General features: G+C 36.0%; 38 protein-coding genes and 3 non-coding genes across 51 annotated transcripts in view; 19 read left to right on the top strand and 22 right to left on the bottom strand.

The window, feature by feature from the left end:
- LOC109725761 (cyclic dof factor 1-like) overlaps nucleotides 1-5271 on the bottom strand; it is a 27859-nt gene extending 22588 nt beyond the window's left edge. Inside the window, exon 1 of the mRNA XM_020255104.1 lies at nucleotides 5253-5271. The gene's annotated coding sequence lies outside the window, so the exon portion shown is untranslated. The remainder of the gene's footprint in view (nucleotides 1-5252) is intronic.
- Nucleotides 7474-10807, bottom strand: LOC109725852 (malate dehydrogenase, chloroplastic-like). The gene is made up of 2 exons (XM_020255249.1): nucleotides 10693-10807; nucleotides 7474-8994 (listed from the first exon to the last, which is right to left on the bottom strand). Exon 2 carries the CDS (start codon nucleotides 8986-8988, stop codon nucleotides 7747-7749), a length of 1242 nt encoding a protein of 413 aa, XP_020110838.1. The 5' UTR covers nucleotides 8989-8994; nucleotides 10693-10807; the 3' UTR covers nucleotides 7474-7746.
- Nucleotides 13567-18713, bottom strand: LOC109726002 (ATPase GET3-like). Its single transcript, XM_020255424.1, has 11 exons — nucleotides 18488-18713; nucleotides 17429-17640; nucleotides 16941-17003; nucleotides 16709-16819; nucleotides 15977-16051; nucleotides 15819-15887; nucleotides 15670-15735; nucleotides 15454-15528; nucleotides 15279-15377; nucleotides 14545-14679; nucleotides 13567-14046 (listed from the first exon to the last, which is right to left on the bottom strand). Exons 1-11 carry the CDS (start codon nucleotides 18624-18626, stop codon nucleotides 13909-13911), a joined length of 1182 nt encoding a protein of 393 aa, XP_020111013.1. The 5' UTR covers nucleotides 18627-18713; the 3' UTR covers nucleotides 13567-13908.
- LOC109725909 (probable apyrase 6) lies at nucleotides 19787-24169 on the top strand. Its single transcript, XM_020255310.1, has 8 exons — nucleotides 19787-20549; nucleotides 20957-21069; nucleotides 21448-21555; nucleotides 21887-21941; nucleotides 22299-22463; nucleotides 22850-22947; nucleotides 23250-23446; nucleotides 23577-24169. Exons 1-8 carry the CDS (start codon nucleotides 19940-19942, stop codon nucleotides 23851-23853), a joined length of 1623 nt encoding a protein of 540 aa, XP_020110899.1. The 5' UTR covers nucleotides 19787-19939; the 3' UTR covers nucleotides 23854-24169.
- Nucleotides 38528-44393, top strand: LOC109726085 (aquaporin NIP2-2-like). The gene is made up of 5 exons (XM_020255515.1): nucleotides 38528-38850; nucleotides 39064-39294; nucleotides 43187-43381; nucleotides 43485-43546; nucleotides 43901-44393. Exons 1-5 carry the CDS (start codon nucleotides 38713-38715, stop codon nucleotides 44154-44156), a joined length of 882 nt encoding a protein of 293 aa, XP_020111104.1. The 5' UTR covers nucleotides 38528-38712; the 3' UTR covers nucleotides 44157-44393.
- Nucleotides 47681-51812, top strand: LOC109725759. Its single transcript, XM_020255100.1, has 8 exons — nucleotides 47681-47784; nucleotides 48468-48891; nucleotides 50006-50077; nucleotides 50434-50498; nucleotides 50652-50808; nucleotides 50988-51068; nucleotides 51176-51265; nucleotides 51479-51812. Exons 2-8 carry the CDS (start codon nucleotides 48619-48621, stop codon nucleotides 51596-51598), a joined length of 858 nt encoding a protein of 285 aa, XP_020110689.1. The 5' UTR covers nucleotides 47681-47784; nucleotides 48468-48618; the 3' UTR covers nucleotides 51599-51812.
- LOC109725758 (pentatricopeptide repeat-containing protein At1g74600, chloroplastic) lies at nucleotides 51918-55082 on the bottom strand. Its single transcript, XM_020255099.1, has one exon. It carries the CDS (start codon nucleotides 55062-55064, stop codon nucleotides 52455-52457), a length of 2610 nt encoding a protein of 869 aa, XP_020110688.1. The 5' UTR covers nucleotides 55065-55082; the 3' UTR covers nucleotides 51918-52454.
- Nucleotides 55832-55912, top strand: TRNAL-UAG. Its single transcript has one exon. It is a non-coding gene; the product is annotated as a tRNA-Leu (tRNA).
- Nucleotides 56433-58733, top strand: LOC109725363 (60S ribosomal protein L34-like). The gene is made up of 4 exons (XM_020254521.1): nucleotides 56433-56608; nucleotides 57230-57309; nucleotides 57974-58083; nucleotides 58369-58733. The coding sequence occupies exons 1-4, from the start codon at nucleotides 56530-56532 to the stop codon at nucleotides 58460-58462; spliced, it is 363 nt and encodes a 120-aa protein (XP_020110110.1). The 5' UTR covers nucleotides 56433-56529; the 3' UTR covers nucleotides 58463-58733.
- On the bottom strand, nucleotides 60120-63204 carry LOC109725737. Its single transcript, XM_020255062.1, has 5 exons — nucleotides 63038-63204; nucleotides 61543-62945; nucleotides 61038-61445; nucleotides 60728-60957; nucleotides 60120-60638 (listed from the first exon to the last, which is right to left on the bottom strand). Exons 1-5 carry the CDS (start codon nucleotides 63196-63198, stop codon nucleotides 60387-60389), a joined length of 2454 nt encoding a protein of 817 aa, XP_020110651.1. The 5' UTR covers nucleotides 63199-63204; the 3' UTR covers nucleotides 60120-60386.
- LOC109725469 (pentatricopeptide repeat-containing protein At1g74630) lies at nucleotides 69291-71625 on the top strand. The gene has a single exon (XM_020254665.1). The coding sequence runs from the start codon at nucleotides 69423-69425 to the stop codon at nucleotides 71232-71234; it is 1812 nt and encodes a 603-aa protein (XP_020110254.1). The 5' UTR covers nucleotides 69291-69422; the 3' UTR covers nucleotides 71235-71625.
- On the top strand, nucleotides 81202-83736 carry LOC109725420 (myb-related protein 306-like). Its single transcript, XM_020254609.1, has 3 exons — nucleotides 81202-81558; nucleotides 82004-82133; nucleotides 82890-83736. Exons 1-3 carry the CDS (start codon nucleotides 81426-81428, stop codon nucleotides 83572-83574), a joined length of 948 nt encoding a protein of 315 aa, XP_020110198.1. The 5' UTR covers nucleotides 81202-81425; the 3' UTR covers nucleotides 83575-83736.
- LOC109725912 (ATP-dependent 6-phosphofructokinase 5, chloroplastic-like) lies at nucleotides 99458-106177 on the bottom strand. Its single transcript, XM_020255314.1, has 14 exons — nucleotides 106007-106177; nucleotides 104907-105272; nucleotides 104637-104718; nucleotides 103618-103691; nucleotides 103215-103326; nucleotides 102687-102782; nucleotides 102507-102608; nucleotides 102318-102392; nucleotides 101689-101829; nucleotides 101051-101167; nucleotides 100861-100965; nucleotides 100695-100775; nucleotides 100483-100611; nucleotides 99458-99933 (listed from the first exon to the last, which is right to left on the bottom strand). The coding sequence occupies exons 2-14, from the start codon at nucleotides 105215-105217 to the stop codon at nucleotides 99766-99768; spliced, it is 1593 nt and encodes a 530-aa protein (XP_020110903.1). The 5' UTR covers nucleotides 105218-105272; nucleotides 106007-106177; the 3' UTR covers nucleotides 99458-99765.
- Nucleotides 106584-106656, bottom strand: TRNAK-CUU. Its single transcript has one exon. It is a non-coding gene; the product is annotated as a tRNA-Lys (tRNA).
- LOC109725747 (NAP1-related protein 2-like) lies at nucleotides 107462-112407 on the top strand. Its single transcript, XM_020255081.1, has 10 exons — nucleotides 107462-107726; nucleotides 109469-109591; nucleotides 109726-109776; nucleotides 109974-110045; nucleotides 110172-110285; nucleotides 110379-110440; nucleotides 111038-111098; nucleotides 111358-111414; nucleotides 111512-111553; nucleotides 111928-112407. The coding sequence occupies exons 1-10, from the start codon at nucleotides 107607-107609 to the stop codon at nucleotides 111994-111996; spliced, it is 771 nt and encodes a 256-aa protein (XP_020110670.1). The 5' UTR covers nucleotides 107462-107606; the 3' UTR covers nucleotides 111997-112407.
- On the bottom strand, nucleotides 116163-117345 carry LOC109725749 (V-type proton ATPase subunit D). The gene is made up of 2 exons (XM_020255084.1): nucleotides 117139-117345; nucleotides 116163-117049 (listed from the first exon to the last, which is right to left on the bottom strand). The coding sequence occupies exon 2, from the start codon at nucleotides 116928-116930 to the stop codon at nucleotides 116244-116246; it is 687 nt and encodes a 228-aa protein (XP_020110673.1). The 5' UTR covers nucleotides 116931-117049; nucleotides 117139-117345; the 3' UTR covers nucleotides 116163-116243.
- LOC109725746 lies at nucleotides 117912-120966 on the top strand. 2 transcript variants are annotated; one of them, XM_020255080.1, is made up of 10 exons: nucleotides 117912-118147; nucleotides 118639-118808; nucleotides 118922-118986; nucleotides 119305-119345; nucleotides 119508-119596; nucleotides 119684-119797; nucleotides 119925-120002; nucleotides 120250-120315; nucleotides 120559-120594; nucleotides 120685-120966. In XM_020255080.1, exons 1-10 carry the CDS (start codon nucleotides 118012-118014, stop codon nucleotides 120805-120807), a joined length of 918 nt encoding a protein of 305 aa, XP_020110669.1. In that variant the 5' UTR covers nucleotides 117912-118011; the 3' UTR covers nucleotides 120808-120966. The 2 variants fall into 2 exon arrangements, with proteins under 2 accessions (XP_020110669.1, XP_020110668.1); XM_020255079.1 differs by having other exon boundaries at nucleotides 117916-118147; nucleotides 120514-120594.
- Nucleotides 121211-124325, bottom strand: LOC109725748 (AP2-like ethylene-responsive transcription factor AIL1). Its single transcript, XM_020255083.1, has 8 exons — nucleotides 124028-124325; nucleotides 123817-123899; nucleotides 122454-122462; nucleotides 122284-122378; nucleotides 122126-122199; nucleotides 121987-122037; nucleotides 121790-121869; nucleotides 121211-121703 (listed from the first exon to the last, which is right to left on the bottom strand). The coding sequence occupies exons 1-8, from the start codon at nucleotides 124222-124224 to the stop codon at nucleotides 121561-121563; spliced, it is 732 nt and encodes a 243-aa protein (XP_020110672.1). The 5' UTR covers nucleotides 124225-124325; the 3' UTR covers nucleotides 121211-121560.
- Nucleotides 127351-131606, bottom strand: LOC109725745 (aldose 1-epimerase-like). Its single transcript, XM_020255078.1, has 6 exons — nucleotides 131269-131606; nucleotides 131118-131167; nucleotides 129237-129360; nucleotides 128985-129089; nucleotides 128198-128510; nucleotides 127351-127811 (listed from the first exon to the last, which is right to left on the bottom strand). The coding sequence occupies exons 1-6, from the start codon at nucleotides 131447-131449 to the stop codon at nucleotides 127502-127504; spliced, it is 1083 nt and encodes a 360-aa protein (XP_020110667.1). The 5' UTR covers nucleotides 131450-131606; the 3' UTR covers nucleotides 127351-127501.
- On the bottom strand, nucleotides 140876-143285 carry LOC109725365. Of its 2 annotated transcripts, none has more exons than XM_020254523.1 (5): nucleotides 142907-143285; nucleotides 142529-142579; nucleotides 142308-142441; nucleotides 141596-141687; nucleotides 140876-141520 (listed from the first exon to the last, which is right to left on the bottom strand). In XM_020254523.1, exons 1-5 carry the CDS (start codon nucleotides 143225-143227, stop codon nucleotides 141321-141323), a joined length of 798 nt encoding a protein of 265 aa, XP_020110112.1. In that variant the 5' UTR covers nucleotides 143228-143285; the 3' UTR covers nucleotides 140876-141320. The 2 variants fall into 2 exon arrangements, with proteins under 2 accessions (XP_020110112.1, XP_020110113.1); XM_020254524.1 differs by having other exon boundaries at nucleotides 141318-141509.
- Nucleotides 145080-149859, top strand: LOC109725601 (putative MYST-like histone acetyltransferase 1). The gene is made up of 8 exons (XM_020254840.1): nucleotides 145080-145284; nucleotides 146094-146182; nucleotides 146711-146917; nucleotides 147563-147631; nucleotides 147900-148061; nucleotides 148360-148453; nucleotides 148620-148759; nucleotides 149097-149859. The coding sequence occupies exons 1-8, from the start codon at nucleotides 145080-145082 to the stop codon at nucleotides 149142-149144; spliced, it is 1014 nt and encodes a 337-aa protein (XP_020110429.1). The 3' UTR covers nucleotides 149145-149859.
- On the bottom strand, nucleotides 151084-159634 carry LOC109725478 (uncharacterized protein sll1770). Of its 3 annotated transcripts, XM_020254678.1 has the most exons (21): nucleotides 159034-159634; nucleotides 158169-158304; nucleotides 156662-156828; nucleotides 156427-156547; nucleotides 156209-156309; nucleotides 155375-155473; nucleotides 155037-155147; nucleotides 154852-154931; nucleotides 154655-154724; nucleotides 154065-154138; nucleotides 153871-153940; nucleotides 153475-153563; nucleotides 153255-153379; nucleotides 152980-153060; nucleotides 152835-152895; nucleotides 152700-152754; nucleotides 152506-152604; nucleotides 152102-152191; nucleotides 151839-151898; nucleotides 151566-151728; nucleotides 151084-151275 (listed from the first exon to the last, which is right to left on the bottom strand). In XM_020254678.1, exons 1-20 carry the CDS (start codon nucleotides 159520-159522, stop codon nucleotides 151612-151614), a joined length of 2295 nt encoding a protein of 764 aa, XP_020110267.1. In that variant the 5' UTR covers nucleotides 159523-159634; the 3' UTR covers nucleotides 151084-151275; nucleotides 151566-151611. The 3 variants fall into 3 exon arrangements, with proteins under 3 accessions (XP_020110267.1, XP_020110266.1, XP_020110269.1); XM_020254677.1 differs by lacking the exon at nucleotides 151084-151275 and having other exon boundaries at nucleotides 151363-151728; XM_020254680.1 differs by lacking the exon at nucleotides 151084-151275 and having other exon boundaries at nucleotides 151363-151728; nucleotides 158228-158304; nucleotides 159034-159151.
- Nucleotides 162684-163667, bottom strand: LOC109725480 (protein EPIDERMAL PATTERNING FACTOR 2-like). The gene is made up of 3 exons (XM_020254683.1): nucleotides 163530-163667; nucleotides 163372-163424; nucleotides 162684-162966 (listed from the first exon to the last, which is right to left on the bottom strand). Exons 1-3 carry the CDS (start codon nucleotides 163618-163620, stop codon nucleotides 162772-162774), a joined length of 339 nt encoding a protein of 112 aa, XP_020110272.1. The 5' UTR covers nucleotides 163621-163667; the 3' UTR covers nucleotides 162684-162771.
- On the top strand, nucleotides 166809-166880 carry TRNAW-CCA. The gene has a single exon. It is a non-coding gene; the product is annotated as a tRNA-Trp (tRNA).
- Nucleotides 174050-179370, top strand: LOC109725479 (gamma-glutamyltranspeptidase 1-like). Of its 2 annotated transcripts, none has more exons than XM_020254682.1 (6): nucleotides 174050-174704; nucleotides 176157-176675; nucleotides 176875-177110; nucleotides 177383-177647; nucleotides 177993-178130; nucleotides 178432-178821. In XM_020254682.1, the coding sequence occupies exons 1-6, from the start codon at nucleotides 174288-174290 to the stop codon at nucleotides 178456-178458; spliced, it is 1602 nt and encodes a 533-aa protein (XP_020110271.1). In that variant the 5' UTR covers nucleotides 174050-174287; the 3' UTR covers nucleotides 178459-178821. The 2 variants fall into 2 exon arrangements, with proteins under 2 accessions (XP_020110271.1, XP_020110270.1); XM_020254681.1 differs by lacking the exon at nucleotides 178432-178821 and adding an exon at nucleotides 178850-179370 and having other exon boundaries at nucleotides 174059-174704.
- Nucleotides 179921-182267, top strand: LOC109725426 (pentatricopeptide repeat-containing protein At4g18520-like). Its single transcript, XM_020254618.1, has 2 exons — nucleotides 179921-180387; nucleotides 180529-182267. The coding sequence occupies exons 1-2, from the start codon at nucleotides 180134-180136 to the stop codon at nucleotides 182006-182008; spliced, it is 1734 nt and encodes a 577-aa protein (XP_020110207.1). The 5' UTR covers nucleotides 179921-180133; the 3' UTR covers nucleotides 182009-182267.
- On the bottom strand, nucleotides 182436-185120 carry LOC109725783 (pentatricopeptide repeat-containing protein At2g22070). The gene has a single exon (XM_020255136.1). The coding sequence runs from the start codon at nucleotides 184919-184921 to the stop codon at nucleotides 182516-182518; it is 2406 nt and encodes an 801-aa protein (XP_020110725.1). The 5' UTR covers nucleotides 184922-185120; the 3' UTR covers nucleotides 182436-182515.
- On the bottom strand, nucleotides 191790-194431 carry LOC109725784 (pentatricopeptide repeat-containing protein At4g13650-like). The gene is made up of 2 exons (XM_020255137.1): nucleotides 192548-194431; nucleotides 191790-192236 (listed from the first exon to the last, which is right to left on the bottom strand). The coding sequence occupies exons 1-2, from the start codon at nucleotides 194279-194281 to the stop codon at nucleotides 192075-192077; spliced, it is 1896 nt and encodes a 631-aa protein (XP_020110726.1). The 5' UTR covers nucleotides 194282-194431; the 3' UTR covers nucleotides 191790-192074.
- Nucleotides 195179-198646, bottom strand: LOC109725785 (L-ascorbate oxidase). The gene is made up of 5 exons (XM_020255138.1): nucleotides 198292-198646; nucleotides 198047-198150; nucleotides 197776-197974; nucleotides 197474-197647; nucleotides 195179-196283 (listed from the first exon to the last, which is right to left on the bottom strand). The coding sequence occupies exons 1-5, from the start codon at nucleotides 198577-198579 to the stop codon at nucleotides 195327-195329; spliced, it is 1722 nt and encodes a 573-aa protein (XP_020110727.1). The 5' UTR covers nucleotides 198580-198646; the 3' UTR covers nucleotides 195179-195326.
- On the bottom strand, nucleotides 206034-207529 carry LOC109725599 (putative ETHYLENE INSENSITIVE 3-like 4 protein). The gene is made up of 2 exons (XM_020254839.1): nucleotides 206421-207529; nucleotides 206034-206379 (listed from the first exon to the last, which is right to left on the bottom strand). The coding sequence occupies exons 1-2, from the start codon at nucleotides 207527-207529 to the stop codon at nucleotides 206034-206036; spliced, it is 1455 nt and encodes a 484-aa protein (XP_020110428.1).
- LOC109725890 (probable inactive receptor kinase At2g26730) lies at nucleotides 210010-212261 on the top strand. Its single transcript, XM_020255288.1, has 2 exons — nucleotides 210010-211368; nucleotides 211491-212261. The coding sequence occupies exons 1-2, from the start codon at nucleotides 210090-210092 to the stop codon at nucleotides 212135-212137; spliced, it is 1926 nt and encodes a 641-aa protein (XP_020110877.1). The 5' UTR covers nucleotides 210010-210089; the 3' UTR covers nucleotides 212138-212261.
- LOC109725697 (elongation factor 1-alpha-like) lies at nucleotides 213077-216751 on the bottom strand. Of its 2 annotated transcripts, none has more exons than XM_020254989.1 (3): nucleotides 216617-216751; nucleotides 214680-215157; nucleotides 213077-214334 (listed from the first exon to the last, which is right to left on the bottom strand). In XM_020254989.1, exons 2-3 carry the CDS (start codon nucleotides 215139-215141, stop codon nucleotides 213453-213455), a joined length of 1344 nt encoding a protein of 447 aa, XP_020110578.1. In that variant the 5' UTR covers nucleotides 215142-215157; nucleotides 216617-216751; the 3' UTR covers nucleotides 213077-213452. The 2 variants fall into 2 exon arrangements, with proteins under 2 accessions (XP_020110578.1, XP_020110579.1); XM_020254990.1 differs by having other exon boundaries at nucleotides 214680-215147; nucleotides 216617-216724.
- Nucleotides 228584-233794, top strand: LOC109725472 (probable trehalose-phosphate phosphatase 6). Its single transcript, XM_020254669.1, has 11 exons — nucleotides 228584-229001; nucleotides 230060-230200; nucleotides 230594-230665; nucleotides 231060-231155; nucleotides 231593-231646; nucleotides 231829-231930; nucleotides 232059-232136; nucleotides 232694-232763; nucleotides 232908-232978; nucleotides 233206-233298; nucleotides 233533-233794. The coding sequence occupies exons 1-11, from the start codon at nucleotides 228729-228731 to the stop codon at nucleotides 233599-233601; spliced, it is 1119 nt and encodes a 372-aa protein (XP_020110258.1). The 5' UTR covers nucleotides 228584-228728; the 3' UTR covers nucleotides 233602-233794.
- On the bottom strand, nucleotides 237967-239407 carry LOC109725598. The gene is made up of 3 exons (XM_020254838.1): nucleotides 238951-239407; nucleotides 238268-238662; nucleotides 237967-237975 (listed from the first exon to the last, which is right to left on the bottom strand). The coding sequence occupies exons 1-3, from the start codon at nucleotides 239405-239407 to the stop codon at nucleotides 237967-237969; spliced, it is 861 nt and encodes a 286-aa protein (XP_020110427.1).
- LOC109725829 lies at nucleotides 246164-249637 on the top strand. Its single transcript, XM_020255204.1, has 5 exons — nucleotides 246164-246322; nucleotides 246408-246481; nucleotides 247748-247892; nucleotides 248536-248847; nucleotides 249088-249637. Exons 1-5 carry the CDS (start codon nucleotides 246212-246214, stop codon nucleotides 249358-249360), a joined length of 915 nt encoding a protein of 304 aa, XP_020110793.1. The 5' UTR covers nucleotides 246164-246211; the 3' UTR covers nucleotides 249361-249637.
- Nucleotides 250883-254440, bottom strand: LOC109725828 (annexin D1-like). The gene is made up of 5 exons (XM_020255203.1): nucleotides 254286-254440; nucleotides 254006-254151; nucleotides 253688-253906; nucleotides 252255-252467; nucleotides 250883-251435 (listed from the first exon to the last, which is right to left on the bottom strand). Exons 1-5 carry the CDS (start codon nucleotides 254359-254361, stop codon nucleotides 251139-251141), a joined length of 951 nt encoding a protein of 316 aa, XP_020110792.1. The 5' UTR covers nucleotides 254362-254440; the 3' UTR covers nucleotides 250883-251138.
- Nucleotides 256808-261418, top strand: LOC109725395 (serine/arginine-rich splicing factor SC35). Its single transcript, XM_020254558.1, has 11 exons — nucleotides 256808-256964; nucleotides 257045-257123; nucleotides 257272-257351; nucleotides 257453-257519; nucleotides 258660-258731; nucleotides 259034-259240; nucleotides 259314-259367; nucleotides 259670-259844; nucleotides 259937-260080; nucleotides 260234-260550; nucleotides 260652-261418. Exons 1-9 carry the CDS (start codon nucleotides 256889-256891, stop codon nucleotides 259940-259942), a joined length of 816 nt encoding a protein of 271 aa, XP_020110147.1. The 5' UTR covers nucleotides 256808-256888; the 3' UTR covers nucleotides 259943-260080; nucleotides 260234-260550; nucleotides 260652-261418.
- On the bottom strand, nucleotides 262414-265691 carry LOC109725394 (sugar transport protein 5-like). Of its 3 annotated transcripts, XM_020254555.1 has the most exons (4): nucleotides 264511-265688; nucleotides 264054-264376; nucleotides 263004-263642; nucleotides 262414-262930 (listed from the first exon to the last, which is right to left on the bottom strand). In XM_020254555.1, exons 1-4 carry the CDS (start codon nucleotides 264641-264643, stop codon nucleotides 262472-262474), a joined length of 1554 nt encoding a protein of 517 aa, XP_020110144.1. In that variant the 5' UTR covers nucleotides 264644-265688; the 3' UTR covers nucleotides 262414-262471. The 3 variants fall into 3 exon arrangements, with proteins under 3 accessions (XP_020110144.1, XP_020110143.1, XP_020110145.1); XM_020254554.1 differs by having other exon boundaries at nucleotides 262414-263642; nucleotides 264511-265691; XM_020254556.1 differs by having other exon boundaries at nucleotides 262414-263642; nucleotides 264054-264330; nucleotides 264511-264627.
- Nucleotides 264913-273492, bottom strand: LOC109725392 (synaptonemal complex protein ZEP1-like). Of its 3 annotated transcripts, XM_020254552.1 has the most exons (19): nucleotides 273014-273492; nucleotides 272867-272916; nucleotides 271438-271645; nucleotides 271236-271364; nucleotides 270878-270976; nucleotides 269917-270593; nucleotides 269587-269835; nucleotides 269385-269513; nucleotides 269239-269307; nucleotides 269037-269147; nucleotides 268314-268421; nucleotides 268120-268230; nucleotides 267948-268040; nucleotides 267226-267312; nucleotides 267001-267099; nucleotides 266666-266752; nucleotides 266508-266579; nucleotides 265753-265854; nucleotides 264913-265670 (listed from the first exon to the last, which is right to left on the bottom strand). In XM_020254552.1, exons 1-18 carry the CDS (start codon nucleotides 273174-273176, stop codon nucleotides 265756-265758), a joined length of 2640 nt encoding a protein of 879 aa, XP_020110141.1. In that variant the 5' UTR covers nucleotides 273177-273492; the 3' UTR covers nucleotides 264913-265670; nucleotides 265753-265755. The 3 variants fall into 3 exon arrangements, with proteins under 3 accessions (XP_020110141.1, XP_020110140.1, XP_020110142.1); XM_020254551.1 differs by having other exon boundaries at nucleotides 264913-265854; XM_020254553.1 differs by having other exon boundaries at nucleotides 264913-265854; nucleotides 271236-271361.
- Nucleotides 273783-278373, top strand: LOC109725979 (CMP-sialic acid transporter 5). Its single transcript, XM_020255393.1, has 7 exons — nucleotides 273783-273983; nucleotides 275758-275806; nucleotides 275901-276127; nucleotides 276491-276689; nucleotides 276775-276918; nucleotides 277695-277769; nucleotides 277864-278373. The coding sequence occupies exons 1-7, from the start codon at nucleotides 273847-273849 to the stop codon at nucleotides 278023-278025; spliced, it is 993 nt and encodes a 330-aa protein (XP_020110982.1). The 5' UTR covers nucleotides 273783-273846; the 3' UTR covers nucleotides 278026-278373.
- Nucleotides 279190-280611, top strand: LOC109725597 (zinc finger protein ZIC 5-like). Its single transcript, XM_020254837.1, has 2 exons — nucleotides 279190-279801; nucleotides 279845-280611. The coding sequence occupies exons 1-2, from the start codon at nucleotides 279264-279266 to the stop codon at nucleotides 280288-280290; spliced, it is 984 nt and encodes a 327-aa protein (XP_020110426.1). The 5' UTR covers nucleotides 279190-279263; the 3' UTR covers nucleotides 280291-280611.

The raw sequence follows: 281026 nt of genomic DNA, 5'->3' as shown, positions 1-281026 counted from the left end.
TAATTATTTTTAAAAAAGAAAAGCTTTCATTGTAAAAACCAGTGTTAACTTAAGGGGGTCAGCATCCTGTCTTGTGGCGGAAGAATAGATTAGATCGAATCACATTCAAAATAACGGAAAGTCAAGTTAGGCCGAGCTATTTTGAATTGGCAAGAGGCTGATTAGGTCGAGTCACAATCGAGATTCCTCAACGATGTATCTGTACGATTTAAATAAATTATTGTATATTTTTAACCATTCGAGTTTTTAAAATTAATAATCAATACCATTGATCCGACAAACAGCATAAGTGCAATCATAGCACCTTTCTCCTAGAATGAGGGAATTTGAGGGCACTACTAATAAACACTCTATCCAAGGATCAAATCTCCAACCTCTCAGTGAGTAGTTGGAGTAGTCTAGTGGTTCTTAACTTCTTATCTCAAAAAACATATATAATAAGAGATCTTTGGGATACACTACAGTACTACATGTGGCACTTGTTTGGTTGAATATTTAAGCCACACAAGTATAAAATAATTTTAAAAAAAACTTCGAAGTGAATACCATTTGGTTGAATATTTAAGCCACACAAGTTGAATACCACTCCTATAGTTTCACACTTTTTTTTAGTACTCTGTGGTTTAAAGTGTATCAATTTAGTAGATCCGTAGTTTTATTTTTCTTTTTTTTATTATCCCCTCCACTAATTTTTTTTTATTAAATTAGTGACAAAGTTAAAACTAAAAGATACTAAAGTGAAAATTCGATAAATCTAGATAGGATATCTAAAGTGTTTTGCATATAATTTAACGAAATGTTAACGGATGAGCTGACGAAAAGAGAAAAATGAAACCACAAGATACTAAATTCATACACTTTAAACCATAATGTACTCAAGTGAGAAAGCGCGAAATTACATGAATGATATTTAAAGTTTACCCAAAAATTAATTGATACACTTAATGCCCACTTGTCATTTACCTTGTACTATAAGCTTTCTAAGATGATTAAGCTTTCTAAGATGATTAATGACACATGTTTAAAAGGTCTCACATGGCTACTGAGTTGGCATCTAATTAGGTACTTTTACAGGGCCAGTAATATTGAATGGACTTAACTAGTACACTCATTAAACTATTTTTGAAAAGATATAAAATAGCATTATAATATTAAGAAGGCAAAAATGCGCACAACTCATCTGAACTTTGGATCGTTTGGAGATTATTCTCATATGAACATAGTAAAAAAATTCCTGGGATAAATAATGTGGCATATCTGGTACAAAGTAGGTGATCTCTACGTTGGTTAATTATTTTTTGTCCAGTAACAACTTAGTTTTCTGTTTTATTTATTGAAACCTAAAAGGTTTTGTGTTTGCTCCTTGGAAGTAATCCATTGTTTGGTATTTATTTAATCTATAAGTTTTAAATACTTTATCTTATTTCCAAAATAAATAATTTGAATTCTGAATATTATATTTCCTTTCTAGTATAGTACAAGCTTTGTAAAAAGGTAATTAAATAGATATGTTGAGAATGTGGCCATGGATCTAAACATGTCCTTCATCTCACATGGCTGCTGAGTTGGCATTCAATTTTGTACTTGTAAATGCCAACAATGAGACACACCTAGTACAGTTATCAAACTATTTTCGAAAAAATTATAACTATAATTAAGAAGGCAAAAATGCATGAAATTTATCTGAACCGTCGATCGTTAATTTAGAAACGACTCTTGAATCTTCGTAAATTTTGACTTTACTAACTATTTTTTCAGAACGTTCAATTTAGACTTTGAAATACAATTTCTGTGTCTGTACAATTTCTGTGTTCGCAATTCAGTTCTAGAACAAAAAATGCTGTAAATCATTGGATTCTACTCTCTCTTTTTTCAAATAGATTAATACACATTGGTTGACGACGTTCGGCATGAATGTATGGAAAATTTATGAAATGAAAATGGTTGAAAAATTAGACAGTAAAAATTTATGATTAGATAGTCTAATCTAAGTGACCCAAAGTCCATATTAGATTGGCATATTATTTTACCTTATAAAATATCAAAAGTAGAAGAAACAAATTGGCATTATGTCCAAATTTTGAGTGAAAACAAAATTAATGTATCCTAATTAATAAGGAAGAGAACCTGCATGTTTAAATGTACTTGTCATTTTATGTGATGTGGCTCATGGGGTGATGTGATGGATCACAATATAGGTTCAATTATTTTTTTGAGAAAAAAAGTAGCACGCCACCTGCTTCATTCATTCAGATAATAAATTTAACTATATAGAATGAGGTATTCAAATATTCACCCATTTAACTATACATATAAAAGAAAAAATGTCTAAAAAAAGGTACAAGGACAGTAATAAATAGGTTAAAAAATAATTACAGCGTCAAATCGAGTACCCAAAATATAGAGATATCACCGAGCTTGACAAAACTCAGTCCACTCCGTTGCCAGTTTTCCAATATGTTGGGCAGTAGCAATAGCGTTAGTAGATAAATTTCTAAAAATAACATTATTTCTTTCGCGCCAGATCATCCACCAACGTTAGTAGATGTTGGTTCAATTATTGATTCTAATTTGATTGGGGGAGCTTTCAATGTCCCACGATTGATTAGATCCCATTGTATTTACGATTGATTAGATCCCATTTTAATACAAAGACACAAAAGTTCAAAAAAAACTATTTCTTAAAGGAGACCAAATATATTTGGAATTGCTGGTTATTTTGCTTGCCCATTATTGACTTCATCCTACGTGGTCATTTGCATATTTAGGGTTTATATTTTTGGTTCTATGAGGAGAAAAAAAAATTATTTATATTATGTGCTAGTTAATTGTGTAAGTATCTTTTACCATTAACATAATCACAAATTTGGCATTCAGATTTGACGTAGCAATATTAATTAGATGCGTCGTAAGTTTAATTTGAGCTCGTATGGTCACAATATATGATCGATGATTTTCCTTTATAATTATAAGCCAAAACTTCAATTCTGAGTTACTAAAATATTATTAGTTTCGACTTTTCGGAATAACGCATTTCGATCACGAGATATTTTTACTATACTTTAAAATAATAATTAATGCAACTACTAATACGTGGTATTGTTAATTTCTACCACATTTATGCATTTTGATTTATTTTAAATTTTACATGAGGTAAAAATTTTTAATTTTTATTTCACAAGGAATAAATTATGCATGACATATATTATTCAAATTACTCCACACAACAAACCAATTATTATTGAGTAATATTTGGGTATAGATGTATTCTGCCTGTATGGCAAAAACTGTGTTAGGTCAAATTACAATCGAGACTCATAAATACTGTGTCTGTATACTTTATGATAATAGTTATTATCTTTTTAACAACTTAAACTTTTAAAATTTTAATAAGCACCAACAATCAAACAAGTGATATTAGAGGAGATCATGAATTAGATTCCTGCATGAAAAAGAAAAAAATGTTTAGGGGCCCTACCATCGTATCATGTTTTGCCGCCTCTTTTGTTTTATTTGTAGACTTGCGATGACTTAAGATAAAATCCTAAACTCTCTAAGGGGGCTGTTTGGTTGCATGTATATTCCACTGCATTTTAATTGAGAATGTATGCATCTATTAATTTTTTGTTTTGTTTGGTGCAGTTATTAAGCCCGACTACTGTAGTTCCATCTGCACAAGAAGGCCCAACTGTAGCAGTTGGTGCTGCAGCCAAATTGGCTGCAGTACCAACTGCAGCAGTTGAGCCGGAGTCGGCCCACCCATTAAAAAAATAAACAAAGTGTGATTTTTTTTCATACGCTTNAATTATATATGATTTAATAAATTTTTTCATACGTTTCTTATTTTTCAGTTTGCTATTTTAATAATATCTAAATTTTTTTTTGACCAAATTTATAATATATTTACATTTAAAATTTATTAAATCATATATAATTTTATAATATATAAATTATATATAAATATAAAAATTTTAATTAATAATTAAAATATAATTACGTTATGCTCATAAGAGGTAATTTCACATTTCTATCTAAAAATTGACAGAATTTACAAATACAAATCTCAACTGCAGACTACCAAACAGAAAAAATATAGCTACAGCAGTTGCAACAATATAAAACCAAACAGACTTGGTGTAGTTATAACTGCAGCATTTACAACTGCATGTACTTTCAACTACACTATTTTTACAACTACATCCAATTAAACAGTCCCTAAAAATAAAAGCTTTAATTTAATTCTTGTATTTTTTATTATTATTTTTTTTTTTTGTATTAGACTCCAAAACAACACGTGAATATCGACTTTGATAGCTCCTCCATTGCTTTTCATTTCTCTACTTTAAATATTTTTTCCTCCACATGTTTCTCCCCACAAATTTGTCCCAATTAAATAATTAATACCTATCAAAACCCAACTTAAAAAAAATAAAAATAAAAAGGAAAGAGAATGTCTTACCAAATCCAAACACATTGTTTTCCAGCTGTGCGATTGATTCCACGTCCAAATCTCCAAACACTATTCTTTTTGTTTTCAATGATTTGGTCTCCCAATGCAGCAGCCACATTTTTTTTTTCTTTCTTTTTTATTTTGCTTTCATTTGAAGTTGCATGCATGTAAGGCTCCTTACAACAAGTTAACCTTTCATAGCGCCCATTTGGCCTAAATTCTAAAAAAAATAATTTTTACAGAATTAATTTTGATTTGAAAAAATAATTTCTGTTAAAAGTTATAGAATATTTGGCTAAATCTTATAAAAAAAAGTAATTTTGCTGTAGTGATTTTAGAAAGCTGGTGGCAAATTTTTTGCTGAAGTAATTTTGTAATGCTGTTTAACATTAGTCATTTTTAAAACAAATTAATGTTACATGTCAATATCTTAAGTTGTCGATAACTATTTAATATAACAAAAATGCATAATAAGAAATACTTGAGCTCCTATACTTTTAAAAATACAAAGTCATTGGTGCTTATAGGTTTGTAATTCTTGGATTAAGAGATGTGCGGTTAGAATGATAGTGATCCCCTAGTATTGAATGGCAGTTGGTTGAATGGATGGAAATGATCAAAGCGATAAATCTAACGGTAGAAAAGTTACAAACACCAAATACTTAGTGCTTTTACAAGCCACAATCCAGGCCCGACTGTAATGATAAATATCCAATAGGATAACAATTTATCCATTATGGCAAGACTCTAAAAACTTGAGAGCAAAAGAGAATAAACACTATTAATAGTATTCTAGCCCAACTCTCTCTCTCTCTCTCTCTCTCTCTCTCTCTCTCTCTCTCTCTATATATATATATGGTAGAGTAGAATTGTATTGTTTGTTAAGTGGTAATTTCGGTATTTTATAAAAAAAATTTAAGTGAGAAATTTTTTTTGTGGGAATCAGTTTTGAAGAAGCAGCTTTTTTCTACTTTGAAATTGAAAAATTAATTTTCTAATTCTGAAAAACAAAATCAGAATTTTCAACTCTTATGCCAAACGCTCTATTAAGCCAAAAAGTACTTCTGAACCCAAAATCACTTCTAGAAAGTTAGGCCAAATAGTGTCGGATCGTTGGCGCTAACCATTAATCCCAAAAGCTCGAGCTGTTAGAAATACGCAACCAATTCACTTAAAGCGTACAGAAACAACGCCGGCCAATCTGACCTCACGCCACTTCGAACATGACTCGGCCCAACCCAGCCTCACGCCATTTCGAACATGACTCGGCCCACATAACCTCCCGCCACAGGACATGATGCTGTCCCATTTAAGCCAACAAATAGGACCATAATCACTACTTTATGTTTAGTGGAGAGTTACATTAATTATCAGCTAATAATAGCTTCTTTTTTTTGCATACGAAATCTATTGATTTTATTTTTTTTACAAAAATAAATCATTATTTTGAATTTTGAGTTTGAATTTTTAATAAAATTATCCAAATATTTTTATTATTCTCACTCTCTTCTTTTTTTTTGTTGTACGTTTTTTTCCTCCTCATTGTTTCTTTCTCTTTCTCCTCCCGCTTCCTCTTCCTTCTACTCCACCTCTCTCGTTCCCACGTCGACTTCACGCTCCGCTCTTTTATCTCGCCCACACCTTCAGCAATACTGACTCAGATATGACACAAATTGCGGAGGTGAGGCTCCGGCGGAGCGTGATTGTGGACCACGACAACGATGACGAGAGTGCTTTAAAACTTGAGGACGACGGAAAGAGAGAGCACATTGGAGCCGGAGCCACAACTCCGGCAAAGAGATAGGGAGGGAGCGTGATAATGAAAAAAGAGGTAGAAAATGAACAAAAATGAAATAAAAAGAATAAAAAAACTACACATTTTTTTTTGGAATAATATATTTATTTGCCCTTACTCCTCCAAATAATCAAAGTGCACCCTCATCACTTGTCCAAGCTTTTAACAGCCATGATCTACTAGTGCATTCTCCAGAACTATTCAATCAATTATCTTTGTCCATTTCTAATCATTTGGGGTACTATGATATTGAAATTCTCTTAACTTATTTAGGTTAACTGCGCCATTGGTCCCCAACCTTTTTATCTTATGATATTGAAATGGAAAAGTCTAGATAGACTCCCGGTTGAAGGTGTACATCCTACACCTTTGGGATCCGATGGCTGATATTTAGGCACTACACATTTTTTTTTATTTTTTTTCAAAAGCATAATTTTTTCAGCCTTTAGATAAGTGGGTTGTAAGATGTACAACCCCAAGTGGGTTCATGTCCTCATTTGTCCACATCGCATTTTCATGAAAATCTAACAAATTATTTGTCCGCATCGCAATTTCATAGCAAGAGCCTGAGTCGGGCCCAAGCCTTTATTCTTCAAACACGGGCCTGAGCCCGCAAACCCGAATCTATTGGGCCCTCCTCCGGCCCGTTACGACACACAAAATAATAACATCCAACAAAACATTTTCATCACCGACTGTCCCTAGAGCAAGTGGTGGTAAAGGGCTTGGTGGTTGGTACCCGAGGTCCCAAGTTCGAATCCTAGTTGATTCACATTTCCAGCTAAGTTAAGTTTATTTCTAAATGTAATAAACGACGCGGATAGCGTGCTACCTATCTCTCTCAAAAAAAAAAAAAACCAAAACAAAACATTTTCATTTTTAACATAATAAAAAGGTGAAGTTGCACTTGGTATTTACAATTTTTTTACCTTTTTTACCATTTTCACCCATTAAATCATACTATTTAACCAACCACCCACCTACTCAACCCTAAAGAATCACTATCATCTTAACTGAGCATCCTTTAATTCAAGGGCCGAAAATCTATAAGTACTAATGACTTGATACTTCTAATAGCATAGGAGCTCAATTATATATATATATAACCGCTGCAATGAGAATTGCAGATGCAGGTCCATTAGCAGCATCTGCAACTCTTACAGTTACAACTGCAACAGTTAAATACTAATGCGGCGATCCAAACAATTTGAATCAGACTCATATGCCATGGAAAAAGTTTTCTCTCATGCTGCATAAACACAGCTTTAATAGCACTCGGATTAATTTGTTTGGACTAAAGCAACTTCAAATTGGAACAACAAGAGTACAACAATTTATGCATTCAAAGCCTGCATAAAACAATGTTTGTATTACTCCATACTCTTCCGCGAAAGCAAGAAAGAAAAGTTCTTTTCTACGCTGCAAAACTGGAAACGATCGTTTATTCTATATCAGATGATCTTTCAGAAGATAGGAGGAAGCCCCTTTCCTTTTATCTCTCTCAGACGGAAGCAGCTGCCGCGTTCTGCTTCTGCGCGAAAGCCACGCCCTTCTCTATGCTCGCCTTCAGCTCGGGCTTCAACGCCTCGAGCGCTTTCGATTCGTACTCCGTCAGCCCCTGGAGATCTGCCGAAATCACGGCCTCTACCCCTTTCCTCCCGAGCTTGACTCTCGATGCAAAGAAGGGCAAGTCGGGAATAAGCTCGGACTGAATGAATGAGCATTCATAAACATCCTCATCTCCGTCGAGTGCTCTAAGAGACGACTCGACAAATCTCGCAGAAGCGTAGGCCATCGACAGTGTCGCTGATCCCCCGCCGTCTTTCGCTTCCACAACCTCCGTTCCCGCGTTTTGTATCCTCACCGTCAGCTGCTCAATTTCGTGATCCGCAAAAGTCACTGACGGTCTCGTCCTAGATAACAAGGGCAGGATAGTAATTCCAGCATGGCCACCGACGACCGGTACATCCACATCAATCAGCTTCAGATTCTTCCTCTGCGCGACGAATGTATTAGCCCTAACGACATCTAGGGTTGTAACACCAAAGAGCTTCTTGGGATCATACACGCCCTTCTGCTTCAGCACCTCTGCAGCGATCGGCATGGTCGAATTGACTGGGTTGCTAATGATGTGGATTAGGGCATCGGGGCAATTGTCCGCAACAGCCTCCGCTAGGGTTTTCACGATGCCCGCGTTGATGTTGAACAGGTCGTCGCGGGTCATGCCGGGCTTTCGCGGTACGCCAGCAGGGATCACAACCAAATCCACTCCTCTCAAGCAATCAGCTATTTCAGATTGGCCACTGAAGTCGCGCACCAGAGAGGGGGTATTGCAGTGGCTCAGATCGGCCGCGACTCCCTTCACATTGGCGACATCGTAGAGATGCAAGTGAGAAACTAAAGGCGACATTTTGATCAGAAGACCCAGAGGCTGACCGATTCCGCCAGCAGCGCCGAGGACGGCAACCTTAAATGCCGATGCTTGAGGGTTGAGTCGATTTGAAGGCCTAATTTTTGGCCCAATTTTTGGGGTGAATGACGCGTGGAGAGCGGCACTGGTTTCTACACCTAGAAAGGATGGCTCTGATTCGACGGTAATTGATGATGAGGATCTCAGGCCGCTGAAACTCTTGAAGGATTTTCGGGTACTAAAAGTTAAGCCCGGCGGTTTGGATTTTGTAGCCAAACCAGCTTGAGCACCAAATGAGCTGATGGCGACGGTTGAAACTGCTGCGGATGACATCGCACCCTGTGGAATGCAATTCAATAAAGGATAATATAAGATCACAAATTATACAAAGGAGTTAAGAGTTAACATAAAAAAAAACACTAATTGTAAGCAGTTGTGGAACCAAAGGCATGTTACGAATGTAAGCTCCATAGTAAAGCCACTCGCGGGAAAAGTTCCGACCCTCAAAACAAGCAGATATATTAAAATACTCTACCAAACAGATCAAAAGATCAACTTGACAAGCGCATTAATATCAGCCTCTCTCTTGACAAAAAAACAAGAATGAAATACAGCACAAGAATTATATGGGTGCTCAAAATATTTTTATATGCGCGTTTAGTGTTAAAGATAGAATAATAAAGAATGATTACATTGAGTAGATTGAGTAGCTTGACAGGTGGCATAAACTATTGCAAAGAGAACTATGGATATACATATGCTCGCATAAACCTAAAACCGAGAAGAATAAAGGAATAGATTTGATTAACCAACTCCACCAGAAAAAAAAAAAAAAAAAAAAAAAAACCAGTTCTCTAGCTGGAAAAGGAAAAGTAGTCTCCCCCAAACATATATATATATTCAGATTTCATGAAAAAGTCTTCTGTTTGTTTTCCGGATTTTTTTCGGGAAAACGAAAACTGTAGAAAGAGTGTTTTTCATAGAACACTTGTTTTTTCGGGGAAACCGTTTTCCACAATTAACCAAGGAACAACCAAACACCCCAGTAAAGTCGGAGGAATAGGATTCATTAGCCAACCGCAAATCATGGGGAATAAAGTGTTTGTTTACACAATAAGATACTAACTGCGAGATGATGGACACTCGTAAATACGTCTTTATTAGCCAGAAATTACTGGTATTCGACAGCCATAATCTTCGGTTTAACAAATAAAGTGGAAACTTGCATTGCCGAGCACCACTTCCAGAAGTAAATTATGAATTATAGTTTGCGAGCAAAGCATATATCGAATTCAGCGCAGATCTAAGAGCTTCTGAAAAACAATTTATGGCAGGGAAACACATGCATCCTTTGTTTATGCGAATTTCTATAAAAGTGAAGAGAAGCAGCAATTGCAAAGATGTAAAAAGCAATTTGCTTCTGCGGAAAGCAGTAACAGCTTTATCTCAACAGCTTCCAAATTAGAGCTCGGAAAAAGATCCCTCTTCTTTTTTTTTTTCATTTTGTTCTTCAGAGTAGAGAAGCTACTGTTGAAGCCGCGCCGAGGATCTTAAAACAAGATTGCTTGGATAACAAATCTACACTTAAATCAACCAACATACTCAAATCTAGATCTAATGATTTCATGATTGTGTAAAAAAAAAAAAAAAAAAAATCAGATTTTGAGCTTCTTATCACACTGATAATTAATTCATCAGCAACAAAAACACAAAAGCATTAGATATTACGCAAATCCGACAAAGCTAGATCTGAACATGAACAACTCAAACAAAATTGACATAAATCCACACGAAAGATCAAATTTTGACCCACTAAAGCAACATCTTCAGACCAAGTGCGCCAAAAATGGGGGCAAAACTGATCAAAACCTAGTAATATCCATCCAAAACTACGCGAGCAAAATTTGGAGCTCACCACGAGCTAAAAATCACCACCCACAACGAAATCGAAATAGGAAGAAACCGAAAAAGGTCGAATTTTTTGCCAAAACAGAAGATGTTGGGTAGAAATTTTTACAAAAAAGTGTCGGGGAATACCTAAAAATGCCGCAGCAATAGATCTCTCGCAAACGCCTCTCTCTCTCTCTCTCTCTCAACTTGTCTTGTAATGCGAAGGAAATGTCGAGAAGGGAGAAATAAAGCGCCGACCCTCTCCCCTGTGCTTCATATTGGGAAAATTTTACAATGACCCCCTCACCTTTACCAACTGTGACGGATAGATCCCTAAACTTTTAAGTTTTGACAATAAAATAGTTTAACAGACCTATTAGGTAAAAATGTCTAGCAAAAAAAAATAGTTTAATATATTTATCTTATTTTTCAATCCTAAAATTAAATTATCATGTCTATCTCGCACGTTCGTGTATATAGAGTTTTGCTAGAATACTATCGGTAATAAACGGCTTGGTTTACTACCGATTTGTCTTCGATGATAGAGCTTTCAAATTGATGATCGGCACCGTTAAACATGATCTAAACTATTTAAACTATCTGAAAATCAAATTTCACACATTTTCGATAGTGTTCTCTTGTCCATCAAGTGAACAGAAAAATGAATGACTAGAAATAAATATCCTTCAAAAAGTTATACAATTTTTATATTTGAGATCTAGAGTCTAGATCTTATTTTAAATAGTTTAAAAAAAATTTTAACAAAAATTTAGTTGATTTGAACTCTTCTGTACCGTTAAACGAGTAAATGCACCATATCGGCCATTAAAATTATAGATTTTGTGACCCTTTGATCGTTCAATTAGTGATGCCAAAAAATCATGAAATTTGATTTCTAGATAATTTAAATGGTCTAGATTATATCTAATGATACCGATCGTCGATTTGGAAGCTCTATCATCAAAAATAAATCGGTAGTAAATCGAGAAATTTACTACCGATAGTNCTCTCAAAAACACCAATGAGGTGGTGCTTTTGAGTTTTTTAACCATTGGATAGAGAAATGTAAGGTTGTGATGATGGTGGTAGGTGGTGTAGGTGGTGGTAGGTGGAATAGTGTTTGATCCAATGGTTATTAGTAATCAAGGAGTAGATCCAAGGACTAGAAACCTAAAAGCACCAATGGGGTGATACTTTTAAAAATATTCTAGCTCAATTATATATATATATATATATATATATATATCGGCTACTAGTAATCAAGGAGTAGATCCAAGCGCTAGAAACCTAAAAGCACCAATGGGGTGATATTTTTAAAAGTATTCTAGCTCAATTATATATATATATATATATATATATATATAGTTGAGTTGAAATGCTATCGGTAGCAAACAGGTTCTGTTGCCACCCATTTATTTTCAATGATGAAGCCTCCAAATCGACGATCAGCACCGTTGAATATGATCTATACCATTTGAAATATGTAGAAACCAAATTTCATACTTTTCTGGTATTGTTCTCTTGTCCATCAAGTGAACATAAAATGAACAGCTGAAAATGAATATTTTTTAAAAAGTGATAATAAGAATCTTGTAATCAAAATCGAATATATAGATCTTGTTCTAAATAGTTTAAAGAATTTTCTAACTAATATTCAATCAATTTGGATATCTTTACACCGTTAGACGAGAAAATACCTCATATCGACCATTAAAATTGTAAATTTTGAAACCCTCTGATCATTGGGTCAATAATGTCAAAAAAAATTTAAAATTTAATTTCTAAATATTTCAAGTAATATAAATCATATTCAACGATACTGATCGTCGATTTGAAGGCTCCATCGTCGAAAATAAATAGGTGACGGCGGAACCGTTTTGCTATCGATAATATTTTATCTCAACTATATATATAATTATTTTAACATTTAAAATTATATTAAATTATGTTCAAAACATCCGATCGAAATAGACCAACTTTGCTGGAAGAGAGAGACGTGTTAAATTATTTGCCACAATTTGAAAGATGTAGCAGTCAAAATTTAGTATTTAGATCCGTCACGTGGACGATACGAATCTAAAAATTAATTGTCGCCAATTGATCTCACGGGGGAGATTGTTCCACCAAATGGTTTTTAACTTTTATTTTTTATTTTTTGTATTTTATTTTTCTTTTTTCTTTTTTTTTTTTTGCCTTTTTCTTTTAATTTTTTTGGTGATGGATTCGCTGTGGGCCGATGGAGTCCTTTTCGGGAGAAGCCTTTTTACGGAAAAATTCTAGAATGCAACGGGTATATTAGTGACGTGGCGTAACAAACCAATCAAATTAATCATTTTAAGAATATATGTCCCATTATGATTGTAAAAAAATATTTTTATTGTACTTTTATTTGAAAAGAAGGATTGTGATTGGCTTGTTATTGATGACGTGGTGCAAGTGTGACAGTGTAGAATTCCTCCTTTTTACGACCCTTTAGTTCAGCGGGGCCCACCTCGAGAAGAGCATTCTTGGCCGTTGGATTGGCGATGGAGATGGACGGCCGCGATTTCTCTAGATTACGTGTTATACCACATCTTCGGAGGAGTACGACTCCGTCGTTTACGCCCACGTGCGTCGCGTGAGTGTGTGATTGGTCGTTTTGGAATATTCTTATTTAGATTCCAAATTCCTTTATTGGTAACAAGTTGAATGTAAAAATATTTAAAATATATATAATTTTTAAAAAATACCAATTTGTTTTTTTTTTTAAAATTCGCAATCGCCTTTGAAACCATAGAGGACGCTATGAATCGATTGTCTAATTTAAACCAATTTTATTAAAAACATATGAATCACATGTATTCAATTTTTATATTGCAACATACGTGGTACTATTCACCTAATATTTACTATAAATACCATACAAGGCTCAAAAATGGCCTTGCCATCTATTTGGAAAAAAAAAAAAAAAAAGGCCCAGAAACTCCAATTTAATTTGTACTATTAACTGCTTTACATTATATGAATATATGATTATGCAGATAAGTACAATAAGAAGTAATTGATTTTCAAATAGGAAAATAAAAATCAACTCAAAGATACAAATATAAAAAACCTCAGTACCAAAATTATCTTGTCTTTTATATAAGAAAGACATCAAGAGAAAATTTGCTCTAATTTTCGTGTGCCTGTCAACAGTTTTACCGTTCGCAACATGTACTAGTCTCAGCATGGCAGCCCTGCTCTTGTGCTTTCGAAATAAACAGCAAATTACTCGCGGCGTGTATTATGAAGTTGACGGCGTATGAGGTATCATTCGAGAGAGCGAGATCGTCGGATGAGCCGTCGTATGAATCTTGTGGCGCTTCGACCGTTACTAGATGGCTACTTCCATATAATCTCGCCCAAAAATCTGAGCGCCGGAACACCTCTGATCTCGACATCGACAAGCGGTGCTTGGATTCGCTTTAAGCCCATAAGCTCGGGATCGTTCTGGATCATGTCGAGGGCGCGCGTTTGATCCTGCAAGAAGGAATGTTTACAAGTTTCAGGAAGTTAGCATACATTTCTCCACTTCAGAGGGCTAAATTGCACCGCAGGTCCTCAACCTTGTTGTGTAGTTTCCTTTCGGAACCAACCCTCTAGATTGTTACAATTGTGTCCTTGACATTGTTTTTTGTTGCAATAATAGAGTTTCCATGAGATTTCTCCGGCAAATTTGACAGAAAGATTCATGGAATCATCATAATCTAATTGCTACGTAGTCGATTTTCAGACTTTACATGTGGCTTTTATGTGGGTTTTTCCATACAATTTGACAAGAAATACAGTGAAAATATAAAATTGTAATGGAATGCAAAGGTTAGAGACTTGGGACCTGACGCAATTTACCCATCATAGAGAGAATTAATCAGGAGCAAAATGTGAGAGTTGAATAAAAAAGCCGCTCGATGATTATAGTTATAACAAAAATTATAAACCATCCACATTGAATACCTAAAAATGATTATTGGGTTATACCTTCCTTTTCATTGCGCAAAATTTGCAGTCTGATGCAGATGGTGGTAAAACTTGGTTAACAATCAGCCTCTTCACAGGCACATTCTCTTTCTTTAAGGAAGCATGGAGTCTCGACGACTCGCTGATCGCCATAACCTGACGAGATTGACAGCATAAAACTTAGTCAAAACATAGTTTGTCTTGCTCTAAATAGCAAACAGATACACGCATTTGCTTTCATACAGAGGTGCTTGAAAGTCGTGGTGATAATTCATAATTAGGTGCTTCTCTGGACTATTTCTTGACCAAAAATAATAGGAGTCTGCAGTAATCTTAGTTATCCTTGATGGTACGTGACAAACGAGAATGGTGCACAAAATTAACGTATAAGCCAAATTGTGCAGTTACAAATGTAGGCGGTGTTTGAGTGTGTGTTCGTGCATGCCAAATGCTCACTTGGCCTGGAATAATATCCCGTCAAAGGCGATTAAGCGCATATCTACTTCTTGTTTCTATAGACTCCTATTGTGAATAGGACTCGTTTTGACTATTACAAGGAACTGGCGACAGTATTTGGAGACCTTTTCTGTTTGGCATGGTAAAAAAATCAAGCATGAAACTAATTCATTCTCATCATGGTAACTATTTGCTGAAATTGTAAACAAAGGATTACCGACGCTTTTGTTAGAGAGAGAGAGAGAGAGAGAGAGAGAGAGAGAGAGAGAGAGAGAGATTAGTACAAGTATGGCTCTCACCGTTGGGATTGTCACTATAATAAATTCTGTCAATTCTGTGTCGCGGAAAAGCTCTCGCACTTTGACCATCCTCTCCCTTAGTTGCTCTAGTTTGTCAGACTTCACAGACGAAGAGATGGAATCTTTAGCTACTATATGATGCACGGCACAACAAAGTTCAAAAGTCAGTATTTACCGCATCCGGTTGTGTTTCTTCTTGTCCAAAAACTGATTTAATAGCCGAGGTTGCTGAAGCCAACTTCCTCTTCAGCTGATTAGACAAGTAACAGTAACAAATATTATTAAACTGGTAGATTGTATTTAAAGTCAAGAAGCAAAAAACTTGACTTGGAATAGAGGTTCAAACAATAATACGGTCGCTTTAATTAGATTATCGTTCTTAAGAATCTACCGTCATAATCTTGCCTATAGATGCATCCAAGAAGTCAGGCAAGGACAAAAGCCGAAGTGTATGCCCCTATCAGAAGAAAAAAATGAGTTGTTCAAGTAAAACATAATTACATGCACAAGAAAAGAAGCCTTTGGTGAAACTATGCTTACAGTAGGAGCAGTGTCAAAAATTATACGGGTGAACATGCTATATTCTTGTGCTTCAACAAATTGCATAACCTGGAAATTATACGGAACTAGTTACAGTCGATTCTTAATATATACAACAAAGAAAATGAACAGCTGTACCTGTTAACATTATTTTATACCTTCGAAATTGCAATAGCTTCATCTAGTCCAGGGGGAGGAGTGTCAAGCAATTCTCCTAGTTTTAGTTCTCCTAGCTTCATCATAATAAGAGAATTCAGTTAGTACCGATGAAAACGAACTTGAAAACTTATCGTTCAAACAAAGCATTTTGCACAGAGAAGTGATCTCACATGAATATTAGATATTACAACTCAACTTTGATTTGAAATAGCATAAGTTTTTAAGGACTCGCCACTTGCCTGCTAAATTTAAAGAGTCATCATCATTAAGCATGATAAGGATGGAGTTAGCACTTGAACATTGGGATATAATCAAAAAAGAAACTTCAATTTATATTAAAATTACAAAATCAATTGTCATATTAAGCATAGTGTAGTCATACAAGAATCTTTACAAAGAGGAAAAGGATTAGTATAGATAGGAACTTGGGAGCTTTGATTTTACTTCTCTTTCATTAAATATTTAAGGTTAAAAAATCGTGATGAATGCATTTCGGTTCCTGGAGAAAACTTGAAATTAGGAGATTGCATGCTGATTCGATGTGAGACCTCAAACATTCATCGAAAAGCGACACCTTGAAAGCATCATAATTTTGCCCAATGCACTATGGAAGAAGAAGTAATAAATAAAATATAGTGTTCGGATTGATTTTCACAATTTCATAATCATCTACCATTAGCCCTGCGACAATACCAAGGATAGATAAAATCCACAAGATAAATATGATCTACCTGCTCAACTAGCATTCCAAGTCCCATACTATCCATGATATCTTTGACCCCAGTTCCACCACTTTTTTGGCTTGCGGTTCGAAACTCTTCCCTAGCCTTCTCGGGATTTATCTGTAAAGGATAAATTATTGAGCAACAGAGGAAATAACTCATTAAATTGCTCAAGAAAGAAGAGAAACAAAACAGATGCATGGTATCTCCACAGGGCATCTCTAATTATAGCCAATTGTACCTCAAGTGCAAATAGGGGAGAATCTGGTCCATCAACAGGTACCAATGTTCCTCCACTCAAATCCTACAAACCATGATTAGAAAGGCTTAGGTCAACTATGACATAATTTCCAATGTGCAGTTCTGAATCAATATAAGCATTAACAAAAAACAGTGCTCATCTAGCTTGGTGTCAGGAAAAGCTTTTCTAGTCCAAGAAGCAGAACCTTCCAAACCTAGTAGTTGTAAGAAAGTAAAAGTATGGAAATTTTGATGTGGCGGGATGCTGAAATGGGCTTTTGGGCTCCAAAAGCCAAAGCAGTGAAAGCTCTAATTCTGATATAGAGGGAATCGACCAAAAGAATTTAAACAAAATGTTGTTTGTGCTTCATCAGAAGCATTGCGCAAATAGCACTCGAACAGAAGCTCCAAAAGAGCCAAAAAGGCCCAAATTTTGCATTCACCTAACTTTTTTTTTTTGCTATTGTAATATAGACAGTAAAAACATACCTGTGCAAAGGAATCACTTAAAGAATGAGCAGGATCAGTTGAGACTACAAGGGTCGGATGGCCGTTGTTTGCAAACTTCACGGCGAGGGAAGCTGCGCAGCTTGTCTTGCCGACACCACCTTTGCCGCCAAGCATGTAATACTTCCGCTTTGTGTCAGCAGCCATCTCGTCGAACCCAACAGTAGTTTCTGCTGGAGTAGCAATTGCTTGCACTGCAAAAACAAGTGGTATCCCAATTTTAAATCCCCTAGTTAACATCATAAAGAGTCCACAGGCATTAAACTCCAAAAATTAACATGGTTGTTTTAAAGCATTAAGCTTCAAAAATTGATAAACTACTTCTAAAATTGTCAGAAATACAGCACTACACATTAATCACCACTTAGGTGAGGAAATATCTCTTAAATTAACCGACCAATACATTGAAAAAAAAAAAAACAATTTTGAATAATGATTCTTATATGATCTGAGCTGAAGTGGCCAAATTCATTTACAGACAATTATTGCTACTATCTAAAATGTCGCAAAGCTCAAGCAACAGGGAGTTAAAACATACTTGTGCTTGGCTACAACCCTAAACACAGCCATTTATTACGGGCAATGGAAAACTCTCCAAACCTGACATTTTTCCCAATAATTATACATATAATAAGCAATAATTGGCATCTCTATAATCTTTTTATTCTAACTCCAATTATTTCGCACGAACATCGGATAAATGAATACACCTACACTCTCAATTACTCATAAATTACGACGAAAGGAACTCGCCGGGCGCTAAACTGTAACAAAATTGATCGATGTACAATCAAAATCCGATTTTTAACGAGGATTACTCGAGGTTTTAAGCCGAAACGTCCAAATTCAACTCTACTCAGCTAACCCCCAACACTATGTCAAAACCATCATCTCAAAGCTCAACCAAGCATCAATGAATCGCAACACAATCGTGCAAACTTAGAAGCCCAAAACCCTACACCATTCACCACGGATTAGAGGGAAATAACGAACAAAGAAGAGCTGAGGCTATCCGACGAAGAGGAAGAGGAGGAGACGAACCGTGGAGGACGCGGCGACGGACGAGGAGGAGGGGCCGCGAGCGAGGAAGGGGGAGCGAGGTCGACCATGGTGAGAGGTGTCGAGAGGCCGCGAGGGAGAGGTGGCGCGCGAGGTGGGGCGATGGGGAGAGGAGCACCATTTGCGCGTGTGTTTGTGTGTGTGTGTGTGAGAGAGAGAGAGAGCAATGTAGTAGTAGTTGCTTCGAGAGCTTCGAGAGAGAGAGAGAGAGAGAGGAGAGGGATCGAGGAAAGAGGCGAGCCCGTTGGACCGTTCGGATCAGGTTATGCAAAAACGGGTGCGATATAAACCCAACAGGCCGTACTCCGGCCCAGCTCGGCCCGGCCTGTGCACGATTTTTAAATTTATTTAAATATTTTATTTTTTAATTTTTTTCTCCTCAAATTAAAATTTATTATTATACTGAATGAATAACAATATATATATATATTCTAAAATCAATTTAAAAAATTACAAAGAATAAAAAAGCCAGATGGCTATTTGGTATGCCATGATTTCAGGCCATCTAAAGCTCAGTTTAAGATTACAGAAAATTATATTATTTACAGTAATAAAATATGATAAAAAAATATTCAGTGTTTTTTCGTTATGTAATATCATATTTTGTATATCATAATAATTTGATTATGATGTACTTTTAATAGTCTCACCTTTAAATACAAAAGCAAATTTTTATTTATTTTCCTTTAATCTCCACTTTATATAGTAACGTAAGATGAGTTGGAATACCAAATTAGTCTACGGCTTTCTTAAAAACATTTTGGCTTGGAAAGAAAAATGGATTAAGCAAAACCAATACGACACGCGGAGTTATATTTTTTCGGAATTTGATTCAAAATAGTAGTTTGGGAGATTTTGAATAAAGCGTAAAACTGAATGAAACGAGAAGGTGATTATTTTTAGCTTCTTCAAACCTGCCCAAACTCATTCATCTTCCTAAATCAAAACCGTATTAACAGAAGCCGTCTCCATTTTCTCATGCAGTAATTAACACTTTTCGAGCAAAACTACAAACTAATTTTATCGAGCAAAAGTACACGTGGCACGCTACAGCGAAAGATGTAGCAAATCCAAAACTCTAACTAACACATTCGCCTCGTAAACTCTTTCTTAAACCTGGTCCGCCACGTCATCACTGAACCGGCAAAAAAATTTATCCTTCTCTTTTTTTATTTATTCTTTCTTCTATGATGATTGGTGGTTTAGGGGTTACGTGGCGGGACCAGGTCTAGGGAGATTGTGTGTCCATTCACCGGAGTCCAAAAGGAGTCTCCGACACTCCTTAATCTCCGCCCCGTAGGGGCGGGGGTGGCGCGTGGCGAGAAGAGGCGGAGAGGGGCGTGGCAAAACCCTAGAAAACCCTAACCCTCTCCCTCTCCCCCTTTCTCCCTCCTCGATCGAAACCCTAGATCCCGGGATCGTCTCCTTCCTTTGATGCGTCGCTCTAATGCTCCACCTCGCGCGATCGATCCCGGGGCAGCCGCCGCCACCACCACCACCAAGATGGACTCATCGGCGCTGCCTCAGCTCCAATCGCTCCTCCTCTCCCAGATCCCTTCCTCCATTCCTAAGCTCAGCCGCAGCAGCGGCGGTGGCGTCTGTGTCCTCGCCGCCGCTTCCCCAGCCTTGGCCGTGTTCCTTTACCTCCTCGTCGCATCACGCGGCTGGACGCCTCCGGAATTCGCTATTATCATCGATGGTGGGAGCACGGGATCCCGGATCCATGTCTTCGGGTACCGGATCGGGTGGGGAGGAGTTCCGCAGCTCGATCTCGAGCGTACAGCTTCGATGAAGGTGAATCCGGGTCTTTCGGCGTATGCGGAGGAACCCAGCCGTGCCGGCGAGTCTCTGCTAGGGCTTTTGGAGTTCGCGAGAGGGATGGTGCCGAGGGATCGGTGGGGGGAGACGGAGGTGAGGTTAATGGCGACCGCGGGCTTGCGGCTTGTTGAAGCTGGGGTTGTGGAGAGGATATTGGAGTCTTGCAGGAAAGTTCTTAAGGCTTCGAGGTTCCGGTTCCAGGATCAATGGGCCGGTGTGATCTCAGGTAGGTTATTTAGATCTCTATTGTTTGCAATTTCGTACTGCTATTCTCTTCGTCGCATTAATGTTTGAGTAATTTTGGTTGAATTTTTGTAAAGGAGGGACATTGATAGTTGCAATTATATATTTGCATAGTTATTTATACTCATTTTCTGAAGCATATATCGTTGTTCATTATGCATCTAGTTCTGATCGTTATCGTAGATACTGTGCTTCTGCTACTTGGGTTCTCGAGAGAACAGCAATAAAAGTTTGTGTGTTCCATTGGGTTCATATAGAAAGATTGAACTAAATTGCATGTAATAGATATTTAGAGAAAGTGCTTTCAATACGCTGCTATCTGTTTCTCATAATACGACATTCGAAGAACTTGTTGAAGAAAATGCTATAATGTTTGAACATATTTTGCAGGCACTGATGAAGGCATATATGCATGGGTTGCGGCAAACTATGCCCTGGGCGCTCTTGGAGGTGACCCTCAGAAAACAACTGGAATACTTGAACTTGGTGGAGCATCTGCTCAGGTCTTATTTCGTCCCTTTGTTTTTTGACCCCTCTATTTCTCGTATTGTACTCAAGGGCTCTGTCATGTGAAGCCTCTTTTGCACCTCCAAACATTTGAGTTGACATTACTACTACAAAGTTGATACATGTGCATACCTCTAAAAACCTTATTTATTTGCATTTGTCCCAGCCAGGGTTCACACTTCTGGAAATGGGATCTTTCAAATAATTTAGCACTTTGGCCTTTCGTAGTTGGGCAGTAGTAAATTTCTAACTGTTTTTTGTCGCCATTTTTTATCTTAACATGGAAAATTAATGTAATGACATGGAAATAATTGCAAACCCTTTGAATAGTCTCTGTTCTTCCTGCTAGACTCGCTTCATTGTTTATGTTTCAGGTGACATTTGTTACAAGTGAACATTTGCCCTCAGAGTTCTCACAGGTGCTTAAGCTTGGGGATGCCACATATAATCTATACAGCAACAGCTTTCTACATCTTGGTCAGGTGGCTCATTCAGATGATTCCGTGTTAACAAAAGCTTTCTATTGTAGTGCATTTCATATTTAACTAAAAATTTTTAGTCTATCATTCTTCACTAGCCTGCCATTTACGCTGAATAATGTATCTTCCATACATCATGAATCTTGATCCTAATATGTCTGTAGCAGCATTTTTTGGGTGGACATGTCTATTGAAGTTTGCATGACTACAACTTGATGCTAATATGCTTTCGCTCTTGTATATACATGTTTAACTTTCTCCTTTTTATTGTTCTTTTTGTCTGACTCTCTTATCATCGGTATTGTGCTCTCACCAACCTCATGTTATCATGCAGAATGTGGCATATGAATCACTTCATGAACTTCTTAGCTCAAGACACCTGAAATCAAGTAAGCTGCTTCTTGTGATGCACTGTTGATATATGCTGAATAATATTGGTTAACAGATTCAGAAGAAGTGTTCTGCTACTAGCGATGAAATTCCCTAATAAGCGGAGAACATAATTTTGTCTTGTGGTCTAGTAACTCTAGTATGATCCATTTGCTGCAGTTTATTCTCTATACATTTAAAAACTCATCATTTTAGGAAAGCGATGGCCATCTATTTTCTAGGGAGTGCTTTAAAATTCATCATTTCCTCTAGTACTTTCATTTTTACCCTTTCAATATAACATGATACGATGCTTTTATTATTGTGTGGTACTTAAAAAAAAATTTGTTAAGCTATTTCCTTTAATGCATCTGCAGAATCACTTCAGGAGGTGATATATAGAGATCCGTGCTCTCCTAGAGGGTTCTTGCATAGTATGAGATCACTGAAGCTATCTGCTGGCGTCCGGTTCACTGCTTATGCAGTTGGTAATTTTTCTGAGTGTAGATCTGCTGCATTGGCACTGCTCCAGAAAGGAAAAGGTAGAAGCTTTTTGCTTTTTAAATTCCCTAAAGCTCCATTTTTCAGGTTATATATGTGTAGGCATACTGCATGTTGGTCGTTTACACCATCCTGTAAGACCTAGCTAGCATATTCATCAGTAATGAATCCCTATATAACTAACCTATCTTTGAAGATAAATCATTAGAAACTTTTGCTCTTAGCCGTTGTACATCTAGGTTGTATCGCAATGTAATTCATGGCTGAGTATCTAAAATATAAGCAATATTGCTTATACTACCTATGTCATTATGTAATTCCCTTTCTGTGAGCCGTAGATGTTGTGTATACTAATTGTTTTAAAATGATATCGTGATGAAACTATTTCTGCTTCCTAGTAGTTAAATAAGAACTTTGTTGCATGCAGAGAAATGTGTATATCATCACTGCCCCTTGGGTTCATCCTTTGTGCCGAAGCTGCAGGGGAGATTCTTAGCTACAGAGAATTTCTTTTACACTTCAAAGGTTAGTGAATTACCTCCAGTTTGTTTAGATGTTTTAGTTTGTGTCTACATGCAAAATGATAAAAGTTAGGCCTTGTTTTGCTGTGCTTTTTCAAATTCACATTCTATGAGATGGGATGTGTCGATGGATGGGCTACTATGTTCTTGTTGTTGTCACTAAGTTTTTGCTAGAAAATCGATAGCGGTTCGGAACATAATGAGTCCATAATATTTACTTTACTGTTTGTGGTTTTATGTTGGTTGTGGCTACTACTATACTTGCTTTATGTTTTACTTAACCGGCCTTGTTTTCTTGTTCGATAGTTCTTTGGGCTTGGTCCAACATCATTTCTCTCTGATTTATTGTTGGCTGGGGAACGATTTTGTAACGAAGATTGGTTAAAGCATAAGAAGCGCCATCATTCTTTGGATGAGGAGGAACTCCTCTTATATTGCTTCTCCTCAGCATATATCGTGGCCTTACTGCACGACAGTCTTGGCATCGCTTTGGATGATAAAAGGTGCGTGCGCTGCTCCATGCATTGCTCCATATCTGCGCATGCATCCTATGTTTTAATCGAATGTGTATTGCTTTACGGAGTGTGCTATCATTTTCTCTTCATGTTTCGAGCTTTTCTCTTTGCCGAGCAGGATTGATTTTGCGAACGAGGTGGGCAGCGTCCCACTCGACTGGGCACTCGGTGCTTTCGTCATGCAGAAAGCATTAAACCCGAGCTTCAGCTACTCGGATTGGATAACCGATGCAATCGGTGTTACTGTTAACCCGTCGACGGTCCTTTCTAACTTCATAATCCCCGCTTTTTTAGCCCTTACAGCATGGTCCATTTTGAAATGGAAGAAGCCCCTCTCAGAAACTATGTTTTACTGGGAGAAATGGCGATACGTTATTACGCGAGTCGACCGGTGATTTTTAAAGGTATAGCCTCTTCTTTTGTAAAGTAGCTCAACAAGTTATTTCAATTTAGTTTTGCTTTAATTGAATGATTCTATCATTATCTCTATAGTTAGTTTATTGGGAGCTTTCTTAAGACCATCCCCAAAGAGAGAGAATCCCTTGTGTATCTATACAAAAAGAAAAATGCACTTCTTGGCTTATGAATGTATATCTTTGACACAATATGGTAGGGGAAAAATTTACACTAATAATTTAGAATTTCTATTAGTGAATTTATGCTTGAACACATTGTTATGTAAGTCTACATTTTTAGTTCTTTTTTTTTTTTTATTTTAGCATCACTGATGTAAACATCATAACTTTTGTTTATAATTAATCTCGCCGACACGTAATAAAAGATTAGAAATAATTTGAACTAATTGCCAGTGGATTTAAGCCCAAAAAATATCTCTACCTTACGTGAGAATCAGAGTTACATTGGTTGAACTTGTAACGTGATTTAATCATCTACTTTAATTTTACCTTTTTGGGGAGCACTTATCATGCAACCACTCCATTGGAAACCACCCTTAATAATATATTCATGACTAGGAATTTCTCTCTCTCTCTCTCTCTCTCTCTCNCAGTGGATTTAAGCCCAAAAAATATCTCTACCTTACGTGAGAATCAGAGTTACATTGGTTGAACTTGTAACGTGATTTAATCATCTACTTTAATTTTAGCTTCGCCAACTTGCCCATCAGAAACCATTTTGCACACGCTCCATTGGAAACCACCCTCAATAATATATTGATGCAAATATATTTCTCTCTCTCTCTCTCTCTCTCTCTCTCTCTCTCAAGTAACTAGGGTGAAAACATAAACATTTAGACTCTAGATAATTGCTCAAGCTTTTACCCTCACAAAGTTTTTGTTTACATTAACGTACCCTCTAAACTTTTAAGATTAGCTTTATGAAAGAAATATATTTGAAAAGCATCTAAAAAATTCAGATATTGTAAGGGTCCATATGTAAAATTCCCTATTAAAATTCAACTATTATATTTGGTATATACCACTGAGGAGCTAGGCTCCTATGCTTTTAAAGGTAGGGAAGCTTTCATATTTGTAAGTTGTTTTAGATGATTGGATATTCAATTTGGTAATCGATTTCGTTAGATATGATCTATCTTATTGAAACTATCTAGAAATTAAATTTTATAATTTTTTTGATTTTATTTACCTGGTAAATGAAGAGCCTTAAAATAAATGTTGGAAAATAAAAATTTTATAAAAAATAATGATAAAAGACTCAAAATTTAAATCAGAAGTATTAATTTTGCTATTGATGTTAAATAGAAATTTCTATTAAAATTTTATGTAATTTAGATTGTTCTATATCGTTGAACTTAAAAATGTACCATATTAAGCCTTAAAATAGTCATTTTTAAGGCCTTATTTAGTAAATAATGTTACAAGATTATAAAATTTGATTTCTAAATAATTCCAATAGGTAAATTATGTCTAATATAGTCGATTGTCGAATCAGATTTTTTATTATTAAAAATATTTTATAAGTACGAGGATGGGAGGGTTACTCACCACCGAGACAGAACAAAGAACAAAACAAAACAACTATTCTTACCGAAAACAAACTTCTTTGCCATTAAACAAGCATCATCAAAAGCACTTTTCCTTTTTTTTTTTCTAATAAAAAATAGAATCAATAGTACAAGGGCGGCTAATATATCAAATATTTTTTGAAAAAAAACAATTTAAATTTGTAAAAGATAAGGGAGTTTCATCATCTATTAAGAAATAGTTGAAAAATTATACCAATGGGGAGCAAGAATATGTGATGTAACTAAGCACGAGTTGGTTTAGTATCAAGTTGATCGATTCATTATTTCTACACAAAATTTTTTTAATATTTAAAATGGTTACTTGTTTGATTCAACTTGATTCGTGGTACCAATAGGGATTCAATTCTTAATTTATGCAGTACAATCCAAAGTACTTTCAAAAGTTATTAAAAAGAAATATGGTTTTTTTTTTTAAAAAAAACTATATGTCCTCATCCTAGGATGAGGACATAAAAAATATCTTACATTTTCCTTTGTTCAATTTAAGAGTGATGCTAGGGGTAACTAAAATTGTATCCTAAAACATATTCGAGGAATCTACTTTGTATATGTGACAGCCAGTGAAAAAATATTATAAATATACATAATACAAGAAATTCGTCGTCTACTCTACTACGCGATTGCATATAAGTTTGCTGCAAAAAATTGAAAAAAGGAAAATGGCCACAACATCGAACGTGACCCAAATTATACATTAAAAATTAGTAACATATAAAACTCATTCATCAACTATATTCAGAATATCAAGGTGTCTTCTGAGGAACCTATAGCTATTCTTTTGTTTATTTATAACTTGTAGGTTTAGTCCACAACAAAAGAGTAGCATCAAAGGTTATGTTATTTTTTCTAGATCAATACATACACAAATGTTATGGTCCCAAAACTAAGTAGATATTATTAGAAAGGCCAAAAAACCAACTAATCCTGTATATAAATATTCTAGTACTTGTCATCATCTTCTTATAAAAGTTCTTCTATTATTTATTTAGCTTCCACAAAATATGGAGTTGTGGTCCAACTCAATAGATCTTGGAATTAGGGACTAAACTTACACATCATATTATGTTTTTTTTTCCTTTTTTTTTAAAGCAAATGTTCAACCTAACCAGTGTGAGTTTGCACATAGTTTGATGATGAAATGAAGAGATAATTATTTATGAATTATCATCTATTGGACTGTGAAGGGTGATGTGTTGAAACAACTGGTTTCGACGTCGCGATCTAAGCTCATTATTTTTGTAGTTGTTTAGATTAATGTTTCGCCGTATATATATAGAGTGTTAGTATAGGGATTAATAAACCTTCACTAGAAAACTAATGCAAAGAATCTTACTTTGGTGTTTAGAGGAAAAGATCAGTTACTTACTGAAAAAAAAAAACAAAAGAAAAGAAAATGATTATGAGATATTTATTAGTCCAAGAACATGTAAGTTTCATACCTCATGGAGAATTTCATAGTAATTTAAACATATTTTGAACTAAAAGGAACTTTGTAATGTTTCATGAAAAATAACTTTCCAAAAGTTATGTAGCATTCGAAGCTCTCCGATTTTGCGAACTCTCGCATTAATCTTCTTTTCAAATCACTCACTTGATTTAATGCTTTTTTTTTGTTTTTGTTTTTGTCTTTTTTTTTGTGTGTTTTGAGTAGAAACTTGGTCACACTATATCGAAGTCAAAGGCTTTTATTTTAATATGATTACAACTTTTATTATTTGCATGCGTACAACGCGAATCGACTACATATTTTTTTTCCTTTTAATTACATGATAATGGATTCAAACCTCATCTATATAGATATATATTCTAATATCATGTGTCATCATCACAAAGAGATATTTTTGTACAAACATATATTCTCAAAATACATTAACATGATTAACCCCTGGATTAGTTTTAACTGTTTTTTTTTCTATTTTCAGTCTGAGCAGTTATTTTTTTTAAAAAAAAAAGACTTACGCAATTTATTTAAATTAAGCTGAATAAAATTGCTGTGGGTATTTTAAAAATGTTAAAAGAGTCATAAGTAACTATACTTAAATGCATGTGATTATGGTTTATATAACTTAATTATAACTCCAAAGGAATTTTGAGGTTTAAAAAATGAAAACACGCGTGATTAATTACTTCTCCTACCCTGTGTTGTGTACGCACTAGGGTGACTTAATTCGAACTAATTAAGTAATTAGCAATAGAACCTTTAGATAGATATATATATATATTTAAAAAACCATATTTTAAATTACCTGCTACGTAAGATTATTCACAATTATAAAGCTAAAAATAGTTTTAAAATAAAATTAAATTGAATACCATCTAATTTATTAATATGGCTTCACTAATGTTAAATAATGTATAAACCTTATTTCCCAAAAGCTCAAGTTACCAACCTCAGAACACAACGTCTCTAACTCTAATATTATATAAAATAATATGTAAATGACTGTTATTCTCTAGAAATTTAAGTTATTACATAAAAATATTTAAATAATTTTATTCAGCAAATAATTTAATATGCCACAATTTGATTAATTAACTTGTTAGGAAAGTGATTTTTCACTCACTGTACAAAGCACATAGAGAGATAGTGCAATTAATTATATATATTTTCATTACTGTTGAGTCCACATGTGACACCTCACTCACCACACATATGCATTTTGGTCAATTAGGACCAAAGTGCTTTTTCCCACAGCACCACATGCTTATAGTTGCCCTTTTTCCCTTTATTAATTGCCTAGGTTTATTAATTAGGCCAGGGATAAATCTTTCAAGGTTGAGAAAAAAGAAAAATAATGTATATTAACTCCTTATTTTGGATGAATTATTTTGATTCTAGGTCGATCTGTATATCGACCCAGAAAAACAATTGCTATGTATATGTATTTGAAAGTTGTTTTGTAGTTGAGAAAAAAATACATAGAAATCAAGCAGATCGCTTCAAGAACAAAATATTTCAAGTTTTTTTTTTTGTTCTTTCTTTGGGAAAGTAAGATATGTCCTAAAATAAGTATGAACATATTAGAAATTAAATTCGAATAGTACATTCTATTTTTGATTGAGTTAGGATGTGTTGGTTAAAGAGAGGCATAAATACTATGCAAAATAAAGTGAAAAATGCCAACTTTAGTTCATTCTTTTATACAAGATGGAACGGTAAATAATATGCAATACTACTAATTAAATGGGGATAATTGCCTATATATTTCTCATACATTTGAAAATATCCGATTTACTCCTATTTTTTTTTCTTTCTAAAATACCCTTCATATGTTCTACCGTTATTACAAAATATCCCCGCAGTTATCTCCTATTAAGTTAATTTGGGTTAAATATGAGTTAAATATCTATCACAGTTAAAAAAAAATTAAAATACTAATTTTTTCCTTAACTTAAGGGGAAATAAGAAATGTTGGTAACGGTAGAGGGGTATATTTGAAAAGACCAAAAGTCAAAATACCTTTTGTACCAATGACTTTAAGGGCAAATAAGAAAATCAGTGATGGTGGAAGGGTATATTTGAAAGGGCAAAATAGTAATTTTACAGAATTAACAGAGTTTGGAACGTAAAGAGATATTTTCAATATTAGTCATCTAAGAGGGGTAAATCGGAAAGTCGGGAACTTTTTAGGGGTATATAAGTAATTGCCCCAATTAAATGTGACGAAACTTGTAGATCAGATTATTGTTGAGAAACAAAATGATTGATTGAATCCAATTATTTTTTGATCGATCGAATGTGACCAAATTTAATAATTTTAATCTAACTGTTGTTATTGTTTCTAAAATTAGTTTCCCCTTTCACCCCCCATTTAAAACCCAAAATAGTTGGAGCTGTTACATGACCAGCTTTAAGTAGGACTCAGGTGAACCCTTTCTCCCTGGACTATCTCCCTCCACGTGGCACATTCTAGGCCTTTCTTTAACCATCAGAAGGTCCACCTTAACTACAGTACTTTATGATCTGCCAATGTTTTTTTCCTCAGGTAGTGGACTATTATGATCTCCCATTGTAACATATATTCTTATCTCTCTCTCACAGTTGACCATTTTGGCCCCACACAACAGTGGATGTACATATCTTTCTTTCAGAATAATGGTACTGTTTGGACCACATTCAAATGCGCAGTACTAGTGATCCATTTCTCACCGAAACGACCGATTTGGTAGAAAACCGTTCAGTAATAATGCAAATATTTTTACTTCTGGAAGTCATGCATGTCGCATACAAACAGAGGGTCAGGACTGGTGCTAATACGTACTGTGTCAATCAAAGGATTGATCTCGTAGGATGTTAGAGAGAGTCACGCAACCGTTGAACTCTGGACCTCCTGCAATATGGGAGGTTAGCCGTACGTAGGGCTGTCTAAAATGCATGCCATGCTGTACAAAAGATCGATCTCATCGAAAATGGCACGACGCTGGCCTCCAAACATAAATATTGTGGACCCAACTTGAAAATGAAGTATATGGAGGACCAATGTAGTGTAATAACCAAGCAACTACTATCCAGTGACTTCCCTTTCAATATTATTCTTTCCTGGTGCTCTCAACATCAACAATTTATATGCCACAAATGAACCACATCCATCAAATTTTTTGCAATCTGTGGAGCACACCAAATATTTAGCCAAGTTGCTTCTTAATTTGGGCATGATCAATCAAAAGAAGTTGAAATGTTAAATGGATAAATACTATCAAATTTGTAATGATTCAATGTGTTATGTGACTGGATTCCAAAATTGACTTGAGAGGGAAAAACCACACATGTTGCACTATAACATGTGTCAGGGTGGTCCATGAATGTAACACTGTGGTCTAGATCAGGAATGTGAATCTCTTCTCATGTGAGGACTATGCGTTGAATAGGGATTTATTTTAAAGTGGATGAATACAACGACAGAGACCCTCAATAATAATTTTGTCAAATATTGCTGATGTGCTGACAATCACATGTAATCCACGCTGATTGGTTTAAAGCAAATACTCCTGCGGCATTATTGGTGGCAGTTTGAGGGAGTCGCATAAGAGGTATCTAAAGCATTACTTTTAAAAGAACGGAGCCAAGAGAAGGTCCAATGTTCTTATAGTCGGTGAGTGGAACTATAGGCATTTACTCTTAAAGGTCCCATCAAAGATTATTGATGTACAATCAATCACATGCGACATGCACTGATTTAATTAAAATTATATTTATATATATATATATGTATAACTATCAGTTTTTTAGCCTTTGGATCAACTCTTTTCATTATTTTTAACTATTGGATTAAATACTATAACCCAATGGGGACCACTCAACCCTAGGGGGACCACTCAACTCTAACCGACTAATATCATCCTGACCCTACAATTTTTCNAAAATAAAAGAATATTCCCTATATTTTTTATGAACGGGTATGATCACTTAATTAAAAAAATCTCAAATAAGAACGAACGGTTATAATTAATTTGTTAAAAAATAACATTCTTATCTATCTACAAAGAAATCCAAAAAGGAATAAAAGAATATTCCATATTTTTGTTCTACGAACGGATATGATCACTAAATTAACAAAATCTCAAATAAGAACGAACGGTTATGATTAATTTGTTAAAAAATAGCATTCTTATCCATCTATAAAGAAATCCAAAAAAAATAAAAGAATATTCCATATATTTTCTACCAACGGGTATGATCACTTAATTAAAAAAAATCTCAAATAAGAACGAACGGGTATGATCGATTAATCTGTTAAAAAATAGCATTCTTATCCATCTATAAATCCAATTCTACGAACGGCTGTATCAATTAAAAATGATCAGTTCACTTCATTAAAAAAATTTCAAATAAGAACGAAAGGTTATGATTAATCTGTTAAAAAATAGCATTCTTATCCAAAAATTTTAATTATAGTGGATCAAAATTAAATTTTAAAATTTAAAATAATATGAATTAAATTTTGATGTTTTTTGTTTAAAACACATATTTAAATTTTAGGTAATCAGAAATCAAAAAATATATAAAAATATTTAATGTATATAAAAAATATATAGAATATTGCAAATATTTTCTAATAAAATATAACATATGAATTTATAAATTATAAATTTTTAAATAAATATAATGTGCAAATTTATATTGATTTAAAATAAATTAAAATAATTGTTACGTGCATTTGCACGTACACTCAACTAGTATATATATAAGCACGTATTTTAAATTTCGGTCTGTCGACAGATCCATTAAAAATTATAAAGATAAGAATATAAATATAAGAATAAGAATAAAACGGATGGAAATAGAGACATAATGTAAAAAACTTTTAATAACTCTTTTTCTCTAATGAATAATATTTTTTGTGTTAAATATTTTTATATCATTCAATATCTTTTCTTTTTATATTGAATATTTAAGATTATCTCAATTCTATCTACTAATATTTAGTTATTATATTAATTTTTTATTGATTGCAACAATAATCAAATTTTAATTTAATTTCAAGTATATATATTTAATTTTAAATATTTATCTAATTTCAAGTGTATATATATATATATATATATATATATATATATATATATATATATATATATATATATATATATATATCTAATTTAATTTAAAATTTAATTATATAATTAAAATTAAATTTATGATTTTTAAATTTAAAATTAAAATTTGAGTTCAAATCGTGAATTAAATATAATTTTAGGTATTAAATTTGAATTCCCAATTAAAAAAAATTAATTAAAGTGGATCAAGATCAAAATTTGTAATTTGAGCTAAACGTGAGTTAAAATTTCTATACTTTTAGTTTAAAATAAATACTTAAATTTTGCATCTGTTAAAATTCAAAAATAGAAAAAATATTCAATGTATATAATAGAAATATAACTATATAATTATAGCGGGTAGTAACTATTTGAATTTGAATTAAGATATGACAGATAAATTTATTTTTAAAATAATTAAATTTTATTGTAAATTATTGGATAAATATGATGCATAAATTTATTATTGATTTGAAATAACTATTAAAATAATTATTGGCAGATATTATTTAGCGAAAAAAATACTACAATCCATATGAATAAACAGAAAAAAGAAATTATACTTTTCCAAATTTCTATCAATCGATCGGATGATTTATTTTCTTCACACGCGTTCTGAATAAATATAATCTAAAAATTTATGTTAATTTAAGATAAGTATTAAAATATTTATTATGCGTATTTGCACGTATATTCAAGTAGTATATATAAAACTAAGTTACTATATTAATAGCACGAAGTTATTAGTACTATTAGATTTTCGGCCTTTGGATAAAGAGATGTGTGGCTAGGATGATAGTGGTTCCCTAGAGTTGAGTAGGTAATTAGTTAAATAGTATGATTTAACAGATAGAAATGATCAAAGGGATAGATCTAACGGCAGAGAACTTAGTAGTGCAAAGCGCTTGGTGCTATTGATAACATAGTAGCCGGACTATATGATCATTGGGGTTTGTTTGTAGCACCATACCAAAAATATTACTCTGAAGGGGCTGGAATAGAGGAAAAGACTCAATTATCTTAAAATGGGTGAGTGCAGCTGCAAAGACCCTTATAAGTAATCTCCTCGAAGGCTGCTAATGCGCTGATAATCACGAATAGCATTTGCTGATTGATTTGAAACATATACTCCGAAATATTATAAGTAAACAATTTGATAGCCATAAAAGAGGTCTCTAAAGAGTTACTCCAAAGAGGGTGGAGCCAAGGAGAAGGTTTCATAATTTAGCTTTTAGAAAGTGGATGAAAGCATATGAAACCTGCAGGGTCAGTTCCATGGAAAGTTGACTTTCCTGTAACTCAGTCATTCTATTGGAGGAATTGCTGTACTACACCTGCAATTGCTAAGGAAAAAAGCCAAAACTAGGCGAAATAAATTTGAAATTAAAAAAAGGATACAAATTTAGAACTTTTGGGGAGAATACACTAGCTAACACAAAGCACCACACAATATTGAGAATCAATAGAACATGTGTACAAGGATAATAGAAACAATGAACAAATGAAAAGGATGCTAAGTAGAATAGAGAGTTAAATATTAGGGCCTTATTTGGTTTATGTGATTAACTAATTAGATCTTTTCTATTAATCTTTGTAATAAATAAAGAATTTTACATAATCATTGGCTAAATTTGTAATGCAATCCTATCGGATGCAAATGACAATTTAAAATATATTAACAGTTGTTACTGAATAGTTCGTTAAATAAAAATTTATATTTAAAAAGCGAAAAAAGCAGCTATATATATGATACCAAATAGGAGTCAAAGATTTATATTCCATTACTTTATTGTGTTGCCCACCGAATCAATTTCATAGGAATGGCTCAAAAATAGCCTTAACACTTATCGTGACTTGTGAAAAAAATTGATAGGAATGAGCCCCAATTGAGGTTTAAAGTAGAAGTATTAAACATCATTGCAACCATGACTTGTATATCCCAATAGTGCAATTGTGCACAAGTCTAAAAATGCCATGTTTGAAATGACAAAGCGCCTAACAAGAGATGATGAAGAATATTGTGGTGGATAAGAAAAGATGAATCCTCATTAACTGATGGAAACATTTCATGCATGCCACACAACTTTGATATATATATATATATATATATAGAGTCCGGCTACTATGCTATTAATAGCACGGAGCACTTGGTGCTACCAAGTTTTCCGCCGTTAGATCTACTCTTTTGATCATTTTCACCCGTTAGATCATACTATTCAACCAACCACCCACTCAACCTTAGGGGGCCCACATCATCCTAACCACACATTTCTTAATCCAATGGCTAAAAACTTGATAGCACCAATGACTTGGTGTTATTAATAGCATAGTAGCCTAGTTCTATATATATATATATATATATATATATATATATATATATATATAGCAGGGCTGCTGTGCTCTAAGGAGCACGGAGGCCTCCGTGCTCCTGAGCCGTTTTCGATGATGGAGTTTCCGAATCAACAATCAGCTCCGTTAAACTTGATCTAGCATATTTGAAGTTTCTAGAAAATAATTTTTGCGATTTTTTCAATATCATTTACCTAGCAATCGAAAGGATTCAAAATCAATAACTTTTAACGGCTGAAAATAAAAATCCTATAAAAAGTGGTGATATAGCATTAAAATTTTCGATCAGAAATACTGATCTTGTTGTAGATAGTATAAAGAATTTTGTATCAAAATTTCATCTGATTTGAATACTTCTACACCGTTAAACTTGAACACGGCAGATATCAACCATTAAAAATTATGGATTTTGAATCCTTTCGATTACTAGATAAATGATATCAAAAAATCGCAAAAATTACTTTCTAGAAACTTCAAATGCGCTAGATCAAGTCTAACGGAGCCGATCGTCGATTCGAAAATTCTATCATCGAAAACAGCTCAGGAGCACGCAGGCCTCCGTGCTCCTGAGAACACAGCAGCCCTGCTCATCAACTTTAATGATTTTCTTTTTTTCTTCTTTTTTCTCTTGGTTGGTTGTTTTGTTTAATTAATTATTAGAAACTATATATGTTTATATATATATATATATATGCAACTTGATCATTCTTAAATTTATTGTGAATGTAACAACTATGACACAATGATTCTCGGAGTTTACATGCTAATTGAATTTTGATGAGGGATTCCATGGCAACACATCAAAAATTGATACACTAATTGCAACAAATTGAAGTTCAGAGAACTAATAAATTTTAAGATTAACTTAAAGACAAAATAGCGTAATTTAATCCTTTTTTTTCATGTGAGGGCTAAAAGACTTAATAAAAAAGCTCCAATTTGCTCCTAGTAAGAGTAGAGATAATTTATTCAAATTTCTACTTTCACAATTTGACAAGATAGTTTGTAGAAGCATACAAAAGACATAGATAACATGATTTGCCGACCAAGTATATATTTATGTTAGTTTTACACCAACTAACATATCCGCAGATCCGCTCTGTGTGCTATGTGGGGTCCTCCCGGAAAGCTGTAACCATCTTTTCGCTAACTGCATTTTTGTTCGCTTCCTCTTACTCTCTATGGTGGACCTCGATGATCTTCCTGATTCCACGGGAGCGGCGTGCGAGCTTTGGGCCAAAGTATCGGAAACCCCTGACGCTGTGAAGAAATTCCAAGGGTTAACTCACCTGGCGGCAACCTGGTGGGCAGTCTGGTCAGATAGAAATTCTGTCATCTTTAGAGACGCACCCCCAAACGCTGTCCAATCGGTTGTACGCATCAACAGTATGATTCGTGACTGGAGTATACTGACCCGACCTCACTCTTCACCTAGCTAAACCCCCCACCCTCTCTTCCTGTTCTCACCTTCTTTCTTTTCTTCCTTTCCTTTATCTATGTTTTCTTCTTTTGCCATTTTCGGAGGCCATTGTTGCTTCCAACTTGTACGCTTAATTCATCCCACTTTATGAATGAAGCAGGTAGCTTGCTACCTTTTTCTCCAAAAAAAAAAAAACATATTGTATAGTAGCAGTCCTTACACAAATCAATTATCTTAATTTATAACACCCTAATAATCCTTGGTTAGGTATATATGTTTAATAATGGCTTATAAGTATAAATGAGTTGAAAACAAGCTAGTACTCGGGACCATATTGTGTATTGAAAGGTCAATTTATATATATTTAGTTGCTTGTAATAGTAGTAGCCTCGATTGATATTGATCATTACATATGATATCGTAGCCACACCAACATGTTGAGATATTCTAATTAATTTTAAAAATAAGATAATTAATATTACTGTGCATGACGAGAAAGTTGTTTCAATATGACTTTTCCTACTAAGATAATCGATCGAGGTAGCATATTAGATGACATTTTTAATCTCTAAAGTTTAGGTCAACTACGTACTAATTTATTTCTTATGTTTACTCTATTAAGGGACTGAAAATGTGTAATAAACTCTAAAAATGATCTACAAGAATTAAGAACTTAATTGAGTTGAAATTTTACAGGTAACAACGAGAGATCGAGTAGAATGATAAACATGTTAAAAAAATTTGCATGCTTTTATAATTAATACAATTAGCATAACACAATGTGTACAAGCAGTTCTACAAACTTTCTATAAACAAATTTATGCGCACGACTATATTTTATTGCTGGTTTCACAAATCATGTGATTATTAGATTTATTTCTCAGCTTTGTGATTTATGAGCACCCATTAATAAAATATAACTTTTTTAGTAATTGTGGTAATATTAATAATCTTTTTATTTTCTAATGGGCCACTAAATGCCCTTATTAAACTAAGCACTTCTCAATGCCATTGTCAAGGAACTAATTAAGCAACAAATTTTCCATACAAAACAATTTGCGTTGATAATTAATTAACTACTTGAAAATGTGCTTAATCACGCGTTGGATCTAATCAACAATGTATTATCTTAGGATTATAAAGGGGACACGTACGTGTCAATGTTTGGTGGAGTCTCAGTGCTACATTATTTCACTGTGGAGTGATCACATCACTATTTTTATCTTTTAATCCACATGAAATGTCACTGTATAAAAGTCCACCCTACGTTGCCAAAAATGGTAAAAAAAAAAGGACTTGGGTAAAAATTTGTGAAAGATATATCCGTGTGCAAAAAATTTTTATACATACAATTATCTTTTCTAACTATCTGATCTTTTGTCTACATATTTAGAATCAAATTTTGTTACAAATATTGGTTTTAATTAGAATTTGATAAGAAATAAGAATTTGTCAATAATAAGGTAATTTGGAGCTCCAAATCCTCCAAAAATAGGATTTTCTATGAGTTCAAACCATTTTGGGGCAAAGGGATAAAAAAAAAAGAAATAAATTAAGGAGAATGATCATGTCATGCAGAAAGGATGTCTCTACGATCGATCAGCTTAAGTTTTCAGGAAAAAAAAAAAAATTATTTCACAATCTCCTTCAAAGGATTAGTTAATAAACAAAACTCATTGGTTAATTAATCCACCAACACTGAAGCTTATGTTGACAACATTAGAGATCAGGTGTGTGCTAATACAAGAATCAGATGAAACCGAATTGCGCGAACTAGACAATACCAAGCGAGCTTAGGACGAAGTAAAACGTAAAAAAGTTGAATGTCAATCAATCTCCGATATACGTACCATGTTAGAACACTCGAACCAGCCGAAAGTTTAAGTTAATGCATTAAAAAAATCTTTTAGATTACATGTAGAAAGTTAGATTTCGAAGTGCTGTTTAATATAGAACCAATATTCTTAACAACGTACCGTAAGGAACTTGTTTGTGTGCCTGTAACCGCGTTTTGCCTACCCACAACATCGATCACAAAACGTTAGTGGTGCGTGATCGTTCGCCACTAAATGTGTGGGCCTAACACGTACTAACCATTTTTTCACACATTAGGCCTAGTAATTAAAGCCATCACCAACCCAATGTTGCCATCTTATGCAGTGGTAAAGAGAATATATTTCAAGTGGGTCGGTTGTGGAGGACAAGCGCCTGTTCGGGTCGGTTCGAGTGTTCGCAGAAGTGCTTTTTCTATAGAACTTTTCAAAAGGTTCAAATTAGACCCTCTTTTTGGGCGCTCTGGGTTAATTTTGTTACGTCATCACAATGCTAAGATTATTCCTAAGTTGTTTTCTATTAAACTGATTGATGTGATAAGTAACATGCATTGTGTTAGAACTGCTCTGAATCAATTGACTTAATTCCTTATGTCCTTCAGTTAATGGGCTAAATTTTCGTCTAGTACGTCTTTTCTCTTCAAATCTCGATATATAACGTATGTAACTGAGAGTGATATATAATACTATTTTTAGGATGTACTTTGTCCAATGAACCGAGTATATGATATGGTTCATTCAAACTCTATTCGTATACATAGTTAAGCGGAAGTGTTAAGATTATTTGTATTCCTTTTTCATATACCACAAAGTTGTTTAATTAGATGGTTGTATATGTGGTCCTCTAGTGTGCATGCATCTGTGCCTGTGCTTGTGCTTCTGTCTCTCACACAGAGAGAGAGAGAGAGAGAGAGAGAGAGAGAGAGAGCGAGTGGTAGATTCCTTTGTCCATGAAACACCACTTAGTGCACTCTCCCTCCCTTCTATAAATACTCCCCTAAAGGGACTCTCTAAGACCACAAAACATAACTCACACATCTCTAGAGAGTGCTCAATACATTTGGTTCTTAGAGAGAGAGAGAGAGAGAGAGAGAGAGAGAGAGAGAGAGATAATATGGCTTCAAACCCAAGAACCAACTACTCCAATGAGATCCATGACATAGACATAATCCAAAGCTCCTCCATCCCCCCAAGAGTGCTCTACCAGGAAAAATCCTTTAGAGAGTATCTCCCTCCATTTCTCCTCAGAAAGGTCTAGCACTCAATTCACTTCTTTCTCTCTTTATCATTTGATATGATATAACATCATAGCACTAAGTACTTGAATTGGTCTTATATGTATGGTATTTATGTACACTGGATAATCCATATGTAGCTACTTTTTTGGCTCTTGTTTTGGATCATACATGTATGATGAAGTGATTGAAACATATATTGATCGGAGTACTTTTACGTTTCTCTCCAGGTGGTGGCTGAGATTATTGCTACTTTCTTGCTGGTGTTTGTGACCTGCGGCGCGGCCGCGCTTAGCAAAAATGATTCGACCCGCATTTCGCAGCTCGGTGCATCGGTCGCGGGAGGGCTTATCGTGACGGTGATGATATATTCCGTCGGACACATCTCCGGCGCGCATATGAATCCCGCTGTCACTCTAGCCTTCGCTGTCTCAAAGCATGGGCAATTCCCTTGGATTCAGGTTGGTTTTCTGTGACCCTCGCTCTGATCTCGATCTCTATTTCAGTGTAAAAATTGTTATTGACAGAACAGATTCATTAAACCTCGTCAAATTTGTCAGGATCAATTTTATCTTCCCCCCTTTCAATGTCTCTCTCTGTCCTCTCTCTACGTCCCTGTGGACGATAGGACATGACGATATAAATGCTCATAAAAATAACAAGTTGTCATTGAAAACAATTGATGACCTTTTCTTGTTAAATTTCACCCAACATTTCCATTTCTCTGACAATTTTTTTTCCTTTTGAAAAGTTATCTTAAATCATATTCCTTTCCAGCATACATCACTGGTTTTTTTTTTCCTTGTTAATTTCTCGACTAAGATAAAACTTACACTCAACAACTATCTAACTTTTAATTAAACACTATGAATCGAGATCCTTATTTCTTATCATAATTTTTTTGAGAAATTATTGACACTATGATAAAGTGGTAGAGAACTTATATGTAGTGGGTATATCATTAATTTGGCCATGTACTACACAGGACTCAGTTAACTAAATAACTACCTAATATATTAATCATACCCATAAATCCATATGGAATTAATTGTACCCGCTAATTTAACTTATCTACCCACGTGATAAGTAAACTAATCATAGAGTTTATATATATACTCTAATTATATTTCTTTTTCTTTGAACTACTTTGATGTTGCAATTAAGTTTAAGCATAGAAAGAGCTCATAATATTTTATTCAAACATGCAAGTCACTTTTATGGAGATCGACTTCACAACCTACTCAATTGTGTCTTTTTAAAAATGATTAATTAAGAAATTGATAGCCCTTTATCTCTATACAATTTCTTAGTGACAATGCATGAGATTATTATTCATATATGAACTAGACACAAGATGGAATATTCCAACAACTTGCACAAAATATATATTGAAATTAGTACAATTGACACCGACCGTCCCTAGAGCAAGTGGCAAAGGATTTGGTGGCTGGTATCCGAGACCCAAGTTCGAATCCTAGTTGATTTACATTTCTAGCTAAGTTTATTTCCAAATGAAATAAACGAAGCGGGTAGCGTGCTACCTATCTCTCAAAAAAAAGAAAAAAAAAAGAAATTAGTACAATTGACTAACAACTTGATTTGGTGCCCATCTTAAATTTCTTAATCTACTTTTCATTTCTCTTGTTATATATGTTGAAATATCGTTGTCGAGTTAGTATTAAATTAAGCAGAACATCCTGAGTTCAAGTCTATGTTCTAAGCCAACAAATTAAACTCTTGAGCACAGTCTAAATGCGAAATTTGACCGCACCACAACGATCTAGATTTATTTATTTTAGATGTTATTTATGTTATTTCTGTATCTAGAGGCATTATTAATTAGTGAAAAAAGTACTTTTCCTCGAGAAAAAAGATTTCGATAAATAGACTAAAGAGAAAAAGCACTTTAAAAAGTAGTCAAAATAGGCCTTGATTATTGTGTCTTTTTCAAAGAAAAAAGTTGGGCCAATATCAAACATGGGACAAGGAATAATTTTTGGAGAATAACTCAACATGCATGCCCAAGATCTCACTTTGTATGTTGCATGGAAATTCTTGGTTTACCTATACATACATATAGGAGAAATTATTGCATATATATATATATATATATATATATATAGTAGGACTAGAATACTTGTAAAAGAATCATAGGGGTGATACTTGTGTGTTTTTAACCCTTGGATGGAGAGATGTGAGGTTGAAATGATGGTGGTAGGTGGTGGTAGGTGGTGGTAGGTGAAATATTGTTTAATCCAAGAGCTATTAATAATCAAAAAATAGATCCAATGGCTTAAAACCTAATAGCACCATGATGGTGATACTTGTAAAAGTATCATAGCTCAACTCTATATATATATATATATATATATAATATATCTATATAGAGATGGAGGAGAGAAGATGAGAGAGAGAGAGGAGAGAGAGAATAGATGAGAAGAGAGAGAGAGAGAGGTTGAGAATTAGGCTGGAATACTATTAATAGTAAAACGCTCTTTTTGCTATCAATTTTTAACTCTTCGATGAAAAATTATAGGGTCGGATGATATTAGTCGGTTAGAGTTGAGTGGTCCCCCTAGGGTTGAGTGGCCTCCACTGGGTTATGTTATTTAATCCGATGGTTAGAAATAATGAAAAGAGTTGATCCAAACGCTAAAAAAACTGATAGCAAAAATAAAATTTTGCTACTAATAGTAGTCCAGTCCAACTATATATATATATATATATATATATATTATATATATCCGGTGCATATGCATATATAACTCGCGCATCACCGTTGCTTCCTACAATCATCTTATCTAGTACTTTAATTTTCACAAATATTTTGATTGTTGATCAAGGGGAAAAAAAAAAAGAAAAACCTTGTGCTCTATTTGGATGAGGTGAAAATATAATTAGAAGAGAGAACCATTTTTTTCAAAGTAGGAAAAGAAAAAGAGGGGAAGAAAAATAAAGTAAAAATAAGCCTCGATGAGGTAACATGTTTCTATCTAAGAGTGAAGGGTGAAGAGAAGAAAAAGAAAAAAGAAACTAATGCCCATCAAATGTCATTTTATCTTAATCGATCATCTATACATATTCAAAATCAGAAAAAGTTTTCTTTTCTTTTCTTTTTTCTTCTTTATTTCGCTATACATGTCACTATTCTTTCTGTCTAATAAAGTACTTATAATGATATCAAAGCATAAGATATGACGGTGACAATTGATGGATAAAATTGGTGCTGGCATGATATTTACAGATGCATCAGTTACAGTTGATAATATATTTTTTTGAGAAAAAAATAATATGCTACCGTTTTATTTATTTAGATAGTAAACTTAGCTATACAACGAGACAGTCGGCCTCAGAAATAAAAGAAGGAAAGAAAATACAGTCATAATTTTTAAACACCATCTTACCCCCCCCCCCCCCCCCCCCGCCGAAAAAAAGAAAAAAAAAAAGAAAAAAGCCATGAGAGCTAAGGTCTAGTCTAGGCCACTAGGATTTGCAATGCTGCCTCAATCATAAAACCAGGACAAACAAGTCACTTCTTGTCTTGTACGTCCATTATTCCAAGTCCAAAAGAGTTTTTTGGCTTCTTTATTTACTTTTTGGAAAATGTTTATAACATGCATGAATAATGCATTGCTACCATATTAATTAATAATATATAAAAATAATGTCATAAAAAATTTGTAGTCCCATTTATTTACTCAGGTTGATTAGATATGGTATCGCTATGGGTCGGGCTAAACCGAGTCAGGATAGGATCAAGCCTAACCAAGTTATAATTACGTCCAAAACCCGACTTAGTCTAAATTTCAAAACTACTACGTACTTTATAGGTCAAATTGGGTTGGTCTACTAAAGCATGTGTAGCATATCTCTACTAAGTATTCGACAAATATTTTGTACTTGGTTGATAAGGAGTATGAATAGATATTTACAGAATTACAGCTGGATATATCTAAAGTCGATCCAACGGACACAACCTTGTTTGATGCCTGAGTTTTAGCAAGTCGAGTTAGGTTTTTGATTTGGGGTCGATCTTCGCATTCGCTTTTATTTGGGATCCAAAATCTCTCTTTTGATCACCTGATGTGACCTGACCCAATCTAGCCATTTTGGACCAAACTTTCGACCTACGAAAATATCCTTAAATGTTTGTGCTAGAATATACAAATTAAGTCCAAGATCGATCAAATCATACCTGATGTGTCCTTCATTCGCTATCTGTTTAGATGAAAAGGTTATAATGGACCTAATATTCTTTTCGAATGGTTGATATCGAGCTTCCAAAAGAATAAGAGTTGTTACGAGTCGACAACATCGGAACAGGTTCTAAAACTCTTAGCACGCTGCTTGCAGGTGCCCTTTTACTGGTCGGCACAGCTCACCGGGGCCATGATTGCGGCCTTTATTCTGCGTGAGGTGCTCCACCCGATTACGAATCTTGGAACGACGACGCCGTCGGGGACGGAGTGGCAGGCACTCGTGATAGAGATCGTTGTCACCTTCGTCATGATGTTTGTCACTTCAGCGGTCGCGACTGACACCAGAGCGGTATATTATAAACTCCTCAAATCAAATTTCAAAAGCTTTATATCTTCTCTTTTTTTTCTTTCTTTTCCATCAATCTAATCTTTTTTTGGGCATTATCTTGTAGGTGGGAGAGTTGGCAGGTTTAGCAGTTGGCTCCTCAGTTTGCATAACTTCTATCTTTGCGGGGTAAAATAATAATAATAATAATACACATGAAAGAAAACTAAGTTTTAGTAACCACCATTTATTTTATTTTTTATGGTGGCTGCTAATTAATATTGAAAAATTATCAGGTCTAGCGTGCAAAAATGCATCATCCCATGCTTGGAAATATTTTGGACCCAAAATGCGCCTTTTAGGCAGCCCAAAGAAAAATAAACAAAAACATAGTGTTACATTCTTATGTTTCAAAAATATAGAGGAGAGAAAAATGTGATGCTCCTTAATAAAAATATTATTATGGGCAATATTTTTTTAAAACATGAATAAGCTTAAGATCACCTAGGGTTCACATTTTTTGAGCTACAATGAGTTGTGCAGACCGGTTTCTGGCGGATCGATGAACCCGGCAAGGACGCTGGCACCCGCGGTCGCGAGCAAGATATACAGCGGGCTCTGGGTATACTTTCTGGGGCCCCCTATTGGCACGTTGTCAGGCGCGTGGGCCTACAACTATATACGCTTAAATGATATGTCACCGCAGCAAGCAGAGAAGCTCTCGTCTTTCAAGCTACGACGCTTGCAGAGCCAGGCATCGCCGCAAGTTGGCGGCGGTGACGAGCTCGACAACCTTTAATGGGCTTTGGGCTTTAATGGGCTTGGCCCATGTGGTTTCTAGTGCCTAGCCTACTTACTATGGGCTTTTTATGGGCTCTATTTTGTAGTGCTAAATGTGCTTGTTGTTAAGTTGCAAGGGTGGTTTGCTATCTTAGAAATGAGCATGTAATTAATCAATCCCTTGGGGTTAAAAAGTATGGATAGTTTCTATGCTTTTGGCTTATTATTAATTGCCTTTGGTCCTTTTTAATTTTAACCCCTAAATGCTCTCGAATAACATAAGTTTTTGGAGAAATCAGTTATTTAATATGTTTTGCTCCTAATTAGTTTCAAATTTCGCGAGCTTCACATGACATTTAGTCCAAAAAAAAAAAATTATACACATTTTACGCAAAGTTGGTTAAGAAAAAAGATCATAGGGTTCCTAAAATTTGGATAAAATCGTTATATATATATATATGCGACCTTTAAATCATTTTCCATAATAAGATAAATAATTAATATCATATATAGGAGGACATTACAATAAGGTGAAAGTATATTGTTAAGTTCAAATCATAGGAATTATTTTTGTTATATCCCGCGACCGCTAATTTAGTCGGTTCGGACGCGTACACAGACGCCAAACGGACATAACCTTCTCTGTCCGCCTAAGGCTCCACAACAATAAAGCATGTATATAGCATATGCCCAGAAAAATATTATAGTGTAGAAATTATTGCTGGATAGACCGAATATATTTGGATGCAGGAACATCTTGTCCGTCACATATTTTTGGTTTACTTCAGTGGATGATGAGTACGACTAGATTCCTACAACTAAATATAATATTTGGCCTACAGATTATTTTTTGGAATAAAAGAAATTATATCTCATGACCTTATAATATTTGCAGTGCCAATTTTAAATTTAAGAAATATTAGTTAGAAATAAGTTTCCAAATTTATATATTGTTGCATTAGTTTTTTTTTTTTTTTTTGGGCTATGTCATTGTCACACAACCACTGTTAGTTTAAGAGAATTGCATTGAAGTGACCTCTTAATTTATTTTTTATCCTATTTTCAATTGAATACCTTCATTGAGTTACCCTAACTAAGCTAGTGCTTAATAAAAGAAAAAAAAATAATACATTAAATAATTGAATTAATTTGCAACTACCATTTGTTCTTATGGGAGATAGAAGAAATACATGTAAGGTGGTGAATTGGTCAAATAAAATTAGTGTTAATAATTAAACACCTAAATTCATATTAAAATTTGTTTTAGAAATTAAAAAAAGTCACAAAGTTTCAATAATTTAATGTATTATTTTCAAACAGTGGACTCAATATTGTAGATTGGGACAAGTACAGTGGAGAAAGAAGGTGACAAGATATCTAATCCTTTTTGCCAAAATTAATAAATTTGNTAAATTCATATTAAAATTTGTTTTAGAAATTAAAAAAAGTCACAAAGTTTCAATAATTTTTGAAGTACTAAACAAACAGTGGACTCAATATTGTAGATTGGGACAAGTACAGTGGAGAAAGAAGGTGACAAGATATCTAATCCTTTTTGCCAAAATTAATAAATTTGTAGTTAACTAACATAAGTTTATCAATTTAATTAATTTACTAATTATAATGTTGTTATTTATTATTTAATTAGTCACTACTAATATAAGCCGTATATATATTAATGTTATTAACAAATTGTTGTATTTGCGTGCATTAAGGCCTTTATGCAATTTTCTACTTATTACCCCAAAAATCAATCTAATAAAAAATAATCCAGAAACACTTTTAATACATGCACATCGGCATAGGGGTGTCAACAAGCCGAACACGAGCGAGCTGGGGCTGGCTTATGTTCGGTTCGTTTATAAACGAGCCGAACAGGAACCGGCCCGTTAAAGTATCGAGTCGAAAAATTCAGCTCGTGGTCGGCTCGTTAATAAACGAGTCGAACACGAACTGACTTACGAGCTGGCCAACAAATAGTAAGTAAAATGGATTAGAATGAATATATATAAAAAAACTAAATTTATAAAATCTTACCAATTAAATTTTGATCTAATGATTGAAACTTTACTTATAAATGAATCTTTTTATAATTAAACTCAACTTTATATTTTTTTTTACTAAAAATCAAATAATAAAAAAATATTATATATATATATATATAATTATTTATTTATATATATAAATATAAAATATATGTATTTGAATTGTTATCGAGCCAAACACGAGCAGGCTGACCTCAACTCATGTTCGGCTCATTTATCAAACGAGCTGAAAATTTCAGCTCTTGTTCGGTTCGTTTACTAAACGAGCGATTCGATCTCGAGCTCATTTCGAGCCGAACACGAGCTAACTCGCGAACAGCGAGCTGGATTGCCACCCCTACATACGCATATACTAAATATGAAATTAGAACTCATGATTTGGCAAAATGGTGATAGTTTAGGATTAACTCTAGTACTATATAATTTAAAAGATTGAAATGATAAAAAATTAACACTAGAATATTATTATCTTTCCAAATACTCTATTATAAGTATAATTATAAATAATTAAAGATGAAAATGAATAATAGTTTTTGTTTGGGTAAATAGGGTCCGGCTACTATCCTATTAATAGGATTGGGACCCTTGTTCTATCAAGTCGATTTGAATGATCGGAATTTCAAATTGATAATCGGCACCGTTGAAGTTGATCTACACAATTAGAAATATTTAGAAACCAAATTTTGTATTATTTAAAAATCATTATCAAGTTCATCTTAAGAGTTGAAAAATGAATGGTCATAAATGAATAACCTTCTTAAAATAGAGGTTAGACTTTCTCAGTTCGTAATCAAAGTTATCAAACATTATCTAAATAGTATAAAGAATTTTCTATCAAAAATTCAAGCAATTTGGATTGCTCTACACCGTTAAACAAGCAAACGGCTCATATAGGCCGTCAAAAATTGTCGATTTTACGACACTTTGATCACCATGTAAACCATTATCAAAATTTATGAAATTTAGTTTCAAGATATTTCAAATACTCTAGATCAACTTCAACAGCTCCGATCATCGATTCGAAATCTCGATCATCAAGAACAACTTGATAGGACAAGTGCTCTTATCCTATTAATAGGATAGTAGCATTAGCCTGGGTAAATATACTCTGAATATCTTAGAAAGAGAAACATACTTTTTCAACGGATAAAAAAAATTAAAAAAAATAAAAGAGAAAAGGTGGTCGTGTGCGTCTCCATGACACCGAGAGCCGAACCACCGACGCCGCTAAGTAACGGAGCGCCGTCACGTCGACTAAACGGTAGGGTTAACGGCTTCGCGCCGTTAGAGAGCCGTTACCGAGCCTACGGGTTCGGATCCTCCTACGTGGCACGTAAACGTTACCCACTCTACGTAAAAAATTAGGCTGCGTCGTGTTTACCACGTCATCTGTGGACCGTCCTGTGTATATTTGAATCATACCGTCGATATACCCTCTTTGTTCCTAATGTACGGTAATGATCAAGTTATTTGAGAATGACGTGGTGAACGGGGTTCACGTAGAAGTTTCTGGTGGAATCGGAGCCCTTTATTTCGCGTGTTCATAGACGAGAGAGGGGGGCGAGAAAACGAAGAGAGGCGACGTTGAAGAGCGCTCTCGAGGTACGGCGATTCCATTTTACCCCCTCATTTTTTGTATATTATTATAGCTCTTTGAGTGTGATCTATGTTGGTGTGGATTTTGGAGGAGAAACGCTTCGATTTGGTGTAGTTTTGTGCGATTTCGCCCAATTGTTACCCATTTTCTGAGGGATTTGATGTTTCGGTTTGTTTTGGGTATATTTCTTCGATTTCGAACGTTTTTGTGGTTTGATTATGTTATTTTACTCTTTAAAAATGGTTAATTTATCTTCAAGTCGAAGATTTGGGTGTAATTTGGGGCATTTCGTTGCTTACGGTAAGGCGGACTTAGGGTTTTCGACAATTGAGTCGTTAATTTGAGCTTACCCAAGGAAAATAGGTTGCGTTGCCGCAAAAGTTTGTTGAATTGTCCTCATTTTGTTATATTTTTCCTATAAAATGGTGGAGTCCTCTTGAAATCGAAGTTTTTGGTGTAAGTTGGGGCATTGCGTTGCTTACACTGTTATGAACTGGGGCTATTGCTGATTTAGTCGGTAATCTCGAGATTCCCCAGGGAATTGAAGTAGTAAATATCTTCAAAAGAGGTCCTTTGTTAAAGCTTTTGTTGAATTTGTTGTTATTTTGTTGTTTTTCACCTCGAAATGGCAAATTTGGCTTCAGGACAAAGCCTTTTAGTGTAATTTGACGTGTTTCGTTACTTACAGGGGAGGTGGATCTAGGTTTACCGATAATTGGATCGTTAATCACAAGCTTCCCCAAGGAGTTATAGTAGTTTACATCTTCCAAGAGGGATCTTTGTTGCAACTCTTGTTGAATTTGTCGTGTAAGAGAGAAAAGTTTTACCTGTTTCGGCAAATGGGGGATTATCTAGTGTTGCACGTGGACCACCCGACAACGTCCCCAAGCATGGAGACAATAAATGCTTCATCATCGTCATCATCATCTTCCTCTAAGGAAGTTACATGTGCCCCCTCTCCTGTTTCTCTGTCCCCATCGATAGGGCAGGTAGCAGTTGTGACTGCAGAGGAAGAAGAGCCACTTATTCAGGTGGTTGAGTGTCGTATTTGCCAGGAGGAGGATCACATCAAGAACCTGGAGACTCCTTGTGCTTGCAGTGGTAGTCTCAAGGTATAATATACATAACTACATAAGCCTTTCTCCTTTTGGCAATTTCAATTTTTGGACGCATTGTTATGTAAGGTTATATCATTCTCTGATCAGGTAGTTTCTCTGGTAACTTGGCTTGTATATTTCTGTGACGTATGATTTGCATTAGATTGGGTTTTGATTCTTTAGAAGTGCTATTCAAGTAGAGCTCCTTGAAGAAGCACTAGTTAGTTTTTCCTTAGTCATTTCAACATCTTCTTGTTGCAGCAGAAGCAGAAGCTTCAAATGGGATCTCCTTTTCCAAGGAGCTTAAAAGTTCACTTTGGCTTCTTACCACAGTAGAAGCACCAGAGTTTATGTTTGCAGGAGGTTGTCAGAGTTCGAGAAGTTCTTCTCAGAGCCAGGCCAAATAGGCACATAGGTCTTCCCTTGCTGTCTCACTAGTGGATGTAATAATGGAGAGCCCAAGAAAAGCATAGCGGTTGTCTATGTCTTGGCTATTCATCACTTCCCAATCCAAAGCAAACCACTCCAAAAGCATGTGATTTCCCAATGTTAGGTACCCTATTGGCGTCTTGCCTTTGTGACATTTCAGTTATATAGATTTACCTCCAGTTTATATTCATGATGTCTTATTTTAGGCTTCAAAGCCTTTCTGTTAATGGAATTGTGATATAGGGGCTGATACTTAGCTTATCCCTGTTAGGTACCCTATTGGCATGTAACTTGTCTTGGTGGCGTTTCAATTGTATAGATTTATCTTTAGTTTATATCCATGACTTTCTTTAGGCTTCAAGCCTTCTTTTGATGGAATTGCGATATGGGGTTTGATACTTAACTTGAAACAGCATGTTGTTTTTGCTTCTTTTTTTCTTTTTCTTTTTTTACCTTTCGTGGTGAGACAGCATTTGTGAGATTTTTTGATATGGGTGCGCAATAGATCCGGTGCTTGCTGCCATTTGACTGCTTTTGGTCTTAGATGTTCACTAAATATAGATCTCAGATCCAGTTGGTTATCTTGCAAAAACTTATTTCTTTATTTGTATTGATGGCATTTTTCCGAATATTATTATTTCTTCTTTCAGTGTATTCCATATCGATGTTGAATCTTATTTTACAATTCTTGTCACGGTAGTATGCTCATAGGGCATGCGTGCAACGATGGTGCAATGAGAAAGGAGACATCACCTGTGAAATCTGTCATGAGGTTGGTATTGTTTTTTTTTTTTTTTTACTTCCTCCATAGCCAACAGCATGCTACATTATTGTTACTTTACCTATTAACGTTAGATCCTCTCCCCGTTTTGCCTTCTTCAATGCAATTAAAACTCTTCATATTACTTGATGAAATTGTCTTTTACAAAGTTCCCATTCTGCTGCATCACCTTTTCTTTTTCATTATTCATTTTGGTATTCAAGTTCCTCTTGTTTCTCGAAAATTGTCTTTTAAAAAGTTCCCAGCTTCTTTGCAGACTCTGCTGGTGTTTTGCATTCAATTTCGAACATTGGTATCTTATTTAACATTAAAACCATAATATTAGTTTGTTAACTTGTTACTTGCAGCAATACAAGCCTGGTTATACTGCACCTCCCCGACCCCCTCCTGATGCGATAGCAATTGATATAAGGCAGGTTACTCTTGTGATGTTTTAAAGTTGTTGTCATTTCTGTGTACTTGGAGTGAATTTAATGCTTTGAGAAGAGAATCTTGTATCATCGCTATTAGCTTTTAAAATTACCAAGTCCAGAGTTCTTCATTTCTTTATTCTGTTTTGTTTTAGTGGAGGTTGGACCGTCACTGGCACCCGATTGGATATTAATGATCCTAGGATTCTTGCGGTAACATCAGCACAGCGCCATTTTCTTCAAGCCGAGTATGATGACTATGCTGCCACAAACGCTAGTAGTGCTGCTTTTTGCCGCTCTTCTGCTCTAATTGTAAGTCTTTATCACACTTTTATCCATTAACATTCACCTATACCTTATCTGTTTTGACTTTGCTTACCAGATCCTGTAATAAAATTTGCCGTTCAATGCACTTCAACCTCGTAACTTTTCTTTTTCACATTTCATGAAACAATGCATAATCTTAACTGTTTCTCTTTTGTTTTGTCCAGTTAATGGCTATTTTGCTGTTGAGGCACGCCGTGTACATAACTAATGGCGATGAAGAAGACGATGCTGCCACAATTTTTTCAGTAAGCGGGGATTCGTAGGATCAAACCCTATTATTCTCTGTTTTTTATATTGTTAATTTGGCTGATCTTATAATTGTGCCCATTAACATTTCTTCTGAATTTGACAGCTCTTCTTGTTGCGTGCTGCTGGTTTTCTGCTACCTTGTTACATCATGGCTTGGGCCATAAGCATCTTGCAGCGCCGAAGAGAAAGGCAGGTCGGTATTCAGTTAGTAATCTATGAATTACATCCTCAAATCCTTACTTTTTGGAATATTCGCCCTTATGCTCTTCTAAACTTGCATATATATCCTTCAACTTGTTTCATTTGAACTTGTTAACATCTTTTCTTTCTTTGATCTTCTTCGTCTAGCGAAATATTTGCTATATTAATTGGCATCTGATATTTTTAACTAACTCCTGGTGTTCAGGAAGCAGAAGACTTAGCCGCAGCTGAAGTAGCATTCATTCTTCAATCAGGGCAACAAAGGGGACTCCAGTTCGCCACCGAACCCGAATCTCCCACCTCGCCTCGTCAAGAGCCACATTAATACAAACTTCAAATGCCCGTGACCTCCATCAACACTCGGCTTCAATGTGTGTAGCTTTCGACTCGCTCTCTCTAGCTTTGCTTTCTTTGTCCAGATCTTAAGGATATGATGTATATAGTCTTCTAATACCAAATGGAATGAGATGTGTCTACAATAATGTAAATGTCTTATACTGAAACATGAAGCATTTATCGAAAAAAGAAAATTACAATAAGTGTTTGTGCTTAGGTTACACTTCTCTTTAACATAGAATCACACTTCTCTTCCACCTGTCACACAGAAATGTATTTTAAGCAGATGTGGGTTTCAGACTTAAGACTATTGCAAACAAACTTCTTTTCTGCTTTTGTTTTATTCATTCGCTGATAAACCTTTATTAGTAGAACATGTCACATTAATGAATTAGCAGAATCATGATGGAATGTAGAGATTACAAAGAAAATCAAGTAAAAATAGTTAAAACAGAGGGTTAATTGATATCACATAACAAGCTCTATCACTCTCTCCATTCATGTGCACTGCTGCACATGTTTCCTTCTGAAGCAGTACCTTGTTATTTCAGTTCCCCACCCTGAATTTTCCTACTCCAGTTGAATAACCAAAACATCACATTTCACATTCTCTTTTTCTGTAACATTATGTGTTATTTTTGTTCAACATTAATCAGAGGGAATTTCTTCTTCAATCCCTCGGATCTTCGAACTCCGAAAATCATCAATACCTTCTACAACATCTCTCTTTATACAAATTAAGCATTGGTTTAGGCATAGTGGTGGAGGCAAAACAAAATCCCTCCTCTTAATTTAATGATCAAGTTGTAACAGCAAAAGATTATATACCATGTCAAACCCAGTGTTTATGTAATACTCCACCCAGGTTCTTTCTTCATAGAACTACCCTTCATAGATCTTCTAATCCTCAATACCTCTTCCCAATCTCCAATATCTGCAGAGATATGCGATAGAGAAATATACGAACCCGAATCACAATTCTCCATCTCAAGAACCTTCCTTGCCGCTAATTTTCCCAGCTCAACATCACCATGAACCCTAGAAGCAGCAAGCAATGTACTCCAAATCAGAAAATTCGGTTTTATCGGCATGCTGTTAATAAAGTTTGCAGCTTCTATAAGCCTCCCTGATCGGCTAAGTAAATCGACCATACATGCATAGTGGTGAGACTCGGGTTCGATCCCAAAAACAGTTCTCATGGAATTAAAATAGAAAAAGCCTTCTTCGACCAAACCGTTGCGGCTACAAGCGGATAAAACACTCACTAGAGTTACAGAATCTGGGCTCATTCCATGTTTAATCATCGTTTTGAAGATACTGAGAGCTTCAAGACCACTTCCATGCTGAGCATATCCGTCTATCATAGCCGTCCATGTGACCAAATCAGGGTTTTCTATCGCTTCGAATACTATACGAGAATCCTCAATGCTACCACATTTTGAGTACATTGCGAGTAGTGCGCAACTCACAGAAAGATGGAGTATCGTTCCGGCTTTATTTGCATGGCCGTGTAATTGCCTACCGAAACAAGGCTTTGATAGGTTAGCACATAAACCAAGAATAGACGAACACGAAAAATGGTCGAGCTCAAAACCAGCACTCAGCATGGACTTGACTTGCGACAGTGCCTCCTCACTATAGCCATTTGTCGCGTACCCTGACACCATAGAGGACCACATGACTTGATCTTTGTATAAACTTCGATCAAAAACCCTCCTCGCTAATACTAGATTCTTACATTTGGAATACATGGAAACAAGAGCATTATTGACAGGCATCTCACTCCCGAATCCAAAACGAAGAGCATATCCATGAATCTCCATTCCTTTTATTAAACACTTATGACCTTCACATGCTGCGAGAATGGCAGATAAAGCTACGGGATCAGGTTTAATATCTTCAAAAATCATTTCCCTGCATAACTGAAATGCTTCAACTGAACGACCGTGTCCTGAAAATCCAGAAATCATCGAAGTCCACGAAACTCGATCCTTTTCCTTCATTCGCATAAAAATTTTGTACCCATCTTCGATACCACCACACCGAGAATACATGGTAGAAAGTGCGCTACCCACAAGAACATCATGAACAGATCCATCTTTAACAACAACAGAGTGGAATTGTTTCCCGAGCTCTACCGAGTCAATGGTGCTAAGAACAACTGAGCTACATCTTGAATCGGGTTTAGAACCTTCACGAAACATCTTCTTTAAGAGTTCGATCGATCTTATCGAGCTGTGAGTACTCAAACCGGTTATCAAAGCCGACCAAGTAGCGGGGCTTTTCACCGCGCCACTTTCTTCGAAAACCCTCTCAGACAATTCAAAATTCGCAATTTTGGCATACGTGCTAATCAAAGACTCTTTTACAACAGAATCCATATACAGCCCATTCTTCAAAGTAAGGCAATGTATTTGATTAGTCTCTTTCGCCCTTGACGACTTCGAGCAGCCGAGTAGGACGCTAGTTACAGTGCATTTATTAATCTCTACACCGCTTTTGATCATTTCTTTAAAAAGTCTTAGAGCATCAAATGCGGCCTCCTCCCGAACAAAACCGGAGATAATCGCGGTCCAAGAGACCACATTACGAATCGGCATATGCACGAACTCGTTCATCGCCGCATCCATATCCCCGCATTTCGCATACAAATCTACAATGGCAGTTCTGACAAAGACATCGGCTTCCGAATCACATTTGACCACCAAAGCATGTACACCCCTACCAACCCAGAGCTCCCCGACCGCTGCACAAGCACACAGAACACTCGAGAAGGTAAAGCCATTCGGCGCACAAAACCCGGCAAGCATATCACAAAAAAGCCGCAAAGCAACCGAATTCTCGCCGTTCCGCACCGCTCCAGCGATAACGGCATTCCAACAAACAACATTCTCGCGATTAGCACTTTCCTCAAACACCTTCACTGCATCACCGAACCTCCCATTTTTCGCAAATAGATCAATCATTCCGGTACAAACATACCCATTAGAGCAAAACCCATATTTCAAAACAATTGAATAGACCTGCTCGCCGAATGCAACGTCCTCCGAAGCGGCGCAAGCCGAGAGCACGCTACCGTAGGCGAATTGGTCGGGGACGAAGCCCGCGAGACGGAGCCGGCGAAAGGCGGAGATGGTTTTGTCGAATCGAGAGAGGCGATTGTAGGATGATAGGGTGAGGTTGTAGGAGGCGAGGTTTGGTTGGGGCATTTCGTCGAGCAGGTGGAGGGCGCGGGCGGGGGAGCCGGAGACGGGGAGGGAGCGGGCGTGGCGGTGGGAGAGGGAGGTGGCGGGGGGGAGAGGAGGGGATTCGGGGACATGGGTGGTGCGGGGATTGGGAGAGGAGGTGGAGAGAGCTCGGAGGTGGTGGAGAGGGTTTAGGGTTTCGTTGAGAAGGGAACGGAGGAGGAGGTGGTGGTGATGGTGATGGTGATGGTGATGGAGAGGGGGTTTCATTTCATCGTTAGACGTGGTTTCATTTGCGTTCGTTTGATCAAATTATGTTTTTTTTATTTTTTATGATCTAGTTTTTAAAATAACTTTTTTTAAAAAAAATTCAAATTCAAAACAAATTTTTAATTCTGCAAAAGCAGTTACAAATTTTAGAGTTAATTTCAATTTACCTCTCATCTTGGTTTAGCGTAATATCACTTTACTATCCTGTATCAAAAAAATTATTAATTAATTATTTTTTATGCATTTGTCAATCTTTGATTTAAGAATTTTTTTTGCATTTAATCTTGTTAGGAATTTTTTTTTACATAAAATTTATATTTATAAAATTAACCCTATCCTTACCACGCGAGCATCGATGGCAATGAAGATTATGCTGAACATGATGAATTATTCATCATGTTTAAATACCATGAATAATTCATCGTAACCCTTCTAAATTTTAAATCTTGTAGAAAAAATAATAAAATACGGTGAATCAAATATCGTGTTTAACTTAAGCTAAATTAGCGCTCGCATAGCACTTGCGTGGCGGAAATAGCGTCAATTTTGTGAATATAAATTGTGGAATTATTTATAAAAAAAAAAATTTCTGAGGGGTTAAATGCAAAAAAAAAATCCTTTATTAAAAAAATTGTATCAAACTACGTTATAATTTTATTTTTATTTATTATAAATTTCTATCAAATTAATAATCATATATTAGTGATAGTTTTACTCCATTTTATTGATTTGTTTAATATAAGATTTACAAGCCTAAAAATACACAAGTCAAGATGGCCGAGTTGGTCTAAGGCGCCAGTTTTAGGTACTGGTCCGAAAGGGCATGGGTTCGAATCCCATTCTTGACAAAATAAATTTTCTTTCTAACAAGCGATGATTTTTTTTTTTTTTTTTTTTGAGAGAAAGATAGCATGCTACCCGCTTCGTTTATTTCATTTAGAAATAACTTCGCTGGAAATGTGAATCAACTAGGATTCGAACTTGGGTCTCGGGTACCAACCACCAAACCCTTTGCCACTTACTTTAGGGACGGTTTTCAATTAACATACTACCCGCTTCGTTTATTTCATTTAAAAGCAGGAGCAGGGCTAAACAGTCTTCGATTAACTGCAGTTGAAATTGAAAGCAAAAGCCGGATCAAACAATGCCTAACTGACGAACCGAATTGCCAAATCGAGTCGAAACGAACCCACTAGGTCTAGGTTGAAGAGTAATCCAACTAATTTGCCGAACCGGGTCCGAACGAACCCGCGAGGTCGAGTGAATTGGACCGGTCCAGTGCACCCGATCTTTTCGGCCGTTGGATGGCTAGATCTGCACCGTCCATTTTAGGTCATATTTTTATGACCCTTCTCCTCTTCCGTATACCCAAAACGGCGGCGCCCATAAAAGGCGCCTCTTTTTTGCTTCTTCGAGCTTTACATTACACAGAGAAAGAGAGCTTCGCGAAGAAGCAGAAGCGAAAATGGTGCAGCGACTAACGTATCGAAAGAGGCATAGCTACGCCACCAAATCCAACCAAACTAGGGTTGTTAAAACCCCTGGTAACGTTCCCCCCAATCTCTTTCCCCTTCAATTCCCATCATTCCAAGTTTTTTTTTTTTTCCATTAATTTTCGATGAGTTGAATCAAATATTGTTTCGTTTCTTTTTCAGTTAGTTGAATCATACCTTCCTTTTTGATATCACAAAATCTGAATTTGAAAATTTTTGATTTTGTTGTCTAATTTTGTAGTATTTCTGAAATAGGTATATGAATTTCAAAAAAAGATTTGATTTTTATCCCGCGTTATGTTCCTTAATTTAACGGAATAAAGAATGTTCTGTTACTGGATGCAATATTCTATCAAAAATGTTACTAATAGCATCAAATTTACTTATTTATAACTATTTCAAAATTTGACGCCATAAAATCAAAATGTTCAAATTTAAGATGCTTATTTCAAAATATTTGATTTTCATTTTTTGGTATGCAAGGTCTATTATGTTTTGCTAGAAAGCTATTTTTTTTTTCTTAGTAATTCATCTTTTTGGCTTAGATATTGTATGTGATCACGATGAGGATTCATGTGTTTGTTTAAAAATATATATATTTATTCGTTTGAAGTGTTTGTTGTTGTATTGTGCTTATGGATTAGTGTTCAATGTGCTTGATTTGGATTGTAGGTGGTAGGCTTGTGTACCAATACACGAATAAGAGGGCGAGCGGACCTAAATGCCCGGTGACGGGCAAGAGAATTCAAGGAGTAAGCAATTCCACGCATTTAAAATTTGCATTTTTAGTTAGTTTTTAGAATACCAATCATATAATTATGAAGTTTGTGAACTAAACGTTACTGTTGAATGAGTTTATAGGCTTCTCTATGAAGCATAAGATGCAATTTTAGTGTTGTTTAGTATCGTAGAGTGGACTTGGTACCTGTAAAACTCTTTGGTTAAATTTTTTTTTTCCCTGTGTTTCGTATACAATGACTCGTATCTTGTTCAACATGCTTATTAGATACATTTAGCTTCTTATACACATTTCACATTATCTCTGGCGACTTTTTTAGTATTTATTGTGCAACTGTTGTTTTTGTTTTCCCTTCCTGTGCCTATGTACGAATATACAGTTGAGAGGTCCATCACTTTTTCAGATCGATGAAACGTTTTGAGAATAGATATGTGTAGTTAGATTGCTACAAGAATATATCAGCGCAGATTTTTTATACCAAAAATTGCATAGGTTAAACTAGATATTTTACCTTTCAGAGTTTCAATTTGGCGCAGTCGTTAGGGCTTGAATTGGAATTGGGAGAATGCTGTTCAATCTGTTGGTTTTCCTGAATCTGTATTATATGTATCATCATTCCCTCCCCCCCACCCCCTTTTTTATTCAGAGTGCTTATTGTTTTTTTTGGATGCTTTTAGATTCCTCACTTAAGGCCAGCTGAGTACAAGAGGTCGAGATTATCCAGGAACCGGAGGACCGTGAACCGCGCCTACGGTGGAGTTCTATCTGGAGGTGCAGTTAGAGAAAGGTCTTAACAACTATCCACTACATCGTTACCTATATAAATTTTGGTGCTTTATGTTTCTAAGGGCCTTTTCTCTGTCCCTTTTACTTTCTGGCAAAGTGCTGTTTGAGTATAGTTATTTGAAGAAGTACAATGTGATACGAAATGCTTAAATTGGAGCTTTTGCTTCGAGCAAAAACTTCAGCAGGCCTTTTGTTTGCCAAATGAATATTTGCTTCTCTTCAAAGTACGGAAGTTTCAGGAACAGAGTAAAACAAGGACCAATTATTATTCAAACAAATTTTGCAGAATTATTCGAGCATTTTTGATTGAAGAGCAAAAGATCGTGAAGAAGGTTTTGAAGATCCAAAAAGCCAAAGACAAACAAGCTTCTAAGAGCTAGAAGACCCAAGCCACAAAAGTAAACGGCGATGCTCGAGTTTTATACACTCGGTGTAATGTTTAACTTGATGCTTAAGTGTAGTTCAACTGTTAAAGTGTGGAGAGTTAACCGTCGCGTTGAGTGAGTTATTCGGTATAATTAGTTTTCAGTAACTATTGTTTGAGATTTGTGAAAGTTTGACATTCACAATCAGTATTTGGTTGTATTTTGAATTTTGAGTTGGTTAAACAGTTTCAAATTCCGCTTAATTTGGTAGAATAATTTGTTCTCTCCTTTTTCTAGTTTATTTTCTCTTCTCTGAGAAGTCAACAATACGAAAGAAATGAATGTGTGTTCTGAGAATCTCATCATCTCATTAAGAAAGGAAAAAGAAACTAATCTGATCCCTGGTCAGAGCACATGTTTTTGTCGTAACTATTTCAACCTATTTCAACAGGAACTGGCATAATTACCGTCGCAAAATTTTCTTTCTTTGAGGCGGATTGTGATGAATTTTCGGAGTGATGTTGTATTTTCTGTACCAAATTATGCCTTCAGAAACATTTTCTGCTCTTAATAAAAGCATTGTGAGCAGATCAGAGAGTAAGCAATCTTCATTAGTTTTGAGCCAATTGGCCAGATCGTTTTTTTTCGATGGTTTGTGTTACTCTCTTCCTGCTTTTGCTTTCAACAACATTGATCTTGGCAGATCACTTAACAGATAAAAAGAAAAATTAGAACTTCTTATATACGGTGAAGCAGAAATGAGATTCTGATTAACAAAATCGAAACTTCTATTGATACTCACTATATTTGCTGCAGAGAGAAGCTTATAAGGATGTATTGTCATACTACTTCTTCTGATAACACTACTCAAATAATATCTTATCAAACAGTACTACATCCAACATTAGCGTTGCTGTTATAGTTTAGCTTCATTCAATAACCCTTTTTCCTTCACTTGTTGAGCTTTTATGATGACCAACAAGTTAGCTCAGTTCAATTTTGTGGTCCTTGCATATACTAAAATTAAAATGCCAGTGCAGCAACTACTAACTGCTATTTTTCTCTACACAAAAAAAAACAGTAAGATACCAAATACTGATACCCACCAGAAAACTCCAAACCACATTAATGTCATGTATCCATACCTGTTTGTCTACATGATTCATGGCATCACAACAATAATGTGTCTCTCCTCAAATATCTTTTTGGCATTACACAGGTGATGTATGCACATAACTACCTTTGTGCATGATTGCTGAGAGGTTCCTTTCATATGTTCTGACCCTCTTAAGGGCACACTTGCAGAATTAAATGCTCATAATTCAATTCGCTTTAAATCGACCGTCGAAACTGTGCTCATTGATCTATACCTACTTCGGCTTCATTAGCTCATCCTTCATGCTTTGGTGATTAATGGTTTGGTGCTTAATGTTCTTGGTCTAATAATACAAACAATGGAAATTAATGCTTATTTTCTGATGATGTTACATCTATTAATGAAAGAGAGGCGAAAACCAAGCTGTATAAACATATAATTACCGCGATAAAAGTGCTTCTGGTACCTGCCAAAGTTTCACAAATCATATTTTCAATGCGGTTGTTAGTGTGTCGCGATTGGTTCTCATCGAATAATTCAGAAATTACCGACATCTCGAAACCGAGTTTAGGGTAGTTAACATGTAAAGCCTCACACCAATAGTTTCCATTCACTTGTATACATGTTATCATTGTAATTTTAAAGGCTATAAATTTGAAAACAAAAATGTTTTCTCTGTCAAGTACAAGTATATGAGGGAGCCATACAAGCCCATTTACTTTTAGAAGGTGAAAAAACACTATAGAGGACCATCAATATTCTCTAAATAACTACTTAAATAATCCTAAATTTTCCTCAAATTTACATATTAAAACTATACTTGACAAGGCGAGGATATCTACCTCAACAAGGGAATAACAAGAATGAAGGCTCTCTTCGGATCTTCCGATCGACAAATGCGATCTTGTCCAGTTTCTTGTGACACCACGACAGCTGTTCGTTGGTAATTCTCGGCATTCGGAGTACTCTCGCCACCAATTTCAGGTCCACTTGCGCGAAAAAGAGGTCTTGGTTTGATCTATCTTCTTTCGGCTTTTTGAACTTCTTCACTAAGCAGTTTCCGGTCCGCAAGAGGTCTTTTAGCTTCTTCTCTTTCTGCGCCATAAATTTCAAAAGAAGTTAGAAACTATGCCCCAATAGATCAGTGCAAAATTTTTAAAAAGTACAAGCATTATATGCCTCACCTTTTGCAAGATAGAATGAATGTGCATCATGAGCTCGTAGTCGGACGGTTCTTGGAGCTCGACTTGAGGAGCCATCAAACCCTTGAGCAAACCCGGTGTTTCATCTTTGTCGGCCTTAACGAACTCCCAGAAAAGTCTTATCGACTCCTCCATTATGTCCTCCAATTCGTCGCTCGTGATCGAGTAGTTTCCTTTGCGCTGCTCCTCCATTTTCTCCTTTAAACTATCCTCTGCCACAATAAACAGTTTCAGTATAACTCAGTAAAACTCGCAGCGGAAATGAACTAGTTCATTTGTAACCTTTTGTTACCTTTTACGACGGGCACTTGAATAAGGTTTCGGAGGACGCAACGGTTCTTGACATAGTTCGGTAACCGCGGTCCTTGAAAGGATTCATCTTCGACGAACCGCTGTATTAGAACCTGGAACTGCTGGAACTCGCCTGCGACTTGGTTGTACTGATGGCTTCTGTATGGGTCGGATTCGGGCAATTCGCGGGCTTTTTCGTACTGCCACCGAAGGAACTCCCACGAAAGGCACATCTGCCCGACATAAACCGTTTCCAGATCGCATCTGAGCTCTCTGACGAATCTTTCTGATTGATCGTCGCCGGATTTACGCTTGTGGCCAAAATTTTGGGATAGAATAGTGGTTAGTGTGGGAAGTAGAGGTTTTTGAGCCCCCATTGATTGGAGGGGATCCTTTAGTTGGAGAAATCCTGTGTTTCAAACAAGCAATCTTAAGAAATTGTTTCCAAATCCAGTTTTGCAGCAAAACCAATGTAAAGAAACTGCGAAAAAGATAATCAGACATACCAATTGCATACATCTTTTGGTAATTCAAGATGTCGAACTTCCGCATCCTCTCTCTATAGCTCTTGTAGAACTTGTGCAGCTCGTCGATCGGGTCCTCGAGCAGGAACTTCTTGTCGATCCGCCACGGCTTCAAATCCTCGATCGTCTTCGGGCTCGGGCTTTCCGATTCTTCGAAGATGGTCGGAAGCCCGATTGCCCGCACTTTCTTTATCTCCATTTTCAGCTGCTCGATAAGATCCTGGTGCTCCCAAAGTGACTCCAATTCATCATTCTCCTCATCATTTAGATCATCCCATTGGTTCTCTTTCGGCTTCTTCGCATCGTTCTCTTGCGTTTCCTTCTGAAAAACCGATTCTTCTACGCGCTCGTTGTTTTCTTTAGTAATCTTTTCACCTACATCCTCGCGTTTCGACTCTGAAACATCCTCGTCAGAGCTCTTTGAACTCGTACTCGGCAGATCCAATTTTCTCGATTCTTCGTTCAATTCTTTCGATTCATCCAAGTAATGATTGTTTGTGTACGCTGAGTCGCTTTTTGAAAAAGCTGATTCTGCGTCCGAATCATCAAAAGGTTGTGACTGGACTTCTTCCGACTGTTGGATATCATCCATTAAATCTACACTGAAGTTAGCAAAATTCATCGACGATTCAGTAGTAGCATCGGTTTCGTGCTCGTACCGATCACCGAAATCCTTCTCTGATAAAAAGCAATCGCTGTCGGAGTCTACAACAATGTCCTTCACCGAATACCCGTCGCTCATACTCGATTCTGAATCCGAGCCGGAGCCCACGAATTCCTCGGATAGAAACCTCCTTTTACCGATCACTTCATCCTCACTAAATAAATTGGTCTCATAATTGATGCCTTTTCCTTTCTCCCAGAACTTATCTTTTACTTTATCTTCAGTGTAAGCTTCTTTACTGAGTTGCTGCAGAGTATTTTCTGACGAAAAAAATCCGGTATCGAACTTGTTTTCTTTCTTTCTTTTTCTATGAACTAAACTTGCTTCTTCTTCTTCGTCTTCTTCTTCGTCTTCTTCTTCTGCAGCTGCAGATGCTACTGCTACTGCTTCTGCTGCTGCTGCTGCTGCTGCTGTTTCTGTTTCAATGTAAGATTCTTGGACAGAAACTGTCACGGATTCCGGCTGTTCCACGAAGCCGCTGAAATCCTTCTCCGACAAGAACCGATAATTACTGATGCTCGTAGCCGTCGACAACTCATTCTCCTTTGCAATTGGAATTGAAGGTTCCTCTGTGCTAACTTTATTATTATCATACTCAGGAATCTGATACTGAAACTTAAAGCTGAAACTTGGTTCCTCCATCCTATTAGCTTCTTCAATTTCAATTTTCGCCGGCAAACACCTTTCAATCTCTCTCTGAATCTTCTCTCTACTCTTCACTCTGCAACCAAAAAAAACAAAAACAAAGGGAGGAGACAAGTGATCAGATTAAATGAACAAATTCACCAGAAAGAGAAAGGGCCTTAAAACCACCTGAGAATGGATCTGCTGATGAAGCTGATGAGGAACACCAGTGAAATTGTGATCCAAAACAAGGGAGAGAACATCTTTCTACAAGCAACACCACTCATTGGCTCATCCTCACCAGAAGAGCTCACATGGGTTCCACAAAGAGAAGCTGTTACAATCTCCATAGGGGGGGTGCAATTTTTAACTTTAACCACCTCCACCACCACCCTTAATTCAATCTGAAGCAATCATAAGATCAGAGATTATGTGTGGGTATGCTGCTGCTGCTGCTGCTGCAGCAGAGAAGTGGACTCTGCACCTACAAAACAGAAGAATAAAGAATTTACAAGAAGGAAGCTTGGTCTTTAGGCATGGTGCTTGGGAGGGTGAAGTTCCACCTAAATTGATGAGATAGAGCTGTGATCTAAGAAAAACAAGAGATAGAGAGAGAGAGAGAGAGAGAGAGAGAGAGACGGGTAACTTGGTACATAGTAAATGCACTTGGTGTGTGCCTTAAAAATCTCAAAGTTGTTAGTAAATTTTCTCTCTCTCTTTTTTTTTTTTTTCTTTTTTTTTTTTTAACATCTTAACTAATTAGGGAGATCTTTCAGTTGGGTGGTCAATTGTTTGTAGGCCAAGTGTTTTACAGAACAGACTGGGGTTTCATGGAAGGCTGACTAAGCCAACTTACTCACCCTGACTCAGCCAATGAGGACCAGTTTTTGTGGGTACTACTCCTTGGACTTGGTCCACGACATCGCACTGCGTGGGTATCTGCCATCCAGTCCATCTTTTCTTTTACTCTATATTATAATCATTAAGTTTAAATCCGTAAAACGACACAGTTTATTAGATTTTTGGAGTTTGAAAAAAAAAAGAAGATTTTATAAAATAAATTTATAACCATCGATATCAGATTTATACTGGTTCACTGTTAATATGGTGGACCTAGTTGAGGCAATAATTTTTGCTATTTGGTGCACTATTGTGTGATCACCACCTATTTGGCTTATCCAAAAAAAACTCCCCATTAATGTCCTCCAAAATAAAATAAAAATAAAAAAAGGTTTTAGGTGCTTTATCCTTAAACAAGTGGTTGGTTTGAAAGATGTAATAAATTGAATCACAATAACAACTGTTTTTGTGTTGCACCCATAGCTTTTCTTTTGTGTAATTATTCGGGAGTTATTTTGGTAACTCTAATCTTTTTTTCTTTAATTAGTTTATTTTTTTTTCCTTTATAACCTTGATTAAAGATTAACTAATATAGAATCCATGTACTAAAAGGTGGAGTATAATTTTAGCTTTTTTTTAAAAAAAAATTTATCATGTGCATGGAAAGGGTTGTATGTGATTCAAGCTACAAAGAGGGAATATAAGTTACTAGTTTTTATGTTAATAATAATAGTACCCCTTTTACAATATATAATATATGTGATAATTGATAAAGGTTGTTTAATTTGTACTTTTGATTCTAATAAAGCATGAGAATCTCATTAACCCTAATTATTTTTCCTATCCTTGTTTATCGTAATCCAAGTACGATTTTAATAACCAAGAGCGAAGTTAGAGGCGGAGAAAGCTAATCCGATTCAGTCCCAAATAAGATTCTATCTAATATGAGTTGACTTGGAAAGTTAATGATTCGAACCTGAGTGGATCGAAACTCACAAGCAATTTGAACAAATTTAAACCCAAACTCGAGAGACAAAATTAGAATTAATTCGAGCCTAAACAATCCGAATGCGACACATAATCAGAAATGATCTAAAATGACACGACATTCGTACAATCAAAACTCAAGCAATTTCATTAAAAACTAGAAACCACTCAATCCTAAGTCGCTAATCCAACCCACCCCACCAAATACTCGAGACAAAATTAGAAATAATTCGAGCCTAAACAATCTGAATGTGACTTATAATCAGAAATGATCCAAAATGACACGACATTCGTACAATCAAAACTCAAGCAATTTCATTAGAAGCCAGAAACCACTCAATCCTAAGTCGCTAATCCAACCCACCCCACCAAACTACTATTTCTATGTACACAACACAGCGATCGATAACTTCAACCCTAAACTCTAGACCCTAAACATGGCCTTCCTAATTAATTATTGAGAAACTTCTAATTAGGCTAATTGCTTTGTCCTAACACGCGTGTGATACACGTCATCATCGTCCATTCACAAATGGACGGCTCTCGTTATTCACGAAGAGTCAAATCGTAAATTGTGCACCATGAAAATGATACATATGCACAATAATTTAAGGCAATCACTAAAAAGAAATAAAGGTGAGAAAAATGACAAAAAACTCAGCAAGAATATATAAATGCGCCAATTTGGTGCAATGGCAAATGTCACGTTGTGCAAAGTTAGCCTCAAGGGTCTCTTTCTATCATTTTTTTTTAAATTGCAAAAAAAAAAATAAAAAAAGGGAAATAATAAATTTAAGTTCGTATAATTCTATAAGTTTTAGTCAAGGTGGAGGAAATTAAATATATGTGTCATTATAATGTTTAATTTTAATTGTAATGCAAGCAATTGAGAGGATCAACAATGAAAGCGAAAGATGGTTTGTTTTTGATAGTAACAAGGTACTATTTTAATTCGTGTTTTAAATTTATTTATAATAATTTTTGTTGCACATGAACGGATGTATTATTGTTGGGGGATAATTGCCTATATACTTATCAAAATTTCATAAATATCTAATTTATTCTTACTTTTTTTTTTATTTCAATATACTCCTCGTATGTACCTGCGCTATTCAAAAATATCTCTACGGTTATCACATGTTAAGCTATCTTGGATTAAACGTGAGTTAAATATCTAAAAAAGTTTAAAAAATTAAAATACCTCCTTTTTGCTCTTAACTCAAGGACAAATAAGAAAAATTAGTGATAATAAAATGATATATTTGAAAAAATCAAAAATAAAAAATCAAAATATTTTTTTTGCCCCTAGCTGAAAGGCAAATAAAAAAAGTTTGCGGTAATAGAAGGGTACATCAGAAAGGGCAAAATAGTAATTTTGCATAGATAATGATTATTGCTGCTAACAAAATTTAACTTTAGGAATATATTTGAAATAACTGGAAACGTAAAAAAGAAAATTTTAATATTATCCTTCTAAGATGAGTAAATTAGAAAGTCGAGAATTTTTCAGAGGTATATAAAGAATTGCCCCTATTATAATTATTTTCTGGTAAGAACAAATATGTTTTACGACGATGCTTTGTAAAAATAGTATCATGCTGTTCAAAAAAATAGTAATAATTTACTGAAATAAAAGGTCATTTTCACATCCTTGGAATTTTTTTTTTCCATTACATAGAAATGGAAAAAGGGTAATTAGAAATTTCCTAATTCTAGAAGGAATAGTGCTTTGAAGAATCAAATAACTACTATGTCAAGTCTCATATTCAAAAATCCCCCAAAAAAAAGAAAAAGAAAAAAATGACAAAAAATAAAAAGAAAATAAAAATAAAAAGAGACAAAACTTCAATGTCAAGTCATTGTGGAGGGCAATTAATTTTGACAATTCCGTGTGAAGCCCATTTTGCAGGGTTAATGGCTTTTTGTCCCCAAGAAAAAGCACTTTTCCTTTAAGTGCTTTTTTTATTTTTTATTTTTTTTTGGGTTTATTCACAAGCATTTTTATTTTTTTATTCAAAACCAAATAACACGTCAACGACTAACGACTAATTTACATATGTATATATCGTGTCATAAGCTTCTTAGTGGAACTATAACCGCGTCTAAGAGTGACAAAAGGGTAGAATTTTTCACCTCCTTTTTGTCAACATGTCGCGTCAAATAAGAGATTTGTCAATTCCGTGATTTATTGCATAAATAAATTTTTCTAATATAATTATAAACATGAGTTATATATATTCGCGTAAATGTTTGTACTCAAATCGAGAAAATATTAGTTTGCAGGATATTTCTATTCTTTTTACCTCGTCTGCACTTAGATTTATAATTTCCTAATATATCTTTTGATTGAAGGAAAAATAGATGCAACTTTTTATTTGGTAATTTTAGTGAAATCTCCGACTCCGAATCCAAAAAAAGTCACAAAACAAAGAGCAAATAATAAAAATAATAAGTAAAAAAAAAATTGGATACAAAAAGATTAGTTAACAGTAGAATTTACCTGATTCGCAGAATAGTTTAAACCCACACTCTCAACTTCATTTAACTTTTTTTTGAAAAATTTTAATCTTAAAAAAATTACACCCACCAAGATCTTTTATATAGTCGCCATATAAATGGCTCATTTCCTAAATTAATTAGGTTTAGATATAAGTAAATTTCTAATAATTGTATGGTGTGGATTAAATGCTAGAGTTAAAATGGACAATGATTTGTTGCACTAATTAATTTCCTTTTATAGTACCACTTCCTATTATTTATTATAATTATATGATTAAACGCTTTTTCTTTTTTGGAGTACAAAAAATTGAAATATTTGAACTTGTTGGGAATTTATATTTTCTTGTGTTTACATTACTTTTTGTGGCTGTTACCGACAATAATTTGAGTCAACATTTATTGCAATAATGAACAACCATGAACCATTTTCAAACAAGAGACAAAAAAAAATAATATGTATATTATTATTATTATTATATAAGAAGGGATTATTTTGTTCACATCCATATATTGTATTATATTATAAAAAGTGTGAATAGAGAAATTGGTTGGGCCAAATTTTGGGTCCATTGGAGGCCCACCATAAAAAAATCGTATCTGATACGTATGATTCTACTCACTATAAAGATACATCGGCGATACATAAGACGCGCTTGTTGGTGCAGTTGCATCTGCATATAAATTCAAATTCATTATTTGATTTGATACGTGTGAATCTAATTGCGACAATTGGAACTGTATGAGGAGGTCGTACTGTAGCAGTTGGAGCTATGCTCAAATTGGCTACAGCAACAACAGTCAGAGAGAGTAACTTATCTCCCTAGTTATTTTTCAAAAAGAAAATATCATTCTTTTCTACATTAGAGATAATTTCACCACCGTAAGTATGAATTGATAAAAATTTTCAAACGTACTATTTAACTACATGCAATGAAATAAATAATTTATAGCTGCATAGTTATAACTGCTAGATTTTTAATTGCATATATTTTTACCTGTACTATATTTCTAGTTACGTCCCACCAAACTATGACGCATGCTTCACTAGTTTTTTTTCTTTGTTTTATTCACATGCTGTAATTTTAGTAAAAATTCAGAAAATATGAGATCATAGCTTGTAAGAAAATACCACCCAAACAAAGGCTTTTTTATTTTTATTGTTTACTTTTTCTTTTTTCTTTTTTCACTGATCTTTATCCAATGGTAAAATATGAAAAATTGTATCAAACCAAGAGTGTATGATAGTATTCAAAATTTACCTAACTAATTAACCCAAATTTGGGATTTGGGACATTTTCCAGAACATTCTTTGGAGTGCAACATGGGATTCAAAATTTGGCCAACTACCCCACAAAAGTAGGGCTTTTCCCCACATGAGATGAAGTAGCATTACCTCAACTAAAAAGAAAAGGAAAATATTGGACATTTTGATGATTCCTAGGAAGAAGCACCAAAAATAAGGACATATGTTTCATGGATTTTAGAAAAGAACTTTGGTGGAGTGGAGTGATAAAAGTGACCCAATGGGGTTAGAAACATTGTAAAGGAGTCAAATTAGAATAATAATCTTGTGCCCACTTTTAAAGGTAAATGCGAATAGAATCTGCGCCAAAGTAATTGGTTTTATTAGGCGATGTATAAAGCCCACCATGTTGTAAACTTTATTATAAGAATAATGTTACGGAATTTCTAAAGCAGTACATGCAAATAGAATGTATGCTAAAGTGATTGAATCTTTTAGATGATGTGTGTAATTTACTGGTTAGTAATTTTTTAATCTTTTGATGACAAGCATAATTTTGATCATTTGGACTATACTTCTTCTATCTACTCCTTTGTGTAACTATAGTGCTACTCTTTGTATAAATACTTCAATAAAATATTTTTTATAATTTAAGATTTTGCCCTTACTCACTTCTGTAAGTGAGCATAGCATTACTCATCAAATTAACATACACAAAAAATTTATATATTTCAAATTATTTAGGACTACTAACATAGTAGATAAGGAGATTTGTATCTTTAATTGCTAAATTAGCATATTAACTACACCAAATAAAATAAATAAATAAATAAATAAATACCAAATGCCCCGCTATCATCAATGCACACCCTTAAACTCGGCAAAAGCTTAATGTCGTCAGAATCGGCACTACTACTAAACTCGGCGACGATGCTAATCTCACCACCGACTTTAGTTGTTATTCAATGATTCATATACGCAATTCCCACTCCCTAAGCGCGCGAAATGAACCCCAACCACCACCTCGTCCTCCAAACCCTCTCCTTGCTACAGCAATGCAAAACCCTAGACCACCTCAAGCGAGCCCACGCCCACGCCCTCAAATCCGGCGCCGCCGCCGACCCCATCGTCGCCGGCGAGCTCCTCCTCCGCTCGCTCCCCGCCTTCCGCCGCATGCGCCGCCGCTCCCTCCCCCCCGACAGCTTCACCTTCGCCTTCCTCTCGAAGGCCGCGGCCAACGCCCGCTCCCTCTCCGTCGGCTCCCAGGTGCACTCCCTCGCCCTCCGCCACGGCCTCGACCGCCACCTCTTCGTCGCCACCACCATCGTCAGCATGTACGCCGAGTGCGGCCGCCTTGGCCGCGCGCTCAAGGTGTTCGAGGAAATGCCTCACCGGAACGTCGTCGCGTGGAACGCGGCCGTCACGGCTTGTTTCCGCGCGGGCGACGTGCGGCTCGCGCGGAAGCTGTTCGGCGAAATGCCGTGGAGGAACTCCACTTCGTGGAACGTGATGCTCGCGGGGCATATGAAGGCGGGGGAGGTGGATTTCGCGAGGAGATTGTTTTCTTCCGCTCCGCACAAGGATGCGGTCTCCTGGAGCACCATGATTGCCGGGTTCGCCGCGCACGGTGCTTTTGACGATGCGATAGGCTTCTTCAAAGAGTTGCTGAGGGAGGGGTGTAGGCCGAACGAAGTTAGCTTGACGGGGATTCTCTCCGCATGCGCGCAAGCTGGGGCCTTCGAAACGGGCAAAACGCTGCACGGGCACGCGGAGAAAACAGGTTTCAACAGTATTATCGCAGTTTCGAATGTGCTTCTAGATATGTACGCAAGGTGCGGGAGCGTCGACTTGGCCCGCCAGGTGTTCGATTGGGAGATGGGCAAGAAGAGCGTCATCTCGTGGACGTCCATGATTGCCGCGCTCGCGATGCATGGCCATGGAAAAAAAGCCATCGAGCTTTTCGATGAAATGGAACAAAATGGAACGACCCCGGACGGAGTGACGTTCATCTCGGTCCTTTACGCATGTAGCCACGCAGGTCTAGTACAACAGGGGCACGAAATTTTTCATAGTATGGCAGATAATTATGGACTCGAGCATTCGATTGAACACTACGGGTGCATGGTCGACCTATATGGCCGTGCCGGGCTTTTGGACAAGGCGTATGAGTTCGTAATGCGAATGCCGATGAAACCCAATGCGGTGATTTGGCGAACATTGCTCGGGGCTTGTAGTATCCACGGAAATGTTTGTTTAGCGGAGCATGCTACGAAGCAGCTCTCTGCGCTCGACCCAAATGAGTCGAGCGACTATGTATTGCTTTCGAACATATACGCGGTTGCCGGGAAGTGGAAGGATGTTGCGACCGTAAGGAGATCGATGAGTGCTCAAAGGATCAACAAAGATCCCGGATGGAGCTCGATCGAAGTAGATAAGGTTTTGTACACCTTTGTGGCGAATGAGGAGCTGGATGGCGAGAAAAGGGAGGCTGAGAAGAAGCTCGCGGAGGTGATGGCGAGGATAAGGATGGAAGGTTATGTTCCGGAGGTCGCGGGGGTTTTGCATGATATAGAAGAGGAGGAGAAGAAGGAGGCAGTGTGGCGGCACAGCGAGAAGCTCGCGGTGGCGTTCGGCATGGCGAGGACGAAAGGGGCGGAAGGGGTGATAAAGATTGTGAAGAACTTGAGGGTTTGTCGCGATTGTCATACGGTGATGAAGATGATTTCGAAGGTGTACAAGAGAGAGATTGTGGTGAGGGATCGCAGTCGATTCCATACGTTCCGAGAGGGTTCGTGTTCTTGCAGAGATTACTGGTGAGAAGAAATGCTTCTGCTAAAATCTCGACATGAGCTTCTCGCAGAGCATGAAAGTCAGTGCTTTTGGCAACGCAATCTCAAACTAAGCCTTAAAAATTATTATCTGGACATCGCAATCCCAAACTACGTCGCGAAGCTGCACAGAAAGATGATGGGCTGATTTTGTTAGTGGGCTTTTACGACAGATAACGGGCCCGTACTTTTCGGGTGGCTGCCATTTGATGGGCCATTGAGATTGTGGCCCCTTCTTCACCGCCGTCCCATACGGAAAGCGACACGCGTCCATCTAATCCAAATTTTCTGCATAGAATTTGTACTTGATTAATCTCATCAAATCGTATAAGATGCAAAAGATATTATACGGGTAATATGATAATTTTATGTTAAAATAACATCAGAGAAAATTATTGTACTTACATATTTATTCCAAAAAAAGATAATTTGATTCTATGTTCTTATTTCCACATAGCATATTTGTTACTAAAAAGACTTTCTCTATTTTGATGAATGCGGCCTTTTAGATATTAGCTGATTTTGTTTTGTATTTTTTTTTTTTCCTATACACATTCATTTGAAATCTTAGTTATTAGCTGTACATGTCGAATCAAACATGAAGATTCAGTTTAAGACCGATTTGGTATTATCTCGAGATGCATGATTAGCTACGTGTGTAGTAGATATCTCAGTCGCAAACTGCTCTAGTTTGAGACACGCAAATGCAAATACCAACTCTGCAGCATAATTTGCGTTGTTTCGCATATTTGCAGGAATATGTGGGTTAAAAAAAGAAAAATTTATTACACTAGGTTAAAATCAGGTACAGGTAGAGAGACATAGTAAAGAATTAAAAAAGAAAAATAAAACGAAAAGGTATTATTTTGGCCCAGGTCCACTTATAAAGGGACTCAACACATGAAAGGACACCAAATCCATAAATATGAGCCCCAAAAATTAAACACACATTTTGTAGTGTTACTATTGATGATATCATTTATCCAACCCAATGGCCTCTCCTTTTTTCTTTTTCTTTTTTTCCCTTTAATAGCCACTTCCAAAAAAAAAAAAAAAAAAAAAATCCACTTTTTTTGGGTTGAGGTTTTTGTTTTTGAACTTAATTAGTGTTTACTCAAAATTGAATTAGTAATTCGAGATTGAAAATTGAAAATAGACTCGCAATATTATTACAAAAGAGTAGTTTGAATATTACTTCGCTCGAGTTATAGTATTTTCTCCTCATTCCAAGCTTAAAAATAATGTATACATACATATATGTATTGTTAATTTAAAATTTATTTCAAGTATCGACACAAATCATCCAAGTGCCTAAAATTTAAATCATAAATTCAAAGTTTTTTTTTAAAAAAAATCTTATTACTAAATTTTTTTTTGGCCACTTAGTAATGGAAATTAAAGAGGTGACCACATAACATTAGCATATTAATTACATTATTATTTCCTTTTCTTTCATTAATTGGGTGTACTAATAGTTGATGGGACCAATTTGGTTGAGATCAAATTACATAGAGTACGGATTTAATTAGGACCCCACAATATATGCACTCCATTAATTTCCAGTGTGTTCATGAAACGTGCCACGTGTCACGCTGATCACGAGAAAATTTTTTCTATAACAAATAGTTTGTATAGAGTTTTTAAATCATTCATATAAGACCGTAAATTTTATGTTACGAATCTGCAATGATAACACAAATAAATTTTGACTTTACATTTATATCCAAAATATAATGTTATAAAGAAAACTTTTTCTGTAAATATACTACGTATGCTGATAGGATATAAGGCCGTGAACTTGTATTGTCCAAATGTGAACTACTCGGCCGACAATGCTTAAGGGCGAAAATGATGGACAGTGTATAATGTGGACAAAACATGAAAGAGACATTAATTAGAGATAATGATAAGTTAATTTTCAATTTGCACAATCTAATCGTTGTATCACTATCATTATAAATCAAATTGGTTCGAGGATAAAGGGTTAATAGTTAATATAATTAATTACTTAGGTTGAAGTTTCTAGTTATTTGAGGGTTCTTATCAAAGAATGTTGCATGTGTATATTGCACCATCATTCTCAAATAAATTATCAAAGAAACTCTGTAAATCACCAAAAAAATTAAAATTTTATCAACTTTTATTTTAATAGCTAGGACAACTATCGATATTGTAAATATATATTTGTGAGTCTGTTTTCTACTACGTACATTAATTTTTTGAGTGATACGGTGTAAGAGATAACTCTAGTAAATTCATTTGTTTTGTGTATGTCACCTATCATTTTTATATATCGTTCATATCCAAGAGTAGGACTACTATACTTTTATGAGTATAAAACCCATCGTACTCATAAATTGAGTTTGATGATGGAACTTCCGAATCGACGATCTACTCTATTAAATATGATCTAGAGTATTTGAAACTTCTAAAAAATAAATTTCATAATTTTTCGAAATCATAATAAAGTCCATCAAGTGAGAATAAAATGAATGGTCAAAATCGAACGACGTCCAAAAATGGATGATCGGATCCTTCAATTTACGATCGGAGTTATTGATCTTTATAGCGAATAGAATTTTCTATAAAAAATTCAATCGATTCTGATTCTTTTACACTGCTAAACTAGAAAGTATCCCATACCGGCCGTTAAAAATTATCAATTTTGTAACCTTTTGATCGTAAGATAAATGATGTCGAAAAATTATAAAATTTAATTTCTAGAAGTTTTAAATGCTCTAGATAACGTTTAACGATATGAATCGTCGATTCGGAAGCTCTATCATAAAAAACGACTTATGAGTACGAGGGCGATCGTACTCATAAGAGTATAGTAGTCAGACTCCATATCCAATATGCACGTGAGGGAGTGCTAGCTCCATTAATTTTAAAGAAATTAAACCTATGTGCTCTTACATTTCACATATTGAAGGTTATAACTAAAACTCACTTTTTCCCCCTTGAAAACACTTTTAATTATTTTACTCATTCATAAAACTTTGTCCACACTCCACAAACTTCAGGATGATTGGAGACAATAGAGTGCAAGAGTTTAATTGATACCTGCAAAAAAGAAGAAAGGCCAACTCATTGATATGTATCTCCTTTGTTGTCTATCTCAATTTGGTAAAAATTAACCTAGCTACATATCTAGTATTGTTGTACTTTTTCAACATAATTTGCATATGTTTACTTATGTACTGATGTAGACAATTTTAAATATTGGACACTTGGTGCAATTTGTAGAAAAGGTAGTTTATTTTAAGGGCGCATTTAGTTTGCGTTATGGAATTACCGGTTAGTTGAACCAGATTACTACTGATATTGTATTACCGCGTTTGATTTAATACAGTAGTATAATACTAGATTACAGAATATATAAAATTACTATATTTGATTCAGTTTATAAAATTCAATAATTCTGATTTGCAATAAAGTGTTGTAATTCTGACAGTAAAGATGGAGAGAAAGAGAGAGAGCGAAAATAAAAATGATGTATTGAAAGGATTTGGGGAGGAGAGGCTGGAGAGGTAAACTTATAATTTTGTATAACATGCAAAATTGTATGCTATCAATATATAATATGAAATACCCACCCTTCTGCTCGGTAATATTTTCGAAAAAAAAATTTGCACCATTTTTGGTGATTTTGTGGTGATTTTAATCCCGCTAAGATAACCTAAACTAAATGCACCCAAGGGTAAATTGGTAATTATAATAAGATAAATATTGCTGGTACATATCCAAGGGCTCATAGGGCTCGCGTCTTATTACAATTATTTTTTTTAAATACTAGAAATTTAAAGAGTTTCAAATTCTAACTTTTTGGATGTACTAGTAATATTTTATTTTATAATAATTAGAGAGAACTAAGAAGAAGTACCTGTCAACATCAGTGTAAGTAAACAGTTGTAAAATTTTTTAAGTAGGCAAAAAATTCTTCAACTTTTAGTAATCCAACGAACCTCTGAGTGCCTTTATTTACAGTAGAAATTCTAATCAGAATCATTTGTTTTTTCTACTATAAGAATTACTAATATATTTTTTAACAACTTTATTATTGTAAATAATATTTTTTTAGTGGGATCAAATAGGCGCTTAGCTATGTTTCTTTCGCCAATAAACAAGAGTTATATTTAAAAAGAAGAAAATGAAGGAAAAACACCTAATATATGTGCCATTAATGATAGGCCATGCATGATTGAAGAATCATAAGAGTGGTGGGGTCAGGGTGTCTACTGTTTGATTACTCCAATGTTTTTAAAACTATTTATTTTCCTGAATTGAAAAGGATGGCCCAACACAATTACTCAATTGGAGTGGTCACCTTTTCCTTCTAGAAAGGAAAAGGTTTTTTTTTTTCGCATATTACTCCCTAAAGTTTAGTAAATTACATGTTAGCCCATTGGTAGATATGCTAGAATCACAAAGCTAGAACTTTTTTTTTTATTATTGCATAGTTACCCTTAGAAACTCTGAGTTTTATAAAGGCAAAGCATTATGTTAACTTTGTGGTTAACTTAGCATAACTTTATTAATTGTTCAAAGACTAATATGCATAAAAAAATAAAATATTTTTATTTTTTAGGGAAAAAAATAGTAAGTTAATTACATGGTAATGAACTTATCTACATACAGGTGGTTGGTATATATCCGATGTCCCAAGTTCGAATCCTATTTGATTCACATTTTCAGCTAAGTTTATTTCTAAATGAAATAAATGAAGCGGGTAGCGTGCTACCTATCTCTCAAAAAAAAAAAGATTGATATCCCCCAGTTTGAAGGTTAACATGCATTTGAAGATAGGCCGTGCATTTTATGACGGTTTCGGAAGATTTATATGTAAATAACTATATTTTTAAGGACTAATATGCGAAAATAAAATGCAAAAAAGGGGTCAAATCCCTGGGGGTCATACTAAGAACAAAAATTAAACCATTGTGGCAAAAAGTTGTCTAATTAATCCACAGCTGAGTCTGAACATCTCCTGCCTCTCTTTCTGAAAGCAATAAAATGACAAGGATCTTTCAAAATCTTTTGAAGGGCATTTTCACACTTTAAAACCCCATAAGGAAAAACAAGACAATTGTTAGGTAAGTTGCTTTGACACTTGTCTCATCTCTTTAATAAGATGATGACTCTACCTTTCCTCATAACCTCTTTGAGGAAAATGACTTGCCTCAACTTCAATATAGAAACCTATTTAGTCAACTGTATATTTTGTTGAATCAATCTCATGATGAATTCCCACACATGCTAAAAAAACCAAACAAGAGAACAAAATTTTAACAGGGATGTGTGAAACAACCGTTGTATGCATGTACTCTAAAAACCTAAGCTATTAGAGAACTGTATCTATATATTTTTACACTACAACAGAATTAGATTATAGGGACACATGTTTGGGACACTTTTGAGTAAGTGTCTCATTTATGCTAAAACTTAAAAAAATATCTGCTAATGCCTAAATATAAAGCCCAATCCAACCAAAAATAAAAGATTACTCTACTCAACCCACCACACCCAGTCCATTTGGCCCGATTACAAACAGAAAAGAAAAAAAAAAGAAAAATCAATTGCCATCTTTTCTTCTCTCTTCACTCAATCCACTGAAATTCTAGACGAAGAGCCTTTCCTGTCGTCCTCCTCCGCTACCGCAGCTAACGAGATAAAGTTTCGGCGGTTGCTAAATGCTTAAATAAGTGTTCGTAAATTAGCAGCACTCTTTTAGGTTATAGCGACACTCTTTAACTGTCACTATATACCTAGCGACCCCACATATAGCAACACTTTTTAAAAGTGTCGTTAATTTTAGCTAGCAGCACTTTTTTGACATGTACCTATATTTAAAAGTGTCGCTATAGACCGTTTTTGTTGTAGTGTTATATTTAATACTCCCCCTCACGTCTGGACTCGAGACTGGACTTGATTTAAATAAAAGAAAATTAATAATGCTAAAAGTCTGGCGTAACTCAAACTCAGGGTTTTCCGCTTTGAAACCATGTAAAATAATCGTTGTACTAGATCTAAAAACTTAATTAAGCTATTAGAGAACGATGTCTATATATTTTTATATTTAATAGGATGTGGTCCCTAGCTAGTACTGTGTAAACTGTTTGTTCCGCTGTTCACATTTGTTAGAAGTGTCTCGATTTTAGGAGTCGGAGGATTTTCTAGATCTATTCTTTTTTTATCAACCATTTTAGATAAGCTGGTATTAATACTAATCACAGTAGTTTTTGATATATATTATAGAAATTATTCCTAATCTTATTATGAATATTTCTTATCCTATTAGGATTTTAGTCAAATCAGAACTATTTCCAATCTTAGACTGAAATTAATTTTAGTTTAATTATGGTAAATATTGGCTCTTCTCTGATGGATTTGTACGTGTGTGCAATAGGGTGTAGCATATTGTAGGAGAGAGAGGACTGTGTGTATTTCGGGGCTAGGATTTTTTGATACATCGCATACTTTTGTACTTCACTTTGGTTATAATTATAGTCTCCGCTTCATTTTCATTCACGGAGATTGAGTCAAAAAATGTGACAATTAAGTAGTTATTTTGGTCGATTGTACGTGTAGGGTTTTCTTTTGTATCAAAACCCGTGCATGGTATATATGCATTTACATTTTTTTGTAAGAGATCAAGCTCTTGACTCCTTAAAAAAATATGTAAATTTGCTTTCGCAAACAACTACAATATAGTGTTTACACTTCGCTGGAGACGAACATTACACTTTTTAGTGTTTCTCTTCAAAGCACACCTTTTACTTTTGCGAAAATTTTGTGGCCTTTGAATCAGTACGAAACCACTAACCAAACAAAAAACTTTTTGGCCCCGATTCATGCAAAAGCAGCGCGAGTAGGGGGACCAAACAAGCCCTAGTAAATGAGTGGACCATCTTGCATTCTCATCTACAAATAGAAGAGGGCCTCTAGTGTAATATATATATATATATATATATATATATATATATACATAAAATATCAGTGTATATATCAACTTGTAGCTTCACCACTATGTGATTATATATGCTCAGTATATGAATGCATGGCTATTGAATTGTTGTGAGCTGGATATACACCTATATATAATTAATACTGAATATGCATGTTTGGGTTAATGATTTATACATTTCTAATACTAGTTTATTCTAGAGCTAACTAATTGATCATATCACACGACTCTAAATGTCCACTCACAGGTGCTAATCACACAATTTAATTACAAAAGTTATAAAATTTTAGCGAAGTGTGAAATGGTTCCTAAATTTGAAGACAAGTGGCGACGGTAACAGCTATCGCATTACTAATGACAAACGCATGTTGAAGTTGACCATAATTAATTAATACACTGATCGAAATTGACCAGATTCATTATATACGATATGTGACTAAAATTCGTACCCATCGCGATAGTTAATAGATATGCATGTTACCCTATTTTCAACTGTAGGTCTCGAATTCAAATCGCGCTTCGAATGAAAATTTAGATAGATGCGTGTGCGAGTGTACAAAGATTTAAAAACAAAAAAAAAAAAAAAAAGAAGCACAGGTCACAACCACAAAACAGTGCAACAAATGCTGAGAGGGGGGCCAGGAGTGCACAACAAAATAAATACCATTCCATGTTGGTTTGACAAAAAGCAATCCGATCAACATCATACAGCAATGGAGTGATCGGCACACACACTGTCATAGGATGTGCCGCAGCTACTGCATAGTGCATGCACCCACAGAGGATCCCCGTATGGTGGACTCACACGTTGTCTCCTTTTCATGCAGTGATTTTGAGTGAGTAATAATTAATTGCATGCAGTAATAAACCGAAGAGTAGTACAAGGTAAAAATGTATGGGGACCTTCCCCCTTCCCGAAACCATTAGATCGATCGATCATTTTGATATAGATAAAGATTTCTTTTTCTTTTTCTTTTTCTTTTTTTTTTTTTCTGTTGTATATGTCTGAAATTCTTATTAAGAACTGTTTGGTTGGATATAGTTAGACTTCGTTTGATATTGCCGGGAGATTGCGTTACGTGCGGTGAGAAAATACGTTCGAAAAATACCATATTTGTTTCCGTACGTAATATTGCGTTCCGCATATCGCGATGAGTCGGTTACGATATATTTTTTGCGGTCCCACTGGAGAACGCAGAACCATATCCCTATATGCTTTTTCCACAACTCCGTTTTATCTAATAGCGTTAGATAGGCCTCAATACCAAACTAGTTAAGCCTTAGAAAAATAGTATAGTTGGAAGTACATATAGTTGTAAATATTACAGTCATAATTATATCTAGTCTGTTTGATTTTATGCAGTTGCAACTGCTCCAGTTATATTTATTTTGTTTGGTAGTCTGCAGTTGAGATTTGTATTTGTAAGTTCTGTCAATTTTTAGATAGAAATATGAGATTATTTTTTCTGAGCATAACGTAATCATGTTTTAATTATTAATTAAGACTTTTATATCTATATATAATTTATATATTATAAAATTATGTATGAATTTAATAAATTCTAAATGCATATATATTATAGATTTGGTCAAAATAAAAATTAAGATATTATTAAACCAACAGACTGAAAAAAAAAAAAACGCGTATGAAAAAAATTTATTGATCCTAACAGACATTATTAATTAAACTCTATCAGATTTCATGAATAGATATTTTTGAAAAAAAATAAAAAAAAGAAGCTTATAAAAAAAATCACACTCTGTTTATTTTTTTAATGGGTTAGCTGACTTCGGCCCAACAGCAACAGTTGGTACTGCAGCCAAATTTGACTGTAGTACCAACTGCTGAAGTTTGGCCTTCTCGTACAGATGCAATTGCAATAGTTGGGCTTAACTATACGAAACCAAACAAAAATTTTATAGATGCATGCATTTTCAATTACAGTGCAGCTAGAAATGCATGCAACCAAATAGCCCCTTAGAGATTTTACTTAATTTAACGATAATTTTGTTACATATTTTATATGAGGTTACAACAAGTTTGGCATGGTAATTTAACAATCATCTAAAATGTTTGCACCAAAGGCCCATTCGATATTGAGACTCGATCATCTTATGCGAGTAAAATAAACTGGAGTTATAGCCAAAGCATGTTAAGACATGTTTCTTCCTATTTCCATGAATTTATATAAAATATACCATAACTAATTAATTGCAATACGTGAAAACTTTATACTACATAAGGGAATAAATTAACAAGATATTTTTTTGGTCGAAGTGTCACCGCATGTACCATAATCTTTTCGCAATCTCAACCTAATATAATTTACGATCGTAGCAATTAAAGTGGAAAACGAAAAATAATAATAATATTTTTTTCTATGAAAAGCACAAAATTTTTTTTTGGAAAAATTTGGGCCCGTAAATATTGCGTAGGGTTTTCCAGTACATTTACCCAGAGGTAACAAACAAGCTTCTTTGGTAACTGTCGAAGCTAGAGTTTCAGTGTCTAGAGAGAATATTAAAGACCCAAAGGTCAAAAGACTCAAAACTCTCTCTCTCTCTCTCTCTCTCTCTCCTTGGAACACTAACTACTACACTGCTAATACCAGTGGTTTTTTTGGTGAGCTCAAGAGGCCCTCATGGAGGATTGATCTCTCTCTCTCCAACATTCAATGCACACAGTTGAGAGAGAGAGGGAGAGAGAGAGAGAGAGAGAGAAAAGCTACACTTGCACAGTAACACATCCTCCACACAAGCTGACTTTTTGGAGAGCACCCCCTGAGAGGAGTAGTAAATGCACCTTGCTGTCTCTTTGGACTCACTCTCCTCACTCAAAAACCAATTAATCCACACCCCACCCCACCCCCTCATGTGTTAATGTTATAATCAATAATTAGTCTTTGCCTCTCTCTGAGTCAATGGTCACTCTCTCTCTCTCTCTCTCTCTCTCTCTCTCTATAAATATATATACCCCTCTTTAGTACTCCTCCATGTGTATCTCCTTATTTTGTGTATGTATATGTGTATATAAATAGAAGGGGCAAACTGAGGATTACACCCTTGTCTTGTGCCTCTTTCTAAGGAGAAGGAAAGAATAAGAACAAGGGTCATCTAACTACTACACTACTATATCTGCTCTCTACTATTTTCTACAGAGAGAGAGAGAGAGAGAGAGGAGAGGGTGAGGTAGTAGTAATAAGAAGTAAATAAAAGATGGGGAGGCCTCCATGTTGTGATAAGATAGGGGTGAAGAAAGGGCCTTGGACTCCAGAAGAGGATCTCATGTTGGTCTCTTACATCCAAGAGCATGGCCCTGGGAATTGGAGAGCTGTTCCTACCAACACTGGTAACTCAAATCTCTCTCTCTCCCTCTCTCTCTCTCTCTCTCTAACTTTCTCACTAGAACCAAAAAGATCTATTTGAAGTACTGCTTTCAACGAAACTATGAAGGTGTTGTAGTTTTCTAACAATTTTTTTGGCTGGAAAATTATTTTCCGCTCCTTTAGTTTCCAGAAAACTTAGTTTTCTTCAGAAAGTTTTTTTTTTCCCTAAATTATAATAAAAAGTAATATTTTTTGTTCTTCGAGTTTTCTTATCCTGGAGAACCAAAGGGTTAAATTAAGCAAGAGCACCAAATTGATTTTCTACTTCTGTAGAGTTTAGAATTTCATTATGAAGTTTCATTTTTTTCTATTTGTCGAATATTTAACTAATTACTTGCTTGTACCTCTTGATATAATTAATTTGGTTACTAAATTGGTAACTTTTTGGGGTGGGGGGGGTGTTCTTAGGGCTAATGAGATGTAGCAAGAGTTGTAGGCTAAGATGGACAAATTATCTAAGGCCAGGGATCAGGCGTGGCAACTTCACAGATCAAGAGGAGAAGCTTATAATCCATCTCCAAGCTCTCCTAGGCAATAGGTAATTATTAATTATAACTTATTTTTCCCTTATATATAGATCCTAAAAGGTATTTAATTGGTTCCTCAGAAAATTATAGAAAACTGAAAAAAGAAAAAAGAAAAAGTTTTCATGAAAAACACCTTTTCCACAGTTTTTGTTTTCCGGATGAAAAATCTGAAATCTGGATAAAAGTTTTCCATGATCAAAAATTACTTTTTGTGGTAATTAAATAGACAGATTTTTTTTTTTTTTTTTTGAGTCAGAAGCTATTTTCTATAGGAATTTTTCTAAAAAATCAAACATGCACCCTTCTAAGATAGATCTCAAAAGCACAATTATCTTATTAGTTAATTATTCTATGATTACCAGATAAATTACACATAACAATTGTTTGATCTAGCTAATTGAGAGTTAATCAACCAATTTAGTCTATATATATCAGTTTTGATCTGATCTCAAGTTTGTTCCTGAATTTTCGAATTCAATAATTTAGTCCAAAGTTTTGACCCTAATTATAGTTTACACAAGAAATTTTGGTTTAATAATTTAATCCTTAAAATTTAATTCTTGCTTCAATTTCTCTCTCAAATTAAGCTTTTAACTTTTAACAAAACTAAGTATAATAACAGTACATATTGCACATTTGACATGCATTTTTTGACTTATTGTAATAAGAATCAATTTTAGGAATTATTTGACTAACTAAGTTTGTGACTAATCAAATAATCATAAAAGTTGCATCTTATATTGAAAAATTTGAATGTACATATGTAGGTGGGCGGCCATAGCTTCTTATCTCCCCGAGAGAACAGACAACGACATCAAGAACTACTGGAACACGCATCTAAAGAAGAAGCTCATGAAAAAGCCGCACAACAGGGGCGATGACGACGGCGACAGTGCTCGGAAAAGCCTCGGCTTTTCGCGCGAGCAAAATTCGAAAGGACAGTGGGAAAAACGGCTCCAAACCGATATTCATATGGCTAGACGTGCCCTCCGCGAGGCTTTGTCACTCGAAAAGCCAAATAGCTCTCTCAATGAGCTCAAGCCACAAAACTGCTTTCCCAAGAAGCCAATTTGCGCAACAAGCTATGCGTCTAGCACGGAGAACATAGCTCGATTGCTCGAAGGTTGGGTCAGGAACCCACCAAAGAAGGACGCAGTTCGGTTCGAGTCGGGTTTGAGCCAAAATTCGGTGATTGGTAGTAAGGCGGTTCGGTCCGGGTCCGAATCGAGCGAATGTTCGGATAGCGTGGCTAATCGATTCGACTCGCTGCTTGATTTGGGCTCACCGATGCGGGAGGGGTCGGATTCGAGCCCGGTCGGAGGCGAGTACAAACCACCTCATGCGCCATTTTCACTATTCGATGAGACTTGGCTATTTGATGAGAGTGTGGGGCAAGGTGTGGGGGAAATTATTATGGACATGAATTTAGGGGATCCTTCTAACTTGTTCTAAACTAATGGAGTGTAGTTAAATTTTTTTTCCCCCTTTTTAACTCTTTTGATTTAGGGCATGAATGAATATAGATATAATTTAGCAAATAGATGGATGATCTAGGAGAGCCTTGAGTGACTTAATTGTAAATTTTCATGATCTAAGTACTATGATATTGTTGTATATGTTATTTACCTTACAGTTATGAGAATATATATTTATATATATATAATACAATCCAATTGCAAGGTTTATTTGCTCTTCTTATACGTATTTGTTTATATATATATATATATATATATATATATATATATATAGTTGATCTAGGATACTTTTACATGTATTGTCCCCATGTTGCTATCACGTTTTTAGCCATTGGATCTACTTTTTGAATACAAATAGCCCTTGGATCAAACACTATTCCACCTAACACCACCTACCACCACCTACCACCATCATCTCAACCTCACATCTCTCCATCCAAGGGCTAAAAACACACAAGTATCACTTGGGTGATACTTGTAAAAGTATTCTAGCCCTACTCTATATATATATATATATATAATCCGGCTACTATGCTATTAATAGCACGAAGCACTTGGTGCTACCAAGTTATCCGCCGTTAGATCTACCATTTTGATCATTTTTACCCGTTAGATCATACTATTCAACCAACCACCCACTCAACCTCAGGAGGCCCACATCATCCTAACCGCACATCTCTTATTCCAATGGCCAAAAACTTGGTAGCACCAATGACTTTGTGCTATTAATAGCATAGTAGCCTAGTTCTATATATGAGTCCGGCTACTATGCTATTAATAGCACGAAGCACTTGGTGCTACCAAGTTTTCCGCCGTTAGATCTACCCTTTTGATCATTTTCACCCGTTAGATCATACTATTCAACCAACCACCCACTCAACCTCAGGAGGCCCACATCATCCTAACTGCACATCTCTTATTCCAATGGCCAAAAACTTGGTAGCACCAATGACTTTGTGCTATTAATAGCATAGTAGCCTCCGGCTACTATACTATTAATAGCACGAAGCATTTGGTGCTACCAAATTTTCCGCCGTTAGATCTACCCTTTTGATCATTTTCACCCGTTAGATCATACTATTCAACCAACCACCCACTCAACTTCAGAAGGCCCACATCATCCTAACCGCACATCTCTTATTCCAATGGCCAAAAAACTTGGTAGCACCAATGACTTTGTGCTATTAATAGCATAGTAGCCTAGTTCTATATATGAGTCCAGCTACTATGCTATTAATAGCACGAAGCACTTGGTGCTACCAAGTTTTCCGCCGTTTGGATAAAAAATTGTATAGTTGGAATAATTGCGGTTCCTCTTAGGGTTGAGTAGTAACCCTAGGATTGAGTGGTTCTCACAGAGTAATAGCATTAAACTAAAGATTAGAAATGATTAAATAGGTTGATCTAAGCACTAAAAAATCGGAAGTACCAGATCCTCTATACTTTCGATAGTCTAATAGCTAGCTCCAATCTATAACCCCCCAAAAAAAAGAGTGAGAAAAAAATTTAAAAAAAATGAGACAATGTACTTATCAAAAATGTGGTCCTACAGGTATGGCTCCAGGATTAGCTAAAAACAAAGAAGGAACTGGAAACCTCCAAAAGAAAATCTATACAAGTAGAAATGGATTTGATTGGATGTGCATAGATGATCAAGTGTGAATGACAAGGCCCAAAAGTCAAAATTGAATATAAAATATTAAATTATTATTTTCCTAATCTCATATATATCACAGCACAGGGTCCTAAGTTTGAATTTTATTGAGCTCTTAGTCTTATAAACTTTCCCCATTTAATTTCAATCTGCGTCCTAAATCCATGAAAAAGTTTTGAACTCAAACATGTGGTGAATTGCGGATACCAAAAGGATTGGTCTTAAAATCTCTGCTAGTGTATATATATACTTCGTAATAATCACTGTTTAAAAAAAAAAAACTGGGAATAATTATATATATACACACTAGCGGAGCTTCAGTATTATAGTCTCGTTTTCGATTTTAGGATGTTCAAATCAACAATCCATACCATTAAAAATAATCTAAATATAAAATTCTTAGAAATAAAATTTTAATTTTTTTTAATATCGTTTACTTAATAAGTAAATCATATCAAAATAGGTTTGATTTTTTCAAAATTTGAATAAATTTAGATTCTTCTACATTGTTAAACTGCAAACTCGCTATACAACTGATTGAAAATTGACAATTTGAAATGATTTGATCATAAAGTAAACTATGTTGAAAAAATATATTTTTTTTCTTTAAATTTAAATATCTTAGATCAGTTTTAATCATATGGATTGTTGATTTGAATATTTTAATGTTGAAAATGAGGCCCAATACTCATAAGAGTATAGTAGCCTTACTCTCTCTCTCTCTCTCTCTCTCTCTATATATATATATATAAATACTCTGGTGTTATTCTCATAAGATAATTGTAATTTGTGTCTATATATATATCTTAAACTCAGCTAAATAAAAAAAAAATCTCTAGCTCTACAAATTTCTCTTTATTTTGTGCATACATATATCTAAATATAACTATTTATTTCTACATCTTAAAATAATCACATATTAAATTGTATATAAACATGATATTATGTAAACATATAAACTTATAGATTTATACTTTTGTAATTAAGTATATATATATATATATATATTATAAATTTATTTATATATATATATATATATATATAGTATATATATATATATATTTTCAGGATGTGACTGAAATCACTATCGTTTCAGGTTGCGGTTTCGACTCGCCGACAGCTTCGCGGTGCCGATCATTTGGAAAAGAAAATTATGGAGGAAAAATGAATGTCTGTGGGTATAGGGAGGGCTCGGGCGACAGGCCCGAACCCGTAGCCCACCACTGACATTCGCAAGGGGTGCGGAGGGCGAAGCCCCCCGCGGTACGGATCGGATCCAAAACGCGTTATGAGTTTTCCTTTTTCGTTTTTTGCCTAGAGACGTGTGATTGTGTGGTCGGTTGTATCAGAAGAACATTGTATTTCCTTTTTCGTCCATAGTGAAGCTCTCTCCTCACTCGCCGTGGCTTTTTCCCTGCAAGGTTTTCCACGTAAATCTGTGTCTTTTATTTCTGCTTGTGGTTTGATTGTTTTTTTTGTGTTCGTCATTTCGTTTTCGTTGTGCGTTTGGCATAACATATATATATTCCAATTGAGGACAATCATTTGAAAGGTTTTTTTTTTTTTTTTTTTTTTTTTTAAATCAAGGATGGCCTAAGGACAAATCATTAAATTGCATTAATTAGAGAATTAGTGTGATCGATATAATCGTGTGGTCCTCGCTTCACACACTAATATTTAGAATGTTATTAACAAAGTAACAGTTCGCATATATAGTTCGCGCCAATAATATGAGTTTGCCAACAAATCAACCTGACTCATCACCACATGCTTTGAACCCTCTTAATTCCATGCAAATGACGTGATTCAATGTACATTAATTCCACACACGATCACATTGCGGTTGACGTGTACATGTAATTTAGTCTATTGTTTTTATTTTTTCTTAAATAGTCCGTAGACTTTTCTAGATTAATCAATTAAAGGCACTCTTAATTAATTCCATTTGAAGGCGACTCAACTTTGAATTCGATATAATAGTTGTAAGAATTTTATATATGAATAGTTATATATTAAATAATCGATAAAAAGTGAAAAATTATACATAATAATGTGCTAAGGTCTGAATAATTATATATATATATATATATATTATATATGTTGCATTCTTAGATTTACATGGTTTGGATACTTGTGGCTCTTACAAATATAACAGATTATTAAAGAAGATTATGATAACGTGGTACGATGATATTGGGGCAGTCAAAAGAAACGGACCCAAGCGGCGATGCTTAGCACATGAGTTCAGATGGTTAGTGCATTTAAGTAGTCGGACTCGTGAAGTGCAAGTCAGGTTGCGTGGGATTGGATGAATTTTCGAGCGGTGCGGGTTAAAACACATGGCTTGGATTAGTGGGTTCGTGTAATCATATAAGAATTTAAAGAAAAAACAACTCAATGCAATGCTTAGAGAGTAAAAAGATTTAAGTTAAAAGAGAAGTTGATTCGTTCGCATGTGAAAGGAGGAGATTATTAAGGCTTTGCAAATGAAGCCAAATCTAATACGCTTAGGTTTTTAGATTGAATGAGTTTTATGAAATATATCACATTCTTAGGCTCATGTGGGCATAGGCTGTGCCCACATATAACACCCTAATAAAAGCAGCTTAATTATAGAAGAATGATCTTATCACTAAAATTGCCTGTAATTTGGTTATTAATGCTCTTAGGCACCTTAGTTGCATCCTAATAATTTGTACACACTAGTAGGTGGTCTTGTAATTAATTAACTAATTAACTATCATGAGTTTGATGATTTTAAGGGTTTTTGTGAGGCATGGATAAGTTTTGAATGTATATATGAATCATTTTAAGGAAGTGAGAAGAAAAGAAAACTATATATGCATGCATGGTAGTGTCACATTATCTTGTATATATGAATATGAATATTTATATAGCTGTTGTGGATTTCTGTTTTAATGTATTATCTCTTTGTCTAGTGATATCTGGTAAACATGCATGCATGGATGGGTAGGCTATAAATGCCTCTCATGTGAAGTGTTTTGAAGTTTCCTTTTTCTATGTTTCTGCTAGCTAGCTATTTGGTCTTGCTACTCTTGAGTAAAAGAACAAAAATATCATAGATCAGAATTGAATCCTCATTCTAGAGATTTACACCACAAATTTTGAGATGGTAGCTCCACATTTTAATATGCCCTGTGACACTTATAAGAAGTGGATGTATATAAGGAGTAGATGGTATGTCAATGTAATTGGTTTTTTGGATAGTGTCTAAGACTCATTTATATTTTGATTTCTATAAATCTATTTGTTAGGGTTTTCATAAATATGGCCCAATTAATCATATTCAAATCTGAATTTACTATAAATAAAGGTCAATCTTTACAGATATAGAACTACTTAACATAGTATATTTTATTTTTTTTCCATCTATTTAAGAATTCTAATCAAATTTGGATAGAAAGCTGATCTAAATTATATAAAGGGGTACTAGTCCTGAAGAATTACCATCTGTTCGATACCAAACGGGATAGTGCCTAAGACGGAAGGAGAAACCAATAAATTATCTAAGTTCGATTGACTACGTTTATATCGCAATTGGACTTCTTGCTACAGCATATTGATAAAAAAAAATATCTTCTCTTTAGCATTATGTGAGTTATATTGTATTCTGTTTATAATTTTGAATATTGATGTATATTAGTTTCATTATTTTTACATGCCAACATCAATCTATCACTATAGACTATCGAAGACGTACTATGGAAGTTGCCATATATAGCATTACCTTTTTCCTACTATACCATGCATAATCTCCGTAGTTTTTTTTTTTTTTTTTGAGAGATAAATAGCACGCTAGCCGCTTCGTTTATTTCATTCAGAAATAAATTTTTGCCGGAAATGTGAATCAACTAGGATTCGAACTTAGATCTCGAGTACCAACCATTAAATCTTTTGCCACTTACTCTAGGGACGGTCGGTAATCTCCGCAGTTGTTAAAGCTAAGAAAACACAAAGGACTCCTCATAGTCTCAATAGTCTCATGCACATGAACATATAATAGTCTCAATAGTCTCATGCACATGAACATATAATAGGCTCAATAGTCTCATGCACATGAACATGTAAGATCTAGAGAGAGAGAGAGAGAGAGAGAGAGAGAGAGCGGGGGGAGGAAATGCATAAATAAAGGAAATATATAAATGCAATGCTCCCTACTTCACATGTGGATAGACCCATTCATTCGTGGAACCAGGAATAAAAAAAAGAGAAACTAAATGCATGATGGAACCCTTCCTTAGCTGTTCGAGCTAAAAAAAAAAACAAAAAAACAAAAAAGACAAAAGAAGTTATACAGCTGGAATGGATAGTGCATTTTTCGTTTTTGCCCTAGAGACGTGTGATTGTGGTCGGTTGTAATCAGAAGAACATTGTATTTCCTTTTTCGTTCCATAGTGAAGCTCTCTCCTCACTCGCCCGTGGCTTTTTCCCTGCAAAGGGTTTTCCACGTAAATCTGTGTCTCTTTATTTTCTGCTTGTGGTTTGATTGTTTTTTTGTGTTCGTCATTTCGTTTTCGTTTGTGCGTTTGGCGTAACATATATATATATCCAAATTGAGGACAATCATTTGAAAGGTTTTGTTTTAAAAAAAAAAAAAAAAAATTCAAGGATGGCCTAAGGACAAATCATTAAATTTGCATTAATTAGAGAATTAGTGTGATCGATATAATCGTGTGGTCCTCGCTTCACCACACGAATAATATTTAGAATGTTATTAACGAAGTAACAGTTCGCATATATAGTTCGCGCAATAAATATGAGTTTGCCAACAAATCAACCTGACTCATCACTACATGCTTTGAACCCCTCTTAATTCCATGCAAATGACGTGATTCAATGTACATTAATTCCACACGAATCACATTGGGTTGACGTGTACATGTAATTTAGTCTATTGTTTTTATTTTTTCTTAAATAGTCCGTAGACTTTTCTAGATTAATCCAATTAAAGGCACTCTAATTAATTCCATTTGAAGGCGACTCAACTTTGAATTCGATATAATAGTTGGTAAGAATTTTATATATGAATAGTTATATATTAAATAATCGATAAAAAAGTGAAAAATTTATACATAATAATGTGCTAAGGATTCTGAATAATTATATATATGTTACATTCTTAGATTTACATGGGTTTGGATACTTGTGGCTCTTACAAATATAACAGATTATTAAAGAAGAGTTATGATAACGTGGTACGATGATTGGGGCAGTCAAAAGAAACGGACCCAAGCGGTGATGCTTAGACACATGAGTTCAGATGGTTAGTGCATTTAAGTAGTCGGACTCGTGAAGTGCAAGTCAGGTGCATGGGATTGGATGAATTTTCGAGCGGTGCGGGTTAAAACATGTGGCCTTGGATTAGTGGGTTCGTGGTAACTCATATAAAGAATTTAAAGAAAAAAGCAACTCAATGCAATGCTTAGAGAGTAAACAAGATTTAAGTTAAAAGAGAAGTTGATTCGTTCGCATGTGAAAGGAGGAGATTATTAAGGCTTTGCAAATGAAGCCAAATCTAATACGCTTAGGTTTTTAGATTGAATGAGTTTTATGAAATATATCACATTCTTAGGCTCATGTGGGCATAGGCTGTGCCCACATATAACACCCTAATAAAAGCAGCTTAATTATAGAAGAATGATCTTATTACTAAAATTGCCTGTAATTTGGTTATTAATGCTCTTAGGCACCTTAGCTGCATCCTAATAATTTGTACACACTAGTAGGTGGTCTTGTAATTAATTAACTAATTAACTATCATGAGTTTGATGATTTTAAGGGTTTTTGTGAGGCATGGATAAGTTTTGAATGTATATATGAATCATTTTAAGGAAGTGAGAAGAAAAGAAAACTATATATGCATGCATGGTAGTGTCACATTATCTTGTATATATGAATATGAATATTTATATAGCTGTTGTGGATTTCTGTTTTAATGTATTATCTCTTTGTCTAGTGATATCTGGTAAACATGCATGCATGGATGGGTAGGCTATAAATGCCTCTCATGTGAAGTGTTTTGAAGTTTCCTTTTTCTATGTTTCTGCTAGCTAGCTATTTGGTCTTGCTACTCTTGAGTAAAAGAACAAAAATATCATAGATCAGAATTGAATCCTCATTCTAGAGATTTACACCACAAATTTTGAGATGGTAGCTCCACATTTTAATATGCCCTGTGACACTTATAAGAAGTGGATGTATATAAGGAGTAGATGGTATGTCAATGTAATTGGTTTTTTGGATAGTGTCTAAGACTCATTTATATTTTGATTTCTATAAATCTATTTGTTAGGGTTTTCATAAATATGGCCCAATTAATCATATTCAAATCTGAATTTACTATAAATAAAGGTCAATCTTTACAGATATAGAACTACTTAACATAGTATATTTTATTTTTTTTCCATCTATTTAAGAATTCTAATCAAATTTGGATAGAAAGCTGATCTAAATTATATAAAGGGGTACTAGTCCTGAAGAATTACCATCTGTTCGATACCAAACGGGATAGTGCCTAAGACGGAAGGAGAAACCAATAAATTATCTAAGTTCGATTGACGACGTTTATATCGCAATTGGACTTCTTGCTACAGCATATTGATAAAAAAAAATATCTTCTCTTTAGCATTATGTGAGTTATATTGTATTCTGTTTATAATTTTGAATATTGATGTATATTAGTTTCATTATTTTTACATGCCAACATCAATCTATCACTATAGACTATCGAAGACGTACTATGGAAGTTGCCATATATAGCATTACCTTTTTCCTACTATACCATGCATAATCTCCGTAGTTTTTTTTTTTTTTTTTTTTTTNATTTCTTTAACCAGTGAATAGGAGCATACTCTAGATCGGAATCGTAGGGAAGTACTACTTGATCATTTCTACCAATTTCAAGTCCTTATTATGATTCGTTTTATGAGGAAATACCTCTTTTTTGATACCTTACATTATCTCCATTACTAATCCTTTGTGTACCTTGGTGTTCCTAACCGTCCACTGACTTTTGATTGATCCCCGGTATAGTAATACATACGAGACAGTAGTAGAAACTCCATACAGTTGATCTTTTGTTTGCGCCCGCTTCAAGATATGATGACTAATCAAAAAATCTTAATCTTGGGGTAAGCAGTTTACACTGCTTGTGTTTACTTCAACTTTATTCTTGTACATAGGGAATGAGATTTTTTCTTCTTACTACAAATTTATAAGCTGTTTAGTTTCACTCATATAACTATCTGGTTTAACTCATCAACCCGAATGCTGAATAAAAAAAAAAAAAAAAAAAAAAAATCTCTTCCTCACTTGTGTAGATTAATATTAACTTACTTATAAATATATTAAATATTAATTATATAATGATTCAGTCCACTAATAATTTATTAGGACACAAATGATCATACTTAATATATTTAAACTCAATTATTATTTTATACTTTTGGGTGGTAAATCAACTCTGCTACTAAATATAATGATTCAGCCGACTAATATTAATAATTTTTTGAGCCCAAATAACAGACCCAAAATGTATAGACTCAGTTATTATATAGTACTCGAGCCTTGTGATCTTCTATACGCACTTATAATTCTTTTTCCGTCTATTATGCTACTATTCAAATAAAAATGAACGAAATTACTCTGAAGTTTTGGTCATTTGTAGCCCACTACCTAAATTTTCGAAAATTTCAATTTCATTTTTATTATTAAACCTTTTAATTACTTTGCGGTCTAATAACCTAATTATTACCGTGAGATGTACACATGCACTCACAAAGTACAAGCAATAATTTCTCCGAGCCATATTCAAATGAATTAAAAAAGTAGATTAAAAAATCGAAATTTAAAAAAAAAATGGTGGTTATTTTCAAATGATTCAAACGTTGGGTTTGTAATTTCTCACGTATTTTTTACGTAGAATATTTTATATACGTTGGTAATTAAGAATTTTGCCTAAACCAATTACTCGCGAACTACGATTAAGTCACGTTGGAGACACAAGCATGTGCACCTTATCATCTCATTGTGATATATATATATATATATGGACCATGCTACTATATGCATGTTGTTATCCAATATCTAATCGGATAAATTATCGAATGAACCATGACCACCATGTCAGCCGTAGACCGCCCACTATGATCAATCACATCCATTAGCTTCAATCTTTTCTTTTGGGGTGGGTCAAGATCAATACTAATGGATCCTATTCTCCAAAAGAAAGTGTTAGGACAAAAGCGAAAAAAATTTAGTTTGTCGGGCATAAAAATATAAAAAAAAAATTGAGAAAAAAAAAAAAAAAAACACATGATGTTTACGTGGTTCGGCTACTAACCTACATCCACGGTCGAAGATGGAACAAAACTTTATCACTGTCGAAACATAATGCAAAATTGATATGCCTCTCAAAAAACCCAAATCCAAAATGTACCCGATGTGTATAATAATGTACGGCCGAATTACCAATACCACGTCCATTTAGGAGTAGAGTGTCAACGGGTTGGATTCGGGTTTATTAACAAAGCCCAAGTTTAAAAGCCTAAGCCCAAGCCCAAGCCTAAGTCCAAAGTCTAAAAACCAGCCCAAGCCCAAACCTATACTTAAAAATTTTAGGCAGCCCAAGCCCAAGCCCAAGCCTAAGCCCAAGCCCAAAAATTTTTAAGTANTACAAATTCAAATATAACATCAATATATATATATATATATATATATATAATACAAAATAAATTCGGGATCGGGTTGGGTTCGGGTTCGGGTTCGGGTTCCGGTCAGGTACAATCAAAATTCATATCCGAATCCATATCCGGCGGATTTCTACTTTTTATATCCATATCCGAATCCATATCCATATTCATCGGATATATCCGTTTCATTCAGGTTCGGGTTCGGATTCAGATAAAATTTCGGGTATCCATACCCATTGACATCCCTATTTAGGAGTCTTCACGGCTCGACTTTGTGACCAACGCTTGCTCGATCGGCTCTCTCTATTTGAAGCACCGCAAGAGCCTACGCATCTAGCCGTAGCTTAATTAATTTGATGTGGCCTCTAACGCATCGGCACCGCTCAAGCTCTCTCTCTCTTCAATGATGAAGCCTCCAAATCGATGATCTGTATCGTTGACAATGATTTATACCACTTGAAATATGTAGAAACTAAATTCCATGCTTTTATGATATTGTTCTCTTGTCCATCAAATAGACACAAAAATGAAAGGCTGAAAATGAATATTCTCTCTAAAAAGTGGTGATAGAAATTTTGTAATCAAGATCAATAGTATAGATCTTATTCTAAATAGTTTAAAGAATTTTCTAACTAAAATTTAATTGATTTGGATATCTTTACACCGTTAAACGAGAAAACACCTCATATCGACCATTAAAATTGTAAATTTTGAAACTCTTTGATCAGTAGGTTAATAACGTTGAAAAATTTTGAAATTTGATTTCAAGATACTTAAAGTTGTGTAGATCATATTCAATGATACCGATTATCGATTTGAAGGCTTTATCATAAAAACCAAATGGATGACAATAGAGTTCGTTCGCTACTGATAACATTTCAGCTCAACTCTATATATAGTATATGTCATCCTCCCTAATTAAATTAGAATTTTGAGAAACAATTAGGGCTAGAAATTTAACCCAATCCTATGAAGCCAACGAGTTCTATCAATAGCATTAAAGACCTGGACAACTAATCGCGCGGTCTAGACCCACCAAAGTATCCTAATCTGTGTCTGATAGAATTTAACATATTCCAAACTAGTTTCGGGTCCGAATCGATTTGGGTCTAAGAATTTGAGACATATTTAACAGAAAGTAAGGCGGCTGTTGATTCGGAAGCAAGTTCTCATGACCGTAATCTTATTTTTGCTGCAGGTGCAAGAAGAATTAATGCTCACACAATGCGCCAGAGACAGAGGTTGAAGCGGCGGCATTGGAAGCTTCGAACAAAGCAACGCGGAGGAAAATAGTGGAAAAGGTTACTTTTGAAAAAGAAAAAAAAAGACGACTTCGAACCTCTTCGAGGTTTTTGAAAATCTTTTTTTAAAAAAAAAAAAATAGCACGCTACCGTTTCATTCATTTAAAGAATGAACTCAGCTGCATGAGGCAACCAGATCTCAAGAGAAAAAAAAAGAAAAATAGTTAAAGCGAAAACGATCCCACAACTTCCTAAGAGAATGAATCTTGGACAACAGGTATCCCAAAGAATGTTTTGATTTCTAAAAAGTTGGATGGTGAGTTTAGCTTGTTAGAAGGATGGAAAAAAAGTGCAAAAGTGATACTATTAGTGTGGTTTTTTTTTTTTTTTTTTTTTTTTTTTTTTTTTGAGAAATAGATAGCATGCTACACGCTTTGTTTATTTCTTTTCAGAAATAAACTTAACTTGAAATGTGAATCAACTAAGATTCGAACTTGAGATCTCGGATACCAACCACTAAACCCTTTACCACTTGCGCTAGTGCTAGGGACGGTCGGTAAAGTGATACTATTAGTTAGTATGGAATCTTTGTAGTAGTGCGTGAACTCTATTCTATGAGGTTAACTCTAAAATGCAGGTTACGGACCGTCCCTAGTATAAATAGTAAAGAGTGTAATAGTTGGTACCTAAGGTTCTGAGCTCGAAAGCTAGTTGCTTTATATTTAATTTTTTGAAAAAGAAATAAAGCAGATATGATGTTACCTTTCTCTCAAAGAAAAAAAAAAAAAACTTTTGGAAGTGTAGGTTTCTTCTACTTGTAACTTCCGTTTGGGCTTTGTTGTGAAGTTGTAGGCCCGAAAGATAATTGAGAATTTGATGGGCCGTTAATGGGCCCAAATTGGGATGTAATCGAAGCCCAGCTAAAGAGCAAGCGCGGAAACCGGAGCAAAGTCGGCAAACAAGTTAATCCTATTTTAGTAATATGACAGCTAAAAAGTATTTATTTTATACTTTGGAAGGTTCAAAATTTTAATGTGCTTCCGATCTTTTTCTCTTCAATACTATAAAATTACGGTGATAGCCGCAACAAGAGATGTAAGCAGATGCTTCTTTGACGGCGGTTGTCATCTCAATATTGTAACATTAAAGAAAAGAAATTGAAAAACACTTCAAACTTTTAGAGCCTTCTGATATATAAAAAGAAGCGTTTTTAAACACCACATTATCAAGTTAGGTCTTGGATGCATTCAACACGGTCCTTCCTTCTTCTACATGATATGCCAGCGAGAGTTTTTGCGCTACCAGCTTTGGGCCCGTTTGGTATCAAGCATTAGATAACGCTATTGGTTAAAAATGAGTTAGGGCAAAAATATGTATGAATATATTTTTTCCTCATAAATAATACCTTAAAACTAGATTGGTGAGATCTCCACAATGTATTGTTCCTAGGAAACCAATCGAAATATATTTCATCATTACAAAAACTTTATGCAACTTCTGTTCTATTTATAGTCAAAACTGCTGTGAACATGTGTTAGCAGATATGAAGGAAAATATTTTTATCAACTGTGTTTCAATATTATTATCCTCTTAGATATAAACTAATGATCGATAATAATAGATAAAAAAGTAATTTGTGTGATACTTAAGCTAGTATTTATCTAAGTGATGTAAAAAATTATGAGTTATCAAAAAAAAAAGAAAAAGAAAAAAAAGATTGAGACCAGTGTAGAGACTCATAAAGGATACGCTATCATGGATTTAGATCAAATATTACAATCTATGTTGTGACACAATATATGTAAAATAAACCTTGAGATAGTATGGATGCAGGAAAAAAAAATATATATCATAATAAGCTACTTGAAATATATATGTTTCATTTATTTATATTTCCTCAGATTTCATCAAAAGAAAAGGAAAAAAAAAACCATTATTTCTTCTCAGAGAAATATTCAGCAAGTATAAGATGTGATATCCTCCTCATATCTGCAATTTATCAACAAAAACAGTTCTGTACAAAGAACAAAACCTTAAGAGTTATTATACAAGAAAAAGGATCAAACCACTCAATAAAATCCCAAAAAAAAGGAAAAAAAAAAAAGGAATCCTAAAAACCTTTTTATGTTTCTTCACATCATGGAATTTTTGGGCCATACTAGTTTTGCTGATGGTACTCCCTTCCCCTTTCTCTGTATTATTGCAAATAGGAGGAGCTAAAAAGTATACATCAGCACTTATTGTGTATCGGATCCGACCCTCGCCGAACTCTTCTCTTGCTCATTCTATTAGGATCAAAAGATGTAGGCCCATGATCAGCTGATATCCTCTTCTTATCCAGGCGAACAACGCGATTATCGGTAACGACGCGTCGTTTCTTCAGCGGCAATACACTTGCTTCACCCCTTCCATCAATAGAAATTTCGATGTTTCTCGAGCCGTAAACCTCCAGCTGAGAAGCTAATATACCAACAAAAACAAGAAAGAAGAGGAGAATAAGAGGTTGGAGACCCATGGCATGTAAACTCAGGTTTGAATCAGAATCAATGTAGCTTAAATACTTTGTATATGTAAGGTAAAGCTAAAAGCATAAAGCACAGGGACTCAAATCCAATCATTTATCACTGCCAACTCTTAAGAAGATCTAAGGCTGTTTAAGAAGGTTTGTGACAGGCATGAGTAAAGGGATTAAGAATACTACTACCCTTGGGACTCTCAAAATCTTTTCATAGGTTTAATCCTTTATGTGGAATTTGACACCTAACATACCAAGCACTTGCTTTATGTTGTTGTGTTATATATCTTCTTATGCTTTAGAAGAGATCTTCTTTGAATCAGGGAGCACTCTTATTGATGCAGCTAAAAATAAAATGGAATGTAGTTTCTTGTGCTATGTGAGGTGCTTTATGCTTTTCCTTTATCATTCCTGCACCCCACATCACTATTCCTTTGGATTTGGGAGGTCCCATGCTCTAAATTGGAATTAGTTTCAAAGAGAACCCACAAAGAAAAGCACCCTTGTATAATCATATAAATGTTTGGAGCAATAATATAGTGGTTTTTTGGTTCAATATTGAAAGATAAAGTGAAAGAAAAATATGATCACAGGTATTGTTCTTTTTATACTAGATCTACTGAACATTCGCTCAATTACAGACCACCACCTAAACTTTAAAAAGCTATAGTAAACTACATAAACTTTGTAATTGTTTCCATCAACTACCTCACCCTATTCAATCACATGAAAGGCAAATGAATTAATTTCCACCTGTTTAAAGAATGTTTAAAAAATTATACAAAAAAGGAAAGACCAAAATTTGGGGTTTGGTGATTGGTTTGAGCATTACAAAATTTGCGTAGTCGATTTCAACTTTTGAAAGTACAGATAATAATCTATAATTGATCGAATGTTCGTTCGGAGAGATGCGACATATTTTCCTTTTGTATTAAAAAAATACACCTATCCATCATTTCCCTGGTCTTTATGTCCTCTTCAAATCTATGTAGATAATTTTTCTCTTTAACTGTTCCTCCATATCTGTAATGCTATGCATAATTACATTGCAGCTAGGAGGATTCCTAAAGGGGTCATTTTCTTTAACTTTATCAAAAAAAAAAATGAGGAGTTTCCACATAGATAACATGATGGTCCAGTCATTGTCCAAGCCAAAGAAGCCCAACTCATATCTTGCCACCAATAGGTGGCTTTGTCTTTTCTTTTTAAGCTTTGTTTTAAAGCAAAAAAAAAACAAAAAAGAAAGAAAAGGAAAAGAAATCAATAGTAGCTGGCAAGGCTTGTTACTTATATGCAGGAATTATAGTTTTGTACCACAGAAAAAACTTTAGGAATGAAGTATATTTATTAACTCAACAGAAACATGTTATTTTCCTAGTTGTCATGGTTTAATATGGTCCCAAATTAAGTACCATGCTTCCTATATGTCCTCAGCAATTTATTACAACAATTATAAGTTTGTTTGTGTTTTTTCAAGTACTTTTTTTTATTTTTTACTTTAACCACCCATCAAATAGATGTTATGTAAAAATCTCATACACAATAAATAGTAAATGACATGTCCAAACCTGCATCCCAAGATTCAGAGGGATTATACTGTAAAAATCTCTCCCTCGTTTAGTTGTTTAATTTCGTCAACTAAAAACTAACATTGTGCATTTAGTAACCTAATGCAAGATCACAAGAGTAATAATAATAATCATTATATCAGAGAGAAAAGTGAGAGAAGCAATATAACTATATAGAGAAGTATAAAAGAATTATTAGTATTGCTTTGCCTTGTAGAAGCCAGAGATCTTCTATAGTGGGAAGCACTTTCAACAAAAAAGTTGTAATCCACAGTCGCTTTCGATCCAAAAAAAATACAGCTTTGATTACAAGATATTGTACACCTTGGTTACTCAGGCCTTGCTGGATCTTGTTTGTAGAATACAGATGACTTATTTAAATATGTCGATTATCTGCCAATGGCGACATTCTTGCACGTCTATCTGAGGAAATGAAGTATATGAACTATAGGAATGGTTGGCGGAAAGACCTGAGAGGTCAGTGGAAGTCGGGCTGGCCCGTAGAAGTGAGGCACCGGTGCCACATCCTGCTGTTAGGGTCAACGCGCCTCGTGGAAGCAATAACCTCCGGAATGGGGAGATACACGTAGTGGGTGTTGCAGATGCCAGTCGTGATGCCGCTGAACCCGGCAAATGCACCGTGAACCTGAACATGTTGGATTATTTAGGTACTACTCATAACAACATGAATAGAAAGTGTAATGCTCGGGCATCTGAAATCTACTCCAAAGTGCAGTTAAACTGTAACAAAACTTTAACATGTGCAAAATGGGTCGAGTGACTCGTTAAAAGCATTTTGGGTTAAGTTTTGGGGTGCCGATAGCATTGATCCTTTAGCAATACAAATTCAACACTTCAATAGATTGTATAAGTGACATCAAGAAGTGCAGTTGCAGGCCTTAATATGAACACTGGTGAATTCAAGTCAGTATCTATCAAGAAGTTAGATCTTAGAGAGGGAAGAAAAAACGAAATTGCAATTACTTTTGTGTTCTAACAGTGCGGCAATTAAATCATATAGATGAAATATCAGCAGCTAAAATCAAAATATTTGAAATTAAGGCACCTATTTTGAAGTGTTTTATAGTTCAGGAGAGGCCTCTATGCTATTACCTCAGGCATACTGCAGCATTTTGGTTTGTGAGCTAGGTTTAAGTCACAAAAAATGCAGGAAATATCATGTTAGAGTACTTACAGCATTCTGTCCAAGTACGGTGCAGAGGATTGCATCAGATGCATTGGCACGAACAGCTCGGACCATATAAGTTGGATCAATATACTTCACATCAGCTGGAATACCAATTTCCTTGAAATGCTTTTTGATCTGCGAAGGGGTATATGACCAGCGTCACCAACACATATTTTATTTATAAATGCAAAAGGTACTAGTCATAACAAAACACGAACCTTTTGTTGAATGTGCACACCAATATCACTAAGCACCACATTTCCTGATGCATCTGTTGCATTTGACTTCTGCAGCAAATCCTGACAAGACAAGTTTAAATAATAATTAAGAATGAGGAAAAATGTCAACATCCTATATCCTCTTTCTAAAATATAGTTTACTTACTTGCCCTGCACCTTCAGCAACACAAACCATAGCAAATCCCTTCTTTTCTATCAAACGCTCAAGGTGACGTAAGACACCATTTGGTCCATCTAATGTAAAAGGTACCTTCATTTGAATATTATGCTTTTGTAAGTCCAAAGAAAAAAGGGAAAAAGTACGAAAATTTTTCAGGAATTACAGATTTGCACACCTCAGGTATCAAACAGATATCAATCTGCCCGCTAGAGAGTGAGGCGTGCATGGCAATGAACCCACTGTGTCTTCCCATATGTTTCACCAATCCAATGCCATGATATGCACTATGCGCCTAAAGCAGTAGTAAAAAGTAAGAATAACTAGATATAGAGATTGCTGATAGGAGATGCCGGAATAGTTCCTGCACTTAGCAGTATTGCAAGTAGTCCCCCAGATTTTCTTCCCTAAACTTCGCCATACATTGAAATCACATCCCTCACCGTCCAACATAAATGATGTTCCACGAAGTTGCGTGCTCACTATGCAAACTTTTTCTACAAAGCAACCATTTTAATTCATCTGATAGAAGGTTAAAATATTTACTATACAGGTAAAGGGCCACGTGCTGCGCACATCAACTGATGCTGTTCTTTTGGAAGGCCAGGAATGCAAATGCACTATTTGGGAAAGTTAAAAGGGCTAAAATGTCAGTCCAGAGACAAAGTTGCAGTATCAGAAAAATATGAGGACTACTCCGCACATTTTTGCCATTAGTAATCTCAGAAGATATAACTCAAACAACCTTCTCGATCACTCTTTATATTAATTAGCCATCTGAATGACAACCTAAAAGAGCAAAGGACAGTAGCTTACCTCTATATATGCAGAATTGATAGCCCTTTGAGCTTCTTCTACTGCCGTATCAAAACCAAATGTCTTATCCATTAGAAGTATGTCATTGTCAATTGTTTTTGGCACACCCACAATTGACACTTTCAATTTCCTCTTACGACACTGCATGTGGAATCAGATGTAGATGATCATTCAATCCATAACAAGAGGTTTATATTACCCTGCAAATACGCAACATTACACTAATACCCTTGGAAAGTTGGTATTTGTCTGCATGCCCTCGAAAACCTTGCATACTTGCACTGAGCATACCACTGCAGCAGTATCTATAACAAAAGGCTTTTTGCATATATATGCTCAACAAGGCATGAATGCAAACACATTGGTTTTAAGGGGCACTCACTCAAACACCACTTTTGGACAGGGAATTCACATATTTTTGCTTATCTGCAGTGTAAATAATTCGAAGAAGATTCAAACTGTTACAGTAAGTTAACCGATTATAGACTAGAAATGCTAGACGATTAGACTCATGACTATGACCTTGTAACATAACAGCTAATAAAAGAGCCAGAAAAGATTGAGGCTAAGAGATATAGAAATGCGACTTTAATCAGCAATAAATGATATGAGATAGTAGAGGACATTACCTCATTATGTATCGCATTGGCCCCTGCATGTGTTCCGTCTCCACCAAGTATAAAAAGCATATCAATTCTTCTGGCCTATGAAAAATAAAAAAATAAACAATAAAAAAGTTAAAATTAATGTTGGGAAGTAAATGCCAGTGAAAGATGAAGCTCTTTTTTCTTTTTCACATGGCCGATAATTCAATCTACCTGAATGCTATCAACAATTTCACTGGTGCCGGCCCCACCACGAGAAACTCCAAGAAAACTTCCTCCAGCAAGATTTATGTTATCAACAATTCGACGTGAAAGCTAAGAAAGCAAAAAAGTAGTATGAGAGTATAGAAACAATCATGTAAACACCATAGAAGTTATGAGAAGGTTTCTCACCGGCATTTCTTTTAGACTTTTATCAAAAAATCCATGATAACCAAATGGGATTCCAACAATATTCTTTACTCCGTAAATTTCAAGCGTGAACACTATCTGCAAGGGCAAGAAACGAAATTCACTCAATGACTAAACCAGGTAATGGTAGCTATCAAAGAGATTTGATGCTGCAACACCAATCGCAAAAGGAATCTTCAAGACCAACAACCTACTGATATCTTTAGAAATAGCAATCTAAACACCAGACGGCCATAAATAATATTAAGCACAACAAAGTAGTACTGTCTTCATTCAGTCACTTGATTAAACTTCTACAGTTACAACTCAAAGGTACCTTCAGGAGTTACAACAAAGGGCAACTTAAATGTAACAATGCAGCTGACAAGCTCATAAGACAATCCTCTGAATACTTAACAAGCACAGTATATATTATGATATTTAGAACAATAGCATCAAAAGCATATTTCACATATCAAAGTTGGAAAAGTACAGTAGCAACAACAGAATAATGTTAAATCAGCCACTGACCTGCCTTATGACATCATTCAAACCAGGACAGAGCCCTCCACATGTAACTATTGCAGCTTTTACTTCCCCAGGTTCATAATAGATTTTCTTCCGGGGCCCCGCACGATGCACCCTTCAGTAATGTGATCATAAATTAACGATATGGGTGATACATTGTGAAAACTGGCAGCTATTGCTAGAAACTATGTCAGTACTCATAGTTGAAGAATTATCTTGTGGAGATCAACTGTTCAATACCATTTATCGAAAACTAAATTCCTATATTTCAATATCATGCCAAAGAAACTCCTGAGTGACAACAGGAGACGGTGAAAACACAAAATAGAAACAAATAAACAATTATGACATATTTAACCCATAAAATGATACTTAATATATGTTATCAATTCCTTAGTAATCATACCATTGCTCCACCCACGAACAATCAGGATCAATGCACTCCGCACCAGCAGAATCAGGTGAAGAGAACTTTATTACCTGAAAAAAAAAATGATTAGATTAGAATATAAACGGAAAATATAGACAGCCATAAATTGCTATTATACATGGTTTCTTAATACAAGAGTAGTATATGACACCCTGATACTTAAATCTGCAGACCATTAGTACTAATAGGCTAATCAGTAATTATATATTAAATCATCCTAGGAAGAAAAAGAATTGGTTATTTGAGTAAAGTTAGTACCAGTTGTCAAAGTACAACATGAGGTGGAAGATAACAATAACGCAGGATAAAATTAACAAAAATATTTTTATATGCAGTTATCCTAATATAAAGCAAAAAAAAAAAAAGAGTTCTGGCAGCTCTAAACGTCTGGTGCATGGCCTACCAAATTGCATAACAGAAGTCGGTCATTCTAGTTCCCATTGCAGGCCAGCATGCCGAGAATATTAACTCAAAAAGTTCAAGTTATACATCATAGCCACAATAGCACAGCACAATCAACAAATTGATGTTTAATTAAAGCAAAGCAATAAACCTGATATAAAAAGACCGCAAGGGATCTTTTTTAGCTCATTTCGGCTGCATGAATTGTTTTTTCACCATTTAGGTCTATTACGGCCGAGATTTCATTGCTATCTTTTCTAGTAAGGCTTCCATATTGATACTCAAAGAACCAAGCGCCCACAAGATTGCAGTCTACAAAGGTTAACATAGTGCTGACTGAAAAAGGACTGACGCAATTATTGTCATCATTTTTAGGTGCTTTCATGAGACAAATAAAGGAAAAGAACAGTTCGCTTGAACTCTGTTATGCACGCAGAATGAAAAATATGCCAAATAAGAAATCTTCATATAGATTAATACGGTTGACAGCTTTCACAATTCTCACTCAGAAACGCAAAAACAGTACAATAGATGCGCAACCAATTCCAGTTGTGCCTAAGAAATAATGTTAGACTGGGCAAACAAGAGCAGACCTTCAGAAGTGCCCTATCATCATCATTTACATAACCATTCCACATCTCCGCAGGCACACCATTACCATCCTCTTGAGAAAATCTGCCAAAGCCGATAAAACATATATATCAGATTCAAAAGGGGAGGAAAAAAACAATACTTCAATAGCATCTACACCAATATTTTATATGGCATTGAATTAATTGATGTGTAATAACTAGCATTTATTAGCAACATCACAAGGGCTGGAAGAACATGAACCAATAAATGCAAGGGAGAGAATAAAGCACCTGCTTTTCTTAAGAGAGAATGTAGTTGGCCTTGGTGTCACATCAAGAATATCGCGAAGATGTGGCAGACTAAACCGTCTATCCCAATCTTCCTGGAACTTCTGCTTCCAGTTTGGATCCTTAAAATCTATTTCTGTCTTTACAGCAACATCGTTACTGCTCAGGACCATCGATATCTTTTTATTTTTCCTCTCATATCCAGTAAACCTTGATTTAGTAAATCTGTATTTTGTTTGTTCGTTAAAAATATTCAAGCCATGTTCTTTCGCAGTGATAAGTCTAGCAGCATTGGTTGATGAAGCAACAGCCATCACTCAAATTTTGTATCAGTGAGGGTGTGTGGCAAAGCAATGCAATATCATAAACCTGTTGAAGAAGGGAAAAATGAATTGTAATCATAGATGAAGGAAAGAAGTATTTAACAGTTAAAACAAGAACACAAAAATATTAAAAAAAGCCTTCATAACATTCGTGAATTGTAAAGTCCCACATTGTTAATCTGAATGAATTTATAGATTTGCTAATCAAATCCTAGTGTCTATTTGGCCTGGCTTCTATAACCATTTCTCTGCTCTAAAAGGCAAAAGCCATGAATTCAGCAACAAACACTCTGAAACTTCTCCTCCAACAAAAAGCCAAAACGAAGCTTTGCGGCTATAATGAAGCAACTATTTTCTATTGCTGTATCTTCACGCAGCTCTACGCGACCATCACTTTTGCGAAAGCTAGAGCCTCGCCAAACAACCCATAACCATTCTTCACAAATTTTTCTGCTAAGCAATTCAATACTACTAGAACTACACAATCTAGAAGAAGAAAAAAAAAAAAAAAGGTGCTCACGATTGAATGGATCTAAACAACAAAAACGCCCATTCCTAAGGTATCTAACACTAGCTCGAGAACAATTGCGCGAACTCTACCACAAACAGATCAAAGTAATAATCCAAAATACCACATATTTCAACCAAATCAAACCGAAAAAAAGGGAAAAAAATCCAACTCAATCCGTCAATTCTCCATGATCGCACTAGTGTTATAGCATATAGTGAAACGAGATCCGAGTAAGATCGAAAGGAGGAGGAGAAGGAGAGAGGAATCACCTTGATCGGATTGATGCGAATGATCCAGCAGTTGATCGAGATCGAGATCGAGATCGAAAGAGACTGGGCTCGATGATGACGAGGAGTTTATACTACTATTTTTTGGTTCGCGCGAGCTCGCGATCGATCGATCGAGAGAGAGAGAGAGAGAGAGAGAGAGAGAGAGAGACAGGGAGAGCGCGACGTGGGTCGGCTCTTGGGCGTGAAGAACGAGGAGACGAGTCCGTACACGAAAGAGTGGGTCGGGTCGGGTCGGGTCGGGTCGGGGTTGGGTCGGTAGGTGAAAATGTATGCGAACTCCCTCACCTATAGAACAGTTGGAATTGACCCCTCAGCTTTTTTTCTTAAAATTGAGTAATATTCTAAAAATAGATTGAAAATGGCCTCTAGTTAAATGGCTCCAAAAAAGAAAAACAATATATTGTTTTATTTCTAAAATAATTTTTGGAGTTCTACATAAATTTTAACCTTGTTAAATGATCATTGAAAAAAAATCAGAGGAGCTAAATCCAAAAGCAAGAAAGATGAGGGGCCTCTCCGAAAAAAAAATGCAAAATAAATTTAAAAAATTAAAAAGCGCCCACCGTGGGGCTCGAACCCACGACCACAAGGTTAAGAGCCTTGCGCTCTACCAACTGAGCTAGACGGGCTTTGTGACCATTAAAAAACAATTACTTATTTAATTATATTATGTTTAGTGCACAAAAGTGTAATTGTTCGGGCTACATACATGGTCTACACCCAATTCGAATCAAAATCTGCCGTTGAAGCTCGAAACACCGTAAATCGGACGGCCAATATGCACCGGATTTCTGAGTAACCCTTCCGACACAATCTAGGGTAAAATGTATGGCTAGTCCCTGTACTATCACGACGTTGCATCTTAGTGCCTGTACATTTTACTGTTAAACACTTCTATTTTTCTAATTCTTTGTACGTATGTAATAACATTGTAGTCCCTATTTACTGCAAAATTTAACATTCATTAGATTTTTTTTAGACAAATCATTTTAGCCCTGTATAAGCTAGGAGTTTGATACGGAGGAATACAATAGTTATTTTTTTTTAAAAAAAAAGACTATTTTTGCTAATGAGGAGTTAAATTGTACAAAAAATTATTATTTAAATTTTTGATCCACTTTTTTTAAGCTTTATAATAGATCATTCAATAGTTTAAAAAAAAATAGAGAAACTTTATATTAGAATAAAAAGTAGAAATATGATTTTTTTTTTTTAAGCACAAAATTAAAAGATTAATTTTGCTGTGAGGGAAGTCCTAGAATGATCAAAAAGTACAAAAGAGTCGGACACAAACGCGAATTATACAGGGACTATCCGTAAATTTTACCCCAGAAAGTGAAAAAGAGGATGCATGATATGGGAATTGTGTAGGGACCATTCGTAAATTTTACCCCTACTATAAATATAAAGCTTCCTCTTTCCTTACCAAAACCCTCGCCCGTTTCCCTCTCGCTCTCTCTCTCTCTCGCTCTCTCTAAAACCCTTTTTAGTAGCCTCTCTCTCTCTCTCTCTCTCTCGCTCTCTCTTCTCGACCCAATTAGGGTTGTAGGGTTCGCGTTAGGGTTTAGGAAGAGACGAGATGGTCGCGGACAAGGGGAAGAAGACGAAGGCCGACGCGGAGCAGGAGAGTGACCCCGTCGACGGGGCGCTTGTGATGTCCATCGAGAAGCTCCAGGAGATCCAGGATGAGCTCGAGAAGGTGATGAATTTGTCTCAGTTTCTTGCTTTTTTTAATCGATTTCGATGCTTTGGTTTTAGCAGAAGTTGCTAGTTTTATGGTTGGAGCTATTTGATTGGTGATGCTGTGTAGCTTACTTTGGCATTCGTGTCAAAAATCGATGTTTGGAGTGATTAAGAAGGAATTGTTTAGGGTTTTGTTGCTGTTGTTGTTGTTGCTGCTGCTGCTGCTGCTGCTGTTACTTCCTGTTTAGTGTGAGCGGTTTGTTTACATATCATATGAGTTACGTTTAATGGTTGTTGTTTGGTTTTAGGAAAGTGTTCTTATTATGTAGCTCGGCAGGGATTGATATTATGTGAAAAATCGCCTCGAAATGGTCATAAATGTAGTCGCAAGTATTCACAATTTGTGTAAAATGGTGTCATTTCTGCTTGCTAGTTCACCTGTTAACCAGTTGCATGATGTAAGGTGGGTGAATTTTAAACCTGCGTGAGTAAGGAAGTTTGACAGTGACGGAAACTGCGTTTGCTATCCTAAACATTGTGCAAATATATTTACCTGGCACTAAGAGAAAATTATACTTGAGAAGTTTAGGCACTGCAGGAGAATCTGCTTGATTTTTTTTTTTTTTTAATGTTTTGTGCGTGTGCATGTGGACGTGTGTGTGTGAGTGCGTAGTTGTGTGTTTGCATGTGCATGGGCGTGGGCGTGGGCGTGGGCGTGCATCCAGAGAATTTATGTTAAGGAATGCAAAAAAGTACTAATTTTTAGCATGCAACCATTCCACCTTTATTATAATAAAAGTTTTTCCTATGAGCCATTATGGTACAGTAATAAAAATTTTCAGCTTGTCGTCACGTGTTTGCAAGGTCGAATATTTGGAGCATCCACTTTGTATTAGAATTTTGACGTTATCTCTGTCTCCCACTGCTGCATTCTGTGAATCTCATCTGGCAGAACCATTAACTTCATAATTTGTTATGCCCTTCTTCATTCATGCTTCCTTTAAGTCAATAAATCCATCATTAAATTGTGAGGTTCGTGTAACCTAGATTCGTGATGTGGGACAATGTTTCTTAATTTAGGCCTTGCCTTTGCTTTTATCTAGACTTCTAATTGGAGTTCTATCAGTAGATAAATTTGTGGAGTATCATTTCCTCTGACTTATAGACACGTTATTCCTCTTATAGAATCTCTCCGTTTTCCAGTGTTGACTTGGTTTCTAGTTTCTACCATAGTTCTGCTGCTTTACGCTGAGTAGCCAAACTTCGTTTCCCTTGCCTCTCTCATGGTCTCCCCATTACTTTATATTGAAGCCTACTTTCCTTGAATGGTTTTGGTCTTTCACCATAGTTTGTTTGTTTGATCTTTTCACAATGACGGTAATAACTACAACTGAGCATTTAGTCCTCACTCTTTCGTAAGACCTATATGTATTCATTCCATTTCTCCGTTCAGCTCTATGTTTCATAAGATTAGTTATCAAAGAAAATGCTACGAATTCAGTTGTACCTACTTCCCTCCACCTCTTACTCAGTTTTATTGCGAGCATAAAGTCTAATATATTTTTTTGATTTATTACATGCTTACACTAAAATGATCGCTATTGTATATCTGTTTTCTGTTGAAGAGATATAACATGTATATAATAGTATCTTAGTTTGATTACATATTGGTAGCTTATGACTATATGTCTATATCCTTTAGCTACTTTTTTTTTTTTCTGTCTTCCATATTTTACTGATTTTATTTATCATTCATAGGTTAATGAGGAGGCAAGCGATAAGGTTTTGGAGGTGGAACAGAAATATAATGAGATACGTAGACCTGTCTACCTTAAGCGGAATGAAATAATCAAATCCATTCCAGACTTCTGGTTAACTGCGGTTTGTATTCTATTAATACTTTCTTTGAGTTATTTTAGTAAAATAAAAGTTGTTAGTTTCATTCTTAAACATGTTCATCATTCTATCAATCATCTATATTTATTTAATGTATTGTATGTTTCTATATGGTGCAGTTTCTCAGTCATCCTCTCCTTGCTGATCTACTAAATGAGGAAGATCAAAAGGTATATGTGAAGCTTAATCATAATGAAACTCTTAACCCAATCAAGAACGATTGCTTGCACAAGTCATTAGCAATAAACTACTTGCAGTTTTCTATTTTAAACTAAATATGGTTCTATTTGATAATTCAAACAGGGTATATACTGTACAAATTATTGACATTTCACGATTCTCATTTCCGCAATTTCTTTCAATGTAGGTTTTCAAGTACTTAGCTTCATTAGATGTCGAAGACTGTAAAGATGTCAAGTCTGGCTACTCCATTATATTTGTGAGTAATTGCATTAATGCTCTGAAACCTTCTTTTTTTTTTTTTTTTTTTTTTAATCTCAAGTGAGTAAGCATATTTTTTGTAATTTGACTTCTCTTCTAATTAGATGGAGTTTATTATTTGTAGAACTTCTCCCCTAACCCATACTTTGAAGACACCAAGCTTGTAAAGACATACTCATTCACTGAGGAAGGAACGACTAATATAAATGGTACAAAAATTAAGTGGAAGGCGGGCATGGTAAGGGCTATATTACAAGTTATATTTTTTATTTTAATTTGAGTTTTTGCATCTGTTATCAAGTTTAACGTTTGTTTTTCATCATAAATGAAGAATATTGCCAATGGAAATGCCCATGAGAAGAAAGGGAGCAAGCGCCCCTTCACTGAGGAGAGGTTAATTTTTGTGCCTTCTGATGCTTCCTTGATGTAATAGCTTTTGTGTTTGTTGTTTGGTTTTCGTATATTCCAACTATAATTTCAAATGCAATCCTTAATGGGAATTCTACATTATTCGATGTCCAACCAGAAACCTCCAACGATAAACCCCATGAGACCTCAACTTGTGTTCCGTATAGAGACTTTTGAATATATATTGTCACATGATATCTGAGTTATCTTGGATGCCATGACAATATAAACATGGCAATGTAGGGTAAGAGTTATGTAAGTGAAGAAATCACTTGATTGGTGAACCCTATAACAATAGTGCTTTTAGTATCCGCTGTAAGCATTTCCTGAGCATAGATATTTGTCATTTCTATTCATATGCTACATGTAGGAATTGTGTTTTGACTGTATCTTTTGTGATTTTCTCTTGTCAATTGAACCTCTCAAATGTTTCTTAAGTATTGCAGTGCTTACTTTAACCCGGGGTCCGGTAATGTCGGTTATAAGAAAAATACTATGTTAATTGTCAAGTTATTACTATCAATTGAATGTGAATCAATTGAGTGATTGGTTGTGTCAACTGTTTCCGTTTCTTTGATACAGTTTCTTTAGCTGGTTTAGCGAAAATCACCAGAAGAATCTCGCTGACGGAGTCTCAGATGAGGTAAGCAATTCAAGTTTTCTAGCATAAAGAGATGGCTGCTTGGTTTTTATTACACCACTCAATTCACTATCGGCTGAAACAAATGGAAACCATATTGCAAACTGGATTCTGCCTATTGTTTGACGCTACTTGCTTTTCAAAATTTTTGTCCTTTCCCCTATATATGTTTGTTGGCAAATTTTGGATTTTAGCAACTCGTAAACCTCTTCATCATTGTTTTCCTTTTGATTTTGACCTGTTCTGAGACATACATATGCAGGTGGCTGAGATTATCAGGGAAGATTTGTGGCCTAATCCTCTGAAGTATTTCAACAATGTGAGTTTGTTAATTTTCTATGTTTGCTCATTTTCATTATCTCCAGGAGGGCTTATCTTTTCCAAACACTTTTGTACACATTTGTCCGATATTTCAGGAGGCCGATGAGGATTTTGATGGAGATGAGGATAATGAAGAGGTAACTAACTCCTTTGTTTGGATAGTAAACACAGTTAGTTAATGTTTGTATCGCTTTAGTCTCAGAAAAGTTGTCCCTCGAAAGAATCGTAGCTTCCTTAGGAGTTGTCTTTGTTTCTTGTTGTCGAGTATTCCATTATTCTATTCTTTTGACATTACTGGAATTCCTTCTGTGGCACCAAGAAAGCTCCATTTGATTACAGAGTGAATATTTGAGCCTTTTCATTCTTGTTTCCCTTTTTCTTTTCCCTAAATCAGATTAGGTGCTTTATAAGATATTGCCTCTCATATTAGCTACAGTTCTCGACGCACATCACTAATGTCGTTGCGACCATCATTCCTCTCTCTTCCTTGTTCTTCTTTTTCACTTTCTAGGGATCTGAAGGCGAGGACGGAGAGCAAGACGACGACGAAGAAGAAGACAACGATGAGGAAGAGAACTAAGCTCTCCTCCGAAACTCAAACCTCTTTGGAATCGGCTCTTGCATCTTCGTCCGCGGAACATTCTACCCAAATTTGTTAATATGAAGTTTCGGAATCATGGGATCCCCTCCGCCCACCCTTTGCTTCAAGCTTCATGGATGTTTCACCTCCCCAGCCTTCTCTTTGAAGCTCTTTTCCCCTCTTTCCTGAAGCTTATTAATTATAAAGATCTTTCCTGAAGCTTATTAATTATTTTTCTTTATTATTCATAAAGAAAAGCTATTATATGTCTCTCTTATATGAAAAACGTAAAAAGAGTCATAAATTTATTACCAGAGTATCGGTTCTTATAATTCAGTTATGTTTGACTCATGATCATTTATTTGGAGAACTCGCTCAAACTATAGAAAACATAATAGCAGTTTCGTTGAACTTGGTTCTTTTTTTGGGTGTTTGTCTTCTTCCATCTTTGCTTTTTGATCTGATTGTTTAATTTCTATCTATCTATCAAACCACATGGAAATCAATGGCTACTTCGGGCATTGCTTTGGTGCTGCTGTCCTCGGCTCTTTTTTGATCTTTCAATTTTCTAAAGCTTAGATTGATATTGAGGTCTATATGATGTTATTCGATAAAATAAAGTTAGGATAAAAATATGTAGAAATATATTTCTGTGTTTTTCGGTAGGATCGCAGAAAATATATAGTAACCGGCTCATCGTAATATGCAAAATTTAATATTACATACGAAAATAAATAAAATATTTTTTTACCGTACTTTTCACTGCATGCAAACAAGCCTCAGATGGACTGGGTTGTTGCCGGAGTTAACTCGCATTTACACATTTGTGTACAAACTTTTTTGGTTTTCGCCGCTCTCTTCCTTTTTACACGTTCGAACGGGCTAATATTGTAAACTATACTAATCTACAATGGTAAGTATTGGAACGAGAAGAGTTGAGAAGATCATACGCAGCAATCAATCCACTTACATAAAAAGATATTAAAAAAAATAAATCATCTTTGTGTAAAATAACACATACCCGTGCCCGAGAGTGGAAGTTAACTCTCTTTGCAGTTCTCAGAGTAAGGTCAACATCGTTCTTATATTTTAGTTCACTAAAACCTGCCCATTTACGTATTTAATTTTTACGCAAACTTATGCGTTGTTTAGGGTTGTGGGTAGAGTGAGTTGGGCGCAACCAGAAATCAAGATGAACAAACATTTTGTTTGTTTTTGTTTGCAATAACACATCGTATTTAGACAACACAGATTCGATGATAACACAATGTAAGTTTTTGTTCATGATAACACATGGTAAAGATGACACAGATTCGATAAAGCGATGGTTTCAGGGATCTCCAAATAAGTTGGGCGATCCTCAATGCCAGAGTGCTCCAGAAACAATTTAGAAACAACATAAAAGAAAAAAATGCAGGCGTAAATTAAATTAGAGCAAGTCCCAACAGAATTCGAGGAATCGAAATTATCCTCCATGGATTTCGAGAGAAATTTTATTCATCTTTCAAATTTCCATAAAAATAAAAGACATTCCTGCATGGATTTAGAGCCAACAGTTTTTAAACCAAACATCATTATCCTACAAATTAACCCTCTCATTAAAGGCTTCATTTCACACTTTCTATTTTTCTAATTGTAATTTGGTTTTCCAACTGTTTGTTTCTCCTTCACCCATTCTCAGAAACAAGGGAAGGGTTAGAATCAGTTGCTATTCATTTCAAATCATTTATGAAGGGGAAAACTCAATAAACAAGTGTATGCAAGTGATTTTACATGGGAATGAAAAGGAGCAGCAAAAAATTTTAGGAGGCTTCTCTTTCTCCCTTCCTAAAATATATGATATCATCTGATGGCATGGCAGTGAGAATCATTGGGCAAGGTTGTCTATTATTTTCTCCTAATTTTCCAAAGAAAAATTTGAAAACAAAAAAAGAGGAGAAAGTGAGGCTATAAAGGTAAGGTAGGGATGTTGCCAAACCACCCAACATTCAGAGGGAAGACAAATGAGTGTAATGCTACAGTAACTGTCATCCACAAGCACAACTTATGTTCACAATTCAGATGAATCAAATGTAAGTGAACAAATGCAGAGAAGAAAAATTGAGAGCTTGGATGGACACGTGCGCTACCATATTGAAACACTGCTAGTGAGAATGAGACCTTGAAACTCCAACAAAATTAGGTCCTTTCTTCCAAGGTTTTAGGAATCAAGATCCATCAAAATGTAGGCATGAATTGACAATTGTGAATATATTATCCAACATGAGCTTAAGCAATTATCCCACGACAATTAGATAAGCGTGTGCCAAAGTACAAGATCGAAAGATGGCAATGTATGATTTATGGGAAACAGGAAAATGGCATCAAAGCGGCAACTATTGGCATGGCAATAGTTTGAAAAAGTTTGAGACCTAGTTCACTGTCATTGAACATTTGGAACAAAAGAAAGAAAAGTAGCAAACTTGGCAGAGTATAAAATAATAATGTACTAATAAGGGATAGAAGAACATCATCCATTTATAAAAGTAAAAGATGCAGTAGTCACCCAAAAAAAGAAAAAAAGAAAAAAAAAAAAAAGGAGAAGTTAAAAAATATGCTTGAAGGGGACACCAATCTACCATGGAACTACAAATTCAGATACTATTCAGCAGCAACATAGAAGAACAGCCAGGAAGATATTAAACAGGCAAACAGATGGATGAGAATGTGATTTTGAGAAAGAATAAAGGCCGAGTTCATATTAGAAAGCACAGAAAGTCGGGGCTAAGTTATAGAAGTGAAATGATATGATTAAGAAGGTTCTTTGCTTTCCTAGGAGGATTCTCAAGTCATAGGATTGTTTGGCCTCACTGTGATGGGATTTTTTATGACAAAAAACGCATATACAGAATACAACAGATTAAAGGAAAAACAAACAGACAAAACAGAAGATACTTGGGAAAGAAGGTACAACAAGTCGAACAAGAAGAGAAGCAACAACAACTACGAACAAGAGAACCTAGAAACCAAAAGAAGAGTATAAATCAAGGAGCATGCATGTTAATGAAAGAGAAGATACTGAATATAAATACGAGTCACTTGCGATATAGGCAAGCGGCTTCTAGGTTCAATAATAACTTCCAACAAAGGAACTTGATGACAGATGAGGACAGAAAAATCCTTATTACGTTAGGAAAAGATATGTATCCTCTGGTCAAAAATAAAAAACTTTTGAATTTTACTACCTCAGCTTTCATTACTTAATGATTTCAACAAAATCCAGGAACAGAAGGCCCAGATCATAACTAGTTTTGGTCAAAAAACTAACAGAGTATCCTACAAAGTTTAGTTTATTTCGTCAAGAAAGTTGAAAACACCATTAGGTTTTGAATGTAAGACACTAAAATTATTATGTAGCAAAATCAAAATTTGAGAAGTTCAGATACTGACTTCCAAACGCTCTATAGTTCAGGTAGGTTCCTTACACACTTTTCATAAAATAATCCAGTTTGCTTTGAGAATTGTTGCAAGTGCGGAGAAGAGAAAGATGATAGGGTACTTTTGAATGTGAATAGATATCCAATGCGTCTAGCTACCTAAAGAGATGTTCCACAAATGAAACAAACTCTACAGGAATGACACAAAGACAAAAGAGATGTTCCACAAATGAAACAAACTCTACAGGAATGACACAAAGACAAAAACGCCGCAAATAAACCGCATTCCATAATTGCAGACGAGTGAACAATTAGTGTGGTTTTAGATGCTAGTTCATAATCGCCAAAAGAGAATGCATTGCAGTTCACGCCTATAAGGATACAGTTGTTAATTGAGAGTTGGTTTAAATTATAAACAAACAACTCACTGCGGAAGCAGAGAGAAAAGATTCATATCAAAATCACAGGGAGGAACAATAAGATCGTACTTTCCTCCACCAGCCATACAATGCATCTGCAGTTTTGGATACATATCACACAAACAAGCGAGCAAATGAATCTCGCAAACCGAAACAACAAGCACTAGACACCACCACAATCAAAAATTAAAAATAAAAAAACATCTCTAATCTTAGGCTTATTATCCTCATTGTACACCACCTAAGGTAAGCAAGCAACTATTAGATTAAAAAAGCAATAATAGGCAGGTTTTCTTTCTCAAGAGCAACAGTATTATTTATTGATTGATGATTTGAGACTGAAAAAGAGAGAGAGAGAGAGAGAGAGAGAGGGAGGAGTTCACCGCGACGACGAAGATGACGAATGAGAGCATCAGAAGATGATGTCGTCGTCCCTGTCGGAGGCGGCGGCGAGGAGGCCGTGGGCGGAGCCGACGGAGATGCCCTTCTTGAGGGCGATGCGCTCGGCGAACTGCTCCTCGGCGAAGAGGAGGGCGGCCTGCCGCTGGCGCTCGAGCTCGCGCTTCTTGTAGCCCTGGATCTTCTTGAGGCGGAAGAAGTCCTCGCGCTCGAGCTCGTCGAGCTCGCCCTTGATGTAGGCGATGGTGTTCTCGATGCGCGGCTTGACGACGTTCTCGAGGGCGTTGACGCGGCGGTTGGTGGTCTTGATGGCCTCGTCGAGGGTGAGGAACGAGGTCTGGAGGGAGGCGAGCTCGACGAGCACCTCGATGGCGCGGACGTGGGCGGCGCGGCAGGCCTGGATCTGCTGCCCGAAGCGGGGGAGCTTGACGCCGGCGACGTTGTCCTGGCGGGAGCGGACGCGGAGGGAGGCGGAGCGGACGGACTCGAGGACGACGTGCCGGACGCCGTCGCCGGCGACGTACTTGGCCTCGGCGAGGGAGAAGGCGGAGGCGCGCATGGCCTCGCCCATGGACTCCTTCGCCGTGACGATCTTGCGCAGGATCTGCCGGAACTGCACGGTGAGCGCGTCGCTCTTCTTCTTCAGCAGCGCGTGGCCCCGCGTCGCCCCCACCAGCCGCGCCTTCATCACCCCCAGCATCGTCACCGTCGGAACCTCTGGTTCTGCCCCGACATCTCCCTCTCCCCGCCCCGCTCCTCCTTCCTCTCTTCCTCTCTACTTGTTGAGGATGAAGCAGATCACCACGCGATCGTTCGTTCCTGCGATCCGGAGATGAGACCAAACGGTTAGGGTTCTTCGATTGGAGATCGATCGCCGCGGAATCGACGGAAATGGTAGATGATTTTACCTGCTTGATCGATCACGATGGATCGGGGATCGACGAAGAAGAAGAAGAAGAAGAAGAAGCGGAGCGAGATTAGGGTTTCGTCGATGTGGGGTTAGGGTTTCGACGACGCTGTTTCCTCTATAATTCGCTTCGTCTTCGTCGCTTCAGGGGGAGAGAGAGAAGAGGCTGAGAAGCGGAGGAGACCGACCGTGTAATGGCGTGATGAGTTAGATGCGCTACACTATGAGGAATACTCCATGAACCTGGTGTACTCCTGCGCCTCGTGCACCGAAGTAAAATGTATGGATGGAGATACCTCATCTATAGATTCTATACCTTTTTTTTTGTTTTTTTTGAAATAGGCCCTTTAACTTTTTCAATTCACACTCTTTCATCCTGTGATCTTTTTAATTAAAATTTCGTAATTTTGGCAAAAGGGATCGGAGGTTTTTACTAAATTTATCAATAATTTCATCAAATTTAATAATTTTAAACATGTTCTAGTAAATAACACTGAAATAATTATGAAATTTTACAAAAATTTTAACAACTTATGTTCGATTTAGTGTTGCTTTTGAAAACAATAGGTAAAATGTATAAATGGATCTTAACAACTTATTTTCGGATTTTGAGGCCTAAATTGTAAATTTTAGAACTGGGGTGTATAAGGTACACTTATACACATGGTGCAGGGAGTAATTTCCTTAAGCAGGGTCGGGTTTCTAACACCTTCTAATTCGATCCGCAACCCAACCTCATGCAATGTCGCCATTGTATTACACTGTACCCGGTCCGGGGGCGTCTACCACGTGGTAGACCCGGTCCACAGAATAGCCCCATCTCCGTGGCTCCGGGTGGAGACAGAGATAGAGAGAGCGAGAGAGGTGTCCAACAATGGCGAGGCCTAAAACCTACTTCGCCCGAGCGCGAGCCCCCGCTCTCATCTGGATCTCCTCCGCGATCCTCTTCTTCCTCGCCCTCCGATCCGCCATGGACAACGCCTCCGATCCCTTCCCCTCCCCCCATTCCGGTAATTTGCCCGGTTTTCCCTCTATTTTCTGCTTTTTTTCCGCCATTTTTAGCTCAATTTGATGCATTTTCAGCTTTTTCTGACCCGTCGTGTGCTGAAAATTACGATCCCTCAAATTTTCAGCCCTTTTTTAATTATTTTTCCCTCAATTCTGTGTATTCTCAGCTTTTTTTTTTTGGCGATCTGTCGAGCTAACAATTGCGATTACCCAAATTTTATGCTTTTATTTTGCAATTTTTAGCCCAATTTGATGTATTCTCAGCTTTTTTGGATCTGCCATGAGTTAAATTTTCCAGTTGCCCCAATTTTCATTTTTTTCCCTTTTTTTGGGCAATTTTTAGTTCAAATTTATGCATTTTCAGCTTATTTCGATCCACCGTGAGCCAAAAATTGCGATTTCCCCACTTTTCAGCTTATTTTCTTCGCAATTTTTATCCCAATCTTATGCGTTTCTGGATCTCAATGCGTTGGTTTGGTCGAAATCCCTGCAGAACCCTCGATTACTGCCTTTTCGGATCAGCGATCGAGGTTGTATGATAAAATGGCCCGTGATCTGGAGGAGCACGGCCCGGCGTTCCTGAAGGGCGGGGAGACGTCGCAGTCGCTGTCGCTCTCCGATCTCTTTGAGTTGAGAAATGGCGTGGTCACGCCTATTCTTAAGGTCTGTTGATCCGATCTATTGATTCTTGTAGTTGTTTTAGCTGAATTTTCAATCCCCTCAGTTGTTTATTCTGATGAATTGTTCTCATTTGTCCTTCCCATTTTCGAAATTAGGCTGCGAATCCTCCGGTTCGAGCGAACGTGCTTTACCTGAGCCCCGAATTCGCGAAGCCTATTTCGTATGTATTACTTTTCAACACTACAATATACTAACTGCTATACTCAAGTATTGGATCAACTATCTGTGCAATGCCAAATTTGAGTTTACTGTTAGGAAACTCAGTTGAAGGCTAACAATTTGACCTAGCTTGTTATGCTTTTATTAGACTTTCTCTTTTGTTGAGTTGCACTTTTGAATTCACGGAGTTAAGAATTTATTGAGTGTATGTTAGTTCTTGCATATGTATGTTAATGCTGTGCCGATCGCTCGTTTCCCAGTTTGATTTATCCATGATGCTCGGCTTGCTCTTTTATATCTGTTTACTTCTTTCCTGCAGCGAGGTTGTGAAGGAAATTTTTCTTCCCTATTTTGATGGAGGTAATAAACTTAGTAAGATGTGTTATTTCTCGGCTTGCTCCTTTATATCTGTTTATCCAATTACTCTCGCCTTTACTATCGTTAAAGTAAATTCTATAGCATTTTTGCGGCAATTTATTTCTCATGGTTGATGGTTGATTTACACTCTCTTGTTATTTCTAGTCATTTGGTTTCAGAATACCAGCATATATCACTTCAGCATGTTCCATGCCTCCCATCATTTAACTCCTGTAATGGCTACTGATAGTGAGGTAGATTGCACCCTTGTAGTTATGTTATTTTGTTGGATAAAAACCGCGGTAAACTCTGTACTAATGTGTTCCGTAATGTTTCTTGAGATCGAAGCCGAGGTGAATGCGGTTAAACAAGTCGCGGAAGCTATTTGCCCTCTAACGATAGTGTTGGATCAAGTGGTTTTGACATCGACTGGTGTGCTTCTCGGTTGTTGGCAGGTTAGATCGTTAAAACTTCTCTCTCTTTTCTACTCAAATATCATTTTCTTTTTTCTGCGCTAACTATTTTGTTTTACGATTTTATCTCACTGATTTCGTTTATCCATGTGTAAATTTCTGTGATTAGGTTATCTCTGGTACTGATCCTGCGGAGATCCGTGCAAAGTTAAGAAATGCCCTTCCCCGTGCACCTGAGAAGCAACTGGTAAGAAGAAGCTGGTTAATATTTAATTTGACATGCTTACTCAGTTTTGCATCCTTTGTTTCTCAGTGGTTCAAATCACGCATCTTAAGTTGGTGGATTTCCGTATCTGTGGTAAAAAAGTCATAAGATTTTCTTGCTGCACGTTGTCAAAAATACGAGAGCGAACAAAACAAAAAAACGAAAAGCATAGCACTTATGTATTCTTTATGATCTTTCATTCTTATCATATAACTTTCCGCTGTTACAGTATGATCCTGTTTTGCTTCACACTTCCTTCGCAAGGCTTCTGGGACGCCCTAAGCTCTCATCGGAGGTAATGTCTCATCGCCATAGGTTTTAGTTACCCTTTCTGCGGCGGTGATTGTTCAATTTTAAACCATCATTTAGTAACACTGTCATTTGAAGTGTCCAAATCGGTGCCGCGAAGAGATACTGAAATATTTTATAATTCTTTTTAGCGAAAGTAGGATTAGTTTGCACTGAAAACGACGCATTTGCGTGCTTAATGTAGGAGACCAAAAAACCGTTCGATCAACTCGGTTTCTTTCATGAGCAGGTCGCACGAGTCAACGATAAGATTCGAGGTTTCGAGGTAGCGTATTCTCTGCAACTCAGATTACTAATCGCTTTGCTAAATTCGGTTGTCAATTTTGCTGAATTTACTTTATTTTGTTTCTTTCAGGCTGCCGTTTCAGAACTGTGGTTTGTAGAAGAATACGATGTTCTCGCACTTGCATTGAATGGGAGGATGAAAACAAGGAGGTTTCATCTCGGCTGCAGCGGTGATCGAAACCAATCAACATAAAATGATTACTTTTAACACAAAATAGTTTGTTGTATATTTGTTGTAACTTATATAAATGTTGTCATATTAATCAACAACTAATAATCATGTTGTACAAAATATGGGGGAAATTACTAGTTGGCCTTTTTGAATGGAAGAGAGTTACATTTTTCAACTCCATTTACAGTTTTATTTTGCACCTCCAATATAAGCTCCAAATTGTTTCCACACAATTCTTGCACTGTATATTTGCCTAATCCATAGCAACTACGAAAGAGAGGAGAGCATTCCCACAAAAAGAGTATGAATAGGAAAACATATTTTATATATATAATATGTAGTATAAGCCACAACAATTATACCAAAACAAAGAGTAGCAACAAACTAATTAAGCAGAGTAATTAATGGCTTTGTTACAAAGCAATAAAACTGATATGCAACAGGTATTGCAGAGCTTTGGAATTTAAATGCCTCATTGAGTTAACATTCCTTATAGGAGCATGAGAAGGTTTAAGGTGGAAAAGGTTAGAGAAAGTAATTAATTCCTGTAGGAAACAAAGGTTAGCAAAGTCCCTTCTGATCTGATCTAAGAAAACCTATCCCTGATCCCAACTACCGCCTCTCAAAACCTTTTCCGCGAGCAGTAATATAGCTGCTACATTTTACAACTAAAAAAGAAAAATAAGAGAACAAAGATATGATCTAAAGGTATTAGGAATTGGTAAATGAATATACATTCATTTCTTTGGTAAGTGTTTAAGTTCTATCGGGCCCTTATGTTTCCAGGTTGCACGGGGCGTCCAATTGCTTCAGACCTCCGTCACAGTAGTTGCTGATATCAAAGTTCGTTACAGCATTGACACCTCGCAGTTCGATGGCCGCAATGTCATAAGCTTCGGCTGCTTCTTCTTCAGTATCTATATTTATCGAATAAAGGTTCTCTTTAATTCATTCAACCGAATCAAATGATAAAATTTGAGTTTCATCATGACAGAAAGTTCACCGAAAGTTCCAAGGTAGATATCTTTGGCATCCCGACTGCCAACCCGACCAATTCGGGCTTGCCATTTTCCGTCCTTCCTTCTGCTACCCCAAAAAGCCAACCAAATTTCAAAAAAGAATGAGTCCATAAGTACTTGGATGCAATAGTAACGGAAACCCTTAATTGTTAAAGAACTCCAGTTAAAATGTAACGATGACCTTGTTACTCCTCTGTACACTGAAGCTCCTCTAGAGAAGCAACTGCTTGTCCTGCAACAAGCAAAATCCGAGGAGTGCAATGAGTAATTAATATTTTTGAAAAGCTGAATTTTTGAAATTGTTGAATTTCATGGTATACCTCCTTACGTAGGCCACAAATTCTTCCTGAGACATGGTCTTCATTACCTCGAGCTCTTTCTCGTAGTCTGATACCTGCAACATGATACAAGAGAACCATTAAAGTATTAGAACTTATAAAAACTTATAGATGACAAAGAAAGTATCGAGAATTCTTACTGAGAAGTTAAGTTTGGCATTTGGGCCAGGACCCCAGTATTTAAGCGCTGCAAGGTCATGTGCCCTAGCCGCCTTCTCCTCTGACTCGTAGCTTCCTACATAGACCAGACATATATAAAGGACCACCTTCTATTTATGCAACTAAAGTTATATAATAATAAGCGTCTTACCCAGATACACTGAAGTACCGCCACGGCAACCAGAGGCAATCACCCCAACCATCAGCATGATTCAGGGAAGGAAAACCAAAATCAGAAAAAAGAAAAGAAGTGTTGAAGAAAGAAACATTCAGCAATGGACTTCATTTTGCAAAATTCATTTTTCGGCTATCAAGAATAGTTATTTATCGTCATTAAAAGCGCAAAAGCAATAGTGATAAATGAAGTCCTTTAAATCTTTCTGATTTCTGAAGCTTTGGAGGTAGTTATAAGCAAAATGAAACTACCCCCTCATAGTTGGCCCAGGAAGCATTCATAGTCTGGATCTTATTACTCATAACACCATTAAACCTAGTATTTATGTAAACGAGTTGGAGCATGAGCTTAGGACCAAGTAACATTATTCTGTGCTAGTTTCACGAGCACAAGAGCAGCAAAAAAAGGCCTACATTACCCATCAGATAGTCCACAAATAGAATAATTTTTACAACAATCATGGCGTCCCATCTAAGCATGCTGACCCTATTGCAGTAAGTACTGGGAAGTGAGCAATACCATAATTTTCTACAACTTAAGCCAATCAGTGCTTTGTTACATTCAGAGCAAAAATGCATGCCTCTAGTTTGCCATAAACTATTTAACCTCATACCCTACAAAAAACTTCGTTGCACATCGATTCCACATTCGAGGTCTCAAAGGCCATACAAATGCAGAACAAATTATTAGAAACACCAAGTCCATGCAGCACGCCAAACCAGCCTAGACCAATTTCAGCAATTCTTTGCTCTTTCACATACCTCGCATCAAAATGAGCTAACTTGGTGAACAGCACCATGCCTATTCCCATATCTCTAGTGTTGCCATTATACCTTGATTGGTTGTATTGTATTCCCTAATGCCTTTAAACTTTTAACTTGTAAAATCCCATGCATATTACGTGCCAAAGAATCCTGGTGACAATACCTAGACTGGAAGAACACTTCAGCTAGACCAAACGATGTTTCTCACGAACTTCCAAGTGTTAAAACTTATAACATCCACAACGTATCTCATGTCATCGAATAGTAGGAAATCATTTAAGAAAAACTCCATATTTTCCTTAACACAACCTGGAAAGACCCTGAGAAATACAAATCTTCCATAACAGTGTCTCTCGCACGCAGATAATGTCGCATATAGAGAATGAAACTAAGAATTACTTCTCCTTCGTGTTAATCTCCTTAACAGCATTCACTTCATCGCCGGAAATCTTCGAAACACAAAAGGTGATTTACATTACTTTTCAGCGTCTAATTTGATGATTCAATTGTGAAAACAACTTGTAGCAATAATTTCTCTAAGAAAGCATGAATTAAACGATAACATGCATGCACACCGTGTTTCCCCTTGCGTTTCCGGCCTTCGACTTGGCTCGTATTGTCCCACAGATGCGCCTCATACTTGCCACTCCACTTCAACCTACACACTCACAGAGCATCCAACAACGCAGAACAAAATCACGCACAAACACACCAATCCATCACACCACAAACCCACAACCACGCACAAAGCGTGGGGCAGGGTAGGGTTTCGTCGCTCCCACTCACCTCGTGACCCCGTGGTAGCTCGAGGAGCGGGGCACCGCGTACTTCTTCATCGCCGCCGCGAGGAGGCTCCCCACCTTCTTCTCCTCCCCCTTCCCCGCCTCCGCCTCCGACGCTGCCGCGTCGCCGGAGCTCGTCGGCGGCGCCGCCGCCTCCGCTCCGATCCCGCGGCGGAGGCGGCGGCGGCGGAGGAGAGCCATCCGGGGATCTCCTACTCGGCTCGATCATCGCCCTTTTCCCCGAATCTCGACACAAAAACCCTAATTCGGCTTCGTCCAACCCCGTTTCTCCTTATCCGAATTATCCATGGTTATTAAAATTTCACCATTTCTCCCACATTATTACGATGAAGTGTAATTTACACTTACGACGTGTGATTATTGCCCGCACCGGGTGCATGGGTATATCTTATGCACCACTCCCTCTAAGGGCATGTTTGGTTCGCCGAAAGTGTAGTATCGAAAGTGGTACTTTTAGAAAGTGATGTCTTATCAGTTGTTTGATTTACGAAAGTAAATATAAAAGTCGCTTTACGAAAGTAGCCTGATAAAGTGAGTTATAACTAAATCTCACTTTTTTGACTTCGACTCAAAAAATTCACAAGTCACCGAAAATGAAGAGCTTAACTGAGAGGTTATATATTCTGTCTTAACTTTAATATTTAAATTTATTTTTAAAGTTTAATTTCACTTTATATTTGAATTAAAATTATGATCACATTTTAAATTTTATTTATAAATTAAAATTCAATATAAAATTTTAAATTCAAATTTATGACTTTATATTTAAATCTAAATATTTAAATTTTATTTTTATTTAAATTTGAATTCTAGAATTTAAATTTAAATTCTAATTTTTATTTAAATTTAAATTTGAATTCTAGAATTTAAATTTAAATTTGAATTCTATAATTTATTTGAATTTAAATTTGAATTCTAGAATTTAAAATTAAATTTAAATTCTAATTTTTGTATTGAACTTTTATTTTAAAATTTAATTTCTATTATAAGTTATAACTTAAATTTTAAATTCAAATTGTATATTAAAGTTATGTCTTAAATTTTAATTATAAATTCAACTCAGATTTAAGTTTAAATTTAAATTTTAAAAAATAACTTTGAATTCTAAATATTAATTTAAATTTAAATTTTTTATTTAAATTGTAAGTATAAGTAGTTTGTTTATATTTTCACGTCTTTATATATAATTTAATAATTAACAAATTAAAAAATTATAGTTTTAATTTTTTACTTTATAGCAGCCAAACAATCGAACTGAAAAGTCACTTTTATAAAAGTCACTTTCGTAAAAGTGACTTTTTTCACTTCGCCGACTTTTCAGCAACCAAACGTGCCCTAACTATAATAGACTTTGTGATAGAGATTTGTTAATATCATATATAATTTATTTAACAAAAATTATGTTTTTTCTAATGATGTGAGCCTAATAGGCTCTTTGAATCAACCTCTAACACGGCTTCTTATTTATAATGTGTTCGGTAATATTTACAATTCTTTTGTTATAAATTTATAAGGACCTAAAATCTTAGTTTTATTAAATCAGTATCATAATAACTAATTTCGAAAGATTTGGTAAGTTTTTTTATAATTTAAAATTGAATTTGATGAGAATTTATTTTCTATTAGTTTTATTTTATCGGCACCACTAAAATGCCTCACTATAAATTATTTATAATACCTTTATTGAGAATAGAGTACAAATAAGAAAATAGAATAAAATTGAGTTGGACTCTCATTAATTTAAACAAAAAAATTTTATTTTTAAACAAATTTTATTTAGATTCTTTGTTAATCAGAGTGTTAAAATATCTTCTATAAAAAATTATAAATTTTGAATATATATTTCTTATAAAGCAAATAGATATTCTTTTTTCTTTTCTAAATCATGTGATTTTTTTATTATACATATTAGCATAGATTGCATTCATAATATTGGAACTTTGAGTTGCATTAAGGATACACCAGGTACAGGAAAAGATTATCCGAAGCAGCACGCATAAATCTTTATGGACATAGCCGCACAAATCCTCTAAGCGAGCAAAAACGAACCGTCGGATTATCGCCCCGGCGCATCACTCCGTTAAAACGTGACGAAACGAACGGTAGATGATCGATCTCGTAAGAGATGTTCGTACGATCGCGCCTACCGTAGGTCGACGCTTTGAGATCCGTGCACGCTACAACGGAGTGGATACGTTACTTGGTCACGTGGAATGCGCGCGCATCTCAACGGTCGATCTCGGAGTCAATCTCGATCGCGACGAGATGCGTGCGAGAGGAACTGGACGGCCGTGATTGCACGAACGGTCACAAAGCTATTTTCGAATATATTTATTATTTTTTAAAAAAAAGAATTTTATTTATAAATTTTGATATAATTTGATCATGCCATGTAAAATTAATAAATTTTGTTTAATAGTAGATCTACTTAATTGATATTGCCAAAGTTATTCTTGATATTATAAGAATAATAAAGTTTAAGTCGTGATTAAATGCAATATATCTATTCTGAAAATATCAAAACTACTTTTCGCAATATCAATTTTCTAATAATCATATTGAATATTTGTGTGGTGTCACTCTTGTATCTGCACGCTCTCCGTATGCTTCTTTTTTTCTCTCTCTCTTCGTTCCATCTCTACTTTTTATAGCATGCTTTTGAACATCTAAGTGCTTAAAACCGAAAAAATGGGGTGTTCCGGTGTACTTGAGCCAAAAGTTCCCCCACTAATGAAGTTAGCCGCTATTCCCGCTCTAGTACTGGTTCCGAACCCTGGACTGCGATTGTTGTGCTCCACGTAATACAACTATCTTTAGTGCAAAATCTCCGTTCCACGGCATCCATCACTTTGGTTAGATCATATCGCCGATAACAGACTCCATGATTACCGAACACTCCATAGAAGTAAATGCTCTACACATTTCAATTCACCAAATGCCGAGAAGTAGAAGTGAGACCAAACGACCACTAAATAAGAGATTCATGATTTGGGCTTAATTTGGGCCAAATCAGGCCCGACAATTAGCCTTTATCGCCAATCATGGGCCGAGGATGAGCATACTCCGCGTAAACCAAAGCCCAAGCCGAATCTAAGCGAAAAGTTAGTCAAACGATTTGATTGCATCATAAAACAAGGTTGAGCTTGGTCCTAGCCTGAGATATAACTCAGGACGGATCAAGCTCGTCTATAACAATAGATAGCTAAAGGCCGAGACCGCATTGTCGGCGAATTTAACCTATTCAATTGGCAGAAAAAGTATTGAACCATCTATCTTGTGCTTAACCATCTCACCAAACACTTCCTATATCCAAAGCACGCTATCGCAAAGCAACATTCATATCTTTCATAACCCCCTTCATCAAATCATTAATTAATTCCATCACAACTTCTCAACCAACAATCTTATAAACTCTTGTTCCCTTTACTCGACAAAAATAAAGGATTTGTTCCTTCAACTAAAATGAGAACTTAAACAACATGTCATGCTTGTAAACCTCCCCAGGGTTCACAATTTGGGAAGGGAAATTTGGGTGGTTCACTGCATCAGGAAACCCCTGAGTCTCAAGGCACAAAGCATCATGCTTTCCGTAGACATGGCCGCCTTTCCCTTTCACATTGTCTAAGAAGTTCGCGGTGTAGAACTGCACTCCCGGCTGGTTCGCCCACAGCTCGACCGCCCGCCCCGACCGGCCGTCCCTCACCGCTGCCACCTTCCTCATCCCGTTCGGCGACGGCGATCCGTCGAGCACGTAGTTGATGTCGTACCTGTCGAACATAAAAAAACATATATTTACACCACCGTTTTGTAGCAGATTAAAGCTTAGTTTGGCATTTAGGTCCATCTGATTGCTATTAGATAAAATGGAGTTGAAGTAAAAGCATATAGGGATATGTTTCTGTATTTTCCGTTGGGATCGCAGAAAATATATTATAACCGACTTATCGCGATATATGAAACGTAATATTACATACGGAAACAAACAGAGTATTTTTTTATCGTACTTTCTTACCGCACGTAATGCAATTTTCCTGCAATCCCAAATAAAACCTAAATTTATTGAAATAAATAGTATATATCGCTCGTATAACATTAGAACAGAAGGTTGTGAGTTTGAATGTTATTATGTAGGAACTCAGATGATTAACATTACCCGCCACCGCTGACTTCTTTGATGTGGCTACCGACCGTAGTAGGTTGCAGAAAATCGTAAGGGGTGCCGGCGACAGGCGCGATTTGGCCTGTTGGGATGAGGGATGCGTCGACGGGGGTGATGTGAGACGCGAAGATTTGGACCGTGTTGGAGAGGATGGTGCCACTGTTGTGACCGCCGAGGTTCCAGTAGGTGTGCTGCGCGAGGTTGGCCGGCGTCGCCTTGTCGATGGCGGTGGCATTCATGTGGACGCTTAGCTCATACGGGCCAGAGATCTTGTAGGTGACATAAACGTCAAGATCGCCGGGAAAACCTATTTTTTAAATTACGTAGCAAACAATAAGACAAAGCAAAAGTCAAATGTTTGACAAGCGGAGCAAAAATCCATTAAAAGCTATAGTCCTACAGCAAAGTGTTATCTAGTTTCTGTAAAATTTTCGTGAAGTAGTAGATAAGTATTTGACAAATATGAAAGAAATATGAAGCGTATTCCAACAATATAAAGCTACAAATGAGCTTTGAAACTCTAATAAAAGTAAAAAACTCTAATTTTAAGCTTCTGCTTTTACCGCCTGCTTTTACCGCCTACAGAGGAGGATACCATCGAAGAATCTATTAGTATTGTTCGAACTGCTTCGCTTTAAAGCATTTCTATGGAAACTCCATAAATTTCACATCTATTTACAACAGAAAAATTAATTATGAAAATAACTATAGTAAAAAATGTATGATTAAATATTTAAACAAATGTTACAAAATTATGTTATATACTGGCTTAAAAATTTACCTTGTTCCCCATCAAAACTATGGTAATACAATGTGATGTAAGGGTAATCACCATCCATTTTCTCCTTCACGGTCCAAATTACCTTACTAAACCCTCTGTGACCACCTAATTAATCAATAATTAAACAAGAAAACCATAATTAAAACAATCTTCATTTATGTAATTAATCCACCAAATAAATAAGATAATAATAGTAAAACGACATTAACGTAACGCAATTAATTAATATAGAGAAAAAAAAAAGAAACGTACCATGGAGTGAGTTGTTTCCATTGTTAATAAATAATCGATAGGGTTTTCCATTTAACACGAAACGCCCACGAGCAATTCTATTTGCAACACGCCCCACCAATGCCCCAAAATAAGTAGTATCATTCTACAAAACCATAAAAATAATTAAGAGTAGTTTAATAAGTTACTCACATTATTTGAAACAAATTCTTCTTTCATGAACTCTGATTTAAATTTATATTAATTATGATGCATGTTCTGTTCTTAGATGGAAAGTTGGTAAAGTTTAGGTCTTAAAGAACTAGTTATATATAAAAAATTTAGTTAAAAATAATCTAGAGCTCTTCTTGAGGAAAAAAAAAGTTTCAGATATAGTTTTTTTTACAATTTCTGTGTATAAATAGTTAATCTCGTCGTCTAATATCAAAAGATACGGGATTGAACTCAACTCGTGAATTTTGTTTTTTGACTACTCGTTTAATCACTGTTATTAGTTTAATGTTAAATCATAAATGTACAGAAATTTTTTGTGCACAAAATTATTAAAAATTTCTCTCTCCAAGATCACATTCACAAGGTTATTTAATCCACATGCATTACAATAATGTAAGGCATATTCCATTGGGAACATAAACTATTCATAGATACTACACAATGGAGCACATCACATTGGAGTGTGAATGTGGGGATAAGAGGAAAAAACAAAGCTACCTCATTTTTCTTGTATAAAACTTTTAAGAAAACATTGAAAAGTGTGCCAACAAAGAACTTATTACTAGTAAATTTGGTAATGTTTGTCATCAATAAGAGTGTGTCTGGTTCTACGTAAAATTGTGAAAAAAAAATTTCGGTAGAAAAAAAAATTTGGAGAAAGAAAAATTTTAAGCTCTCCACGGTTTGGTTTGTAGGAAAAAAAAAAATAGTTTTCTTTACAATTGTTTGGTTGAAAGGAAGAAAAACAAAAAACAAATAGAAAATTATATATTTGTTCTTATTATATATATTACATATTACATACTATATATATTATTATTATAATTTTTTTATAAATATATTTAACATTTATAATACAATAAGTATGTAATATAATACATAATAGTATATTATATTTAGTACTATAAAATAAATTATTATATATTTATAAATAATATTTATAAATATAATATGTATAGAGCTACTATGCTATCGAAAGTATAGAGAATTTGATACTTCCGATTTTTTAACCCTTGGATCAAGAATTGTACAATTGGAATTTCTAAGGTTAAATAGTATTTATAGGGTTGAGTAGTCCCCATAGGGTAATAGTATCAATCCAAATATTAGAAATGATCAAAAGGGTTGATTTAAAAATTAAAAAATCGAGAGCACCAGATCGATCCTTTATACTTCCGATAGCATAATAGTTATACTCTATATAATATTATATAATAATATATTTATATAAAAATAAATTATTTTATATATATATATATATATAATGAACGAGGGAGAAAGAGTCCACGGGTCCAAGTCCCTCGCGGACTCTCCCTCATGTTGTCCACGAGGCGAAGTTCATCTCATGGACCGCGTGTTAACACTGCCTGCGCCGCTGATTTTTCAGTGCGAGGTTTTCAGTGAGCGGAAAACGAAAACGCTTCGTTTTCTGAGAATTTGTAAAAAAAAAAATTCGTGAACATTTTTTTACGGACGATCAAACAACAAAAAAAAATTTTCCAAAAGAAAAAAAATTTCAGAGTGATTTTACAATGATCCAAACACACCCTAAATTCAAAATTTGAGTGAAACTACAATTATGGCAATCACTATATCAAAAGGAGAACAAAACACATATATAATCCTCATCAAAAACTTCAAATTTAGTAAAAAAAAAAAGAAAAAAAAGAGGAGATTTGATTGTCTTACTATGTAAGGGCCAATGCCATCATAACCCAGAACAACATCAGCCAAATTTCCTGCAAAATATGGTACAAAAATTATCTCCAAAAAAGCAAAAAAAGCAGAAAAAAAAAAAAAAAAAAAAACCATTTGAGATCTTGAGATTTTAATTACTAACCTTTTGAATCAGGGAGGATAAGAGAGGTGATTGTGGCACCCCAATTTGTGATTCTAAGAGAGTAATCTCCCTTTTTGAGCTCATACAACCCCACAATTTTTTTTGTGTTTGCAATGGAGCAATTTACACAAGCAAAAGCCAAAATAAATAGCAAAATGAGCATTAATGGAGCTCTAGCCATGGGAGGAGTTTGTGTTGTAGTAAGAGTTTATGTTTCTTCAAAGAGGAGAGAGAGAGAGAGAGAGAGAGAGAGAGAGAGAGAGAGGGGTTTGAACCTTAATAAAAAGCTCTTTTGGGGTAGTAGTGGAAATGTACTTAAATATTGTAGTAGTGGAATTAAAGAGAAAGTTGATAAGTTGATGATACTAAGGATGTCACAGAATCATTAATTGGAGAATTAATTATGCATGTGATTGGGATAAGAATAAAGAGATGCAAAAGAAAAGAAATATTAATTTCTATGGCTAATGTGCAGTTTATCGTGCTGGACACATTGTATCTTATACGTAAATTATACTTTTTTTTATAATACTTTATTTATAAGGTAATGTAAAATATTTTAATTGGGTGGCAATTGCAATTCACACAATAGAAAAAAGTTAACATCTACAGTAGAATTTGATATTTTTTATTTGTAAAAAAAAGATACATTAATTGTAACTTAATTAATAGTTACTTTCTTTTTAAAGTTGAGATGTTCAATTAGCTTAGAAAAACTACGTAAAATATTAATCTGAAAGATTTTGAATCATACGTATAGATTAAGTTGCAGCACAAAAAAGTATGTTATAATTTTTGAAAAACTTTAAATATCACTCCTGTGGTTTCGCATTTTTTTATTTCAGTATTCCGTGATTTAAAGCGTATCAATTTAGTACTCCGTGGTTTCATTTTTCTCTTTTTATTATCCCCTTCACTGATTCTTTTCATTAAATCAGCGACAGAGTTAAAACTAAAAAGTATTAAAGTGAATATTCGATAAACTTAGGTGGAGTATCTGAAGTTTTTTTTTATATAATTTAATAAAATGTTAACGGAAGACTGACGAAAAAAGAAAAATGCAATCACAAGATATTAAATTGATACGCTCTAAACTACAGGATACCAAAGTGAGAAAATGAGAAACTATAGAGATAGTATTTGAAGTTTACCTTACAATTTTGGGAAAACTTCAAATACTATCATTGTGGTTTCACACTTTTTCACTTTAATACCCTGTGGTTTAAAGTATATCAATTTAGTATCCTGTGGTTTCGCACTTTCTCACTTTAGTATCCTGTAGTTTAAAGTACATCAATTTAGTACCCTGTGGTTTTATTTTTTTTTTTTCGTCCGCTCCTCTATTAATATTTCGTTAAATTATATACAAAAAACTTCAGTACCCTACCTAGATTTATCGAATATTTACTTTAGCATCCTTTAGTTTTAACTTTGTCACTAATTTTTTTTTCCTTCATTAATATTTCATTAAATTATATATAAAAAACTTCAAATACCCTATCTACGTTTATCGAATATTTACTTTAGTACCTTTTAATATTAACTTTGTTCCTGATTTAATGAAAAAAATTAGTAAAATAGATAATAAAAAGAGAAAAATGAAATTACATGGTACTAATTTGATACACTTTAAATCACAGGATATTAAATAAGATGTGCGAAACTATAAGGACTAACTTGATACACTTTAAACCACAGACTATTAAAATGAAAATGTGTGAAAATACATGGGGTATTTGAAGGTTACGCTATAATTTTTGAAATATATTTTTATAAAGCGCGTTACAGCATCTGTTACGATCTATATTAGGACGCATTCCATAAAATTTTGTGCAAGCGACAAATTTACTAATTTGGAATACTAAATAGTGGCAGGGATAGGATAAGTGGTGTTCGTGGTTTTCAAGATGGTTTTGCATGTTAGTGGTCTGATATATGTTGTCACAATCAGAATCATTTCCCTTCCATTAGACAAATCTATTCTTATATTTATTATTTTTATTTTATNTGCGTTTTTTTTTTTTTTTTTTTTTTTTTTTTTTTTTTTTTTTTTTTTTTAGGTGTTGATGAGGTGAGTTGGTCAAACCTTAATTATTGTATTCTGTTAATTCAAAATATTGTGTTTTTCGTGCACATGGGTTTGCATGTTAGTGGTCTGATATATGTTGTCACAATCAGAATCATTTCCCTTCCAGTAGACAAATCTATTTTTTTTATTACATTAAAAGAGGGTTTGGGAGGTCCAGAGAGTGACACGTGTCACCCTCCCAAACCCTCATTTACTCTTTTTTCCAATAATAACTATAAACCTATATGAAACCACAATATTTTTTGCCACGTGGCATGTTATTCTTACTTCTCATAGCCAACTTTAAATCAAACCACTTTCTTCTCTTTTCAACTCTCAATTCTTCACCTCTCGACTCCTCTAATTATATGTAAGTTACAACATGTTACAACATTTAATTATATGTAACTTTAAATCCAACTTTAAATCAAACCACCTTCTTCTTTTCTTAACGCCTAACTCACCTCACCACTACTCTAATTACATGCAATATTTAATTACATGCACCATATTAAAATTCTATTTAATAACTTTAACCACTTTCCTCCTCCATTAATCTCCCACTCCTTCAATTTTGTAATTCTTTTACATGCACCACTCCCCTCCTCCATTAATTAATCTTTTACCCCCTCTCTTTTGTAACTCTTTTACATACACCATAAAAAAATATCATCGTCTAATCTCCTACTCCGCACTCATCTCCCTCTTTCTCTCATTGTGTTAACAAAGAAGAAGAAGAAGAAGAAAAAGAAGAGCCTCTGAAGAACATTGTCTCCTTCAAGAAGTATCGTCCCGCGAAGCCGAGCCGCGACCTATATAAGTGCTCGCTGAGTCGGTTCGCACGGGGGCCTCTGCTTACTATGTAAATTTATTCATACAAATTAACTGTACTTAATATGTTATAGCTTTCTATATATCAATAAATCGTAAATATAAAATTTATTAAAATTTTTAAATTTTACTTCTATAATCTACCTGCTGCATCGCGCGGGTCTCTGCACTAGTATTACATTAAAGGAGGATTTAGAAGGCCCAGAGAGTGACACGTGTCACCCTCCCAAACCCTCCTTTACTCTCTTTTCCAACAATATATATATATATATATATATATATATATATATATATATATATATATAATATAATATCAAAATTTAAAATTTGATATTTTCAATCTTAAATTTAAATTTTAAATTTTAAATTCTAAATTTAAATAAATTTAACTTATAATATTTATTCTAATTTGTAACTTCAAAATTTAAATATTTTAAATCTCTAAACTCTATAAAATTAATTATAATTATTAATAAAAATTTAACATATTAGATTTAATTTAAATCACGTAAAATATCGTTGTATAAAAAATACATAATTTAAATTCTTCAAATTTTAAAATTAAATCTCTAAACTCTATGAAATTAATAATTAATTTATTAATAATATGCGTAATAAATAGTATAATAAAATTTAACATGATAGATTTAATTAAATCACTAAAATATCTGTAGTAAAAAAATACATAATTTAAATTTCAAGTGAAAAATTTTAAAAATATAGTGTATATGTATATATATATAATTAATTAATTTTATTAAGCAATTTATTCTACAAATTTACTTCCCTTCTATCTATTGATTTTTTAAACATTATTTTGATAGATTTATCTCAAATCCTTCTCATATAAATCTTTATAAAATAAAGTAATGTATAAATTTATTTGGGCATATACCAATTTTAATGACTTTTATTTAAATAGATTTAACTATTAAATTATTTTTATATAATTTTTATTTAATTAATAATTAGACTTATAAAACTATATAAAAATATTTAAAAAATAAAATTTTATTGTATCAAGTTAGTACCCTGTGGTTTTATTTTTATATCAAGTTAGTACCCTGTGGTTTTTAAACCACATGGTACTAAAGTGATAAAGTGCGAAACCATAGGGTACTAAAGTGATAAAGTGTGAAACTATAGAGTACTAACTTGATACACTTTAAACCACAGAGTATTAAAGTGAAAAAGTGCAAAACCACAGTGTACTAACTTGATACACTTTAAACCATAGGGTACTAAAGTAAGAAAAAATGAAACGACAAGGAGGGTATTTGAAGTTTTCCCAAAATAAAATTATATAAAAAAATACTAACTATTTTATACTAGTAATTTGCCCCACCAATCAAATATTAAAAACCTTGTTTTTGCCGGCTAAATTGCAATACGAAAAAAAATGTGTCCTCTTGCATTAAAGTAAGTTAGAAAAAGTTAGTAATTTTTTGTAAATTTATATAACGCATATTTTGTAAATAAAACTTTTGTAATCCTTGTACTTCCAAAAGTATAGTTAAAAAAACCTCCAAAAAAACTTTATCTAATTCTTAAAATTATCTGTAATTATAGTCTTAATCATAATTATAAGGATAATAAAGTTTGCTCTCACCGACCATCCCTAAAACAAGTGGCAAAGGGCTTGGTGGTTGGTACCCGAGACCCAAGTTCGAATCCTAGTTGATTCACATTTCCAGCTAAATTTATTTTCTAAATGAAATAAACGAAGCGGTTATATATCATGAACTTGAGAAATCTTCGGGTTGTAAAACGAGCATTGCTTCTGTACTTTCGAAAATACGGAGGTCTTTGTATTTCGAGTTGTTTTTGATGATTGAACATCCGATTCAGCAATCGACCAGATCCGTTAGATATGATCTAGATGATTGAAATTATTTAGAATAAATTAAAATTTATCATTTTTTATTTTATTTGTCTAGTGAACGAATAGTCTCAAAATGAATGCTGAAATTAAAAATCTCATAAAAAATAGTGATAAAAAATTTAAATTTCAAATCAGAAGTACATATCTAGCTCTCAGTAAACTTTTATCTAATTTAGATTATTTTACACTGTTGAACCTACAAACATGCCGCATCAACCATTAAAGTAGTCATTTTTTAAACATTTTGATCACTTGGCAAATAATATCGAAATATTATAAAATTCAGTTTCGAAATAGTTCTAATGGCACAGATCATATCTAATAGTGTTGTTTGTCGAATCAAATGTCTTACCATTGAAAATATATAATTTGGAAATACAAAAACCTTCGTATTTTCAGAAGCACGTGCTTAAATATGTATACTTACCCTATCAAAAATTTAACTGATTTAGCTTAAGCCATAAATAATGCTTATTTAGACAAAATTAAACATCCACTAACACTTCGATCTCAAGCGAACTCATGGTTTTGGTATATGCTTACGCGCGGTTTAGTTTCATGTAAAACTACTAAAAATACTCAAAATAATTTTCTATATAAAAAAAATAATGGTAAAAGAGTTTTACGATCTTAAACGTTTGGTTTGAGTATAGTAAAAGTGAGTTTTCGGATCACGCTTGTTGATTGATAGAAAAAAATATGTAAAAACTACTTATCTTTTTGTTTTGTTTTTGTTTTTGGATTTGGCTTGTTTAATTTTTTTAAAAACTTTACTATAATCGTACATATAAATTTATATTATATAGATATATAGTATATTATACTGATATAATTTATATAATATAATATATTACACAAATTCTATATAAAAATATATTATATTGGATAATACATATTATATAAATTATGTATAAACTAATATTACATATTATATTATATTTCATTTATGTTTTTATAATATAATATTTTATATAATTTATAGCTGGTTGGCAAAATAAGAAAACAGGTGGTCCACGGAGGCATCATGCCACTGTGGACCACTCTGGACAAAATGACAGAGGTCTTGTGAGCCCACTGAGCCGTGATTTTTGGAGGCCCCGCGCACGGAAAACAAAAATGCAAATTTGTTCATAAATCAGTAAAATTTAAAGTATATTAGCTCCACACAGAAATATTTTACCAACTAAGATAACTAGGGGTCTCCATTAACACCTTGAGCTATGATATATGCAAAATTAAACATGCGGATCTCAAAATGAAGCTAAGTAGGATGGATGAAGTGAGTGTTAAAGTTTAGGGTAAATTGCATTCTTACCCTCTGAACTTTTAGTGAAGTTTCACTTTATCCCTCGAACTTCTAAAATGGACATCTAACCCCCTAAACTCTATTATTTCGTTCATGTTACCCATTCCGTCAGTTTTCCGTCAAGTTCCGTTAATCGGAAACTGACGGAAGGGATAAAACGAATGAAATATTAGAGTTTAGGGTGTTAGATGTCTATTTTAGGAGTCTGAGGGGTTAAGTGAAACTCGCCAAAAGTTCAAGGGTAACAATACAATTTATCCAAATTTTTACTATAAATTATTTTTATATTTTTATATTAAAAATTTCTAATTGGCTGAAATAAAGTATAAAAATTTTATTTAAGTGTATTTTATAGAACAATGCTTCTAAAGATAAAAGGGACAAACGAGTACTACAGAAAATTAACTGAGAATTAAAATCTCTATATCCGAGTGAGGACACCTATTGTAAATCAACCATATTAGCGAGTACATCAGGATAGTAGAGTGTTCGAGCATCGTAGGTAGTTAGTATCGCTCTTTTTTTATCTTTAAGCCACTCTAATTCATTTCTTTTGCTTTTATTTTATTACAATAAAATATAGGATAAATTACGGTATGATTTATTTTAGGATAATATATATATATATATATATATATTCAAAATCAAGAATGATCATTAACTTGAGGATTAGTAGTCAATCCATAAGTAACATATTATAATAAAATAATTTATAGTCAAGAGTCCCCTACAGAGTAAATTGCACTACTACCTCCTGAACTTTTAGAGAGTTTCACTTAACCCCCCAAACTCCTAAAATAGACATCTAACATTCTAAACTCTAATATTTCACTCGTTTTACCCCTTCCGTCAGTTTTCGGTTAACGGAGCTTGACGGAAAACTGACAGAAGGGGTAATAAAAAGAAATATTAGAGTTTAGGGGGTTAGATGTTCATTTTAGGAGTTCGAGGGGTAATGTGAAACTTCGCGAAAAGTTCAGGAGGTAACAATGCAATTTACTCTAAATTTTATAAGAAATTAAGATTGTACATTTTGCCATGATTTCAATTTTTATACCTGAATTGTACACGTCAATTCTTGCTCGTGGTTCGTCCTTGTTCATAATCTGCAAAAGAGCGAGACATTTCGAGTCTAATTTTCTTATCCCTTGAGATGGAGCCGTCACAGGAATTAAAATTAGGATTAGATCAGGACTCTCATATGTTACATATTTATATATAACTTGATGTAAAGATATTAAATTACGTCCATCCATCAAGAATGTGTCCAGATACATTCTAACCGTTAGATCTACCATATCTTTATAGATCGACTTGAATATACCGACTGTATTCAGGGACGGAGCTATGTTGGAACTGAGGGGGGCCATGCCCCCCCCCCTAATTTTTATAATTTGCATAATAGCCCTTTTTATATAAAAAATTTTAAAAATATTTTTTATTTAATTTTAAAAGTATGATGAGTGACATGTTTTTTTTAAAAAATTTTGGCGCTAATATAATGCTCTCTCAACTCTGAGTTTATTTATTTATTTTTTATTTAGTATCTTCGTAACTTCTAATTATTTTAGATATTTTTTTATTTAATTAAATTAAAGGTTATATCAAAATTAATAGCTCTGTCAACTAATAATCATTTATTATCACAATTATATTTAGCAAAAATTAATAAATTTAATCATTTACTGAATTACTATTAGATTTAGTAAATTTCAAAGTTATTTGAGTTAAATAATATAAATAAAATAATTAGAAGTTAAGTAACTATAAATAAAAAAGGGGTAATGCTTTTTTTACATTAATTATTTAGTAAATATATTTTTTCATCAAAAATTTAACTAGGTAAATTTTGTTTATTTGCTGAAATTTTGATTTGTATGTATTTTTGGCCCCCCTCATAATCGAGTGCTAACTTCGTCCCTGACTGTATTTTTATACATCGCCTTAAATAAATCACATGAGTCATATTAGAGAAGAGTCATTTATATATCTCCATGCGCCACACCCGTTAATTCCTACTACAATGTCTTTTATCTTTTACCTTAGAAAGGCTCGTAGAAGAAAAGGTGTAACTGGGTTAAGCTACAACTGCACTCATTTCCTATTTTAAGATGTATTTTTTTGCTTAACAAACTTTCTATTTGTTTCACAAAATGAGACATATCATAGTCATTCCTATTGTCAAGTGGCTTATTTTTGTGGGATTGGAGATAAGTTAGCCACTTACATCATCTTTGAGTAGCTACCCTAACTATAAATTCTCTATTATGTAATACAACATAAAATAAAATGGTTATTGACAGGTACCTTTGGAATGTTAGCTTTACTCACCAAACAGTGTTTAGAGTAGTTGGTCATTATAGATAGTGCATTTAAAAGGTCACAGATTCGTGTCTTTGTATCTCTATTTTAAAATAAGAGGTTCGAGCATCCAGCTTTTTTAGTAGTGTACGCTGCATAGATTTTTAGGAGAGTCCCAGGGTTAGAAACATAACACATCTATGTGATTGCTCCCACTTATCTATCAGCCGTCCATACTATCTCATACTTCAATATGTTCTGTTGCGAGTGTTCTACTGCAGAGGGAAGCTAGTGCAAGGATGCCAATGAAGATTAATAGTGCTTCTCCTAAACTCTAAAGAGTTCTGATTCCCTACTTGAAACCTACAATCAATATCATTAGCCATTCAGATGCAACCAATTCCTTATAAATGTAAAAATTGTACAACTTCAAAATGATATCTTAACTAACAATGAAATCAAAATATAACAAAAGGTAAATCTCTCGAACGAGCAAAATAGTGCCTGAAGGTCTAGTAGGCATAGCAAAATTCTAATTTTAAATTCAGTAATAGCACTGCAATCTGCAACAAACTTAAACCGGTATCAGTGAGGTTTTGAAGTACATACCCAATTTCACTTTGTACAAATTTCTGAGGAATTATGATGGCCAAAATGGACCAAATGGACAATTTCATAAACCAAACAATCGCGTAAACCAAATCGACAAGAAAAATTGTGCTTCGAAATTGACTCAAACAATTCAGTTTGTCGCAGTAAAGGCCTTCGTCCGATTAGTTCGATTAAATGGTTGATTGTCGCAGACATTTTGATGATTAACATGGTCATTCCATTCTAAGCTAAAAGAGCAGTTCAGAATAACCAAAAGAACGAAAAAATACCAACTCGGATTCAAAAAAGGAAAGGAAGAGATAATACTGGAAATTTACTAAGCATCAGTTTAATAATATATCACATCGTAATACTAATTTGATGCATTTTTTCCCCAGCTAGACCAATAGAACCTGAAAGCAATTACAGAACATTTGGAGAGTAAAAAGGTGCTGCGTCGATCAAAGGCTAGATAGAAACAATATGAAATGTTAACATCACTTAGTTTTAACCGACAGAAAAGCAATAACCCAACTACTTAACTGCTGCAGGCTTGCTGATATACTTAAATAAGAAGAATTCAAGAACAAGTAGGATACCATAATAAGAGATCCGCACCGAAGAACTCTAACACAAATCTTTCACAACGAAGCCATCAAACAAACAAACAATTCACTTTCAATTCTTTTCTACTAGAAGAAATCTATCCCAGTACTATTTCCAATGACTTCATTATGTGATGAAAATGTAGCATCTAAACTCTGCACAAAATTTTATTCGAGAATCTTTAAACACACAAAATAAAGTTCCCAAATAGGAAAGCATATTGACAACAAAACAAAGGGCTCAAAGCGATTTGAACAACACGAGCTACTCACACAACCAAAGTTTGAAGTGAATGCTTCAACTCCGAGGCTCTGTAAACCCATGACTTGGTTTATGTAGTGATATTGATAGAGCAGCTTCGCCTATGGACAGATAAATATATTGAACGAGGATGCAACCACAAAAAGAGTTGACCAGATCCACTGAATCTGCTCAGTCCATAGAAAGATCTGCTCAGTCAGATGCTTTCAAGCTGAGCGCTTCTGTCTACGGGCGGAAAGAAAATTTAAACCCCACCGAGAAAATTGGATGATACTAAAAATTACTCCAAAACCTGCTCGGCCCTTTACAATCCCCTCCCGCAAGTTTCTTGCTGTTCTAGCGAGCATTGGTCCCTGTATCTCTGTCTCCGTTTCGTTCCTCAGAGTGGCTTTCCCCTGCACAGATACTAATCAAGTGAAAATGGAATACACCATCCGATCATAATGAACCACAAATTAATAACATAGACCATGGAACTTACCAACTGGAGCCATATTAGTGAGGAGGCGCAATCTGTCCTCTGCTACACGGACGGCTCGAGTAGAGCTTCTAACACCTTGTGTTATGTCATGCCTACAAAAGTAAATTGTGAAGACGAATAACATTAAAAAATAATAATAATAATAACAGTAAACGGCAGTCCAACTAAGAAAAGCGATAACTTGCTGAAATACATAGTAGAGATGATATTTATACATCACAAATATGTTTCGACACAAGAATCAAATAATCACAAACCGAACAACAGAGATAATTCATATAGCAATCATGGTCTTCGTTAACTTAAAAGCAGATAAAATCATTATAAGAAAAAGCTAAATATGTACGGAACCCAGCGAAATATAGCCCATTTGAAAATTCTCTTCAACTTTTTTTTTTTATTTGCGCCTTTGAACTTTCAATTGTTTCGATTTAAGTTATTCAAATTGTTTAGAAAATTAAAATTCAATTAATTCAACAGTAATTCTGTTAAATTTAATCACTGTACTGCTTTTTTAGCAAACGGATCTATAAGATCATTGACAATTATTCTACTAACTACGAATAAGGCTATTATATTTAACAAAATCCTCAATTTGACTGGAATAACTAAGAATTAAAGCTAGATAAACTAGATTGATCTATTTCAAAATGGTCTATATTTGAGTAATTCTCATCACATTTTAACCAAAAAGAAACCATCAATGGCTCACCCCAGATCACTGAGCTCCATGGTTAAGTCGCTAATCTCCATCCCGGAGAGCCTGACAGCAGCCATGGTATCCGGAAGCTCTTCTGCCGTGACATCTAGCAGCTTCTCGAGCGATTCCGCTGCTTTTCTAAAAGCCTAAATTTTCCAGGATAGTAATTACGGAGAACAATTAGTGATACTGAAACCTCAATCAAATATAAACGAAGGTAAGAAAATGCGTACCAAAAGGGTCGGAATCGCGGAGAAAAATAGCCACGAGGCGGAAATGGCCACCTGAAAAAGGAAATCACAGTAGGTAATCTATGATTCTACAGCGTGTATAGAATTGGTTTTTAGCATGCAAAGATGTGATTCTGAGGCCATATTATCACAATTTACTGCGCAAAAACTCCTTTTCCAACGACTGATCCAAAAACCGCAGCTATTTGAAATTTTGAAGAACCAAAGCGTGTAATCATCAAATCATACCGCGAAAAGATGCAGTTTTTAAGGCCATGCGCATCAAAACTTATCGCCCAAAATCTCCCTTTCCAATGGCCAATCCAATAATCGCAGTTCTTTGAAGAATTAAAGCGTGTGACCAACGAATCATATTCATACCGCGCAAGCAGTGATATTGAGGAGGAAGATGTGGTCGCGGCCGAGGCTCCACCGCGCGAGCTGAGGCGAGGTGGAGGGAGATCCCACGGAGGGTGCGAGAGCGGAAGCATTAGGGTAAGAGGGTGCGGAGGAGAGAGAGGAGAAAGGGGGGCGGAGCGCGTAGGGGAGTGTCGTGGGAGCGAGGTAGGGTTTGGAAACGGCGACGTGGATGGGAAAATGGGAGTAGGGGGAGAGGGAGGAGGAGGAAGAGGAGGAGAAAGGAGAGGGGCGATGGAGATTGGGCGAGGAGGGAGGAGGAGGACGAAGAAGGGACATCGCCATGGCGCCCCGAGAGCTCTCTCTCTCTCTCTCTCTCTCTCTCTCTCTCTCTCTCGGTGAAAACGATGCTCGCGCGGTCGCATAGTATCTTCGTATTTGAGGGAGGAGTTTTTTTTTTTTTTTTTTTTTTTTTTTTCAGGGTAAACTTCAAATACCGCTCTAGTACCTGTAGTTTAGTTTATAGTGCATCAATTTTTTTTTTTTTTTTTCCTCCTCAACTCATTTAATATTTCGTTCAATTATATATAAAAAAAATTTAAAATATTTCACCTAGATTTATTAAATATTCACTTTAATATATTTTAGTTTTTACTTTGTTACTAATTTTTTTAACAAAAAAATTAGTAAAGTGAATAATAAAAAAAAAATAAAATTACAGAATACTAAATTAATTATTTTAAATCACAAGATACTAAAATAAAAAACATATGAAACTACAGAAATAATATTTAAAGTTTTTTCTTAAAAAAAAAAGAAAAAGAGATGCGAATCTATAGACAATATATTTGAAGTAACATAATTTAAAAAATAACAATATGCGCAATTTTTTTTTGTATTTTATATCTATCGTAACTTGCTCAATTGGTTAAAAATTTGATATTAAATATTTAAAATTTAAAATTTAATTATTTCACATTTCTAGTTATATTTAGAAAAATAAACAAAGCAGACAACATAATATCTTTCTTTATCTGAACTCCTTAAATTTTATCGAGTATTTTAACAGACCCCTCCTTTTTAATTAAAAATTATTAATTGTACAATTATTTTTGTTGCATATATTGCATATAGTTTTATAGAGCTTCAAAAGAAATTTTTGTTTTTTTGTATTCTAACATGTAAAAAGAAGTAATAAAAATTGAAGTTTGATTTAACTATTTTTTTTATCATCAAAATTAGCATCAAAACTGAAGGAGAAAAAATAGATATCTTTATATTTTGAAGTTTTACAGAATTATATGTACAACATCCCATTAAAATGATAGTATAATTAGTAAGTTTACTTAAAGAAAAGAATGTATTAAAATATTTCATAAAGTTTAGAAAGTTTGATTGTTAAAACTAAAAGTTTAACTATATATTTTACCCTTTTAAAAGGGTAAAAACAATGAAAATTTTCTGAATTGTAGATAATTATGAATCGACCACCTAACCTTTCAAATTTTGATTTTACTATTTAATCTCTCAATTTGTTTGATTTGAGTTAGTTAACGGCCCTTTGACTAGTGTTGTCTATTTTTACATATTTAATTAGTATACTTCATAAAATTTTCACAATCATAAATTAATTAAATTAAAAAATTAGCTTAAATTTTAAAATGAAAATACTGTTAATTGAATTATATCAAACAAATTAAAAAGTTAGAGAGTAAAATTAAAAAAAGTGTAAATATTTTGAATAGTAAATTCAAATTTGTTCAGGTAAGTTTTATATGTTCATACCTTTTTAAAGTGAGCAAAAAATATATATATATATATATATATATATATAGACTCCGGCTACTATGCTATTAATAGCACAAAGTACTTGGTGCTAACCTTTTGATCATTTTCATCCATTAGATCATACTATTTAACCAACCACCCACTCAACCCTAAGGGACCCACATCATTCTAACCGCACATCTCTTAATCCAATGGCTAAAAACTTGATAGCACTAATGACTTGGTGCTATTAATAGTATAGTAACCTAGTTCTATATATATATATAATATGCCCTCAAAGTATAAGGGGCTGTTTCATTAAAAGTCGAGAAGGGAGGGGCCTTCGTGCAAACACGTTCAAACGCACGCAGAAACCCGCGAAGCGAACTGTTTCTTTGGACCGCCCTATATAAAGAAAGAGCCTGCCTCGATGAGCTCGTCGCCGGAGCCGGGAACCAGCGGCGGCGCCGCCGCTCCGGGGGCGGAGGATGACCCGGCGCCGCCGCCGCCGCTGGAGGTGGGAGCGTCCGTGCTTTGGCGGCGGGAGGGGCAGCTGATCCCGGCGGAGATCGTCGAGCGCCGCGTGATTCCCGGCGGCGGCGATGAGTACGAGTACTACGTGCATTGCACCGATTGTGAGCCCCTCTCTATCTCTCTCTCTCTCTTCTCTCCTCAGTTCGGAACCCTAAATAGGGTTTGGATGAGGGTTTGGGTTGGGGATCGCTACTTTGTTGCTCGGTTTCTCTGTTTGTTTCGACTTTTTTTTTGTTGTTTTGTTAGAATTATGGTGGGGATATGAGCGAGATGAGGGAAATTTTGGTGCCCTAATTGTGCTCTACGATTGTCGTCTTGGGACTGTCACAAAATGCATGTTCTTGGTAGGGTTTAGGGTGTTGGTGATTAGTGCGATGAGTTCTAGTACATTCTTGTGGTGCTTGTCTTCTAAATGCTTCTTATGAGATTCGAAATGGGTTCCAGAAACATCCTAGAATTGTGAATTTATTCAAAATGTTTAATGATTTGAATTGGCATTGTTCCAGGGTTAAAAAGATTTTGTATAACCTCTCTATCGGTTATGAGCGATTTGTTGTTGAACTTAGAGATGATCTCAGATTCTTTAGTGTATACTAGTTTGTTATTTAAGCCGTGAACATTTACTTATGTTTCCTAATACTGGGGAGCTTCCTTGAACATTCCTGTTAAGCATTTAGATGTAATTGGTTGGCCGGATCTTCCTATATATGCTTCTATTGATCATACAGAGAAGTCTTGGTCTATAACTGAATTGCGGGAACAATGGAGTTGAATTTAATCAAAATTTAATCAAAAAGTGCTCAAAGTAATAAAATGACAATGCAATATGATTTTCCTGTGACACTTAGGGGGGATGATTTTCCTTGTTATATCATACATAGCTTCTGTTCCTACATATGAAATTTTGCAGCTGATAGGAGTCGTGGTGTGTGGGTTAAGAGTGAACAACTTGATCTTGGTTTGGAGGGGGCTGATGCAGATAAGCGAACGGACGATAAGGTATCGCATTAATTTTGAACAATCAGCATGATGAAAATATCGCATGTTACAGATCTTTAATCTCCCGAATTTGTGACATAAATGATTTCTGTTCTGGAATATTCAGGAAATTGAAAGAAGATCTAATTTTCTTTGATACTAATTTGTTTATCTTTTCTGGTGATATAATGGCAACATTTTGTTGTGGGACCTATCTTTTTTCCCTTTCTTAGAGGTTAGCATGCTTCATTGCTTGTGATATACATGCAATAATATGACCACAGTATTGCTATTAGCTAAATCTTTAGCACACTGTAGTTTTGCATAATGTGTCATAAGTTGCAAGTGTGTTCGGGTGGATAGCTTTGTTCGGTTATTAGCTACAAAGAAAAATGAACGTCTTGCAGTTTGTGTAACCGTAATACATTAGCAAGCAAGTTTCCTTTAGGGTGGAAAAGGAAGAGTATTCATTACGTTCTATCTTCTATCTTTTGTACTATATTGTATTTTCTAATTGTCTAGTGAGAGTAACCTCCTATTTATATTCAGGGACATGAGGAGTTTGATATTGCTAGCTTGCAGCAATTGCGTGAGATTATTAGACTCAAACATATTGCGAAAATAGGACTTGGCACGCATGAAATTGATACGTCGCTTCATTCTCCTTTTTTGGATGATAACGACAATTCGAAGCTATACTTCTGTGAGTTCTGCCTTGATTTTAAGGAGCAGAAAGGACATCTTGAGAGGCACATGGTGAGCTAAACCTTGTATTTTTCTTATATTGACCTTATTCTCAAAAATCAATTTATTCACCAGTAAACATATTCTTACAATCTTACTCAACTTGTTTTGCAGATTTTCATATTCTGAGAATCTTTACCCTAACTTGTACTTCTAGATTTTGATACATCATCACACAGTTTTTTTACTTTGATTATGCAATAATGTGCAAGAGATAGGGTCAAAAAGGTTAATGGACAATGCTACTACCAAGGATTGCCACTTTTTGGTACATACCATGCTTACACGGGGTGCAGTTCAGTGTGTCAACGACCATTGAAAATTCTTAATTATTTTGTTCATGTGCAACTAAACATTACGAATTAATCAAAAAGAATTATTTCTGTTATATTTACGGTTACTGCCTGTTATAGGTTATAACTAGTGTATACAGTTGCTAAACAAAACATGTAGGGGAGTTTATTCCTTCACTCTATGAAAGCTTCGTTTATATGCTTCCTTCTTAAGATCGAGGTTTGAGCAGTTGAATTCACGATCTGTGCTGTTAGAAATTTTTTTTTTTGATGCCTATGAAAGATCATTGCAGTACATGCTGGTTTTGATGCATCTGTTTTGCTCTATTCTCTCATTGACAAATCATATTTTTCTATCTAATAGGAAAGTTGTCATCTTAGGCACCCGCCAGGCACTGAGATTTACCAGAGTGGCAACCTATCTGTGTTTGAGGTAAGATCGTCATGTGAATGAACATTAATTTAATTCATATGATTTATGTTACTCAAAGTGGCAATATAGTGCTATAGCCCATGAAGTCTGACATAAATAATTTTTTATGATAAATAGTTCTTTAAAGTTTAAATCCTGACTTTAATTAGGTATGGCAGTTTTTAATTTTCTACTTAGAATATATCTAAAATCCTTTCCAAAAGAAGAAGAAGAAGAAGAATATTGAGCGTTTCTAATTTCCTGTACTCTAAGAGGATGTATATACCAGGTTGATGGCAAAGAGGAGGAGGTTTATACAGGAACACTCTGTATTTTGGCAAAATTATTTCTTTCGAGCAAGGCATCCAAGCCTGAAGTTGAGCACTTCTTGTTTTACATTCTTTGCGAATATGATGATCAAGGGTACCATATGGTTGCATATTTTTCCAAGGTAATTGTATAGCTGAGATATTCCATGATAGTTTATTATTGTTGTTTCCTATGATATGGGCTTATGCCTTGATTTTGGCTTCTTAAGAGAAGTTAATCTTTATTTCGATCAACTTTGACGTTTGCACATATCTTTGAGACCTCAATTATCCTCTGGGTTTGCAAACGCCACGTGGTTTTTTGTGAATTTGGATACTTTTATGTATCTATTAATAATCACATATTCTCATTTTATCGGCAAGCTCACAATTTGAGTTTTACACTTTCACTGATATAATACTTTTCCTTATATATTTTAGGTTAAGAACGTAGAGCAGAAGTACAATTTATCTTGCATTCTCACCTTCCCTCCATTCCAGAGAAAAGGATATGGTACACTCCTAATAGAATTATGTAAGCCTCCTAGCGTTTCTAGTAGATCTTTTCCCAAAAGAAGAAGTGTTCTAATAGATTGAAAGGGACATTTGGAAGCTTAATCTACACGATCAAAGAGGGAAAAGCACGTGATCAATGAATAAATTGTGAACTGTCTCATGAAAAATAATGATATTATTGGCAGCATATGAGTTTTCGAGAAGGGAAGGCAAAGCAAGGGGGCCGGAGCGGCCTCTCTCTAAGTTGGGACAGTTGAGCTACAAATTGTACTGGACAAGGGTTCTTGTAAACATCCTTCAAGAGAAGGAAACCGTGTCAATCAAGGTTAGCATCCTTCACAATTGATCACAGTTATTTCCTTCTACTGTATTTAGCTGTGAATTTAATTTAAAAGAATGATTTGATTTTACCAGAATATATATTGCTGAATTTGAACCTCAAAGATGTCAGAATGCACTATTTATTTTAAAGATGAATGATTTTTAGCCTAATATTCTACTGGTATTACTAGTTTGAGCACATTTAACTTGTTAAGTTGATTTAATCATCCTTGTCGGTCATACTCTCTTTTGTTATGTCGAGATAGTAGTATTTATTCTGCACTACTTTTGCATTCTCTGTTACCTTGGTCGAAAGACTTCATGTGACTTCATTTGCGTAGGTTTGCATATGTTCTCACTTGATTGGAAGATTTATTGATCAGTCTTAGGCCAACTTTGCGGCAAGTAAAAGTTCAAAATGCTAGGAACAAGGATTGAAGATTTTCTTTGATTAGGCAAACATAATGATGCTACGAACATTAATGCTTTGGAAAAGAGTAAGACCAAGCAAGTACTTTTCTACGGTATAAGAACACTAGCGATACGACTTTGAAGAATAGTGGTAAGGATGTATTGAGGAAGTGCAGGATCTTCATTGATGTGAACTGAGTTTAAGTTGTGAATATAAGTATGTTAGTTATCAAAGAAGGAAAGACTGATAAATGGACCGAGTTGTTGGAAAGATTGCTAATTTTCTTCAGTAGAGGTCAAAGAACCTGTCCCCTTTCGGGAATCATGCTTGTCTAGAAATCCTGTCACTGCTCACCAACAGTGCTAATTTGGTTGTTTCGATCGCAAAGGGAGACAAGTTTTCTTGTGTTCAATTTTAGGAACTTAGCGACTCAACGGGCATAGCGGCAGGAGATATATTGGACACGCTCGAGGATCTGGATCTGATAAAGTACAAGAAGGGGATGCTGGTCATATGTACAAACCCCAACATCCTCAATCGCCACCTGAGACCTGCAGGCGTTCGAGGCGTGGAGTTTGACGCTAGCAAGCTGATTTGGACTCCCTACCACATGAGGAGTTGATGAAAATTGACTTACTGTAAATACAGTGTACAAAGGATAGGGGATTCATTGTGGTTTCCAAAAGAATAATAATCACCTGCCCGAATTTTGGCCAGATATGGTGGTACTCAGCATATATAGGGTTTTTTTTTTTCTGTATACTTTCTGATTGAGAGAGACTACATTCTCTGATTTGGATGGCAGCACACAGAGAGAGAGAGAGAGAGAGAGAGAGAGAGAGAGAGGAAGGGGGAGAGAGATGTACTGATTCTGGTGTTATTTTGTTGGAAGATGCTTCATCTGATCTTAGAAGGATTATCTGCAGCAGTTTTGCATCATGAACCTATTCAGAGCTTTTTTTTCCACAACAGAGAATTGCAGCTTTCTGCTGGATAATAACTGGTTGGTTTGAGGAGATTGTTGGGCTTGGTGTTAATGTCTTCCACTAGAATCATATCTGTTGCGTGGTTAATCAGAAACGTAGTCTTCGAGCTTGAATGGTTTTCGTCCTCCAAGTGTTTCAGTCTTTACCAATTTCGCCCCAAAAGTTTGGCTTACTTGATTGTTTAGTCCTTATATCTACCATTGCCTGTGCCGGTGGTTGACCAGAGGGCGACAAAACATCGGGGGACCAAATTGTTGAAGTTGGAGCTTTGAGGATCTAACTGAAATTATGATCAAACTTCATGCAGTTGGAACTTTTTGAGTAATAAATCTCTGAGTGGATTGTCGGCTCAAGCCGACAACCTTCAAGCAGTTGAGTTTTCGGGGCTGAGGCGAAAAATCAACATTTATGGTCACAAATGATTTTCATAGCTCCCTCGTCCATTTTATATTTTACCAAAAATGTTATCTGTACACTTATATGTAGGTTTAAATCTTACCCCTCAATATTTAGACATAACAGGTGATTTTCATCATCAGCATTTTGTCATAACGGCTGAGGTGATGATTCCCGTGGTGTCCTTGTTTTATTATTTGTACTTAGCTATCAAAATTATTCTCCCCCCCCAAAAAAAAAAAAGTTAGTTTCGTAAGTTGTTGGCGCCATGGACAAAGGCACTGTTTGTTTTGCCGGAGTTGCAAGAGCAAGGATGTTTGAAAGCTCCAGCCGTAAACCTGATCTCGACTCGACTTCGTAGGGGAACAAAAACGAAGCCCAGGTCCGGTTGCCTCCAAATGCTGCCGAGCCTGCAGCTGCAGATTGACAAGGCGAGCTAGTCCTGCACCGGAGGTCCAGACCAACAAAAACATTCCAAGCTAGGCAGATGGCAAAATCAAAGTCTTCAGCTAATTATAAAATAAAAACGAGCCATGAATGAAGTGATTATACTTCAAGATTGAGGTTTAATTTACAAAAGAAACATTGAACATTAGTCCAAACTGCAGACCAGAGAACAAGCAACATGATTAAATTCATCTTCCCCCAAAAACATTCAGATGGCTACCATTCGAGGCAACGCTGTCATTTGTCTTGCGAGCCTTCTACAGAAAATGTTGTCGAAAACTGCGAAAACAAAAAAGATCCACACTAGCCTGCAGCACTCGTAATAATTTAAATCTGCAGCAAACGTAACGCTTCTCGCACAAGCAGTAGGGTTACAAGCAGAGGTCGAGCACCTTTATTTTGCGAGAAGTTGAAAACAATATAACATCATATTTACATCTATATATCTTATGCATGGCATTTACATATTTCAGCTCGCTAATGTTGTTACATCGCAAATCAGGGCCGGGGTGGGATGAAGAAATGCGCAGTAAAGGAAAAATAAATAAAATGAGGGATAGTACACGAACCAAAACTATTTGAACAGAAGGTGTTGATCGCGGAGTGACCACCAACTTATGCAGTGCCTGTTATCAATCTCTCTTGTTGATCTAACTTCTTGACCTTGAGAATACCAAAGAGAATTCGCAATCCAAAGAATGCGGAGAACACATATGCGGTAATTGCTGGGACCTGTGCAAGAATAATGATGATCAGGATAATAGACATCAACATGTGCATACACACATGAAGAAATGATAATGAGATGTGATGAAGTTTATTCTAGAGAGAGAGTTGCTTACTCTAATAGAATTGAGGTATAAAAGTGTAGCAAGGTTTACTAAACTTCCTGCAGCAACCGCCTGTAAATGGAGAGGAAGCTTCAAAATTAGGATTTTAACTCAAAAGAGTGTACTTGACATTTACAAAATTTGGGCAATAAGCATGACGTGTAATTAGCATTGATTCCCCTGTTCACTGTTTGCTATCGTTCACAAAAAATGCGTAGCTAATGTAATCATTTTACTTGAATATGCGACAAAATCACGAAAGAGAATGAACTCACATTTCCAATTGTCCGCTGTACAGCAGAAACTCTTTGGAATGCTCTTTCAGATTCCAAAGTTCGCACTCGAAGCTTGAGATCCCCTTGCTCCTGTAAGATAATGCAATTGCATTATAACTGACTACCAGTGAAAAAAAAAAAAAAAAATACGAAACTACTTGGGCCAAGCAGGAGGTTCTGCAAAAGAGTTGTTAAGGAAGCACTAACAGCTTCTACTATTAAAAATTTTGTTAAATTGGATCTGCTTTTGCAACACAAAAGCTCATTTTATGGCAAAACACCTGGTTTCTGAAAGTTCTGCTTTTCGGAGTGGATGAGTTACCCTAGAAGCCAGGCCAAACAAGCACAACAAGCAAACTACTGGGTAAATAATGCAGTGTATCTGTTTAGTGTTTAGTATATACCAGACGTTGAATTATTTGCGCAAGTCTTTCAACTCTATCAGCTTGTCTAAATAGATTATAGAATGCACGCGATTGGCGCTCCCATCTTTTCTTTATATCCTGCAAATTTTTTTAATAAAGAAAATATATTTAAACTTTGGTAGTGCACCATCATTTATGACCAGTAACTTAACAGTAAAGGAGCACGCTCTTACCTTTACAACTACTTCAACACCAGCTTCCCGAAATCTTAGTAATTCCAAGGCATACCTAGCAATTAAAATCACGTAATTTTAGTCAGATCTGAAAAATAGTAGAAAAATACTATAAGATCAGAAATTGATACTCACGGCTTGGCGATTTCTGTAATGTCGAATCTAGGATCAAGGCCCTTCCCAATCCCATCCAATACTGCACGTACAAGAACACCATTATTTAAGACGACTCAATGAAATGATAGGGTTCAATTAGCTCTCAGGCTGTTAAATAAAAGACCTGAAAATGCTCTAACAACAAATGTGAAAGTAGCAGGAAAGCGAAAAGGTTGATCTGCAGCAATTGCCAAGAGATCCTCTCCTGCAAAATAGATTACACGTGAGAACCAAATCAGATAAATACTAGACAAAAATACATCATAAATTGCAAACATTCACATCTTCTTAGAGAAATTTAATCTAATGTTTCTCCTACTACATTATAAGGTAATACTAAAAGTCTAATAGTATAAGAGTTGTCGCCACATAATATATAAAGTAAATCAAATCCATTACCAATTGCTGCGAGTCTTTGCTTCTTCTTTTCTAGTTTTTCCTCTCTGGTCAGTTGCTTTTTAAATCCGAGTTCAGTGCTTGCTATCTCTCTCTCTTTCCTCTGGGCCACTAGACGTTCCTCAAAGCTGCAAAAAAAATAAAGTAAAATAAAATAAAATATAAAAAGAATGTACCTCAGCCTTACAGTTCATTACTTCGACAGTATTTCTTGTGAAACTACCTGTTAAGGAAAAATAAAGCTGTTCTTCTGACAGCTGTCATATCACCGGTGGGAACAAGGACTCCCATTTGAATCATCGCTTGAAGCACCTGTATGTTGACTTATTTGTGATTCTATGTACTAAACTAAATTCTTCAGAATACAAACTCTGTTAACAGCTGGAGTTCATGCCGTAAACAAAAGCACAGAAATGCACAGATATAAAATAAAAACCACACAACAACATCAATCATTTACTTGTAACATGAGAGAACAAGGTAAAATTATTCTCATGAAGAAGAAAACCTGTGCAGTTTATGAATTTTTCGCAACAGATTTTAGTTTACAGGACTTCTACGCACTTTGAAATCATCTCCACAGTTCAGAGAAATATTGAAAAGGTCTAGAGAAACTAACCCTATCGGGGTCCTTTTCATATACTCCATAGAATGTTTCAAGCAAGCCTTCCCTTATATTAGGACTAATACTGCAAGGAAAAAGAAAACCAGCACAGATTAAAAGATGCAACAGATAATGGCATTTTCAGTTTATAAGGGGGGATGGATTCCGCAAGTCAACAGCCTATGGGAAGTGAGGATTCAAAAATCAACCTTCCCATCATTCCAAAATCATAGAAGATGAGCCTGCCGCCATTGACATCATCAACAGCAATATTTCCAGGATGCTGCAATGAGAAGGCACTGTTAGAGCAAAACCTACACATCATTGTATCTCTAAGAACTTGAATAGCATAATGAACTGAACTTCCACTAAATCTCATCTACTGAGTCTCAGACCAAGAATTTTCTTCCTTATTCGTTCATGATGCTTCTATCTCTAGTTGTACATGCTATTAAAAATTAATGAGGAACTGAGGAACCACAACAGAGTAATGATAATTCTCCGAAAGTCTTAGGCTCCCAGTTGTTGGTTTGCTGTCAACACTCCATCCAAAAGGGTGGCCTTTCTCTCCTCCACTCCCCCTTCCACCCCAAAAGAAAAAAAAAGGAAACAGAAAAACTCCATAGATTTCAGCGGCAAATATGATTCTCATAGAACTGATATTACTACTACAAACTTGTCTTCTCGACTGAAGTTCTTCATATACTTCTGAATTATTTTAGTCTGTCATCTCACGCTGCTCCAGTAATTTTAGGGCATTGACACATTATGAATTCGTGTCGAAAGAAAGAAAACTAACCGGATCAGCATGGAAAAATCCATGAGATAAGATTTGCTCCAGATAAGACTCAACTGCATATCGGCCCAATCTGTGATGGAAGGAGATTAATTTCAAGCTCAAGGTCAAATCAACTTAAGATAATATGCAGATATAAATCCAAAAGAAGTTCTTCTATTAGGATTCCCGTTGAAGAGGCAATCCCAGTTCCCCTGTACCTTTTCCGATCCACACCCAACTGATCTAGTTGCTTTATCCTGTTTATCTTTATTCCTGGAACATATTCCATTGTCAATACCTGCAGCAAAGCAAGAAGCTATTTATTTAGCGGATTCCTTCATACGAAAAATGGTTTCTGAACCAGATCTCTTTTTCAAGGCTTACTAAGTCTGAGGAGTTGAACCTGAGGTGTCGTGTATTCCCAGAATACATTTGGCACCTTTACATAATCCATATTTTTGAAGTTATCAGCAAACTTTTCTGCATTAGCTGCTTCTTTCATATAGTCTATTTCCTGAAAAGAGCCATTACAGCATCAGATATATAATTTATTAGTTTGCAGCTATCAAGCTGTAAACATAAGGAATTTCATAGTTGTGGGAAACACAATAACAAGACTATATACAATACTTATACCACATGTTGATGGCTTAAAATTATAGTACACTTCACTGGCGTTAATGAATGGAATAGTTAATATTGAGATGTTGGTGCAATGAGCTAAAAAATATCAAGTTTTACCTGATATAGGACGCTCGCACATTCATCATAGATAGCAACCCAGTCTCTCTTGGCACCATCTGACTTCGGATCCACTTTCTGAAGGTATTCAGCTATTACCTGCAATGTTCCCGGATTGTATAAGATCCGAAATGGCATCAGAATGACAGAAAAACAATAAATAATCTACATTCCTAACTGTACTTGCTACACAGATGGAACAGCAAACTCAGGACCAAGGCGCAACTCCGAGATAACCTTACGACTGTGTACATATAATACGCAGAATGCTCTTCGCTCAATAAGCTATATTTAATTACAACAGTATTGGAGCAAGCATCCGGTGATCAACGGTCCAGACATCTGACGTAACACATTATGAAGCAAATGCAACATGACACCATCGGACATTCTTACAATTACTTGAATTTATGTAAGCAACAAAGTAAATTAGTTTCTCTTACCAAAGGAAGGTACATGAAGGGGATGTTAGAAATATTTCTACGATAAAGAAAAACAAAATTTTAAAAAAAATCTACAAGTATATCACAACACAGTAATTTTTATTTTCTACTTCTCCCTATATCCCCAGGATATCTCAACAGAGATTATCATTCACGTTTTTCTTAGTAAAACAATCTCACTCATCAAAACCATCACCGCTTCACCACTGCTCATCCTTGCCAACCCTGGTCAGTGTAGGCTACCCGACAATGTGAAGAAAGATACTATCCAGTTGCAAGTAAATTAGTATATCTAAGATCGAGGAGATTGATTGTAGTGACAATTCATAATTGGATTAGTACCATTCACAACAGAGTCCACAAGAAGGAAATGAACATTTCAATAACTAACCCTTAGATTCTTCAAATCAATGTCAAATAGTTCCTTCAGACCAGGTCTTTGCACCTTGATCACAACTTCTTGACCATTTAATCTTGCACGATGAACCTGACCTGCAACAGAAAGGTACACTGCTGCAAATTACTTTGACTAAAAAAATTTGAAGAAAGGAGACAAAAAACTCAAAAAAATTGAAGCTCTTGTCACTCCTGCTACTGGCTATATCTTACCAAGACTTGCAGCAGCTATTGGCTCATAGTCAAATCGTTCAAATATATTATCCACTGAGGCTCCAAGTTCTTCCTCAATAATTGATACAGCTGTTTGGGAAGGGAATGGAGGAACTTGATCCTATAATATGAGAAAATTTTATCATCTAATTGGTCAATCAGAACGAAGCAATGATAGACCTCATAGTTGAATCATTCAAAGGAACATGAAAAGACGACGGATAAGCATAATGACCTGCAATTCAGACAACTGATCCACATACTCTTGTGCCAGAATATCCACTCTTGTAGAGAACTGTTGCCCAATTTTGATAAATGTGGGGCCTAATCTCAAAATACTCTCTTTTAGCCACTTTGCGAGGGTTTTCCGTCTTATAACCTTTTTCTCCTCCGTCATTCCTCCTGTAGAGCAGATGCGACTAATTTACTGATGGCCCAATTTCACATTTCATAACATTCAGGAATATAAAAGTACTCCTAAACAATGTCAACTAACAAGTATCATGTAAAAAGATTTCGAGAGGTACAACCATATAACCTGATTTCAAGAATACGGGCCTTCACATATACATCCGTGCAAAATGATCTATTCACATATACATCACTATCTAAAATCTGTATTGTCACACGTTGCCACTGAAAGTGCTGCTTCTTACAACAATACCTTAAGTTGGAGAGCCACCGAATTCAGGGGGGAAGTTGGTTTTGTATTCTAAAAAAAATAATGAAGGTAAGGCCTTCTTTTGTAAGCAAAAGAGAGCATGAGTAAAAACTTCAATTCTGAAGGGTATATATGAAAATTCGATTTCCCAGGGATACAAATGTAAATATATAATACTTAGCCCTAAAACCTAACAGGCACTTTTGTAATGATTACTGTATAATGGACAATTTGCAATTGTGAAAGTCATCAGATTGATGTATAAGGGATTGCCTCACTAATACTGACCTATCATGATCATCATAAAATCCACAATAGGTTCGAATAGTTGTTAGACTTGCTATAACTATTGTTCTTCTGTAGTTACAGAGAGAGCTAACAGCCTCAAGGATCTCAAAAAGGCATGATCATACTTTTTAACTAATTCAGAAAGAGTACGATGACAACTAAAATCAAATGGAGATGCAACAGATGCCTTTATTAGTCAGTTGGGAAATAATTCTAATAAAAGAACAGAATAAGGTTAATAAGCTACTAGTAACAGACATATGAGTGATTCGTACAGGCAACAGCTCTAACCTTCCATAAGTAAATCACCAACCTAAATTGTTTTATTTTCTTCGAAGATGGTCACAATTTCATCACAGACTTGGCATGCTCTACAACTAAAGTTTAAGGGATTGTTTGGTCAAAAGCAATCATCTTTCAGCAAGCAGAACTCTTTCTCAAAACAGACTGCCCTACTGATGTGCATGCTTTAAGTCTTACATGATTGAATATACTACATGAGCTCATTGTACAAGGCATCAATAACATATTCTTCCAATTCGCTTTAACCAAACAAATGTTAATAAATCAGCATACTTCCCATTAACAAATTAGTGATCTTTTAAGAAAAGGTCCATCATGCAATGCTTGGTCCCAGACTAACTGCACTATCCAACTCTACCTTCCTCTAACTACAACTGCCTTGTTTCTACGAATTAAAGTATGAATAACCAATAACTGAAAAACAAGTTAAAAAATCATCGTTATGCTACACTAAGGTATTAACAAATATATCACCATTAAAACACCCTACCACGATAAGAGAATTTCTGGTTGTTGAGCCACGCCTTAAAAAGGAAAAGAAAAACAAACCCCCATATTTCCAAAGTTCTTTGGATTGTGGAATAGGTTTTAAATCGATTCCAGCGCCCACCAGGGGAAACAGAAACCTGCAAGAGAAGGATAGTCACCATAAAGGTAATTAATATAAAAAATGTAACACTAGAAACACTCTTGCATCAAGTTGAATCAGATAAATGGCATATCAAACCCAAATCAAGTGAGGTAAACACACACCAAGCAAAAAAACATGCATATTCATTTCTATAAAGATAGAATCATAGAAATGCGCAATTTAAAAGTCTGCACATTCCATCGTTGTATCGTGGGTAACATTTATGACTTTGCTTGAGCAGCGGAGTTTAATTAGTTCTTTCAAATAGCAGACTTCCATATGCACATCAATCATCCTTCGAGATGGATATCAAGCTAAAAGTAACTAATTTTCAAATCAAAATTTGTGGGTAAAATGTTTAGATGGTGATCCTAGTTAAGTGCGCACAATGATTTTTCTCTCTTAGGTCTCTCACGGTATGCTTCTTACTAAATGGATAACACAGGCCTTCCTTTGCCATTCTTTTGTATCTGGAATTCCCTCGAAGCAATAATAACCTCATACAAACAAGTATAATTGGTCTTTTAACACCAAAAGGCTAGTCTTTAATATTCTATTGTGGAATTCGCACGATTTGAATTCTCGATTACTAGTAGTCCACCGTCGATCTGAATTTCATGCTGCAGATACTGCTATTACTACTAATACAGCAATACTACAACAACAACTACTACTATTAAGAATACAACTACTGCTAAGGAAACAAGAAGGCTAAGCAATTTACCTGGACCTCTTGTCCCCCTTTCTTAAACCAAGCATCCTCCTTTCCAATCTCCTCCACTCTCTTCTTCCTCTTCGTCTCCTCCGAAGCCTCATCTCCCCCTTTCGGGGCTGCGCCATTACCATCCTCATATTTCACTAAACTCCCATTACTCGCTCCATTCTCCTTCAAATACTCCTCCAAGCTGCCATTCGTACTCCCCTCTACCACGTCATACCCAAACCCATCTCCGTTCCCGTTCAATCCAACACCACCCAACTCCCCCTCGATCGAATACCTACCCATCCCCCCATTCGAAACCTCGGCGTCCAGCATCCTCTCCTCCAGCGCCGCCCTAACGAGAACCCCACCGAACGACCTACTACGCCGCCGCCGCCGCGGCGGGCTCCGGCTAGTAAACCTAAACGGCAGACCTCCGGCGATCCCCCGCGGCTCCGCTCGCCGGAGGAGGTCGTGGATGGAGACGGGAGAGGCGACGAGGGCCACCGCCATTGCGAATGCTTCGGAGGGGTCGGGTAGTTAGGGTTTCGTTAGGGTTTACGATTCAAACCCTAGACACGACCATGCGAATGGGGAGGAGCCGAGGAGAGAGAGAGAGAGAGAGAGAGAGAGGTTGAAATGTTGGATACGTGGAGGGAGAAGAAGAGCGGGAGAGGTGGTCGACGTTGTGCCACGTGGCCGTACGGCGGATGAGGGGCGACGTCTCCGCGCGCTTCTCATTGGTGGGCTGGGCCCGGGTACGAGGCCCAACGACGCTGCATCCACAATTCGCGAGTTTGCGCGGTAAGTTACACCGCGGAGTTTGTTATGGTTACCTCGGTCGGTGACGTGGCAAAGGGGATAAACCGCTAATTCGAAGAAATCTCTGCATGCACCCGGTGCACCGTGAACCAAATCTTTTTTTTTTCCTTTTTTTTTTTTGTGGGTTGGCCTTTTAATAATGTTCATGCAGGGGATCCAATCCCCCATCTCTTAATCCAAGCATTATATGCAGTGGTGATAGTACATCTTTAGAATCTCACAATAAACACTTTAGACTCAAATTTTAATTGACCGTGAGTGTTATCTAGCATTGGAATATCTGAATACAAGAGATAATTTTTTAGACGAATTAACAATATTCTATTCTCGTAGCACGATTGGTATTTGGGATTGTTTGGTTAGTATATTAATGTATAAATTTTCATATGCAAGGGACGTCATAGATTAGATATATATAACTAGACTACTAAATATGAATCAACTAGAATTCGAACTTGGGACCTTGGGTACCAACTACCAAGTCCTTTGTCACTTGCTCTAGGACTATATATATATATATATATATAAATATATATATATATATATATGGTGTCCAAAATATCCGATATTCCATACCGACCGACCCGGACCCTATCCGGACCCGAACCCGACCCGATAAAAAATGAATAGTAATCGGATAAAAAAAATTACCTATTAAAGTTTCGGGTATGGGTCCGGATATTTTATACCATACCCAATTTGGATCCGACCCGAACCTAACTTTTAAATATGTAGGGTTCAAAATAGTTTTCAAATCCGGACCGACTCGGACCCAAACCTGGACCCGGACCCGCGATGAAATATCCGATAGTAAATAAAAAAAAATAAACTTTTGAAGTTGAAGGATCAATTTTAATATGACTTATAGATGATGAGTCACTACGTATTTTCATCCTAATGAAACCCTAGCCGTCTCTTTACTCATTACTTTTTTTCTAATTTTTTACTCTTTGTTTTCTGCTCCTTTTTTTATTATTTCATTTCCGCAACAATTTTCATTGTCATCATCATCATCAGTGTCATCATCATCATCATCAGCGACAATATTTCTTTTGAATGAATTTTATTGGACAGTACAACTTATTAGAATGCGAGTTTTTTTATGTGGGGCTTTATAGTTTGTCTATTGACTATTAATAAAGTTTATAAAAAAAATATATTTATACGATATGACCGTACCCGATCTAGATCCGATCCATATCCGGGTCTTGAACGGGTAGTATACGGGTAGTTACTACCCAAACCCGCTCAAATAGACCCGATGGGTATATAAGTATACTTAGTACCCAGATCCGAACCCGACTCGAAGTTAAATGGGTAGGGTATATATATTTTTTTGTAACCATTTTTTTTTAGGGTATGGGTAAAGTATATTAATTACCAGACCCGATCCGGCCCACGGACATCTTTATATATATATATATATATATATATATATATATATATATATATATAGAGTCCAGCTATGGTGTTTGTAAAAGCACCAAGTATTTGGTGTTTGTAAGTTTTTTACCGTTAGATCTACTCCTCAGATTATTTTCAACCATTAGATTATACTATTCAACCAACCACTCACTCAACCCTAGGGGGCCCACATCATCCTAACCACATATTTCTTAATCCAATAGCTAAAAATCTATAAGTATCAATAACTTGTTACTTTTAAAAGCATAGAAACTCAATTCTATATATATATATATATATATATATGTATATATATATATAAAATTAGGTTGGAATAGTACTTCTACTAGCATCAAGTCATTTGTGTTATTAGGTACATTCTCGGCTCTTGGATAAATGGATGTACAGTTTGGATGATAGTGATCTCCCAGAATTTAGTGTGTGTACGGTTGGTTAAATAGTATGATCTAACGGATAAAAATGGTCAAAGGAATAAATCTAATGGTGAAAAACTTTATAGTGCCAAGTGCTTGATACTATTAAAAGCACCTCAGCTGGACTCTCTCTCTCTCTCTCTCTCTCTCTCTCTCTCTCTCTCTCTCTCTCTCTCTCTCTCTCTCTCTCTCTATATATATATATATACTGCATCTTTTGTTCTCAATTTTATACAAAAATGCAAGTAATTAAAACTACAAATGAGCATAGTATTATATGTACATATTAATGAAGAGATCGATATGAATATGCTCATGCACACAGTTCTTTCTTCGTAGTAACTACTAGTGTTTTCGAGCAAATATGCACTTTTTTTTTTTGTTTTGTTGTTAACCACATAGAACTTGAATTGAAAAAAAAAAGCCCATAAAAAAGGCCAAACGTGCCCCAGTATATACAGGTTGATCAAAATGTTCATGTGGGTATAAGTTCATTTCTACGGTTTAATTTTAATTTGCACGTAATAATTCTTCTGTCACTGTTTTCATTTTGCTCTGAGCAATGCTCATTAACAGTAGGCGAAAAATAATAAGCGAGGAAAAGATCTAAAAAGAAGTACATGCGTGCAGAGAATACACTTAATATTGTTAAAAACAAGTTTGATACTTTGACGATGCGACATAGAACCGACTGTCCCTAACGTAAATGGCAAAAAGCTTGATAGTTGGTATCTGAGGTACAAAGTTCGAATTCTAGTTGATTCACATTTTCAGCTAAGTTTAAAAATAAACGAAACGAGTAGCATGCTATATATCCTTCTATCTCAAAAATAAAAAAGAGGATGCGACACAGATTAGTTAATAATCTACTCTCAAATATTGAAAAGGCTCATCATTTACAAATACCCCATTACACTTCCTCCAAACCAACACCACTTCTCAATTTCGTGCTCCCCCACATTAGTCTACTAGAGGAACATTTACAACAAGAAAAAGATGAAAAGGGAGCGAAAAAGTTAAAAATGAGTCATATATGACTTAGTTTCTCCTCCATTAATGACTCCTTTTGCTGAAACTTGATCATGCAAGTCCGTATATATCATCAATTCGACGGGACGTGATAGTATTTCCCCTTGCACATGCAACGGTAGACGATCGGGCACGACTCGGCGACGGAGCACTTGAAGCTCACCATGACCCTCTTGCATGGAAAACACGCCCCGCAAGCGTTCGTGCAGTCGGGCAAGCTCGAACCGGTCGCGAACATTCCTTTTAGGATGTCGTCATCTCTCTCCTCCTGCGCGAAAATACAAAGCAATGAATGTCGATTCTTCGTCTTCGATCACTTTGTGTGTTTGAGCCATGTAAGCTAAAATCTTCGACTTTCATATTTGATAATCGGTGTTACATCTAAAGTTTAAACGTAGAACCAATAACAAAGCCAAACAAGCGTGAAAATAGAATCGAGACCGAAAGCAGAAGCTTCACATCGAAACTAGATTCTACAATTTAATGAAATGGTCGTTTAGCGCTTCGATGTTCTACTCAAATACAAAGTTGCATTAATACAAGAAACAATTAAACTCTATAGCCATATATATATATAAATGTAACTCATGTTCTCTCTTTGGTTTGGAAAAAGAACAACATATGCAAAACCCTTTTTTTAATGATTTCGATGGAAAGAAAACAATGTACAAACCTTAAACAAAGAGCTTGTTTCATCTCCTTCGTCATTCGAACCCGTTATATCATCTGTGAAACAAAATGCAAGCAAAATTACGCATTATTTCCATACTATCAAAACCGACGTAAGAAGTTAATACTAAATACAATGTGCGTAGAGACTCGTAAACTTACGAGGTGTTGATCGAAGACCTTCACACATTGTAGAGATCAATAAGAGCATGAATAGAAGAAGTGTATCTTTGGTGCAATAACACTTCTTCATGACTCTTTAATAATAAGAATATCTCTCTATATATGATGGCTCTTCAATGGAGGAGGCTACGTTGATATATACTTGATACCCTTCAAAAAAGGGAGGCCCAAGTGGCCTTGTATATAAAAGATTGATGAAGTGGGTCATAAATGAGTTGCAGAGAGGATCTTTGATGTCCTTCACATGATCCTCGACACATGATTCGGAAAATTCACATGAATTCTTATTAATTTTATTTAGTGCATTTGGCCCAAATTTATGAGGCAAAAGAAAAGGAAAAAAATGTATGGATAGTTCTCTTACTTTCAAAAATATTATGGCTTAGTTTGAACTTTTTACTCAAATACTTTAGCCTATGAAATCCCTAGTATATTATAATTAATTGTATCTACGCGTATTTGAAGTATCTAACATCTATCTATATATTAAGTCACCTGCTTAGCACATAAACATTTTTGTACAAGATGATCATTTTACCATTCTTCAAACCGATTGTGTTTTGGTTTAGCTGAAATAGGATTAAGAGTAACATTTTATTCGACAATTAATCGTCACCATTACTATATATATATGTAGTAATTTTCCCATAAAGATCAATCTTATTATAATAATACTTTATCAAATAATATTGGATTCTACAACTGGGCCAAAAGGACAGTAAACTGTATTATCGTGAATGCATATGAGTAAGAGCTTATTTTGCTTTATTGTACAATATAATATTATTGTTAGTCAACATTAATAGAGTATTATTTTAATAATGGTGATCATGATCAAAATTTTCAAACTATAGCTTCCGCTCTTAAAATGCACACCCTCTCTTATGCTTTCTATAAGATTAAAAGTTACGGACTTTATAAAAGTCAAATCAAACAGACACTAATAAGCTAAACTTCTATAATCTATGTATATATAACCAAAAAAATAAAAGGGAGATGGAGAGAGAGAGAGTGAGTAATGTTTGGGCCACTGATGTAGGTGGCTTCATTTATGTGTGTCATCTGAAAGGGACTGTCTCTGCATTGCTGCCTCTCCTGTGAAGAGAGAGAGAGAGAGAGAGATAGGAAATTAATGCTATCATTTGAAAGGAGCTTGAGTTAGAGCGTAGAGGGGAAAAGGGAGAGAGATCACGTGGAGAAGTGTAACCTTTTAGATTGAAACAAGAGAAAGGGAGGTGGTGGGGGCTTAAATGAGGATGCATTTGCATGGAGATTTCATCCCTTTGCCTTAAATGAAGCCCTCATTGAAACCATTCATGGGGGCTTCATTTTACAAGCCCCCCCTCCTTTGTCTCTTTCTACAACTTCTTTTATTAAGCATGTACCAGTGCTAGCTAGTATGCATGCTCGCAAATAACTCTACAAATTTTCTATAAACTCGCTTTAATTTATATCTTGTTGATCGATATAGTCTCTCGTTCAGACCGGTCAGGCATGGTACGACACAGTTCGGATTCGCTCGGATTAGGAATCATACATTCGGGGCGTAGGATGAAAGAGTTAAGATTCGTGTTGTGCCCACCTCGCCGTTAAAGTCATTTTGGCCCAAAATTAAAAAAAAAATATGAGCATTGGTTATTTGAGATAGTAATTTGATATTTTACTTCTAATACTGTAATAAAACTACAACCAAAAAGGATAAAATTATCCTATTGGAATTTTCTTTTTAAAACTCAATTGAATAGTTTATGTTGTTTGGTCACACAGTACGTCCAATTGATGGTATGTAACCTTATTTGGTACATGCAATATTTTCTTGTTTAGTCACATCTAGCTATTAACTTGCAGAATACTTGTACTGAGAAAAAAAAAAATCACTAAATTTTAATCTAATTATTACAAGACACTAACCTAAGATCTACACTTTAGGTAAAAAGATACAAAGATCCTCTCAACTGAAGTTGATCATTTCTTTTTCTTATTTGTTTTGCCTGAAAATTTCGCCTTCAAATATAATTGATGAGTTAGATTTTAAACGCAGTATATGTCACGGCTTTTCATTAACCAACTTTCAACTATGACGCTAAACTATATTGGGACATTAATTTTTAAGCATCGTTAAATATATTAAAAAAATGTCTTTAAATGTTATTTTTTTATAGCGGGTGGCGTTCATAACTAGTTAAGTTCATAATTTAAGTCATTTCATAATATTATTTGAACTTAACTTGAACATTGAGAAAACAAAAACTATTAGATGTAGGAAGACATAAAACCGTGTGTGTGTGTGTGTATATATATATATATATATATATAGAGTTGAGCTGGAATACTATCGGTAGCAAATAAATTCCGTTGCCACCCATTTGTTTTCGATAATGGAGCCTTCAAATCAACAATCGGTATCGTTGAAAATGATTTATACCACTTGAAGTATTTAGAAATAAAATTTCATATTTTTCGATATTGTTCTCTTGTCCATCAAGTGGGCGTAAAAATGAACGACTGAAAATGAATATTCTCTAAAAAGTGATGATAGTAATTTTATAATCAAGATCGCGAGTATAGATCTTATTCTAAATAGTTTAAATAATTTTCTAACCAAAATTCAATTGATTTGGATAGCTTTACACCGTTAAACGAGAAAACGCCTCATATCTACTGTTCAAATTATAAATTTTGAAATATTTTGATCATTAGGTCAATGATGTCGAAAAAATTTAAATTTTGGTTTCTAGATAGTTCAAATGGTACAGATCATGTTCAACGGTCCCGATTGTCGATTTGAAGGCTCTATCATCGAAAACCAATGGGGGGCAACGGAGCCCGTTTGCTACCAATAGCATTCCAGCTCAACTCTCTCTCTCTCTCTCTCTCTCTCTCTCTCTCTCTCTCTCTCTCTCTCTCTCTCTCTATATATATATATATATATATATATATAGTCTAGCTACTATACTTTTATAGGTATAGATCATTTTGTACTCATAAATTTTCGGTCATTTAAATATGTCCCTTTGACCATTTCCATCTGTTAAATAATATTATTCAACCAACTGCTTGCTCAACCCTTAGTAACCACTATCATCCTAACCGCACATCTATTCATCTAACGGTGAAAAACTTATGAGTATGAAGAAATTTATAATCATAGCGTGTAGTAGCCCTAATCTATATAAATATACATATACAAGGGAAATTCCTTTAGCAATTATTGTAATATTAATACATGTATAATTTATTTTTCTATTTTATCAATTGGGATCCGTGGCGCAATGGTAGCGCGTCTGACTCCAGATCAGAAGGTTGCGTGTTCGATTCACGTCGGGTTCAAAACCCCGATCCAAAACGGATCTTTTTCGTTATTTTTTTTTTTTTGAATATGATTTATCCTCTTTTTCTACATTTTTATTTTTAAACTGTTTCGAATGATTTTCACTAATAATTCGATCAAATTTTATAATTTTTCATGCCGGTTCAAAACTCCCCGATCCAAAGAGGATCTTTTTGTTAATTTTTATTTTTTTGAATATTTATCCTCTTTTTCTACATTTTTTTTTAAAAAAAAATGTTTCGAATATTTTACCCAAAGTAGGCCCGCTCAACTTAAACTTTTTTTTTCATTGGCCTCTTCTGAATTTTAAGTTTTTGGAATTGAGTAATTTTAGTTTAAGTATATTATAAATTTTAAAAAATTCACTAATAATTCGATCAAATTTTATAATTTTAAAAAATTAACAACTACCAACAGGAGATATTAAATTGAATAAAATTTTAGTTTAAGTACTTAAAATAATTCAAAAAAAAGATGGTGAGAAAATGTCAAGGGGAAGAAGCTAAAACGCCTATTTAAACCACGCCTAGTTTTAAGTATCATGGCTTAAAGTATATAATTTTTGTATTCTGTGATTTTATTTTTCTCTTTTTGTTATTCTTCCACTAATTTTTTTCGTTAAATCAGTGACAAAGTTAAAACTAAATGCTATAGAGTGAATATTCGAAAAACTATAGGAGGGATATGAAGTTTTTTATATATAATTTAATGAAAAGTTAATGAAAGGATTGACGAAAAGAGAAAATAAAATCATAGGGTACTAAACTGATACAATTTAAACCATAAGATACTAAGTGAGAAAGTACGAAACCACATGAATAATATTTGAAGTTTATTGCTTCCTCCTTAAAACTGGCTTATCTGGTCTTTCGATAGAGTATAGTATTATTTAATAAAGTGTTATTTGAATAATACTATTGCGTGAGGCACTGCATTAAATTACCCTCAAATATTTTTTTTGTGCTGAAAAATATAAGTGCTAAATAAAATTCACCTTTTTACTTACCAAAATCTAAAATAGAAGGCCACTATTCATAAAGGCGGCAATTTGAATCCCAATTTTTAGGAAAAACTTCAAATATCACTCCTGTGGTTTCACACTTTCTCATTTTAGTATCTCGTGGTTTAAATTGTATCAGTTTAGTGCCCTATGATTTTATTTTTATCTTTTTATTATCAATTTCACTAATTCTTTTCATTAAATCAGTGACAAAAATTTAAACTAAAGGGTACTAAAGTGAATATTTGATAAACTATAGGTGGAATATCTGAAGTTTTTTTTATATAATTTAACGAAATATTAACAAAAAAGCTAGTGAAAAGATAAAAATAAAACCACATGACACTAACTTGATACAATTTAAATCATAGGGTATTAACATGAGAAAGCACGAAATCAGAGAAATGGTATTTGAAGTTTACCCTAATTTTTATGACATACACATACAAAGATTCAAATCCTTGAGCTGTAAAGTAACTCTGCAAATTTTAAGATAAAATTGTACTGAGTGGTCCATCTTATTTCTTAGATACATAGTTGTGTGTGTGTGTGTTTTGTGAAGCGTGGAGTAGGGATGTAAATGGATTCGGGTTGGCCTAGCTCCCACCTCAATCCACCTAAATGGGACGATAAGTGAGAGCAAAAGAGTATAGAAAAATATAATTCGTCATGAATTTGTTTCGATCCATTGGAGCGATAGGAAAAAATTCTTTTTTTTTTCTTTGATCCACTTAAAAAATCTACCAATAATTTAATCTTATGCTGATCCATTCCGAATGAAACGATAAATAAAGATAAAAAATAAAATTAAAATTAATTTGCTCTAAATCTATTTCAATTTTCAACACGGTAAACAATGGAGCAGGAACGTGGAGTGTTTGAAATCATGGTGCTCGTGTCTTGTCTCTTTCCTAAACCATAATCCTTGATTTTTTTTTTTTTAATTATTACTTGTGACTTGTTTCTCACTTTAGCTACTTTTTCCCCACATCACTTGTCACACTTTGACTCCTATTCATTGGTGTTGCTTCAAAGCATCTCCTTACTAATAAATTCCGGAATAAAAATCAAATTAGTTAAGGGACCGTACGATGCTGCGGACAGTTATTTTAAAATTTAATTTTAAAAATTAGTTATAAAATTAATTTTAAAATTTAAATGGTGCAATAAATACATAAAAAAATTTTAGTAGGCATAGTAGTCCCCCATTAGTTAGTGAAATAATTTTAGTAGGTATCATAGTCTCCCAGTAGTGAGTGAATGAGATAAGAAATTATTGTTTGTGATTCTTGTAATTAATTTTCATCAAATATAAAATTAACTTAACCTGCATTAATTTTTTTTATTTTTTAATGTACAATTTGTATGTGAATGCTCAATATTATAAAATTAATATTTATATTTAATACCAGTAGTGTAAATTATTTAACATTTATTTATATATTTTATATTTTATAAAAATAAATAGTAAATTATATAATAAATTATTATATAATAATATATCTATATAGCAAATAAATATATATATTAAATAAATATATATTATAATAATAAATTAAAAATATTATATAATAAATATATTTTATAATAAAATTATATATATATATATATTATAAATATATATATATATATATTATATGATAATATTATATAAGTGGGTCTGGTATGCTAATGGAAGCACGGAGCCCTCTGTGCTTCAGCAATTATTTTCGATGTTCGGACTTCGAATCGACATCGCTCCGTTAAGAGTTGATCTAGAATAATTTGAAGTACCTAAAAAAAAAAAAAAACAAAGAAAATAAATTTTGGTGATTTTTCATATCAATCTTGTCTAGTGGATCGCAAGGGCGCTCAAAATACAATAACTTTTAATGGCTGCTCAGTGAAGGCCGGTTGCAAGTTTAAGCGTGTTAGAAATATCCAAATCCCATGAAATTGTTGATAGAAAATGTCTTTATAACATAAAAACACAAGATCAACTAACTTTGATCTAAATTTTAATGTCATATCATCATATGTTTGTAAAGATTTTTATTTTCAGCCATTGATTTGAGCCACTTACGATCATTCTAGTCGAAATGATATCGAAAATCCGCTAAATTTATTTTATAATATACTTCAAATACTCTAAATCAGTCTAACAGAAGCCGATGCGTGCGATTCGACAAAGTTCGACATCGAAAACAAAGTGGACACACGGAGGCCCCTCCGTGCTTCCATAAGCCATCATAGCTGCCATACTAACTATATATATATATATATTTAACTTAAATAAATAATATAATGAGAGAGAGGTCCACTGTGGACCTCCCCTCACGTGGAGGCCCTCGGTGGACCCCGATACAAACCCATCAAAGAGCGGCGATTTTTTTTTCGCTCCGCGCCGACCGCCGTGCCGGCGCCCGCTGCCCACGCTGCCGCGCGCCTCCCTCGCCCTGCGGCTCCCAGCGCCGGAGCCCATCCTGCGCGCATGCCCGCCGTCGTCCAGCACGCCGCGCCAGCGCCCCGGACTCCGGGGACTCCGCTCCCGGCCAGCAACTGCGTCCCCTGCCTCGGCCTCGCGACCCGCGTTCCGCATCACTCAAGCGCCCCCGCGCGAGGCAGCGCCGTGATCGCGCACGAGCGGCCCGCGCCGCGCCCGCCAAGTCCTTATCAAGTCCGCTCCGCGCTCGCAGCTCCACCTGCGGCCTTGGCCTCCTCGCGACATGTGTGCAGTTATTGAGGAATAATATATAGTTATAGATTATAGATATATTATAGATAGATTATAGATTATAGATAGGGATTTTTTTCTTCCTACAATTAATAAAATTTGAATTGCAAAAGTGGTAGAAAACATTGTTTGTTCTACAGTGTGACATGCAATTATTATTTATGCTGGTCATGCATTTTTAGATTATTGCTCTATCATAACATATTGAACCTTCTCACCAAATTTTTAGAACATTTTTTTTTTTCTTCAGAAAGTGACAAATCAACTATGTTTTTGAGAAACTAGGCATTTGGGGTTGTATATCAATCGAAAAGTTAAAATGAGTTTTGAAACTCAAACTTTGTATCATTGCTTCAATGATAGTTTAAAATTACCTTTGAGATTTTATCTGAGACGGTTGTTATTGTCACTTTAAATAATTCTGCTAAAATACCTCTAGTTAGGCAAAAATAAGTTCATACAGTTGGTCACACACGAAATTCAAAAAATTCTCTTCTCAAACCAAATACACAATTAATGCGAGTCTAATAATCTCTAAAACGTGTTGCATAATTTCAGTTCTACGCAATCTTTATAAGTCAAAATTATGATATGTTTAGCAGCATCCACAAAAGCCAAAAGTTATTAATTCTAGATTAAGATCCATTAGTTATATATCTTTTATTTTTTTTGTTAAATATAAAAATATTTAAACACCGTTCTTTAACAGCTTAAATTTTTAGAGTACAACGGTTGTTTCACATGGTATCAGAGCCAGGTTGGTACTGAGTTCGAGTCACGCCAGGCTCTTAGCATATTAATTTCCTCCCATTTAATTCAAGCCCACGTCATGAACCGATTAAAAAGCCTCGAGCCCAGACGTGAGGGAGAGTTTTAAATATAAAAATGTTTAAACACCGTTCTCTAACAGTTTAAGCTTTTAGAGTACAACGGTTGAGTTTAAGCTGTTAGAGAACGGTGTTTAAATATTTTTATATTTAATATTTTTTTAAAAAAAATCTATACAGCTATTATTCTATGTGAGTCTACTTTTATATATATCCATAGTGCTCAGCAGTGACATCCCCGTAGCAAATACTTCTGTTAGGATAACACCTATATAATTTTTGTCTTTAATAAGGACTCTGATAGCTCTATCCCATTTCTCTCCGAATTTAAGTGTCTATCAACACAGACTGTATTTATCGTGCCAGCAAAATATCAGCACCATATTATTTTCATGCCGATAGCACGGCTCAAGACTCTTTATTCTTTAAATTAATAAATAATTTTGTTAAAAAAAATTAAATAATCCGATAAAAATACATAATAAACAGTTAAAATATTTTGTTGCTAAAGAAAATAAAAATTTTATAATATTATGTATTGATACATATAAATTTTTTATGAACAGCACGCACACGGTCCCATGTGTCATGACACTTAAACTTTTGATAAAAAAAATATGAAATTTTCGTTCCTTAGTATATGGACGCATTATGTGCAGGTCATATTTTAATCAAATTTTAGCCGCCCTTTGCGGTAGAAACTGCACCCAAGCTGCGCGCATCTCGAACTACACCAAAAGCGCTTGCTTTAAGATAATCCCCATATGATTTTTGTCCACGTGGTCAAAGTCGTTTCTTAATTGGTAAAAATTAACTAATCGAAGCTTAACAACTAATGACCTACCTAAACAACATTTTTGCCAAACTTTGTTGTCCATTTGTTTCTACGAGCTTCCTCATTTTTTATTATTAAAGATTTTGGATTAAAACAAGGGGAAAAACGAGACAAATTCCTCCTTGTGCTTTAGTTTATGTTTGGATTATCTTTATTTTATATTAAAAATTGTATAAGTTTTGATTATGTTGTTTTATCATAGTTTTCAAATTCGTCTAAAAATTTAAGATGATAGATGATTCGTCCTCTCCTTGTCAATTAACCCTCTAATATTTTCAATTATTGTTAAAAAGCTGTAGTGATTCTACGAAGTAACAAAAAATTGCATTTTTAAACTTGGTTTACTTAAGAGCTTTATCTAATTTAATAATTATATTATTTATTAATTATTAATTGGCCTAATTTTACTTCCTAAAAAGTAATTAATATTATAATTTAATAAATTATTATTATTATTATTATTTACTAAAATCATATCCCAACCTCTATAATGGAAGTTGCTGAGGCTTAGTCAACGGAATCTTTATATATTTTAACCCAAAAATAATGAGCCATTGTCTCTTACAACTTGGTCATCTAAAGGCAAAGTTTTATCCATTAGCCCTTTCACTTTTTTTTAATATTTTTTTCATATTTACTTTTATAATAGTGAAATTCAAAATGAGTTGAATTACTTCTGTGATAGAGGATTGTATATTTTATGTTCCTTTTAATTGTAAACATAATATTTCTCAAAGACAATGGGTGGAGCAAAATGTTTTTTTTTTTAGATAAGGTAACACGCTACCCGCTTCATTTATTGAATGGATGAACTAGACTATAAGGATGAGGCATTCAGGGCCTTGATAAAATAATAAGACAGTCGGAAAAAAAAAAAAGTCACTTCTCATGCAGTGGTATGGCTTCTACTAAGTACGAAGGAGTAGATCCCAGAATTTTCACAACTGCACTAGTCTGTGAATGACCAATAAAGGTTGTGGTTGAATGTTTCGAAAAAACAAATCATTCCTGGCCTTCCAAATTATCCACCAGTACGCAACTAATTCAGGAAGACTATATCTCGTATTATGCAATCCTTTCTTGACCTTCCGCCTATCCCAGACCTGGCATACGTCGTCTTCTAGCTCTTTAGCCAGACACCCTGTATACCCATCACCATGATTAGGGATGCAAATGGATCCGGGGTGGTGGAGCTCCCGCCCCGATCTGTCCCGAATGGAGCAGTAAACGGGAGGAGATAAACGGATTCGGGGCAAGAAACGGGGCAATTTTTATGATCCATGGCGGATTCGGGGCAGGAAACAGGAAAATTTTTGATCCGCCCCGAATCCGCCCCGTCATGAACCACCCCGAATCTGCCCCAAATGTATGTCTTTAAAATTTTTCCATATGTATGTATTTAAAATTTTTGAATTTTATTGCGAGTTGTGATTAATATTTTTTATTTTTATAGTTGATATTATTAATTATATATAACTTGATAATATTATCAATTAATATTAAAAATTTTGTTGATTTAGATTTATAAAATATTAATAATATTATAATTTATAAAATAAATACTATTTGGCGGGACGGATTCGGAGCACGCGCGGAAGGCAGGTTATAAGGCGGGGCGGATTATGAGATAATTACTTTCAACTCGTCACGGATTCTGGGCGGGAGGCAGGGCGAACTTTTTGTAGTCGGGGCGGGGTTCCCGCATCAAGATCCGCCCCGTTTGCATCCCTAATCATGATAAACTTAATAAAGACGCATTGAGCGAATATATGGTCCGAAGCCTCCTCCTGAGCAAAATGTTATCATACATCTAAATTGGCCCTTAGACTTAAAAAAATAATGAAAATAAAATTTAGGGACCGGTAGTACAATTAAGACTTAGTTTAGTGACTTTAGCGCAAAATCCGGGAGACTATACACGGTGGCCGCGTACACTCCCACACACCAGAGGCCGTTGCACCTCTCTCTCTCTCTCTCTCTCTCTCTCTCTCATCATCGAGCTCGAGCTCGAGCTTCTCGATCCCCGTCGCCATGGCCGGTGAGCTCCGAGCTCTCTCTCTTTCTCTCTCTAACCCCTCTCCTCGCTCCTTATCCACAGCTCCATTAATGCGCCTACGCGCGGCCATTACCTTCGTCGTCGTCCTCCTCCTCGCCTGCCTCCTCGGCGCCGCCGCCTCGCCCCGCCCGGCCCACGCGACTGGGCCGCTCCACGGCGGGGCCGTCGCCGCCGACGACGGGCGGTGCTCGGCCGTGGGGAGGGACGCGCTCCGCGAGGGCGGCCACGCCGTCGACGCCGCGGTGGCGGCCGCACTCTGCCTCGGCGTGGTGAGCCCCGCGTCCAGCGGCATCGGCGGCGGCGCCTTCATGCTCGTGAGCCTCACCCGCGGCGGCGGCGGCGGCGCCCAGGCCTTCGACATGCGGGAGACCGCGCCCTCGGCGGCGTCGGAGGTGAGCGAAACAGCTGTTTGAATATAAATAAATATATTTTTAAAAGGGGGCTAGATATACCATCAGAGTAATTAGGGTACTCAACTTCCTATTTTATTATGGGATTAGACTCAGGATGAAATTAACTCGCGGTGTTAATCTGAGATCAGCTCACAGAATGATAGAGATAATTAGCAACGGAAAAACTTTAGTGAGAGAGAGAGAGAGAGAGAGATTTTCATCACTAAAACTCTTTAGGAGTAAATGTGAAGCTTGAATATTTCTGAATAGTATGTAGGTTATTATCCTAAATATTTTAAAAATATATCGTGCTCTAACGGTTTAAATTTTTAGAGGCAAATAGTTATTTTAATATGATATCGAAGCAGGAGGTCGTGTCGTGAGTCGATTCCCACCAGGCTTCCAGTCTCATATAATTCCCTCACATGTAGCCTATTGATAAGGAAGAGTGCATAAGACAATATATTTAGAGACTCAATTCTCTGTTGATCATCACTTTTTAAAGGGTGATAGTAGTTGAGGGAAGAGTTTGCAAATCATTTATCAAGTATTCATATTTTATTTGTTAATGCATCTTTCACTCGAGAGTTGATTGGAATTACTTTTGGACTACTTTTAACTAGATTGATTTTTCAGACAATATAGTATTGACTACTGTCCTAAACGGCTAAGCCGCGAAGTTTCAAGAGGTAATGGGTTCAATTCTGTACATCAATCATTTAAGTCACTATTCTTACACTGTTCTCTGGTAATTAGGATTACTGAAAAAGTGGGTATTGTTTATTTTGGTGTCTTTTCTTAGTTGGTACTATAAAATTGGTAAATTTTGTCAAGTAGTTTTTCTGTTGTTGCCTTTTAGTGCTATGTATCTGTTAACTAATTTAATGGCTTCTAAGCATAACATGGGTTATATGCTTTTGGGGCTTTTGTCTATTGCTTATTTTATTGTCTAATTCCTTGAGCAAGTGTTCATAGAGGATACTTTTCTTTTTCTTTTTTTCTTTTGTCTCTGAAAGTGCAGTGAAGAGGAGTTGGGTTCAGAGTGTGAGCCAATCTGGAATGGGGGGGGATATAGAATGACTCTTTAATGACTTCGACAATTTGTTGTTGTTGTCTCCTTCTGTAGTTAATCCTAGAACAATCCACTCCTTTGGGGGTTCATTTGTTGTAGAAGATTATGTAGGATTCTTTGGTACATTTTGTCATTGCTATTTGGTTCTTTTTCTTTTTAACTTTTTTTTTTTGGTCTTTCTTTTGTTCTATCATGCTTGATGAGTTGCCATTTAAAATTCCATTTTTTTTATCCCCTCCCCTTCTCCTGTTACTGTTTTTGCCTTCCAAACAAATAAAAAGAACCTATAATTGGCATTTTAGGATATCTCTACTCTCATGTTCTCTATTTGAGAATCAACTTTATTGAACAAATTTGGAAAATTTATGATGTATATGTAGAGCATGTATGCGAGAAATTCCGCACTAAAGTCAAGCGGTGCTCTATCTATAGCTGTGCCAGCGGAAGTTTCAGGTCTTTATGAGGCTTGGAAGCAACACGGCAAGCTTCCATGGAAACGGCTGGTCCGACCAGCCGAACAGTTTGCTCGAAAGGGCTTTCGAATTTCCCCTTATCTCCATATGCAGATGGAGAAGACAAGATCAGGCATTTTAAATGATAAGGGCCTGCGAAGTGTGTTTACGTCAAACGGAGATCTCTTAAAGCCGGGTGATATTTGTCGCAATAGAAAGCTTTCTCGAACATTTAGAGCTATTGCGGAGCTTGGACCAGATGCACTTTATAAGGGGTCGGTTGGGATTAACTTGGTTAGAGATGTTCGCAAGTTAGGAGGTATCTTGACCATGAAAGATTTGCAGAAGTATCGAGTAAAGGTTCAAGAACCGATAAAGGCGAATGTGATGGGTCTAACAATATTGGGCATGCCGCCCCCTTCGGCCGGTGGTGCTGGAATGATCCTTGTAAGTGTTCTTCTTGGTTATTATACATTAGGTTTTAAATGTACAATATAAAAACTGGAAATTGAGTCTTCAAAATTTATGCTTTGGACTGAAAAAACAAATATCATGAACTTTTAGACTTCATCGCATGCATTAGTACAGCGTAAAGTGCCCTAGTAACAGATATTTCCCTTTTCTCTTCCTTCTGTTGTTGGCACAGATATTAAATATTCTTGCTCAATATGGAATTCCTTCAGGTGTTTCTGGCACCCTTGGTCTTCATCGGTTTATCGAATCATTAAAGCATTTTTTTGCCGTAAGAATGAATCTCGGCGATCCTGACTTTGTAAATGTTTCTGAAGTAATATCTGATATGTTATCTCCAAAGTTTGCGGGAGATTTGAAGAAAACCATACTTGATAATATGACTTTCGGCCCAAGCCATTATGGTGGAAGGTAAGCAAAACTCTAGTCTCCTAAATTGTTTACATAAAAGTTAGCAAAGTTTTACTATTATCTAGCAATAGAGATTTGCAAAGTGTATTATTCGTGTTTTTTGTAATCAAACTTTTCATCTATTTTGGTGACATTGATGTGCGAAGCTGAAAATTCTGACACCTGAAAAGTTGTGTTCTTTATTTTGTCCATCTATTAAGAGCCACGTAGAATTGTTGTTTATAAGAACAAGAGGAAATAATATGCATTTTCTAATCAGCTTCACATATTAGGTGGAACATCCTTCATGATCACGGAACCAGTCACTTGTGCGTTGTCGATAGCGAGCGAAATGCTGTGTCAATGACCAGTACAGTAAATTCATACTTTGGGTCCCAAATTATGTCCCCAAGTACCGGGATAGTGCTAAATAATGAGATGGATGATTTTTCTATTCCCACAAATGCTTCTGCTAACACTCCACCACCAGCTCCTGCAAATTTTATCAGGCCTTTCAAAAGGCCATTATCCTCCATGACACCGACGATCATTCTTAAGGTGCTCTCTTTCCTTTTTCATAATTTTTTTTTTTTTCATTTTAGAACAAAATCAAACTTGACTTATCAAGGCGCATTGAAATGCTCAAAAGATTGAAGATATGTACATATCTTAATAGAGATATGTAATACATGAATGATTTTGCTTCTCATAGTTTGGACATGGATTTATGCATATTCCTAATTGATACATGCATGGAGTTTAACAACGTCAAAAGTAGAATTTTTTTCAGGAAGTTGCGAACAAGGCTAACTAAAGTAAGGAGGCATGATAATAACTATTTCCATCTAATTAAAGATCGCAATTTGCTATAATTTTTTCTCATCTTTATTAATGCCTTTGTAGGATGGACAATTGACGGGTGTTGTCGGGGCTAGTGGAGGGGCCATGATTACTGCTGGGACTGTTGAAGTGTTTTTAAATCATTTCGCCAAAGGAATGGATCCATTATCTTCCATCATGGCTCCACGAGTGTACCATGAGGTTTTATCATATACCTTCAACTTCGCCATTTTTCCTCAATAAAAGTATTTCTTTACTAGCTAAAATTTTAAGTCTACTTTTATAAATCATGCTGATTTCTTCTTCTATACGGTATTGCGGTGGTACAGTTTTGCACAAAAGAAAAAAGCGAAAGTGAAATTTTCATTCTGGTGAAGATAACATAACTATTTTGGCTTCTTATATCAGACTCTCCTGGGTTTAATATTGACTTGTATACTAGTGGAGCTTTTTCCTTTTCATTATTGTGACATTTTTAGTGACTTTTGAGCATAATTAACAGAGCTTTTGCAGTATGCCAAGATCCTAATGGAAAAACATGTCAAAAGAATGTCCATAAAGGAAAAAAGCCTCAAATATTGAACTAAGTTGACTCGAAAGACTCCACAAATCCCGAAATTCAGGAGTCAGATAATAGTTTGAAGATTAAATAGCACAGGTTGTGATTCGAATTTTATTTTTCTTGTACAAAATAGAGACTTTTAAAAATATATACATATATATCTTGCAAAAGTGAGTAGCATGTGTGTTACCAGAATCATAGTTTCATGTTCATCAATCATCGAAGCAAATTATCAGAGAATTTGTTTAAAAATCAAGATGGCTTCTTCTTATTAATTACTTGTCAACCAAATCTTCATTTATTTTTCATGGCAGTGCAATTTCTTTCTTACGAGACTACCGTTTCTAATTTTTCGCAGCTGATCCCAAATGTGGTTCAATACGAGAACTGGACGACGGTATTCGGAGACCATTTTGAAGTTCCTGCAGCGACGCGAGCACAATTGCGGAAGAAGGGCCATGTTTTACAAGCACTAGCAGGTGGAACAATATGCCAATTTATTGTTCGCAATCTGGAGAGTTTGCGGACACGAAATGGGGTTATGTTTGGAGATTTAATTGCAGTAAGTGACCCGAGAAAAGGTGGTCTCCCAGCTGGTTATTGAACCAAGTAATTTCCTCACTAAATAAGCCATGAAATGGGCCCAATCTCCTATATTTGCTCAATTTGGTTAAAAGAGAATGTTGCGCATTAGGTTAGGTAGTGTTGTTTTGTTAATTTGGTTTCAAAGTTAGTAAATAATGTTCCAGAAAAAAATGCAAGTGCTCTTTGCATTGGTTGATGCATTTTGTAACTAATTTAAGGGGATGGACCTGGTTATTCTTTTAAATGATGTGTTTTTTTCTGAGAGGAATTGAAAAAGAAAAACTTTATAGACCATGTCTGGTTTGTGTTCCATTTTTTTTTATTTTTTGTTCTGTTTTTTTTATAGCTTCTGACCTAAAAATTCAATTTCTCTACCAAATAAAAGAGCACAGGTGAAACATTGCGATTTGCTAAACTTTGCAACAATTAGATTGTGAAACTTACTAACCTTATCTAAGCTCAAGCTAGGCAAAAACTTTAGGTTTGGCAAGTTTAACATCAAGCAACTTTGTCAATTCCAAATTTAATTCTAGTTATGCATAGAATATATCTAAACCTTTGCGCCCTCTTATATACATTAAAATTTAACGAAAAATAAGAATGCATCTAAAAAGACGTGTCTAATAAAAAAATCTTACACATTACGATATATTCATAATGATACTTTCTGAAAATACAGTTCTTACTTTTTAGGGTTTAGAATACTATGGTGTACAAAAAAATATGAAAATAAAAATTAAATTAAAGTAAAAAACTGAAAAAATATGTAGAAAAATCTACTAGCCGACTCTTATAATCCAACAACTCTAATGTCGGCCGCCAAACATCTCAAGTTGCCGAGTCCAACTCAAAAAGAGAAGTCGCCGACGAATTGAACTCCATTGCCGACTTTGCATCTCGCTATATATTAACCTGAAAACTTGCACTTTTCCCGCTCCTCCATTTTTAAACTCCTCCCAAAACCCTTACCTCCATTTTTTCAAAAAAATTGTACCGTTAAAACTCTCCTACTCCCTCCCGCCAAAATCCTCAACCCAATCTCCAAACCCCCCCCACAATGCTCTCATCTCCTTCTCTCCCACTCCCCCTCTTCCAAATCCACCACCCTTCGCCTCTCCCCTCCCCACACTCCCCACCATTCGCATCCAAAGAAGCTCCCAAAAGGCCCATTCACAACACACCCCACAAGAGAACCCTCAAATCCCGATCTTTCCCTTTGCAAAATCCCTCCTTTTCGACAAAACCGGAAGCGCTTCCCCCCTCTCCGCAGAACCCAGAAGAGGATTTTGTTGGCTCCTTTCGGTTTCGAAGGTATGACCTCGAATCGTTTGCCGCCCATCTCAAGTCCTGCTCCAGTTTCAAGCAGGTCAAATGCGTGCACGCCGTCGCAATTAGGCGTTTCAATTGGTGTGTGCCTTTTGTCGCGAACAATCTTATTAGTGCTTATGTTAGGTTTCGCGAATTATGGGATGCGAGGAAGGTGTTCGATGGTATGCCCGAGAGAAATGTCGTTTCGTGGACAGCCGTTCTTAACGGGTTTCTAAACATGGGTCTTGATGATGAAGTGTTGGTTCTATTTAAGGAAATGGTTGGTAGTGATGTCAAGGCGAACGGGTTGACCTTCGTTTGTTTACTAAAGTTCTGCGGCAATAGGTTTGATGTTGATCTCGGGAAACAGGTTCATGCTTGTGTAGTGAAGGGTCGATGGAGTAATTTGATAGTGGATAGTGCACTTGTATTCTTCTATTCGCGATGTGGTGATCTTTTGGGGGCATTTAAAGTGTTCGATAAAATGCCCGGCAAAGATGTTGTTTGTTGGACTACGATGATCACGGCTTACGTTCAGCATGGGCTAGTAGATGAAGCCTTTTCGATGTTTTCGTCCATGCAATATCACGGCTTTTGCCCTAACGAGTTCACTGTGTGCAGTGTTCTGAAGGCTTGTGGGGAAGCGAGGGATTTAAGATTAGGAAAGCAGCTACATGGTGCTGTAGCTAAAGGTTTGTTCAAGCAAGATGTATATGTCGGTAGTTCGCTTGTGAACATGTATGTTAGATGTGGGGAGGTTTTAGATGCTAGGATAGTGTTCGATTTAATGCCCAAAAGAAACACAATTACGTGGACTTCTATGATATCTGGTTATGCTCAAAGTGGTTTTGGAGAAGAGGCCATCTTGTTGTTTCAAAGAATGAAGAGAAGGCGCGTATTTGTTAATAACCAAACGGTTGTTAGCGTTCTTAGTGCTTGCGGTTCTATAGGATCTCTACACCTCGGAAAAGAAGTTCATGCTCAAATAATAAAAAATCTTGTTTTGGAGAACATTCATATTGGGAGCACTCTTATTTGGTTTTATTGTAAATGTGGAGAGTATAATTATGCAGCGAAAATTCTTGAATCAATGCCCGCGAGAGATGTTATCTCATGGACGGCCATGATTTCGGGATACAGCAGTCTCGGATACGGGTCGGAAGCGCTAAAGTTGTTGAATGATATGTTATGGGACAATGTGAAGCCGAACATGTTCACTTACTCTTCGGCATTGAAAGCTTGTGCGAGACTAGAAAATGCGAATTATGGAAAATGGATTCATGCATGCGTGAGCAAGGCTAAAGCTCTCGAGAATGTGTTCGTGGGAAGTTCATTGATCGATATGTACATGAGGTGCAGAGATGTAGCCGATGCTCTAAGAGTGTTCGATGAGATGCCGGATAGAAACTCGGTCACATGGAAAGTAATGGTGATAGGGTACGCTAAGAATGGGCGGTGTAAAGAGGCTTTGAAGCTTATGTATCGAATGCAGGAAGAAGGGTTCGATGTCGACAACTTTGTTCTCGCGACAGTTCTGAGTGCTTGCGGAGATGTTCAGTGGGAGTCAGAGCGCGCCTCGACTTGTTGCTTGATATCTGGTTGTGTAAATGAAACAAGAAAGTGATAATAAACAAGGCATAGTATTAACTTGTTTGTTTACAGGACCAAAGTGCAACATCTCCAGTTCAAAACATCTTCATGAAGATTTTGGAGTAAAGAGTGAAATGAAAGTGTTTATATGTTACTAATCCAGTTATCTTGGGGGGGTTTTTTTCTTTTTTTTTTTTGAACTTAAAATTAATGAGATAAAAGTCTCTGATTCTCTATTCTTTTGTTATAATGACACTCACTAGTTAATGTGAATGACTCCCTTTAAAAACATACATGTTGAAGTATGCATTTCTTTGTTTTATTCAAAATGTTCCAAGATGTTTATCTTGAGTTCATCAACCACAAAGATCCAATATAGTTTTTCATTACTATTTGTTTCTTCTTTGAGCATTATTTGCAAAATTAGAGTTCCCAAACAATCAAAATTTGAATATCCACAATTTCCTTCGGATAATTTATAATGCCTCTTTTAGTGAATTAATTAACTCAAACACATCCTTTTGGAGAGCCACAACTTTTCCTACCAATAGTCCTTACATGAGCAAAATCCATCCCTGAAATGATGGAACCGAGTCGCGTCTCTCACTATGATCTCCCTGTCGACGACCTTGGATATGAATTTGATCGCGGCGTGACAATCGTTGCACACCCGTAAGTTCTTCATGATTCTCAAAGTGGTCTTCTCCGGAGTGCTGATCAGCCCGTAAGCGATCGCGAGCTTCTCGCTGTGATGACTAAGTAATTGCTCCTTGAGTTCATCGTCGACGTCGTGCAACACGGACTGGATGTCGGGAACAAACCCTGCTTTCTTGATCTCCTCCCATATGTTCGCCGCCGTTTTGTATATCGCCTCCCTGTCGGGGTGCAACCCATCTTCGACCCCGAAAACATGAACTTTGTTCTTGATCTGAATCCAACTGAACCCTTGCTCCTTTCTCACACACCTCTCCTTCATCAATTTCCAAGTTTTAGCAGCATCATCCCACCTCCCACAAGCAGAGTAAACATTAGCAAGCGCGGAATAAGCCCCACCGTTTTCGGGATCGGTAGCTAATAATCTTTCCGCAGCTGTTCTCGCCAAGTCGGCATTTTTGTACACTTTGCAAGCGGAGAGGAGCGACCCCCATGCAATAGAATCAGGCTCTATCGGCATTCTGTCGATGAATTCTTGGGCTTCTCGGAGCCAACCGGCTCGCGCAAAGAGATCGATCATGCACGAGTAATGGCTCGGCGTGGGCTCGATCGTGTGCTCGCGCTGCATCTGTTCAAAGTACCCTTTTCCTTCTTTTACCAATCCCCCATGCGTGCACGCCGAAATCACCCCCACGTAAGTTATATGGTCGGGCTTCACGCCTATCTTAAGCATTTCCTCGAACAGGTTGATGGCTTCTCCCGCCAGCCCGTGTTGAGCCAAAGCAATGATCATCGAAGTCCACGTAATCGTTTCCTTAAGCCAATATATTTGATCAAACACTCTTCTCGCCCACGAAATGCTCCCCGAACGAGCGTACATGGTGATAATCGCATTACTTACAGAAACAGAACATATTTCCCCTGATCTTATGGCTTTACAGTGAATTTGTTTTCCGTGATCCAACGAAGCCAAGCTCGAACAAACACTTAGAACTGCAGCAAGAGTATAATTATTTGGCTTTGGGCCTTTTTCAAGCATCAACTTGAAGAGTTCCATAGCGTCACTGTTAAAACCATTTTGCGCATAACCAACTATCATAGCTGTCCACGCTACCACATCGCGGTAATTCATCAAGTCGAAGATTTCTCGAGCCGGTTGCAGGTCTCCGAGCTTGACATAACCTTCTAATAAAGCTGTAAATGATATCACATTTAGATCGGACGCGACCGTTGTCTCCACAATTTTTCGAGCACTTTCGACACCACCCGACTTTGCATACATTGAGATCAAAGCATTTCCCACCTGCCCATTATATGGCAATTCGCTTCTCATTACATATGCATGTATTTGCTTTCCCAATTTCAATATACCGAGATTGGCGCAAGAAGATAACACGCTTGTTAGCGTAAAATTGTCGGGGATCAAAGAAGCATCTTTAAGCATAAATGAAAAGAACTCCAAAGCCTTTAGATCCGAGACGTTTTGATTGTATCCCGCTATTATCGCATTCCAAGAGACAACACTTCGTTCTCTCATCTCCTCAAACTGGGCCACTGCGAGATCCATCCTACCCGACTGAGCATACAAGGAAACCATCGAGTTCCAACTCGATATGCTCCTCAGTCTCATCCTATTGAAAACAATCTTTGCCGTCTCGGCATCCCCGGATTTCCCGTACATGTTTAGAATTGAATTCGCGACGGGAACACAACTACTAAACCCTAGCTTGACCACAAATGAATGCACCTTCCTACCAACACCACGAGCCTCCCTCGCTGCGCAAGAGGAGAAGACATTAGTAAATGTGAACTGGGTCGGAGGGATCCCAGCCCGAACCATGCCTAGGAACGTGTTTACGACCTTTTCAAACCGACCCATCTGATTGAATCCGACGATCATCGCGGTCCAAGAAACAGAGTCCCTTTCGGGCATTTCATCGAACACCTGACCTGCTAACTTGATCTGCCCGGCCTTCGCGTACATAGAAAGAACAGAATTCCAAGAGAATATATTCCTAAGAGGCATTTCATCGAACAGGCGGTTGGCGTCGGAAAAGGAGCCATTTTTGGCGTAGTAGTTGATGAGATTGTTGGCGAGGTAGACACTTACATAGAGCCCGGCTTTGACGACGCGGGCGTGGACGGATCGGCCGAGACGCAAGGTCTCGGATTTGAGGCTTGTTTGGAGGAGGTAGGCGTAGTGGTCGGCGGAAGAGGCGCGGAGCGGAGGAGGTGGGGATTGGTGGGGAAGCATTGGAGGAGGAGGAGGGAGAAGATAAAGGGTGGAGAGCATTGTGGGGAGTGTTGTTGTGTATCATCTATTTGATGTGAGTTTTTTTTTTTGTAGCTATTTGTTTAAATGTTTGAATGAGAGGGAGATGGGTAATGGTGAGCTCCAACGGTCGAATTGGGAGTGGCGGGAACTGGATTTAGTAACGGTAAATTAGAGCCATAGTTTTTTGCGTTTTAGTCCGTAAACTTTAATTTATTTTATTTTAGTTATTAAACCATCTGAATGTATCTCTGCCGAATCTTAATTAGAAGGATTAATATATTACACCATTGCTCTTCAACTTTTAATCAAATTTTCATTTTGGTCCAGTGATCCCCAACCTTTTGGTAATCACATTCCCAACCTTTATTATTTGTTTCAATAAGATTCTTATTATTAAAAACACTATTAATTCTAACAAAAACTATCACGCCAGCATCAAATCTTACCAAAGATAAATTCCGTAGAATTAATGATTTTTTTAATGATAGGGATTTAATTAAAACAAATGATAAAAGTTATAGACATGTTGTGAATCGCAAACAATAAAATATTGAGGATCAAAATAAAAATATCGAGTAAAATTAGGTGAGGAATGGTGCAATTAACCCCTATTTAGTAAAAGATGGCTTAGACCTTTTTCGTGATTTTATTTTGTGACACAGAAAAAAAAAGGTAGCATGTTATTAGTTTTTTTTTTTTTTTTTAATTATGAGGTAAGTTAGAAACATAAAATAATTAGACTTTGAACATAGGATCTCAGCCTCTCAGGTACCAATTATTATTAAGCTCTTAACATACTGCGCTAGATATTCTCGGTATCTTTTTTTTAGTTTAGTTTATCTCCAACACAATTGGGTTGAATTGGTCTTGTCACCTAAGTAGGTCAACAAGAATCATGGACCTAAATATTATTAATACATCTAAATTTGACCACAACAAGTCTACAACACTATGTTTTACTTGGCACCCAAGTTAAGTTATAACTCATGTGTGAAGTCCTATAAATACACTAAAAAGTGGCCTCAACATAATAATACAAGAAGGAGAAAAAAAGAAGAGCCCTTTTCTTTCTAAGTACTTTTTTTTTTTCCACTACTCTTTGTTACAGCTTAATTCCATGGGTATAGAAGCAGCAGAAGCATATGTAATAAGAAGAAGAGCAAACAATGAAGAAACCAAGAGAAAAGAGGTCTCTAAAGAGGAGAAAATGAGATGTGGTTTCACTAAAATGCTCAGAAAAGTACTCTACATGGACACGAAGAAGAACAACCGAAAGCGGCGTTCTACGACAACTTTAGTATCATGTTGATTTGTTTCCCCACAGATTGTAAGTGAATGAGAGCTTGGTTTGTGTAAAGTGCATTGAATTGAAGCATTAGTTTAAGCATTAAAACATGGTCAATGCAATAAGAAATGCTTAGTCGCGAAGAAACCGAAAGCGGTGATCGACGGCAACTTTAGTAGGCATGTTGTTTGTGCATGTTTTCTCACAGATTAAATTGTGACTGGGAACATGGATTGTAGAAAGTGGAGTGATTTACTTGTGTGTAGTGGATTGAATTGAAGCATTAGTTTAAACATTAAACCAAGGTCAATGCTATAATAAAAACTTGTTGGTGATAATTGTTGCATCCTTGTCCACTAGGTTTATCTAATTGTTTTCTACTTTGTGGCACAGTTGATTACCATGTGGCACACATTATGAAGGTGGAGTACTAGTCATTATGCATGAACTAATGATCCCCACATCTCCTCTTTGTAGTAGGTAGAGCCACTTAATTTCTATTTAATAGCATAATAGTAGGTTGGTAGGGACTATTACACCAATTAATAGTCCAGCAAAGTCATACATACATACATACATACATATATATCTATATATATATATATATATATATAGAGAGAGAGAGAGAGAGAGAGAGAGAGAGAGAGAGAGAGAGAGAGGGGAACTGGAAAGCTATTAGCAGCAAACGAGCTCCGTTGTCATCCATTTGCTTTCAATAATGGATCCTCCAAATCAACGATTGACATCATTGAATATAACCTATACCACTTGAAGCATTTAGAAATCAAATTTCACATTTTTTCGATATTATTCTCTAATTCATCAAGTAAACACAAAAATAAAAGACTAAAAATAAATATTTTTTAAACTGTGATGAGAGAAATCTTGACTATAAGATCAAGAATATAGATCTTGTTTTAAATAGTTTAAAAAATTTTTTAATTAAAATTCAATTAATATGAATATCTTTATACCGTTAAACGTTTCATATTTGATATATATATATATATATATATATATATATATATATNGAGAGAGAGAGAGAGAGAGAGAGAGAGATCAAATGAATCATATCACGTGCATTAAAAATCTACAAAATAAGAAACATAATATACAAGAATTTATACCATTATGATAAATGTGGGAATTGAATAAGAAACTTTGGGTGTTTGATTTCCAGGAAAAGTTTTTTCCTGCAAAAGATTTCTTCAGATTTCATAAAAAAATTTTCTTTTCATTTCTAGGTTATTTTTATTTAAAAAATAAAAACTATCGGAAAGATGTTTTTTGGGAAGATTTTTTCTTTTCCCAAAAATAATTCGTGGAACAAAACATCCCTTAAAACTAAGTGAGTTTAGAGCTGGCTCGCTCTAATATTATGTTGCCCAAAATAAGAGAGTTTAGTACAGGCTCGCTTTAATATTATGTTGCCCAAAATATTAATATTCTATGAGAGAGAGAGAGAGAGAGAGAGAGAGTACATGTCCTTTGAGATCTATAAATACCCCCGTGCCCAATCAACTCCTATCACAATCTTTGCACAAAGTCAACTTATATCCAAAACCCCTTCAAACACCTCCATCTAAGCCATGAGTTCCATGGGCTTTTCCTATGGCTACATCAACTCCCTAAAAGAGCAAACCAAGAAACAAAAGGAGAAGAGAGGGAGGAAGAGAAGGGGACTAGTAACCAAAAGGGCTCAAAAAGAAAAGTAAATCCGAGCGCCTCGCCTTCGCCGTCGACGGCGGCGGTTTCCACTAATGGAGAAGAGAATGGAGCTCATGTTACCAAAAGCCAGGAGTAAAATGAGCAAAAATATATGATATATATGTGTGTGGGTGTGTGCCTTTGAATTTAGATAATGCAAGTTAATTTCATCTTGTTTGGGCACCTGATCATTCCTAGTGTGCCAACAAATTACAGCTCTTGTTTATGTAACTCCGTTGTTGGAATCATTAATGTAATAATGTGATCTTTATGTATTCCTTGTGATATTACCAAATCCATATATTTAAAATAGGATTTCCATAAAATAGCTCAATATCCCTTTCTTATTGAACGATGAAACTCAATAAATTTCAATTCAAAAAGAAAATTTCATGAATAAAAGTCAATTGAGCTCTTTTTAAGTGGTTGCAAATGAAGTATTCAAGATCTGAAGCATTAATCTTCACTCAAAAATTAGATTTTGATTTAATTCTTGATCGACTTGGTCGACTAAAATGATAATTAGAAGTTTAATACATGATATAGGCTAAGAAAAAAAAAAGAATTTAATGCCCTACAAAAGGTTTTTGGATCAAATCCTGTTTGAAGTTCTCCAAATCACTAATTTCGATGAAATTGCAAATCATAATTTAGTAAATTCTCTGTTCGGAATTATTTGATTTGCCACCATTTGAGATAATTTTAGTAAGTACAAGCAAATCCTATAATTAGAAGGTCCGATTCGCAATTTTTCATTTTTTGTTTCCTTTTTTGCATCTTTTTATTAGTAGAGAAAACATTAAGTTGCCAGCTTTGCTGTGTGGACCCTCAAGAATATTACTTTTATGAGCTATTAATGTCTCGATTGAGTTTTTTGAGAGATAGGTAGCACGCCACCCACTTCGTTTATTTCATTTAAAAATAAACTTAGCTAGAGATGTGAATCAACTAGAATTCGAATTTGCGACCTTTGGTACCAACCACCAAGCCAAAGCCACTTAGAGACAGTCGGTTAATGTCTTGATTGTTGATATATATATATATATATACTAAATTGATCTTTTAGTTAATATGATATAAAAGTTAATTCGAAATCTCTTCATTTTATATGGTGGTGGATTCAATCTCCATTTTCAATATTTAGGGACTGTTTGGTTAGATGTAATTACAAACACAGTGTAGTTGGAAATGCAGCAGTTGCAACTATATACATTATGATTGGTTGGATGTAGTAAAAAGCGATGCAATTATAAATAATTTATTTGGTTGCATAGAGTTGAAAAATAATTTTTAAAATTTTATTACTTTATATATATAATAATAATGAGATTACCTTTGATACCTTTTGTAAAAAAAAAAAAAAGCATTTCTTAGAATAGTATATATAAAAATAAGATTAGTATACCTAATAATTTTTTTGACTCAGTTTTACAACAGATCAAATCTTTTAGGGGCGTTCTTCGCTTGGTTGCACCGCACTACTTATCTTGTCTCCGTAGTAATTCCCAGCACATCGACGTACATCAATATTGACATGCCATTAACATTGCCATATTCGATGCGGGTTAATAACTCTCATTAAAATTNCTATATATATATATATATATATATATAGATCAAATGAATCATATCACGTGCATTAAAAATCTACAAAATAAGAAACGTAATATACAAGAATTTATACCATTATGATATATGTGGGAATTGAATAAGAAACTTTGGGTGTTTGATTTCCAGGGAAAGTTTTTTCCTGCAAAAGATTTCTTCAGATTTCATAAAAAAGTTTCCTTTCCATTTCTAGGTTATTTTTATTTAAAAAATGAAAACTATCGGAAAGATGTTTTTTGGGAAGATTTTTTCTTTTCCCAAAAATAATTTGTGGAACAAAACATCTCTTAAAACTAAATAAGTTTAGAACTAGCTCGCTCTAATATTATGTTGCCCAAAATAAGAGAGTTTAGTACATGCTCGCTTTAATATTATGTTGCCCAAAATATTAATATTCTATGAGAGAGAGAGAGAGAGAGAGAGAGAGTACATGTCCTTTGAGATCTATAAATACCCCCACGGCCAATCAACTCCTATCACAATCTTTGCACAAAGTCAACTTATATCCAAAACCCCTTCAAACACCTCCATCTAAGCCATGAGTTCCATGGGCTTTTCCTATGGCTACATCAACTCCCTAAAAGAGCAAACCAAGAAACAAAAGGAGAAGAGAGGGGAGGAAGAGAAGGTCACTAGTAACCAAAAGGGCTCAAAAAGAAAAGTAAATCCAAGCGCCTCGCCTTCGCCGTCGACGGCGGCGGTTTCCACTAATGGAGAAGAGAATGGAGCTAATGTTACCAAAAGCCAGGAGTAAAATGAGCAAAAATATATGATGTGTGTGTGGGTGTGTGCTTTTGAATTTAGATAATGCAAGTTAATTTCATCTTGTTTGGGCACCTGATCATTCCTAGTATGCCAACAAATTACAGCTCTTGTTTATGTAACTCCGTTGTTGGAATCATTAATGTAATAATGTGATCTTTATGTATTCCTTGTGATATTACCAAATCCATATATTTAAAATAGGATTTCCATAAAATAGCTCAATATCCCTTTCTTATTGAACAATAAAACTCAATAAATTTCAATTCAAAAAGAAAATTTTATGAATAAAAGTCAATTGAGCTCTTTTTAAGTGGTTGCAAATGAAGTATTCAAGATCTGAAGCATTAATCTTCACTCAAAAATTAGATTTTGATTTAACTTTTGATCGACTAAAATGATAATTAGAAGTTTAATACATGATATAGGCTAAGAAAAAAAAAAGAATTTAATGCCCTACAAAAGGTTTTTGGATCAAATCCGGTTTGAAGTTCTCCAAATCACTAATTTCGATGAAATTGCAAATCATAATTTAGTAAATTCTCTGTTTGGAATTATTTGATTTGCCACCATTTGAGATAATTTTAGTAAGTACAAGCAAATCCTATAATTAGAAGGTCCGATTCGCAATTTTTCATTTTTTGTTTCCTTTTTTGCATCTTTTTATTAGTAGAGAAAGCATTAAGTTGCCAGCTTTGCTGTGTGGACCCTCAAGAATATTACTTTTATGAGCTATTAATGTCTCGATTGAGTTTTTTGAGAGATAGGTAGCACGTCACCCACTTCGTTTATTTCATTTAGAAATAAACTTAGCTAGAAATGTGAATCAACTAGAATTCGAATTTGCGACCTTGGGTACCAACCACCAAGCCAAAGCCACTTGCTCCAGAGACAGTCGGTTAATGTCTTAATTGTTGATATATATATATATATATATATATATATATACTAAATTGATCTTTTAGTTAATATGATATAAAAGTTAATTTGAAATCTCTTCATTTTATATGGTGGTGGATTCAATCTCCATTTTCAATATTTAGAGACCATTTGGTTAGATGTAATTACAAACACAGTGTAGTTGAAAATGCAGCAGTTGCAACTACATACATTATGATTGGTTGGATGTAGTAGAAAGCAATGCAATTATAAATAATTTATTTGGTTGCATAGAGTTGAGAAATAATTTTTAAAATTTTATTATTTTATATATATAATAATAATGAGATTACCTCCAATATCTTTTGTTTAAAATTACTCTCAATAATTGGGCGTAGCTTATACCGTTACAATTACCGTATAATTATAACTACATGCAACTACACGACCCTTAATGATGCCTCTGTTCTATTCATCACGCCACGTTGGCTCGCTTCTTGCGGGGATTTTCTAAACTAGACAACATTTTGACTCAGTTTTTTTAATAATCCATATGATTAGAATAAAAATATATATGATAAGATTCTTTACGAAAAAAAAAAAAAAAAAAAAAAAAAAAAAAAAAAAAAAAAAAAAAAAAACACAAAGTCAAAATCAGTCTTTTTAACTTGTAGACAAAGTTTGTTTGTTTGGTTGAAGTCCACGTTCCACCCACTTGATATGTCGTCACCAATGACCAGTAAGCAAAAAGTGTACATGAGACTTAACACTTACATCACAAACTTGTTCCCCAAGTTTATTTGAGCATATTCCAAATCCTTGTAACACTATAAATTCCCCACTAGTTTTGAGTCTTCAATCCATCACAAAGTAGAGGAAACAATTTCCTGATCATGGCGTCGATGGGGGGCGAGTTTATCGAAGCCTATGTTATGAGGAACATATATAAGGAGAAAGCGAAGGCGACCGAAGATGCTGCTGCGGAGAAAAGCTCGAAAGAGACGAAGCGCAGAAACGGCTTCCTGGGGATGAGAAAGAAGGTTCATCCGAATGGTTCGGCCTCGTCGAGCTGTTCGGAGAAGCACCATGCAGCTACAAAGTAGAGAGAGAGCTTTGAGTGATCATAGAATGGCTTGTTTCAACAATGTTTCCTCAGCTGTAAATATAGCTTATCTAGAAACCTAGGGATCTTCTTGTTCAATGTATGGAAGTATCTTTATAAGTTACAAATCATGCAGGTAAATTAATGGAAAAGCATACAATAAAGTATCGGAATTCGACACACTATTGATGACAAATAGAATCTGAGTAAAAGAATGTCGATACGTGAACGAATTTTGCATGTTATACGAGAAAAATGTCATCTAGGTATAGAACTTCTTTAGTTGAAAACTTAGACTTACTAATGTCTCTGCAACTTCTTCGATTCTCGCATGTGAATAATCCCCAGCAGTAAACTTCTCCACAATTCCCTTCGCCTCGATTACGCTGTGACCAGGCTCCTTCTTGAGCCTAACGTCCTTCAACAGCTTTCGCACTTCGGCAACCCCGTCCCATCTCGCATCCAACGCGTATAGATTCGACAGCAGTACAAACGGCGAACTTGTTCTCGGCTGAAGATCGAAGAGTTTCTTCGCTGCACGCTCACCAACGACGACGTTCCTATGTACGAAACAAGAAGAGAGAAGACTGCCCCAAATGATGGAATCATTGTTAAACGGCGACTTGTGAATGTAGCATTCAGCTTCCTCTAATCTCCCAGCTCGACCCAACATATCGATCAGACAAGATAGATGCTCGATTTTCGGAGAAATGTTGTAATCCGCTCTCATGGAATCGAAATAAGCTAAGCCTTTATCGACTAACCCCGCATGGCTGCAGGATATTAAAAGCCCAACGAATGTGGCGGAATCGGGGCAAATTCCTTCTACCTCCATCTGCTGAAAAATCTCTAGAGCTCGCTTTCCGAGGCCGTGATTCCCAAGCCCGACTATCATCGTGTTCCAGGAAACCAAATTCCGGTTTCGCAGTAGATTGAACACTTTGGTTGCGCACCCAATCCAACCGCACTTTGCGTACATGTCGATGAGAGCATTGCTGACTCCGACATCTGCATCGAACCACCCGGTTCTTGAAACGTAAGAATGAATCTGACCACCGTATTGAATCGACGCAAGCTCCGCGCAGCAAGCCAATGCACTGGCGAATGTGAATTCGTCAGGGCGAACACCGTCGGCGTTTTTGGTCTCGATCATCTCTTTATAAACCATAATGCCTTTCGCATGGTCTCCGAAATGGGAACATGCGACTATACGCGAATTCCACGTGATAACATCCTTTTCTATTATCGAGTTGAAGACCTTCTCGACCTCTTCGATTGAACCGCATTTGGAGTACATGGTCAAAATGACATTACCCACAAAGGCCGTGATATCGAGCCCGAGCTTTATGCTTTGGCAATGAAGTTCAACTCCAGTGTCCAAATCCTTTTTACTCGTGCAAATTCCGACCACGGCCACATAAGAGAACTGATCGGGTCGCAATCCTCGCTGGTTCATAAGTCGAAACAGCTCCAAACTGTTCTCTACATGGCCATTCTCTGCAAAACCCCCGATCATAGCATTGTATGACACCAAATTCGGCTCCGCAATGGCACCGAAGATCGAGTACGCTTCGTGAAAGCAACTGCATTTCATGTACATCGAGATAAGCGAATTGGATACGAACGACACGTCAAAAAATCCTGTTTTGATCACGTCGGCGTGAACCTGTTCGCCTTGCGACAGGGCAAGTAGGGTAGCACAAGCACTTAACACACTACCATATATATACTCGTTCGGAACGAATTCCAATTGCGAAAAGAGATTAAGAGCCATCAAAGGCTCTCCGGATTGATCGTAGCCCGAGATTAGCGCCGAGAACGAGACGAGGTTTCTCCTGGGCATTTCATCAAACACCTTGTGGGCATGCTTAAGTTTACCACATTTCGCATACATGTTCAGGAGGTGGTTGGAGAGGAAGAGGTCGTGTTCAACACCTGATTTGATGAGCGCAGAGTGAAGGGAGGCGCCATGGGAGAGGGATTTGAGCTTGGAGCAATGGTGGAGAAGAGAACCGAGCTTCTCTACAAACACCATGTATTGAAAAGGAACATGTAGTATACTAGTATATCGTGTCGGAAATATTGAAGAGCCTATTTCAAAACGAAGTATTGTTGAGGGTCCTCTATATAATTTTACCCCAGAAAGTTTGGGATGACTTTCGAAATATACATATCGTAAGGTCTGTAAGGAAAGAAAAAAGAAATTCTATCGAACACAAATTAGCATCAGAGTTAAAATTTCTCAAATCTAACCTAACCCAATTTCCTAATTACACAATTCAAATCGACCATAATACAAGATTAGGCCAATTGGATTTGGGTTAAACCCAACCCAAAGTTATAGCCCTCTTATTTTATCCATGGTTCGATTCAAATGTTCAATAAATTTATCTATGCACAATTGGAAATTTTAGCATATGTAAAAGGTCAAAGTAGTACATGGCTAAGGTGCACAAGTGTACTAAATTGTACTTTTATTTTTATTTTATGAGGGCTTTAATTTGTAGTACATTTTTGTAGTACAATGCCCAAAGAACCAAGTGCATGGCTATAAATAGATGAGCAAAAGTTTTGTTTGAGGAGAATAATTGGGATCTTCAAGCATCAAATAAGCAGTGTAGAGTTGAAAAATTTGTAAGTTTTGTGAACTCGACTTCTTTTTCCGTCAAGATCATGCAATTGTCAACAAAAGTTCGAATGATTTCGTAACTTCGGTATCAGAACAAATATTGTCCTTGACAAGATATTTGAAGTTAGGACATCAATTTCCGAATTCCACGGAAACAAACAGGTACTCTCTCTCTCTCTCTCTCTCTCTCTCTCTTTATGAACTTTTGTCACTTCACATTGAGTTAACTTTACTAGCATTGTCATTATTCGCATACAAAACATTCTTTTTTTCAAATACATCACAAGTTGAAAAGACACAAGATCCAACAAAATTATCATCAATCAATTAATTAAATAGGCGAAAAATTTGTAAGCAACAGCTCACAAGTTTACAAGCCACATTCCCTAAAATCTTGAACCAAATTCAAAATCAAAATCAAAAGTTTAAATTCAAAATCAAAAGCCCTCACTTAAGGGTTCCTCAAAATCTTGGACTCACCACACCCCAGAATTGCTTCTGGGAGGCGCCCCACTTTTTCCACGCCCTCCTCAAACACGATCCCCATCCCCATAAAAAAATGGGACTCGATGTGGCAGTGAAACGCCCACACCCCGGGGTTATCCGCACGGAACCTCAGTGCGGTCCACCCCATAGGGTGCAGCGCCACCGTGTTCTTCATTATCGGGTCCCTCAAATTATACGACCCCGGGTCCGCGCCCGGGTTATACTTACCCGACCCGTACCCCAACACCCAAAAGTCGTGCCCGTGCAGGTGCCACGGGTGCGTCTCGCTGTTGTTCGGCGTCAACGTGTTCGCGTTCTGGAGAACCACGTCCACCGTGGACCCGAACCCGACCCGGTAAATCGCGTTGCTCGTCGTCGCGTTGGGGTTCTTCTGGGGTACGCGTATGTCGTAGCCCCTGTAGTCGTACGTGTCGGGGGGTGGGGCCCGGTTGTACACGTGGCGGAGCCCGTGCTTTAGCGCGACGAGGTAGGGAGTATGCGGGAGCTCGTACGAGACGTTGTTGAGGGCCCACCGCATGCGACCGTTGACCCGGTTCTGGGTGTTGAGGAGGATTATGACCCGGTCCGGTTTGGGCGGGACCGGTTGGATGTGGTCCGGGTGGGCCCGGACGGACCGGCTCTGGGCGACCCGGGTTCGGGTGTCGTTCCAGGCCGGCCCGGGCGGGAGAGCAGATCGGGGGCTCCGCAACGGAGGGTTCGGATAGTAGTTGATGATCGCGGTCGCGGGCGGGGTCGCCGGCTTGCGGCTCACCACGTGCGACGCCGCCCAGTAGTTGCGGGTCGGGTCGCGGTCGGCTTTCAGTAGGACCGAGTACGTCTCGCCCGAGTAGATGTACAGGTTCTGAACCACAAACGGGTCCACATAGTGCCCGTCCGCTTCCACCACAGTCAAGTTGTGCCCCTAAAATTAGCACGATCAAAATTTTTAAAGATCAAATAATCGAATGCGTTTTAAACAATTTATATTTTAAAGAGGCGACAAAGAAACTTGGACTTGTATTAGATCTCAGTCATGTTTTCGTCTCCCAAAAATATATATATATAATTTAAGATTTTTTAATTAAAAATTCAAGGGCATTTTGAAATCGATCACATGATCGTGTCCATTTCCTCTTGTATTGCACGTTGAGGGTGAACAAAAAATAACGTATAATTAATTAAAATATATATACATCACAAGTGGGTGACAACCACTAATTTGAACTTTACATTAGATTAAGAATAAAATCAAAAATAATACAGCTGGGCCGGTCAAGGTGATCAGCAACCCATTACATAATTTATAATTATAATATTATGTAATTGTGCTCATAATTTATAATTAAAATATTACTGATACTATATTATTCAAAAAATTATTATAGTAAAAGCTGGTGTAAAAATATATATTAACACTTCATCGATGGTTTCAAAACCCTTGTCTTTTGTAAAAATTATTCATTTATTTATTTTTTTATTTTAGTACTTTTTTGGGAAAACTTCAAAAACCTCCCCTGTGGTTTTGTGCATTCTCACTTTGCTACCCTGTGGTTTAAAACGTATCAATTTTCCCCCCTGTGGTTTCGTTTTTATCTTTTTGTTATCAATTTTATTATTATTTTTTTTTAAAATCAGTGACAAAGTTAAAATTAAAGGATACTAAAGTGACTATTTGATAAATATAGATGGTTATCTGAAGTTTTTTATATATAATTTAACGAAATATTAACGAAAAAGCTTCTGAAAAGATAAAAATGAAACCACAGGGGGGTAAATTGATACGTTTTAAACCACAGGGTAGCAAAGTGAGAATGCACGAAACCACAGGGGGGGTTTTTGAAGTTTTCCCTACTTTTTTTAAACAAACGTAGTCGTCAGGGATTGAAAATATGAAAAATATAATAGTCACATTGGTGATGCGGTGTTTATGATCAATCAAATTACTTTTTTGGAATTCATCTGTTCTATTATGATTACAGAAAAAAGTTTATTATGTTTTTGTTCTTAAAAAAAAATATGATTGATTAGATATAGATGATGTGATGTATCTGCTACATAGTGGGATTTTTTGTCGAAAACAGGTACGTAACAGATAGGAGATGAAACGGTTACCTCAATTTCGAAGCTGAGCGCGGAGAGGGAGGAAATGCTCGCGATGCGGAGGCGGTAAGTTTTGCCGGGGACGACGGTGAAGACCGGGGACGAGCACTCGGGGTTGGTCGCGTTGCAGGTTCCGCTCGTCGCCAGGGAGCAGTTGAACCTCCCCCGCCCGTTGATCAGAAGCGACTACAACGTTCAAATCAAAAAGTTTAGGGTCTCAAATGTCGAATTCAAAAGTTGGCAAACTAGTAAGAAAAAAAAACAGGGACCAAAGTGCAATTTGTAAAAGGAAGGGATAGCAAGGTGCAAATTACCTGGGGCTCTCCTACAAATACGAACGGAACGGAGGCGAGCCCAACGGCCTGTTCGTACGTGCTGTTGTGCCACCAATCGTTGAGGAGTATGGTGTGCTCGTGATCGTATTTGAACGGCTCAGATACGCCCTTGGGGACCATCACCTTGATCACACCGTTGAGCCCCNTAATAATTAAACCCAAAAAAAAAAAAAAAAAAAAGTTGAGGAGTTTTTTCAAAATACATATAGTTGAGAGTGTTAATTATTATTATTTTTTGTATGTATAAAACTAACTACTTACTCTGTCGACAACGAATCTGTAAATAAAGGTATCCCCAGGGACTATTGGGCATTGTGTCACCCCTTCTGTTCCATCAAACCACGGCGTTCCAATCTACAAAATTAATTTTTTTTTAAAAATACTAAGTAGTTGAATCAGTAAAAGTACGAGATATGATGAACGGCTGAAAAAATAACAGATGACGAATGTATGAATACGTAATAATTACTTTTATTCTTCTTTCGCGAGCGTTACCTGTCGAATTCCGTGCCAGTGGATAGCGACGTTCTCGGTGAGTAGGCTATTTTTGACCTCGACGGCGACGGTGTCGCCTTGCTCGGCGACGATCGTCGGGCCGGGGGTCTGCCCGTTGATCGTGACCGCGAGCTTCCGGTAGCAGTCCGACGACTTGAACTGGTACGATATCTCCCACTTGTGGTGGTGAACTCTCGCTTCTACAAAAACCGCTGATGCGCAGGCACATAGCAATAGAAGCAGCAGCTTGGTTTCTGCTGCGGAGAAGCACTTTGATGAAGAGCTCATCTCCCTTTCCCCCCAAATGAAACTGTGTGTTAACGTTGAGAGGGTTATTTCTCAGAATATATGATGAGAAGCTAAACACTATATGTATCTATATATATATATATATATATTGAAACTTACATGGAAATTTCAATGAAGATGATAAAAATAAAAAGAAAGTTGACTGGTCAAAATATGGTGCCTTAAAGCAAAGACAGTAAAAAGCTTAATAAGTGATATCTAAACTTTTTAATTTAAAAATTAATTATTTTATATTTTCAGTTAAGTTGATTAAAAAAAAATATACGTAGTTATAACTGTTGTATTTTAAAGTGCATATATCACTAATTATACTGTATTTTTAGATATATTCAATCAAACAGTTGTTAAGATAATCTCTTATTTTTTTACATACATTCCATATATACTTGTTTTAGAAAACAATGAATTGGTGAATGTTTAATTTTCATAATAACAATAAGATTTTCATATTTAAATGTATGATTTTGTAGTCATAATTAGTTGTACGCGGAAAGGAAAGTGGGTGTCCATTGCATGTCCAATTTGACATTTTCTATTATCGGTTGCTTTGTACAATAATATTTTTAGATGTTGTGATTGTCCTTTTTCAGAATAAAATAATTTTAGGTAAAAATGTATGGAGATTCCAAACTATTGACCATTTTGAAATTGTCCCCTCGGCCTTTCACTTAAATTTTAATAAAAATTTAGAGATTTTCATTGAACTTTATTAATAATTTCATCAAATTTAATAATTTTAATTATTTTTATTAAATAAAAATTAATAATTTTTAATCAATCACTAATAAAACTATTTATTTCAAACAAATTTTGAAGTAAAGTAACTAAAATAATTTAATTCTAAAATATTAAAAGTTAATGCGTTTCTCGGGATGCATGATGGTTCTTATAATATTCTTTATAGCAATTTGATCAATATACTTTTTTGATGGGCATGAAAATTTAGAAAATGACCTTTTTTTATATATATATAAAATGAATATTTTGTCATTCTACTGTGGAAAGTGTATTAATTTTGTTTTCTTTTTCAGATATTACTAAATGCTATTTTGTATTTAAAAGTTTAAATTTTTTTATGCTTAAACTTAAAAGTACAACATATATGAGTTTAGGGACTCAGTTGTGTAAATTGAAAACACAGGGACCAAACTACCATAAGGACATAGTACAAGAATCATTCATGCACTTTACATAAATATTGATATACTTTAAAAAATATTTTATTAATGTGAAAGTGTTGGGAATGTGTGAATGTTGCAGAAGCAAATAAGGCCAGAAAAAGAAAAGCAATGTGAATAGTACACACTTCACGTGGGTTGGCTTGAATTCAAATTAAGCAATATATATATAAATATAATAATAATAATAATTCAAATAGTTGATTAATTTATATATAGAAGTAATTTGAATTCAAATTTCACTATATATATATATATCAATAAATTCCATACTTGATTATATATAGAAATAAATCAAATAATTGAGTTATAATTGTAGATAAGTCGGGATATTGTAATTTAATGTCATTAATGCAGCTCAAGAGTATCAAATTGAATGATTGAAAATTTGAGTAGAGGTAGAAATTTATATATGTCTATTTTTGACTATAGAGATAAATATAAAAGATTTAAATCTTTATAGAGATAAATATATATATTAAAGATTTAAATTTACTATTGTGAGACAATATATATTTAGTAGGATAAATAAAAGGGATAAATATATCAACTCCTTATGTGAACTTACATGGCCCTCTCGCGTCCCCAGCTTTATACTTTTTTTGAGAAATATTGAGCGAGCTATCTGCTTCATTTATTAAGAAAAATAAATTAGGTTTACAGTGTGGAAGCAGTTAGGGTTTCTGAAGGAAAACCAAAATAGAGAGAAAAAAAGAAGGAAAGACGAAGAAATGAGACCGAGACAGAAAAAGTGAAAAAAAAAAAGGATCAAAAAGGAAGGAGTGAGAAGGAAGCGAGAGGCGAGAGGCGAGAAGGGCGGGTCCAGTTAGAGGTGCCCCATCCAGGATTTCAACAGCAGTAAGGACCGGTCGGTTGCTCGCGAAACGTTGGGGGGCGTGGAGCGGAAAATGAAGTTGTTCCTTTCTGTTCCCAACTTTATGTTAATATATATGAAATATATATTTAGAATAGTTTCTGTAGATGAAGAGATTAGGAGCAGAATAAAGATAATATATATATGAAATAAAATAAGGTAAAAAGAATTAGAAAAACACTCACATAATCACAAGATGAACTCCACCAATCTCGCAGCTTTAAGTACAAACCGAATTTCTACAAAACACTCAGATTTTTAATTCTAGTTTGATTAGGATTTGTATCGAATTTAATTATGTATCACATCTAATTAACAAAAAAAATAAAAAGTCTAACTAGTATAAAATTTGTTAAGTGTATATATATATATATATATATATATATATATGGAGTAGGTCTTGTGTGCTATTAGGAGCACGGAGGCCTCCGTGCTCCTAAACTATTTTCGATGATAGAGCTTCCAAATCGACGATCGGCTCCGTTAGACTTGATTTAGTGTATTTGAACTATTTAGAAAATAATTTTTGTGATTTTTCAGTATCATTTCCCTAGCGATTGAAAGGGTTAAAAATCAACAATTTTTAATAGTTGATGTATACTGTTTGCAAGTTTAACGGTGTAGAAATATTCAAATCAGATGAAATTTTGATAGAAAATTCTTTATACTATTTACAGCAAGATCAATATGTTTGATCAAAAATTTTAATACTATATCACCACTTTTTGTGAGATTTTTATTTTCAGCCGTTGATTTTGAACCCTTTTGATTGTTAGGTAAATGATATCGAAAAGTCACAAAATTTATTTTCTAGATACTTCAAATATACTAGAGCAAGTCTAACGGAGCCGATCGTCGATTTAGAAGCTCCATTATCGAAAACGGCTTAGGAGCATAAAAGCCTTCGTACTCCTAATAGCACACAAGATCTACCCTGCGTATATGTACTATATAATTCCTCAACTATTTTTCTTTTTATTAATACCCCTCAACTCTTTAATACACCCGATTTAATTATTTTCATCAATAAACTTGATAAGAACTACACTATAATTGCTAATTTCGTTAATTCCAAAATTTTCTTTTAAAAAATTAGAAAAGTCTCGAGCTAAAATAAATAAATAAAGTTAGAGGGTCTATTTCAAAACGTGATTTAGTTGAGGGGTTAATGTCAAATTTCATGAAAACTTACCCCAGTTTTTAACCCAAATCATTGTTAATTAAGTACACATTAATTAGTCTCAGTAGATCATTTTAAATTTAAACAATGATTTAATTTTTAATTAATTGTTATAGCATTGACTCTGGATGCATAACGTGCGGGTCACGTACGTCAATGCATGCATGCGGCGATAATTTAGGGGTCAGATATATTATAACGTCAAAGTCACTTCGACGTATACTGTTCACTTAATTATAAAAAAATCTTTTTTTGCTAAAAAAATAAACAATATTAATTTTGAACTTCAGTTTTAACTCAAAAAGACACGTTCGTTAGAATTTTCGTTAATTTTAATAGTGACATGTTGAGATAGTATATTTTTAATTAAACTCCATTTAAACTCTTTCAACTATACCTTAAGTATCAAAACTCAAAAAAAAAATTATAGAAATATATTTCTATGTGAGAATTTAATTAAGCGTTTTAACATTAAATAATTTTGTCACATCATTTTAATATTTCTACCAAAAGTGAAGGACAATTTTAATTTATCGAAACCATTTGATACAAGACTAAAGTGTATAGAACTGATGTCGTTTAAATTTTTTATACACGAAAATATTTGAGACATGTAATGGAGCGCAAGTGGTTTTTATAATTAAGCCTATAATTATTACATGATCATGTGAATTTTGCTATGAAAATAAGTTAATTGACTGACTACAGGTTAGCTAACATAAAATGTTCCCATCTCCAGCGCAAAGCAAGAGAAAATTCCTTCTTATTTAGGGCCCATGCATGGTATACTTTGACTTGGAATAGCAAATTAAAGATGATGACTGTGGAATTTGTCATTGTTAACCTCTGTGTGTTATATATAAAAATATATAAATAAACACCGTTTTTTTAATAACTTAAGATTTTAGAGTACAACAGTTATTTCGTATGGTATTAGAGTAGACGGTTCTAAGTTCGAGTCATGTCAGGCTCCTAACATTATTAATTTCTTCCTATTTAATTCAAATCCACGCGCATTATGAGCATTAATTGCAAAAGATCTTTAGAGGGAGTGTTAATATAAAAATATATAAACACCATTAGCTATAAGCTTAAATTTTTAAAATACAATGATTGTTTCAAACTGTGGTGGGTGTTTTCTTTTCTTTCTTTTTTTGAACCACAGTGAGATATCAGTAATTTTGCTTCAATTAATTTATTTTTTATTTGGGTCCCGTTAGAATAGACAGTGTACAAATTCTATGGAGTCCTTTTTCTATGGTTTTGACTTATCAAAAATGAAGAATACGACGGAATCATGTAGAAAACTATACTCTATTTTATAGATTCCTGTGGAATTCAGAGTTTCTTTTTTTCTCCAAGTAGTATAACACTTGCATAAAACAATATCTTGATGTGAAAAAGCTTGGTATATATATTTTACCAATCCTAAAACTTTTAGTCAACTGTATCAGTGACGTACGGTCGGTAAACTCTGTGAAACTTTCAATATCTGAACTTTGAACTTTGAATATTTGAACACGTGATTTGAACTTTGAATATCTGATGCCAATCATCAAACTCTTAATCAACTGTATCAGCTACGTACTGTCGATAACTCTGTAAAACTTCGATGCAATTAGGGTTATTGACGAGGTACGTAGTAGGTAGCAGCACTTTCTAAGTTTGTAAATATCTGATACCGAAGCTCTCGCGATGGTTCCATCTGGTTGGTTTGAGGACTCTTTATCTTTTTGATATTGGTGGAAACAATCAAGTTTTTCAAGTGCTGTTGAAAGTTTGCGTGTACTAAGTTAAAATATAATGTTCGATCAATGACTACTTTGACTTCGAAATTGGGAGTAGTTAAAGTATCATTGACTCACTTAAATCAAATAAATTAAAAAATTAAATAATAAAATTAAAATTTTAAAAAGTTATATAGTTGATTCAAAATAATTTATGATAACTTCTATATGTTTTTACTCTTTTGTTTTTCCGAAACTTCGTGCAATTGAGAGCAGTAGTAGGTAGCTGCACTTTCTAAGTTGAAAATATCTAACACCGACACTTTTTTGAAGGTTTCATCCAGTTTGTTTTTATGACTCTTTCTCTTTCGATATTGTGTGGAAAAAATCAAAATTTTCAAATACGGTTGAGCGTACCTTAATATAATATTTGACTATTAATTTTTTAATTTTCGATTGCGTACGTACTCGATCAACAGTCTCGTAAATGAGTCGTTGTTTTACGATTTAATTATAGCATTTTAGAAACACTATATATTTTTACAATTCAAAATGGCCAAGAAATTAAGTTATCTTCGTACCATCTGAGTTGGAAAGGGACAAGAAAAGCTTGCATATTCTTGTTTCAGAGACGTTTGATCGATCTCATCGTGTATTTTCTAATTTATCACAGAAATTGAAGAGAATTTTTAAAATCTTACAAATCCGCAAAAACGAACGGCTCCCACCCCTAACGAGACGTTGTTTTCTATCTGTACTCGACGAAAAATTCTAGAATGCCACGGATATATTGATGACGTGACGTAATAAACTAATCAAATATTTTTTTTTTAAGATAAATGTACCATCATGATTATAAAAAAATATTTTTATTGTACTTTTGTTTGAAAAGAAGAAATGTGATTGATTTGTTATTAATGATGTGGTGTACACATATGCACATTTCGCCCAATATCGACGTCCGCTTTGTCAACTCTTTGTTCTATCATATACTTCAATTCCTCAAGTCCATTAATTGGTTACGCACTCTTGTTTACGAGATGATATTTTATGTCACGCATGCTGACATGCACGACTAAAAATGTATAACATCTTAATCAAATCTCTTCTTTTGAGATAGAAGTATAATGTAAAACAATCATAATATTAATGAGTGTACTAAAAAGGCATAATTTACAACTGTAACATTTTAGACTTTTTGTGGTTGAGAATAGAGAAAGTCTACTTCGTAACCATTAAACCAACTTAATTATCACAACCAAANATATATATATATATATATATATATATATATATATATATATATATATATATATATATATATCAACTAATCCATTAGTTGTACTTTATAGAATATAAATATAAAAATCATCGCTATCTAAAAGATCAAACTATTAAAGAATAATAATTATTTCATATTGCTAATACTGTCGTGTTAGAGTAGCATATATATTTATTAGTTTCCTTTTAATTGATTCAAACCATCCACGTCGTCTTGGAGAACAAGTCATATTTATTAAGATGTACTAAGAAGGTGGACTTGGGCTAGGCCTTTGATGAAATCTAAGCCCAGCCCGAATTACTATTGGTCTTGTTTCTAGTTTAAATATGGGCCTAAGCGCACTTGTTGCGTTGGATGTATATATATATTACAAACGTCATAATTTTTTGTTAACTTAAGCTTTTGAAGAATAATTGTTATTGTTGTACGTAATTTAACATACTATTAGAGTAGAAGTTATTGTTTTAAGTCCCCTCAGGCTCCCAGCTAATTTTATTTATTTTTCTTCCACTTTATTCAAGTGCGTGTTTTAGACTTATCAGTCTTAGCTCCTAGCATGAAACACCATTCTTTGGTAGCTTAGGCTTTTGTGGAACAACGGTTATTTCAATTCTACAACATATTAAACTATCTTTAATTTCCTTCTGATTAAGATCATAAAAACATTTAATTTTAGGATGGATCCACAAGCATTGAGATGAAAAAGTTTCGAAACGCTTGAGAGATTTTTATTTTTGGCTCTCTAAATAGCAAAATGTTATATTTACACCTATATTATGCGTAAGTTTATACCTCCCCCATCTTATGTTTATAATAACCCTTTTAGGTCAAAAAAAGAAAAAAAAAAAAAAAAAAAAAAAACCAAAAGAGCAACAACATATCATCAAAACAAGGGGAGATAAGTTAATATGAAATTGACGTATACAATACACACCATAGTTTGCAAACTTTATCGTAATGCATATCATTCTATATTACACCCAACACACTCTCATTTTATGTTGTACATGATAATTAAGTTGGTAATTAATCTTACAATATTAAACATATATGCTTGCTAAATATAACAAGCTATACATCAACTAGACTTAATTATTTTGCTACGTACCACGAGTACAAACATCTTTAAAATAAAAAATATATATAAAAACACGCGCGCACGCACGCGCGCGGACACACACACACTCAAATCTCAGCCCCCTTCGCTCCACCCTAAACCAAAGTCCCATATCGACGCCGTATTCTCATGCAAAGGGAAGAACACGTCGCCGACTTCGCTTCCCTCGCCTGATCTCCCAAAACCCCTGCAACTCATCAACTCCATTATCTCCTCCCTCTCATCACCACCACCATCACCCCCCTCTTCGCCATTACCGCTCTGATCTCGTGCATCGTAATACAACCTCACGATCTCATTAATGGCTCCCTGTTGCTCCTCGTCCACAATCACCCCTACATCACTCAACCCCCTGACCAGCTCCTCTGAGACCTCGCCTCCGCTTGTTGCTGCTGCCGCGGCCGCCCTCCTCGGGCGAGCTCTTCTCGGAAGCGCTTCTGAGCAGGAGAAGCGCTTCCTCACGGGCGACCACCNGCCTCTCGCTTCCGCTTGTTGCTGCTGCCGCGGCCGCCCTCCTCGGGCGAGCTCTTCTCGGAAGCGCTTCTGAGCAGGAGAAGCGCTTCCTCACGGGCGACCACCTTTGACCAGGCCTCGGACTCGGTCGCGCTCATCTTGTTTTGGAGCCTCTTAGAGGACCTGACGAGGTTCCTCATGCGGTCGAACCCGGGGCTCATGTGCTTGATAACAGCAGCTAAGAGGCTGAGCTTCCACCCCTTCTTGAGGTCGTGGGGCTTCTTGTAAGGTGGGGGGCCGAGCGCTTCTGCTTCGCCCTGGAGCCCCCACCAGGGCTCCTCCCCCGTGGGCCACCACGGCGGGGGGAGCCCCTTCTCCAGCGGGAACCGGCGCTGCGGGGGCTCGCAGTGTTGGATCAGAGCCGAGAGGATCGAACCCAGCGTGCTGTCGTGTATGTCTCGGAGGCCGTGCAGGTGCGGGGCGGAGGTCAACGCCGGCGGGTCAACGGGCGGGTCAACGCCGGCGGCGATCGCTGGGGGAGCGTTGCGGTCGAAGGCGACGGTGTCGCGCCACCACTCGCGCAGGCTCTCGGAGGCGCCGGTGACGGGGCGGCCGGTCTCGGGGACGACGCCGTAGACGAAGCCGCGCGCGTTGCACGCGTGCATCATCTTGAGCATGGACCGGAGCACGCCGTCCTGCGCGCGGCCCATCATCTTCCGCCGCCGCGACCGCTCCCGGGCCGGGCCCTCTACATCGCCACCATCCCTTGCCCAGCTCACCTGCTCCTGCTGCTCCTCCCTCTCCTCCCTCTCCTGCAGCTTGCGTAGCAGGATTTTGTCCCTCCACATGCGCTTCTTCAGCTGCAGGATGTCGTTGCCCTCCTCCAAATCAGCTTCCGAATCAACGCTCCCTCCCTTGTCATCGTCGTCGTCGTCGTCGTCGTCGTCGCCGTAGCAGCTTGCGGAGAAAGCGCTTTTCGCCTCGGCGGCGAGCTCCTTCTCTTTGGAGAAAGTGAACGACGCACCCAAATAGTTCTCCTCATCGCCGCCGCGGTTGCTGGTGGGAAAAGCGCTTCTGGGCTCAGCTGTGATCTCCTTCTCCTCGTAGAAGGTGACCATGGCGCCTTACCATTTAGTCTTAATTTCTACGTAGATCAGGATCAAAAGCCTCTTTTTTTCCTTTTTCTCTCTTATTTTTTTTTACTTTAGGGTGGTATTATACGTATAGTTGTTAAGCGACAGCAGCATTTATAAGTGCCGCTGATACACTAGCAAATATTATAATCTTAGTAAGATGCTAAATTTTCACGTTAATTGATTAGAGAATAAATTTTTGGATCCTTTGAAGAGGCGGAAGGGTCACACAGGGCCACAGGGGTGGATGGGGTTGAGCAAATTTAGGGAGAAGGAAAGGGTACGTGGTGTTAAATTGTTGCTGCATGGGAGCGTTTCTGCCCTCGCCACTTGCATGTGCGCCACGTGTACTATTCCGCATGGTGGCATGGGTTCACGTGATGAATCGGTAACGAATAAAATTAAAGTTTAGTGGGACGGTTTCCCGAGACACAAATGGGTTCGTTTCAATCCGTTAAAAAAATCGGTTAAAAAACAGTAAGAGAGGAAAGATCCTTCTTTTTTTTTAATCTGTTTCGATTCGTTAAAAATCTGTTAAAAACAATATTTACACATTCCAAATGAAGCGTTTAGTTGCGAGTATATATATATATATATATATAGGAGATTGGGCCATTGGGGCCCGCCCCACCTAGGGATGTCAAACGGATCAGACGTCCTGTGGGCTGGGCCGACCCATTTCGGGCCGTGGGTGGTGCTGGGCTAGAACCAAGCGGCCCACAACCCGGCCGGACACAGCCCTCACCGCGGCCGCCTATTGGCTCGTATCCCAACATGTAATGGTGCGGGTCGTGCCGTACTACAGCCTATTGTCCCGTGGCCTGGCACATCTCAACCCGCATTGGATGCGGACCGTGCTAAGCCACAACGTTGAGTGGCAGCCCGGCATGCCCCAGATTACACCACTATCTTTCGTTTGTATCCGTCTCATTTGCATTTCTAGCTATGTGACACATTTTTATTCACTATCTGCCACGCAAATGGCACGAATTTAAAGCAACGCGAACTGTGAATTATATGAATTTTATGGGCAACTGGATGAATGATAACGGGCTTGGGCCAATTTGTTTGCCTGAAACTACTCAATTCTAAAAAAGAAAACAAAAAACAAAAAGGTTAGAGAGTTTCAAGCCAAAAAGTAAATAGGAGTTCATTTCAAAATTACCTATGATTGAGGGAGTTTCCATACATTTTCACCAGTGTGACCAATACGCATTTACATACACATATCTAAAGACAAAATCAAGTGAGACATTTCATATGGCCCCAATGCTAAAACAGGTACTATTTAATTTGAAAAAGTTAATTTAAAGAACCCCTAGATCTATTGCTTTGTGATTTGTGAAAGCCATAGTAGCCTAAATGATCCCAAACTTCCAAATCGCAAAAGGTTATTGACATATTAAACAAAGAGTTTTAAGTTTTAACTACATATAAATAATAGGAATAATATTATCCGGAACATGTTATGCTCTTTGCTTGTAGCTAACACTGTCCCGCTTAATAATGCCAAAATAAGTAGGATTTTTCCAATAATCTCTCTCACTTCCTAAATCGTAGCCCTTGTACTCATCGGCATATAAATTACAATTTCCCTGCAAAATCCTGTGTAGTGGATAATTATATATTTGTGTTGTTTTCTTTCATTTTTGCTTTTTTAAATAATAAGGTATTAGAGTAAATTCTAAGCTCTTTTAGCTCTACGAAGGAAAAGTAGTGCTTTTGTTTTTAGAATTTTGGATCAAAAAATAAAGTTGTGAAAAAGAGTGTTTTTTATGAACACTTTTTTCCTTTCAGAAAATAGATTTAGTTTTTCACACTTTTCTGAGAGCAAATACTCAGTTACCTTATATTATGTTGTTTTTTATATATCAGATCAATAATTTACGTAAGATGATCTTTATGCAGTTTATTTAACAAAAACAAGCAAAATAAACTAATCTCACTAAAACAAAAAACTATGGCCTCACTCATTCGGTATAGCCACTGTATTTTATTTTTTCAAACACTAATTCTATATACTTTGATATATCGGTGAAAAGATTTTTGTTTGTTTTTTTTTTATTTTTATAGTTGGTTACCTTACAATTCATCCAACTCAGAGATAAATGACAATTTAGTTTAAAAAAACTCAGAACCAAAAATTTTTAATTTTTAATTTTTTTATTATCAGGTAGAGATATTCAATGAAATAATTGCAAACAATCTACTGTTTATTCCAGCATTTTTTGATATACAAAATTTTATTTGAAAAAATTATAAAATAAATAGGATATCAAACGAGGCCTCGACACTTTTTTTTCCAAAAAAACGTAAAAGTTAAAAAAAGAAGAGAGAGACCATAACATAATTTGTTGTGTAGTACCCTTCTACGAACACGTTGCTCACTATGCTAACGCACGAAGAATATCCCAAATCCTCTTAGTTCATAGCGCACACACCTCTTTTAAACCAATGTTATATACTTATATCATAGCTGTTGCTCTCATTATAATTATTATCCTTAGGTGTTTTAGCTTCTCAAGCATCCAATTTTGCACTCAACATGCACTCAACTTCTCACATTACTCCCCACCACCACCTCCCCCTCCTCCTCTTCTTACTCCTCGGCTCCGCTCTCGTCGGCGAATGCTTCGGCGAAACTGTGGCTCAGCGAGAACACGATGCGCTCACCGCGCTGAAGCTATCGTTCGGCAACCCCCTTCTCAGCGCCAATTGGAGCGGATCGCAGTGCTCGACGAACCGTTCGACGTGGTTCGGTATCGGTTGCACCGACAACCGGGTCACATCGATAGCCCTACAAGGGCTCGGTCTCTCCGGTCGGATCGACGACCCCCTCACTCTCGCGCCTCTCACCGAGCTCGCGCTCCTCAGCCTTCGAAACAATTTGATCTCCGGGCCCGTGTTGAACTTTTCCTTCAATCTCAAGCTCGCAAGCCTTGATCTCTCCAAGAACTCGCTAACCGGACCGATCTCCGACTCCTTATTGCGCCTCGACAAACTGGAGTTGTTGCAGCTAAGCGATAACAAGTTGAACGGTTCGATCCCGCCGTTTAACCAAACTAGTTTGAAGGCTTTTAATGTCTCGAACAACAACTTGACAGGTGAGATCCCGACGACTACCATTCTGCAATCGTTCAATCAATCGTCGTATCTCGGCAATCCAGGCTTGTGCGGCGAGCCTATTTCGATCTCGTGCCAAAGTCTAGAATCGGCAAATGACAACAATGCGAAGAATCGACTTGGTTTGTCCTCTCTAAACTATCTCTTCATTGTTGCGGACTTCGTTCTATTTCTCGCGCTCTCGTGGAGCCTCTTCGCGCTCTACAGCAAAACGAGAGAATGTAAGGCGATTGCAAATGTGCGTAAGGGCGCGGGAGAAGCAGATAAGAATCGAGATGTCGAGGCGAATAGTGTCCAAAACAGCATCCAAGATAGTGTCCAAGAGAGAGTCCAAAATAGCATGCAAATAAGCATCCAACGGAGGGTGGAAGCCGCAGAAGAGACGAGGAAGCTGACGTTCATGAAGGGCGACGGCGGTTTCGACCTCGACAACCTGCTCAAATCGTCAGCCGAGGGATTGGGGAAGGGAAGCTTCGGGAGTTGCTACAAGGCCGCGCTCGACGACGGGCGCGTGATAGTGGTGAAGAGGTTGAGAGATTTGAGGCCACTTACCAAAGAAGAGTTCATCCAAAATGTATCATTTCTTGGTGCGCTGGAACATCCAAACCTCATGCCATTGCTTGGATACTATTACTCGCCTGAAGAGAAGCTTCTGGTTTACAATTTTGCGACAAAAGGGAACTTGTTCAACCGAATCCACAGTAAGATCATGATCTACATTTTCGTCGCCGAACTAAACTTTAATTTCTATTTCAATCTGATCATTCTGTCAAATACCGTTTCGATATGATGTCGCGATTCTAAACTGATTTAAATCACATAGGAGGAAGAGGAACTAATAGAATCCCATTCAAGTGGAGCTCGAGATTGGCGGTGGCGGTCGGTGTGGCGCGAGCAGTGGAGTACCTCCACCTCAACGCGGCCGCACCGACTGTGATTCCTCACGGAAACTTGCGGTCCCCGAATGTTCTCCTCGACGAGGACGACGTGGCGAAGGTTTCCGACTACGGGCTCATTTTGCTGGTCGCGCCTTCGCTCGCTGCCCAGCGGATGGCCGCCTACAGGACGCCCGAATACGACCAGCAACGCAAGGTGTCCAAGATGTCCGACGTGTGGAGCTACGGCTGCCTCCTCCTCGAGTTGCTAACAGGGCGATCGCCGGGTCCGAAGGGGGTAGAGTTGCACCACTGGGTCCATCGGGCGGTTCGGGAGGAGTGGACCGGCGAGGTGCTCGACCGGGAGATAGCAACCCAGAGAGAGGCCGTGAAGGGGATGTTCGATCTGCTCAAGCTCGCGCTCTCGTGCTGCGAGGCGTCGCCAGAGAAGAGGCCACAAATGGGGGAGGTGGTGACAGCGGTGGAGACGATTAAGAACAGCATGGAGGAAAATGATTCTACCGACAGATCATCGTCGATGGATGAATCTGGATCGAGTAACGGATCCAGCAGAACGATCAGATATATAAGATAGTGGAATCTGGATCGAGTAGCTTGTGGTTGATTTGTTAAAACCCTTGTTTTGTTTTGGTAACACAATGTATCAGTTTGATTCAAAATAAGTTTGTGAGTGTTCCTATATTTATGTAATAATAAAGTATCTCCAAATGCAAAATCGGCTCCCTAGTATCTGATATCACATTACTTGAAATATCAATCTAGTAGAAAACAAATTGAGAAAAGGGACAAAAAAACATTCGCATTTACATGGAAAAAGATGGGAGGAGAAACCAAGGAGAGACCCAGAAAACCCCAAGCAATCCATGGAAAAAAAAAATGCAAGAAAAGAAGCTTAATTATCCAGGGATCATATGGACATGAAAGAAAATTACTAAATTAACACTCATTATAAGCTCTACTTGCCCCTCTCCACCTTGCTCTTCAGCAATTATCACTGCAATCTTTGCCTAATTAGGCCCCAGTTTGATAGATTTCAAAATTACACTTTGTACAGAAGTTGAAGTGTAATGATCATGAGATATCCACAGTTACTGATAAGAGATGCTACATGCACACCTAAAAATAGAATATATATATCTTACACCTTACGCATCCAAAATTTAAAACAATCATTCTGTATTTTTATTAAATTTGTTGCAAATCTTGAACAATATACCCCAACAAGTAGATCATAGAACTCTAAAATATCAGATAACAACAAGAGATGAAAGAAAATAAGATTGATAGCTCTTTGGCATTCAGCTACTAATCTAAGAAAGAGAGAATATAATCTTACCTTCACCACTGCAATTCTTTTATATCAACCAACAAAAGCTAAAAACCAAAACATATTACCAAAAATAAATGTTTAGGTACCCTGGTAACTTCAGGGTTAGCCTACACTAACATGGTAGAGCTAATATTGCCTGAGGCGAGAGTGCAAACTCACATATATTGTGTGATAAGAACACAGTAACAGCAATTACAAGGTACTACATAAAACATAATCACGGCAAGCAAGAAAAACCATGAAACACTATATTTATTTCTTAATACAGAAGGTCCACTATTTGGCTAAAATAAAAATAGGGGGAAAATATGTTTTTCCCAACAACAAGCAAACTCAATCAAGACCCTTTTAAGTTAACATCACAAAATAGTTTTTAATTAAAGCAAAAACAACATGAAATAGTAAAAGACACCAACCTTCAACAATGCCACCGCCGATCAAGAACCCAGTTCTGCATCCAGACACCGGATAGCTTGTTGATCAACTCATGACGACAAGAACAAACCACACAATGACGACCTCTACTCCCGACAGACCAAACCGATAAGGTATTATCAGTTCATTTCTTTTTCTGAGCAGCCTTAGTCACCTTAGCCCCGGTGGGATCCTTCTTCTCCACACTCTTAATGACACCGACGGCAACTGTCTGCCTCATGTCCCTGACAGCGAACCTACCCAAAGGCGGGTACTCGGAGAACGTCTCGACCACCATCGGCTTCGTGGGAATCATCTTCACTAAACCCGCATCTCCGTTCTTCAGGAACTTCGGCTCCTTCTCAAGCTCCTTGCCAGATCGCCTGTCGATCTTGGTCAAAATCTCAGCAAACTTCACAGCAATGTGACAGGTGTGGCAATCAAGGACGGGGGCATAGCCATTTGCGATCTGACCGGGGTGGTTCATGATGATGACTTGCGAAGTGAAGTTGGCAGCCTCTTTCGCGGGGTCGTCCTTAGAGTTGGAGGCAACAAAGCCACGCTTCAAGTCCTTCACAGCAACGTTCTTCACGTTGAAGCCTACATTGTCTCCAGGAAGGGCCTCCTGAAGGGCCTCGTGGTGCATTTCAACAGACTTAACTTCAGTTGTGAGACCAGTTGGGGCGAAGGTGACGACCATACCGGGCTTGAGGACCCCAGTCTCGACACGGCCCACGGGGACAGTACCGATACCACCAATCTTGTAGACGTCCTGAAGGGGGAGGCGGAGGGGCTTGTCTGAGGGGCGCTTGGGCTCCTGGACCAGGTCCAGGGCTTCCAAAAGCGTGGGGCCCTTGTACCAGTCGAGGTTGGTGGACCTCTCAATCATGTTGTCACCTTCGAAGCCGGAGATCGGGACGAAGGGAATCTTATCGGGGTTGTAGCCAACCTTCTTGAGGTAGGATGAGACTTCCTTCACAATTTCATCATACCTTGCCTTCGAGTACTTCGGCGTTGTGGCGTCCATCTGTCAAGGCCAAAAACAGAGCATATTACAGTCTGCAGTGTGTAGGAGGGAGGATGAACCCCAAAAACACATATTTACAGATATACCCTGCTAATTAATCTAATTTCTAATATTCCTTAATGCACTGCAAAAACTTGTTTTAACATGTATTTACCAAAAAAAAAAAAAAAAAACTCAAATCACTTAATATAAGCCAAATAAAGATACTTTTAGAGAAGCCACGTTTTTTATAGGTAATGCTGGAAATTCAGATTTAAAAGGGCATATTGAACTAGTTGATTCCAGGGGCATAATACATGTAATAGACCGAAAAAAAAAAAAAATGTATTTGCAGAATATTATCACCTTGTTACAGCAACAAATCATCTGCCTGACTCCAAGAGTGAAGGCAAGAAGAGCGTGCTCGCGAGTCTGACCATCCTTGGAAATACCAGCTTCAAAACCACCAGTGGTAGAGTCAATAATGAGGACAGCACAGTCGGCCTGAGAAGTCCCGGTGATCATGTTCTTGATGAAATCACGATGGCCTGGAGCATCAATGACTGTGCAGTAGTATTTAGTGGTCTCAAACTTCCAGAGAGCGATATCAATGGTGATACCACGCTCACGCTCAGCCTTCAGCTTGTCAAGCACCCAGGCATACTTGAATGACCTCTTGTTCATCTCAGCTGCCTCCTTCTCAAACCTCTCGATCACACGCTTGTCGATGCCACCAAGCTTGTAGATGAGGTGTCCGGTGGTGGTCGACTTGCCAGAGTCGACATGGCCAATAACAACAATGTTGATGTGAACCTTCTCCTTCCCCATGGCTTACTGCAAAAAGCTGCGAGGAAAGATGAGAACTTTTAAACTTCAAATTTCATATAAATAATGCTGTTCCCAAAAGAATAAACAGCACAAGAATGCAATATCTCCTGCATAAAACATTCTATGATGGAATGGGAAGATCAAAAGAATGAAGGACACCAATGGTATAATATAAAATATAATCTACTTAACAAATCCAAAGAAAAAAATTATCAACATATCACATGACAGTTCTGACTATATACAGTAGCATAATTAAGTATCTTGATACCTTCATAAAGAGATGAAGTACAGAACAATGAGGCAAGAAAATAGAAAAGATTCATAGCTTAAAGCGTGATCAATCTAACTACGCTGCAAACGACCAGGACTAAAAATTAGGCTATAATTCTCAAATCAGTTCACTATCAATCTAGAAGAAGGAAATTCCCACCTCCAGATCACTAAATCTTAGAAACTTGGACAATGTTTTGAAATGGGACTTTGTTGCAATAAATCAATGGATGGACTCGAACTTAGTCGGCCCCAAGAGTACAATGAGATCACAATAAAAACCACAACATTTTGTACTTCTAGTTCCTATCTCCAACACTATCGATTCCCATGAGAATACTGAAAAATCCTGCCTATCTAAACTAATCTAACAATCCCAAAAAATCAAAAAATGGAGAAATCATATGCAGTTTATTAGCCAAAAAGATTATACCGGTATAAATATTAGATATATTTCAGCTAGCAGAATGATTTTGTATTCACTAGACATTAATGAATGAAATCTATCATGTGTTGAAGCAGAACAGATCCATATATTATACATAAACTCGTACTTTGACACACAATTAACTCAAAATAAGCATCCTACAAATAAATCATAACGAATTATTTTAACGATTTAAAACATAAATCAGATTACTAGGAATACGAATTTGAAAGTCGATCCCACACATCCCACACATCCCACACAATAAAAGCAAATAATTCTCAGCTCTCACCGTATAATCACAACTTAACATCAAAAGCCTCAAAAATCATCCAAAATCCTTAAAAAATTAATTTTATGTAACTTGTTAGCTCAACAGAAACTAGGCAAACAAATCGCTGATATTGAAATATAGATGACAACGAAGCACATAAAAAATCATCACTAAAGAACGAACACATATGATAGAGACCAAAAAAAGCAAACTTCTATCTTTCACTCCGAACCAAAACTAGATTAACGATAGCACCCATATGGCCGAAAAATGAACCTTAAATACCCCAATATTCTAATCGAAAGAATAAACGAGCTTAATCAACAGAGTCTACGCAAAAACCTACGATTAACAAGTAACAATCCGCGATTTAGGTTGCATCGACACAAAATTTAACAAATTAGACAACTATAAGAGATCAAACAAGGAAACATATCATCTCTAATCGCGATTAAGTAAGAAAAAATCCTCAGACTATGAGCAAAGGAGATGAGATCTCACCAAACGAGAGCAAAGAAGAGATCGAAGAGAGAGAGCACAAAAGTCGCCGCTTCCGCCGCTCGAGAGATCCGAGTACACGACCAAATGAGAGAGAGAAACCCTACTTTATCTCGTGAGTATTTATAGCAACTGTGATTACCGAAATAGCCCTGGTACGTAGCAGGGTTTCTGGGGGTATTTTCGTAACGGATATTTTCGTAACGGACGAGGATCGATGCAGATATAATTTGTTAGTGAGTTCACGTGGACCGTTGGATCTTAATCGGACGGCAAGTGAGGACACAGAAGTTGGGCCGGTTCGGCCCATATGAGCCCGGCCTAATAAGTTCATGGACTGAACCGGGTCAAGCCCAACAAGTCAATACATGAGTTCGACCCAAGCCTAATGCGGCCCAATAAAGTAGGCCCGAATCAAAACTCATCGCCCCACAACAAATATTTTGGGCTTCTTGCGCTTGGGCTTCGAGAATTTACGGGCAAAGAAATTTAAATTCATTATAGTGTTTCGGTAAATTTTCTTTTCTAGATGAAAATTTATCCTATCAATAGCACCAAGTGACTGATATTATTATACTTCTGGCCCTTAGATGAAGAAATATACGGTTAGAATGATAGTGGACCCCTAAGGTTAAGTGGGTGGTTGGTTGAATAATACAATCTAACGAATGAAAATAGTCAAATGAGTGGATCTAACGGTCAGAAACTTAATAGCTCCAAGTACTTGATACTATTAATATATATATATATATATATAGTTCGGCTACTATATTATCGATAGTACCAAATTTTTGATACTATTGCGTTTTCTATCGTTAGATCTACCTTTTGATCATTTCTACTGTTAGATTATACTATTCAACCAATCATATACTCAACCTTAAGGGACCACTATCATCTAAACCACACATCATTTCATCCAACGGCGAAAAACTCGATAACACCAGGCGTTTAGTACTATCGATAGTATACTAGCATAATTTTATATATATATTTATGATTTTAGACACCACTTAGACAATGATGGACTTGGCCCGCGAGGTCACCGACAAGAAGAGGACACATAAACACTCATTTTTCCACTTTGCTAACAACCCTATCTCCTTATCACATCAATAAATAAAGTGCAAAATAAGCATCCATATGAACAAGCCCCACCTAGGTTCTTGAGCATGCATACTATGTATGTTGCCTATAGTTTTCGTTATCCTCATCCATTTAGTAAAGCATAATTAAAATGAGCCTCTATGGATCTATCCTATATTTTGCTTTTGTTGTACACATGCACGTTGGATGTGACATTTTGATATGTGGCAGGCCATGTAATCTCTTTTTTAGTTGAAAAAAATTCTCAATCACACTTCCTTTAACATACATTTTTTTCATCATATGAATAATGATAATTAAGAACACGGATTGGTGTATATTTTTTTGTTACACAAAAGTTGATTTGATTAACATATATATGAACAGTTATAAAATCTTCGCTCATGCATGTGCATGATGAACTGGACCGCATATTGATGAGGAAAGTGAATCAAGAATCTCTTCAAACTAAAGAGCTTATATAGCACTGAGTCTACGCTATGTAACCTAATTAAAAGATCGATCTGATAAACTGTGATCCATGCTCCACTTCTCATGAGGTCATTCATTATAAAACTATTCTAGTTCTAACACACTTAACTCTTTTAATTATTTAGATTTAATTGTCGTCCAAAATACTATAACTGGATTAAGTGATTTTAAAATAGTAGTTTTAACACTCCATTGTAGCAAAGGAAAAGAAGTAATGCTGGGGCTAATGGGTCCAAAATCTGACACATTGGCTGGAAAGATAAACCCTAGCTTATGTGGATCCAAGGATTTGTTGCACCACTCAAGTGTCACTTCAGAGAGAGAGAGAGAGAGAGAGAGAGAGAGAGAGAGAGAGAGAGATGAAGATGCATGTTGATCACCACTATCACTTGCTAACACCTGAAAAGAGACCTGATAAGGTTATCACCAATCATTTGCTGGACCATGAACAGTGCAGCAACAAGTTAAATCAGCTACATTCTAAAGCATGCTAGCTCAATTTAAAGTTTACTTTATGGATGCATCTTTATCCTAGATGTTTTTTGTTCTTTTATTAGGTGTTTATCCTAGTTTTTTTAATGCCTCATTTTTTTTAACTTTTTTGTTTTACAATATCCAATTCCAATGCCCGTTTCTTTTTTCGTTCATATATTGATTTTCTTGTCTTACTTTTGTATAGTTTGTAAACCGGAAAGAATCTTAATCAATTAGTTATTCTGCACTTTGTATGTTTCTAACAATTCAAGCTATTTTATTATGGTGTTTTGTAAACCATTGAACTCAATATATAAACAATATGGAAAAGCTTTTTTTTACCAAGATCATGCTTCCATAATCACATCTCCTGAATCATATGGATCATTAAATCATAGCATTGGGTTTTTTGAGAGAAAGATTTCTGATACCATGAAGCTCATATATAAACAATAATCTCATTACATATAAACCTTGTTTTTATAATCTCTTCAGTATTAATATCATGAGATTGACAAAGAAGCTTTGTTTTGTTGGTTAATTGTTGCCACATAAGAAAAACGTAATTTGTAGTTAAAAAATAAACATTACTACATTTATTACTCATGTCATATATATATATATATAGAGAGAGAGAGAGAGAGAGAGAGAAATCATGACTACTGTGCTATTAAAAGCACAACGACCCTTGTGCTCCTAATTTTCTAATCATCCATCAATTTTGATGAATGGTTAGAATGAGAGAGAGAAGGAAAATTGGGGAGAACTTGAGTATATAGACACACACACATACATAATCCGATTCTTTTGTACTCATTAGTAAGAACTTAATGTTATTGGACAACTTAGTTATATAATAAAATTATAATCACAGTTCGTTAATAGGCAAAAATATACCATCATATTTTGACATCAAGTAAATTAACAAAATATGCTCAGCATATTTGTCCAGTGATATTGTAAGTAATTGGTGCTAATTTAGTGCTTAAATATTTTTTGCTTTGTTTATGATCCTAAAGGAAAAGAACCTTGTAGAATTAATAATATAAAAATAGTAAAGAAAAACAAAATAAAGGAGATATTGGCTTTTTATGCCAATAAGAAACAATATCTGCTCCATAGGATCTAACCTTAAAGTTAAACTAATTGCAAAAAAAAATTGTAATAAAGTAGTGAAAAAGATGAGAGCATCAAGATCTCCTGAGATCTAATCTAGTTTAGGGTAATGTTATAGGTTATGCAAAATGACCTCTTTATATATTGTTAATGTTTGATCGGCATTTATATATAATACCTATTAAAGATTTTAATTGATTTGTGCATGTTTTGTAAGCTTTTCTTTTACGAAGAGCTATACGAACCACTACTGCCTTAAATAGTTTGTTGTTTTGTGATTCAGGTTCGAAATTTACTTCTTTTAGAACAATTACATGTATTAAACATTTCATATAAAAATACTATTTGCTAATCAGCTCTCTGTCTTATTTAATATTTTTCTTACTTGATTCAAGTATACGCAGGCCGGACTTATCTAAAATAACCTCGAATCCAAGCATTAAGGATGCGTGTGTATTATTATGTATGCATGTTTCTGTGTGTGCGTCGTAATCTACAGACATCTAAAAAAAAAAAAAAAGAAAAAAAGAAAAAAAAAGGTGGTCACCATGCATGGTATTGGTGGGGTAGGTTGAGTCATCAATGAACAAACATGTGCTTGTGAAATGCACAAAACAAAAGGTGGGGCCCTGCGTACGTGGCGAAGCGACTGGGGAAAGTGGGGCCCCTTCTTTGTGGGGCCCAAGTAAGGTTAGGTTCAACCTTTTTATTTTTCATTTTTTAAATAGTACTTTTTGGGGTTAATTCTTACTATATTCAAATTTTTAAATTTTGAAGAAACTAAAATTTAATAGTGAAGGTAGATAAATAATGCCCACATTAAAGGGAACAAAAATAAAAGTTAATTACAAATAGCACCACTAAAACAAAGTGTTTCACCCAAAAAAAACTCTTAAAATAATATATATCGCTAAAGTACATGTAATCACTAATCTTTTGTGGTTGAGCCAGAAGTGTAATTTCTTCTTGGTCTTAAAATACAAAACTTCCCTTTTTTTTTTGCTTTCCAACCAAGAGTTATTTCTTTTGTTTTCAGAACAAGAATTCCTTCTTTTTCTCTTCACCAAGTTATTTGCCCATGTTGAAACTCCTGACCTCTTAGTGAGGATCATAATCACTTTGTTAGTTAATATGGTTATTAATTTTGTTGTAAATTCGTTAACTTATTTTGATATCAGATTTGCTTTGATACTAGTTTATTATGATAAAATCGAAAAAAAAACCTAATTCATCAGACGTAAAAATACCAAAAACAATTAAGGAAAGAGAATAAAAATAAAGCACATAAGTATTTATATGGTTCTACCGATAACCCTACGTCCACAGGCTAAAATGGAATGGGGATATTTATTATAATCAAAGTGGAGTCCACGGGCTAAAATGAAATGGAGATTTTTATTATAATTAAAGTGGAATATAAAAAATCTCTCTCTTACAAATTTTTAATTTCATAATATATCTCATATCTTTCCCATCCGTAGCACCAAATTTACGATATAAATGATATATTTATTATAGTGGTTAAATCTTAATATAATTAAAAATACAAATTCATTAAGATTAAAAATATTCTCAATAAAACTAAATATAATCTAAACTTAACTTTATAGAATAATCAAAACACATTAAGATAAGAAAATCTCGTGGTTCCAGAATTCTAGACATACCTAACCTGTTTTCTTTTTTTTTTTTTTTTTATCAATCTCTTTTGTCTTTTGTCTTTTTGTTTTTTTAGATTGGAGCAATATTTCTTATTGATCTTCACCTCAGTGGCAACAATGAAAACTATAAAACTTGTCTGATCCATCTTAAAATCTATGTGTAGCCCACAGGAATGAGAAAAGTGATCTTCATTAATATTAATTGCAACCTAGTTATAATTTTTTATTTGGCCTGCACATAAAATAGTTCTAAGTGCTAAGGGTGTTGAGGAAAAAAGTATGGTTAATTAACTGCAAAAAATTGTGAATTTTTGTTTTACACCGGTTTAATTTATTCGGTTCGCAAAATCTTTTATGGATCTCTTAACTAGATTTATTTTCAGTTGCCTAGTTTTTCGATTTTGGTTTTAAATCAGTTCAAATCGATTCGAAAAATCGATTAATCAGTTTTAGCATCGAGTAAAAATTGACTGTTGTTGTAATCGTTCTAATTTAATTAAGCAAAATGTAATGTTACAAAAAAGAAAAAAAGAATTTTTAAAGCATCTACACTAATAAATAAGGGAATATATCAAATCAAAAGCGTACAAACCCTACATGCAGGAATCACATCCGAGACCTCTGACTCTAATACCTTGAAAAGCTATTAAAAATACGCTACTAAATACTTAAAACGTACAGACATAGTACCGATATATCTCGATTGTGATTCGGTATAATCAATCTCACGTCACTTCGAACATTACTCGGTCCAATCCTACCTTCTGCCATTTTGAACGTGACTCAGTAAGATACTGACCCATTTAAGCCAACAAAATTAATTAATAACTGATATATATTCAGTTCGGCTCAGTTAACAAGTTTTTTTTAAAAAAAGACAAAACTGTAACTATACCAGAAAATTCAGTTCTCCAACATCGATAAAGAATTTTTGTTTCGTTTTCTCTTTGTAGGTACGATTCAGTATTCGCTTTTTTTCGGTACACAAAAACATCCTCACTAGTAATGTTACGACAAACGCACAAACGGAAACAAAATGACAAACACGAAACAATCAAACCACAAGCAGAAAACAAAGAGAACACACAGATTTACATGAAAAACTCTTTGTAGGGAAAAACCACGGGCAAAGGAGTAGAGAACTTCACTATCGAACGAAAAAGGGAATATAATGTTCAGATGATTACAACCAACCACGATCTCACGCCTCTAGGGCAAAAACGAAGAGAAAACTCATAACGGGTTTTGGATCCGATCGGCCTGTCGGCCCAAGCCCTCCGCTACCCACCACGGACATTCATTTTTCCTTCACAATTTAATTTTTTCAATTTGATCGCATCGCGAAACTGTCGGCGAGTCGAAAACCCGAACTTGAGTCGATTATCAATTTCGGGTCATATCTAACAAGTAAGCGCACATAACATTACGCCAGCGAAAATGTAATATATCAACTCTTTATTATTCTTTCGAGGTAAATTTCTATTTCCACGATCACAAGAAACGAGTTTAAGCAGCAAAGACCTGCACCTCAGAATCCATCAACCCTACTACAATTTGGTCACGCGTCCGAGAACATTCGTAGAAAACACTAAAAAGCAGATTCCGAAGCAACAAAACTAAAGAACTCGGTATTAATTGGCTCTGATACCCTCCGTGATCAACGCTTGATCACGTTTTTTCGGGCCTTTTTCGAATCGATACTGCTTTAACGGCCATTGGTTTTGACTCCATTTTAAAGAACAAGTTACAAATTTTTTAACAAGCAATTAACTTTATGGATTAGGTGAAAAGATGCGATTAATAAATTGCGTTTGATGCTGGAGCATGTGAGTTATTAGCAGGAATAAGACTAAAAAATGGGCTTCAAATATATATTCTTATTAGAATCTCATGTTCTGTTTCTCGAACGATTCGAAACTAATACTCCGTGAGAAAGAATCCGTGTTTAAGTCTAAAAAGTGGGGGACGAGTTCATATTTGGTCCCCATATATAGAGATCACAAAAGAGTCCGCATATTAATGCATGCATGGTTTATTAATTTGGGATTTTGTTGTTGCATGCACGCGTCGTACTTTTTAATTCCATTCCATGCATGGTTTTGCTTCTTCCCCAAGTTAGAATCAAATAATTGAGCAAATCTCTTCGCTTGTAATTTTTTTTTTTACTTTCTTTTTGGTAAAAAGTGTATGAAACACCCTCAACTATAGGTCATTTTGGAATTGGCTCCTCAACTTTAATTTTATTGTCATCGCTGTGTAGGGGTAGCAATCTAGCTCGTGTTCGACTCAAAATGAGATTGAGATCAAGTCGCTCGTTTAGTAAACGAGTCGACCACAAGCTGATTTTTTCAGTTTTTTTAATAAACGAGCCGAATATGAATTGACTCGTATTCGGCTCGATAACAATTTATATATATATATATATAGAGAGAGAGAGAGAGAGAGAGAGAGAGAATTTAGTTCATGAAATTAGCAAAAATTCACTTTTGATTACTTTTTAGCAAATAAAACTAAAATAACTGGTATCAAACAGCTAATGAAATTACTAAATTAATAAAAAATTATACTTAACCAGCTAAAATATTTCAATTCCAATAAATTAAGAAAGAAAAGTTTGAGGGGCCTGTTTTAAAACCGCGTTTAGTTTGGCGGGCCTCCATACATATTGCTAACATATATATATATCTAAGTACCTAATTTAAATTTAGGGCGAATAATTGAAGCTTAATTAAGGGTAAACTTAGTTTCGTACTTTCTCAATTTAGTATCCTGTAGTATAAAGTGTATCAAGTTAGTACCATATGATTTTATTTTTTTCTTTTCGTCAGCTTCTTCGTCAATATTTTGTTAAATTATATACAAAAAATTTCAGATATCTCATCTAGATTTATCGAATATTCATTTTAGTACCATTTAATTTTAACTTTATCACTGATTTAATAAAAAAAAATTAATAAAATAAATAATAAAAAAATATAAAATTATAAAATATAAAAATAATATATTTTAAATTATAGAATATTAAAATAAAAAAGTATGAAACCAAAGAATATATTTGAAATTTTCTCTTTAATTAACTTTGGTATATATGGTACGTAATGGTGTGACACCGACCAAATTACTCACAAGTCAAAATAACGAGCGTCCACTTTTCCTTCCCGTGAAAAGATATTTTTCTTGTACTTTTTTTAGAATCGCATGCATGTTGCGAATAGAATGTCATTTTTGGGTTTTCCATGCCAATACTTTAATTTCGTACCTCGCTGTCTCTTTTGTTTTTATCGACTAGACTTTGACGCAGCATCCACAGATTAAGATCTTTCCATTCACGTTTATATTAGCTAGCTAGATCTAATAAATAAGGACTTATTTTATAACATTCTCTGTAAATATATCGAGTAACAAATATATACAGCTAAAAATTCTATAATTGTTATTTATCATGGTGTTGACATACTGTTTATTTTTTAACGATGGATATGTAAAGTCATCATTTTATTTTTATAAATTTATTTTTATAATAAATTATCTTTCTCTCTCCTCTCTCTCCCGGCCTGGTCTTCGCCGCTGAACGTGCGGCATACCTCATTTTCCCGCGGCGAAGGGCCTCGCCTTGGACGTCGTAGGCCTCGCTCCACAGACAAAGAGAAGAGAAAAAAAATGATGAAAAAATTTAATATTGTAATATAAACTATATATAGAGAGAGAGTTGAGTTAGAATATATCTAAAAGCAGAAAGGGGTTGATGCTTTTAGATTTATAGCTCTTGGATGGGGATATTGTAAGGCTAAGATGATAGTAGCCGACTTAGATTGAGCGGTGGAAGGTGGTAGTAGGCAGAATAGTATTTGATCCAAAAGCTACTAATAGTCAGGAGTGAATCTAAGGGCTAAGAACCGAAAAGCACCAACCCCTGGAGCTTTCAAATGTACTCTAGCTCAACTCTCTCTCTCTCTCTCTCTCTCTATATATATATATATAGAGTAAGTCTACTATACTCTTATGAGTATAGAGTTCTTCGTACTCATAAATTATTTTTGATTATAAAGTTTCCGAATCGATGATCCACATTATTAAAATGATCTAGAGTATTTAAAACTTCTAGAAAATAAATTTCATAATTTTTCATATATAGTAGGGCTAGTGTGCTATTATGAGCACATCAGTTCTTGTACTCCTAATCTTCTAATCATCCATCAATTTTGATGGAGGATTAGGATAAGAGAAGAGAAATTGAAAAAAAAAAAATTCAAAGAGGGACATTGAGATACTAAATTTCTTCATAATTTTTTTTTCTCAGTCTCATACTAACCATCTATCAAAATTGATAGATGGTTAAAAAAAGATAGGAGTATAAGAACTGTTGTGCTTTTAATAGCACAATAGTACTACTTTATATATAAGAACTGTTGTGCTTTTATATTATTTATTTTCTCTCAAACAAACAACAAAATTAAAAGATTAAATTTCAGTTCTACATGAGCTATATAAATAAGCAATTAATGAAAGAACAATAATTTTTAGAAAAAACTTCAAATACTACCCCTGTGATTTCATACTTTCTTATTTTAGTACCATATAGTTTAAAGTGTATCAATTTAGTATCATGTATATTCATTTTTAGTTTTTTATTATCGATTCCACTAATTTTTTTCGTTAAATTAATAACAAAGTTAAAACTAAAGGTGCTAAAGTGAATATTCGATAAATCTAGATGGAGTATCTGAAGTTTTTTGTATATAATTTAACAAAACATTAACGAAAAAGCTGACGAAAAGATAAAAAAAAAAAATCACATGACACTAACTTGATACACTTTAAAATATAAGATACTAAAGTAAAAAAATGCGAAACCACAGAAGTGATTTTTGAAATTTATCCTAATTTTTGTGAGAATTGTGATTCATTAGAGGATCTACTTCAATATGAACTTAAAGACAATGTAGTACTGAAAAGGAGTGGAGTCGGTGCTTCTTAATTTGTCACTTTGGTTCATACTAGAAAATATGACGTGTACTATTTAAACATATCAATTACCATTCAAAAATAACGTATCGAGACTTTGGAGGCTCGTACTCAAGAAGAGATCCCCTACAGCTGACAACTTCGTGAGGGGAGGATGGACTGGAGACATGTCCTGCGTGCTATGCGGAGCTGATGACTAGATAGTGGACCGCCTATTCACACAGTGCGTATTCATCAAGTTTATCCTTGTGATGGGTGTGGAGGGGGTTCAGAGACTTGGGACTTCGGAGGCGACGTACTCTTTGTCTTGGATAGATGGACAGACAGAAAAAGACCGCAGCATACGAGTAATAGTCTATCTGAATTAGTCTCGTGTTGGCGGGTTACTTGGAAGGTCAGGAACGAGTTTATTTTTAGAAAGATCCACCCTGATCTAGTGTTGGTCATCCACAAGCTTAAGTTGATGCTGAAGTTCTGGGACCACCTCCGCCAACCGAAGTAGAAGAGAGTGTTGGTCGTCCACGAGTTCTGTCTTGTCTTTTTTTTCTTTTCTTTTTTTTTGGCTCTCTCGAGGCCCCGGATGTCTCATCCCTGTAGCCTAGTTCATCGCTCCAATAAATAAAGCGGATAGCGTGCTACTTTTTTCCTAAAAAAAAAAAAACTTGTCAAGACCTAACAAATTAAAACTACAGGAGCATTTTATCAATCACAATAGTGTTTGGTAATTTTACATATCAAATGCTCAAAATACCGTACCTTAACGAGCAATTAATACACAAATTAAAATAGAGTATTATTGGTTTTTCTAAATTTATTGTTCGAGTTCATTCGTTAATAATGAAATTTTTTTTCATTCAGAAAGATTTTGTTGGATTGCCTTTTTACAAATAAATTTCATCCAATGTTTTTCAAAATTTGAGGCCAAACTCATCTTTTACATAACTTAAAAAACTTCTTTTAAAATATTATACAATTTATCTTACTATTATACGGCAAAGGATATAGTTGGAAAAGAAACTATACAAAATGTGTTGACATGAAATCTCATACTTTACAAAATAATAAAATAGAATAAAATTTAACTCAACTAATTTATTTGAAACAAAAATTTTGTTTTTAAATTACTAAACTCCATTTTGATCTGATGTTAAAAAATAAATAAATAAAAATAAAAAAAAATAAAAAACTCATTTTCGGGCCTTTGGGGGACCTATGTGGTGGCCTCATTATTGACTCACTAATTCATTTTGTTTATTTATTCATTCTCCTTCGCAATGTCGACGCCGAGTCAGATTCTGTACGGATTTTTAAAAATTCCAATTTGGACTGACCATCAAAATCAAAATCTAAACTCGTTGAATATCTATATCCAAAATTTGAATCTGATCTAAAATTTGAAATCCAAATCCCAAACCTAAAATACTCATTTCTGCTTATCATATTTCAAAATATTATTAAGTTAATATTTAATTTTAAATTAAAAATTTAAATATAATATATATAGTTAGGCTCCTGCGCTTTCGAAAGTACGGAGGTCTCTGTACTTGTAAATTGTTTTTGATAACATTAAAGTTTAGTTTGGTATTGAGGTCTCTATACTTGTAATTTTTTTTGATAACATTAAGGGATATGCTTCTGCGTTCTCCGGTAGAACCGCAGAAAATGTGTCGTAACCGGCTCATCGCGATATGCGGAAAGCAATATTACGTACGGAAACAAACAGGATATTTTTTTCCCGCAATCCCAAACGAAGCCTAAGTATTAGGTGCTATTGAGTTTTCTGTCGTTTGATCTATATTTCGATCTATTAGATCATACTATTCAACCAACCAGCCACTCAACCCGCGAGCACTATTATCCTTTTCACACATCGCTTCATCCCAGGCCGAAAATCTAATAGCACCAATAATTTAATACTATTAATAATATTCTAATCTAATTATATACATATATATATATATANATATAAAAATTTGTATTCGAATTCGAATCTATCGAATTTTTATTCTTTATATTCTTATTTATAATTATATCTATTTAACATCGAATAAACCCGTTTCATTAGAATTCGAATAAATTTCAAGAATCCGCATCCGTTGACATCCTAATTCTCTCTCCTCGAAGGGCTATAAATATACTCCCCTCCCCTCTCCATTTCTCCCCCAACTCACCACTGTTTCTCTCAACACTCTCGTCTAAGTTCTCTACAAACAAAAACCCAAACAACAACAACAACAACAACAACAACAACAACAACGCTTAAACTCTAATCCCCCTCTCCTCCTCGTCCCCTTCTCCTCGTCGCCATTGTCGGCCTCGCGATGCCGAAGCAGAGCGCCGTGGTGCCGGAGACGATAGGGGCCGTGGTCGCCGCTGCGACACCGTTGCCGAAACCGACCCGCGTCTTCTCCTTCCCGCCGCCGCGCCAACCGACGAGAGAGGGCCGCTTGACGCAGCTGGAGCTCGGCGGCGGTGGCGGCGCCGCCCGTGCCAATGCGTGGGTGGACTCCATGAGAGCCTCCTCCCCCACCCACGCCAGGGCGGCCGCCGTCGCAGCCGCCACCGCGGCGGACGGCGAGCACGCCGCTTGGTTGGTGGGCATCTTTACTTCCACTTATCTACCAGCTTAAACTTTTGGATTATGAATTCAAATAACAGTACTGGGGCGACACTTTTTTTTTTTTTTTTTTTTTTTTTGAGAAAAGATAGCATGTTACCGCTACTGGAGCGATACTTCAACAACAAAAAAAACGCGACTAAAAACTGTATTGAAATAACATTCTCTATTTTCTATTAGACTATTAGACTTCGTTTGGTTCGAATATAAGTAAAACTTAGTTGTTCTAGAGATAGATATAAGATGATAAAATATAACGTAGATATAGAATAATTTTGTGTTTGGTTGACTATTGGATTTAGTCCAAGTATAATCAAAATAGTGTTTGGTTGAAATAAGTGGAATAATAAAGATAGTGGATGGTTATAAATAGAAAATAATGATATTACCCTCTTTATTATATTTGAATTAAAATTTTTAAATTTTATATTTAAAATTTTAAATTTAAATATATAACTCTTAAATTTCAAAAATACAAAATTAAAATTTGAATTTAAAAATCTCAAATTCGAAAATTCAAAGTTCTAAATTTTCAATTTCAAATTTTAAATTTAAGATCAAATCTAAATTTAGAAATATAAAATTTTAAATTTTAAATTTAAAAAATTAAATATATCAATTTAAAATTTATAATTTAAATTTTAAAATTTAGAATTTAGAATTTAAAATTATAAATTATAAATTTTTAAAATTTATAATTTACATTTTAAATTTTAAATTTAAATTTAAAAATTAAATAGGGGTAGAAATAGTTATTTCCACACCTATTCCAAGGGAGAGGCTCAGGATTGCTAACCCCACCCCTTAACGGATAACCCGTTAAGAATCCCACTTTTTTTTTTTTGTGGGTATAACGGGTGAGATAAGGGTTTATCCCATCCCTTATACCCAACCAAATCGGGGTTAACGGCTTAAATATTTATGTAAATTGAGTGGGTTATCCCACCCCTCATACCCCAACCAAATGGGGGTTAACGGCTTAAATATTTATGTAAATTGAGTTATGGACTTGTTATTCTTCGTGGCTGTGAGCAGGTAAAACATCCTTCGGCTTTGGACAAGTTTGAGCAGATCATAAGTGCTTCTCAGGGGAAGCAGATAGTGATGTTCTTGGACTACGACGGCACGCTGTCGCCGATCGTCGATGACCCCGACGCCGCCTTCATGTCAGATGCAGTAAGCACCCTGTTCTTTTAGTTTATATACATGTATATGTATTTATAGTCCGACTGCTATATTTTTATAAATATAATTTTTTTTTGTACTTATAAGTTTGTGACCGTTATATCTATATTTTTTATCATTTGCACTCGTTAGATCATACTATTCAACCAACCATCTACTCAATCTTAAAATTTTACTATCATTCTAACCGGAAATCACTTTCATCCTAACCACAAATCTATTTATTCAACGGTCAAAAATTTATAAGCACAGGAAGATCAGTACTTATAAATATATAGTAGCCCTAGCATATATATATATATATAACTACATAACTATTTTAGTACTCCTTTTCTTTGTTTTCTTTCCTAGTTACGTTGCTTTCCTTTGTGAATGATTGAGCAGATGAGGGCCGCAGTAAAGAAGGTGGCCAAGTGCTTTCCCACTGCTATAGTGAGTGGGAGGTGTAGGGACAAGGTGCATTGATTAATTCTTGTTAATTAGCATAAACTCATTATCATCTCTACTGTGCTTTGGCTTTTAAATATTTTGTTGTTTTGTTCTTTAATCGGTCTATGTTGCATACAAATATTAAAAACATCGTTATCTAATAATATATAGCTGAAATCTTTTGAAAATAACAATTGTTCACATTATTTAGTATGGTTTTTAGAACAAGAGATCCTAAATTAATTGAGTCCCCATAGACTCCTTAATTACTACGGTTAATCCCTCCAATTTAGTTCAGTTCCACACAATTCTTTATTCAATCAGACAGTATAAATATTAAAAAATAATTCTCTGACAGCTTTAGCTGTACAAAAGACGATTGTTTCACATTATTTAACAGTCCTTTCGTGTGTGATATTAGGTGTTTAATTTTGTGAAGTTAGCGGAGCTTTACTATGCTGGTAGCCATGGAATGGACATCGAAGGGCCTGCCAAAGCCTCCAAGCATGCCAAAAAAGTAAGTTGTTTTCTACGAGCCTGTTTGGCCGTGAACGTACATTCGATACAGTACCATTTAACTAAGACTATGCACTAAAAAAAATTACTATATAATAATCTTACAAACAATCTTTCCTTCAAACCGAGCCAAAAGCTTAAAATTGAAGCCTCCTCTTTGCTTCCTGTATTATCAAAAGTTCAAACATTTCTATTTGTCAAACGTTTCGTAAAAGCAATTGTTACTAAAAGTAAAAACAAAATTACTACTAAATAAGCCTCAAGGATAAGTTAGACGCGTATAGAGTTTCTACAAAAGTATTGCTCGAGTGATGGATAACTCCTTATTGAAGTAAAAATTTCGAGATCAGCCAGAGAAACTACTCTATGAGCTAGCACAATTAAATAAGCTCTAAGAAATGTCTCAATTTATCTTTCTCTTCTATTTGTGTGATTCAGGGCAAAAGAGTTCTCTTTCAACCAGCTAGTGAGTTCCTTCCCATGATAAATGAGGTTGGTTTTTCAATTCTTTATTGTTTTATTAATTTGTTTAATTTACTCTTCCTCATGCATCTTTAACTACCCAACCTTTTGAATATTTTATTGCCTACCAATGTATTAATAATTATTAACATAATTAACCACATAGACCCAGTAATAAAGTTGGGTTCTTAATGCATCAAAATCTTTGTCAGGTGTACCAAGCATTGTTGGAAAAGGCCAAATCAGTACCTGGAGCCAAGGTGGAGAACAACAAGTTCTGTGTATCTGTCCACTTCAGATGTGTAGATGAAAAGGTCCAAATCAATTTTAAATTCATGTGCCCACTTTCTAATTTTAGCCATTAGTGGGAAAAAGAAATCTACTTTTTGGAAATATTTTTCTTTTCTTTTTAAACTATGCTTTCTAAATCAACTGTTTGCAGAGTTGGAAATTATTGGCTGAGCAAGTGAACTCTGTGCTCAGGGAGTATCCAAAGCTAACACCAACTCAAGGGAGGAAGGTACTATATTTATTTTGCCCCAGTGAAAAAAATATCAAATAATAGGTAAAAATATGCAAATCTTATTTGAATTATAAACTATTTTGAATCAGCTACGCACACAAACTTCAAATTTTTGATTTTACCATTTTATCTTTTAGTTTGTTTGACTTGAATCAGTCAATAAAATTTTACCTCCGAAATTTAAATTGATTAATTATCTTTCTTAATAAATTTATTGTTGCAAGAATTGCATGAAATATACTAATTAGAACTGTAAAGATAAAAAAAAAAAAATTTAAAAAAAATGCATTAAAATTTTGAAAGTATGTGCAGAGACTAAGAGTAAATTTATTTAATATCTGGACTTAAATATTCTAGGCAGATAGTGTGATCCCAATAAGTTATTATACTAATGAGTTGGGTCGTTATAGTGTCAGATTTTTTTTACAAAATTGCCTATTTCATAATGACTTGTTTTCAAGGTACTGTACCATAATTATAAATTTATAATATATGTTCTTTGGATGTAACCATACATAAATATGACATGGGTTTCATGGCTACTTGATCCTTAGGTATTAGAGATTCGTCCCACTATTAAATGGGACAAGGGGAAGGCCTTGGAGTTCCTATTGGAGTCTCTTGGTAAGATCATAACCAACTACTTTACATCACACATCTTTTTCACTTAGTTTATGGATCATATTATAAGCAAAAACATCAATTTTGTCGGTCATTAGCCCTCAAATCAAGCCACCTTTCCTAAAACTCATGTTTCATATTTATTAGGATTTGCCGACAGTGTCGACGTTTTGCCAATTTATATAGGGGATGATCGCACCGACGAGGACGCTTTCAAGGTATATATATATACATCTTTGGTTCACTAATTTGCATTACTTTTTCTATACTTGAGAAGTAGAAGTTAAACATTTAATAAACGAGATGTCTGAAACTTCGTTTGGAGTTAAATAAGCTTTTTGTAGAGAGCTCTACCTACTCAAATGAGGTTCTAAAGTTCTAGCTTGGTAAAATGCGTAAACATTTTAGCGCAATGATAACATTTTTTACGACGATATATTATTAGGTATTACGCGAAAGAGGACAAGGCATTGGCATTCTTGTTTCGAAGTCCCCTAAAGAGACAAATGCTTCATATTCTCTACAAGAACCTGCTGAGGCAAGTAACAGCAACAGCACCATTGATCTCCCTTTATTTACATTCAAATGCTTTTGTGACATTATATAAGATACACCTTCATATTGTGGACCGCTTTGATTGCAACTCATCACTAATTTGTCACATACTTTTCTCTCTATTTACTCTCTCAAGTTTCTCTTCTTTTCTATTTTTGTGGCAAATTTATATATTCTCAAGTTGGTGACTTGGTTTGTTAATTAATTGTTTCTATAGGTCATGGAGTTGTTACTTAGCCTTGTGAAGTGGAAGCAACAAATGTTAAAGGCTCACTCAAGGGGGTAACTACAATAGGATATGTATAACATGTCCCCATCACTCTCATTTATGTTTTTGTGGTGGCTTTAAATGGACTTAGGAGTTATGTATTGCCATTTTTGGGGTTGAGGGGGAACCCCAAATAATTAAATAGAGTCTTTTGTAATGCTACTTAAGTTTAATTTTCTCTCTATTTTTAAGCTTTTTCTTGGGCTAAAAAGCAAGCAGTGTTAGCTTTTTTGCCCTTTACACATGAAGCTCAAGTTTTGTAACTAGCTCCATGGAAAATAGAATGAAAGAAATTAATTAATAACAATTATTAACTTTTTATGCATTAATGTGCCTCTCAAATGTATTTAATTATTATGGATATATTGTTTCCCTTCATTAATTACTGGTGCTTTTCAATTTAAAAGCATGATACTCATGGCAAAACAAAGATAGATAATTAATAAGAAATATAAGAATTTCCATGGATATCCACAAAATTTATTAAAATGTGGTGGGTCATTTGAGGCTTTTCTCTTGTAATTATTCACATCTTTCTAGTTTAAAAAAATATCAACAAGTTTAAAGCAAGTGTAAGGGATCATTTGTATTAAATTTTGTGTTCCTGTGGCACTTCATAAGTTTCCTTAAGTTAAATATATACATATGCCTCAAATATTTTGCCTCTCTAATCAGTTTACATTACAAGAGAGTTAGATATTGAATGTACACAAGCTTTAAAAATATTATCTCCTATTTGATCTCTGCTTTGGTTAGAAATTTAGTACCATTAAAAGATTATTAAAAGTTAAATATTTGCCAAAATGTATTAATTAACCTACTAGTAAATATTAGTACTTTTTCAAATTATACGTAAGAGCAGTGGTCCCCATTGTTTTTTCTTTTTTTTTTTTTGTTTTTTAAAAGTTGGGTTACCACTTTCTTTGTAGACTCTTACAATTGTATGTATTATATATATATATTTATATAGAGTCCGGCTACTATATACTCTTTTGAGTACGATCGCATTCGTACTCATAAATTGTTTTCGATGATAGAGCTTCCAAATCGATGATCCAGACTGTTAAATATTATCTAGCGCATTTAAAATTCTAGAAATCAAATTTTATAATTTTTCGATATCATTTACCTTACGATCAATTGCTCACAAAATTGACAATTTTTAACGGTCGGTATGTGATACTTTTTAGTTTAACGGTATAAAAGAATTGAAATAGCCTGAATTTCTGATAGAAAATTCTATTCATTACCTAGATAAAGATCAATAACTCCGATCTTAAATTGAATGATCCGCTCATCCATTTTTAGGACATTGTTCGCTTTTGACTGTTCATTTTATATCCACTTGATGGATTTTATAATGATTTCGAAAAATTACGAAATTTATTTTCTAGAAGTTTCAAATACTCTAGATTATATTTAACGGTGTGTATCATCGATTCGGAAGCCCCAACATCAAAAACAACTTATGAGTACGAAGGCTTCTATACTCATAAGAGTATAGTAGCCCTTCTCTATTTATATATATATATATATATATAAATAGAGAGAGAGAGAGAGAGAGAGAGAGAGAGAGAGTTAGGTTGGTATACTATCGATAGCACGGAGACATCCGTGCTACCAAGTTGTTTTCAATGATGCGACCTCCAAATTGACGATTGGCTCCGTTAAATTTGATCTACATTATTGAAAGTATTTGGAAACTAAATTTCATAATTTTTCGGTATCATTTACCTATCAAACGAGTAGTCTAAAAATAAATGGCTGAAAATAAAAACTTCATAAAAAATTATCATAACAGACTTGAATTTAAGATCAAAAATACTGATCTTACTCTAAATAGTGAAAAAAATTTTCTATAAAAATTGTATCAAATTTGAATTGTTTTACACCGTTAAATTCACAAACGCATCAAATCTACCACTAAAATTGTTAATTTTAAGACCTTTTTATCACTAGCCAAATGATGTCGAAAAATTATGAAATTTAGTTTCCAAATACTTTCAATAGTGTAGATCAAGTCTAACGAAGCCGATCGTCAATTTGGAAGCCACATCATTGAAAACAACTTGGTAGCACGGATGCCTCCGTGCTACCGTTAGTATACCAGCCTAACTCTCTCTCTCTCTCTCTCTCTCTCTCTCTCTCTCTCTCTCTCTCTCTCTATATATATATATATATATATATATAGTGAATTGAGCTAATTAAATACTTTTGAAACTTTTAGAAGCACCAATCCCTTGGTGCTTCTAATCTAGCCCTTGGATCTACTTCTTAATTACTAATACTCCATGGGTCAAACACTATTCCACCTACCACCACCTACTATCATCATTTCAACCCTACATTTTTTCATCCAATGGTTAAAAACTCAAAAGCACCATCCCCCTGGTGCTTTTGAGAGTATTCTAACTCAACTCTATATATAATTTCTAATTGACCAAATGTGTGACTAGCTAATTAGTTTAATTCTTCGTAATCCTAGTTTCCAATTGCTCATCACTTCGAAGATTAAGTTAAGTAACCCACTAAGAAACTCATCATTAAAGTATCAAAACTATTAAGGGTGGAGATGTCTCCAATTCCAAGATATTTAACACATTATTAAGCAAAAAAAAAAAAAATCCTTGATAAAAAGTCATACATATATATTGCACTTTTTATATACCTTTTTTTAGAGAAAAAGGTAGTGCATCATTTATATAGAAAATAAATTCAGCCATACAAATTAAGACAATTCGATCNAATAATAATAATAATAATAATAATAATAATAATAATAAAGAAAACTTAGAAAAATAAAATAATTAAATAAAATAAATAAAATTAAAAAAGTAAAACTAAAAAAGAGTTCACCACAATTAGGGGATTTGAAGATTGATTTTTAAAAATCACGTTATTTCTTATCTTTGCAAATTCATACTGATATGGGAAATTTTAATTGGATAAATTGTGTAATTTGCTATTATGTTTAAAACTTGGCAAGTAATACTACTGAAAAAGAAAAAGAAATAAAACAAAAAAGATAAAAAAAAAAACTCAACAAATTAACTAAATATTTATCCGAAAACAGAAATAGTTTATACTAAGGGACTGTCTAGATGCACATAATTACAAATGCATTGCAGCTACAATTGCATGCAAATTTAGATCTATCGTTTGATTTATGAATTTGAGTTCAATTGCAAAAAATGAAATTGTACGAGGATGTTCAAATGTAGCAATTGAAACTACGCTAAATTAATTGGCTACAGTTTCAACTGCATCAATTGAAAAAAATAATATTAAATAAAAATAAACTTACCTCCTTATTAATTTTTCAAGCAAAAAGTAATTCTTTTTCTATATAAAAGATAATCTTACCATATCTCATATATAAAAAAATAAAATTTATAAATGCACTTGTCAACCGCAAATAATCAAATAAAATATTTATAGTTACTANGAAAACTTAGAAAAACAAAATAATTATATAAAATAAATAAAATTAAAAAAGTAAAACTAAAAAAGAGTTCACCACAATTAGGAGATTTGAAGATTGATTTTAATCACGTTATTTCTCACCTTTGCAAATTCATACTGATATGGAGAATTTTAATTGGATAAATTGTGTAATTTGCTATTATGTTTAAAACTTGGCAAAAAAAAAAAACTCAACAAATTAACTAAAATATTTATGCTAAAACAGAAATAGTTTACATGCACTAAAGGACTGTCTAGATGCAGATAGTTACAAATACATTACAGCTACAACTACATGCAAATTTAGATCATTCCTTTGATTTATGAATTTGAGTTCAATTGCAAAAATTGAAGTTGTATGAGAATGTTCAAATGTAGCAATTGAAACTACGCCAAATTGACTACAGTTCCAACTGCATTAATTGAAAAAAAAAATATTAAATAAAAAAAACTTACCTCCTTATTAATTTTCAAGCAAAAAGTAATTTTTTTCTATATAAAAGATAATCTCACCATATCTCATATATAAAAAAAATAAAATTTATAAATGCACTTGTCAACTGCTAATAATCAAATAAAATATTTATAGTTACTATACCTTCTACTACATCGAACCAAATAAAATCTATATAATTATAACTACTACATTTATAACTATATATATCTTCAACTACACTGTATTAATAATTATATTCAACCAAATAACTTCTAAAATTACACAAGCTTGTAGGAGAATATGCCTAATTTGAAAATACGCTAAACGTACATATGTAAAATACGTATGCAAAATAACTACTATATTTATAACTACATATATACATCTCCTATTAATAATTACATTCAACCTAACCGTTTCTAAAATTGCACAAATTTGTAGAGTATGCCTAATTTGAAAATGCGCTAACCAAGTATATCTAGAGTTCAATTTCCCTACATCGAAAGATAAATACAAATAAGAAATATCTCTTAACCACATTCAATTTTTTAAAAATCTTTTAAAAGCATGAAAATAAATTTGTTTTGATTTTTGCATTTTCAAATTAAGCCTAAGTCAAAGTTAGGATGTTGCCGTGTTCAAATTCGCGTCCGCCGCCGCCGCCGCCGNCGCAGCCACGCCCCCAAAGCCCTAGCCGGCCCCCCCGCTCCGCGCTTCTCGATCCCCGCGTTTACCCTCATCCTCATGCTGCCGCGGCCTCTTCCTCTCCCTCTCCGCAGCTGCCACCGCCACCGCCACCGCCGGGACAGCGCTATCCGCACGCGCGAAGCGCATTACCCTCAAAAGCAGGGCCATGCCGTCGCCGTTCACATACCACCACCCCACGCTGCCGCCGCCGCCCACATCGGGTTCCGCACCACTCACAGCTGCCATCGCCGCCGAAGGTATTTGGCCCGTCTCGATGGCAGTCAGGAGCGCCGCCACAGCCGACATGGTCGGCAGAGCCGCCGCCGGGCCACCGCCGTGGAGGAGGAGGAGGTGTTTGGCGGGCTTGAGGGCGCCGGCGAGGAGGGAGCGGGCGAGGATCTTCACGGCGGCGGAGCTCCGCACGGCCTGCTGGACGAGCTCAGGCTCCGCCGTCGACGATTTTGCCGCCGCCGCCGCCGCGATGGCGGCGCGATCTTGGTGTAGGCCCGGGCCCACGGATTGTCCAGTTCGTTTTTACCGTTACCACCCGGGCCGGGACCCGCAGGTACCAAAATGGAATATTCCGTTACAACATATTAATTAATATATATCGGAATTAATTGCGTAAAATTTAGAAGTTAAAAATTTGACAAATTAATTTGTTTCGCTTACCAACTATCCCACAAAATATTTTTACAATTTTTTTTTAAAAAAAAATCTTACATTAAATTTATTTTGAATGATAAAATATTTTAAAAAATATATTAAAAAAAGCTGCTTACCATCCTCTACAGTGAGATCTCTATTAGCAGAGAAACTTGCAAAAATCTCCTCCAACATTTTTAGCTTCTCCTCAATTCCATCACCCGTACCCGGCAGCTCGAGCCCGTAGAAAAAGCCCGGGAGCCCGAAAACAAACATGCGGGCCTCGACCCGGCCGGCCATCGCGTCCTTCGCGAGCATCCACCGGTGATCATCCACCATGCAGGTGACCAGGGAAATGGGCCTCCCCTTGACCCGAACCATGTGGACCGAGAATTCACCGGACCGGAAGGGTCGAACCGACTCGAACCGGTCGGCGCCGCACAAGAGGAAAAGCTTTGTGCCCTCGCCATCGCAGCCGCCGCCGCCGCCGGCGGTGATGTTCAGGAGCTCAGTGTTGGCGCCCATTCGGTACTCCGTTGTTCGGCCTACTTTCAGCTTATTGCTTGTTCCTGCTGCAGCTTCTTGAGAAGCCATTTCATGTATGTATGTATGTAGGTTTGAATGGTTGATTTGGATTTTGAACCTGCAAGTGTAATTGTGTAAGCACATACATAATCAAATACACAATGGCAATGGAGAGAGAGAGAGAGAGAGAGAGAGAGAGAGAGAGAGAGAGAGAGTTTTTTCTCTGTTTACCAGAAACTATCAGGGGCTTTTTCAGAACGCAAAGGGAGGAGGGGGATGTTGGAAGGACTTAAATAGAAGCTACTGATAGGAAGAGAAAGAGAGAGAGAGAAATATACGGAGGGATTATAGGAAACTCCCACTATTAATAAAAGGATTAATTTCATACAAATTTCTACAAACATAATAAATAATAAATATATTTTTATAAACTTTAACTTTCATATATTTTACCTATAAAAGTCCTGATATTTTTAAATATATTTCTACTGTTAGAATCCGTTAGAAAAAAATAGTTAACCATAAAATGGTTAGTTTTTGACATTTTTACTGCTCTCATATTATACTATACTGTTATGATTTTTAGAAAAACATATTTATGATGAAAAAATTAATAATATAAACAGTTCTCTAACGATTCTTTAACAGTAATAAATCAGAGGATTCACATTTGAAATTATTAAAATTTTTACAGAAACAACATATAAAAGTTGAATTTTATAGAAATAGATCTGTTATTCACTATGTTTGTTGAATCTGCATAAAATTAACCCTATTTCAAACCATTAACTTCTACTATATTAGATGAACTATACTATCAGTAATATTAGACGAACTATTAGATGAACTATATATATAAATACTATGCACATGTAAAAGTTCAATTATAGTACTTTCAGAAGTATAAAAAAATTGATGTTTCTAATTTTTTTAATTGTTGAATCAACTCTTTGACCACTTATGGTTCTTAAATTAATGTTAATTCATAAAAAGATCATTAAATCTTAAGAAGATCACTATCATTGGCATCCTACAATTCTTGATATAAATGCCAAAAACCAAAAGCACCAAATAGTACCTCTACATATAAAATAATATATCAAAGAATTACTCATAAACTGACTACTCTGAAAATCCAATTTGTTGAAAGAGTGATTCTGATTTCATGCTATTTCAAAACATCAATATTTAGATAACATTTTAGTATTATTTAGAAAATAGTTCAGTTCATTTTGTACTTAAATTTTAAGTTTAAAATTTAAATATTAACTTCTTTTTTTTTAACCAAGTGCGCAAGATACGATTAATTTTTTTTTTTTTTTTGAGAGATAGATAGTACGCTATCCGTTTCGTTTATTTCATTTAGAAAATAAACTTAGCTGGAAATGTGAATCAACTAGGATTCGAACTTGAGTTTCGAGTATCAATCACCAAGCTCTTTGTCACTTACTATAGAGACGGTCGGTGCGAAAATCGTGGCGTGGCGTGGCGTGGCGTGGGAGCGAGGCGTGCTCGGCATTCGGATTGTCTCCTTGAACGCAGGACTGCCACACGGCCCGCACGCCCGCCCGCCCCTCTAACGCGCTCAGTGTCGTGCTTTTTCATGTCACATAAATTATTATTAGATTATCCTATTTCGGCGTCCGAACCATCAGGTTATTAAAAATACGCAATTAATTTATTAAAAGCGTACAGATATAGTATTTACTCGGTTCAACCAGCTTAACATCAGTTCGACCACTACTCATCTCAACACGATCTTCCTTCATTTTGAAACCCTTCCATCACATAACAGAATGCCAGTCCATTTAAGCCAATACGAGTAAGATTGAGTGTTTGGTGCGCGGACGTTCGTGGATTGCACCGGGTGCAGGGGATAAGTTTGCGGGAAGGGAGGCGGTTTTAAAACGGTTTGGGTGGGCGGGCGGGCGTCGTGGCGTCGGACGCTCTCTCTACGTGGCTGCCGGGCGCGGCACCTGCCTGCTGCGCTGGCGCCGTTGCATGCAGCCCTTTCCTAATTTTTAAATATTTTAATTTTGCTAATTTTTTTAATTTATTTAATTTGAATCGGTCCAAAATTTTGAATTACATTATTTATTTATACAGATTTAATTAGTGTATTTTATATAATTCTCGCAATAATAAATTTATTAAAAAAATAATTAGCTTAGAAAGTTGGATGTAAAAATTAAAATTTTGAGAAATTAGATATTTAATTCAAAATAGTTCATAGTTCAGATAAGTTATATATATATTTTTTCCCCCATCGTAGAGAGTGTTTGGTTATTTTACAGAAAATAATTTTCTGGTCGATTCATTTGGTTCATAGTAAAAATAGATTTTCTATTTTTTTTAGATTTTATAGACATAGTGTTTTTATTTTTCAAATGTTCTAAATCAAAAATGAAAACTGTGGAAAGAGTTTTTATTTAATCCAAGCGAGTGTTTGGTATTTTTGAAGTAACACCTAAGATTGAATTTATTTAATAAAAATTTAAATTTATATAAATTAAATATTTGTTTTGTATTGAAATATGAATTTGAATTCATATTTTAAATTTATAATGCGAATGATTTTGTTATCTAGCAGTTTAATCTTTTAAAATAAGCTTTAATTCTTTAACAAAAAAATTGTTTTTTAGAGTAATTAATTAATTTAATAGTACAATAATATAAGGTCTTGAGCCTCAATGAATATTTTTTTTCAAGCATGGTTAGGTGATATAAAAATATATATATATATACATGTTTATCTTATATTTACATAAAAATAGAAAAATTATAAAAATGGATCTTATAACTGCGTGACCTCAAATTTCCTCCTACCTCGGAAATATTCCTCTCAGCATCTGAATCAATGAAGATCTTTTATTACACCCTCCTCTTAAATTATATACAAAAAAAACTTCAGATACCCATCTAGATTTAACAAATATTCACTTTAGTACCCTTTAATTTTAACTTTATCACTGATTTAAGAAAAAAAAATAATGAAAACTATAAGAAAAAAAAAAAAGAATCCACAGGGGGGCAAATTGATACATTTTAAACCACAGAGGGGCAAAGTGAAAAACTACGAAACCACAGGAGGGTTTTTGAAGTTTTTCCCTAATTTTAAAATTAATTAAAATTTTAATTAATTTTTCATTAATATTTAAAATTAATGAAAACTTTGAAGGTAAAGTTTTAATCTTAGTGTCTCCCTTTCATTATTTTTGGTTTAGAATTAAAGATAAATTTCAAATAACAGTTTTGTGGTTTCATGCTTTTTCACTTTAGTACCCTATACCTTAAAGTATATCACTTCGGTACTTTGTAGTTTCATTTTTTTTTTCTTTCCGTTAACACCTACGTTAATTTTTCGTTAAATCATATATAGAAAACTTTAGATACTCCACCTATTGTTTATCGAATATTCACTTTACTATTCTGTAATTTACCGAATTTTCACTTCAGTATTCTGTGGTTTTAACTTTGTCACTGATTTAATGAAAAAAAATTAAAGGGGATAGCGAAAAGAGAAGAACGAAACTATAGGTACTAAAATAATACATTTTAAACTATGGATTATTAAAATGAAAAAATATGATACCACATGAGCAGTATTTAAAGTTTTTTCTATAATTAATGAAAAATTTGAAGGTAAAAAATTTAATTTTAGTGTCTACCCTTCAGACCACTCCACCAAATCTGGCTGCGGCGCCGCCAACGTGGCCTCGACGTAGTTGCAGTACTGGCCGTGTCTGCCGTCGCCGCCGTGCTGGATGAACCTGACATCCGACGGCAGGCACTGTTCACCGTCGAGCAGTGGCTCACCACCGATGCCTCGCCGTACCGGCTCTACGCCGTCCGTGACCTGTGCCCCAACAACCGGCAACACCTGATTTAGCAGTGTAATCTGAAAGAACAAAAATTTCATAGGAACAGTCACCAATGTAAGACTTTTCTATCTGCTGCTTCTCGCCAGATTGGTACAACTCTGAAATTTGAGACTGTTCTCATAAAATTTTTGTTCTGGGTGATTTTGGACTTTGATGGTTTGGTTAATGAAATAAAATGTCTTTGGTTTGAGTTTTTGGTTTGAAGATGTGCTTGTTATTTTTGTGGTAAAATTGATTTCTAAATAATAGTGGTAATTTAGTTTTTCTTTTTATCTAAATTATAAAAATTCTCTCTGTAAATGTCCTTTTTTTTTTACCTTTTCTTTCCAACTTTCAAAACTTATATTTTGTCCTCTTAAAATTTCAAAAATATTTTCAGAACGGGACTACGTTAATAAAGAGCACAAAATAACCAAATTACCCTTACATCTTCTATAAGAAAAAATAATTTTTTAATATATTTTTATCATTTTGAAAGATATTTTCGATATAAATTATAAGAAATAGATGGCATAATAATGAAATCTTGATGGAAGAGGGCTAAATGCAATAATTGAAATGTTAAGGGGATAAAATATAGATTTTTGAAAGTTGGCGAGAAAAAGTGAAAAAGTAGGTTATTTTTAATCCCAAAAGCTCGAGCGGTTGGAAATACGTAAACAATTCACTTAAAGCGTACAGATACAGTGACCACAGGTCTCGATTGCGACTCGGCCCACTCAGCCTCATGCCACTTCGAACATGACTCGGCCCAGCATGCCCAGCATGGCCTCCCGCCATAAGGAGGGATGCTGGCTCACTCAACCTCATGTCATTTCGAACATGACTACTCAGCCCAACATAAACATGGCCTCCCGCCATAAGGAGGGATGCTGACTCACTCAACCACATGCCACTTCGAACATGACTACTCGGCCCACCATGGCCTCCCCGCCACAGGGAGGGATGCTGGCCCATTTAAACGAACAATCCCCCCTCCAGCAATGCCGGCTCACTCAGCCTCATGCCACTTCGAACATAACTACTCGGCCTAACATGGCCTCCCGCCACAGGGAGGGATACTGACCCATTTAAACTAACAATTCCCCCTCCAGCACCAGCACCTAGATATATTTGCAGCATGCGGAAATCGAATCTGTGACCTCTAGCTCTAATACCACTTGTCCGATCGTCGGCGATAACTATTAATCCCAAAAGCTCAAGCTGTTAGAAATACACAAATAATTCACTTAAAGCGTACAGATACAACGCTCATGGGTCTCGATTGTGACTCATCCCACTCAGCCTCTCGCCACTTCAAATATAACTCGGCTCATCCAACCTCACGCCATTTCGAATATGACTCGGCTCAACATAGCCTCACACCACAGAGTAGGATGCTGACTCCATTAAGCCAAGGTCAAAATATAGCCTCATAATTTCTATTTTAATTTTTTACAAAGATTTATTATTACATATATCAATAAAGTACTATATTTGATAAATTATTATTTTCTCAAAAAATTGTTTAAATTAAATAAACTTGAATGCAACTCTGTTTAAGTCAAATATTAAAGAATGAAGAAACCAGCTTAACATGATGGGTGGGAATCATTTTAAAAACAATAAAAGCTGATTTAAATAGTAAATAATAAATAAATATGATTTAATTAAAAAGTTTAAATATTTTTATCAAATTCATCAATAATTTGAATAATTTTAATCACTTTTAATTAATAGAATAACTAATAGTTAATAGATTATGGAATGAAATAAAATTTTTTACTTAATTGATTCTAATATCTGTAATTCTCAAAAATTATAAGGAAAAATGACTTGGCCCGGTTTCAGTATATATTTTAATTATATAGAGCACATTCATTATACCTAGTAATATTTTAAATATTTCTATTCTAGCAATAATAGATATTATCTAAGCAATATTTATGATTATCAAAGTACATATATTTTATCTAGACATATTTTAATAAAAGTTTTTATTGTGACTGCCAGATGTGACTCGAAATCTACTATCGTTTCCACGTTCGGGTTTACGACTCGTCGACAGCTTCGCGGTGCGACCAATTTGGAAAAGAAAATTATGAAGGAAAAATGAATGTCTGTAATGGGTATCGGATCCGAAACCCGTTATAAGTTTTCCTTTTCGTTTTTGCCCTAGAGGCGTATGATCGTGGTCGGTTGTAATCAGAAGAACATTGTATTCCCTTTTCGTTCCATAGTGAAGCTCTCTCCTCCCTTGCCCGTGGTTTTTTTCCTGCAAAAGATTTTTCCACGTAAATCTGTGTCTCTTTATTTTCTGCTTGTGATTTGATTGTTTTTTGTGTTCGTCATTTTGTTTCCGTTTGTGCGTTTATCGTAACAGTGACAATAATAAAATATTATTTTTGACAAATATCAATTTCCTTATTTAAATTTATATATTTTTCACTTTTTAATTAAATCAAATATTAATGCCGTACCATGTATGTGTGAGAGTCGTTAGGAACTTGTTTGGAAAGCCAAGTAAAAAGGGGGCCTCACTCTCACCCGACCAATGAGACCCTGCCACGTCATCTCCAAAGAGTAATCCCTCCGTGTAAAAAATTCCATCGACCCTGTCCACCACGTCAGCCTCAAGCGGCCCCTTTTTCCTCCCATTCATAACTCAAAAAATCATATCCTTAAATCTAAAACAGATTTAGAATCGTTAAATCGCGATTATTTAAGAATAAAAATAATATAACTCGCATGTAAGTCCTTGGTAAAAGATACATAAATTGTGCGGTTCACGGATGACGTGGTGAACCAGGTTCATGGAGAAACTGCATTACCGGTCCAGTTTCCTCTGCGTGAAGCGAGGGAAACGACCAACCGCGAACCAATGAGCGCCGGTGCCAGCTCAGCACCGCGACCACCTATAAATACCTCCACACCCCCCGCGCTTCATACTACAATAATAGCGTATACTGAGAGAGAGAGAGAGAGAGAGAGAGAGAGAGAGGAGAGGGGGGGAATGGAGGGGAGGAGCGTCCCCGTGCGGAGGCCCCACGCCTCCACCTCCGACCTACTCGCGTGGCCGGAGAATCCGCCGCCGATCGCCCCCGCCGCCGCCGCCGCAGCCAAGGTGAGCCCCTGAACCCCTCCACCCTCCCTCCCCCTTCATCCTCTTCCGGCGATGGCTTAGGGTTTCGGGGATTCGTTTCTCGCAGCGGATGGGAGGGATCAGCCCGGTGATGTTCGGGGCCCCGATGACCGAGGAAGAGGCGGAGAGCGTCAGCAAGAGGTGAGATCGATCCGTAGCTAGGGTTTTTTCGTTGCGTGGATTAGGAGAACTAGGGCTCCTTTGTACTCCTTAGTGCTGTGTTCTCTGATCCGATCGAAATAATGGCGATTTGGATGCTGTACCACTCTTTAAAAGACAAATGTGCTCTACTTTGATTCACTTTTTTTGCGATATGTTCGTATCTATAATGATCTGCTGGTTTTACCTGATCCGTTGAACTTAAATCTCGCAGTTTTTTACTCCCTTTTCGATGTTGTCGGTGGATTCGAAGAGTTTAAAGTTGTAGAAAATTAGATAATTAGTTGACTACTCGTATTCCGGATACACTCTTCTTCTTTTTTTTTTTTTCCTTTTCTCCTTCGAATATAATTTAATAGAGACGATTTTCAGTTGTTTGTTAGATTTAACAAGCGTGATTGTAAACTATCCGTAAAATTAAGTTGAAACAGTTTTATTCAAATATTTGAAACTTCTAGGTTCACTTGTTCTGCTAATTAATTTACATCTGGTTCTGCTCTAGTTCATGTTCCGCGACAAAACTAATAAATATCCTCATGGTATGGATGCAACAAGCTAAAGATCAAGGTGAAGCATAACAATGTTTTAGCTTATTGGTCTTCGCTCTAGCGGTAGAAATAAGATACAGGACCAAATGGAATCATGAAACACAACTTCAATGTACTGATCCATTTGAAGAGACAAATAGATGTTCTTTCTCAGTGGATTTTTTTAGTTGTAACTTCATGTTTGTTATATGACATTCTATGACATTGTGATTTGGATGTGATTTGTGACATCGAGAGTTCTTTTCAAGTTATTAACAAATAACTACAGTTAGGTTCCTTCTCATCCTTTTCTCTTTACTCCGGTCCCTCTGTTCCACTTAGGATTCTCTGCTTCATGTGGTATTTTTGCTGTGGATATCTTCAGGCTGAGCATTTACCTCTATTTTCTCGCTCTTATTCATAGAATATAGTTTGAAAACTTCAGAGATACTGTTCTTTCTTTTTTAATCCTCAAAAAAGAAAAAAAATTGATAATAGTTCTTTTGCTATAATATTTGGATTGGAGCATCTTAATATGGTAACTAGTGATTCTTTTGCTTTCACTAGTACTGTTGATGTATAGGCAGGGTTCGCTTAACTTACCAGATGCTCTAAAAGATATCTACCTAATTCAACAACTAGTTTTGATTTTCTACCACCCATCATTTACAACATTACCATGTGTCTCATTTAATCTTCTCTTGCCAACCATAAAATTCAGCTGTGCCACGAAACCTTGCTCTGTCTCGAAGTTGAGGGAGATGACTGGCAGTGGTATCTTCGCTGCCAACGGCGAAAATGGTGAATCAGAGACTGATTCTTCTCTTTCCAATCCTGATAATAAGACAGCTTTGCGAATGTATCAGGTATCATTTCTTGATTAAATGGAGTTTTGTTCTGTGACTTCCGCCTACCGTGCTGTGCTATTGACATACGATTTTCTACTCTTCTCTTTCCTTTGAATATGTGCAGCTTAAACAACCCTATTTTCATATGCCTCCTGCAAAATCACCTATTTATGTATCTTCCCTTGTAAAAATCTGAATTCTCGTGTATAACCCCTCAAAAGAGCATTTTGTTGGAAAATACTCTTATCCTAAGTTGGGGCATCATGCAATTCACAGGGTTTATGTTGACTTTGTATTGGAAACAAACAATTTTTAAAGAGGTAATTTTTTAATAATATTTGGGTATAGATGTAGAAATCAAGTTTTTGAAGGGAATATATAAAAAATTCGGATTTTAGAGGGGTATACGTTTGCTTCTACCTTCCATATTTATTCAAAGATAACACTTTAGGAACACTTTGTGCCTCCTATCTATTAAGGAGGAGATAGTCCATTATGCAATTTAGTCAAACTATTGAATGTTAGCTAAGTGTCTGTTGCTTCTGCTATGGCTATTGTGACATTTTGTCATCTGCATTTCTCTTAGTGTGCCATAATTGTTTAAATGAAATATGCTGTACAATAAGTTGGGATGAACCAATCCTCTCTCCTCGTCCTCCAGCAAGTGGTGAGCGCAATCAGCCAGATCTCATTTGGTTCCGAAGAGAGTGTTCCGCCAAAGAAGCCAACCACACTAACTGAGGTAGCGAAGCAGCGAGAGCTAAGCGGGACTCTCGAGGGAGAAACCGAAGCTGAAATCAAGAAGCAGATTTCAGAAGCAAAAAGCAAGGAACTTAACGGGCACAACATCTTCAGCCCTCCTCCTGAGATTCCTATAAGACCATTAGCACCACGGAATCTGGACTTAAGAGGCCACTTGGATTTTGCGCTTCACCACTCTAAGAACATTTATACTTCTGCCGAAGTATCATATGTAAGTGAGATAGTAATTGTGTTGGCCTTCTATGCATTAATCTTAACTTGAGCATTTTCGCAAAATATATCCATTTTCTGAAATTTGTAATATCACAGCATTTGTGCAACATTAGCTTGCTTTTCAACCTTTGAGATTAAATCAGTTCCTCGCTGCACAACCATGCTGCAATTTTAAAATAAAACACTATGGATGCATGAATCTTCTCATTTTGTTGGTTATGAAAATTGACTTCTGCAGCGAGCTGGAGATCTGAGTGGCGTCATCTCCAACGAAGAGACCGCAATAAAGACAGCTAAGAAAATTCATACGCAAAAGTTTCAAGATCTAACCGGCAACAATATTTTCAAAGGAGATGCACCCCTCGGGTGCGCCGAGAAAATGCTAAGCACGGCGAAGTTGAAAGAAATTAGCGGCAGCAATATCTTCTCCGACGGGAAGGCTGCCGCCCGAGATTATTTTGGTGGTGTCCGGAAACCCCCTGGCGGGGAGAGCAGCATCGCACTGGTTTAACCAATTTACGAAATATGACAACAACATACAAGTACACTGGGTGGGTATGTTTATACAGATTCATTTGCAGACTTGTTATGTAACATGCTTGTTGTTGCTTACAAACGTCGACCGTCACGGAAAGCGTGTTATTTGAATGATTTCTGACGAATTTTCTTTCGAATCTTATATTTGGTGGTGTTGATTCTGGACTCTGAGGCGAATATGAGATGTTGTGGCAGCAAATTGTTAATTTTCATGGTTTCAGTAATTAGAAGTGTTTCTAGTTTCTCTTTTATCACCGTCTTGGAAAACAATTTTCATGGAATGTATACGACTAATTTATCTGACTAAATGTACAAGAGTCTCTGTAGGATGTAGTGTTCAAATTGCAACAATGAAGATTAATATAAAAGTAAACAACTTCAATTAGATTACATAGCTTGGTTCCCCATCAATAGATGATAGAATATGTTGCAGAAATAAAGAAGAAAAAAAGTCAAAGAAAATCTAAGTTTTAAAAGATCTCTATCGACTGAAAGTAAGATGAATCACCTCTGGTAAAAAAATTATTGAGGCCACGAATGGAGATGTTTACATTAAGCTAGTTTTATTATTAACGAAAACGAACCTGGTCATTAACTTAATAGGAGAAGGATTGTTATGTGTATGATTGTTTGTAAACTATCTATTTACGTAGAGTACCTTGGAGAATCTACAATTCGCTTTGAAAGTGCAGTTCCTTGTTTAGAATACCCCAATTTTAAGTAGGAGAGTCATCCAATTCACTGGAGAAGTTGGTTTTGTTCTCAAACAAATTTTTTAAAACCAGAGTTTTCTAGGTTCTCAATATTTACATATGACATATGCTAGGCATTAAGTTTTTGACGGACATGCATGAAATTCAGATTTTATAGGAATGTGTCTATGTAAGCATAGAACTTTGTATGGTTTTATATGTATAAGTATATCAAAAAAGTAAAAAATGGAAAGAATCCAGAAAGTTTCTGATATTAATTTGTTCTTCTTTTCCAGAGTTATATTCACAAGAGAAGTTATGTAAAGCCGTCCTCATTCATGTGCCCTTCAAACCCACCCATATTCTGAAAGGATCCTATCAAAAATGTGATTCAAAGGGTGATGCATATATCTAGAAGGTAAGAAGAGGCCATGTTGTTGTCCCCTCCATTACTATGTAATCTCTGAACAAAGATCACACTCCCCATTACCAAAATTTGGAGAGCTCTTTCTCCTGCCATTATGCTACAAGGAGAGGAGCTTTATCATAAAGCACTTACTGTTCTTTTAGCTTCTGTAGGTATAAATATAATATGTATTCTTGCGTAGTTTGTTTATTATTCTCCGCTTTAGTTTTAGGTATAGTATAATTCGAGTTTCAGCATAAATAGCCCGAGCGTTCAGGTGTAATTGTTATCCAAAAGCTGAAACCCAACGTAGTTTGTCTAAGCTTATCACTCTTTCCCCCTTTACTGCTGCTAGAATAATTGCCATATATGCGATTTGGTATTATTACATGCTAAAATAGGCGGTTCAAGGTTTTGAAATCAGATAGAGAATAAGCATAACAAACACAAAGAAGAGTGCCGATTACATAAAGAGGGAAACAAAAAACCCACAATATTTAACACATCGCGAAACTGCGGCCAAACACAACAAAAGACATAGCAAATACAGTTTTGCTTATTTGCAAACATACACAACAAGCTTCACTCACCACCACTCGACTCGGCGCCACAACTTTATTCTGCATAATCCACCTCGGCAGTATATGACAAAACTCAAGCATCCTCCTGCCCTAAGAGGGCGAGAAGCATCCTCTCGTAGTCTCCACGAGTGTCCTTCGCGATGGCGCGGTCCAAAGGCACACTGTTTCTCTTGTAGTAGGCCTCGTTTATCACTTTCAGGTCCACCTCTGCCCGGGTAGCTATCACTCGAGAGAGGGCGTGTTCGTCCGTCCCCATCTTGTTGATCGCCAGCCTAATGACCTTCTCAAAGTACTTCTCTGGGCAGCAGATGCATTTGATTGTGGCCCTCAGCGCAGTAAGGAACTCGTCGTTGGGATCAGATTTCAGATCCTGTGATAGTCAGAGCACCACAATTAGGAGATTAAAGTTAGCTTTGGTTGTGGCGACATAAAAAAAATGATCAAAAAGGCAAATCTTAAAAATCCCTGCTTGCACGCATGGTGGAGATGAGAGATATGCTGAACCATGGATGCGGCACTGACAAGAGAGGCAGCAAGCAGAGGAGGTAATGGAAGGGGATTTAAACCATTAGGCGTCGGATAACACATGATATCATAGGAGGCGGCTTAGAATCAGCTCTCACACCGCGATATCACAGGAAATAGTCTTAACAGATAATATATTCCACCCGATGTACTATTGCTTGAATGAGGACAATTTTGAATTTCAACGGCATTTTTTTCCTCTAAAACTTTTGGCATGAATAAATAAATAAAATTAGTTTGTACCCTACAAAGATTCTTTTTCTTTCTTCGAAAGAATGCACTCGGCAAAGATAAAAGACAAATATGCATTGTAAGCAGGAGGAAAATAATGTGCCTTCACATGTTGATGAAGATTTCAAGGGACATTATGAAGCATCTTTGTACAGGAAAAACCACAACCAACCAATGACTTTAGATATACACAGTAACAATCTTTTGTAGGCTAATACTAGCTAATGAGACATCGCTGCAGTAAAAGGCATCTCAATGGAAAACAAACCAACAAAACTCAGACAACTAGCTGAGTAGAATATTAAATAACAGAGCATGGACATAAATAAACGAAGGAAAACATCAAATAATCCATTTGCCTTAAAATATAACAGAACAACATCTTAAATTTGCAAGAAAGAAGTAGAATATTAGAGTACAGTGGCTCATATACCTTGTTAACTGGATTGCCAAATTCATTGTTATAGTGATTCAGTGTTGCAATTAGCTGAACTTTGCTCCTGGTGGTGAGGATCCTAATGACATCCTCATCGTTGTGAGCCTTCTCAGAGATCTTTTCGTGCAGCATCTTGGCCTCTGATTTCGCCAATGTTGCGTTCACCTCCGGCCCCTCATAGCGGTATGAGCTTACAAGTGGCACCAAAAGCTGAGAGAAAGAATGTCATTCAGTGATAGTTATTCAAAGGAAATTGAAGAATATGACTGAAATATTATGGCACTACGTAACTATTTTACATATGAGATACAAGAGAATATGACTGAAATTACAATTATCGATCTTCCATTTTGAATTATCTCAAAAAATTTTCACAGGAAATTGAAGAACAACGCAGAATGGAAGCTAACAGTGTGTGTAAAAATACGAAGATGATAATGCACAGGGACCACGCCGCCACACCTAAAACTGCGCCGGATCCTCCCTGAAACATATCCTAGAATTAGATCTTCATTATCTAAACGGACCCGGAACATACCGTTGAGAAGTGATTCAGTAATTAAACCCTCATGAATCAATTTTTGTTGTGTTTTGATATACACTCATTTACCTTTTTGTTCTTTCAATTTGAGTTATTTTTTTAAACTGAACCCCCAAATTTATTACAATTAATCATGACATATTAAGTTCAATTGTTCGAAACACGTTTTCAACCAATGGAACTGCTGCTTTCATTAACCGTTAACTTTTGATAGCTAACAAAGCTACTAATTTCAACAAATCCCCAACTAAAATTTAGAAAACAACTAAAATTAGAAACAAAACTCAAAAGTTTAAAGGGATTCAATAAAAAAGATAACAAGTTTTCGAGTCCATACACTTTCACCAATAACAAATATCTAAATCAACTACAGATGTTTCTATCAAATGTAGTAGTTTAGTACCATTTAAACAAGTTTACACACGAACACAAGCAAACGCATGGTAGGGTCCACAAAGGCAATGTCCTCAACATCAATAGTAGATAAGCTAGTAATCAAGTTCATAAGTAGTTTTCCCTGGATCTGAGTCCCCCCAGATAAGACCAAATAACAAACACCATTACCACAAAACAAAAACCAATAACTTAAACTTTCAAAAAAAAAAGACAAATCGCTGGTCAAAATCAAATTTTGACAACAATCATTGAAAGAATGGATCTTAAACCCTCGGATATACCAGAAGAACAAACACCATGACCACAAAACGAAACCAATAGCTTAAACTTTCGAAAGAGAAGTAGAAAGCGACCAAAATCAAATTTTCACAACGATTAAGAAAAGAATCATCATAAAAACGTAAATCTCCGATTTTTAAATCGGAAACATCAGGGAAAAAAAGAAAAAAAAATGTTAAAAAAAGAGCAACTCTTCGATCGCCTCTCCCGTTACCTTACGAAAGTCCCCAGTGGTGTGCACTGCTACATCCTCCTCGAGCGATCGCTTGTAACGCGCGTGGTACGCTTGCCGCGCGGCGAAGAGCTCCCCGGACGACCTCGCGCACGCGATCTCGATCAGAACGCGGTTTCCCGGACGCCACTTCCTTATCGCCTCGTTCGCAAGCCACGCGTCCCTCTCCGGTGGATCCAGCGTCCACAGCAGCACCAACCTCTGCGCCCACCCACAAAGCCCAAACCACTAAAATCTCAACAGAGACGGCCCCCAAAGGATCGGAAGAGGAAAAACCAGGGATCAGAGAAGAGGGAGCACCTCGAAGTCTCCGGTGGTCTCTTTGTCGAGGGATTTGAGGAGATCCTCGCCGTAGGTCGCAGCGTAGGCCTCGCGGATCGCGCGGCGCTGGGCGGCGTTGCGGTGGGCGAGGATCGAGATGATCAGCTTTTCGTTCGTGCCCCAACCTGCGCGATCAAGCGATCCGATCGAAACCGATCGAGAGAGACACACACAGAGAGATACATCGAGATCAAAACCATAAACCACCATCCCGAGAAGAGATCGAAGCAATGCAGGGGGAGAGAAAAGGCTACGTCACCATGAAACGCCTTCCGCAGCTGCTCACAATCGTCGGCGGGGGAGGGGATCGCCTCGGGAATCGTCAGAGTCGCCATTGATGAGCTCGGAGAGAGAGAGAGAGAGAGAGAGAGAGAGTAGGACGAAGAAGACGATCGCGGGGTTTTTATAGTGGCTTCTGGAAGAGTGTAAGGGGTTTAATAAGTGTCCGAGTAATGCTGACACGTGGCATGATTTGTTCTCGGTATTTAAATGCAACAATAATTATCATTAATTAATTCGGATTATTATTAGTGAGTTTAATTTTAATTCAGTGTTTTTATTATTTCCGCGCGATCAATTCACCACACTTGTCGTACTAATAACCGTACATTAGTATGTATACGGAAAGGTAGAATTCTCACCGTTAGATTAACAATGATTTGCTTTGATCGGACGGTGTACCGCATAGCGCATATCAAACTATATTTTTAATTGTTTTTAAAATAAAGTCAAGTCATCATATAATGCAAAATAGGGAAAACTTCAAAAAAAATAATCCCTGTAATTTCGCATTTTCTCATTTTAGTAGCCTATGATTTAAAGTGTATCAATTTGGTACCTTGTGGTTTCAATTTTATCTTTTCGACAGCTTTTTCGTTAATATTTCGTTAAATTATATACAAAAAACTTCAGATACTCACCTAGATGTATCGAATATTCATTTTAGTACCTTTTAATTTTAACTTTGTTACTAATTTAAGAAAAAAATAGTAAAATTTATAATAAAAAGAGAAAAATGAAACGACGGGGCACCAAATTGATACACTTTAAATCACAGAATACTAAAATAAAACAGTGCGAAACCACAGGGAGTTTTTGAAGTTTTCCCTACAAAATATACAATAATAATAATATATGCTAATAGCTACTATTATATTTCAAGCGTAATTCCTAATTTAAATTTAATAAAACAAATGTGTGCTGAAAAAACAATAAAAATAATTTAAAATGAAAAATAAAAAATATTTTTTATTTTAGTTTAAAATATTTTATCATTTTTGCAATGCGGTGCTGCTTCGAGATGGTCACGACGTGGATCGGTAGTAGGTGATTCATATGATTTTTTAAAAAAATTAAATGTCATAGGGATAAAGTTTATTTGATTTATTTATTTAATTTTTGTCGGAATATGTTTGGAAACTACTAATTGCGGAGTATTGGGTTTTTATTAGTAGGAATGGTAAAATATTATTCAAAAAATAAAATGATCAAATTGAACCAAAAATCTCATTCAAATAATTCGAATCAAATTTCTCCTCCAAATTAATATTTGAGTTGGGCACGAATAGTTCGGTCATATCTATCCATACCTTCATATATTCTATACATTATTTTTTCTAAATTTACCACGTGACAACATTTTCCTTCGTTATTGGGTGTAGGCTCCACTCTGAACTGGTTTAAATTTTTCATATATTTTTTCTCTTTTTCTACTTGAACTGAACCGAATTTTTTTCTTTATTTGTTTAAACCGAATCAATCAGTGTTAAGTGCGGGCTTCCTAAACCGGCTCTAGCCGTTTATATATTTTTCTCTTTTTTTATTTGAACCGAACCGAGGTTTTTTTTTTTTTTATTTGCTTGAACCAAACCAGGTCGCATCTCTATATTGGGTCGAACTGTTCCTCTTCTATTTTCGTCGACTATTACCTTTCTTAATTGGCAAGATGAATCTTACCCGTTATCGTCACTTTTTTAATCACTGCTTTCTCTTTCTTTATTACTGCTTTTTATTTTTTCTCAAATTGTTTATCCGACGCATCTTATGGATTATTACACTAATTAAATTCATGACCCATTTTCACCATTAATTTGAATAGCAAAGCTAATTACATCATGATAATTCAGTTTAGAAAAATATATGTATCAAATATTTCTAATATTATATGAATACTTACATTTTTTAATTCAATTTTTAATTTACTTTAATTTTTTTGCAAATTTTCTCAAATTTTGGTTTAAGATCAAACCAAATCAAATCTCCTCCTATTCAAACATAGCATACTATTCAATTTTAGTGCTCCTTTGGTATTGAATCGCTACAAGGCAAAACAAAATTTAGATAGAAAATATACAAAATTATATTTTTTTGTTTTTCGGTGGGACTATAAAAATATATTATAATCAACTTATTACACCATATGTATATATAATATTGCTACATGAATCACAATCTCTCAGCAATTTGAAATAAAAATTTTAATAATTAAATATGATATTTTATAGTGTGACTTTAATTCATGTTTGTGGCCTAATAAATTGCAAAAAATAGTTAAACTATATTGTTATCATCAAAATAATTTTAAATTATTAAAATTGGTTAATTTTTTTTTGGGCTCGGCCTATTAGGCTGATGACCGGCCCAGCCCATTTACATCTCCTAACATAAAGGACTATAATGTAAATTGAAACTTTTTTAGGAGTAATGTATGATTAGAGGAGTCTTCAGGGAGTAATATGCAAAATTTTCAGAATCAACGGAACCGCATCTTATATTCCATTCGCGATAAGCCCTTGGCTCTTCGCGTTCGAGAGGCTTCTCCTCCTCTCTCTCTTCTTCTCCGAAACCCTAACCCTAGAAACTATGTCGCACTTCGGAAGGTCGGGCCCCCCCGATATCAAGGATACGTATTCCCTCCTCGTCCTCAACATCAGCTTCCGTAAGATCTCTCTCTCTCTCTCTCTCTCTCTCTCGTTGATTCGCATATAACCTCGTTACAAATCGGCTGCTTTTTTGTAGGTACCACGGCGGATGATCTATTCCCCCTCTTTGATCGGTACGGCAAGGTGGTGGACGTGTTCATCCCCAGAGATCGCAGGTGCCTACCTAAAATTTCGAGATTTGGTTTTTTTTTGGGGGTTTTTTCAGTTAGATCAGCTCTTGGGTGCGGATTTCTAGGGTTTGGATGTTTTTGCTACTTTTTGTTAATGTTTTAATTCGTTTTTTTTAATATGTTTGATCTACAGGACTGGGGAATCGCGTGGTTTTGCGTTCGTGAGGTATAAATATGCTGATGAGGCTCAGAAGGCAGTGGAAAGGCTTGATGGCAAGTTCCCCCCGTTGTTTTTGATGATATTTACAATTGAATTTTATGTGAGCATTTTGTAATCTTTTATGTGCTGTGTTGTTTGCTTCATCTCTTTGTAGGCCGCAATGTGGACGGTCGCAACATTATGGTGCAGTTTGCGAAATATGGCCCAAATGCTGAACGGATGTAAGTCAGGGTTTTTTTGATTGAAATCTACTATAAATGAACGAATCGAATTGCTCATTGCTTTTTTCTTATGGATAAAACTTTTCTGTACTAGATTGTCATTATTAGCTATTTTAGTTTTTTTTAATTGAATTTTCTGAAATGAAATGTATTTTTTTTAAAGTAGTAAGTGAAAAAAAAGAAACTTGTTGGTATATGGATTGTGCCTGCCTAGTTTTGGAATAAATTTGTAGTGAATTATTTCTCTTTCGGTTAAATGAGAAGCGATTTTCCTTCTATCAGCTTAGTTCTGTCTTACTATATGATTTATAATTTGCTATTCAGTATAGTTGATGCTGTACATTAGTCCCTATTTTGTCAATTTTGACCCTTTTGAGTTACTCTGTATGCACTCTATATCTTTTGAATAACATTGCCGGCTCATACTCTTCAGACAAGGATATTTATCCAAGTATCGATCTGTTACATTGCAAGTCACTCGATCTGCATTGCTGATGCAAACTACAAAGTTTTGTAATTCTTGTATAATTCAGACAAAGTGCTTCTCAGAAATGGAAGGAAAGGATTAAGTGAACCAAAGGACATTTCCTCAAGATCAGTTGTTCCAGACCCGAAAGTGAAGAGCTTTCATTTGCGTAAATGTGCTAGTAGTTTGACATGAGCTGGTTGCCTATTTTTCTTTTGTACAGTTGCTTAAAGATTGTGTACTGATAACAGCATTGGTATTTTTTCTAAAAATTATGGTAACCATCCCTATGCACTTATAAACTATTGAATGTAATTTCCCCCCCATAAATTAGTTTTCATACATATGTTTTAAACTATAGCGAGCTAAAGATCTGTTGTCCACTAAATGACAACTAGAGAGGGCCATTTATGTCTTATCAATATTTTCTTAAAAGCTTTTTTTTTTTTTTTGCTGGTTGAAAATTTTCAAAAATGAGATAACCGTATTTTTATCTTCAAGGTTACAATGCCGAATGCATTCCTAGGAAAGATATGTTCTCTCTTTTCTTTTGTCTGCAGCAGGTTATTATCTGAACAAATTTGCCTTGCCCTTGTGTTTGAATTGTGCTTTGTTTTTGTTGTCAGTTACGCCCATTGATGCTTTTCAGTTACATTATATCCTTACTCTTGCAGTCACAAAGGAAGAATTGTGGAAGTAGTCCCGAAGACAAGGGGCAGGTCAAGAAGCCGTAGCCCTAGGCGAGGGTGAGGGTCCTTATCTTTGTTCATTCTTATTCATATTTAGTTATCAGAGGAAGCTGATGCCTTTCTTCAGTTCATTTGTCATGAAACTCAGCTTCTTTGTCTTCTTTTCTTCTTTTAATAGTAAATATCAAAATTTGTTTCATCAAAGTACCCACAGAATGCAATAGTCTTTATGATGCCAGACTGCCAGTGAACAATAAGTATATTGTACTTCTGCACAGTATGAAATATTTTCTTTATAAGGCTTCGAATGTTAAATTGCTAGATACTTTATACTTTCTACTTGTGTTTATCGTGATCAGATATAGAGATGATTATCGAGACAGAGACTATGGAAGACGAGGCCGTAGTAGAAGCAGGGGAAGATCTGAGCGTGACAGGCATCACGATAGGGATAGGGATTCTCGTCGAAGCAGAAGCCGCAGTTTGAGCTCTGATTATGATAGAGGCCGTGGCAGAGGGAAGGCGGATGACGATCGACGGAGAAGCAGGAGTCGCTCATATGATAGGTACCACCATGAGGACATCTTCTGTGCTTAGTTCCTTCTTCCACCCATTTTCTTATACTACCATCTTGTACAGTGCCTCACCTGCTCGGCGTAGCTATAGTCCACGCAGAAGCCACTCATATGACAGGTAATGTTAAGATATCCTTTTTCTCTTAATGCCTATATTCCCTGGCTTTGGGAAATATGAGAAGCAATAGTACAGTTGTCTGGCAAACGAAATTTCCAGTATGTCTACGGTTTTGGGTAGCTGAAATGAATTTCCAGGCTTGAAAAGCATGAAGCTTCTGTTTTGGCTGCAGTTGAAGGCTGGTAGAGGGAATTTAATGAAATGGCTGTTAAAAGTTACTCAAATGGCACTTAGGCAGACAAACCGTACATTACTTTGTGATACAATTTGCTCTTATGTTGCCTTGTAAAACTATTTTGCAGTGCCTCACCTGTTCGGCGTAGCGTTAGTCCTCGTAGGAGCACTTCACCTAAAAGGACACCTCCGCGCGAAGAGAGCCCTGAGAAAGCTATGAATGGGGAACGCTCGCCTCGTTCACAGAGTGCTTCTCCAAGAGGACGCCGTGCAGACTCTCGGAGTCCACGTAGCTCTGATGAGGTAGATATTTCTGTACTTCTAAAATGTCACAGTTTCCAGTTTTTGTTATAGCTAGTGGAAATTTGATTAGTATTTATCCTCGCCTATTGCAGGACTGAGGAAATCTTCAACTTGAGCCATCCATCTTATATCTCTAGTATTGTCAGTGAGCTTAATGAAGTGTGGTCAGTTTGATAGCTTTGGACTGTTTTTCCAATGTCATAAGTTGCACTTTCTTGGACTTACTGTTCTCTGGAGTATGCCTTTTCTTTTGTTGGTTCTTATTTAGGAATCTCAATGTGTCATTGTTCTTCTCTAGTACCTTTTGTTTGCAGCTCTCTATGAACTTGTCTCCTTAGCAGTTTAGTAAAACTCTGAACTTATGGTTGAACATATTGTGCATTTTCTAGCTATCTGTTCGTGAGATCGGTGTTGCACCTAGCTGGTGAGATGATTTCATAAGGACTTGTCCATGCTGATGACCGTGTAGCTGATTCTCTTTAACTCATGCTGATGCTTGCGTTGGTGGTGTGGTGATGATTTGAGGAGGAGGATGATGGTGGTGGTGATGATGATGATGATGATGATGATGATGATGATGATATTGTTTAATCAAGTTTTTAGTCCGTGATGATGTTGAAATCAGCGTGAGGACAGGTGCTGTTTCAGCCCCTTAGGCAAGATCCATCGAAATGATGGTTAGCTTACTCCACTATTCTAATGCTTGGTAAGCAATGTGCCCAATTCTTGTGGCAAATCCTGTCCATTTAGATTGTGTACTCTTGTCATATTTACATCTTTTGCCTTTGTTATTTGTTGGCCTAAAAGGAGTAGTGCTAGCCATTCGTGAGCGTCATGCACTCCCACTTGCTGTTGCACCATCATCACCCCATCTTTTGCCATATGATGCTGTTATTGTAGCTGTTTTTGTGAATGACATTGTTGGGGCGTGCAATAACAAGCTTTGACTACATGCTCTAGGAATTTTCAGGTGGTCGGGACAAGCTAAGTACTTGGTTACACATACCTTGATACATTATCATATTTGTTGCATAATGACTTCTTTTTTCCTTTTGTTGATCCTATTGTGCCATGGTATGTAGCGATTGGCTCGTGACTGTAGCTGTGAAGCTTCAGTGATGGAAGTTCTTGTAGATACTACCTGTTGGGTCGTGGGAGAAAAGTACGTCCTGTGGCTCGTGATTGTAGCTGCAGCTAGCAGTGATTGCGTGTTGATTGTGAGACTGTTGCTGTGCCTGTAGCTGCAGATGCCTACATGATTATAATCTAGTTCTTGTTGCTTAGTCTGGTATTATTTTTCCTCTCCTGTGGATTTTGACCATTGTAGCATTATTAGATTAGGTATATATTGGGGATTTTTAGCTGATCCTTGAATATGATTTCGGCAGATACTATGATGCTCTTAGGCAACCCTTTTTGTGGACAACTTGCATTTTAGACTAGTTTATATTTTGTCCGAGGCTTGTGGCTGTCCAAATCTCATTTGAACCTTTTACTTATATAAACTACTTAACAAACTGATGCAAGATCGATCGTGAAGTATATTTAATCATTGATTTCTAATTCTTAGCTTTTGTATCCTGTGTGTGTCATACTTAAGTCATTTAAAATATTGTTGCTTGTGGTATGAGTGAGGAATGCAATGAATTTTCTAGTTGCAATATTACACTGCTACTTTTGTGTTGGATGTGGTTTGGATCTGATGCTTTCATGTATCATCTGGTTGGCTGTTGGTTATGTATAGTTTTATACATATGGTTATATATCGTTATATACATATGTGACTAGGCATGTTTTGTGTTGTGTTGTGTTGTGCCCATTTTGGGGGGAATCCTTAAACTGGTTTTATCTTGGTTTTAAAGATGATTAATGGAATTTGGCATAGTTGGCCGTATATGTTAGAATTGTTTTATGATAACATGTCTCTTCATAAAGATATTTTTACAGGTGTTTTCTGTGCTAAGAGTGTTTTGATAGTATATATTTTTACTTAAATGCTGTGTTAGTTCCGTCGGGAGATCTGCACCGCACTAGACTTTTGCTTGTCTAGTTGGTGTAGAAATGGGTTGAAAGACTCTTTTTTGCTTGTCTACTTGGTGTAGAAATGGGTTGAAAGACTCTTTCTGCTATTAATTCTTGCTGTGAGCACTAACTGCTTTGTGAATATTATTGAGTGTAAAATCATTGAGCGCGAAAGGTTTGAAAAAAAAAGAAGAGAAAAAACTGTTTAGCTATTTGATGGAATGCAAACAGCTCATTTGGGAAGATGTCTTGATTAACTGTCGATATTATTAAGCATTGCATATTTGATGGTTATGTATTTGTGAGGTTGAGAAGTGCAATATTTTAGAACATTGAACGATATTTGCTTCATCAGCTTTAACAGTTCTTTTACCAGATCTTCGATCTTGTTGTGCCCTTTATTCTTTGATTTTTTTATTTTTTATTTTTATTTTTTGGGTTAAGTTAGATATGTAGATGTTACTCTTTGAGCATTGCTTTGAGAATCTCTATTGTTCATTTGGGTGGGAGAATACATCTAAATGCACATTGGTTGAGACAAAGTAGGAATTTGAAGCTGGGAACTAATGTTGCATGACCGCTTTCACTTTTAGATATAAGAGAATCTAACGGATGTTAATATTCACTTTTGAATTGTCGGCACGATTGTCATCGGCGATGAACCGAGCCCAGTACCAGTGATGCTCCCACACCGAGGCCATGGACTCGAGGGGCACCCCTTTGGTCTCGGGGAGGAAGGCGGCGACGAAGGCGGTCATGACCACGACCCAGGCGGCGAAGTATGCAAAGGTGGCAAACTTGAACCGGCAGAGCATGGCGAGGAAGAGCTGCGTCTGGACGAAGGTGCAGCCGAGGTTGACGGCCACGCTGATCGCCTGCCCCGCCGACCGGACCTCCACGGGGAAGATCTCCCCCGGGATGATCCAGCTCAGCGGCCCCCATGACAACCCGAACCCGGCAGAGAAGGCGCACATCAGCACCAGCACGGCCGCTGCGTACCCTTTCGGCATTGCCGCCTCGCCATCGGCGCCGATTTTCGCCCCCATTATCCAAGCCACCGCCACCTTCTCTTGCATAAATAAAAGATGTATTAGCAAATACAAGTGTTCCTGTGGCTGTTGTGTAGCACTGCAGTACCTGGCAAATGATCATCTGGGCCCCACCGACTATAAACAGCTTCCTGCGGCCGAGCCGGTCGACCGTGAACGCGGACACGAGGATCGAGGCCAAGTTCACGCATCCCAAAATAACGGCCCCGACCAACGCCCCGTCACTCCCGAATCCCACCGTCCGGAACAGCACCGGCGCGAAGAACGCCACCACCGTCACCCCCGTCAGCTGCTGGAACAGCGGAATTGCCACCGCCATCGCCAGCTGCGGCCGGTACCGCCGCCCCAGCACCATCCTCGCGAACGCCCCCTCCTCGTTCCGGCGCGCGTCCTCGGCGGCGCGCGCGATGTCGTTGAGCTCGGCGTCGACGTCGGCGGAGGAACCGCGGAGGCGGCGGAGGGCGGCGCGGGCGGTGTCGATGGGCATGCCGCGGTGGAGGAGGCTGCTGGGGGTGTCGGGGATGAGGAGGGCGCCGAGGATGAAGACGCAGGCGGGGGCGGCTGCGAGGCCGAGGGAGAGGCGCCACCCCCAGCTGCGAAGGCGGGCCGCGCCGTAGTTGGTGAGGTTGGCGGCGACGACGCCGACGCCGATGAAGAATTGGAAGCCTGTCGTGAAGGCACCGCGCCACCGCGCCGGCGACACCTCCGCCAGATACACCGGAGCAGCCTGGTCATATCACATTTTTTATTTTTATATTAAAAAAGTCTTATTAAATAGCTGTTGTGTGAGCAATAGTATTCATAAATTTAAGTATACATTTTAGATCCCACCGTCTAATGAGTGGGACCCTTAATGTGACTAATAAAAACGCTTTATTTATTAGATGGATGGAATGTATGATGTATAAACTGATTGGGATTTACAAATAACATTTACTGCTACAGAGGTCTCATATTTCAAAATGCTTAGAAGTTAAGTTATTGAAGCAAAAATTCTGAGAGCTAAAATGCAATCTAGGTAGGGTTATGTATTAATATATATATATATATATTTTTACCTACGATTAGTTCTAACCAACTATTCAACGCATATAGAGGCTCAATTTTGTAGTTGGCCTAGCTACTTAAAAATACTAACCTGGTTGGTGAATCCGACACCGAACCCAAGGAGAATCCGACCGAGGATGAGCATCTCGACATTGGCGGCGGAGGCATTGACGGTGGCGCCAGTGAAGAACAGGGCCCCGCCGAGGAGCATGATCGTCTGGCGGCCGACGGCTTTTGTGAGGCGGCCTGCGGCCAGCGATGCAGCCAGCCCGGCGACGTACAGCGACGATGTGAATGCCGTTAGCGCCTGGCTGTCATACATGCAGTATTCGTCGTCCTGCTTGGCTTCTGCCATCTTCTTCAAAACGCTGGGAAAGAAGGATCTCAGAAATGATTCCATGGTCGTCACACCCCCTATAAAATCAGGTCTGTTGTTTATTGTATTGATTTTTCAAGTAATATGATATCAGATGCAGTTCTAATCGATCTTTTGCACAATAGAAATGTTCAAGAGAGATGGAGAGAGAGAGAGAGAAAGAGAGAATCACCTGAGATCCCGATGTCGTAGCCAAAAATAAGGCCGCCGGAGGCCGCCATGATGCAGGTGACGATAACAGAGGTCGTTAGAGATCCGCCGTAATCGGAGGCGGGGAATTCAGCAGCAAATCCGCCACCTGCCATATTTTTTGCACTGCTGCTCCATAGAGCGAGCTTGTGTTGCAGAGAGCACTAAGTATTCATTGAATTTCCTGGCTCCTCTGCTGCGCATGTGGGAAGTGCTTTCCACATTTGTGCGACCATTGAAGGTGGTTTGTTTATTCAGAAAGAGCTCACTTGGGTTTGTGTTTGGTGTGAAGAATATGATGTTACACAATTGAAGTGGCAAGAGTTAATGAAGTCTTTGAGGGAAAACGCATTCAAGTGAGAGTGACGGATTTTTTTTATTTTTATTTTTTCCTTTTTCAAGTAAGGCCATAGCCCATAGGTTAACTCAAAGAGCAACGCTACCCATACGCCTATATGTAGGATGTAAATATGACGCTTTACTTATCCAAAATCTCTTATTCTCTTATTGATCGCATCAACATTTTTCTTAATACTAAAAATTTATAAGAAATTTATAAAGCTTAGGATGAATAGATATAAAATTTACATCTATATATAGGATGCACTGGTCGCTATTTTCTTTTCTCGACTCAAAAATGTACTTTAAGTTAACAAATCAGTATTCATGTATAACATTTATGATTTCACACAAAGTCAAAAGTGGTATTTCCTTCAATGTACAAACCATTAAAAATAATTTTCAAAAATTATTATTTTAGCAGAGAAAAGAACGGTTGGTTCATTGGTTGTGATGGCAAGCTCGTGGTACTACCATTCTAGCAAGTCAGAGATGGATGTATTATAGGAATGTATATATGGGGGGCTGGTAGAAACGGTTCGGTTAGGTGTATGAATTAATTCCATACGGTCATCTTCCAGTCTCCTCTTGCTCAACTACTATAAGGTGCAAGACTAGCGAGTTTTCTCACCTACCCTTTACATCATTTAATGCTTGAAATGAGTATGTAATATCCTCTTCATCCGCCCACAACAAGTTAGTTTTGGTGTTATATGCACAATAAGGCCACAATAGGCCTACGTCCCTTCATGTACACCTTCGGTAGAAGACCGCTTCACGATGCTTATCGACAAGATTATATTTCTATAGATTTATGCAGCAGAATCAAGATTACGAACTGTAAGGAAATTAGAAGAAACTTTTACTGTAATCAAGATTAAAGTACCTTCTAATCAAATGCGTAAGGGTCGTCAGTGTAAGGGTTTAGAGAACCCTCGGAGAACAAGTCGCCGATATTCGCAGGATGCGGGTGGGGCCCTCCAACTACCTGTGGATGTTAAGTTACATTGTAAGGAAGACTGTAGATGTCAAAAAGTAAACACATCTATCATGAGGGAAATCATTAGACGCTCGCTACATAAGGGAAAAAAAGATACAAGACGCATTCCTAAGTGGAGTATAAGAGCTCCCAGGAGTCATTGGCATCTGAAAACGGGTTCAATGTAATATAAAAAGCAGCACTGAGATAATTTACGCATAATTAACATGATCTATGTTAAGCTTTAGTTTTTGTTTTCCATCAAGCGTTATGCAATTGAATCGCTTGGGAACTTTCTTACCATTGTTGCTTAGAATGCAAGCTCATCTCCTCAGAAAACCAAAAAGCGAAAAGTACTAACTGCCATATCTTTTTTTTTTCCTTTTGTTTCTTTCTTTTTTTTTTCTTTTTTTTTTTTTGCTGTCAATGAGAATCATAGTTATAGAAATTAAAAATTAAGTAGGACCATCCCACAGGTGCCTTAAAATTCAGAGAACGTGAGGAAGAATTTTTTTTTTTTGATTAAACAGGGATATACCCTATTTGAATGAGGAAGAATTTGAAAAAAAGAAAAGAAAATATAGGCATTCCCAGTCACGCATTTACTTTAAAAATCCCAGTAAATATCTGCTGAATTGTAGTTAGTGACTTGGTGCTCGTACCTTTCTGATTTTCGTAACATCCTCACTAGCATTAGGTGTCTTGGTATGTGTTGTCTTTTGAATGCCCGGTTCCTAAACATGCAAAGTAAAATTGATGGCTTTAACGCATCCGCTCAACTGTTGCAAACTATATATCCAGACAGCAGATATTTGTATACCTCAAACATTACAGTGCTTTTTGTCTTTCTGCGTTTTGTTATTGTTCTTCCATTGGCTGTCTCGATTTCGTATTCATGGCGTGTAACCTGTTACAGTGAAATATCCAAGAAAGAAATAATTGAAAATGGTTTAACTGACATGATCGGAGATATGTAAGCACCATTGGAAAGTTGGTTAACATCAAAGGCATATTTAAATGACAATTCAAATAAAACAACTCATTTATAACAGCAAAAGAATTTCTTGAATAGGTATGAACTAAATGATGGACAGAAATGGGTTCACTGGAGAGCAATGAATGGTGTAAAAGGATCAATCTGTCATAAGGAATCACCTTCTTGCTGTGCTTTGGAATATTTCTTGCACTCCCCTTCTCTACTTTCTTCAGTATGTTTGCTATAGGTGTCCGCATGATTCCTGACAAATTTACATCCTAGAGTGCACCCAATATAGAAATTAAAGTACGATCATTTTCAATCTCATAAATATAACAGCCTTGAACTTGTTGTAAAAGATATCAAACAAATTCTGTCTAAGAAGAGATTAGTGGTCGTACAACCTTCCTACTCTCAGGGCTGATTACTGCAAGCTGGCGTTCTTTCCTACCGTATGAATCTCTCATCTTTATCGAGGAAACAGAGTATTCCTACAGAATGACAAAGTTACAAATAAGATACCATATAATAATAATAATATCACTTAAAACAGATTAGAAATACAAAGTCTGTGCAAGTACAGTAAAAAGCAGAAGTGGAAATACTGAATAAAATTATTAAAGTGCACCATGCTGTAAGAAAGTGCTATAAGGTGATGCTCAATGCAACTATTTCGGGCCTATTTGGATACTGGAGCAAGTTATCCAGTTATAATTTGTGCAGTATGGTGATTATTTGTGATAGCTACCATAGTTTGATTGTTGTCCATTGCAAGGCCTTCATCATTGTGAAATTCAAGGATAAGGCTTACCGCCGACATGGTAATTTATCCTATTCCGATTAAAATGAACTAGAGGCCAAATATACGTTATGAAAAATGTAAAAATATATTCACTATCAACTAATTGCTTTATGCTCCTTGAATAAACAAAATAGATGTGCTGAACAAGATGTCCATGCCTCCAAAAGGGAGTTTAATCAGGAGATAAAAGAGCAAAGTACTTAACAAAAAAGAAGCAAACCATACAAAGAGTTTCGAGAGGAAAAAAGAAAACCAAACAGAAGAGAATGTAGAGAAGCAGGTATGTGTAACTAATATCATAGCATAGCCACTAGAATAGAGCACCTTCTTATTCTTAGAGTTCACTTCTTGGTCAACTTGTTGATTCTCACCCATTACTTTCCACTGCAATTGAAGTAATGCTCGTTGCTTTTCCTCCTGAATCAGATTGCATTAAAATTTGGATTTAAAGAAGCAATGAATTTCATTGAACAAAGCCTTACAGAAAGCAAAGTACCTTTGACTTTTGAAGCTCCAACTCTTCCTGTAGTTTTCTACAGTCATCTTCACATTCTAGCTTCAAGGATTTTATTTGGATTTCATGCTCTTTTCTAAGTGATGATATTCTCTACGTTGACGAGGATTTATGACAGTTAAAAGCTGGTTAAGATTCTTGAATAATGGAAAGCTAAAGAGTAAATCATCAAGTACCTCCCTCAATTCATTTTCAGTCTGAAGCTGTAGCCGCTGCAGCTCTTCCGTGTGATGGGACCGAAGTCTTGATTCCTTCTCATCATGATCCTGCTGAATTCTACTAATCTGCAGAATTCACAAAAGAAAAGCCTGATACTCTTCTTCAAAGATGGCAGTATCATCTGTATTGTGTAGTTTAGCATTTATATGTATATACACACGAAAAATCTAAGAAATACTATTTTCCAGCACTGAAGACTGGCTATCTCTTGTGAAACTCGAGCATTAGCAAGCAGACAGCATTGTATGTGCAAGGATGTAACATGTTACGTGTAACATGTTTTGTGGTGAGAATGAAAATTATGAGAGTCATATGTCGCAGCAGGAAATATCAGAACAGTTGATTCTTATATCACATTTTGTTTAGCTGTGAAGTAGGGTTTTGCTTCTGTTCAAAATATGGAGAACATTCTTCATAATAATTAGGAAGCAGATGTGCATTGTATCTCCAAGGAACAGCATGGTGCATACAACATTTTCCAGAGGTCAGGAAGAACTTCATTATCAAACACGTTGCAAACAGGAAATATCACAGAATAAGTGAACTCTTATACAATAGTTCCATTAGATTTGGAATAGGAATTTTTTCTGTGGGAAAGACGGATAATTCTCCATAGTACCAATTAGCATTCTTGATTTGTTAATCCACTCAAGGAAGCCGCAAGAATTCCAAATAATTACCATTGCACCATGTTCCTCCTTAACATGCATCAAGTACCGCTGTGCCTCCTCTTTATTTTCAGATATTTTTTCTTCACATTTTCTTTCCATTTCTTTGATGAGTTTCTCTGCCTGAAATTTTAGCAATTTGATACAGTAAAGAAAGATGTCAGCATCTTCAAAGTTTGCATCGTCTAGGACCAATACTAAAAAGAGAAGATACCTTTTCCTTTTCGGCACTAACAATATCCACCTTCTCAACCTCATATTTCTTCCGAATATCATTGATTGCCTGCCAAACTCACTCATTCATATTGTTATTATCCTACAGTGCAAAATAGCCAAAGCCCACCAACAAAAAATCAATACCTGATCATTCCTCTGAGACAACTCCTTCAAATGCTTGGATAGCTCCAACTGTTTACCCTCGAGCATCATATCATACTGTTTTTTTGCCTCAGCAAGTTTGCATTCAGCTGCCATCAGTGAAGCCTGAATCTGAACACAGATAACTGTTATAGATACTCTCTAAATTGTTATCGCATCAATCAAAAGTATCACAATCAATAACCTGTGACTTTTGCTCCTCTAAATGCTTTTCTCTCTCTACAGAACTTAAAATAAGCTGCTCCTTCTCATCCATATCTATATGAAGTTGGTTGACATGATTTTCTAGTGCATCAACCTGCTGGTCACGCTTAGTTATCTCACTATGAAGGGATTCTATCTCCTGAGCTTTTTCTTGTAACACCAACTTCTCTTTGTTTAGAAGATCATGGTTCTCTGATTCTAACTTCGAAATTTTCTGTAACAACTCTTGCTGAAAGCATCAAAGAACAAGATTAGAGATTATAAAGATATAGTAGAAACCGTAGTCAAGAAAGGAGTAAGTTTGACGAACCATTTGACTATCAGTTAGCTTAGAATCTTCTGATAACTTTACAACTTTCTTTTGCAACTCTGAAGCCAACTCCTCTGCTTCATCTTTCTTTGAGACAATTTCCGCAGCTTCAGACTCCAATCTTCGAACCTTATCTTCAGCTAAGCGGCATTCTTCTGCATGTTGTACCATAACAAATTCTTGAGCTTTCTGTAGCTCTGTTACTTTGGTGTGAAGCTCCTCGATTTCTATTTTGAGGGCATCATTTTCCGATATGGAATGTATGTATACTTTCTGGAGATTTTCAAATTTGCCCTGAGCAGACTTTAGTGCCAGGTTCTTCTCTTCTTGGATCAACTCATTGTAGGTTTGAAAGGAAGAGATCAGCTTAGAAACATGACCTGAAACAATCAAATTCTCTTTATCTAGTTCAACTATTTTTGCCATTAGGCTGAGAAGCACATTTTCAAGCTCCTTATATGCCTTGCATGATATGTCAATTTTCTCTACAAATTCTTGATTGCTTCTCTGCAGACCATATTTTTCACTTTCCAAGTTTTCCAGAGTAGCTCTTAGCAATAGGCATGTATCTTCTTTTAGCTTCAACTCATGTTCCATTTGCCGCAATTGGGAGTCAAGAGTCCGAAGGTGCACCTTATTTTCTTCGACGGTCCCTTCTAGATGCTTGATTGTAGAATCTGTGTGTAATATGTAAAAAAATATTATTCATGCTTATAAGACAAAAAATTCAGTTGATAAAAGTAGGAAGTTTATCTAGCAGCCAAGGGATGAATGGTCACACTCCAAAAGTTTTAACCGCAAGTTTGTCAGCAAGATTGTAGAGGCTAAGTGTGATTTTCCTGACCTCCTATATATCCCATTTTGACAATTCCGTATGACCAAAATTACCAAGACTGATGAGCATCTGGACAATTATTATCACTGTACACTGGTAGCTTGAAACAAAAGGTTTGACACCTACCTTTCTCCTTGACGACAATATCAGTCGCATGAAGCTGATCTTTCAAACCCTTCTCCATTTCCTCTTTCTCGTGTTTAAGTTCCAACATCTCCTGTTTCCCTACGAAGAAAAAAAGATTACCACAAAACAAGTCTCAGAGATAATACGCTACCACTGGTTGTCGAGATATATGATCACCAAATGTATACTTGCAGTAATCACATCCAAGGCCAAGCCACACAGAATATGACTGTAACAACATGCTCTAAGAATGTAGAGGTACACCGAACAGTACTACACAATGGATTTGTCGAAAATGAACTGCACACATTCTTCTCACAGTCTCACACGTAACGAGATGACTATGCACGGGGCTTACCAACACTGATCTTTTTGTCTGCACACTCCAATTTTGTAGATAAATCCTTCAACAGGGAATTAAGATCATCAAAAGCTTTTGAATTGTTGTCGAGCCTTTCCTCTAAGAATTTCTTGTCCTCTTCAGCTGCTAACATGATTTTCCATAAAATTGCATGTATAATATCAGAATGCAGTAAATAAAGTTAATTGCGCAGCATTACCTATGCGAGTCTGGCAAGCTAACTGTTGTAAAGTTTCTGTTAGTTGATCACACATCGTCTTTGTTGAGGAGAATTTTGAATCCAATCCCTGCCAAAGCTTTGAATCTTCTGTTTGCTTCACTTTAAGCTTGGCATTCTCGTTGACTGCTTGCTGTAATTTGGCCTCTAGTATGTGAATCTGTTCTGTTGCTCTCCCCAGCTTTGTGTGCTACAAATATTTTTATGGAAGTGGAACATCATATCTTAGTTATAAGTAATTCAACAAAGAGCCATATGAAAGATTACCATTCACATTAATTACTTTTGGTAAACAAATATGGTATAATCATCGGATATTTTGTTGTTGAGAGCTAATGAGAAAATCTAAAAACTAAAATAAGCCTAAACTAAAATTACAAGATGACATCACATGATGAAGACATCCATGAAAATAGTGGAAATTTTAGTTTTGAAGTACAGACAAAATGTCTCTTTAGAGGACGACAGAGCTGTCTTTGTTGATAGCATCATCTAAATCTCCTCTTTCAATACATTTCACAAGGTGCACAGCAATTTTAAGTAAGATGAACACTATACAGCAAATAACTTACTTAAAGCAGACACTTGCTCCAACTTAAAATTGACCCAAAAGGTCCTTGCACAATAGGACATAAGAAGGTAGAAGAATCTGTTAAAAATAATATGCAAGACGGAAGTTACGAAGTATGCTTAGGAATCTATAGGTCTTTAAAATGAATAAGAAGCTGAGCTGCTCAGATTCAGCAACAAACTAGAGCAAAAGCCTGAATGATAAAAGAAAATTGTCAGAAGTTAAACTTATCCAGCACACGTATACATCACTACATCAATAACATCATATAATTACTCAAATTAAATAAAAAAATCAACAGACATACCAAAGAAAATATGAAATATTGAAATTGATATGTTATATATCTGACGTCTGTGAGAGAGAACCTTGTGTCAATCTTTTCCAATCCTCATAGAACTTATGGAGCTTAGAAGCTTCGTTATGGGTTGAGATAAGGTCATAACAGGGGGAGCCAATAAAATATCCAAAAGATCTAATACTAAATTAGGGAGTTTTTAAGGTTATAAAGCATAAAGGAAAGCAGCAGCAAAAGGAAAATGATGAGAAATGAAGAAAAAAGCTCTCATCACATTTTCTACATGTAATATCTGTAACTACCACTATATGGAGACAGAATCAAAAGAATTACAATGCAATCAAGCTAACAGATGTATCAGAAGAGATAGATTAATAATGTCCGAAAGTAGTGAAACCTGCTGAGATGAAAATAAAAGCACAAAAACAAAGACTGCAAGTCCAATTTTAGAGTCCATATGATGTTTAGTAATCCAAAGCTAAGGAGCTTCAACAAAATGAGCCCAAGTAGAAGGGAAAATTCAGCAACGGCAAGTATTTTACCGCCATTTCAAGATCAGTTTTCACTGAAGCTTGCTCTTTAACCAGCTTCTCTGAAAACAAGCAAAACAAGAGGGAGAATCATCATACAAACAAATCATCCACATCAAGCTACAGTGCAAAGGAGATTACTTCAGGAAGAAACACAACCTGCAGTGAGCTTTAGATTCGCGAAGCTCCCATAGGACATTGAATCCGACGAAGGTTTCAGATTTGAGATTTGAGCTGTTTTCCCAGCTCCAGCGAGAGATCCGCCACTGGATCTGAAGTGATCCAAGTTCTTCATACCGGAAAATCCTAATTTCTGCATCATGGACGCTCTACGAAGGAATTCGCCTCAGAAACATCAAAGTGCGTCGCCTATCTCCTGCTATGGAAACGGTGATAGCAAACCCTAGCCATGGCCTCGCTGAGACGGAGAGAAGAGGTCGAAGAAGCCCTAAGGATGAGAATCGCTTACAACGTGGTAGCACGATCCGATCGCTTCTTCTCCGAAACCCTAGCTTCTCCTCCCGCTAGGGTTCCGGAGAGTGGAGGAGGGAGCACGTGGAGATCGGAAGAGGCGGAGCAATCGCGCCCTCGGAGAAGGGAGAGAGTGGAGTGTGAAAGGCAGTTTGAATTAGCTCTCGCGCGATCTCTGGGGCCTTTTATATGGCCTGGTTCGGGTGTGGGGCCCGCCACGGTGCTTTCAAATGAAACAGGGTTATGGTTGGTGTGGAGTCGCATGCGGACTAGAGGTATACACCGGGTCTAGCAACGTCCTGTACGGCAAGAAATATCCAGTGAACCATGTGTACCACCTCATCGACTCCGTTGGAGGAAACGGAAGCCCACCATTGGCAACGGGATCCTTTGCTTTTGCGGCCGTACGAGTAGTTGCTTTCCCGTTCCGTACCACCGCGGTTGAATAAGAACTACAACGGGGTTCGCCCTAATTCTCTCTCGCTCTCCCTCTCCCTCTCTCTCTCCCCCCCCCGCCATTAATGGGCTCCGCTACTCCTGAAGCAAAGCCAGAGGAGGCGGCGCCGACGAAGCCCAGGGCGAAGAAGGTGTGGCCCTACCTCGTGCTACTCACGCTTCAGTACGGCACACAGCCGCTGATCTCCAAGCGCTTCGTGAGGTAAAACCCTAATAGTCGTCTTCGACTTCTCAATCTCTCTGATTTTACTTAATTTTTTTCCTTTTTGAATTGTTGTGATTTGTTGCAATCGCTACGATGTTCGGATTCGGGTTTTGAATCTCGGGAGATGGTTTAAGGAGTGTAAAATCGGAAGCCGATCTAGTTGTGGTCGATGTTGAGGGGCGTAGTTTGATGAATCTGTAGCGGAAATTTTTCTGAATATTTTGTTTTTTTTCCCTAATATTGTTTCCTCTTATTTTGCTTCGATTCAAGAGAAATGATGAGTTTTTCTGGTCATAATTAGGTGTTAATGCATGATTTTGAAAATCTTAGTTGCGATTTTATTGGGAGGAAGTGAGGAGAAAGTAATGAACTTGGGGTTTTTAGTGGTATAGATAGGTTTCTGAAACTCGGGAATGTAATAATTTTGTTGGGAGAAAATGATTGTGAGAAGGAAGAGACTGGATATCAGGACTTGCTATAACAACAGGAACTTGAAATTCCATTTCTTAGGGGTCATGGAATTAATTCGGACTACTGGAAACTGAATATTTTAGAACCTGGGATGTTAGTTGTTAACTTTTAGGAAATTCATTTTCTTTTTTGGCTCATTTTGAGCCATAAACACATGTTGTTCTCTTAATTTTAGAAAATGAGCATTTAGTAAGGAATGCACAATGTTTGACTTAAAAGGAAGAAGAGAACATGCTTGTTGTTGATAAGTGTTTAGATTTTCTACACAGATTTGAGGACTACACATTCATAAGGCATAAAGTAAGATGCTAGTAGATTTTGTTGTAACACTTCGGCATTAACTGCGTTAAATGCTCGGCTTTGTACATATTGACACAAAATCTATCATTGTTAACCCATCTTGTGATCTCTCGTAGTTTAGCACTTTAGTGCAGGTGGCCCTTTCCATCTAATACTTAACTAACTACTCTTGTCAAGTTTTCTTGCCTTCAAAGGCAAGTTTTTTAATTAAAAATATGATGCCTTTTAATAGGTGCATTCAGTTGTTGGTTAATCTATGCTCTCCACCTTATGTAAGAGGGGAACTTTATGGGCACAAATGCATGTCTCTTACGGGTTATGCCTATACTTTGCTTGATACTTCACAACCATAAATGCTAAATATGGACTTGAGATATCTGTAATGATATGCAAAATAATCCTTCGTTGTTTTGTCTTGGATACATTTGGTTTCTTTGAAGGAAACTCATATGTCTGAAAGCTACCTATTATTCTAATAGGCCCTGAACTATGGAGTTATATTTATAAAGTAACATTAAGCATTCAAATTATACTTTTCTGCAGACTTTTTCTTGCAAACATCAAGTTATATAAACTGAAGTATTCAAGTGAGATAATAATGCCTTACAAAGCACCTGCATCCTCTCTTTCCCTTTTTTTAAAATCTTTTTCTGCCTTCTAAGTTCTGGGCATGATGTAAACATTAATATAGTAACAGCAGAAATTGCATGATGTAAACATTAATATAGTAACAGCAGAAACTACTGAGATAATATGTTGGAAGGCATCTCAGTGCACGAAATTATGGTCATTATGTGTTCTGAGATGGGTTGAATGTTTGTAGCCATCTTACATACAGATAGGCTGTCATGGGCAATAAATTACTTGCTGGAGGATCTCATATTTAATATTATGATGCTAAGTTTCCAATTTATGTGTTTGTTGGCTTTAATATCTGATGGATTAATCTTGTGATTGCCCATTACTGATAACCATAACCACCTTCTGTTACTTGTTTCAGGCGAGAAGTCATTGTGACCTCGTTAGTTCTATCATGTGAAATAGCAAAGGTGATCAATCAATAGCCATCTTGTTGTTTTCTATTATATTCTAATAACTTGTGCCTGCTCTCTTTCCTTTGAATGACCCAAATTATTTTCTTAGGTTATATGTGCCCTGATTCTTTTAGCAAAAGAGGGTACTTTGAAGAAACAATTTGACCGGTGGACTATTGTTGGATCATTGACTGCGTCAGGACTTCCTGCAGCCATCTATGCTTTACAGAATAGTTTGCTGCAGATATCTTACAAAAATCTGGATTCGCTCACCTTCTCCATCCTTAACCAGACAAAAATATTTTTCACAGCTTTATTTACCTTTATTATTCTAGGGTATGTTCTTGTTCCTATTATTAGTATGTGTTTTCTTAATCAATTTAGATATGCAAAATACTGTACGACTTCTTAGTTTCTTAGTGCTCTATTCAAGTGGTTTAGGGAGCTTCAGCTAGCTGATTGGAAAGCAAGTGCACTCAATTTTGTTTCATAAAATAGGAATCCTTTTCAGCTTGTTGTGGTCGAAGATGCCTTTGTGGTGTCTTTATCATGTTGTACTAACCAATGGAGCTACTAATCATCTATCACTATTGGGAATGTAAACTGTACTTTAAGTCTATTAGATGCAGATGCTAACTAAAAATCTAACTTCCTTAAATTATTCATAGTTCCAATAATTTGTCTTTGAACATTTCGCAGGCAGAAGCAATCAGCCAAACAAGTTCTAGCCCTTGCCTTGTTAATTATAGCCGCCATCCTTTTAAGTATTGGGGAGAGCACCAGTGGAGGCTCTAGTGGTGGTAGCTCTGATCATGTTTTATTTTACGGAATCATTCCTGTTATGGTTGCTTCTGTCCTCTCGGGCTTGGCTTCTTCTTTGTGCCAGTGGGCTTCTCAGGTTAGGATTCTTAGCTTCTAATTTATCAGGAAATTATACTTGATATCGTCAATATTCTTTCAGTTATAATATCCATATTTTGCAGGTTAAAAAACATACCTCGTACTTAATGACTGTAGAAATGTCACTGTTTGGAAGTATGTGCTTGTTAGCGAGTACCTATCAATCACCAGACGGGGAGGCCATTAGGAAATATGGGTTCTTTCATGGCTGGACTGTGTGGACTCTGGTAATTAACCAAATTAATTGAGCCTTCTGTTCTTTTTGTTTCTTTTTTTCATCTTAGGGTGAGATGTTGAACAAGAGATACACTCTTTTCTCTCATTATATTGTAACCTTTTATGTTCATGTATTTTCTCCAGACGAAACCTCTGCCTGTCTTTAGAGAACTAGCCTGCTGCCTTTAAGTGTGAATGAATTCACTATGTTTATCTATGCTATAAATTAAACATAAAGGTTTTCATACATGTAGGGAGATTCCTCCCCTTGCTTATATAGAGTTTTTAAACTTTTCGAAAGTAAATATCAAATATCAAGATGACACTTGATTTCTCGACATTTAATATAGTAAACGGTGTATTTTTAATATAATAAGCAGTGTATTTTTAATATAATAAGCGGTGTGTTTTGCTTACTGTTATGAAAAAGTAGCTTCTTTAAAAGGCATTGCCTATGAGAGAGATCAAAATATAATAACAAAAGTAACTAGAATGATGAATAGGTAAGCCAACCTTACCTTCTAAGCTAGTTTTGGCCAATTTGAACTAATGCTTCAGCTTAGTTCTCTTTACAGATCTTCTAAGTTTCAAATTATTTTGGACCTGATTTTGCTAAACTCTAACTTTTAGTAGTCATTGACATCTGATGTCCATGATGCTGAGATGCCATAAAATCCTTTACTAATAGAATTATATGCCAAAATATGTTGCCGATTTTGTAGTCTTGAGTAAACTACTCTCTGGCTTACATCTTTCCTTTCTCATAATTTTTCATTGCCATTTTCAGATACCTGTCGTATCAAATGCTGTTGGCGGGATTCTCGTTGGCCTCGTCACAGCTTATGCGGGAGGGGTCAGAAAGGTCGGGAGGGCTTATTTGTGAATATCTCAACAGTTTTTCAGCTTCTTCTCCTCTAGCATTTGATATTGGTTTCCTTTCTGCTCTGGTGCTGCAGGGTTTTGTCATAGTTTCGGCCCTACTTGTGACCGCATTACTGCAGTTTATTTTCGATGGGAAACCTCCATCGCTCTACTGCTTAGCGGCGCTACCTCTTGTTATCATCAGCATTTTCATTTACCAGAAATATCCATACATCGATAGGAAGAAGAAAGACTGATGAGCCCTTTTCATGCAAGAGAAATTTTCCGACTCGGCATGATTCGGACTCTACCAACTGTATCTCCTACAAGGACTAGTAATACATCAAAGCTCATGTAGGTGGTATAATAATTTAGTGTAGCTAACTTAGGATTACTGGGAGCAACCGGGATTATATCTTGTAAGCATTGTTGACAATCTTGAAGCGGGAAATATATATCCTGTGCAACTCTTTCTGGGTAATCTGAATAAAGTTCACTGTGATCTCGGATTACATGGAGGATGAATCAAATACAGTAACTGGAAAATGTTCTTCTAGGATTTTTTGTAATTTTGGCACGGTAACGTGAACTAAACGGTTATGGAATAATTTGCAGTGGCATGGCATTTGGAATGGAGAGAGTGAACAAAGATTGACAAAAAAAGATAGGGAAAATTTCAAATACCATTCATGTAGTTTCATTACTTTAGTATCCTGTGATTTAAAATGTATTAATTTAGTGTCTTATGATTTCATTTTTATTTTCACTAAGTTTTTCATTAAATTAGTGACAAAGTTAAAAGTAAATGATATTAAAATAAATATTCGAAAAACGTAGGTGGAGTAATTGAAGTTTTTTATATATAATTTAACGAAATATTAACGAAGAAACTGACAAAAAAAAAAAATTATAGAACACTAATTTGATACACTTTAAACTACAAGGTATTAAAGTGAGAAAGTGCGAAACCATAGGGGTGGTATCGGAAGTTTACCCAAAAGGATATTTATGTGGCATTTTTTTATTAGTGCATTAATGACGTAGCGTGCATTTTATATGTGGCCAATTTGCATAAAAAATCCACTTATTTTGGGCTTTTGCAAAATCGGGCCATCTTTTTGGCTTTTGCAGATTCGGTCCGTTTTTTCAGCAAACTGACCAAAATACCCTTATACCTTTTTCTCTTTCCTCTTTCTCTCTCCTCTTTTTTTCTCTCGTTCTTTTTTCTTTTTCTTCCCAGAGAGCGGCGAAGACGGANAATGTGTTTTGCTTAATTGTATTTTGAATTGTAAAAATGTTGGTATTTTTAAAACATTAAATTGGTCAAATAATATACTAAACTTTGATTGGTGGATTTAGCAACAACCACTAGTCGGGGCCCACTTCCCATCCTAGTGGTCCACTTTGTATCAACAAGACTCTATCGACCTCAACACACCAGGAGCGGACCAATTTTTCGGACCACGACATCCCCAATTCCCCACCCCGTCCCGCAATGATCGGCTCCAGCGGTCAAAACCTTAACCCTAACCCTAATCCTTATACCGCCTCCGCCGCGCCCTCCTCCTCCTCTTCCTCTGCCCCCAGTGGCGGCTGCGGCGGAGGTGGAGGCGGAGGCGACGCTTCTCTCCCTCCCATGGCGAGCTCCGACCCCCGGCTCCCCCTCCTCAACCTCGCGGCCCTCGGCCAGAGGATGGAGTCGCTCCGCCGCTTCCTCGCCGACCCCGGCGACCACCGCTCGCCCATCGCCGCCGCCGAGCTCCACCGCGTCTCTTCCGAGATCGCCTCCGCCGTGCACCAGATCATCCTCAACGGCGCCGCCCTCCTCGCCTCCTCCCATCCCCTCGACCTAGTCCCCCTCCCCCCTCCCGATCCGCGCACCAACGCCGCTCCGATCGCATCGGACGGTCCAGATCCGCCTCCGCCGCCGCCTCCTCCTCCTCCTCCCTCCTTTCCAACGGCGGAGCCGCGCCAAGAAGGCGGCGGCGGCGGCGGCGGCGGCGGCGACGGGGACTCGGAGGAGTCGGAGGGCGGCGGAGGGCGGCGGAGGGAGAAGGGGGAGATCGTGCGGCACCCGCTTCTCGTGCCCCTTCCCGGGGTGCAACCGCAACCGCGCCCACCGCCGCTTCCGTCCCCTCAAGTCTGCGGTGTGCGTCAAGAACCACTTCAAGCGGAGCCACTGCCCGAAGATGTACGCGTGCCACCGCTGCAACAAGAAGAGCTTCTCGGTGCTCGCCGATCTCAAGAGCCACCTCAAGCACTGCGGCGAGACCCCGTGGCTGTGCTCCTGCGGCACGAGCTTCTCGCGGAAGGATAAGCTCTTCGGGCACCTGGCCCTGTTCGAAGGCCACTTCCCTGCGGTCGGGGAGGAGTCGTCCACGGGGAAGCGAAAGGAAGCTGAGATCAATAGAACAACGGAGGGGCCGAATAGTGGGGAGGGTTTCGATCCCGATTTCTTCGAGGGGTTGATGGACGAATTCGAAGGGATTAGCGAGGGGCCAATGAATTGGCCGGCCCGCTAGAAGCCACCACAGTTGAGAGATTTTCCGGTAACCTATCTTTTCAGCTGCTGATCTGCGAATTCTGATGTTTGTTCTAGTACTGCTGCTTCACATCACATGCTATATATAGTTTGCTTTTGTGGAGATGAAATGCTAATCTTCTTCTATATGTAACAATGTGTAATAGAAGTAAACTATTGTTGTTCCATAAAAAGTTATATAATGCCATCAAACCCTTTTGTAATAATGTATGATAAGAATGCTTAACCTGTTCGAACCAAGCTTCATTGTAAGTTACTCTATGCTAAAAGATTTAAATAGCACTTACTTTACCGAAAACAATTTGAATTTTCCTGTAATTGTTGGCACATTTTTGTCGCGAGCACGCTGCTGCTATGGCCCATTTACTGATTTTAGTATCGGTAAAAAGGGTCTCTCTGTCAGTAATATTGGCCCAGGTGAGAGCCGGTGGATGCGGATGGCCCTCGAAGGTGTGATTGTGCGGATGTGGGTTTAGGTTTTGTGCGATATTAGTTTTGGGATGTAATTTTGTTTTAGGTAGTGTAGTTATATCTCATAACCTCATCTTCAAGTGAAATTTTGCTTGTTTTTGCAGTGGATGTTAGAAATTTTTGTGTTGTTTTATGCGTTTCGGTTTTATACTCCTCTGACCTCTATATAAAACCTTTTTGTAGTTTGCTGAAAAGAACAATAGTTTTCATGTGCTGCTACTACAGCCCATTGTAAACTGATCGGT

Source organism: Ananas comosus, linkage group 20, assembly GCF_001540865.1.
Source record: "Ananas comosus cultivar F153 linkage group 20, ASM154086v1, whole genome shotgun sequence".
Lineage (NCBI taxonomy): Eukaryota > Viridiplantae > Streptophyta > Magnoliopsida > Poales > Bromeliaceae > Ananas > Ananas comosus.
This window is presented reverse-complemented; position numbering and strand designations above follow the sequence as displayed.

Bases quoted from the DNA above. Each gene is read 5' to 3' on its own strand.
- LOC109725852 (XM_020255249.1), bottom strand. From the start codon at position 8,988: ATGTCATCCGCAGCAGTTTCAACCGTCGCCATCAGCTCATTTGGTGCT.
- LOC109726002 (XM_020255424.1), bottom strand. From the start codon at position 18,626: ATGGTGCTCCTCTCCCCATCGCCCCACCTCGCGCGCCACCTCTCCCTC. The intron at 16,052-16,708 runs GTAGATCATATT...ATTATGATGAAG, and splicing joins TTGGAATGCTAGTTGAGCAG to CTAGGAGAACTAAAACTAGG. The intron at 15,888-15,976 runs GTATAAAATAAT...TATAATTTCCAG, and splicing joins AAGCTATTGCAATTTCGAAG to GTTATGCAATTTGTTGAAGC.
- LOC109725909 (XM_020255310.1), top strand. From the start codon at position 19,940: ATGCGTCGCTCTAATGCTCCACCTCGCGCGATCGATCCCGGGGCAGCC. The intron at 22,464-22,849 runs GTAGAAGCTTTT...TGTTGCATGCAG, and splicing joins ACTGCTCCAGAAAGGAAAAG to AGAAATGTGTATATCATCAC. The intron at 22,948-23,249 runs GTTAGTGAATTA...CTTGTTCGATAG, and splicing joins ATTTCTTTTACACTTCAAAG to TTCTTTGGGCTTGGTCCAAC.
- LOC109726085 (XM_020255515.1), top strand. From the start codon at position 38,713: ATGGCTTCAAACCCAAGAACCAACTACTCCAATGAGATCCATGACATA. The intron at 38,851-39,063 runs GTCTAGCACTCA...GTTTCTCTCCAG, and splicing joins CTCCATTTCTCCTCAGAAAG to GTGGTGGCTGAGATTATTGC. The intron at 43,547-43,900 runs GTAAAATAATAA...TGAGTTGTGCAG, and splicing joins ATAACTTCTATCTTTGCGGG to ACCGGTTTCTGGCGGATCGA.
- LOC109725759 (XM_020255100.1), top strand. From the start codon at position 48,619: ATGGGGGATTATCTAGTGTTGCACGTGGACCACCCGACAACGTCCCCA. The intron at 50,078-50,433 runs GTTGGTATTGTT...TGTTACTTGCAG, and splicing joins CCTGTGAAATCTGTCATGAG to CAATACAAGCCTGGTTATAC. The intron at 50,809-50,987 runs GTAAGTCTTTAT...TGTTTTGTCCAG, and splicing joins GCCGCTCTTCTGCTCTAATT to TTAATGGCTATTTTGCTGTT.
- LOC109725758 (XM_020255099.1), bottom strand. From the start codon at position 55,064: ATGAAACCCCCTCTCCATCACCATCACCATCACCATCACCACCACCTC.
- LOC109725363 (XM_020254521.1), top strand. From the start codon at position 56,530: ATGGTGCAGCGACTAACGTATCGAAAGAGGCATAGCTACGCCACCAAA. The intron at 56,609-57,229 runs GTAACGTTCCCC...TTTGGATTGTAG, and splicing joins TAGGGTTGTTAAAACCCCTG to GTGGTAGGCTTGTGTACCAA. The intron at 57,310-57,973 runs GTAAGCAATTCC...GGATGCTTTTAG, and splicing joins CGGGCAAGAGAATTCAAGGA to ATTCCTCACTTAAGGCCAGC.
- LOC109725737 (XM_020255062.1), bottom strand. From the start codon at position 63,198: ATGGAGATTGTAACAGCTTCTCTTTGTGGAACCCATGTGAGCTCTTCT. The intron at 62,946-63,037 runs GTGGTTTTAAGG...TTTTGGTTGCAG, and splicing joins ATCAGCAGATCCATTCTCAG to AGTGAAGAGTAGAGAGAAGA. The intron at 60,958-61,037 runs GTAACAAAAGGT...TTATTGTGGCAG, and splicing joins TCAAGTGCCCGTCGTAAAAG to AGGATAGTTTAAAGGAGAAA.
- LOC109725469 (XM_020254665.1), top strand. From the start codon at position 69,423: ATGAACCCCAACCACCACCTCGTCCTCCAAACCCTCTCCTTGCTACAG.
- LOC109725420 (XM_020254609.1), top strand. From the start codon at position 81,426: ATGGGGAGGCCTCCATGTTGTGATAAGATAGGGGTGAAGAAAGGGCCT. The intron at 81,559-82,003 runs GTAACTCAAATC...GGGTGTTCTTAG, and splicing joins AGCTGTTCCTACCAACACTG to GGCTAATGAGATGTAGCAAG. The intron at 82,134-82,889 runs GTAATTATTAAT...GTACATATGTAG, and splicing joins CAAGCTCTCCTAGGCAATAG to GTGGGCGGCCATAGCTTCTT.
- LOC109725912 (XM_020255314.1), bottom strand. From the start codon at position 105,217: ATGGCTGTTGCTTCATCAACCAATGCTGCTAGACTTATCACTGCGAAA. The intron at 102,393-102,506 runs GTAGATTGAATT...TATTTTTCATAG, and splicing joins AAATTGTTGATAGCATTCAG to GCCAGAAGAATTGATATGCT. The intron at 100,776-100,860 runs GTAAGTAAACTA...TTGTCTTGTCAG, and splicing joins TTGCTGAAGGTGCAGGGCAA to GATTTGCTGCAGAAGTCAAA.
- LOC109725747 (XM_020255081.1), top strand. From the start codon at position 107,607: ATGGTCGCGGACAAGGGGAAGAAGACGAAGGCCGACGCGGAGCAGGAG. The intron at 110,046-110,171 runs GTGAGTAATTGC...TATTATTTGTAG, and splicing joins CTGGCTACTCCATTATATTT to AACTTCTCCCCTAACCCATA. The intron at 111,415-111,511 runs GTGAGTTTGTTA...CCGATATTTCAG, and splicing joins CTCTGAAGTATTTCAACAAT to GAGGCCGATGAGGATTTTGA.
- LOC109725749 (XM_020255084.1), bottom strand. From the start codon at position 116,930: ATGCTGGGGGTGATGAAGGCGCGGCTGGTGGGGGCGACGCGGGGCCAC.
- LOC109725746 (XM_020255079.1), top strand. From the start codon at position 118,012: ATGGCGAGGCCTAAAACCTACTTCGCCCGAGCGCGAGCCCCCGCTCTC. The intron at 119,346-119,507 runs GTAATAAACTTA...TGTTATTTCTAG, and splicing joins TCTTCCCTATTTTGATGGAG to TCATTTGGTTTCAGAATACC. The intron at 119,597-119,683 runs GTAGATTGCACC...ATGTTTCTTGAG, and splicing joins TAATGGCTACTGATAGTGAG to ATCGAAGCCGAGGTGAATGC.
- LOC109725748 (XM_020255083.1), bottom strand. From the start codon at position 124,224: ATGGCTCTCCTCCGCCGCCGCCGCCTCCGCCGCGGGATCGGAGCGGAG. The intron at 121,870-121,986 runs GTCATCGTTACA...TTGGGGTAGCAG, and splicing joins GTGTACAGAGGAGTAACAAG to AAGGAAGGACGGAAAATGGC. The intron at 121,704-121,789 runs GTGAACTTTCTG...CGATAAATATAG, and splicing joins TATCTACCTTGGAACTTTCG to ATACTGAAGAAGAAGCAGCC.
- LOC109725745 (XM_020255078.1), bottom strand. From the start codon at position 131,449: ATGGCTAGAGCTCCATTAATGCTCATTTTGCTATTTATTTTGGCTTTT. The intron at 129,361-131,117 runs GTAAGACAATCA...ATGGTTTTGTAG, and splicing joins ATGGCATTGGCCCTTACATA to AATGATACTACTTATTTTGG. The intron at 127,812-128,197 runs GTAATGTTAATC...TATGTTCGACAG, and splicing joins AAAGAAGTCAGCGGTGGCGG to GTACGACATCAACTACGTGC.
- LOC109725365 (XM_020254523.1), bottom strand. From the start codon at position 143,227: ATGGCGATGTCCCTTCTTCGTCCTCCTCCTCCCTCCTCGCCCAATCTC. The intron at 142,580-142,906 runs GTATGAATATGA...TTCCTTTTTCAG, and splicing joins TCAATATCACTGCTTGCGCG to GTGGCCATTTCCGCCTCGTG. The intron at 142,442-142,528 runs GTACGCATTTTC...TGGAAAATTTAG, and splicing joins CCGCGATTCCGACCCTTTTG to GCTTTTAGAAAAGCAGCGGA.
- LOC109725601 (XM_020254840.1), top strand. From the start codon at position 145,080: ATGAGCTCGTCGCCGGAGCCGGGAACCAGCGGCGGCGCCGCCGCTCCG. The intron at 147,632-147,899 runs GTAAGATCGTCA...TGTATATACCAG, and splicing joins GCAACCTATCTGTGTTTGAG to GTTGATGGCAAAGAGGAGGA. The intron at 148,760-149,096 runs GTTAGCATCCTT...TCATTTGCGTAG, and splicing joins AGGAAACCGTGTCAATCAAG to GTTTGCATATGTTCTCACTT.
- LOC109725478 (XM_020254678.1), bottom strand. From the start codon at position 159,522: ATGGCGGTGGCCCTCGTCGCCTCTCCCGTCTCCATCCACGACCTCCTC. The intron at 158,305-159,033 runs GTAAATTGCTTA...CTTCTCTTGCAG, and splicing joins AAGGGGGACAAGAGGTCCAG to GTTTCTGTTTCCCCTGGTGG. The intron at 154,139-154,654 runs GTTAGTTTTCTT...TTCTCATTGCAG, and splicing joins GATTTTTCCATGCTGATCCG to CATCCTGGAAATATTGCTGT.
- LOC109725480 (XM_020254683.1), bottom strand. From the start codon at position 163,620: ATGAAGAAGTGTTATTGCACCAAAGATACACTTCTTCTATTCATGCTC. The intron at 163,425-163,529 runs GTAAGTTTACGA...TTTGTTTCACAG, and splicing joins AGGTCTTCGATCAACACCTC to ATGATATAACGGGTTCGAAT. The intron at 162,967-163,371 runs GTTTGTACATTG...ATTTTCGCGCAG, and splicing joins AAACAAGCTCTTTGTTTAAG to GAGGAGAGAGATGACGACAT.
- LOC109725479 (XM_020254681.1), top strand. From the start codon at position 174,288: ATGGCCGGTGAGCTCCGAGCTCTCTCTCTTTCTCTCTCTAACCCCTCT. The intron at 177,648-177,992 runs GTGCTCTCTTTC...ATGCCTTTGTAG, and splicing joins CACCGACGATCATTCTTAAG to GATGGACAATTGACGGGTGT. The intron at 178,131-178,849 runs GTTTTATCATAT...AATTTTTCGCAG, and splicing joins CTCCACGAGTGTACCATGAG to CTGATCCCAAATGTGGTTCA.
- LOC109725426 (XM_020254618.1), top strand. From the start codon at position 180,134: ATGCTCTCATCTCCTTCTCTCCCACTCCCCCTCTTCCAAATCCACCAC. The intron at 180,388-180,528 runs GTATGACCTCGA...TGCTTATGTTAG, and splicing joins GGCTCCTTTCGGTTTCGAAG to GTTTCGCGAATTATGGGATG.
- LOC109725783 (XM_020255136.1), bottom strand. From the start codon at position 184,921: ATGCTCTCCACCCTTTATCTTCTCCCTCCTCCTCCTCCAATGCTTCCC.
- LOC109725784 (XM_020255137.1), bottom strand. From the start codon at position 194,281: ATGGTGTTTGTAGAGAAGCTCGGTTCTCTTCTCCACCATTGCTCCAAG. The intron at 192,237-192,547 runs GTAAGTCTAAGT...TCTACTTTGTAG, and splicing joins AAGAAGTTGCAGAGACATTA to CTGCATGGTGCTTCTCCGAA.
- LOC109725890 (XM_020255288.1), top strand. From the start codon at position 210,090: ATGCACTCAACTTCTCACATTACTCCCCACCACCACCTCCCCCTCCTC. The intron at 211,369-211,490 runs GTAAGATCATGA...TAAATCACATAG, and splicing joins CTTGTTCAACCGAATCCACA to GAGGAAGAGGAACTAATAGA.
- LOC109725697 (XM_020254989.1), bottom strand. From the start codon at position 215,141: ATGGGGAAGGAGAAGGTTCACATCAACATTGTTGTTATTGGCCATGTC. The intron at 214,335-214,679 runs GTGATAATATTC...TGGCCTTGACAG, and splicing joins TGATTTGTTGCTGTAACAAG to ATGGACGCCACAACGCCGAA.
- LOC109725472 (XM_020254669.1), top strand. From the start codon at position 228,729: ATGCCGAAGCAGAGCGCCGTGGTGCCGGAGACGATAGGGGCCGTGGTC. The intron at 231,931-232,058 runs GTCCAAATCAAT...AACTGTTTGCAG, and splicing joins TCAGATGTGTAGATGAAAAG to AGTTGGAAATTATTGGCTGA. The intron at 233,299-233,532 runs GCAAGTAACAGC...TTGTTTCTATAG, and splicing joins CTCTACAAGAACCTGCTGAG to GTCATGGAGTTGTTACTTAG.
- LOC109725598 (XM_020254838.1), bottom strand. From the start codon at position 239,407: ATGGCTTCTCAAGAAGCTGCAGCAGGAACAAGCAATAAGCTGAAAGTA. The intron at 238,663-238,950 runs GTAAGCAGCTTT...GCCTACACCAAG, and splicing joins AGATCTCACTGTAGAGGATG to ATCGCGCCGCCATCGCGGCG.
- LOC109725829 (XM_020255204.1), top strand. From the start codon at position 246,212: ATGGAGGGGAGGAGCGTCCCCGTGCGGAGGCCCCACGCCTCCACCTCC. The intron at 246,323-246,407 runs GTGAGCCCCTGA...CGTTTCTCGCAG, and splicing joins CCGCCGCCGCCGCAGCCAAG to CGGATGGGAGGGATCAGCCC. The intron at 246,482-247,747 runs GTGAGATCGATC...CATAAAATTCAG, and splicing joins GCGGAGAGCGTCAGCAAGAG to CTGTGCCACGAAACCTTGCT.
- LOC109725828 (XM_020255203.1), bottom strand. From the start codon at position 254,361: ATGGCGACTCTGACGATTCCCGAGGCGATCCCCTCCCCCGCCGACGAT. The intron at 253,907-254,005 runs GTGCTCCCTCTT...GGGTGGGCGCAG, and splicing joins AGACCACCGGAGACTTCGAG to AGGTTGGTGCTGCTGTGGAC. The intron at 251,436-252,254 runs GTATATGAGCCA...TGACTATCACAG, and splicing joins TTGGCAATCCAGTTAACAAG to GATCTGAAATCTGATCCCAA.
- LOC109725395 (XM_020254558.1), top strand. From the start codon at position 256,889: ATGTCGCACTTCGGAAGGTCGGGCCCCCCCGATATCAAGGATACGTAT. The intron at 257,124-257,271 runs GTGCCTACCTAA...TTTGATCTACAG, and splicing joins TTCATCCCCAGAGATCGCAG to GACTGGGGAATCGCGTGGTT. The intron at 259,241-259,313 runs GTACCACCATGA...CATCTTGTACAG, and splicing joins AGGAGTCGCTCATATGATAG to TGCCTCACCTGCTCGGCGTA.
- LOC109725394 (XM_020254554.1), bottom strand. From the start codon at position 264,643: ATGGCAGGTGGCGGATTTGCTGCTGAATTCCCCGCCTCCGATTACGGC. The intron at 264,377-264,510 runs GTGATTCTCTCT...CTGATTTTATAG, and splicing joins CTACGACATCGGGATCTCAG to GGGGTGTGACGACCATGGAA. The intron at 263,643-264,053 runs GTTAGTATTTTT...TGATATGACCAG, and splicing joins GTGTCGGATTCACCAACCAG to GCTGCTCCGGTGTATCTGGC.
- LOC109725392 (XM_020254551.1), bottom strand. From the start codon at position 273,176: ATGATGCAGAAATTAGGATTTTCCGGTATGAAGAACTTGGATCACTTC. The intron at 271,646-272,866 runs GTAAAATACTTG...AAATATTTGTAG, and splicing joins AAACTGATCTTGAAATGGCG to CACACAAAGCTGGGGAGAGC. The intron at 269,148-269,238 runs GTATCTTCTCTT...CTAAAATTTCAG, and splicing joins TTAGTGCCGAAAAGGAAAAG to GCAGAGAAACTCATCAAAGA.
- LOC109725979 (XM_020255393.1), top strand. From the start codon at position 273,847: ATGGGCTCCGCTACTCCTGAAGCAAAGCCAGAGGAGGCGGCGCCGACG. The intron at 275,807-275,900 runs GTGATCAATCAA...TTATTTTCTTAG, and splicing joins TATCATGTGAAATAGCAAAG to GTTATATGTGCCCTGATTCT. The intron at 277,770-277,863 runs GTCGGGAGGGCT...CTGGTGCTGCAG, and splicing joins ATGCGGGAGGGGTCAGAAAG to GGTTTTGTCATAGTTTCGGC.
- LOC109725597 (XM_020254837.1), top strand. From the start codon at position 279,264: ATGATCGGCTCCAGCGGTCAAAACCTTAACCCTAACCCTAATCCTTAT. The intron at 279,802-279,844 runs GCGGAGGGCGGC...CGTGCGGCACCC, and splicing joins CTCGGAGGAGTCGGAGGGCG to GCTTCTCGTGCCCCTTCCCG.